Source organism: Pan troglodytes, chromosome 7, assembly GCF_028858775.2.
Source record: "Pan troglodytes isolate AG18354 chromosome 7, NHGRI_mPanTro3-v2.0_pri, whole genome shotgun sequence".
NCBI lineage: Eukaryota > Metazoa > Chordata > Mammalia > Primates > Hominidae > Pan > Pan troglodytes.
In genome coordinates, this window is record NC_072405.2 from 83,240,188 (window position 1) to 83,528,545 (window position 288,358).

At 37.3% G+C, this 288,358-nt stretch overlaps 1 protein-coding gene, 2 long non-coding RNA genes and 1 pseudogene across 5 annotated transcripts; 2 read left to right on the forward strand and 2 right to left on the reverse strand.

The window, feature by feature from the left end:
* Nucleotides 1-3,043: 3,043 nt before the first annotated feature.
* Nucleotides 3,044-45,720, reverse strand: LOC107976345 (uncharacterized). 2 transcript variants are annotated; one of them, XR_001720244.3, is made up of 6 exons: nt 45,595-45,720; nt 44,814-44,866; nt 41,172-41,253; nt 29,135-29,315; nt 24,835-24,947; nt 3,044-3,173 (listed from the first exon to the last, which is right to left on the reverse strand). It is a non-coding gene; the product is annotated as an uncharacterized LOC107976345 (long non-coding RNA). The 2 variants fall into 2 exon arrangements; XR_001720243.3 differs by lacking the exon at nt 3,044-3,173 and adding an exon at nt 22,221-22,432.
* LOC107976346 (uncharacterized) lies at nt 12,312-170,878 on the forward strand. The gene is made up of 6 exons (XR_001720245.3): nt 12,312-12,354; nt 25,234-25,322; nt 114,812-114,889; nt 116,039-116,115; nt 164,822-164,914; nt 169,134-170,878. It is a non-coding gene; the product is annotated as an uncharacterized LOC107976346 (long non-coding RNA).
* LOC472797 (poly(rC)-binding protein 2-like) lies at nt 15,476-16,686 on the reverse strand (annotated as a pseudogene).
* A 66,112-nt stretch (nt 170,879-236,990) lies between the features above and the next one.
* PI15 (peptidase inhibitor 15) lies at nt 236,991-267,540 on the forward strand. 2 transcript variants are annotated; one of them, XM_009455528.5, is made up of 6 exons: nt 236,991-237,188; nt 237,695-238,035; nt 256,493-256,611; nt 257,640-257,772; nt 257,894-258,009; nt 261,625-267,540. In XM_009455528.5, the coding sequence occupies exons 2-6, from the start codon at nt 237,763-237,765 to the stop codon at nt 261,758-261,760; spliced, it is 777 nt and encodes a 258-aa protein (XP_009453803.1). In that variant the 5' UTR covers nt 236,991-237,188; nt 237,695-237,762; the 3' UTR covers nt 261,761-267,540. The 2 variants fall into 2 exon arrangements, with proteins under 2 accessions (XP_009453803.1, XP_001166363.1); XM_001166363.8 differs by having other exon boundaries at nt 237,723-238,035.
* The last annotated feature ends 20,818 nt before the right edge of the window (nt 267,541-288,358 follow it).

A 288,358-nucleotide genomic window follows, 5' to 3' on the forward strand; every position in this document is an offset into this window, starting at 1 on the left:
ATTAAACCACAGTTTACTTCTCAAAGATGTAGGACCATATTGCCTACCATCTGTGTTTCTGAACTTTTTTCCAGAAAAATATTCATTTAATTTGTCCCCTGAGTTTTAAAAATTCTCCAAGAAATCTCTATCCTCTCCTTACGACTGCATATCCACCATCGTATTCTTTCATTATATTACTGCTAGTCCTCTAAGCTCAACTTTTCTTACTCTTTCCCATGGCTCTGTACTTGTTTGGGTCACTTTGCCATGTGCCCAGTTTTTATCTAACTTGAAACTTGGTCACTTGCAACTGAGTCACTGAGTTATTTCCTTTCCTTAAATATCATACTGAAAAGAACCATCGCTGGAAAGATTAATTGAAAGAAGTGCGTTATTTTCTAAACTAGTAAGGTCAAGCTCTCCCTTAGGATTTAAAGTCCTTCAAATTCTATTTTCATGTTTTGTTAACTTTTTGGGGACAAAAATGGGGAGAGGCACAGCCTCAAAAATGAGGACTGTGTTAAGTGGTAATGACATTTCCTCTAATATTTTTATCAAGTCCAATTTCTACTCTTTTATTAACATTTCAAAATTAACTTTTAAAATATATTCCATCCTGGCTAACACGGTGAAACGCCGTCTCTACTAAAAATACAAAAAATTAGCCAGGCGTGGTGGCACACGCCTATAGTCCCAGCTACTTGGGAGGCTGAGACAGGAGAATGGCGTGAACCCGGGAAGGCGGAGCTTGCAGTGAGCCGAGATAGCGCACTGCACTCTGGCCTGGGCGAAAGAGCGAGACTCCGTCTCAAAAAATAAATAAGTAAATAAATAAATAAATAAATAAATAAAATATATTTTTGATAATATTCTTTATCCCAAAGTTTATATTTTTAAAATCATTTGTCTAGGCTGTATACTTCTCTAGTTAGTCAGATAGTGTAACACCACAGTTTTAGTTTTATAAATTAGCAAAATGCCTACTATAGTACTCAGAATTCATTTGGCTTAGATTATAGTTCTATTAAATCATGTAGTCATTTTCAAACTTTTAGCTAATATTTGAAGGTTAAAATCAAATATCTTTTTTTAAATCAAGCAGCTAAAGTTTTGCATACGTTAATTAAGATTAATTAACAAATTGGAAAATATCTGTGTTGCATCTATTATGAACAAGACACCTTTGTAAGTATTTTAAGACTTATGAAAATGCAGATCCTGCCCTCGAAGTGTACACAAGGTCTTAGGGAAAATAAGACTGCATAAATAAATTACTGCAAAGCAGATATTGAAATGTGACATAAAAATGTTAGGTGATATCAAAGCAGAGAGGATTTCAGTTCACTTGGAAGCATTAAAAAAATGCCCATGAAAGATATCTCCTATAAGCTCATGTTCAAAGGCTGTTTAGGAGTTTGATGTGTGGCGATGAGGCAAGTGCTTTCCAGAGAGTGAGTAAATGAACAAAGGGGTAGGAGTCCATGTTGAAAAATGAATCAGTAGTTCTTTACACACAAAATGCATTAAAGAAAACATGGAACAATAATAGAGTGAGAAGTTTGATTCAACCAATATAACGGTGTGCTAGAGTTAATTGGTATTGCCTTGTGAGAGCTGTTAAATTTTCAGGAATCTTGTTAGATAGTTGATATCATTTTGATGGCTTGAAATTAGCTATGGTAATGGGAATATGTATACCATAAAAATGAGCAAATTCAGGGCCTTTTCGGGTGGGGTGGAGGAGCTGTCTAGAAAGCTGGTTGTTAAACATTTAGCCTCACACTGTTACGTCCATCTGATATAGAGCCTTAAATGCTAGATTTGAGTTTTGATTTATGGTCTACTGTTTTGTTTTTTGTTTTGTTTTGTTTTGTTTGTTTTGTTTTTTTGTTTTTTTTTTGAGATGGAGTCTCTCACTGTCACTGGAGTTCTGTGGTGCAATCTTGGCTTACTGCAACCTCCGCCTCCTGGGTTCAAGCAATTCTCCTGCCTCAGCCTCCCGAATAGCTGGGACTACAGGCACATGCCACCATGCGCAGCTAATTTTTATATTTTTAGTAGAGACTGGGTTTCACCATGTTGCCCAGGCTGATCTTGAACTCCTGATCTCAGGTGATCCACCTGCTTCAGCCTCCCAAAGTGCTGGGATTACAGGCATGAGCCACCACACCTGGCCTGGTCTACAATTTTGAAGGAGATGCTTTTAGAAAAGAAAATGTTAATTAGTTAGATATAAACAAGGGTTAAAGATGCCAAAGTTGCCTGAAAACAGAAGCATTTTATTAGGTGAGATAAAAGCCATAAAAGTATCTTCTATTGAATTAAACAGTTCCAAGATGGAAAAGAGGATAAGATTAGTTAACACAATAGAGGAATCTATTAAATAGCTAAACAACATCTATGCATACAATAAATTCCAACCATCAGCAAAGAGCCATAGTTACCGCAGTGAGTGAACAGCTGCCACAAAACCCTATAGGCTGCAAACATATGGTTCCCATCGCTTCTAGTCTGGGAAGAGACGAAACGAGCTACTCTTCGTTGTTTCTTTCTAGTAATGACTGGAGGAACTACCTGCATGGTGGTATTGTTCCCTGATGACTGGAGAAGGGTGTGGAGGGCAAACTTCTGGAAGATGAACTGCTCTCTCTCCTCACTGATTAGTGCTTTACTTACAGCAGAGCTCCCATCACATCACGGAGCCTTGAAGGAATCCCTGGAAGAAAAGTGCTGAGTTCCATAGATCATTTCCTGTTCTTCCTATCTGATGAGAAGAAATGCTTTATTAATTCATCAGGAATGACCTTGTTTACCAGAGAGGGAGGAATTCTATGAATAGCTCAGTTTGAGTGACATTCTAATAATCATAAAATAAGCATGAAATAATTCTTTTTTAAAAACCTTAACAAATGGCTTCAGGCTTTCAGGCCTTTAGAAAACAAAAAGAACAGAACAAGAAATGCTACTAACCACTTTGGAATTCAGGGTAGAGATTCTTAACCTGCATCACAGCTGGGCTTCAGGGCATGTGTGGAAACAAAGACCAGGGAAACAAACACCAAGGTTTTTTTGTGCGTGCCCATGTATTTTTCTTAGAAGAGGAACCATAGGTTTTATTGGATTCTCAACGGGGTCTCTGTGAAGCCTCCTGGCCACCCAATCTGCCAATCTGCCATTCTTCCTTGTACCACCTGAAAGATAAGAATTACTGGCTTGAAGCCCATTCACAAGTGGGCAAAGGACATAACTGACACTTCTCAAAAGAAGACAAACATGCAGCCAAAAAACATGAAAAAAAAGCTCAACATCACTGATTATTAGAGAAATGCCAATCAAAACCACAATGAGATACCATCTCACGCCAGTCAGCCTGGCTATTATTAAAAAGTCAAAAAACAACAGATGCTGGAGAGGCTGTGGAGAAATAGGAATGCTTTTACACTGTTGGTGGAAATGTAAATTAGTTCAACCACTGTGGAAACTGTGTGGTGATTACTCAAAGACCTAGAGGCAGAAATACCATTTGACCCAGCAATCCCATTACTAGGTATATATCCAAAGGAATATAAGTCATTCTATTATAAAGATACATGCATGCGTATGTTCATTGCAGCACTATTCACAATAGCAAAGACATGGAATCAACCTTAATACCCATCAATGATAGACTGGATGAAGAAAATGTAGTACATATACACCATGGAACACTATGCAGCCATGAAAAGGAATGACATCATGTCCTTTGCAGGGACATGGATAGAGTTGGAAGCCATTATCCTCAGCAGACTAACGCAGAAACAGAAAACCAAACACCACATGTTCTCACTTATAAGTGGGAACTGAATGATGAGAACACATGGATGCATGGCAAAAAACAACACAAGCTAGGGCCTGCCAGGGGTGGAGGGGAGGGAGAGCATCAGGAAGAACAGCTAATGGATGCTGAGCTTAATACCTAGGTGATGAGTCAAACAGTGCAGCAAACCACCATGGAACACGTTTACCTATGTCACAAACATGCACATCCTGCACGTGTACCCCTGAACTTAAAATAAAAGTTGAAGGGAAATACAAAGAAGCATTGGTTTGGTCATACTTCAATGTTTCTAGGAAATAGGAGGAATATTTATATATTATATATATAAATATTACATATATTATATATTATATACATAAATATTACATATATTATATATTATATATAAATATTGCATATATTATATATAAATAATATTTATATTCCTTTACCAAAAAGAGGATTTATGTATTTCCAGAAGTCTTTAAGCTTTTAAAAAAATTTATAATTGTTATGGGCACACAATAGTTGCATATATTTATGGGGTACATGTGATATTTTGATACAAGCATACAATGTGTAATGATCAAATCAGGGTAATTGGAATATCCATCACTTTAAGCATTTATCATTTCTTTGTGCTAAGAACATTTGAATTCCATTCTTTTAGCTACTTTAAAATATACCACAAATTATTGTTAACTATAGTTACCCTATTGTGCTACCAAATACGAGTTCTTATTCATTGTATCCAACTGTATTTTTGTACCCAATAACCAACTTCACTACCCCTTCCAGCCTCTGGTAACCATCATTCTATTACTTCTCCATGATTTAAAATTTTTTTTCAGCTCCCTCATATGAGTGAGAACATGTGATATTTGTCTTTCCGTGCCTGGCTTATTTCACTTAACATAGTGGTTTTTTTTTTTTTTGGACTAGACATGAGAAAATCTTTTAAATGTTTTGAGGTATATATATTGTCATATATTTTCTCTTTTGGTGCTTAGACCAAACCTATGAGATAAATAAATAATGTATTGTCATTCTTACTAGCCTGCATTGAGAACTACAGAGGTTAGCGCTCAGTGGTTCTTAACCTGGACTACACATCACTTTGGAATTTTACAAAAGCTGTGATGGTCAGGCCCTATCTCCAAAGATTCTGATTCAGTGCATTTGGAATGGAACCTAGTTATCCACATGTATAAAGTTCCAAAAGTGATTCTCTGGAAACTGTAGTTGGGTTAAGTGCTCTGAGAATGGAACTTGTGTTTCACAGAGCTGGAATTTGAACCCCTGTCCCCAGGCATAAGATTGTTACATCTTTATATCACTCTGCCAGTTAGACAACTAAGTAATAACAAATTGTCCTATGAGGTTAGTAAGACAGGCCATATAATAAACAGAAGCAATTTTTTAAAAGCTTCATTTAACTTGAGAAGTAAAGCGATACTCCAAACAAGGATTTCTGAACAAAAGTACTAGAGCAATGAATAACATCATAGAGAAAAGAAGGGATGACAATTGCTAGATGAGAACTGTCACCAATTCCAGAAAAACTTAAGACTTTAGACCAACTTTTTAGTCAGTATGAAACAAAATTTAATATGGATAGTAATTGTCAGAAGAGCAACTTTATTCAAAACTTTAAAAATACGTGGTTTTTCCGTGATTTGAAAATCTGTTACTTTGTTGCATTACCCCTTTGTGGTAAATGTCTTACTGTTAAATCTGTATGACATGAGGTACTGCCTTGTTAAAACAAAAAAGTAAAGAAACCTAGAAAACTGAAAATAATTGTTTTATGGTCTTTGTCTACTAATTCTAACATTTGTGTTGGTTCTGGATTGGTTTAGATCGATTGATTTTTCTCATTATGGGTCATATTTTCTTTTTCCTTTGCATGCCTGATAATCTTTGGCTTTACTCCAGACACTGGGAATGTTATACTTTTGAGTGTTGGATATTTGTTGTATTCTTACAAATATCTTGAGCTTTGTTCTGAGATGTAGTTAAGCTGCTTAAAAAAATTTTGGACCTTTTGACTCTTGCTTTTAAGATTTGTTAACAAGGGCCAGAGCAACATTTAGACTTGGGCTAATTGTTATCTACTAGGGAGACAAGAATCTTCTGAATACTCTAGGCAATGTTCCATGCTATATGAATTTTTTTTTCCCATCTGGCTAGAGGGAACAGGTACTATTCCCAGCCCTGTATCAACATCTCTAGGGTTCCCTCTAATGCTTTTAGATAATTCCCTAGCCTTGGAGACCTCCTTCATATGCACATGTTCTTCAGTGCTCTGCTAAATACTCAAGGAGGACTCTCAGATGTCCAGGGTTCTTTCTCTGTGCAACTCTTGCCTCTCCAGTGATCAATTCTGTGAACACTATAGCCGGTTGGATTTCCCCAAAGACTCAGCTCTGTGTCTTCAACTCAGAGAGTCTGCTGACTTCGCCTGGCTTCCCCTATGCTACATCTTAGCCTGGAAACGTCCTGAAGGGAGTAAGCCCGGCAGTTAGAGTGCTCCTTTTGTTTGTTTCCTGTCTCTCAGGGATCAGGGATCACTAGCCTTCATTGCCTGGTATCTAGTGTCTTGAAAACCATTGTTTCATATATTTTGTTTGGTGTTTTTGATTGATTCAGATTGGAAGGTAAATCTGGTTCCTGTTACTTCCTCTTGGATTGAAATGGGAGTCTAGAAAACTGAAAATAAAAATGATTAATCAACACATATTTAATCACTTAAGTTATAACATTTTAAGTTATGTATGATGTACTTTAAGGATATAAGATACAAAGAATGAAGAATTAACAGAAAAAAATTAGGTAGGGGGTTAGAGAAGAAAAGTTTACCAAGTGACTATTGTATGATAAGCTCCTTATTTATATTGTTTTTTTTTTTATTATACTTTAAGTTTTAGGGTACATGTGCACATTGTGCAGGTTAGTTACATATGTATACATGTGCCATGCTGGTGCGCTGCACCCACTAACTCCTCATCTAGCATTAGGTATATCTCCCAATGCTATCCCTCCCGCCTCCCCCCACCCCACAACAGTCCCCAGAGTGTGATGTTCCCCCTCCTGTGTACATGTGTTCTCATTGTTCAATTCCCACCTATGAGTGAGAATATGCGCTGTTTGGTTTTTTGTTCTTGCGATAGTTTACTGAGAATGATGATTTCCAATTTCATCCATGTCCCTACAAAGGACATGAACTCATCATTTTTTATGGCTGCATAGAATTCCATGGTGTATATATGCCACATTTTCTTAATCCAGTCTATCATTGTTGGACATTTGGGTTGGTTCCAAGTCTTTGCTATTGTGAATAATGCTGCAATAAACATACGTGTGCATGTGTCTTTATAGCAGCATGATTTATAGTCCTTTGGGTATATACCCAGTAATGGGATGGCTGGGTCAAATGGTATTACCAGTTCTAGATCCCTGAGGAATCGCCACACTGACTTCGACAATGGTTGAACTAGTTTACAGTCCCACCAACAGTGTAAAAGTGTTCCTGTTTCTCCACATCCTCTCCAGCACCTGTTGTTTCCTGACTTTTTAATGATTGCCATTCTAACTGGTGTGAGATGGTATCTCATTGTGGTTTTGATTTGCATTTCTCTGATGGCCAGTGATGGTGAGCATTTTTTCATGTGTTTTTTGGCTGCATAAATGTCTTCTTTTGAGAAGTGTCTGTTCATGTCCTTCGCCCACTTTTTGATGGGGTTGTTTTTTTCTTGTAAATTTGTTTGAGTTCATTGTAGATTCTGAATATTAGCCCTTTGTCAGATGAGTAGGTTGCGAAAATTTTCTCCCATTTTGTAGGTTGCCTGTTCACTCTGATGGTAGTTTCTTTTGCTGTGCAGAAGCTCTTTAGTTTAATTAGATCCCATTTGTCAGTTTTGGCTTTTGTTGCCATTGCTTTTGGTGTTTTAGACATGAAGTCTTTGCCCATGCCTATGTCCTGAATGGTAATGCCTAGGTTTTCTTCTAGGGTTTTTATGGTTTTAGGTCTAATGTTTAAGTCTTTAATCCATCTTGAATTGATTTTTGTATAAGGTGTAAGGAAGGGATCCAGTTTCAGCTTTCTACATATGGCTAGCCAGTTTTCCCAGCACCATTTATTAAATAGGGAATCCTTTCCCCATTGCTTGTTTTTCTCAGGTTTGTCAAAGATCAGATAGTTGTAGATATGCGGCGTTATTTCTGAGGGCTCTGTTCTGTTCCATTGATCTATATCTCTGTTTTGGTACCAGTACCATGCTGTTTTGGTTACTGTAGCCTTACAGTATAGTTTGAAGTCAGGTAGTGTGATGCCTCCAGCTTTGTTCTTTTGGTTTAGGATTGACTTGGCGATGCGGGCTCTTTTTTGGTTCCATATGAACTTTAAAGTAGTTTTTTCCAATTCTGTGAAGAAAGGCATTGGTAGCTTGATGGGGATGGCATTGAATCTGTAAATTACCTTGGGCAGTATGGCCATTTTCACGATATTGATTCTTCCTACCCATGAGCATGGAATGTTCTTCCATTTGTTTGTATCCTCTTTTATTTCCTTGAGCAGTGGTTTGTAGTTCTCCTTGAAGAGGTCCTTCGCATCCCTTGTAAGTTGGATTCCTAGGTATTTTATTCTATTTGAAGCAATTGTGAATGGGAGTTCACTCATGATTTGGCTCTCTGTTTGTCTGTTGTTGGTGTATAAGAATGCTTGTGATTTTTGTACATTGATTTTGTATCCTGAGACTTTGCTGAAGTTGCTTATCAGCTTAAGGAGATTTTGGGCTGAGACAATGGGGTTTTCTAGATATACAATCATGTCGTCTGCAAACAGGGACAATTCGACTTCCTCTTTTCCTAACTGAATACCCTTTATTTCCTTCTCCTGCCTAATTGCCCTGGCCAGAACTTCCAACACTATGTTGAATAGGAGTGGTGAGAGAGGGCATCCCTGTCTTGTGCCAGTTTTCAAAGGGAATGCTTCCAGTTTTTGCCCATTCAGTATGATATTGGCTGTGGGTTTGTCATAGATAGCTCTTATTATTTTGAAATACGTCCCATCAATACCTAATTTATTGAGAGTTTTTAGCATGAAGGGTTGTTGAATTTTGTCAAAGGCTTTTTCTGCATCTATTGAGATAATCATGTGGTTTTTGTCTTTGGCTCTGTTTATATGCTGGATTACATTTATTGATTTGCATATATTGAACCAGCCTTGCATCCCAGGGATGAAGCCCACTTGATCATGGTGGATAAGCTTTTTGATGTGCTGCTGGATTTGTTTTGCCAGTATTTTGTTGAGGATTTTTGCATCAATGTTCATCAAGGATATTGGTCTAAAATTCTCTTTTTTGGTTGTGTCTCTGCCCGCCTTTGGTATCAGAATGATGCTGGCCTCATAAAATGAGTTAGGGAGGATTCCCTCTTTTTCTATTGATCGGAATCGTTTCAGAAGGAATGGTACCAGTTCCTCCTTGTACCTCTGGTAGAATTCAGCTGTGAATCCATCTGGTCCTGGACTCTTTTTGGTTGGTAAGCTATTGATTATTGCCACAATTTCAGATCCTGTTATTGGTCTATTCAGAGATTCAATTTCTTCCTGGTTTAGTCTTGGGAGAGTGTATGTGTTGAGGAATTTATCCATTTCTTCTAGATTTTCTAGTTTATTTGCGTAGAGGTGTTTGTTGTATTCTCTGATGGTAGTTTGTATTTCTGTGGGATCGGTGGTGATATTCCCCTTATCATTTTTTATTGCATCTATTTGATTCTTCTCTGTTTTTTTCTTTATTAGTTTTGCTAGTGGTCTATCAATTTTGTTGATCCTTTCAAAAAACAAGCTCCTGGATTCATTAATTTTTTGAAGGGTTTTTTGTGTCTCTATTTCCTTCAGTTCTGCTCTGATTTTAGTTATTTCTTGCCTTCTGCTAGCTTTTGAATGTGTTTGCTCTTGCTTTTCTAGTTCTTTTAATTGTGATGTTAGAGTGTCATTTTTGGATCTTTCCTGCTTTCTCTTGTGGGTATTTAGTGCTATAAATTTCCCTCTACACACTGCTTTGAATGTGTCCCAGAGATTCTGGTATGTTGTGTCTTTGTTCTCGTTGGTTTCAAAGAACATCCTTATTTCTGCCTTCATTTCATTATATATCCAGTAGTCATTCAGGAGCAGGTTGTTCAGTTTCCATGTAGTTGAGCGGTTTTGAGTGAGATTCTTAATCCTGAGTTCTAGTTTGATTGCACTGTGGTCTGAGAGATAGTTTGTTATAATTTCTGTTCTTTTACATTTGCTGAGGAGAGCTTTACTTCCAAGTATGTGGTCAGTTTTGGAATAGGTGTGGTGTGGTGCCGAAAAAAGTGTATATTCTGTTGATTTGGGGTGGAGAGTTCTGTAGATGTCTATTAGGTCTGCTTGGTGCAGAGCTGAATTCAATTCCTGGGTTTCCTTCTTGACTTTCTGTCTCATTGATCTGTCTAATGTTGACAGTGGGGTGTTAAAGTCTCCCATTATTAATGTGTGGGAGTCTAAGTTTCTTTGTAGGTCACTCAGGACTTGCTTTATGACTCTTGGTGCTCCTGTATTGGTTGCATATATATATAGGATAGTTAGCTCTTCTTGTTGAATTGATCCCTTTACCATTATGTAATGGCCTTCTTTGTCTCTTTTGATCTTTGTTGGTTTAAAGTCTGTTTTATCAGAGACTAGGATTGCAACCCCTGCCTTTTTTTGTTTCCCATTTGCTTGGTAGATCTTCCTCTATCCTTTTATTTTGAGCCTATGTGTGTCTCTGCACATGAGATGGGTTTCCTGAGTACAGCACACTGATGGGTCTTAACTCTTTATCCAATTTGCCAGTCTGTGTCTTTTAATTGGAGCATTTAGTCCACTTACATTTAAAGTTAATATTGTTATGTGTGAATTTGATCCTGTCATTATGATGTTAGCTGTTTATTTTGCTCGTTAGTTGATGCAGTTTCTTCCTAGTCTCGATGGTCTTTACATTTTGGCATGATTTTGCAGTGGCTGGTATCGGTTGTTCCTTTCCATGTTTAGCACTTCCTTCAGGAGCTCTTTTAGGGCAGGCCTGGTGGTGACAAAATCTCTCAGCATTTGCTTGTCTGTAAAGGATTTTATTTCTCCTTCACTTATGAAGCTTAGTTTGGCTGGATATGAAATTCTGGGTTGAAAATTCTTTTCTTTAAGAATGTTGAATATTGGCCCCCACTATCTTCTGGCTTGTAGGGTTTCTGCCGAGAGATCCGCTGTTAGTCTGATGGGCTTCCCTTTGAGGGTAACCCGACCTTTCTCTCTGTCTGCCCTTAACATTTTTTCCTTCATTTCAACTTTGGTGAATCTGACAATTATGTGTCTTGGAGTTGCTCTTCTCGAGGAGTATCTTTGTGGCGTTCTCTGTATTTCCTGAATCTGAACCTTGGCCTGCCTGGCTAGATTGGGGAAGTTCTCCTGGATAATATCCTGCAGAGTGTTTTCCAACTTGGTTCCATTCTCCCCATCACTTTCAGGTACACCAATCAGACGTAGATTTGGTCTTTTCACATAGTCCCATATTTCTTGGAGGCTTTGCTCATTTCTTTTTATTCTTTTTTCTCTAAACTTCCCTTCTTGCTTCATTTCATTCATTTCATCTTCCATTGCTGATACCCTTTCTTCCAGTTGATCGCATCGGCTCCTGACGCTTCTGCATTCTTCACGTAGTTCTTGAGCCTTGGTTTTCAGGTCCATCAGCTCCTTTAAGCACTTCTCTGTATTGGTTATTCTAGTTATACATTCTTCTAAATTTTTTTCAAAGTTTTCAACTTCTTTGCCTTTGATTTGAATGTCCTCCCATAGCTCAGAGTAATTTGATCGTCTGAAGCCTTCTCTCAGCTCATCAAAGTCATTCTCCATCCAGCTTTGTTCCGTTGCTGGTGAGGAACTGCGTTCCTTTGGAGGAGGAGAGGTGCTCTGCTTTTTAGAGTTTCCAGTTTTTCTGTTCTGTTTTTTCCCCATGTTTGTGGTTTTATCTACTTTTGGTCTTTGATGATGGTGATGTACAGATGGGTTTTTGGTGTGGATGTCCTTTCTGTTTGTTAGTTTTCCTTCTAACAGACAGGACCCTCAGCTGCAGGTCTGTTGGAATACCCTGCCGTGTGAGGTGTCAGTGTGCCCCTGCTGGGGGGTGCTTCCCAGTTAGGCTGCTCGGGGGTCAGGGGTCAGGGACCCACTCGAGGAGGCAGTCTGCCCGTTCTCAGATCTCCAGCTGCGTGCTGGGAGAACCACTGCTGTCTTCAAAGCTGTGCAGACAGGGACATTTAAGTCTGCAGAGGTTACTGCTGTCTTTTTGTTTGTCTGTGCCCTGCCCCCAGAGGTGGAGCCTACAGAGGCAGGCAGGCCTCCTTGAGCTGTGGTGGGCTCCACCCAGTTGGAGCTTCCCAGCTGCTTTGTTTACCTAGTCAAGCCTGGGCAATGGCGGGCGCCCCTCCCCCAGCCTCGCTGCCGCCTTGCAGTTTGATCTCAGACTGCTGTGCTAGCAATCAGCGAGACTCCGTGGGCGTAGGACCCTCCGAGCCAGGTGCGTGATATACTCTTGTGGTGCGCCGTTTTTTAAGCCTGTCGGAAAAGCGCAGTATTCAGGTGGGAGTGACCTGATTTTCCAGGTGCCGTCTGTCACCCCTTTCTTTGACTCGGAAAGGGAACTCCCTGACCCCTTGTGCTTCCCAAGTGAGGCAATGCCTCGCCCTGCTTCGGCTAGCGCACGGTGTGCACACCCACTGACCTGCGCCCACTGTCTGGCAGTCCCTAGTGAGATGAACCTGGTACCTCAGTTGGAAATGCAGAAATCACCCGTCTTCTGCGTCGCTCACGCTGGGAGCTGTAGACCGGAGCTGTTCCTATTCGGCCATCTTGGCTCCTCCCCGAAAGCTCTGTTTTATTTCTTCTCTTTTTTTTTTTAAGATGGAGTCTCAGGTGGGCATGGTGGCTCACGCCTGTAATCCCAGCACTTTGAGAGGCCGAGGCAGGCGGATCACTTGAGGTCAGGAGTTTGAGACTAGCTGACCAACATGGAGAAACCCCGTTTCCACTAAAAATACAAAATTAGCTGGGCGTGGTGGTACTTGCCTGTAATCCCAGCTACTCGGAGGCTGAGGCAGAAGAATGGCATGAACCAGGGAGGCGGAGGTTGTGGTGAGCTGCATTCCAGCCTGGGCAACAAGAGCAAAACTCCCTCTCAAAAAAAAAAAAAAAAGAAAAAGGAAAAAAAAAGAGACGGAGCTCTGTCAGCAGGCTGGAGTGCGGTGGCACAGTCTTGGCTCACTGCAACCTCTTCCTCCCAGGTTCAAGTGATTATCCTGCCTCAGCCTCCCAAGTAGCTGGGATTACAAGTGCGTGCCACCATGCCCAGCTAATTTTTGTATTTTTAATAGAGATGAGGTTTCACCATGTTGGCCAGGATGGTCTCGATCTCCTGACCTCATTTTCCGCCAGCCTCAGCCTCCCAAAGTGCTGGGATTACAGGCGTGAGCCACCGCGCCTGGCCTATTTAATTCTTAATAATGCTGTGAAGTATAGGTGTATGGTAGAGTGAGAGACCTGGGACATAGGTCTTACTGGCCCTAAACCTGTGTTCTTTCCACAGTATTCTTTGCTGCTTTACAAAAAGCCAGAATGGCATTTAGAAATCTATTTTTAAGAACTTGTCATTTGATTATAGTACAGGATTTATAGGAATAAGGGGATTCATAAAGTCTTGAGAATTTTAATGCAGTCAGGTTGGCTAGGAACTCAGCCAATTTGTTTTCTTTCCTCAATTTCTTCTTAATTATTTGTATTTATATAAGCACCTTACTGCAGAGGCCAAACCTCTTATTCTTAAATTCATAGTCCACTACCATTTGTCTGTAATCATTCAAGCTTTATCAAATTTATTGTCTCAAAGCACTCCAACTGGAATTGCCATTCCTGGAACCTGTTCTTCTTGTTCTCATTTTGGTGTCTTTGTTCATGCTATTCTGTATAAGAGAGTGTGCCCATAACATAAGGGGTAGGCTGTGAGTGGCATACATTTTCCTGTCTCCTACAGAGACTGCTTGTCTCCCTCATCTGTACGTGTTAAAATCACCCCACATTCCAAGGCCCAGTTCTTTAGGAAGTTTTCTTCAGTGTCTTCAATAGGAATAAATCTCTCTCAGTTCCATTTCCGCATGGATCTTCTGGTATAATATTGATCAAACTTTATATTGAATTATATTGATTAATGCTTTTTAGACAAATAGTTAATTCCTAATATGTGTACAAAACCTTTCTTGTTTTCTCCACTAAATCATAGCATATTTTAGGATAAGAGCTCAGTATTACTATTTTTTGTATCCCTTAGGCTACAGCAAAATATCAACACAGTAAACATTTAATTGATACTTGATTTGATGGTGAGCTGGCATTAGCTGACTGTACTTACTAATACCAGATTCTGACTGGCTTGTCTTACATTACTCAGGAGCATTATTAATCATATTTAAGTGAATAAATCTCATTATCTTCTCCCCTAGAAGCATACTTCACTGTCCAAGTGAAAAGCAGATTATTCACAAGTCAATGCCTGTATTTTAGAACTTCTGCTCTAGTAAATTTTAATTAGTTTTCACACTTGAAATTGTCAAAAGTGTTCAATCCAGAGAGACTCCATCCTGAATAGGGTCTGGGTAAAATGAGACTGACACCTACTGGGCTGCATTCCCAGGAGGTTAGACACTCTTAGTCACAGAATGAGGTAGGAGGTTAGCACAAGATACAGGTTACAAAGCTCCCGCTGATAAAACAGGATGTGGTAAAGAAGCTGGTCAAAACCTGCCAAAACCAAGATGGTGATGAAAGTGACCTTTGATCATCCTCACTGCTTATTAGATGCTAATTATAATGCATTAGCATGCTAAAAGATACTCCTGCCAGCATCATGACAATTTGCAAATGCCATGGCAAGGTATGGAAGTTACCCTATATGGTCTAAAAAGGGAAGGAACCCTCAGTTCCAGAGACTGCCTGCCCCTTTCCCAGAAAACTCATGAATAATCCATCCCTTGTTTAGCATATGATCAAGAACTAACCATAAAAATAGACAACCAGCAGCTACTCTGCCTATGGAGTGGCCATTCTTGTGTTTCTTTTCTTTCTTTCTTTTTTTTTTTTTTGAGACAGAGTCTTGCTCCGTTGCCCAGGCTGGAGTGCAGTGGCACGATCTCGGCTCTCTGCAACCTCTGCCTCCTGGGTTCAAGCAATTCTCCTGCCTCAGCCTCCCAATTAGCTAGGATTACAGGCACATGCCACCATGCCTGGCTAATTTTTGTATTTTTTTTAAGCAGAGACGGAGTTTCACCATGTTGGCCAGGCTGGTCTCAAACTCCTGACTTTGTGATCCACCTGCCTCGGCCTCCCAAAGTGCTGGGATTACAGATGTGAGCTACCATGCCCGGCCTTGTTTCTTTCTTTCTTTTTTTTCTTTTTTTCTATTCACAAAGAAAAAGCTCCAGTCCATTTTTAAATTTTTTTGAAAAATTCCTGACTTTACAGTACTAAACTGAAATGTATTAATATTCCATTCTTAACATTTCCATGACAGACAGAAAAATTCATGAGCCAAAACAAAACAAAACAAAACCAAAAACCAAAAAAAAAAAAAAAAAAAAACCACCCAGGGAGAAGCTTATAAAACTAAATATGGATCTCAGCACCAACAGCTGAACAGAGAAAGGAATTAAAACGCTTTAAGTAAAAAATCACGAGTGGATGATAAAGTGTGTAGAAACTGAAAATTTACAAACTATTTAAAACCTGAAATCGCTGACTGTTCAGAAACTACACAGATGGATCATGGGTGGTGGTGAACAGCAGAAAGGGATTATGGATAAATCTGCATTGTTCTAGCTGCTCCCCATGCCACCTGTCTCCGAGGAAAGCCTGACATTGATTAGATATTGAGCCAGGCTAATGCTGGCAGCAGATCCAGTGATGGTAACCTGCCTATCAGTAGATCCTTCCACTGGGTTCGCAATTTTGATCTGTGCCCCAGACATCTGACGGATCTCATTGATTTTGGCGCCTTGACGCCCGATTATGCAGCCAATCAAATCGTTTGGAATGGTGAGTTCATGAGAAGTAGTCTGAGCAGATGTATCCAAACCTGCACTGAATCCGGTGTTGCCATGCGTCATGGGAAAATGAGACTGTTGCATTGCCAACTGGTGCAGCTTGGTCAAATCTGGCTGTGGAATGGCAAACTGTCCTTGAATGGTATAGGCCTGACCACCTGCAAAGATGACCGGAGAGCTGGAAGGCTTGAGCTGGTACGGGATGGTCACACCCTTCGGGGGGGACTCCAACATGACCACACAGATATGTTTGACACACTCAATGATGGATTGCGGAATGCCAGCAATAGTGATGGCCTGCTCAGTTGAGTTGGGTAGCATATCCCCTGCCACCTAGACCTGAGCCCCTGTACTCTCGTATTTCCTTGATCTTGCAACCACCCTTTCCAATGAGAGAGCCACACTGACTAGCAGGGACCACCAGCCTCAGGGTGACTGGGGGTCTACTGGCAGCTGTGCTACTGGTCATAGAGCTGCTTATGTCCTCTTCCAGTTTGTCAATGATCATAGCAAAGGCTTTGAAGACGGCATTAGCGGGTCCAGCAAAAGTGATAATTCTCTCAGGACAATTCCCTTCTGAGATGTTGATACGTGCACCACTCTCCTTGCGCATCTTCTTAACTGATTCTCCTTTCTTTCCGATGATACTGCCAACTTCCTTTCCATGCATAAGTAGTCGGATGGTGAGAGTGATATTTAATCCACCTTCAATCACACTGGTTTCCATGTCGAGCAGTGTTCTGGGGAGCTGGACTTTGAGTGGTCAAGTCTTTGGTCACTGATGGGGGGTGAAAGCCAAAAACTGCTGGCGCGAGGCGACTGAGGGGAAAAGGGGAATGGGCTGGAAGGGGAAGGGCGGGAGGCCGGGGGCGGAACAATAGGGGCAGGCGGGAAGGTGAGGGGGGCCCCCGTGGGCGGGCGGAGGAGGAAGGTGGGGTGGAGGAGGAGGAGGAGGAATGGGGAAAGAGACCCCGGGGAGGGTGGGGGGCGGTAGAGGGCGGGCGGGCGGGAGAGGGTGCAGGCTGCGGCTGCTCAAGCTGCTCTGGGCCGGCCTTGTTTCTTTACTTTTTTTTTTTTTTTTTTGAGACGGAGTCTTGCTCTTGTTGCCCAGGCTGGAGTGCAATGGCGCGATCTTGGCTCACTGCAACCTCCGCCTCCCAGATTCAAGTGACTCTCCTGCCTCAGCCTCCCGAGTAGCTGGGATTACAGGCATGTGCCACCATGCCTGGCTAATTTTTGTATTTTTAGTAGAGACGAGGTTTCACCACATTAGTCAGGCTAGTCTTGAACTCCTGACCTCAAGTGATCCTCCCATCTCAGCCTCCGAAAGTGCTGGGATTACAGGCGTGAGCCACCGCACCCGGCCGTTTATTTACTTCTTTAATTAACTTGCTTTCACTTTACCCTGTGAGCTCATCCTGAATTTCTTGCATGAGATTCAATAACTGTCCCTTAGGGTCTGGATCAGAATGGCTTTCTGGTAACAAAATGACTGATTGTTTTTTGTCACTGTGTCTTAAGACCCATATTCTGCCCTTCATGATTATCAGTCACATGGGCCCTTGTTGCACCCTAACTTCATTTCTCTAGAAGACAGCTCTTCTTTTTGGGTTCCTTAGGACCCCGCCTTCCTCCCCTCATCAAAGATGCAGAGTCTGTGGTTTAGGTTGCCATTACTTGCATGCTATTTTTACATGAGGGGTAACTGACCGAATTTTAATACTAATTAGCTGTGATATAATACAGACACAGCAAATTCTGCCCAGGGAGGAACTTTGTAATCTGACTCAAAAGCTTCGTGGGCTAAGCAGGAGAGCATTTAACATTCACTGCTCACTGATTTGATTCCTTAGGGCATTTCACAATGAAGTATTGAAAATTTTCCCATTTATTGTGGTCTTGTGACATTTAGAAGGGAAATGGAAATAAGCTTGTGAGTATCCTATTTAAGAGTTCCTCTCTAATTTTGTAAGTTATGAGTTCCCTCACAAATTTTATAAGGAAATCTAGAGTAGTGTTAGTTGAGAAGAAAATACTTGGAAAGAAGACACTTGAAAGTAATGCCTGTGTTTTGGGGAACCACGATGAGGAAATTAGCTGCAATATGACCTTGAAAGGAAATTTTAGCACTTTGTAAATAATCAAGTTATTTGTACTGAAAGAGTTCCAACAAAGAAAAGAACATTTTTGATAGTCAAATAATTCAAATTTGAATGAATCACAAACTAGAAATAAAAAACTAAAGAACTGGAAATGATAACAAAGGCAAAATATAAACATGAGCTTCTAATTGTTTATTTCTCTTTAAAAGACAATCAACTGTTTAAATAAATTATAGTATCAATGTATTATTGTTGTACCTGAGCGAGTTAGAGAAAATGCCACACTTTGAGACAAATTAAGAGTCCGTTGATTTAGCCGGCAGCCAAGAGACGGCTAATGCTCAAAGTTCTCTGGCCCCGAAGAAGAGGCTAGATTTTCTTTTACACTTTGGTTTAGAAAGGGGAGGGGGGGGTCTAGTTAAAACAATTTTACAGAAGTAAAGTAGGCAAAAAAGTTAAAAGGGTAAATGGTTACAGGAAAGTAAACAGGTCCAGGTGCAGGGGCTTTAAGACTATTACAAGGTGATAGACGCGGGGCTTTGGGTGTTATCAATCGGACTAATTCCTGGGAACCGTGGATATAGCTTGCCACTTATCTTATCGGTTAATTGCATTCTTGGATGTGCTGGGAGTCAGCTTGCACAAGTTAAGTCCTTGAGGAAGGGGCTGCCAGTGAAAGAGCCAAGATGGAGTCTGTCTGGCTCTCTTAGCTAAGGGAGAGTCAATTCAGGTGGAAACAAGGCTAGGTGATTAAAGTAAAGGGAGAGTCTAAAAACAGGGTTAGTGAAAACAAGGTTGGGCATTACAGTATGATATTTATGACATATGTAGAAATAAAATATGTGACAATACAATCACAGAGGCCAGCAGGGAAGAAGTAAAAGAATACTATTTTAAAGTTCTGATGTAATGTGAAAAGTGGTATAATTTCACTTAAAGGTAGATTGCAATAAGTTAAAAATTTATACAATAGTTCTCACTTATAAGTGGGAGCTAAATGATGAGAACACATAGATACGTACAGGGGAATGATAGACACTGGGGCCTACCCGCGGGTAGAGGGTGGAAGAAGGGAAAGGATCAGGAAAAATAACCAGTAGGTACTAGGTTTGATACCTGGGTGACAATCTGTGCAACAAATTCCTGTGACCCATATAATAAATCTGCTCATGCACCCCTGAACTTAAAATAAAAGTTTTAAAAAATTGTACTTTAAATCCTAAAGCAAACATTAAAAGAACACAACAAAAACATAGCTAGTATGTAACAAAGAAAAAAAAGGCAGATAAAATGAAATAATAAAAAACCCTCAATCCTAAAGGCAAAAAAGGACAAATTGAACATTACCAATAGCCTTATTAAATGTAAATGGCCTAAAAATCCCAACTAAAAGGCAAAAAAATGGAAAGATTGCAGAAAAAAGCAAGATTCAACTATATACAGCCTATAAGAAACCCACCTTAAATATAATGACCCACACAGAGTAAAACTTAAAAAAAAAAAAGATTTCCTTGCTAACATCAATCAAAAGAAAGCTGGAGTGGCTATATTAATATCAAAGAAAGTAGATTTCAGAACATAAAAATAATAGTAGCTATAAGATAATTAATTCACAATAATAAAGGGAGTGAGTTTTTTAGGGGAAAATAATATTAAACATTTAAGCACTTAATAATAGAGCTTAAAAAATACACATAACAGGCCAGGCGTGGTGGCTCACGCCTGTAATCCCAGCACTTTGAGAGGCCGAGGTGGGTGGATCACCTGAGATCAGGAGTTTGAGACTAGCCTGGCCAACATGGCAAATCCCCGTCTCTACTAAAAATACAAAAATTAGCTGGGCGTGGTGGTGGGTGCCTGTAATCCCAGCTACTCGGGAGGCTGAGGCAGGAGAATCACTTGAACCCAGGAGGCAGAGGTTGCAGTGAGCCAAGATCATGCCATTGCTCTCCAGCCTGGGTGACGAGTGAAACTCCATCTAAAAAAATAAAAATACGCAAAACCAGAACTGATAGAACAAAAAGGAGAAATAGGCAAATCTACCATTTTATTCAGGAATTTAACCCTTTTTCAGTAATTAATAGTATAAGTGAAATACAGGTTTAGTCACTCACTGCTCATGGAGTTCAATTAATAAGAGCAAAGTCTGGTATAAAGAAAGTGACTCTTTATTACAAAACCAGCTTAGCGGAAGTACAGGCTTCCTGTCTTAAGGGTACCGCTTCACCTTTGGATCAGAAAGTGGTTGCTTTTAAAGGGGGCCTATTATGAATGGCACACAAGGGAGAAAGCAAGCAGGTGTGGGAGGTGTCTACATGTTAGCTTCGTGCCTTATCTATTGGGCAGTTGAATTGGCATCTTCATTGGCAGAAACATTAATAGATTGTAACGGTGTCCAAAAACTCTCCAGGTGGGAGAGAGTTTTGCATGGGACTTTGGGTTGTAAATTGGCGGCTGTCTCTTCAGACAGTTTCCTGGTAGGTTAAAATTTCATAGCAGGCATATTTTGGGTTGTAAGTCAACTGTTAACTCTTGGATCACCTTTTCGGTGGGTGAGAGTTCTGCTCTAGAGCTTCTAAGCACATAATTAGATGAACTTGCCCTATAGGGAGTGTCTGGGGAAGAAGACGTAAAAGGTTATAATTGCATTTCTAAAGGGCTAAATAGGAAATAGGGAATGGGGGAAATGGAGAAAGGAGAAAAGAAGAGAAAATAATTTTTAAAATTGCAACTCTTTTTTTCTTTAACAACTGGGTTACTCAGTTACGATAAGATGAAGAGAAAAAAACATCTATAAGAATATTGAAGTCTTAACACTATCAGTCAGGTTGACCTTATTGACCTACAAAGAGCACTCCATCCTAAAAAATCAGAATACACATTCTTTTCAATGTATATTTTATGTGTATTTAATATATAGTTCACACTAAATATTTACCAAGATAGACCATATTCTGAATCATGTTAAAATTCAATCAATTAAATTCATACAAAGTATATTGTCAGACCACAGTTAGAAATCATGAATAGAAAAATCTCCAAATATTTGAAAATTATAAAGACATTTCTAAGTAAACTGTGTGTCAAGAAAGGAATGTAGAAAATATTACGAACTGAATGAAAATGAAAATACAGTATCAAATTTTGTGAGATGAAGTTAAAACAAAACTTAGTGGAAAATTTATGACACCAAGTACCTGTATTAGAAAAGAAGAAAGGTCTCAAGTCAGTAATCTCAGCTTAAGTTTTAAGAAATAAGAAAAAACAAAATAAAATCCAAAGTAAATACTTTTTAATGTTACAGAACATAATAATAAAAACCAGAGCAGAAATTAATGAATGAGAAAACAGAAAAGTAATACAGAAAATTAATAAAAACAAAAGAATTTTTAAGATTAATAAAGTTAATAGGCTTTTTGGCAACCAGTGAGAAAAATAAGAGTAAATATGCAAATTACCAGTGTCAGGAATAAGATATGTGACATCACTAAAGAGTTTATTGATATTAAGAGGATAATAACAAATATTGTCTTTTAAAATATGTGAATAAATTTGACTACTTACAAGAAAAGAACAAATACCGTGAAAGATAAAAATTAACAGAGTTTACTGAGGAAGAAATAGATAACCTGAATAGTCCTGTATTTAGTAAAATAATTGAATTGTAGTTAAAAATTTTTTACACAGTAAACTTTAGACCCAGATGCTTCGCTAGGGAATTCTATCAAACATTTAAACAAGAAATAAAGCCAATGCTATGCAAGTTCTTCCAGAAAATTATAAAAGAGAAAATATTTTTCAACCAATTATACAATGCCAGCATTACTCAAACACCAAAACCAGACAAAGATATTGCAAAGGAAGAAAACTGCATGCCAGTATTCCTCATAAGCGTGATACAAACCTTTCTAACAAAATTTTAATTGATCAAAGTTAACAACATGTAACAGTGATAATAAGTCAAAACCTTGTATGATTTATTCCAAGAATGCAAAATGAGTTTAACATATAAAGATCAATCAATTTAATATACCAGATTATTAGACTAAAAAAAGATACTCTCATTTAATGTAATAAATGTATTTTATTTATAATAATAAATAATAATAATAATAATAATAATACTTATTCTTAACCTAAAACTCTCAGCTAGGACTAAAAAGAGAGTGCTTCAACCCACTATGAACATATGTGAAAAACCTACAGACAACATAATACTTAATGGTGAAAGAAAATTCTTTCTTCATAAGACCAGGAAAGATGTAAGAATATTTACTCTCATCCTTTGTATTTAACATTATATTGAAAGTTCCAGCTAGTGCACTAAAACAAAAATAAATAAATAAATTAAAGATGTTGATATTGGAAAATAGTAGTCCTGTGGGAAATGTATGGCACCAACTACCTGTAATAGAAAAGAAAAAATGTCTGAAATCAATCATCTCAGCTTACATCTGTTCTTTATTTGCAGACAACATAATCATCCAAAAAAAAAAAATTCTATGGAATCTTCAAAAGATACTAGAATAATGGGTGAATTTAACAAGGTTGCAGGATGCAAGATTAATATACAAAATTTAATTGTGTTTGTATACTCTTGGAATCAATAATTTTAAATTGAGTTAAAATTCAATATCATATACAATAGTGTTCTTACTTATGAAATAGAGAATAATCTTCAAAAGGTATGCAAGACCTGTAAAATACAAACTATACAATATTGCTGAGAAAAAATTTTTAAAACTTATGAAAAGGAGAGTTATGTTCATAGTTTGGAAGATTCAACATTGATAATATGTCAAGTATCTAAATTAACCTATAAATTTCTCAGCAGTCCTTTTCTTTTTAATAGAAATTGACATGCTCATTCTAAAATTTATGTAGAAATGCCAACCACTGAGAATAGCCAAAAAAACTCTGAAAAAAAAGAAGCAGCTTGGAAGACTTACATTTCCTGCCTTCAAAAACCTTTATAAAGCTACAATAATCAAAGCAGTATGATATTGGCATGAGGATAAAATATGATGAGTTCAGAAATATACTCAAACATGTACAGTTAATTGATTTTTGACAAGGAACCAAAGGCAATTCAGTGGAGAACAGATAGGTTTTTCAATAATGTTGCTGTAACAATTGAATATCAATAATTCAATTGAATAACAACACCCCACTGCCTACCTTACATCATATACAAAAATGAATTCAAAAGAAATTATAGACCAAAAGTATCAAGCTAAAAATATACAATCTCTAGAAGAAAACATAGGAAATTGGAGTAAGTAAAGACTGCTTAGATATAATACCAAAAACATAATTCACAAAATAAAACATTGATAAATTGAACATTATCAAAATGAAGAATAGCTCTTAGAAAGACACTATTAAGAGAGTGAAAGATAAGTGACAGACTGCTAGAAAATATTTGCAAATCATATATCTGATAAAGGGTTTATACTTTGAACATAAAAATCTTTCAAAACTCAATAATAAAAATAATGTAATATTGGCAAAATATTGAATAGACGCTACATCAGAAAATATATATAATGGCAAATAAGCACATTAAAACACTAAACATCAAGTTTTCATTAGGGAAATGGAAAGTAAAACACCATGAGATACCATTGCACACCTATTACAAATATCTTATATTAAAAACACTGACAACATCAAATGTTGGAGAGCATGAAGAGAAACTGGAACTCTTATATACTGTTGGTGGAAATATAAAGCAGTAAAACTATTTTTTGAAAGAATTTGGTGATTTTTTAAAAAATTACATAAATTACATGCCATTTAATTTGATTAATAGTTGATTTTAAAATGACCCTTCCTAAATGGCCATGTGAATAGTATTTGTGAGCCTTTTGCAAGATGTCTGTTAACATCCCCTGCTGTAATGTAAAAAACACATTTCTTTAATAATCTTGCTTCAGAAAGTCTCTCATAAATAGTACATTTTATTTATTTAGACAAGGAGAATTATATAATACATAATACTTTTCTTTTTTACTTTGTAAGGACACTAGGAACAAAATGTAATGTTTCATGATTATAAATCTCTTAAGCTGTGGTTTTCATTTATCTGTTCCCTCAGCTTTACGGCTCCTTATGTAAATTTGCAGAAATTCATCCATTCATCCACCCATACACCACCTATCATGATTGATAGGATGTTCAACTATTTGGAATGCCAGTAGAGGAAATTGTGAAGCAGGTTTACTCTTCACCAGTTGCTTGCCTGACTTGGGTGCGACAGAACACTCACACAAAGTTACATGAACCAAATTTGTTACTTACAGATAGACGGCAAGGGACAACCGAAGCCTGGGATTCAGGGCAAGCTCATCCCCCGAAGCTCAGGAAAGCTACTTAAGGTGAACAGAGTCTTATCTTCAAGTGCTCCACTTGCACCACAGGTGTAAAACAGCCTGCCTTGGGCTTTGTACCCCAGTGGCCACATGACACCTTGGGCAAAAGTGTGAAGGACAACCTGTTTCTAGGGCCAACTGGAACAGAGCCTGGACTGTTCCAGCTACCTCTTCTTTATCTCACAGTGTTCCATTCCCAGCACATTCTACAGGTATCCTTGAGAATTACAAGTGAGAAAGTGGAGAGAATTGGGTTGGTCCACTTCCATTCAGAGTTGGTCCACTTTCATTCAGAGAACTGTCCTGCAGACATGTTTAGAGGTATCTATTTCAGCATTTCTCATATCTTCACTTATTAGTGTCTGTAGCTCCACCATTTCTATCTAAGCTCACTCTGAGGTAAAAGAGCCAGGATTTTAATAGAGAACTGACATACCTTAGCTTGGGTTGAGAGAATAACTGTAGTTGGGCAGCTAAAGCTTCTCCCCTGCTTGCCTTCTGCTTGGACAGAGGTCATGCTCATTACTAGGTAATTTATATACATGTAATCTGGAAAACCAAAATGCAGTCAAAGCATGAGTTATGATTTGGCTAGCCACAGAAGAAAAGAGGAGTATCCTTCTAATCATCTTTACCTTTAGAAAGTCTGGAAAATGACCATTTGTCTGAATAACTAAATTACTAGTTTTACTTAAGTCTTAAAAGTCATTTTATGCTGTAAAAACATACTGCTTTTAATACATTTTAGTTATTTTTTTTCTTCATGTGAGTGTAGTAAAAGAAGCAGGAAAAATAATCTAATACATATCTATTAAACAAAAATGTTTTTCTGCAGTTCCTGAGAGATCCCATGATCCAGAGACAAAGGTGGCAGCTTTGGAGCAAGTGGAGAGCCAAGAAAAGGATCCAGAACTGGAGTGGAAGGTGGGAAAGATCTTTGAGTGCAGCTGCACTGTGTGGGAAGACAAATATGTTAATGGACAAACAGCTGTTTGAATCAGACAGTGAAACCTCACTAAAGGGAGAAAAGGGAGAGCGTTGCTGATGAGAGAGGCCACGGCTACAGTTTTGTGGGTAGAGGTTCAGTTATGAGGGCTAAAATGCTTAGACAGAAATCTCTGGGTTGAGGCTGAAAGAATTGGAGACCGGCAACTACAAATATAGCAAGTGTGTTTCTTCTTGCTCTCAAAATATACTTTTAGCACTTTGGAGTGACTGGTACTATATGAACATCACACAATATTGTAGACAATCTGAGCTTAGTATTCAAGAAGGGTAAGGCATACAATGATGATCAATTATAATATTCTTGATATTCATGATTTTGAAATCAGAACAGCTATACCATTTGCAAAGAGAGAGTCCATGTGTTTTAGGCCAGTGACAATGACTGTGTTTCTTTCATCTGCATGAGGCACTAAACTGAATGGGATGGAGATAAATAGCCTAAGAGGCTTGATGGCAGGGATTCATTTTTTTTTCACCCGAGACAGAGTCTCGCTGTGTCACCAAGGCTGGGGTACAGTGGCATGATCTTGGCTCACTGCAACTTCCGCCTCCCGGGTTCAAGCAATTTTCCCTGCCTCAGCCTCCCAAGTAGCTGGGATTACAGGCACCCACCACCACGCCCGGCTAATTTTTGCATTTTTTAGTAGAGACGGGGTTTTGCCATGTTGGCCAAGCTGGTCTTGAACTCCAGACCTCACGTGATCCACCCGACCCCGCCTCCCAAAGTACTGAGATTACCGGCATAAGCTGCCATGCCTGGCCTGCAGGGATTCAATTTTTAAGCCATTATCAGGATTTGTTGATCTGGTTTTGAGGTTTTTTTAAAATATGATGGTCAGATCTAGTCAGAAGCTACTGGCCATGAATTAGGTGTATTTTGGTTATGCATTGAATTTTAGATATTTACATGAATTTAATTGATGGAGACAGTAGTTTTATATATTTAGTTTTCTGAATCTTTATCAGGTACTTTTTCCTGTAATTTGAGAAATCCTAACAAACGATTTCACATCTTCCTCGAAGTAACATAGAGGATTCAAATAGTTGTTCAGATGATTTAAATGTTGTGATTTTACTCAGTTACCTAACATTTTAAATTATTTCTGTTTCTTCTCCTTTGGCTTGGAAACAGTGGCAACAGTAACTTCTAAGAGTTGAATATTATTGAGTCCTTTCTCTGATCCACCTACTAGGTTCAGTATTTTAAAAACACAAATTATATAGTCAGATAATCTTTGTTGGCCTTTTATGCCTATTAAAATATCTGTTAAAAATATTTCCTCTATTTATTTTGATCTTTTTGTCTTTTTTCTCTGCATTCAGAATCATTATCTTCTACCTGTTCTCTAAGACAGTGATTTGATTTTTGACAGTGGCTATCCTGGTCCTTGCTTTTATAATTGATCTATTTGATCTATATTGGTGCTTTAAAATTTTCAATTTATTGTCTCATTCTTTAAAAAATCATATATTTGGGTTCTAGTTTTTCTTGAATTCATATGCTTATTAAATTCTTTCATAACTTGAACTTCTCAAAGGCAAATTGTCTTCTAATCCTTGGGTAGTTTTTCTTTACATTGCTTTCCTCTTATAATATTTTCCTTTACTTGTATTTCTTTTCTTTATTTCTATTCTGATTCCTATTTCTTTTCTTTTCTTCTCTTTCCTTTCCTTTCTTCTCAATTTAAAAAATATATGCTACTTCTTTTAATCTAGCATATTTTAACAATAGGAATTTTTCAGACCAACTTTTTGCTCTGATATAGGGTGGATGAATATTTTTGACACTGTTACCACTAGGGATGACACAGAAAAGACAATTTCATCTTTTTTTTTTTCACTAGATTGAATGCAATTTTTCCCCATGAGACAAAATATCCCTGGATTTTCTTTTTAAGTTCCTCTTAAGAAGGTTTCAGAATTCCTCTATAGCTCAAAGCATCAAAGGAAGAACCAATTTTAATTTGACTTTGCTTTAGGTGAATTAACCATCTTCCTAGTCTCTTATTTTCTTTAACGATTTGCTGTCTCTCCCATGCTTCCTCCTTAGAACAGCTGCTCTCTAGCCTACTTCATTGACAGCACCAGCCAAGTGAATAGGTCAGAGAAGAGAGGTAAGGAAGCCAGCTGTGTGGGTTGTACCTCCCTATGGAGCCAGTTAATGACACACGGGGCTCAATCCACCATCTTCTGCTTTTCCCTCCAAACTCAAATATTCTCTGAACTTCAGCTATCACCATCCTGGTAATTACTCTTACTTTCATAACTCTAGCTCTAATGTCATCCTGAGAGTAGCTCATCTTCACATGTGAGATCCTTTCATAGAATCAAAGATTATTGCAGCCAGAAGCTGAGTCCACTGTGCCTCATCCCCATCTTGAAGATGAGGAAAACAGAGGACTGGCAGAGGTGGGTACAGAATCCAGCCATGTTCCTTTTAGTCCAGTGTTCTTTCATCTCACTTTACTGTATCCACTCTTCAAACTCAATATTTCAAAATATAATTTACATTTTCCCTGATAACTAGCTCTGCATTTCAGTTTCTCAGTGTGACTGGCAACTCCATTGTCTTGTGTTCTCGTCTTCTTTTTTTTTATTATACTTTAAGTTCTAGGGTACATGTGCACAACATGCAGGTTTGTTACATATGTATACATGTGCCATGTTGGTGTGCTGCACCCATTAACTCGTCATTTAACATTAGGTATATCCCCTAATACTATCCTTCCCCACTCCCCCCACCCCACAACAGGCCCTGGTGTGTGATGTTCCCCACCCTGTGTCCAAGTGTTATCATTGTTCGATTCCCACCTATGAGTGAGAACATGTGGTGTTTGGTTTTCTGTCCTTGCGATAGTTTGCTCAGAATCATGGTTTCCAGCTTCATCCATGTCCCTACAAAGGACATGAACTCATCCTTTTTATGGTTGCATAGTATTCCATGGTGTATATGTGCCACATTTTCTTAATCCAGTCTATCATTGATGGATGTTTGGGTTGGTTCCAAGTCTTTGCTATTGTGAATAGTGCTGCAATAAACATATGTGGGCATGTGTCTTTATAGCAGCATGATTTATAATCCTTTGGGTATATACCCAGTAATGGGATGGCTGGGTCAAATGGTATTTCTAGTTGTAGATCCTTGAGGAATCGCCACACTGTCTTCCATAATGGTTGAACTAGTTTACAGTCCCACCAACAGTGTAAAAGTGTTCCTATTTCTCCACATCCTCTCCAGCACCTGTTTTTTCCTGACTTTTTAATGATTGCCATTCTAATTGGTGTGAGATGGTATCTCATTGTGGTTTTGATTGCATTTCTCTGATGGCCAGTGATGATGAGCATTTTTTTCATGTAAATGCTCATCGTCACTGGCCGTCAGAGAAATGCAAATGCTTTGATTCTTCTATATTTTATATATATAATTATTTATCATGTCTGTTAAATTTTATGCTTAATACCATGTCTCACCTTCCTTTCTTTTTAAGTATTACTGTCCCTATACTCTGAGGACTTTATGTTTATATAATTGCAGTATTCTATTTTGCATCCCTGTTTTTGGTTTTCATTTCATTCATATAAAAATATAATCTGACAGCAATTGTATACCAGGCACTGTGGATATGTGGTGAGATTTCATTGTAAATGAAGGAAGTAAACATACATTAAAGGCTGTAGATAGACTTGTTTTCTCTGCTTCTTTCCCTCGTACTCTGTCTTAAACCTACCTGACTCAGGCTTTTGACCCATCACAGCACCAAAACTGTTCTTGCTCTGTTTACTCTCGATCTGACTTCTGCATGGCTAAATCTAATGGTCAAGAATGAGTCCTCCTCCTGTAGACTAGGTGTCATTTAGCAAATGTTTCTGAGGATATGCCACATGCCAGCTCTGTTTCAGGTAGTGGGGCTATGAAGGTAAAAGAAAAAAAGATTAAAAAAAAAATCCTGGCCCTTACAAAGTTTACATTCCATGAACATCCTTTGAAAAAGTTGATCATACTCTACTCTCTTATTAAATACTTACTTTCCTCACTATTCCTTTAGATACAACTCTTTAAACATTTTTAATTTTTAATATATAGGAGTACAAATATGGATTTCTTACATACATATATCATATAGTGGTGAAATCTGAGATTTTAGTGTACCCATCACTCAAATAGTGAGCATTGTACCCAAGAGGTAACTTTTTAATCCTCACTCCCTTCCACCCTTCCAACTTTTGGAGTCTCCAATATTTATTATTCTACTCTGTATGTCCATGTGTGCCCATCATTTAGCTCTCATTTATAAGTAGAACATGCAGTATTTGTTTTTCTGTTCCTGAGTTATTTTACTTAGGATAATGGCCTCAAGTTCCATCCATGCTGCTACAAAAGACATTATTTCATTATTTTTTATGGCTAAGTAGTATTCCATCGGGGGTGTGTGTGTGTGTGTGTATGTATACATACATACATATATACACACTTTATATAAAAATGTGGTGTATATACATATATATATGTATATGTACACATACTTGTATATATCTGTCTCACATTTTAAAAATCCAGTTCTTTGTTGATGGACACTTAGGTTGATTTCATTACTTTGTTATTGTGAATAGTGCTGTGATAAGCATATAAGTGCAGGCATCTTTTTGATATAAGTATTTCTTTTCCTTTGAATAGATACCCAGTAGTGAGATTGCTGGATCAAATGGTAGTTCTATTTTTAGTTCTTTGAAAATCTCCATAGTGTTCCATAGAGGTTGTACTAGTTTACATTCCCACCAACAGTGCATAAGCATTCCATTTTCTCCACATCCTTGCCAACATCTATTGTTTTGGACTTTTTAGTAATAGCTGTTCTGACTGGTGTAAGATAGTATCTCAGTGTGGTTTTGATTTGTATTTCTCTGATGATTAGTGATAGATACAATTCTTGATTCTTCTACCTTTCTGGCTGTTTCTTCTCAGTCTCATTGGCTGCACAAGACTCATCTTCTCAACTTCTAAATGGGGAAGTGCCGTACTATTCAGTCCTTGAACCTTTTCTCTGCTTCTCCAGATGCATCTATTCACCATGTGATGGCCCCCAATTCCATAGCTTTAAGCACTATTTAGAAACTTGCCTCAGGGCTCTCTTTTCTCAAATGCTTCTGATCAGCAGGCACTCTTTGACCACTTGATCAAGATTGAACCTGCTCACCATTTTCCGTCCTCTTGCCCAATTTTATTTTTTAATAGAATTTATCACTATCAGTTTTTACATATCAATTTGCCCATTTATTAATTTTCTCCTCCTGTCAGAATAAAAGCTCCATGAGGAAAGGGACATTGTTTTGTTCACTGTTCTATTCCAAGTGCCCCAAGTAACTGGCACATAGTCAGCACTCTGTAAACATTCATTAAATGCATAAATAATGATAATGAGAGCCGGAAGGGAGGGGGCTTATAGTACATTAAGAGTGTATTTGATGTGATCCATCACATTAACAGAATGAAGGACAAAAACCATATGATCATCTCAATAGATGCAGAATAAGCATTTGACAAAATTTCACATTATTTCATCATAAAAACTTGCAACAAATTAGGTATAGAAGAAATGTACCAAAACAAAATAAAAGTTGTATATGACAAGCCCACAGATAATATCAACTCAATGGTGAAAAGTTTAAAGATTTTCCTGTGAGATAAGGAACAAGACAAAGATGCGCACTCTCACCACTTCTATTCAACATAGTACTGGAGATTCTAACCAGAGCAATTAGACAAAAGAAAGAAATAACATGCACTCTAACTGGAAATGAAAAAGTTTAATTGTCTCTGTTTGAAGATGACATGCTCTTATATATAAAAATCCCTAAGACTTTATACAAAAACTGTTGGAGCTAACAAGGAAATTCAGTCAAGTTTCATTATACAAAGTCAACATACAAAAATCAATAACATTTTTATACATTAACAATGAACTATTTGAGAAAACAATCCCATTTAGAACAGCTACAAAAAGTACTTAGGAATAAATTTTTTTAAAAAGCTGAAAGATCTGTACACTGCAAATTATAAAACATTTTTGCAAGAAATTGAAGAAGACACAAATAAATAAAAATATATCCTATGTACCTGGATTGGAAGAATTAATATTGTTAAAATATCCATACTACCCAAAGCAATATACAAATAAAATTCAATCCCTATCAAAATTCTGATGACATTTTTTAAAGAAATAAAAAAAAATTCTAAAATTTGTATGGAACCACAAAAGACCTCAATAGCCAAAGCAATCTACAGCAAAAAGAACAGAGCTGGAGGCATCACACTGTCAGATTTTAAAATTTATTGCAAAGCTATAGTAATCAAAACAGCATGGTACTGGCAAAAACAGACTCATAGACCAATTATATTCATCTATTCACACACTGCTATGAAGAAATATCTGAGTAATTTATAAAGGAAAGAGGTTTTATAGACTCATAGTTCTGCATTGCTTGGGAGGCCTCAGGAAACTTACAATCATGGTGGAAGGCAAAGGAGAAGCAGGCACATTCTTCACAGGGTGGCAGGATGGAGTAAGTGCAAGCAGGGGAAATGCCAGACACTTATAAAACCATAAGATCTCGTGAGACTCACTCATTATCACAAGAACAGAATAAGGGAAACAGCCCCTATGATTCAATTACCTCCACCTGGTCCCACCCTGACATGTGGGAATTATGGGGATTACAATTCAAGATGAGATTTGGGTGGGGACACAAAACTTAACTATATCATTCTGCTCTGGCCCCTCCCAAATCTCATGTCCTCACATTTCACAACATAATCATGCCCTTCCAACAGTTGCCCAGAGTCTTAACTCATTCCAACATTAACCCAAAAGTCCAAATCCAAAGTCTCATCTGAGACAGGGCAAGTCCCTTCTGCCTATGAGCCTGTAAAATCAAAAGCAAGTTAGTTACTTCCTAGATACAATGGGGATACAGGTATTGGGTATACCCATTCCAATGGGAGAAATTAACTAAAACAAAGGGGCTACAGGCCCCATGCAAGTCTGAAATCCAATACAGCAGTCATTAAACCTTAAGTTCCAAAATTATCTCCTTTCACTTCATGTCTCACATCTAGGTTATGCTGATGCAAGAGGTGGGTTCCCATGGTCTTAGGCAGCTCTGCCCCTCTGGCTTCACAGGGTACAACCCATCCTGGCTGCTTTCACTGCTGGCATTAAGTGTCTGTGGCTTTTCCAGGTGCATAGTGCAAGCTGTTGGTTGATCTACCATTCTGGGGTCTGGAGAACAGTGGCCTTTTTCTCATAGCTCCTCTAGGCAGTGCCCGCATGGGGACTCTGTGTGGGGTCACCAACCTCACGTTTCCCTTCTGCACTGCCCTCACAGAGGCTCTCCATGAGGGCTCTGCCCCTGCAGGAAACTTCTGTCTGGACATCCAGGCATTTCCCTAGATCCTCTGAAATCTAGGTGGAAGTTCCCAAACCTCAATTCTTGACTTCTGTGCACACACAGGCCCAACACCATGTGTAAGCTGCCAAGGCTTGGAGTTTGCACTCTCTGAAGCAATGGCCTGAGCTGTATGCTGACCGTTTTTAGCCAGGGCTGGAGCTGAAGCAGCTGGGACACAGGGCACCATGTCCTGAGGCTGCACAGAGCAGAGTGGCCTTGGGCTGGGCCCCTGAAACCATTTTTCCCTCCTAGGCCTCCTGGTCTGTGATGAGAAGGGCTGCCATGAAGGTCTCTGACCTTTTCCCCATTGTCTTGGTGATTAACGTTCCATTCCTCATTACTTATGCAAATTTCTGTGGCAGGCTGGAATTTCTCCCCAGAAAATGAGTTTTTATTTTCTATTGCATGGTCAGGTTGGATATTTTTCAAACTTTTATGCTCTGCTTTCTCTTGAACGCGTTGCCACTTAGAAATTTCTTCCACCAAATACTCTAGATCATCTCTTTCAAGTTCAAAGTTCCACAGATCTCTAGGGCAGAGGCAAAATGCCACCAGTCTCTTTGCATAGCAAGGGTGACCTTTACTGCAGTTGCCAAAAAGTTCCTCATCTCCATCTGTGATCACCTCAGCCTGGACTTCACTGTCCATATTGCTGTCAGCATTCTGGTCAAAGCCATTCAACAAGTCTCTAGGAAGCTCCAAATCTTCCCACATCTTCCTGTCGTCTGAGCCCTCCAAGTCTCTAGGAAGTTCCAAACTTTCCCACATTTTCCTGTCTTCTTCTGAGTCCTCCAAACTGTTCCAATCTGTGCTTGTTACCCAGTTCTAAAGTTGCTTCCACATTTTCACATATCTTTATAGCAGCACTCCACTCTCTGTGGTACCAATTTACTATATTAGTCCGTTCTCACACTGCTGTGAAAAAATACCTGAGACTGGGTAATTTTTAAAGGAAAGAGGTTTAATAGACTCACATTTCTGCATTGCTTGGGAGGCCTCAGGAAACTTTCAATAATGGCAGAAGGCAAAGGAGAAGCAGGCACCCTCTTCACAGGGCAGCAGGACAGAGTGAGTGCAAGCAGGGGAAATGCCAGATGCTTATGGGACCATCAGATCTTGTGAGACTCACTCATTAACAGCATGGGGGAAACAGCCACAATGATTCAATTGTGTCCACCTGGTCCCATGCTTGACATGTGGGGATTACAATTCAAGGTGAGATTTGTGTGGGGATACAGAGCCAAACCATATCACCACCGGAACAGAATGGAGAGCTCAGATTTTTAACAAGGCTGCCAAGACCACGCAGTGGGGAAAGGACAATCTTTTCAGTAAATAGTTTTGGAAAAACTATATACTCACATGCAGAAGAATGAAACTAGACCCTTATCTTACACCATGTACAAAAACCAACTCAGAATGGATTAGAGACTCAAATGTAAGGCCTGTAACTATACAATTACTAAAAGAAAACATAGGTTAAAAGCTCTTTGACACTGGTCTGGGTAATGATTTTTTTTGGGTATGACCCCAAGAGTACAGGCAGCAAAAGCAGAAAGAGACAAATGGGATTATATCAATCCAAAAAGCACCTGCACAGCAAAGAAAACAATCAACAGAGTGAAGAGATGACCTACGGAATGGGAAGAAATATTTGCAAGCTATGTATATAATAAGGGACTGATATCTAAAACATATGAAGAACTCAGATAACTTAAAGTCAAGAAAATAAATAATCCATTTAAAGAATGGGCAAAGATTCTGAACAGACATTTTTGAAAAGGTAAATGAAACAACAGGTATATAAATGGTCAACATGTATATGAAAAAAAATGTTGGCTGGGTGTGGTGGCTCATGCCTGTAATCCCAGCATTTTGAGAGGCTGAGGCAGGTGGATAGCTTGAGCTCAGGAGTTCCAGACCAGCCTGGCCAACATGGCAAAACCCTGTTTTTACTAAAAATACAAAAATTAGCTGAGTGTGGTGGCATGCGCCTGCAGTCCCTGCTACTTGGGAGGCTGAGGCATGAGAATTGCTTGTACCTGGGAGGTGAAGGTTGCAGTGAGACAAGATCTCATCACTGCACTCCAGCCTAGGCCACAGAGTGAGACCCTGTCTCAAAAAATTAGAAAAAAAATTTTAAAAAGAAAAGACGAAAAAAGAAAAAAATGCTCAACATCACTAATCATCAGCCATAATGAGGTATCACCTTACCTATCAGAAATGGCTATTATTAAAAAGAGAAACAATAACAAATATTGGTGAGCATGTGGGGAAAAAATGAGGCACACTGTTGGTGGAAATGTAAGTTAGTACAGTACAGTCATTATGAAAACCACCGGGAGGTTCCTCAAAAACTTAAAAATAGAATTCTGTCATTTGCAACAATATGGATGAACCTGGAGAGCATTACCTTAAGTGAAATAAGCCAGGCACAGAAAGATAAATACCACATGATCTCACTTATAAGGGTCACAGTAGCAGAAAGTAGTGGTTACAAGGAGACTGAGGGCAGGGTATTGGGTCGATGTTGGTCAAAGAACACAAATTTCAGTAAGACAGGAAGAATAAGTTCAAGAGATCTGTTGTTCACCATGGTGAGTATATTTAACAGCAACGTAGTGTATATCTGAAAATTTGTAAAAGAGTAGATTTTAGTGTTCTCATCACAAAAAAGATAAGAATGGTAGGTGATTGTTAGGTTAATTAGTGTGATTTAGCCATTCCACAATATATACATACATTAAAACATTATGCTGTACCACATAAATATATATCATTTTTATTTGTCAGTTTAATAAAATTGAAAGCTCAGAGAAATTTCCTTAGGTGGGGGTGACAAGTGGGGACATTTTACACGTAGGGAACATGTGCTAAGGCCCTGGGGCAAGAAGGAGAACATGCAGTCAATGTAACAGAAGATGTACTCATGTCACTGAAGTGTACACAGTGTCGGGGAGAAAAGTACAAAAGGAGACTGAGCAGATAGGCAGGAACGTCAACTGTTCATAACTTAAAGATCATGATAAAATGTGTTTTTTTAATTTTAAATTTTATTCTAAAATAAATACAACGTCATTATTAAAAAGGTCTTTTAGGACTTTTTAAATGGCACATCTTTCAGTGGAGTCAGGTACTAACATAAAACTTGTTTTTTCTCTCTATGACTGTGGTCAGCATACTCTGAACACGCCAAATAACCAAAGACTTGAGAAGGCTAGGTGTGTATTCAGTATGACAAAGATGCGAAAAGAAACAAACTGGGTCTGTGATTCATTTCTTCTCGATCTCAGAATAGAATTCTTCATGTTAGGTCTTTATCTCAATTGCTACATGGCTTGATGATCTGTATATAAGGGATATTGAACATTGATTAGGCCAGTGAAAGAGAAGTCTTGTTAAAGGTTGCCAGGGTGAACAAAGTTAAAAAGCTAAAATTTTTAATCATGAAATTAGAAAGGTACTTTTTCTTACCCATCTTGGAAGCAGTGGAGCCAAACAGTTATATTCCCTTTTACATTTGGCATTCTGGATGTAGTACCTTTCCAAAAGCTGTTTACGGCATGACCAAAAAGAGCCAGCTTGTGACTAATTGGTAATATTTTAGTTTTACCAAGAGAACTAATATATGTTTTAGTTTCGGCAAAGATAGAAATCATGGAGATTTTGGTCCAACTGATTTTCCATTTTTTTCCGGGAACAATTAGCCACAAACTGTTGTATAGCTTTTAGGGCACCACCCAAGGGCCAAGTGATTCTCTTCAAATTGAAAGCATATCATTCTTTTCCACATCACTGGTACCACAGCCAAGTTTCTGGGCTTATGTCACTTTGTCTAAAGTTCCAAGGGGGTTGATTTCACTTCAAGCATATTCTTGATCTTTCTTCTGGGCAACCAGTGTGGTTTGATCAGATTGACTTTCTGTAAATGCACTGGAGAATTTTTGTGGAACCTAAGTCTGTTACTGAAATGAAGCATTTGCTTATAATCATGTTCTCATATCATTCAGTACACAACTGGCTCTTCCCTTAGTTGCTGTTGTTTTTAAATCCAGATTCCCAACTATCTCCTACGTGACATTCTGTGAGACAGTAATTTTCCGGAGTTTGCATACTTGCCATGTATTGAAAAGCAGTATTTATCCATTGACAAAAATGCTTGTAAATGCATTTGATCGACCTGCTGAAATTTCGATTTTTAGAGTCATTTTAATATGGCATTTTCCCTTAAAATTTCCAGGCCTCGTGGCACTTGTGCATTTATTTGTATTTGTTTATGTATTCCTAACACTTAAATACTTTGAGGTGTGTTCTTTCTGATCATACCTGCCTGTGGAATTCTGTATAGTTTTCTCACTCCGTCTCTAAAATAATTCAACCAGAAATGCAAAGGAAGGAGGAAATATGATTCTTTTTTGAGCTTTAGCTGCGAAGGAGTTAAGGAAGAAGATCATGGAAAGTTGGACAGAGCACAGATGAGTACAGTAAAGAATGAAAACCCGTATTCACAAACCATATGGATCCAGGAGTAAAAGTTGTGATTATTATTATTGTTTTGGCTCTTGTAACCTGCTGTTATGGAACCTGAATACCTTTTTTTTTTTGAGACAGGGTCTTGCTCTGTTGCCCAGGTTGGAGTTTAGTGGTGTGATCACAGCTCACTGCAGTCTCAGATTCCTGGGCTCAAGTGGTCCTCCTGACTCAGCCTCCTAAATAGCAAGGACTACAGGCATACATCACCATGCCAGGTTAATTTTTTTAACTTTTATTTTGTAGAGACAGAGTCTCACTATGTTGCCCAGGCTTGTCTTGAACTCCTGCCTTCAAGCAATCCTCCCACCTCAGCCTCTCAAAGTGCTGGCATTACAGGCATGAGCCACAGCACGCAGCCGTGAATACCTTTTATGAAGTGCACAAAAATGATAGTATTTGTAGAGCACACTGAGGCAAGCTATGGAAAAGATTTGAAGGCATTTATATAGTATTTGGTGACATATAATTATAAAAACTAAAATGTAAAATTTTAAATGTAGATTTTACCAAAATGTAGATTTTGATAAAACAGCACAAATTTTGAAGTACAAATTTTGAAGAGCTTGCTTCTGTTTCTATTTTGGAGAGTTACACATAATTTCTATTTCAGTGATTATCTGTCCAAAATTCCAATAGATGCCATTATCAAGAAATTGTTTACCCAAATAGTTAATAAAGTTAAAGAATGTTCTTACAATCATTTAAAGACTTTGACAATTGAAATTATATTTTGTATTTTGTTATAATTTTTCCCCTTTCATTGACAAATGTAATATTAAAGATTCTTGCAATAATATAAGTTGATTTTGGATTCCAATTTGCCTTTCTCACATCAAGCATTTCAAGTTGATAAAATTTTTGAACAATAATCTGTAATTATTATGCATACATTATAAGAGCAGTCACCCTACAGCAATCTTGGATGCCTTTAAATGGTAAATTAGCCAAAATGCAAAGATGAATATTTGGGAACATCACTTATAACATTAATTACAGGAGCCCCAAGAGGCTCCTTTCTTCCCCCACCCTCCACACTAGCACTCCCTGGACACCTGAAACAGGACCGTCTCCAGCAGCCCTATCTACAATGCAGCACTGGACAACAGCTGTTGAAGTGGGTGCCCCGGGAGAACAGCACCTCCTTGGCTCACTCAGAGCAGAGCAGCAAGTGCTGGGTTCTGCTCCCTTTTTGCTGCCAGCAATTATCACTGGATACCTCTTTAGAGCCACTTCTCCTGGGGTGACCTCCTAGGATCTTCAAATCAGGCTGCTGGTCATAAAAAAGATTTTGCCTCATTTCCTATACCCGTAGGTCCTGGCTTGGCCACTAAGGGCTGAGTGGATAACTTCCTTTCAGAAATTTGTAGTTTATTTCCGTTAGTGTGCTAAAGTACAGGGATTGGGCCATTTCTTTCTTATAACTAGTAGTACCTTCTCTGTGGATGGAAGTAAGAGGGCTCCTAGGCAAGGTGCCTGCAAAGTTATGCCAGTTTCTTTGAGAATATAGAGAATATTCTCAGGATATAGAATGGAAAATTGAGGTCAGATCTAGGACAAAAATTCCAGGACGTAAGATTGAATTTCAGGGCTCTAAGCAACAAGATGCTTCATCTTCTATATGCCGCGAATACTACCATTCTCTACCAGTAATAGAAAAGACATTGTCAGCATCTGCACCCATCTCTTTCTGTATTTTTTGAGTTATCTGGCATTTCCATATTTTGCTGACAGGCCAAGGTGAAAGTCCCCATCGTTTCATACCTGGACATCCCTACATTGTAACTCTGCATGCTCCTCCATTCCCCAGTACGTTGTCTACACTGCAGCCAGACTGACCTTTTACAAATGCAGACCAGATTATAACACAGGCTGCTGAAAACCTTTCATATCTTACTATTTTTCTTAGGAAAAAGAACAGAAATCCTTAATATGGCTTTAAAGTTTTTATGTTTTATTTTCTGCTTAATTCTCCAGCCTTAAAATATTCTACTCTCCTCTGGCTGGGCAGCCATGGTGGCCTCTGTCATGTCCTTTAACATGGCCTGTACCCTTCTTGGCTCTCACCCTACCCACAGTCTCCAACACATATTCACCTTTCAGAGCTCAGAACATAGGCCATCTAGAAAAATCCTCAGTTGAGTCAGGTTCTGCTGTTTTATATTTTCAAGACATTATATACCTTTCCTTCAGGACACATTACAGTTTATAATCATACATTCTTAAGTACCATCATTTGTTTAATCTCTCCCACTCCCTACTGTAAGCTGCATGAGAGCAAGACATTTGCCTTTTTTTGTTATTTATTCTAGATTGAGAACTGACACTTAGTAAGCACATGACCAATGGCTGATGAGTGTTGCTGAATATCTGAAAATATGGGCTCATAAAAATTCTACCAAACCCAAATCATTATATGAATAATTTGGATACTGTAGAAGCATTCTGAGAAGAAATAATGCCAGTAGCATGAAATATACTTAATGCCTATTTGAAAAATCTTCAGGCAACACTTTCCTATTTTTGGTTTAGATTTTTTAAGGGAAAATTAAAGCTATTACTTAAGTAATTCAGATCACGGATTTTTTTAAAAAGTGCCAAATTCCACTTTGATGTGAGATTGATAATGACAGGTAGGAGTAAAGTGAATTTGTTCTATATGACCCGAATAATTGTGTCAGTTATCCGTTTAACATGTGGTTGTCTATGTAATGGTGTGTTGGTGTGTTGGTTGCTTTACACGTGCCTGAATATTTAAGGAATCCTCCAGGGTGTCTGAATGTAATTAAAGTATGACATAAGCATTTTTAAAAAATGAAATGATTAAATCTCTACTTTCTTAATGACCTCTTCCACATTAACAATTAGGAATGTGGAGGATCTAAAGGGCCTTTAAGTTGAAATCTATCAAGCTTAGTAGCCATGTAGCCTGGCTGACGGGCTGAGTTGATTGTTGGCTTAAGTTGAACATGGCATAAGGATTGTGCTCTCCTTTTCCATAGTGCTGGGGTTTTGGAGGACTTTGGTGCACTGATGCCTTCTGATTGCCTTGTTCTGCTTCCTGTCATTGTTAACACGGGCACGAGGAAGAGAGAGTAACTCGTATTTGAATTAAAGACCAGTTCAAAATTAGAACAGATATCTATTACAAAAGATTTGGCCTCAGGGATTGGTGACAGATGCAGAGATGAGGGAAGCCTAAAACCAAAGGAAACGAAGCATCTGGAGAACCCAGGAACTCTTTGGACAAAAGTCTTTGTATGAAAGCAGAAACTAAACATTCATTCAAGGGCTTGGATGGTCCAAAGAAATAAAACATAACTACCTCGAGAAATGAGAGGAAGAAAAAAATGTGATAATCTCTAAGTCCAGGTTAAAATATCAAACTATGTTCGTGTGGCTCAGATGAACGTTGGAGATGAAAAATATTTTGTCAGAAGCCCACAGATGTCGGAGGTTGTGGTGGTGGTGAGCTTCCTTTTTCAGCCTAGCTCCTTGTTCAGCTAATTCAGTAAAAACTGCTTGGGGCAAAGCCTAATTGGCAAACCGGAAAATTGGGCATTTTGAGGGCGACTTCTGATTGGTCTGGATCTCCACAATTCAGGCTCCAAAGTACTTAGAAGGTGTTTTTTAGTTCTGAGTGATGATCAAAGGTTACCAACTGTATGAGAATTGAAGTTTACTTTCTAGGAGTTCAGTAGTAGGATAAAGAAGGTGCTTAATAGAGTTGCAGTTAGAGAAATATTAGAAGGTATAATTCAAGAGACAATGAAATTGTGTAAGTCTGACCTTTGGTGTTGATTCTTCTCTGAAAATGGTTTCAATCAAAAACAGCAAAGAAGACTGTGGTGGCCCAGGAAGCAGAAAATTGCTGGAAAAGAAAAAAAAAATTGGTATCTTGTTTGATGGCATAGACAGGAGCTCCATGGTTTTCCAGTAGTCTGATGGGAGAGAGCATTTTACTTGAAAAAAATTGTGAAGGCTTTTTAAAGGAAAATCCCCCTCCAGTTCACTGTTTTATTGAACGAGGACTTTTTGAGTTCCTCTTATGTCAGCCAGTGTGTTGGTTGCTTTCACATAGATTTGCTCATGAAACTAATTTACTGCCTAGCATACTCTTTCATTAAAACACATAAACATTTTTAACAAGTTTAAGTTTTTGGCAAGCAACTTATTTGATGACAGAGGCTCTATGCTGTTAGGCCCCGGTAAACTGTTAAATATATTAAATGAGCACTTTCATAGCAGTTTACTCATTCCTTTATTCCCTGACTCAGCAAATATTTATTGAAGACAAACGTTAAGAGCCAGGAAGTACTTTTGACATTAGAAATTTCAAAGTGATTGAAACAAGCAGAGAAGGGCACTTAGCCAGGTTGCAGATAATTACTTTCAGGATGGTTTTCTACAGTAGGTGATGCCTAGGGTGGGGGAGTGTTGGAAGTGGTCTAGGAGGATGGAAGAGTAAAAGGAAGGTATGAAAAGAGGAAACAGCAAGGGGCCAGCCTTTTGCATTCCAGTATAGTGTTAGTCATAGGCTTCAGGGCTCTCCTTGAGGGCATAGGTACTTAACTTTCAGAGAGCTTACTCCTGTCAGCTGAGGGCAATTCTTTGGAGAAGGGGAGCTACTGGAAGCCTTTTGCAGCCAACACTCACAGAAGCTGGGGGTGGTGCATTGGCCCAGTACAGGGTATCTGAGTGGTGCACCAAAACAGCGTCGGCCAACCACAAGAGTGACTGGGAGATGAATAATAAATATATCAATGGTCACTCCTCTTTGACAAAGCTTGAATAGGGATGTTTCCCCAGCAACATCCTTAGCCCTGTGCTCACAACTGTTATTTCTCTCTAAGCAAAGTCCACTCTCCTCTGCTGCAACTCAGCACCACCTTCTGATGTCCTCATGACTCCCTCACCCATGCATCCAGCCAGGCTTTCTCCAAATAAATGTTTGTTGAATGGATAAATATACTAGGAATTCTCTGACTGAAGAAGGAGAAAACATAATTACAGGCACAGAAAAGAGTTGTTCGAAGGCATGTTCAAAAGCTAGGACAATGAATTTATGTCATAGTGGAAGTTCAGGTCTGTTCAGAATGAAAAACAAGTGAAAATGTGCTGGTTGTATCTGACAATAATGCTAAACACATTTTTTTTCCTAAATCAAAACAGTTATTTCTGTTCAGCTCAAAATAGACTCCCAAGAATACTCCCCTCCTTACCCATTGTTTCCAAGAGAGAAAATCTGACATATTTAATCAATGGACTGAAAATGAAGTTTCCCTCTTCTCTCCCAGGCAGTGGGCTGCTGCTCTTTCTGGATGTTGGGGCAAGAGACAAGTCAGGCTTGGAAGGGTGTCCTAATATTTGCAAATGTCCATTTTTCTGTCCAAGCACAGAGAAGGTAAAGAGCCAAGAGGAAATGGTTAAGAGGGCTATCTTGGCAAGCCTTTTACTCCAGAAAGAGGAAAGAATCTTCAGAAAAAGGACAAAAGTGCAAAAAGATTTCTCTGAAAAAAAAAAAAAGAAAAAAGGGCAATCCAGCTTAAAAAACTTTGATGATAAGGAACTCTCTAGGGATAGATAGCTAGCAAAAAACATTCGACTGAGCTTCAGAAACAAGCCCTCTGGAAACTGAAGGACAAAACACTGGCTGGACATTCCTGGCAGTGAGCTACGGATGGCATAACATAGCACCTACATCTCCTTAGCCATTTGTTCTATTTTGCTCTACATTAACAATTCACAACAAGAAGAGTGGAAAGTGTTAAGGAGCTACCATTTTGTGCCTCTGACACCTCAGCTACTATGCAAGTTGTTTCCTGTAGCCTACTTCATTTGATCCTCAGACTGACTTGCTATCTTCTTTGTAAAAATGAGGAAACCAGAGCTCAGAGATTCAATAATTTGCCCAGCTTCATGTATTTATTGAGTGGCATGTGCTTTCATCTATGCTTAAATGTAATTATGTGTACTTAAAGGCAAATATCGTTCTCCATTTTCTACATATCCAAGATTTTAGGGATGATAGGGTTTCTCTGAGTTATGGTTGGTAATAAAAAAGAAACTTTTTCGTATTAGAGTAGTTTGAGGATAGAGCAATTATCATGTAAGGTATACTGCTCAGAGTTTATGCCCACCTCATTCAGGACACTCTAACAATAAACACAGGCCTTTTGACCTGGTGGGCTAGATAGTCCCTGTGACAGCCAGACTCCTCATTTAGTTATCTGTGGAGTAGGAGGGAAATTAAATATACATCTGCATCTTTTCCAACAACAAATCTTAAGAGATTATTGCTAGTTATAGCAGCAATGGTTTCTGCTATAGAAGAATAAATAGAAAACAATGTTTGGTGTATTTGAATAATTAGTTCTATCCTTTTCTCTGAAAGCTTTGAGAGTTACTTGATTTGTTTTTTATTCTTTTGACTTGAAATTGAGAGGCATATTTCTACTTTTTTGATTCTTAAACATTTAAGATTCTTCTACCTTTTATGACATAGAGATTTAATATAATTACCTAATCATATATTTACCTGTTTAAGGTACTTCAACAGCTGTTGATGTGATGGTTTCTGTGAATTGGTAGAAAGATTTTGGACCAGTAGTAATAACTTCTCAAAAACCCTCTGTCTTAGTTTGGGCTGCTATAACAAAAATGCCTTAGACTGGGTAATTTATCAATGACAGAAATTTATTTCCTGTATTTTTGGAGGATGGGGAGTCCAAGGTCAAGGCACCAGCAGATTCAGTGTCTGGTGAGGACTTGCTGTGCTTCAGAGATGGTGCCTACTTGCTGCATCCTCACATGGCAGAAGGGGCAAATGCTGTGTCTTCACATGGTGAAAGGGACAAACATGCTCCCTTCACCTTCTTTTATATGGGCACAAATCTCATTCATGAGGCCCTCATGATTTAATAATTTCCCCAAAGATCCCACCTCTTAATACTATTGCATTAAGGGTTCAGTTTCAACATATAAATTTGGAGGGACACAAACATTTAGACCATAGCAGCCTCCTTATTTTACTTAGGAGTATATCAAGCATACTCAGCAAGAGAAGCTGAAGAGGATGAGAGCCCTCTAGCTTAGACATCACAACACCTCTATGAGGCCATTTTTCCACTCATTGCTCCATTGCAGGCGATCCTTATGATCTGGGCATCCCTCCCCTTGAGCTGACTGTGGCTGTCGGACGACGTATTGATAGTGGCTTCTCCTGGACCACAGCATGACTGCACAGGTTTCTCCAAGACTCTCGCCAGGGAGATCCAGAGGAGCAAGTTTGGTCTCAGGGTGCCACCAGCAGGATGTGTGGCCACCAGAGCCTGCGTTTGTGATTGGGGCTTATTATCCTATAGTGGCCCCGCAGTTTCTTTCAGGGGAGAGCCTGCTTGGCTCATGTCTCTCCCTGAGTGCTATACTTACCTCTCATCAGCTCATTTATTTTCCAAATCTTCTCTGAGGTGCTGTTATCTTACCTAGGGATTAAAAAAGAAACTTACTTAGGGAGAAAAAAGTTATATTAATTCTGGAAATAAAAGCGTTTTAAACTTCAGGCTTAAAAATTATAATTTGCTGCACATTTGAAAGTAAAACACATACAACATCTAAATGTAAATATATTTGGTATGAGTTTAATGTTATCCTTCACCAATATTCTGTATGTAATTCTGAATATTTAGGTTGCCAGTGCTAGCCTTTCCCCATTTCCCTGGGTGAGATAATTATCATGGGAACTGGAAGAAATATTATACATGGCTCTTTTCTCTGAAGACAAACTTCTTATCTTGGCATAATCAGCTCGTGATGATCGGACCCCTACCTCACTGTTTTTATAATAGTCTCTGTTTTATGATATAGCCAATGACTCCCAGGCTGTCTCTGTTTTCTGGCTCTCATCTCACCACTCCTCACCAGTCCGGTTCAACCTTCAGGACTCGACTTTGATAATTCCTCTCCCATGACTATATGATATATCCTACTCTTTTATTTGTTTGTTTGTTTGTTTTGAGACAGGGTCTTACTTTGTTGCCCAGACTGTAGTACAGTGGCGTGATCATGGCTCACTGCAGCCTCAACCTCCCAAGCTCAAGCAGTCCTCCCACCTCTGTTTTCTGAGTAGCTGGGACCACAGGCATGTGCCACCACCCCTGGCTAATGGTTTTCTTTTTTGTTTTTTTGTAGAGACAGGGTCACTTCATATTACCCAGGATGGTCTTGAACTCCTGGGTTCCAGTGATCTTCCTACCTCAGCCTCCCAAAGTGCTGGGATTATAGGTGTGAACCCTTTCCAGCACACATCCCACTCTTAATTCCTCATTAGGTGCTTCTAGTGTACGTTACTCTCCATTGTGACACCCCTGGTGGTAGTTCTTAGGCATTATGACTTGTCAGGCACAAGTAAGAAAATGTCAGCACTCTGGTACCAGGTACTCACAAGCTACTTTTGTTGTTGCTGTTGTTCTGGCTTATTCCCATTCCCTAATCACAAGGCTCCTCCTCAGAATGCCATCTTACCTTGCTAAATGATGGCAGAGATTGATTTCTAGCATTGTCATGTCACTTGCATGAGTTGTACTTGTTATGGGTGTCCTAGGCTCAATGTGCTACTAGTTCTGTTGCATCTGTTTAGGTATTTGTTTGCATATGTACTGTTCATTGGGGCTGCACTCAGCATTGATGCTGAGTACGCTAAAGATAGTAACTTAGTTCTAGGCTTATATTGTTGATTGTCCTGATAGATGTATTGGTATGCAAATGGCTGGTTATAAAGACATTCAGAGATGTAACTATGAGCCTTTGACTACTACAAGGATAAGAACATAATGGAGATATAATGCTCTGTAAACTTAAGAATGGTTTGTACATTTCTAAGTTGGTTAATGCAGTCTTTCATTGGCTTATTCAACAATCACTGGGCACATTAGATGTACCGAGCCTCTTTTAAGAGGGAGAATGAAAGTTAAATTAATAGTTTCTTTCCTCAAATATCTGGAAGCTTAATGGAGGAGGAGGAGGACATTAAGTTATTTCAGTAAGGTGGAGAGGCTTGATTCTCATTTTACTATCTATTCTAACACTTGTAGAAAACATGCTTGCTCTTCAGATTTAGGCTTCCTAAAAGGTAGGGAGGGCATGCTATTGGAGAATTCAGGAACTAGCAATACTTAGAACAGGCATTCAGGAAAGAGATTTCAGTTTAGGTTGGAGAAAGGGATTGAAAAGACTTGCCAATTCCCAGAATTAGAAAGACCAGATTACCAGTGTATTAGTAAGCTATTAATTGAGGCAGAGACAGCAAGGCAGAGGTTTACATAGACAACCTATGCCCAAATAGTCGGGCCAAAGGCAGGAGAAACTTGTTGCTGACATCATGTAGTATTTGACAGATTATAACCTGTCACCTGTATCTTTACTTATAAGCTGTCATAATTTAGAACTCTTGCAAAATAATTTCTTAATACATTCTTAATACATTTTCACCTTAAATTTTGTTTTTGAGTTTTACTATCATTTTCAAGTAGCAGCAGCAATTATTGTAATATTTACTCAGTGCTTAATCTTGGGATGAGTTCCCTTGGGGACTTATATGGCTTAATATAGTCAAAATTACACTTTTGTTACCATGAGTGAGTACAGACATTAAGGAAGCAACATCATGTAATCTGTTAATACACTGCTCTTATTCAATTTATAAGACCACTGTATACAATCAGGAGACATCTACCACTACTTCACAGGTATCGCAAGACAGAAACGGACAACGAAATCTGAGGGGTCCATAGCTTTATGCTAGTCATGCTAGATTCACTGAGATTTTGGCAGGGCAATTGATTGATTGATTAATTGATCCACTCTTTCCTCAAGTATTTATTGAATGTCAGATATGGACATTATGTCAGGAATATGGCTTATTTTTATTCAAAAGAAGGAAAATGTATATTCATTAGTCTAATTTTTATCTAATAATTCCATGAAGAACCAGGTAAGTTACAGTGAAAATGACTTATTAGGATTTTAGAGAAATTTGGGGGGTTGGGGGTGAATGGAAATGTGAGAAAAAGGGAGAACAGCATACCAAAAGGGTATTATGGTCTCATTTGACTGAATACTTATAACAGTTCCACAATTGTAGAATTATGAAATATTTATGGGTACCTACTATGTGCAAATCACTATATTAGGTACAGAAAGCACAAAAACAGATTTTTTTTTTTTTAACCATCAGGAAGGTTTACCTCTAGTGAATTGCATTAAACATACATAAATAAATATAACATGAGATGAAGTTTGTCAGGTGTCTAGGAGATATTTGAAAGAGTACATTTTCAGCTGTTTGGGTATTTGGAGGCCCAATGGAGATGTCATTTGCACTGGTCCTTAATTACTGGATAAGTTTGGGATCCACAGATATAGAAAGAAAGAGAATTACAAGTGAAAGGAGCTGTAAGCAAAACCATAAAGTCAATAAATTAAAGGACATGCACAGAACACAATTTGTTCCACTTGGCTAGAGTCGAGGGAAATAAAGTTCGAAATTCAAACTGGGGTCATCTTTAATGCCAGGCTGAAGAGTTTGACCTTTATTTAATAGGCAATGAAAAGTGTTGCTTATCAATGTCAACACGTAATTCGTGGCTGGATTACGCAGCAGGATTTTATCAATCTATGTCATCATGACCTCTGAAATCCAACCTTTGGTCAGGAGCATATATTGATGTCTAAGAACTTTAGGATTAACTTCCCCAGGGAAATTTATAGCACAGCTTTAGATTTGATTCTTTAGAGAATTTTTATTTGAGGCAATATAAAAGTCTGATGTATTGTGTGTTGACTACAAGTTTTAAAATAAATGGTGGAATGCTTTTGGTTTGCCAATTTCTGAAAAGTAAAATAATGACATATTAAGTAATGGAAATGTGGGAATTAAAACTTTCACAGAAAGAGCAAACAAACTCATCATTTCTTTCCTTATCTCTGTTTCTGTGTCAGGCCCCCTTCCTGGCTCATGTCTTGTCCTCCGAGATGTCCTCAGTTGCCTCTATGTCAGTTCTTTTTTCTTTCCATGAGGGGTGAGACACCATTTTAGAACTTAGTAAGCCACACTTGGCCTCAGTGTCTGAAAATAATTGGAGTAATTTCATTTTGTTTCTTCTAGAGGGGGATCCAGAAGGTTCAGAAGTTGACCTGTTCTTTACTTACCTTTCTGTAGACTTTACCTTGTTCCAAGTCCTGCTGGGATAATAGCCTTTAATATATTTATCACTGTGTGGTGCTCCAATAATCCACCAATTCTGCAAATTTTTGTCCTTGAATTTAGGATGCTTTTACATTTTTTCTTGGAAAACAGTTTTACCAGCTGACAGTCTGAGTTAACTAAGTTCCATATATAAATTTAGGCAGGAAGGAGCGGGAGAAGAAAATATGCAGGAATGAAAACAAATATTTGAATGCAGTGGAATAGCTCAAAGCGCGAATCCAAGATATGTCAAGTTAGAGTGATTTTTAAAAAGATCTTCAAATTTCAGAATACTTTATGATATTCTCTGCCAAAAACTCTGGGTTTGCATCAGTGTCTTTCACCATTTTATGGCTCTTAGTGGTGTTTTCTGGTCCATAAATTTAATATATTGTCCATGCTACCTATCGTGTACCCTGAGATAAATTCCCAGACCACATTGGCACACCGAGAGCAGCACATTAAATGCCTCTCCCTGATTTTTCATGCCCTTTCCATCCATCAAGCAAGCCTATACAAAATACCTTTTATGTGTTTAGCATGCTAGATACTCTATGGCACCACTTTTCAGACTTTATTGTGATAAAAATGAACTGGAGGTATATTATGATGCAGATTCTGAAGTCTGGGTTGGGACCTGAAGGTCTGCATTTCTAATATGCTCACAGCTATGTTGGTAGAGGGACCACACTTTGGGTGGCAAGGCTCTTTGGGATTATCTTTAATAAAGAACTCATAATATAATGGGGTCATTAGGCACATCAAAAGCAAATATAAGGCAATCTGAATACAGTGATACACATATTTCATTGAGAATAGAAAGGAAGAAAGGATTCATTTTGTGGAGAGTAGGAGAAATTCAGAAAGGTTTCATAGAAGAGGAAACTTATTAAACTGGGTCTAGGAAGATGTGAAGGATCTGAGCAGGCATGGAAGATTTTCCAGATGGAAGGACTACATGTCAGAATCCATGGGCTCCGTAGACCCAGGTGGCTGGGACTTAGGGTGTACATGGAAAAGAGGTTGGAGATAGGACTGAAAAGGGAGCCAGCTTAATTAGCTTATTTCTTCCAGGATACACATGCAAACACATTCAGGAATTTTGTGAGAGATAGGGGGTGAAAATTAAATAAAACAAACACTCAAACACACACATGCGCGTGCACACACACACACACACACACACACGATCCTGGTCAAAGTTGCCATATTGCTTGCTCACAAATCAGTTTTATCTTCAGAAAAACACAGCCAATTTTAACAGAGAATTTTTGTCCTTAAGCCATGTTTTAACTTTATAACGTGGAGTTTTTAAAGGAAATATAAATAGCACACTTTGGAGAACTTTCATGAGTATCACTCTGAAAAACATACATAAGCTTTCTGAGATTCTTCTAGCAAGCTTCTTCAAATCTCCCCTACTCTCCTCCCTCCTTAGAATGTAGTTGCTTTGTAAGTGGGACCTCATGTTTACAGATAAGGTCTACATTTTTGGGTATGGCTTGAATAGTCCTTTATGATTTGGTTCCAACTTATCTTTCTAGCCTATCGCTTACTGTATTTCCCTTCAGTGCTCTACTTTATCATCTAAGTGGAATATTTACCTTTTATTAATTGAAAAATAAATTCATGGAATGCCTTCTATGTGCCAGAATATGTGTTTGACTCTAGGGATATAGTTTTGAACCCAGCAGATGTGGAACCTGCTTTAAAGGAGCTCATATTCTCATGGCATTGATAGATATTTACAAGTAAATGCAATAAATTGTGATGAGTATTATAAAAGAACAAAAAATTATAGGGATATTACTTACAATGGGAATCAGTGTACACATTCCTGAAGAAGTGATGTTTGAGCTCCTGAAAAATAAAGGGAGTTATCAGAGGGATGGTTGATGGAAGTTGGGGAGAGATAGAGAGAGAACAGCACACACAAAATGAAGTATCCTAGGCTAATGAGAAAGTGTGGAGCCTTCAAATCTTCAAATAATTGTGACAAATTCAATATTATTTGATATAAAAGTATGAGAGAGAAATGAGAGCTAGAAGGGGCCAGTTGCAGAAGGCTTTGTACACTGTGTAATCAACATAAACATGCTGAGGGTAATGAAAACCAATGAAGGGTTTTAAGCAAGGAACTTACATAAACAACTTTACATTTTGACATTATCATACAGGCTGCAGGATGGAGGATGACTTGAAGGGGATGAAACTAGAGGTGAGAGATCAGCTCTTGCAATTGCTCAGGTGAAATATGCTGATGTTTTGTATGACAGTGGTGGCAGTAGAAATGGAGAGAAGTAGATAATTTCACATAGGAGGATTTTGGGGAGTAGTGTGGATACAGGAGACAAAGAAGTCAGTGATGACACCAATATTTCAGGTTTGGGCAGGTATTATTTATTAAGCTGGGGAAGCAATGAGAAACACTGTCTCTGAGGGGAAGAAGATAACTTCACATTTGGACATGTGCTTGATGGTCTCTTGGAATACCTAAATAAAGATGTAGAGTGGGACTGAGGGATATATGTTCAGAACTAAGTGGCGAACTAAGTGGGGAATTTATTAATCTAGGCATCATCAGGATATGGATGAAATCGAAAGCCATGGAAATATATGTGATTGCTTTGGGGGAGTATGTAGAGTGAGAAGGTTGAAAGGCTGAGGACTGAGTCCTGGAGAATATGAACATTAGGTCATGAGCAAAAACAAACAAACAAACAAAGCCTATAAAGTGGCTTGGGAATGAGCTACCAATAGCAAGAGGAAAATTAGGAGAGACTGAGTCCTTAGAAAACAAAGGAAGAGAGTATTTCAAGAAGGAAAAGTATTTCTATGGGTAAATAGGTTTGAGTAGCCTTGAGATCCACATTTGAAAAGTGTCTGTTCTTTTGAGGGCTTGATTTGTCATGGGTGACCTTGGTCAATGTTAAAACTCTTTCTTTCTCCTGCCTTTCAGCCCATGTTTATATTATATTTTCAATTCTTCTGTAGAATTCCATCCACATTGTAAGATTTAGTTAAAGTTGAATCTGCTTTATAAAAATCTTTTTGATCCTCCATTCAGAGACACATTCTCACTTTTATGTTCATCTGTCATTTTATACACCTTATGTGATCTTTGTAACAGGCTACCTTTCCTTTCATCATTTGGGCATACATATCCTAATAATCCAGAAAGTTTTTTAGGTACAGAACCTCTGCCTTGAATGGGAAGATAATAGCTCAAATTATGAGGATCGCACAACTGGTCACATAGAGTTATTATTTATCTTTGCAGAATTTTAAGACACCCAACCTAATAATGTAGTCCAGGGCTCTGGGAAGGCAGGAATTGTGTTTCATTTCTGTAAATTGTTTTATCCTCATTGCTTAGCCCATGATATATATGAAACTCCTGTTAAAAATGTTCTTGCATATTTTCTTTCACATTTTATTTTTTCTCTATTGAAAAAGTGATTTCAATTATGTTCCTATTGGACATTTTAGTATTTTTGACAAATTCTAGGTTGTGTCATGGCATTATTATTTCATTATCTTCACAACTTTCATTAAACATACTTTTTTTTTTTTATCAAAGTCCCCAGTAAGCAATAATAGAGCTGATGTGGACATTTGTATCCATTGAACTAGTCTGCAAGTGGAATGACATTGTTACACGCTGGTATTCCCTTTTTCCAGTAACACTTTGAATGAGAGCCACTTGAGCCATAGTGGTACTTACGTGGGTTTTGCTTGTCACAGTCCCATCATGGTTTCAGATGTCACCAACAGCTCCTTTAATGCCTTTATTAATGTTTGATCACTTAGGTTCTATCTTACTTTCACTTCTTTAATCCATAGTTTGAAAGCAAGAGCATTTAAATTAATTATTCCCTTCTCAACATGGAGCTTCTCTCAATGCGGAAATAAGGGTAGACACTGAGGCTGGACACAGTAGCTCACACTTGTAATCCTAGCACTTTGGGAGGCCAAGGCAGGTGGATCAGGTGGATCATGAGGTCAGGAGATTAAAACTATCCTGGCCAATATGGTGAAACCCCGTCTCTACTAAAAAAAAATACAAAAATTAGCTGGGCGTGGTGGTGCTTGCCTGTAGTCCCAGCTACTCGGGAGGCTGAGGCAGAAGAATCACTTGAACCCAGGAAGCAGAGGTTGCAGCGAGTCGAGATTGCACCACTGCACTCCAGCCTGGACAGGGCAAGACTCCGTCTCAAAAAAAAAAAAAAAAAAAAGAGTGGGCACTGATGCTCTCCCTGGCCTCCATTTTAAGTTCTGAAAGCAATTCAAAGAGAAAGAGGCAGGTAGGTCATCAGCTTTCTGGAAGAGGTTATACTCTATCTCAAACATGCATCCACTTGCTCTTTATGTTCTTATAAGGACTCAGGTACAAATTAGGGAAAATAAATGCCAGCTGAGGTTTCCTTCCTTTGTACCCCATCCAGGGAAAGAGATCTGACAGTATCCCAGGAAAGCTTTCCATAAACACCGTCCTTTTTAATTCAGCCAGAGTTACATCCAGAAAAACAACCACTTGAAACCCTTTGCCCCTATTTTCAGATTGCTGCCAAAGCTTTTGCCTTAGCTTACTTCAACAAGAATAAACTGTATGAAAGCTCTGGAGTTCTCAGGGAATGTGACTGCCTGCCCTGCTTGTTTAAGGTCATTAAAATCCTGGCCTTTGCCAAAAGACTTAGAGCACAGCCATTGTGTTCTTGGAGTGAACTGTAATTTTGCTTAGGTCACAGACATTTTAGTGGCCAACAATATTAAGATGGGTACTTTTTAATGGTGTTAAGTATAAATGAAATGCAAAGGGTGAGTACGATAATTACAAAATTGTGTTTATCATGAAGATAGTCTGTATAAGAAATTGCTAGGACATTTACATTCATGAATTATTGAAAATGAAACAGCCTTCCTATTATTCTGTCAGATAAAGAACTCTATATTCCAAATGCCAATTTCTTAGAGATTTTATTTTCTTTATTGGGTCCTAAAAGCTCTTCATATTTATCCTGGGTGCATTTGCGGCCATGTACATATAGCCAAAAATATGTGATGAGTTGTATAATTATCTGGTGAATCCAAGCCTAGCAGGACAACCTGTTAAAGAGATAAAAGCAAAACTACTTTCAAGTCATCATTGCTTGGTTATTTTGAACTGAAATGTCCAGTAGATCTTCCATTTGCTTTGGTTAAGAAAAAAAAGAAGCTCATTTTTTTCTTCTTATATGAGTTATTTTCTCTATAATGAACTACAAAAATTGCATTCATATATTTGCTTTTTGAATATTACCTGTATTATTAATGTGACTGATTAGAGAAAAATAGAATAGATTGTGGTCCATTTTTTTTTAGTATTATGCTTAAGTACAAAAGTTGAGAAAACATTTCATGGGTTTTTTTTTGGTAAGCAAAAGACAAGCTGATGTAATACATTTGTGTTTGAATAATTCCGCATCAATATACATGAACCTGTTTATCCTCATCCCTTCCAAACAGATTGTAATAGAAAAATAAGATACTTGTAGGTTATATCCAACTATTTAAAGTATGTTTTTAAGTCAAATGTACATTAATAATATTTAGAGGGTGAACACAGGCATGTTTTGGGTATGCTCAATGGTGGGATGTATTGTCTCAGCCCAGGGGAGGAAGATGGGGGCCTTGTGCAGATGCCTGGGCCCAGAAGGCATTGAGTGCTGCTGGTGAGGCTGTACAGGGGCAGAAAACATAGCAGTGGTGGTGGTGTGGGTGACTGGTGGTGTACTATGTACTTAGAACCTTTCAGATGTTCTATTCATATTATATTATTTAATCCTCCCATTTATATGGGAGGTTTTATTACCTCCATTTTAAATATGAAGGCTCTGAAGGTCATTAAACTTGCTCAGGATTGCAAATTGGTAAGTTGCTGTTGGAATTTGCATGCTATTTTTTTTCTAATTTCACAGTTCAAATTTGTCATGCAAGTTTTAGATCACAGTGGTTAATGTGCGCGGTTTCCAAGGATTGGGATACTTCAAGAAGATGTCATTTTTAAGTTCTGAAGAACTTTAGGAAGATTATAGGAAGCTTGCTTTATATGTGTAATTAACCTATTGGGACATATACTAACTCTTGGGCATTTCATGGAACAAATTATTTGTTGAGTACTGAGTGCCAGGAATTGTTGTAGATGCTAAAGAAGAAACAGTGAACCAAACAGCTGCTTCCCAACAACTCTGATAAGGATAGTCTCAGCAGTACTGACTTAAGAAGTTGGTATATTTGAGATTACTGTTAATGATTTTAAGGTTGCAACAAAATTTAAAAACATATCAGTGACATTTTATATATTTGCTAACTGTTGGGAAATTGCAGTTGAATACAAGCAGCAGAGTCTTTAGAAGGCAGTACCACCAAGAATTAGTTATTGTGTCTTTCAAGCTTATTTGTGAATCCAGTTCATTTAACTAGATGACTATCGACTTATTAAAAATGCATACCCTGTGTGTGTTCCATAGTGTGTCTCTGAAATTGTACAGGTTAAACAACCTGATGCTCACATCAAATAGCATGGTTCCCATCATCTACTTGGGTTTCATTGCGTGTCCAGCATGGGTAGCATTTGTTCCTCAAATTCTAATTGTGCTTTTCATTTCCAGCTACCAGCACTGGATAGTTTTATCAGACAGGTAGAAATAGTTTTGAATACACCTAGCCAGATTCCCATGGATGGCAGGTCACATTCATCTTCCTTCTGCACTTCCATTCCCTCCAACAATTGGCAAAATTACATTCGTATGAGTTACCTTACACATTTTCAGATAGACACATATGTCTGCTGTCTCTCTGGGAGCATTCTAAATTTTGTCAGAGCAGTGCTTGGGCAAAAAGAATCCACAGGTAGGAATATCCAATAATCTGCTCACTCCCAACCTGGTTGCCTTCAAAAGGCGAATTATTCTTGTGCATTCAGTAATGGTTTTTACTACCAGCTCTGCCCTGAACAACTGATTCAGAATTCCGTAATTTCTTTCTTAAGCATGGTAGTAAATGTGGTTTCTTGGACTTCTTCACATGTACTTAGCAATTTGAACCTCAGTAGAATTAAAAAAAAAATTCTTTAAAGACCAGAAATTTGAAAGAATTAACAATTCCAGGAGGCAGAGTAAAAAAAGGATTGGTAAGGGAAAAGATGAATTTGTTTTTGCTGGTGTTTCCAGAAGTCCGGAGGTATATTTTCGTTCTCGTGGTTTTACCTTTCAGCCCTTTCTCTAAGTCTGTCAGCTAACAAAATGCCTGCAGTCCCAAAATGTTTTATTCTCTAGTAAAGAAAGAAGTATCAAATTATTCTAAACATTACTGTTTATTTACTGTAATCCCAGTAAATCTAATATAAGTTGAGATAATGAGATAATGCCATCTAGAAGAAAAATTAAAAAATATTAGAAGCATTTTTTTAAACTTTAGAGATAAGTAGCAAAGTTTCCCTTGTACGGACAGCTCTCTTAAATTCCTACCCTTCCCTAATGCTAATAAGCAATATATAATACAGTTGAGCAAACAGACATTCACCACTCTTTTTATCATTTAAATGGCCTCTTTTAGTTAACAACAAGAAAAAATAACAGAAAAGCCCTTTTAAATTCTTTCTATAAGGAAAACACTTTCATTAGAACAGACTTTTATCACAGAACTAGATCATTCTGGGGATTGCTTGGTGGTAAGCTTCTTTCTTACTTTTGTATCCTCAGTGCTTAACATCCCCTGAGATGTAATTCTCCTTGTGTTGTTTTCCTGCATAAATATTTCTTATGATTACGTATTGCCCAGTCAGTGAAGTCCGAACTCACTAGTATGAGATGTAAAAGGCCATGAGCTGGCACTTTATTCCTCCTCAGTGTCTTTTTCTCTCTACTTTCCCCTCCATATGTCACACTGTGCATTTTTAGGAAGAACAAAATATAGTCATGAGCCACATAATGACGTTTCAGTCAATAATGTCAATAACATACGCGACAGTGGTCCTGTAAGATTATAATACCGTATTTTTACTGTACTTTTTCAATATTTAGACATGTTTGGATACACAGATACTTACCACTGTGTTACAATTGCCTACAGTATTAGTATAGTAACATGCTGTACAGGTTTGTGGCCTGAGAGCAATAGGCTACACCATCTAGCCTCAGTGTGTAGCAGGTTACACCATCTAGGTTTGTGGAAGTACACTCTATGATGTTCGCACAATGACAAAATCACCTATCAATGCATTTCTCAGAAAATATCCGTTTCGTTAAGTGGTGCATGATTGTAGTGAGTTTTTTTTTCCTTTTGTGAAACATAGGTGCCCTGTAGAAAAACCACTTGTCACCGGGCACAGTGGCTCACGCCTACAATCCTAGCACTTTGGGGGGCTGAGGCAGGTGAATTACTTGAGCTCAGGAGTTCAAGACGAGCCTGGGCAACATGGCAAAACCCTGTCTCTACAAAAAATAAATAAATAAATTAGCTGGGCATGGTGGTGCACGCCTGTGGTCCCAGCTACTTGGGAGGCTGAGGTTGGAGTATCATTTGAGCCCAGGAGGTTGAGGCTGCAGTGAGCTATAATCATGCCACTCCACTCTAGCCTGGGCAAGAGAACAAGACCCTGGCTCAAAAATAAAATAAAATAAAAAATAAAAAACAAAAGCAAACTAACAAACCAAAAGAAACCAACCACTTGTCTTGGAGCCCTGTCCCTTCATTTTAGATGCTTTATTTATAGAAGTAACAATTTGGAATTGATTCTCCTGAAGAGTTATTTATGAGAAGTTTTTTTTCCAGTAGCATCTAGACTTGCATTTTCAGCACATTTTTACATTGTTTAGCTAAGTAAGAAGAAATGTACTATGGGGTGGAAAATTTAGATGGATTACCACTCAAGATATCAAAGTATAGTCATAAACTTAGTTTCAAAGTTGGGGAAAAAGGTGACCTTGGTAAATAAAAAAGTGAATTCCAGTCAAGGAAGCACCATCGAGTTCATAGAAGATTAAATCTTTTCTTTCTTTCTTTTTTTTTTTGAGACGGAGTTTTGCTCTTATTGCCTAGGCTGGAGTGCAATGGCACGATCTCGGCTCACCACAACCTCCGCCTCCCAGGTTCAAGCAATTCTCCTGCCTCAGCCTCCTGAGTAGCTGGGACTACAGGCATGTGCCACCACACCCAGCTAATTTTGTATTTTTAGTAGAGATGGGGTTTCTCTACGTTGGTCAGGCTGGTCACGAACTCCCAACCTCAGGTGATCTGCCTGCCTTGGCCTCCCAAAGTACTGGGATTACCGGCGCGAGCCACCGCGCCCGGCCTAGAAGATTAAATCTGAGATCTGATTACTAATGAGATCTGATCTCACCTGGAACATAGTGACTGCTAATGCTTATGAATTGACTTGAAACTTAAAGCCCAAATGGGTTTACTGGTAGCAGAATTATCTAGAAAGAGCAAAGCCATGGAGCTATTCCATTAATCAGACCCATGTCTACTGCTTGATGTCAGGGCAACATGTATCTCTCAAATTTATCTGTTACCAAACTGTGCCATTTAATGGTCAGCTTCCTCTATCTGATTTGCCTGAGAAAATCGTCCTTTTAATCTTGAATGATTTTTACAACCTAAGCCTATGTTTTTTGTGGAGTAGGTCCTGGTTTTTACTACCTCCTGATATTTTTTTCATCAATGACCCCTATTAGGAAACTATGTATTTATTTGTTTATAGTCAACAAATATTTAATGAGCACCTACTTATTTGCAAAGCTTTGTGCTAATCACTGGGGATACAAAAGCTATTAAGAGTGGCAGGGTCTTTGCCCCTCTGCAACTGAGTCTAGTGGGAATACAAATAGGTAAGTAGTGCCTAAAATACAGTGTGATTAATACCATGATAAGGGACGTACAGAATGTCTCTTCTCCATTCACAGAAGAGGGCACCTCACCCAGGAATGGGGATCCAGGGAAGACTTCCTAGAGGAAGTAAGAGACTTTCATTCAAGTCTTTATAAGAGTTCTCTGGCTGCAATGTGAAGAGTGGCTTGGTGAAGAAATGATGGCCACCTAAATATGAAAGTAGAGAAAACAGGAAAGTTTTAAGACACTGGAGTTATAATCCATACTGGTGTTTGATTTGATGTAAGCAGTGAAGGAGAAGGTATTCTTGGGAATGATGCTCAGCTTTATGGTTTGGGAAACTGACTGGATAGTAGTGACATTGACAGAGAGAGCAAATGCAGGGTGTGATAGCGAGGAGATGATGAGTTCAGTTTAGGACATGGTAATTCAAGTTAGCTGTGGGAGAAAAAAAAGATATGTTCTGTAGACTGGTGGGCATTCACATATAACACTGGATATTTAAAAATTACTATGAGTCCCAGGCAAAGTGGCTAATGCCTGTAATCCCAATACTTAGGGGAGTCAAAGCAGATGGATAGATCACTTGAGCCTAGGAGTTCGATATCAGACCTGGCAACCCTGTAAGACCCTTTCTATTTGAAAAATAAAAAAATTATCTGGGTGTGATGGTACATTCCTGAATCCCCAGCTCCCCAGGAGGCTGAGGTGGGAGAATTGCTTGAGCCTGGGAGGTACAGGCTGTAGTGAGCTTTGGTCAAGCCACTGAACTTCAGTCTGGGTAACAGAGTGAAACCCTGTCTCAAATAAATAAATAAATAAATATTATCAATAAATAGATCATAATCAAATCATATAAATCAATAGTGGTGGACCTCAGATTTCTACCAGCTATTGGGCCAGTACCCAGGTGTCTTATCAGTCTGTGTGCAGGAGGCACAAAAGTTCACCTAACCTTATTCACAAATTTTCACCTTAAATGGAGTTTGAAGGAACCTGTTAGTCTTAGGCCTTTCTGCATATATGCATATATATGCAATATATGGCCTTTCTGTCTCTTACATATACACACATGGTATTTCAGCAAAGAGGTGATATGGCATTACAGAGAGGTTGCAGGACAAGAGGACAGAAACACCCAGGTTTTAGGCAAAAGCTATGTTGCTTTCCAATATTTGACTCTGGTTCAGTCTCCAGTTGCTTTAACTGTGAAATGGAGATGACGAAATGGCTCTTCTTACAAGGTGGTTTGAGGCTCAAATAAGTGATGTATTACAACCTGTAATATGTTACACAAATGCAAAGCATTGCAATTAGCTCCTTCTTGGCAATAAACAAATAAAAAATGGAAAAACCAAGCTGTAAGTTTCTGGAAAACATTTCTCTCTTACAAGTTTTTTCATTCAGATTTATTGAAAAAATGTTTTAAGCATTTAGTCCTAAGAACACATTGTTTAGAACTGAAAAACTGAAATTGGAAATCATATAGCCTTTTAGAATTCTAAGTTAGCAACCTGAAGCATTTGGACTATTATTTGTTTCTTATTTGTTGCGGGAAGTCAGGGACCCAGAATGGAGGGACCGGCTGAAGCTGTGGCAGAAGAACATGAATTGTGAAGATTTCATGGACATTTATCAGTTCCCAAAATTAATACTTTTATAATTCCTTATGCCTGTCTTTACTGCAATCTCTGAACATAAATTGTGAATATTTCAGGGACATTTATCACTTCCCCAATCAATATTCTTATAATTTCTTATGCTTGTCTTTACTTTAATCTCTTAATCCTGTTATCTTTGCAAGCTGAGAATGTATGTCACCTCAAGACCACTATTGTACAAATTGATTGTAAAATATGTGTGTTTGAACAATATGAAATCAGTGCACCCTAAAAAAGAACAGAATAACAATGATTTTCAGGGAATAAGGAAAGATAACCATAATGTCTGACTGCCTTCAGGTTTGGGCAGAATAGAGCCATATTTTTCTTCTCGCAGAAAGCTATAGACAGATATGTGAGTAGGAGAAATATCGCTGAATTCTTTTCCCAGCAAGGAATATTAATAATTGATACCCTGGGTAAGGAATGCATTCCTGGGGGGAGGTCTATGAACGGCTGCTCTGGGAGTGTCTGTCTTATGCGGTTGAGATAAGGACTGAAATACGCCCTGGTCTCCTGCAGTACCCTCAGCTTACTAGGGTTGGGAAATTCCAGCCTGGTGAATTCTAGTCAGAACGGTTGTCTGCTCTCGAACTCTGTTTCCTGTTAAGATGTTTATCATGACAATGTGTGCACAGCAGGATTACTCATCAGTAATTCTAATTTTGCCTTTGTCTTGTGATCTTTTATTGCCCCTTGAAGCATGTGATCTTTGTGACTTACTCCCTGTTCGTACACCCACTCCCCAGCAAAAACTTGCTGGTTTTGCAGCTCAAGGTCGCCATCACGGTCCTACCAATATGTGATGACACCCCCGGAGGCCCAGCTGTAAAATTTCTCTCTTTGTACTCTTTCTCTTTATATCTCAGACTGGCCGACACTTAGGGAAAATAGAAAGAACCTACATTGAAATATTGGGGGCTGGTTCCCCCGATACGTATTATTTTCTTATATTTCATTGGGTAAGTGAACGAAGGAATACTGCAAGGAAGACAATACTTTTGAATCGTCTCTGTGTACCTGATAGATCATATCTAAGTGTTTAAAAAAGAGAATATAAGGAAAACAATCACTGTGTCAACATGAAGATTTGATTATGCCTTTCTTTCTATGACCTGTTTTCATGAACATTCAATTTTCCTTGGCCTCTTAGGAAAGAAAGGACACACACTGGCACACTATAGTGGGGACATCTGGATCTCTGAAATTGTCTAGCAAAGAGAGGTCACTGAGTACCCATATGAATAGGAGACAGAAGTCAGAGACAGAGGCAAAAAAAAAAAAATTAGAATAGGAGACACAGGGTAGTAAACTGATGTTTGTGGCTTAGCTCGATTTTTGGTAATTTAAAAGATAATGTTGATAATATGATTGATACGGACTTTTAAGAAAGAGAAGAAATAAATAAATAAATCTCATGAGAGACACAGATGCAGGTGTCTTGAACCACTTTATAGAGTTGTGAGTATGTGGTCTGAAATATTTTATGAAAATGACGCCTTGGATACATTTTTTTCTTGTCAGTTCCTTCGGTTTTGCATTTTTGTGTGTGTGATTTAGTGCTATTAAAATAGTTTAAAAAATAATGCTCAGAGTTGATCACGCAATTTAAAAATTAAATAGAATAGAGAGGAAGACAGTTCTAAAAAGGAAATCTGAGGGGTATGAGATAAAAACTTGTTGATCATGGTCTTTCAAACATGAATGTGAATATGAATATATTTACATATATACCTACATATATATATATGCACATATAAAAGTTTATTGTTCTTAGGCACTCTGATTATATCACAAATACTTTAATTTTATGCATTTGGTTTTCAAAATATCTTTTACAATTCATTTTTAAATATTTTGTGTTTACAAAATGCCTATGTGTAAAAAATCTACACTTTTACCTATTTAGTGTCACTGTGAATTACTCACTATATGTTTCTCATGGGTAGTTTGAAGAGTTTAGAGAAGTGCATGTTTGAACATCACGGAAAAGTAATATTTAAGTTCAGGTGGTTGTTGGGTTCTGGCAATATTTATGTAATATTTTATATTTTTTTTCAAAGAACTCTACATCTATATAAATGTCCAGATAGTCACCAACATTTGGCTCTAACCTTCATTATGCTTGCTTTTATTATTCCTATAAAGTGTCCTTCTACTGAGTGTGTATATTTGAAATATGATTTGAAATTTTTAGTATGATTTAATGCTAAACCTTGCAATTAATTTCATTTATGATTTTAAAGCATTTCTTCAGTTAAATCTGTGGTTTTATATTTATTAGTGAAATTTCCTCCCAGATTTGTTAAGATATAACTTACACACAATAATATGAGCATGCAGTCTGATGAACTTTTGCAATTGTATGCAACTGTATAACTACCACCACAATCAGGATATGTAAAGGCAGACAATTTCATCACCCCTTTCAGTCTATCTCCTCCTCAATGTTGTTTGCCTTGTCTGGAATTTCATATAAATAAAATTATACAGTATGTAGTCTTTTGTGTTTGACTTTTTTCACTTAACATAAGGTTTTTTGAGGTTCACTCATGTTGTGTGTATCAATAGTTTGTTCATTTCATTTTTATAGGGAGATAGTATTCCAATAGTATAGATATACCACAATCATTTTATCCATTCATTAGTTGATGTAAATTTAATGTTTTTATTTTCAGTGTTTAGCTATCTTGAATAATGCTGCTATGGCCATTCTCATACGAATGTTTTTGTGGACATATTTTTTCATGTCTCTGGGGTGAAAACTTAGGAATGGAATTTCTGTGTGGTGTGATAGATGAGTATGGTGTGGTAGGCACACCACCAACCTGTCCTCCAAGTGGCTGGATGATTTTACACTCCACCAGAAATGCATGAAAGTTCCAGTAGTTCCATGCCCTCATCAATAGTATCTGTTGGTGAATTTTGGTCATTCCAGTGGGTTTTTAGTGAAGTTTTAAGTCACAGGTTAACATGTGACTGAAAATATTTCTCTACTAAAAGACAAAATGAAGGTACATTTTATTTCAGGCTCTCAGTCTGGTCAGCCACCAGCACGGACTCGGAATGCATAAGCCCTGGTTTTATTGAACTGAAATATTTTCCTTTTCATAAAGTGAAATATTAAAGTGTGTTGGTTTCAGTTTGATAATTCAAATACTGCCATTTTAATGGCTTCCATCATAAATCTATTTTATTGCACTCTGTGTCATCTCTCATATCTTGGATAAAAATGCTTTTGTTTCCTTTCTGGTTAATAGACTTGGAAATCATCTGTGTATACGTTTGTTTCTTTCCTTTTTGTGATTGGAGTGAGTTAGTAATAAATTCTTTTTTTTTTTCTCATTTTTTTTCCTTAGCATGCTTTCAATTCTGTGTTACATAAGGCCACCATAGCCGTTGGGAACTGGTTGTTTTTAATGATGATTGTTTTAATGATGTCTGTTATATTGTAAGTTGTCAAATTATTGACAATTTTTGAATATTGTCAAAAATCTCTATTCTCTTTAAGAATATTTATTTCTCTTTGGAGTTCCACTATATTGCAAGGTGAATGAATGTGTTTGACAGGTAATGGTTAGAAGTCTGTATGAAATTCTTCTGTGAGTAAAAGTAGCTATTATCACTGAGTATGAATATATGATTTTGGAGTGTTTTTGTTTGTAATAAAATAGTATAACATTTATAATATATTTTCTTGCTTTTTATTAAAGAATCTTAAAACTGTGGAAAATGCAGTTCTACAAGGAGTCTACAATTTAGTGGAGAAGACAAAAACCAAAAAACAAAAATTTAGTAATTCAAGTTGGTGTATGGTATGGAGGAATTATTTCTCCCCAGTCCTGATTTTTTTCTTCCATGTGAAAGGAGCTTAGTATTCTTGGCCAGAGAACTTCCTTTTTATCCTCTGCAAGAACACAGAGTAAACTACTTTGCTGGTAGGCATTTGTTAGTGGCCCACATTTCTTAATTAGTTGAAGTGAAAATACACAGGGTCTGAGTCTGGTCACTCTGCTCTTTCTGAACCAGCGAGAAGCACAGACCTTGGTATGTGAAATCAAAGTGTGGACTCAAACTTTCTTTTAGGTGGCTATTTCAGGGTTTAATAAGAGGGAAGAAAGGTAGCAAGCCTATCTAGGCTTTTGTACTGAACTGTGTCTTCTCTCTGGCATTCACTGGCAATGATGGTGATATTTTGGTTTCAATTGCTGACTGTCTCTCCTTATTTCTCAGTCAACTTAGAACCCATTTGAGGAACAGGCTGGTATTTACTGGAACCCCTGAAAGGCTCCAGCAAGAGTTATATCAACATAGGCTATAGCCTCAGTGTCATCTCTGATTAGTTGCTAAAATATTTCACATTACAGACTGTCTCCTGCACTGGATTGTCAGTATTTAAGGCCGTTTTACTCAAAGTATTTGATAGTCCTGCCTGTGGGAGCACATTGCCTTTTGCACTGTTAGGTTTGAATGTGGCCGTATGACTTACTCTGGCCAGTGAAATATAAGTGGACGTGACACATAATATTTCTGGTTGGAGCCAGTGATACTCTCTTTTTCTCACTTCTGCAGTGATGAAAACACATTTTTAAAAGGGAGCCTGTATCAGTCTAGGCTCTGGAGTGAAGACCATGTGGACCAAATCCCTTTGCAAATTGGCATTGAACATGTGGCACATATGAGAACTAATTTATTACCTCAAATTATTGAGATTTTGGGGTTGTTTTTAGCATAGTGTATATCTTATTCTGACTCAGACAGAGTTACTTATTCCTTGAAAAAGGATTTAATGGTGAAATATATCATGACCTTTGATATAAATGTGATATCTCACAATTTTAAAAATAGGTTTCTCTGGGGTGGGTGGAGACGGGAAGGTATTCTGCATTAAATGTGCTTATCACATAACACATATCTATTTCTGAAAAGTCAAATCGGCTATTCATACTTGTGCATATCAGATTCCTATCAAATTACCCAGTAGAGATCAGAATTTTATGTGAACTGGCCACCAACAAGTATGCTTTGATGATGGAGTGAGCAGAAGAAACTAAAGCTGGGAGGGAGTGGGTAGCTGACTGCAGCAGAACTGTTAGCAGAATTTAAATTGGGCTCCCGAGTGATTGGCTGCTTCAAAACAATAAGGGAACTGCATACAATTTAGTTAGCATGCCATAACAAATTCCACTTGGTTAGTAGAATTCACAATTCATAGTGATATTTATCCTTACCTTATTCTGTCTCTTTAGCTATACCTAAACTTTTTTTTCCCCCTTTTCCCTATTTTCTTCTGCTTCTTTTCACAAACACAAATGCTGGCCACATTAGAATTAGCAAGACATTTGTCCAAAGACAGAAAGTTTCACCAATATTTTATAAGTGGCAAAGTTTTCCAGTTTTCTTTTAATTCTATCCTCTTATCATCACCATGTCAAACCATAATGCAAAGTGGGCAGAAATTGAGCTTTCTGATGTTTATTTTGCCAACAGATTTGCCTCATTATTTGGTGTTACAGGATTTATTACTTCACCAGCTAGTTTAATAGTTTCAAAATGAATCTGTAGATGTGCTCATTGAAGAGATGTGACTTTTTATCAGACATACATAAATTTTTTTAAGCTTTATGTTTTCATTTTCATAATATTCTAATCCCTGGCCATGAGATTTCAGTGGGGGTGTTTGAGTTTATCCATTTATTAGTGTCATGCTAATCAAAGATTAAATGACATGCCCTGCAATGTAAATAAAAGTTCTAACTGTGCTTCTGTTGAAAGTTAAACTGATGTAAGAATTGAGTGTTTTATAGCACATAGTGGTACAGCCAGGTTGAACTCAGAGTAGCTGTGTTCAAACCAATGGGACCACACCTGAAGGACAGATCATTACATGAAATACATATGAAATTGGTCTCAGTCTGAAACAAATTGCAACATTTCAATAGAAGTAAATACAATGGCAAGTATAAAATAAAGTATTTTTTTGATTCCCCATTCAAGCAGTAATTAAATTACATGTACCCATAATGTACATTCCCATAATGTTACAGTATGAATATATACTTTGAATGCTTCAAATAAGCATGACAGATATAGAATTATCAAGAAATTGTTGATTTAAATAGATTTTTCAAGATGGTTTTCTCAGCAGGTTAGGAGTTATATTTGAGCTCTGCGTGTCACTAACTACTAAAAAAAGCCAAATATTTAATAATATAGTCTTACATATGCAAATAGAGGCACCTCAGGACCAGTTTTTGTAAATTGTAGACACCCCTACCTCCACTAGGAAAGGCTATGGGTGGAGAGAGCATTTCTACTGAGAGAATCGTATTTGGGGTCTACAGAAGAGCAGTAGAGATATGCTTTTTTCTTCATCTTCAGTTAGAGGAGTTTCAAGGAAAAGGTTTGGAGAACTTGACATGTGCCCCTCAGTTTTGAGGTCTCAGTGGGCTGGCATTCTGATCCTCTTCTCATGAGGAATCTACAAAGGAGACTATGACTGACTGGCTGCTTAGATTATGGAGGGAAGGAGGCAGGGTGTACTGTTTGCACTCAGACAAAAGATACATGGGTGTTTCCGTTGATCAGATGGGGGCTGATATGATTTGGCTGTATCCCCACCCAAATCTCACCTTGAATTATATCTCCCGGAACTCCCCCGTGTTGTGGGAGGGACCTAGGATGAGGTAATTGGATCATGGGGGTGCATCTTTCCCATGTTATTCTCATGGTAGTGAATAAGTCTTATGATGGGCTTATCAAGGGTTTCTGCTTTTGCTTCTTGCTCATTTTCTCTTGCCGCTGTTATGTAAGGAGTACATTTTGCCTCCTGCCATGATTCTGAGACCTCCCCCGCCATGTGGAAGTGTAAGTCCAATTAAACCATTTTTCTTCCCAGTCTTGAGTATGTCTTTATTAGCAGTGTGAAAATGGGCTAATATAGTAAATTGGTATCAGGAGTGGGGTGTTCCTGAGAAGATACCCGAAAATGTGGAAGCGACTTTGGAACTGGGTAACGGGCAGAGGTTGAACAGTTTGGAGGGCTCAGAAGAAGACAGGAAAATGTGGGAAAGTTTGGAACTTCCTAGAGACTTGTTGAATGGCTTTGACCAAAAGCCTGATAGTAATATGGAAAATAAGGCCCAGGCTGAGAAGGTCTCAGATGGAGATGAGGAACTTGTTGGCAACTGGAGCAAAGGTGGCTCTTGTTATGTTTTAGCAAAGAGACTGGTGGCATTTTGCCCCCACCCTAGAGATTTGTGGAACTTTGAGCTTGAGAGAGATGATTTAGGGTATCTGGTGAAAGAAATCTCTAAGCAGTAGAGCATTCAAGAGGTGACTTTGGTGCTGTTAAAAGCATTCCATTTTAAAAGAAAAACAGAGCATAGAAGTTTGGAAAATTTGCAGCCTGATGATGCAATAGAAAAGAAAAACCCATTTTTTGAGGAGAAAATCAAGCTGGCTGCAGCAATTTGCATAACTAACAAGGAGCCGAATGTTAATCCACAAGACAATGGGAAAAATGTCTCCAGGGCATGTCATAGGTCTTCATGGCAGTCCCTCCCATCATGGACCCAGAAGCCTAGGAGGTAAAAATGGTTTGGGGGACCTGGCCCAGGGTCCCCATGCTGTGTGCAGCCTAGGGACTTAGTGCCCTGTGTCCCACCTGCTCCAGCCATTGCTAAAAGGGGCCAAGGTACAGCTCAGCCATGGTTTCAGAGGATCCAAGCCCTAAACCTTGGCAGCTTCCACATGGTGTTGAGACTGTGCATGTGCTGAAGTTAAGAATTGAGGTTTCATAATCTCCACCTAGATTTCAGAAGATGTATGGAAATGCTTGGATGCCCAGGCAAAAGTTTGCTGCAGGGGTGGGGCCCTTATGGAGAACCTCTGCTAGGGCAGTGCAGAAGGAAAATGTGGGGTTGGATCCCCCCCAAACACACACAGCATCCATACTAGGGCATCATCGAGTGAAGCTGTGAGAAGAGGGCCACCATCCTTCAGACCCCAGAATGGTAGATCCACTGACAGCTTGCACCGTGCACCTGGAAAAGCCACAGACACTCAACATCAGACTATGAAAGCAGCCAGGAGGGGGCCTATACCCTGCAAAGCAACAGGGGCAGAGCTGCCTAAGATTATAGGAACCTTCCTCTTGCATCAGCATGACCTGGATGTAAGACATGGAGTCAAAGGAGATCATTTTGGAGCTTAAAATTTGACTACCCCACTGGATTTTGAACTTGCATGGGCCCTGTAACCCCTTTGTTTTGGCCAATCTCTCCCATTTGGAATGGCTGTATTTACCTGATACCTGTATCTTCATTGTATCCGGGAAGTAACTAGCTTGCTTTTGATTTTACAGGCTCATAGGCAGAAGCGACCTGCCTTGTCTCAGATGAGACTTTGGACTGTGGACTTTTGGGTTAATGCTGAAATGAGTTAAGACTTTGGGGGACTGTTGGGAAGGCATGATTGGTTTTGAAATGTGAGGGCATGAGATTTGGAGGGGTCAGGGGTGTAATTACATAGTTTGGCTGTGTCCCCACCCAAATCTCTACTTGAATTGTAGCTCCCAGAATTCCCCTGTGTTGTGGGAGGGACACAGTATGAGGTAATTGAATCATGGGGGCCAGTCTTTCCTGTACTATTCTTGTGATAGTGAATAAGTCTCACGAGATCTGATGGGTTTATCATGGGTTTCCTCTAGCTTCTTGCTCATTTTCTCTTGCTGCTGCCATGTAAGAAGTACCTTTCACCTCCTGCCATGATTCTGAGGCCTCCCCAGACATGTGGAACTGTAAGTCCAATTAAACCATTTTTTCTTCCCAGTCTTGGGTATGTCTTTATCAGCAGTGTGAAAATGGACTAACACAGGGCCATGTGGTAGAGTTGGACCAGGAGATTGTCTTTGAGCCTGCTCAGGAGGGTATCCTGGAGAGGCAAGGTGACTGTACCAGAGAGGACTGCCCACTTCTGAGCTGAGGGAGAATATATAAGCAAATGGTGGAAAGATACATTTACCCAAGTCAAGGAAACTATTTGTAGCTTTTCAGGGACAAAAGAAGGAATCTTTAGGGACAGTCAAGAAGGGAGTCAGTACTAAACACCCGATAATCCTAGAGAAAAGTAGTGCCAGCTGAAGATAGAAACAATAAAGTAACATTTTCCTTCCTTCATACCTAGAGGCATAGAACAGAATAGGTAGAGGAGGAGGACATGAGTGCCTTGGTGCTCATCTATAGGGTACTGCAAAGATGCAAGTCTGCAAACTCGTACAAACACTGCAGCATACAGGGAGAGTACTCATTACCCAGGCAGTGGTTACCCTTTCTATGCTGCTGCCTTCTTCTCATCTTCTTTTCCCCTAGCCACAGCTGGAAGTGGTGGGCAGGAAGGAGCTATCAGAATAAAGATAACAGAATCCAAGCACCCTCTTTCCACAGTTGCCAGCTTCCCACTGCAGCAGCACCAGTCTGGGGAGTGGGGATGGGGAGGAGAAGAAAGTCATCTGTAAATGAAGTTTAGAGTTTTGTTTATTACAATAAACCACTTCATCATTCCCCTATAACTTTTCAGTGACTCCTCATTCCTCACACAGTAAAAGCCAGCATTCTTTTTTATGACCTGCAAGGCTGCTACTCAAAGAGTGGGCCATGGACTGGCAGCATCAGCACTGCCCAGGAGTCTATTAGAAATGCCAAATCTCCAGACCCATCCTAGACCCACTGTTTTAATCCGTTTTCACACTGCTGACAAAGACAAACCCGAGACTGGGCAATTTACAAACCAAAGAGGTTTGATGGACTTACAACTCCACATGGCTGGGGAGGCCTCACAATCATTGCGGAAGGTGAAAGGCATGTCTCACATGGCAGCAGACAAGAGAGGAGATCTTGCCCAGGGAAACTTCCCTTTATAAAACCATCAGATCTTGTGAGACTTTTCACTATCATGAGAACAGCAAGAGAAAGACTTGCCCCCATGATTCAATTACTTCCCACCGGGACTCTCCCACAACATGTAGGAATTGTGGGAGTTACAATTCAAAGTGAGATTTGGGTGGGGATACAGCCAAACCATATCACCCACTGAATCAGAATCTGCATTTTCACAAGATCCCTAGGTGATTCACATGTTCATTAAAATTTGAGAAACTCCATGACCTATGAACTTCTACCCCTGGTTCTCTTTTTGGCTCACATAGTAATTTTCTCAGTTTTCCTACTCCAATCATGTTATTTCCTGAACATACTAGGTGGATTCTTGCCTGAGGGCCTTAGCTCTGACTATTCCTTCTCTTTTGAACACCATTTTTCAAATACCTATATACTCACTCCCTTTCATCTTTGTCTTTAATCTTCTCAGTGAGACCAATACACAATGAAGCTTGCATTTAGAATTTCATCTCCATCTGCCAGCATTCCCTTCCTCTGCCCTGACTTTTTTCATTCACATATAGCACCTTTTAATGTACTGTAGAACTTGCTTTTTATTATGTTTATTGTCTGTCTTTCCTGAGAATGTATGCTCCACAAAAGCAGGGATTGTTGTCTTGTCTGCTTTGCCTGCTGATGTTTCTTTCTCTCGCTCTCTTTTTTTTTTTTTCTTTTTGAGATGCAGTCTCTGTCTGTCGCCCAGGCTGGAGTGCAATGGCATGATCTTGGCTCACTGCAACCTCCACCTCCCAGGTTCAAGCAATTCTCCTGCCTCAGCCTCCAGAGTAGCTGGGATGTGCCCGCCACCACACCCGGCTAATTTTTGTATTTTTAGTAGAAATGAGGTTTCACCATGTTGGCTAGGCTGGTCTCGAACTCCTGACCTCAAGTGATCTGCCCACGTCAGCTTCCCAAGCGCTGGGATTACAAGTGTGAACCACTGTGCCTGGCCCTGTTGATGTTCTTTGAGTTTGCATAATAATGCCTGACACACAGTAGGTGCTCAATAACTATATCTTGATTTTTTTTCAAATTATCAATTTCTCTAAGCACTTAATGTGATTAAAGGCAAACAGAATCTCTGTAAAGCATCTTATTTTATTGGCATACATGTTTGCACCAAGAAGGCCACTGGACAAAGTAGGCAAGTTGTTTTAACTGGAGAATATGGGCTTTTACTCATCTTCACAATTTTGATGAAGGAAGCTTTATTTAAAACAATTTAATAAATTCTTTCATACTTACCCAAATGAGCTTCTCTCCTGAGAGACTGAGAAAACACAAAGATATTTATCTAACAAAATTTTATCAGGACTAGTGTCTGAAAGTTATGCGCACTGTTTTCTTTTTCCCCAAAGAAACTAACCTGAACTTTTTTATGTTTCTATCCAAATTTGAATGTTTTGTTGTACAAGCTCACTTGTTCTTGGACAATGAACCTGTTTCTAAGAAAGGCTAAATATGCTCATAAAGAAGACTCAACGGGCTTCTTGGACAACAAATAATTTTTACAAAACAGCACTTTGATGAGTAAAGTGTAAGTAAATCAGAAACAGATGGAATACATAGTTACTGAGACTCACAAGTTTGAAAAACAAGTGAAAATTTCTCATGTTTTGTGTCCTCAAATATAAAAATAAAGTGTATAGTTGAAACAAAACTTTTCTAATTTCTACCATGTTTTGACTTTAAGATCGTGTTTCCTACATGCTTATTTTTTATTTTAGAGATGGAGTCTCATTTTTGGCTGAAGCTGGAGGGCAATAATATAATCGCAGCTCACTGTAGCCTTGAACTCCTGGGCTCAAGTGATTCTCTCACCTCAGCCTGCCAAGCAGCTAGGAATACAGGCACATACCACTGCACCTGGCTAACTTTTAGAAAGAATATCTTGTAGATATGGGATCTCACTATGTTGCCCAGGCTGGTCTCAAACTCCTGGCTTCAAGTGATGCTGCCATTTTGGCCTCCTAAAGTGGTGGGACTACAGGTGTGAGTGTCCATGCTGGCCAACCATGTGCTTTTCTGATAGGAAGTATTTTCTATTTATGAACTTCCTCTTTATAGCACTTACAGGTAATTGAATTGTTCTAATTTCTCAATTTTGAACCAAGCTAAATATATTATTAATGTACTTAGGACAGTCTAAAGTTATTCATATTTTCTTCTATTTTAATATGAGGAATGGCACAATTTTTGTTTTTTGTTTTGTTTCAGTTAGTGTTCTTTTGGTCATAAGAAACAGAGATATGCATAGATTAGTTTAAGAAATGATTATTCTGCAAATATGCAAGGACATGAAGAAATCCATACACCTGAGTATGGTTCTAACATGAGCATCTGCACAACAGAGCATCATGGCAAATGGAATTGGGAAGCCACTAGAAATGGCTAATGGCTGATCTTTTTCATAAAGTTTTGCTCATGGCTCTTCTTGGCTCACCTGAACCATTTTTCCTCACTTTGCTGATTACTGACCTTATAAATTCAGCTTCAAATGACCTACAGTGGACCTGGACTGAGCTTACTTTATTATTTATCAACTCAGCTGCCCTAGCAGTCTGACTTAGACTCTTCAGTTTCAAATTCCTGAAAGAAGACTCTGTTTGGCCCAGCTCATTTTTTGAACTAGGTCACTGACCACTCAAACCTATGACTAGACTATCTGGTGCAGTCATCTGTGGTTGAGGCAGCCAGGTTTCTGCGCAAGAGAGAGGTGTGTAAACAGGTGGAAATTTGGGTGGTTCAGGCTTCAGTGTGCTAAACACATACTCCAGGATTCACCAGTTGAAAGAAAATTACCAGTAAAATATTTTTGCCAGGATATTCCTTGGAAAATAAAATATTACTTGTTTCTCTTTTCAAGAATTGAAATGCTTTAGATTTTAAATTTAGGATGCCAAGATTGGAAAGGGTGTAGAGGACTTTCAAAGTTCAAAATTTTGTCTAATCTGTCTGGATTTTGAGAAAACAACAACATCATCAATTACATGAGCGTTCAAGGGATGTGCCTTTGGAGATAGTTTATTGTATTATTTCAAATATAGTCACTCTCTTTATCTTCCTAAGAGCCCTGAAATATTCCATAAAAAAGTAATCTTTGCTTTCATACACGCTGATCTTATAAAAGGCTTTATGTTTAAAAAAAATAACAGACTTGGGGAAATTGGAGGAGATCCGATGAAAACCTGATAACAGTTGGAATAAACTTTATTTTTCCTGGAGAAGGCAGAGGAGATAATAAATAATAATTGTAAATAATATATAATTCTGATGTAGGATTTAGACAAAAATCTGCTCTGTCAGCAACTGGAGTTTAGAAAACCCTCAAAAGGGAGATAATAACTACAACTGAAAGAACAGCAAGTGAAACAGGACCTGACTTCCAGCCTTGGCTTTGCCAGTTACCAGCTGGGCTACCTTGGTTACCTGGTGACATGAAAAAAACTTGGACTGGATGCCAGCTTAGGTCCTTTTTTTTTTTTTTTTTTTTTTTCGAGACAGAGTCTCACTCTGTTGCCCAGGCTGGTGTGCTTATGGTGCGGTCTTGACTCACTGCAACCTCAACCTCCCAGGTTCAAGCGATTCTCCTGCCTCAGCCTCCCGAGTAGCTGGGATTAGAGGCACATGCTACCAGACTCAGCTAATTTTTGTATTTTTAGTAGAGATGGGGTTTCACTATGTTGGCCAGGCTGGTCTTGAACTCCTGACCTCGTGATCCGCCCACCTCAGTCTCCCACAGTGCTGGGATTACAGGCGTGAGTCACTGTGCCTGGCCTGGTCCTTTTTAACATTAAAGATAAAAAGAGACTTCCAGGGCCACTGGGCATGGCTGTACAAGAGGTTCATTGCACATTTCTAAGGTGTGACATTCTGAGGATTCTTATTTTTATGTGGAATTTTATAAAGAGTAATGATTTCTTCCACATGTTGTATTATGTTTGGCTCAGAATTTAAAGCTCAATCACCCATGCAATGGCATTCATCTGAACCAAGAAAAAGCAAGGGGAAATCGGATGCAGGTGACAAGGTTTGAGCTTGTGACTGAGAAACAGAGCTAGGTATATTTTTATGTCCCCTTGAAAGAAAAATAGACTCAAAGCATCCCTATGTTGTATGGGAACTACTATCATTCAAAAAGAGATACAAATCACTATGTCTGATTCGTTGCTAATTATTGAAAAACGATATATCTAGACTTGAGACTAATTGTAAGAAAAAAATCGGCAAACATTACCAGTGACAAAAATATAGGTTTATCTATCATAGCACTAAATGGATATAACTCTAAAATACACAGGTTAAAAATTTTACCCTACCTTTAGGCATAGTTATTCCAATTCATTCAAAGAAAAACAGGCCACTTTCTCACAGCAAATCGAGCATTGTGAGAGTATCACGGTTTTGAAACAAGAGTTCCCTGAAAGCAGGGCTCTTAGAATCTAGATTATAATATCAAAGGCTTTTTCAATGGTCAGAAGTTGACTTGAATAGTCATTTTCTCTCCCACAATAATGTCAACCACAGGCATCGGTTCACTTTTGTAAATGTATTCATTGAATATTTGCCTATTTATATATTCCAAGGACATTGTAAAATTTCAGCCTCTAGAAGAAGAGTGGATCCAGCCTTCCACATAAGAAGTAGGATTCTAATGAGAACACATGGACACAGGGAGGGGAACATCACATACTGGGGCCTGCTGAGGGGTGGGGGGCAAGGGGAGGGAGAGCATTAGGACAAATACCTAGTGCATGCGGGGCTTAAAACCCAGACGACAGGTTGACATGGCACATGTATACATATGTAACAAACCTGCACATTCTGCATATGTATCCCAGAACTTAAAATAAAAGAAAAAAAAGAAGTTGCGTTCTGTAAGGTATAATTTGAGGGCCTAAGAAGCCAGACTATTTTCCATGTCCAAGGATAATTGCTATTTAAGTTAAGAATTTTTCTGTTTCCACTTATAGGGTGGAAAACACCTTAATATCTTGTAAGAATGAGCTTATTATAGCGGTTTTCTTTAATGATAGGAGGGGCTTATGTGGGCACTTTTGGTTCCTAAGCAGTTGGTGTAAAAATGAGAAGGCACTGAAAATACATTTTTCTCCTAGAAATGACTCGTGTGTGTGTGTGTGTGTGTGTGTGTGTGTGGTATAATTTTATGATTTTATATATTATACAGTATTTTAAAAAACAGATACTTTTTAAAGATGCATGATAGTATCATACTTTCATTATGCTAATCCCCAATGTGATAACCAAGATGATATAATAACACAAAATTGCATCTTATTTTAATCTTGAATTAATAAATAAACTATAAAATAAGATAATCTATGCTTGTTGACCATAAAATCCCGAAGTCCATTAGCATTACTTATTCATAAAGAGTATTGGTAATATGAAGTACCAATATGATGAATACATTCTTTGAAAAAGTGAAAGTGAACAGAAGATGTAAATTACACTGACTTTTTTTGCCCAGGGGAAAAAAAGAGCATCATGCCACAGCTGGAGTAATGACAAAGTTTATTGGGTTACACTGGATAATAATTCTCTGACTTTGATTCTTTGATATACATGCCAGGGAGATTAAAAGGAGGCCTGTGACTTGTTTAAGAACACCGTGTTTTGAATTGTTTGCTGTAGTTTTTACCTATCCCACATTTGTAAGTCTATGGATATTAAAACTAAAATAGAATTCATGGTTGCTCTTAGAGAATATTGGCTGAGCCAGGTTGCAAGTATGGATCAGCTTGAGATAGTTAGCTTTGCAAAGGAGAGAAAAGATAAGTCACTTGCAGTCTGTTTTCCCTGTCTTTCAAAACTATTTGTTCAAAACTAAATCCCAAACTGCTCCTTTATAAACACAGCCAATGGGGCTTCCTAACTCTCATGAAGTAAATAATTTCAGCTTTACAAAATTGCAGAATCTCAGGAGGCTAAGAATAATCTAGTGAACTTGATCTTATCTAATGTATTCAGTGTTCCTTGAAAATTTGGGGAAGCATATAGAAAATGTAAGTAGCATTTACCTCTGAGTGTTAATCTTGGAAACTGAGTGTTCACTAGTTTGGATGCACTCACTGCACTTACTTCTCTTAGAGCCAGGGCTCAAGTAATAGTGATTAAACCTCAGGGATCTCTTTAACACTCAAGAAAAAATTATTTCCTTTTCCATATTCCACCGTGAAAATTGGCTAACTTTATTGGTGATGAGAAAGAAACGATCCTCCAGTGGAGCTGGAGGCCATTATTCTAAGTGAAGTAATTCAGGAATGGAAAACCAAATACTGTATGTTCTCACTTGTAAGTGGGAGTTAAGCTATGAGTAGGCAAAGGCATGCAGAGTGGAATAATGGACTTTGGAGACTCAGAAGGGAGAGAGTGGGAAGGCGGTGTGTGATAAAAAAAAAAAACTATGTATTGCATACGATGCAAACTACTCAGATGACAAGTGCACTAAAATCTCAGAATTCACCACTATTGTCCATGTAACCAAAAACTGCGTGTACCCCAAAAGGGATTGAAATTTTAAAAAAAGAAAAAAAAAGATTCTCCAGAACAAGGGCTTTAGTGACAGCCTAAGGCAAATCATTTGAGGATTTAGTAATAGATTTTCTCAGCATGGAAAGGCTCTGATTCCAAAAACTGACTCAAATATATAAAATAAAATGATATTCAGGAACCTTATTTATCTTACTTGAATCTTTCTTGTTCCTTCAGTTTGTCTTTTCCATCCTACACCTTATCAACTTTTCTTTTTCTTTTCCTTTTTTATTTTTATTTTTTGAGGCAGAATTTTGCTCTTGTTGCCCAGGCTGGAGTGCAACAGCACAATCTCGGCTCACTGCAACCTCCACCCCCAGGGTTCAAGCGATTCTCCTGCCTCAGCCTCCTGAGTAGCTGGGATTACAGGTGCCCGCCACTACGCCCAGCTAATATTTTATATTTTTAGTAGAGATGGGATTTCACCATGTTGGCCAGCCGGTCTCGAACTCCTGACCTCAGGTGATTCGCCCACCTCAGCCTCTCAAAGTGCTGGGATTACAGGCGTGAGCCACTGCACCAGGCCTCAACTTTTCTTTTGTTCTTTGCTTCCACTCCAACAACTTCCTGGACTTTGCATCTGTAATTGATTTCAATCCACCACAAGTCTTTGCTGAAGATCTCTGGTAGATATCCTGTTACCAGCATCATAGTGAACCTTCTAAGTATCTCCTGGTTTTCTCAAGAAATCAAATTCACTTTTACCCTTTTTATTCTCAGTGTATTTCCTGGCCTTCTTTGAATTGCTTCTCTTCTGTTACAACTTTCTTTTTCTGACACTCAGGATTCTTCTCTGCTTTCCTCGTTTATTCTTCCTACTGTGCTTGCTTTCAATCTCTACACTTACCATCTTCTCCAGAACACTGCCATATTTTTAATCTCTGCCTTTTTTGATTTCGAATTTGCCAATATGCTACTCTCCCACATCTTTACACATGAAATGGCATTCTTGCAAAAGTAACAACAGCAAACAGCAACAATATGATATGACGTGATATGAACTCGCATCGATATGCTTGGCCCTCAAGTCAATGACACACAGTTTTCTTTCTGATCAACAGATAAACTTACGGGGAGAATAACCTTGCTGGCTCCATGTATTCACCTCCAGGTACTCTTTAGCCCTTTGCAAATCATAACTCTTTTCTCACATCTCTATTGAAGCTCTTTTTCCGAAGGTCACCAATGACCTCCCCAAAATGCTGCTTCTATCTCCTGCAATATACAGAACTTCTAGCCATTGCTTCCCTCCTTGCTATTTACTTGCTTGAAGGCTTTGCTGTCACTAATCATTCTCTCATCATCATTTCCTCCACATCTCTTTAGGATCATTTTATATTTACCTCTCCATTTTATTTTGACCACATTTATGATTTTTTTCTTCTCACTTCTATTATAATACTTCAGGCCATATTGCCTGTGTATACAGCTGATACGGTTTGACTGTGTCCCCACTCAAATCTCATTTTGAATTGTAGCTCCCATAATTCTCATGTGTCCTTGGAGGGACCCCATGGGAGGTAATTGAATCGTGGGAGAGGGTCTTTCCCTTGCTGTTCTTGTGATAGTGAATACGTCTCACAAAATCTGATGGTTTTAAAATGAGAGTTCCCCTGCACATGCTCTCTTGCCTGCTGCCATGTAAGACATGCCTTTGCTTCTCCTTTGCCTTCCACCATGAGTGTGAGGCCTCCCCAGCCATATGGAACTGTGAGATCATTAAGCCTCTTTCCTTTATCAATTACCCAATCTTGGGTATGCTTTTGTCGGCAGTGTGAGAACAGACCAATACAACAGCTTAGTTACTTTCACAGTAACTTCTAAATTCATACAACTGTCCCTGCCTCCTCCACCATCATCCTAGTCCAAGCCACCAGCATTTCTCATGGGACTCCTGATTTAGCCTCCTGACCAGTATCCCTGGTTACCTCTTTTTTTTTTCTCTTATAATCCGTTCCCCACAAAGCATCCAGAGACGTATTTTAAAAGAGATAAAATCACATAATTCTTTTACTTAAAACCTGCCAATGTCTTTTTACAGCACTTAAAAATAAAAGCCCTTTTCCTAACTTCAAAGCCCACCCATCTAAAGTAACCACCATCACTTGGTATCACATCTCTGTTTTCAGGAGACCATTTATCCTAATTTGATTGATTGTTTTCTGATTTATATTTTTCACTATTGCCTTTGTTTATTTGTAGTCTGTGTCTTCTTGCTAGGACATATTGTCTCTGAGATCAGCCCCTCATCCCCTTCTTAAATTGCTGTGTCACAGGGCCTGGAAAAGTGCCTAGCACATGATGACCTCAATGTATATTGGCTGAATGAATGTCTTGTAGACCTTTGGAGAATGCATCTTTAAGTAAATGCCCAGCATTCTGTATGGCTCAAAGTTATATTTATTTAAAAATTCCAAAAGATGGTGTCGAATTACCATCCATGAAAACTGTTAAAGATTTACTCTCCCACCAACAGTGTAAGAAAGTGCCTCTTAATCCATATTCTTGGTCACAGTAGGTATAATGAAACTATAAAACCTTTGTATTGCCTCTCATGGTCCTGCGTGTCTGCTGGGCTCTGCAGACCAGTTCTGCTAGTCCTACTTGGGATTTCTCATGAGGCTGTAATCGGCTGGAGTTTGGCATCCTCTGGAGGACCCCCACCTGCATGCTGAGACAGCTGGGCATCTCTTTTTGGGCTCCAGTTCATCCTAGGGCCTTTCCTCTTCATGTGATCTCTCCAGCAGGGTAGCTGGACTGCTCACGTGACTGCTGAGGAGCCCCAAAAGCTCATGCAAGAGGGATAAATCACCAGGTGTTCTTAATATCTGCTCTTAGAATTCCTGAAGTGCTGCTAGGTTTGTTGTCTTCTGGTCAAAGGGGACAGGAGCTCGGTCCAGAGGCCAGAGAGGAGGGGTATGAATGTGGAGAAAAGGGTGGGCTTATCTGAGGCCATCTTTGGAGCCTGGCTGTCACTGTAGGTACAAGTGAGGGAGCAGGGCTGTGGCAGTAAGGGCAAGAATTCCCAATTCTGTGGTAGAGCATCCTCATGAATTAGAAGGTCAGGAAAGGAACTCATATGACAAAAGATAATGAGACAAATTAGCATAAAAACACATCTCTTGAAATTTAGCTGGTCCTAAAATCTAGAAGTTCTCTTTATTATTTAAAGGGAATGTAAATGAATATGGCATTATTTTTACATTTATTTTAATAATCTAAATTCTATCACTGTTTTAGAGTTTTATTTTAACTATGCCTATTAAATTTCATTTTTAAAGTATCTTTTGCCTCACACATGCTACTGCAGAAACCCACAAGCATGGATGGAATCCTCCTTGTGGTCTGTTTCTGACATTGGTTTTTCTCAAGTACTCCTTTTAAAACTTGTGGAATAATACTGAAACCCCCAACAGACAATCTGCTCTCCTGTGTTTATTACTGAGTACCAAAGCCACAGCTTTAACCACCGCAGCACTCCATTAATTGTGGGCATGGGATGCTCAGGAGAACCACCCCTTGTGATTGTGGCCTGAAACCCTCCAGGAGGCCTGTAATTGACTATCTGACCTCCAAAACGGGAGTGACTGTATTAAGGGTTCCACATAAAGCTGGGTTTGGTTTATTTTGTGATTGGTATGACACATTATCTGAGCAAGAAGTGCAGATGTTGTCAGGCATGTAGGCCCATAAATCTGGAGAATGATAAAAATGAGATTGTAGGCATGCAAAGAGAGATGACTGGAATGGAAAAAAAAAAAAACCCAGTGACCCTCCCTCTGCAGGAGTCGCTGCATGACCTGAGGTGGGGGCTATACCTTCTTTCCTACTAGGTGGAAAGAAATGTAGAAGAAGCGGCTTTGCTGATGTAGAATTGAGTGTCAGAGGCTACTGACACATTGCTTTTGCCAGAGTGCATTTTTTTCCCTACAGTTTCTTTAGATGTGATACTTACTTCTATTACAAAAAAAAACAATAAGCCTACTTTTGATATTTTGATTTTTTCAAATTACACATGCCAAGAAGAACAAGCAGATTATATATGTACACACACACACACACACACACACACACACACACACACTTTATACTGTCTGCTCAGGGAAGCAAGCAGATGTTACAAAGACTTGTTTGTTTGCCATGAATTTAGAAAATTTGAAAACTTACCAGGAGCTGGTACTTTAATTTTGTCTTTAGTTACAGAAGGGAGGAACTAGAGCAGCTGTTTTGCTGTGTCACATAGTTGTAAGATATCATCTGTGACTTTTGCCCTCAGCTTTCTCTGCTTTTCTATTCCTACTTTCTAAAGATAATTTTGTTCCACTTCCATCTCTAAATATCACTCTCTTTGGGGCATGGTGGTGGAATGTTGTGATGTGCCACTCAGATCCTTCTTCAGGAACAAAGGAATTATCATGTCCACGGCTGGCAGAGCTGTCCCCAAAATAGCCATGAGTTATCAGCCACCTCTTGGAACTGCCCCACCAGAAGAGAGGCACCTCGCCAAGGTAAGAACCTTTTTGTGGCACCACTGGCAGTTAATGGCAAACTCAAGTGAGGGGCTTTGGAGGACATCCTATCCTTGAACTCAGAAGACTTGCGGAAGCTCATTTCATTTTCAGAGCTTCTCTGTTGGTCTTGAATTAAAGTTCAATCTCTCCTCCTGCTCAATCTTTCTTTCCCTTTCTTGTCACAGCTCTTGATCTGAGAGCACTCTGGGATAACCTTCTCACAATGAATTTCAGAATGTGACTCCTGATGAACCCAACTAGCTACAATCTTACATCCATGTCTCCAACTTTATTTCCTTGAACTTGAGTTTCAAAATTCAAACTTTTAAATCAACATTTCTGCTTGCATTTCTAAGTAATTTCAACTTTAATATGCTCAGAAATGAATCCTTGATTTTTACCCCAAAACCTACTTGTATCAGAACTACCCTGCTCAATGAATATCACTGCCAGTCATCTAGATACTTAGACCCCAAACCTAAGCAACCTTGACTTTGATCTGTTCCTCAAAAATCCACATCCTATTGATCAACATTCTGTCAGCCCTGCCTCTTTAATGCATCCCAAACCCAATTGCCTCTCACCATTTCTACTGCTGTAATCCTATCCAAGCTTCAATCCGTTCTCACCTGGCATATGCCCATAAGTCTCCTAATTGTATCACTGTCTCCTTTCTAGTATGCTTAGATATGTCTTCCACTGGCAGACAGAGAGATCTTATCTAAGACTTAAATGAGATCTTGTCATTTTCCTAACTCTTGCTAATGATTTTCCTTTCCAAGAATCAAATCCAAACTTTTCACCAGAACCCCATATGATGAACCTCTACTTATGTATCTCATGATCCATTGATAGGCTCACTACTTCTCAGGCATGTTGCCTTTCTCTCTGTCTTTTGTACACACCAGTTCTTTTTCATCCGAGGGCATCTGCAATTCCTGCTTCTTGGGAGGCTTCTCTCCCAAGTATTTGCTGGGTACTTTTTCTATCTTCTCCTCCCTTGGATCTCAAATGTCATCTCTTCAGAGAGGTCATCCTGACCACCTAGTTAGAGCAACTTCTAAGCATCTTCTTTACACCACTCGTTAGTCTTAAATTTGTTATTTCTGGCTAAATTATGTCCCCACAAAATTCATGTTGAAACTCTGACTCCAGTGTGTCTATATCTGGAGACAGGGCCTTTAGGAGGTAATTAAGGTCAAATGAGGTCTTAAATGTGAGGATCTAATCTAATAGGACTGTGACCTTGTAAGAGAGAGAGATGTCTTTCTCTACCACGTGAGCACACAGCAAGAAGGCTGCTGTCTGCAAGCCAGAAAGAGAGCCCTCACCAGACACCGACCCTGTTGGCACCTTTATTTCAGACTTCCAGTCTTCAAAACTGTGAAAAAATAAATTTTGGTTATTTAAACCACCTAGTCTGTGCTACTTTTTATGGAAGATTGGGAAGATTGGGGTACCATCTGTCTTGCTCACTGCTATATCTCCAGTGCAAGGAACAGTGCACTTAACAAAAATATATTAACTGGCTTGGTGACTGTTGCCTCAAAAATTATTTAAGTTAGAGGTAAAAGACAGAGTACAAAAAATTTAAGTGCTATTCTTTCCGATAATATGGCAGGCTATATATCTAAGGAAACTCCCCTGGGCTAGATTATTCAAGAATCAGGTTGAAGTATGAAATATCTCTTTAAATTTATAAAATAGCGAGAGAAATACTTGAGACCTAAAATAACGGAAGGACTATAAACGATGAAAGATAATCAAGCACTAAATTTTGGCAGTTGCTCCAAGAGATACGCTAATCACTAGAGTTCAGGAGAGAGATGTATTTGTGTATATTCTAGTGAAAAAGAAAAGTTAGATACTTAAACAAAACATGGAAGGACTTCTAGTATTCATATAAGCTAAAGAAAAATATTTCAGGAAGTTGGTATATGGTTATCAGACATTGATAAAACAAGCCAACTGGGAGAAATGTTGAAAAATTTCTAAGTCCAGAGTCAAGATTGGAAAGGTGAAGAAAGGAGAAATCCTTTCGTGGCTTTAGTGCAAGAGGAAGGGGTTTTAATATAATTTTTAAATAAACGATTTCTTTCTCTTTTTTTTTCTTCTTCTCCTTTTTCTTGCTCCAACTCCTAACCTCCTCTTCTGTTTCTCTCTCATTTTTCTCTCTCATTTATTTTGTCACTATTTCATTCATTTACTCAATTAGGAGATATTTCGTGGACCCCAGATTTTATGAATCACTTTCTAGGAAAGATAAATGTAGACAAATGATCTCTAACCTGTAAAGAGCTTGTCGTCAAGTCAGGTGTGTGTAATACTGACATCAATGAGAGTGTACGTGTGTGTGTGTGTGTGTGTGTGTGTGTGTGTGTGTAGGTGGTGGGTAATGCAGGGAAAGGAAGTGGGAAAAGGAAGAAAAAAGAATATTTGTAAGTCTGGTATTAACTTTAAATTTTATCATTTCCTTTTGCCAACAGCTATCTATAGGATAGCTAGAAGAAACTCCTATGCATTTTGTGTATTATGATTTAGGTAGACTGAATTTTTGCTATCACTTAAAGGCATCCTGTCATTTTTGGTTGACCAGAGCTGATTCTGTTATTTGAGGTATTTTTATACATATTCTAAGGATAGCTTCGCTTGTTTTTTGGTTCTTGCAAGTCTAATTCTGGTCTTAATAGAGAGGTTTCTGTTTAATGAAATGGTAGAGTTGAGTTTATTAAAACAACTACTTAAGGTACTTTTACTCTCATTTTAAAAGCTGAGTATCCAAAAGTAGATTTTATGTTCTTTCTCATCTGGAGATATAAAAATGTTATTAACATTCAACTAGTCTCAAAACCCAAAGTTGGAACCCGGGGTTGTTTGAAGAGGAATTTACTGGTAACAATGTGTGGGCTGAAAATGAGAGAGCTATTCAAGTAGTGTGCTTTGTGGTGGTTGAGGTTTAGTTAATCATGGTCCTTCACCATCAAAGATAACAAAGCTTTGGTACTGCTCTGCACAATATCAACCCTTTGTATTTTCAGATCTGCTCACTAAGGTTGAATTTTATCATTTTCTTGTTCAAAGATTCAATCTCCATTAACAGAAACCCACTAAGAGGAGTGCATTTTGTGGCTTCAGCGGCCTACCAAACCAAACATTTGCAGGTCAACTCAGGAGAAGAAAAATGATCTCTTTCAAGATGACTGTTACTGCACAAGCAGAAAAATATCACAGAGCAGGATACCTTTTTATAGATAAATTTTAAGTCATCAGCATTATCAGTTTTTCTCTATAATCCCTGCTAATTGTAAATATCAAATTGCATTAGCAGAATATGGCTACCCAGTAAAGATTAGTGCTTTATCCACATATTATTGTAAAACAGTTATCAAATAATATATTATACTTCTATTTTTCTTATATTTCTTGGCCTTCTGTGCATCACATTTTCACAAAATCTCACAGCTGTTACCTAACTTGAGAGTGTCCGTATCTGGGTTTTGCAGGCCTAGCATCCGTTGAATCTAAATAATACACAGCACATTCACATTTGATTATGTGAAGCACAGGAATTCAGTACATTGCTGTGTAGGTAGTTTGTTGCCCTGGTGAATCATAGCATAATATTAGGACGAAAGAGGTGGGTAAAAGGATATCATAGTAATGGTGATCTGCAGGAATCTTGGGCTGTTCTGGAGATGAAGGGTAAATGTAGTGAAATGGACTACCAGTCATGAGAGCTAAATTTGTCCAAGGGTCCTTTCCTGTGAACAGTTTCTGAGGTCTGTAACTGGCTTGTAGTCAGGGAAAATGGATATTCAGTGTATGTCCAATGAAGGTTCAGGGAGAATGGGAAGAACACTGACAGGCAGCAGTGTATACCTATTATTTAAATACTGTTCCCAAATTTGCAAGTTCATAAAAATGTCACTTTCCTATCACAGAAGGTCCTTTTAGACACAATGTTTTATTATTTTAATATCTGCTGAATTCTGCTGATATTATTTCTGCTGTTTTATTATTTTAATATCTGCTGAATTCTGCTGATATTATCTGCTGAATATCTGCTGATAAGTATTTCTTCAAAGTATAATTGTAGGCTAAGTGCATTAACAAAGGATTTCCTTTTCCAGAACTATTTAAATTGAATATTTCAGATTGCAGTGGAGTAAGTTCCATGCTCTGTTGACCTGCTTTTTTGAGCAACATACTTTTGGTCAACTACCATCATAAAGGACAGAGATCATGTATGCAGCTGCAAGATGAATGAGACCTTCAATCTACTGGTGACACTGCTTAATAATAAAGCAGTTAGTAAAGAAAGAAGAGGCAAAAAGAAAAAAACGTAGCTTTTATTGACAGGAAGGAATTCCAGCTGTTTGGACAGTTACGTATTGTTTAATAGCGTAGATTCTTTTAAAACCTGAATGTGACAGATATTTACCCAGGCTTTCCAGCTGAAACTGAAAATAGGGTCATAATAATCATAAGGAACAGCAGAATCTATGGAACCCCAGTTCTCTTCTATATCCCTCCCTGCTAGTTTAATGAGTCCTTAGGGAGTCTCTCATGAGCACCTAGAGGGCCACAATTGTCCTTTTCTTTCTACATTTAGTGCCCATCTTCTTAGCTGATTCTGACACCCATCAGATAGATCACGATTTGCTCTACTGATATTCTCTCCCACTCCCAATATTGGCTGCCTTGGTTGGCTATCAAAATTGTCTTACTAGCTTGCTGGTCATTTCCACAACATCTTATTATGCTACAGGGTAGATGAACTGAAATGGAGGTAAATATCCTTCTTTGCTTGTGTTACACTTTGTATCTAGGCTAAAAGCAGGACAAATTTTATATATATGTGGCCAGGACCATGTCCATCAATCTCTGGTCTTGGGCTAGAAAAGAAGTTAAGAAGATGTATATTGTAGTTCATTCATATTTATTCTTCCTTTACAACTTTCATCTGTGTTCTTAGAACAAGTTTGAAAAACTTGATTCACTTTAGTCTCAGAGTGTCTAGTTCTTTATCTTGTACAGTGTCTGATAGGGAAAATGGATAACCATTAGCCTAACTTTTTGATGCCAATTTGGGGCTTGAAGTTAACTGTCACAATCAACACAGTATTTTTTTTTGTGTGTATATATATATATATGTATATATATATATACACACACAAAATATCTATCTATAGATATTACTGCTCCTTGCAGAGCAGGGCTATCCTCTAAGCACTGTGCCCAGAGAAGCCTTTTTTTATGTTTTTTTTTAAACAAGCAATTAGTCTCCATGCAAATATAATTAATATCAGTATAATATGTTATCCTAATAGACATTGCTAACATAATGGAAGTTACAATGATACATGGTGTAGACCGGTTATACCAGAAGTTTTTGTGTGTGTGTGTGTGTGTGTGTGTGTATCATTTATCTAGACAGAGCAAGTAGGATTTGGTTTCTGTGCCTCGATCATCACATTGAGAAAGATTGCTCAGAATGAATGTGTGATTGATTAATTACACCTCTCATGGTGTCAGTGGTAGAACAACTATATAATTGCCACCCCCAAGCTAGAGTGATGGCTTCTTACACTAGTTTACCTCTCACTCCTCACACAGCCCCTCCCCAATCCTGGGATGTAATGAACTAGTTTGATGATTAACTATTTAAAGAGCTAGAGCACCATAATTATAATGCAAAAAAATAGGGAGAGGAATTTTACATAAAATTAAACATAATATTGAAAGACGTACATTTCTACTAACAAGTTGGATTCTAATCAGATGACTTCATTTTTCCTACCAAAAAATAAAGAATCATGAGAGAATTTGGCTAAGTTTGTCTTTACTCTTCCCTACTTTCTGTGGTCTTCTAGTTCATCAGTGGTATAACTTAGATCTCTCTCATATTCTGAATTTCTCTCCATCTTTTTCACCTTCTCGTTGCTAAAACGTATCTTAGACCATAACTTAAGGGTTCATTTTAGAACCCATTAATCATATTGGTAAACAAATGATTAACAGGTTCAATAAGAACCTGTTAATTACTATACATTACTATGATACTATACGTTACTATACTACTTACATACTATATGTTATATATACTATACGTTACTATACTACTTGGAAACTTGGAAACTTTTCTATTACAATTAGAACCTGTTAATCATTTGTTTACCAATAACAGGTTTTTATTGAACCTGTTAATCATATTGGTAAACAAATGATTAACAGGTTCTAATTGCAGTAGAAAATTTTCCACGTATTATATCTTTCAAGAGTATACACATTTAATATTTTTATTCAATAATTGAACAAATTTACTGAAAACCTCTTATGTACCAGATACTTATCTAAATTGTGGGGATGCAGTGGTGAATAAGAAAATCATTGCCCTCAAAGGACTTATGTTTTAGTTTGGAAAGACAGACTGTAAGCAAACAGAAGATAACGGATGGTGGTAAGTATTATTGGCCCTTCATACCCATGTTCCACATCAGCAGATTCAACCAATCACCAATCAGAAATGTAGTTAGGCTTGTGATGGTTGCGTCTGTGCTGAACATGTACATACTTTCTTTTCCTTGTCATTATTTCCCAAACAATGCAGTTATAACCATTATTTACATAGCATTTACATTATATTAGGTATTGTAAGTAATCTAGAGCTAATTTAAAGTATTCCAGAAGATATGAATAGGTTATATGCCAATACTCTGCCATCTTATGTAAGATACTTGAGGATTTTAGTATCTATAGGGAGTGGGGGGTCCTGGAACCAATCCCTGAAGATACCGCAGGCACTGTGCAGAGGATGATTACATTAGGATGATGTGAAGTTGAAAAATCAGTTAAACTAGGATGATTGATCAGTGCATAATTACTCCAAGTGGGGTCATTAGAAAAGACCTTTCTGAAGAATGACAGTTAAGGTATCTGAATAAAAATAAGGATCCAGGCATATAAAATACCGTAGAAAACACAATTTAAATCTAAGAGTAGAATTTTAGGCACAGTAAAATAGATAGGAAGACATTTAGAGAGGATGAAAACAATCTTCATGGCCCTGAAATCACACTATCTAATGCTCCTCCTACATGCGCAATCCGTCCTTATTAGTACATGCTTCCTAAATGTTATTAGTATCGGTCCGATAAATCTCTTAAATTTACAATGTATTAATTTGTTAATTAAAAGAGATCATCATATCCTTGACTAAAGAAGCTATGTTTAATAGCCAGAGAGAGGAGAAATTCACCTGCAAACACACTATTATTCTCAAGAGCAATAATAAAGTCAGAAGACTATGGAATAATATCTTCAATATGCTAAGAGAAAAATCAATTACAAATTAGAATTGCAAACCTGGAAAAATGTGTTCCAACAATGTTTTTTCAAAAGAACTAAAGCAGAGGGTTAACTGCCAACAGATTTTACTAAAGGAACATCTAAAGCAAACATTTCAGAATGAAGGAAAATTATTTTAAACATATGTAGATGCATAAATAAATAGCAGATAAATTAATAATAAAATGTTGTATAATGTCTGATGTCTCAGATTGAGAATAAAAAGAAGTGAAATACTGGACAGAATTAGCCTGTAGGTTGAGAGTAGTTTCATTGCAGTTAAAATGATTTATGGTTCTTATCTTGCTCAGGAGGAAAATTGCAATATTAATAAAACTTCTGTGCAGTAATATTGCAAAGATTACATTAAAAAATAGAAGTAGAGGATATAACTTCCAAACAGTAAAAGAAAAATTAAATGAAATGAGAAAACAAAACTAACCAATCCAAAAAATACAAGAGAGAAGAAAAAGAAGTATAGAAAAAAAATGTGGCAAGGTGTACAAAGTAAGAGGGTGAAAAAATTCAGATATGTCAGTAGTCACAATAAATAAAAACAGAGTTTATTAGATAGGTTTAAAAATAAAAAATCTGAGAATAAAGATGAGTAAGTACTAGAGATCTAATATATACCATGGTGACTACCGTTAATAATAATGCATTGTATGCTTGAAATTTGCTAAAAGAGTAGATTCCAAGTGTACTTACAACACACACATACGAAAGGCAACTAGGAGAGGTGATGAATAATATGTTAATTAGCTGGATTGTGGTAATCATTTCACAATGTACAGGTATATCAAAATATCATGTTGTATAGCCTAAATCTACATAATTTCTATGTACCATGCCTCAATAAAGCTGGAAAAATCCAGGAATAGTCTGATAAGAGAAACACTTAAAAGATAACTTGAGAAGGTAGAAAAGAAAGAAATGTAAAAAGAACTTGTGTAACTATTTTAATATCAACACAAAATATGCTTAAAGTTAAAAGCATCAGTAGAAATAGAAAAGATGATTAAATAATGTTGAAGAGCTCAGTTCACCAGGAAGATATTATAATTCTAAACCTACATGCACTAATAAAATCAGTTCAATATATATGCACAAAATTATAGAGGAATAAGTTCATAAACACATCACCATCATGAAGTGTGTTAATACACCTCTTTCCTTTCAAAGGTCAGACAAAAGACAGTAAATTATAAAAAACTTGAACATCATAATTAATATGCTTAAATAAATAGATATGCATGAAATCATCCATTATTATAGAACATATCTTGTTCTCAAGCACATAAAGAATATCTAAAAAAATTAATTATGTATGTATTATTAATCCATAAAGCAACTCTCAAACTTCCAGAAACTGATGTCATGCAAACAACATCACACTGGTATCACATAGTCTACCTCAGGGCAATTAGATTAGAAGTAAATTGCAACAAAATGAATTAACATATCAAAAACTGAAATTAAAAATCATATGTCTAAATAATTCATAGGTCAAAAACCAGAAGTAATAAATATAAGGTACTATGAAGAACTGGATGATGATGAAGTTACCATATATCAAGACTTATAGTATAGTATGCAGTGAAAGCAGTATTTTAGGAGCAACATAGTGTGAATTTGCCAATATTTGAAAAGAAGGCAAAAATGGAATGAGTCAGATATCTAAATTAGCAAATAAAGAAGAATAATAGAATAAACCCCAAAAGAATAATGGCTATAGTAAAAAAAATTTATAAACTAGCAAGGGCAAAAGTGGTTTCTCTAAAAGACAATTTGAACAAAACTCTGATGAGACTGATTGAGGAAAAAAGGAAAGAAGTTACAAATATTATTACAGCTTGAAAAAGCTCATAACTACAAAGAGTGGAAATTGAAAAGATAGATTTTTTTCCAGGCAAATTTATAGAAAATGTTTGAGAGTATTAACAAAATAGATGAATTCCTAGAAAATATACAATATCAAAACTGACGGAAGAGGAAATAAAAAGTTGGCTGAAGAGATAATAATTTGAATTGCCCTAAAATCAGTAACTAATTGAATACCTAGTAAAAAATATTTTCACAGAGAAAACAACTGCCTCAGATGACTTTACATACCAGTTATACTAAGTATTCAATTAAGATACAATAATTCTCACAAACTTTTCCAGAGAATAGAAAGAATGATAACAGGCTGGGCATGGTGGCTCAGGCCTGTAATTCTAGCACTTTGGGAGGCCAAGGCCGGCAGATCGCCTGAGGTCAGGAGTTCGAGACCAGCCTAGCCAACATGGTGAAACCCCGTCTCTACTAAAAATAAATACAAAAATTAGCTGGGTGTAGTGGCAGGCGCCTGTAATCCCAGCTACTTGGGAGGCGGAGACAGGAGAATCGCTTGAACTTGGGAGGTGGAGGTTGCGGTGAGCCGAGATTGTGCCATTGCACTCCAGCCTGGGTGATAAGATCTAGAGTTTGTCTCAAAAAAAAAAAAAAAAAAAAAAAAAAAAGGAAAGAATGATAACAATTCCCAAGTCATTTAATAAGGTCTATATAACCTTGATTCTAAAGGTAAAGAAAAGGAGAGCATGAGAAAGGGAAAAAAGTGGTTATAGAATGGTTATAGAAGACAGAAATATAACACAAGGACAATAATATAACAAACATTAATATAATAGAAATGACAGTAATATAATAAAAAAGAACTGTATGGGAATGAAGAATACATTCCAATCTCATAGTTGAAAGTCTGATCATTTATGTATTAAAAACATATAATTCATAGTGAACAAGTTAGCTTTATCCCAGGAAAAACATGTGCTTTAAAACAATAATAATTATATAAATTTCATTCACCATGAAAGAGAAAAAATATGATTACCTCAATCAATGCATGAAGATATTTCATAAAGTTCAACATTCCATCCATGATAAAAATTTTTATCAAAATTGGAATAGAAGAGAATATCTTTATCAAAACCTACCAATGATGGATGTCAAATACAAATCTTTTTCAAAATTGTATTTTATTTCAATAGTTTTTGGGGAACAGGTGGTTTTTTGTTCATGGATAAGTTATTTAGTGATGGTTTCTGAGGTTTTTGTGCACCTGTCCCCTGAGCAGTGTATGCTGTACCCAGTGAGTAGTCTTTTATCTCTCACCTCTATCCTACCTTTCCCCTTGAGTCCCTGAAGTCCATTATATCACTCTTATGCCTTTGAGTCCTCATAGCTTAGCTCCCACTTATAAGTGACAACACATGATATTTGGTTTTCCATTCCTGAGTTATTTCATTTACAGTAATGTTCTCCAACTCCATCCAGGTGGCTACAAGTGCCATTATTTCATTCCTTTTTATGACTAAGTAGTATTCCATGGTGTATATGTACCACATTTTCTTTATCCACTCACTCATTGGTTGATAGGCATTTGGCTTGTTTACTATTATTATTATTATTATTATTATTATTATTGCCCAGGCTTGAGTGCAGTGTCACGATCTCGGCTTACTGCAACCTCTACCTCCTGGGTTCAAGCAATTCTACCTCAGCCTCCCAAGTAGCTGGGATTACACTCATCTGCCACCACACCCGGCTAAATTTTTTGTTTTGTTTTGTTTTGTTTTGTTTTAGTAGAGATGGGGTTTCACCATGTTTGCCAGGCTGGTTTTGAACTCCTGACCTCAAGTGATCCACCCATCTTGGCCTCCCAAAGTGCTAGGATTACAGGCATGAGCCACCGTGCCCAGCTGCTTGGTTACAATTCTTAACAGCTAAATAGTAGAAGTGTTCCCTGTGGAATTAGGAACAAGACAAAAGTATTCACCATCACCTCTTCTATTTAGTGTTTTAATGTAGGTTCTACTAGCAAGACAAGAGGTAAACGTAAAATATATGGATACTGGAAGAAAGAAGGATAATTCATTATTCACGGATCACATTATTGTCAACTTGGAAAACCCAAATGAATCTGCAGACAACCTATAAGAATTAGTAACGGAGTTAAAAATGCTGTTTAGATATGGTAAAATCTATATAGAAAAGTAAATTACATTTTACCAGAGTCTATTTATAAAAACATGTTATTTATCATAAAGCTCATAAAACTAACAAATGCATCTAGGAATAAACCTAAAAATGAATGCCTAAGGATTTTGTGGAGACAGTTATAAACTTTTAAGACAGATATTAAAGACATCTAAACCAAAGAAGAAATAAAATCATGTTCATTGATAGAAAGACACAATGTCACAATGAACTCAAACAAATTTACAAGAAAAAAACAACCCCATCAAAAAGTGGGCGAAGGACATGAACAGACACTTCTCAAAAGAAGACATTTATGCAGCCAAAAAACACATGAAAAAATGCTCACCATCACTGGCCATCAGAGAAATGCAAATCAAAACCACAATGAGATACCATCTCACACCAGTTAGAATGGCAATCATTAAAAAGTCAGGAAACAACAGGTGCTGGAGAGGATGTGGAGAAACAGGAACACTTTTACACTGTTGGTGGGACTGTAAACTAGTTCAACCATTGTCGAAGTCAATGTGGTGATTCCTCAGGGATCTAGAACAAGAAATACCATTTGACCCAGCCATCCCATTACTGGGTATATACTCAAAGGACTATAAATCATGCTGTTATACAGACACATGCACACATATGTTTATTGTGGCATTATTCACAATAGCAAAGACTTGGAACCAACCCAAATGTCCAACAATGATATACTGGATTAAGAAAATGTGGCACATATACACCATGGAATACTATGCAGCCATAAAAAATGATGAGTTCATGTCCTTTGTAAGGACATGGATGAAATTGGAAATCATCATTCTCAGTAAACTATCGCAAGAACAAAAAACCAAACACTGCATATTCTCACTCACAGGTGGGAATTGAACAATGAGAACACATGGACACAGGAAGGGGAACATCACACTCTGGGGACTGTTGTGGGGTGGGGGGAGGCGGGAGGGATAGCATTGGGAGATATACCTAATACTAGATGATGAGTTAGTGGGTGCAGCGCACCAGCATGGCACATGTATACATATGTAACTAACCTGCACATTGTGCACATGTACCCTAAAACTTAAAGTACAATAATAATTAAAAAAAAGACACAATGTCACCAAGGCATAAATTTTCTGCAAATTGATCTTTAAATACAATGCAATTCCAGCAAAAAATTAAGATTTTTAAGAAACTTGATGTATTTATTGGAAAATATATATATAGATGAAGAGGGTCTACAGGTGAGCCAAAACCTTTCTAATAAAGCATAACAAAAGGTAGATTTACTCTGTCAGAAAGTAAGGTATTTTTAAAGCAATAAATAATCAAGAGAGCCTGGTATTAAAGCAGGGATAGTAATACCAAGAAATGCAACTACCATGGTTTCAATTTCTCCTTCAAAACTCGTGTTGAAATTTAATTGCCAATGTAACGGTATTGGGAGGTGGGGTTTTTGAGAGGTGATTAGGACTCTGCCCTAATTCATAAATTCATGCTATTACCTCTTGGGAATGGATTAGTTATCCTGGGATTGGGCTCCTGATAAAAGGACAAGTTTGGCCCCCGTTTGCTCTCTGTCTTATGTTCTCACATAATATTCTGCCATGGGATAACTCGTCATGTTCTTGGATTTCCTAGGCTCCAGAACCATGAGTCAAATAAACTTCTGTTCTATTTATAAGTTACTTAGCTGGTGGTATTCTGTTATAGCAGAAGAAAACAGGCTAATATAGGAACAGTATAGAGAGACCAGAAACAGACCCATAAGTACATGATAATTTGATATATGATAGAGATGTAATTACAGATCACTGGGGAAATGTACGACTATTCAATAAATGGTGCTGAGATGTTTGGTTACCTATGTAGGGGGATTGACTATACTATACACATAGCATCATTTCCAAAGATATTAAAATGAGCAGGTGGGTGTTTGTGAAATGATGGATATGTTAATTTGCTTGACTGTGGTGATCATTTATTGTACATATCAAAACATCATGTTGTACACCTGAAATACATACAATATATAAAAAATGCAGTTGAAAAATTTAAATGGGAAAGGCAAATTTTAAAGTATTTAGAGGATAGTATAAGGGTGACTACCTTAATGAGTTCAGGATATAGAAAAGTTTTTAATGAGGCATAAAATCACTAAATACAAGAAGAAAGATTGATTTACTGCTTTGAAATTATTAACTCTTTTTATCAGAAGACATCACAAAGACTAAAACGTTAAAACCTGAAAAGTATATTTCTGAGATATATAACTGAAAAAGAATTTGTATCAATAACATATAAAGAAATATTACAGATTACTAAAAATTAACAAAATACTAATAATAAAATGGTCAAAAGATATGAACAGACATTTCAACAAAGGGAAAACATAAACAGAAAAACATATACAGCAGAAAAACTTACCTGTGAAAAGATGCTCGATCTTATTATAAATCAGGAAATTGCAAATAAAAGCTGCATGAGATACAGCTTAACACCCACAAGTTGCCAAAAACGAAGAAACTGGAGAATGCCAAGTGTTTTGAGTGCTCCAGTGTTGCTGTGGGAAACTATATGGTGCAACCACTAGGAACATGCTTTTCTGCAGGAGCTACAACCCTGCAAATCCACTTCTTGATATATACACCCGAGAAACTCTTGTTCATGTTCACCAAGAGATGTATACAAGATTTTTTAGTAGAAGGATTGTTACAGAAAAAAACTGGAAACAAACCAATTATTTATACACAGAAGAATACATTTTGAAATTATGGTTCATTCACACAGTAAAATAACAATGAAAATGAATGAACCACAAACACAGAATATGATTGAATCTGAGAAATAAAAGGGAGTTTTAGAAGTCTGTATACAGTATGATATCCCTTTTATAAAGTTCAAAGCCATGCAATATTGTGTTCAGATATACACATGCACATGCAATAAAAGTGTAAATAATAAGGCATGATAAATAACAAAACCAGAACAGTGGTTACATAGAAGGCTTGAGAGTGAGTTGCCAGGTGTTTTGCTATTATGCATCACAATATGTATGTATGTTATATACATATTTTATGTAGATATCTAATATTGCAAAATAAAACTGAAAAATTGTATTTGTTTTTCAGGATAATAGTTCTTTAAGAAAGAATTGGGAGTGAAGAATTTAGCAAAATAATGATTTTGAGGATGACTGATATTTTCATTAAGTCACTCAGTATCCCTGAATTTCAGAAATATTAGTTGGAAATGGAAGTCACTAACATAACCTGAACACAAGCTGTAAACTATATAATACAGATGTGAGGTTCTTGAAATAAAACACCATCTGCTTACTTGTAAGTAGCAACAGGAGAATTACACTGCATATTCAGATGACTAGGTTCTTAATCTACCTTTGCTGTTGGCATCCTGGGCATATTTGGACAACTTGCCTACTTTCCTTGATTCATTTTAACCATCCATGGAAGTAGAATATGAATCTGTAATGTTCCTTTTGATTTAAAGATAATAGTGGTGCCATTCTTTGTATCTTAACGTTTATTTTTATGTTCTGTTTTTATTCCTTCTCTCCCCAGAGAAAACACCTAAGGGCTGTGTTACAATCACAGTGATAATCAATTTTATCTTTACCTAGATAATTATAGGACTCCGATTGTGGCTGGTATAAGCTATTTCTAGCATAACTTGTGGCTGGTTCTAGCTCTCCTCTTAGAGAGATCTTAGGTGCCCTTGTTTTATTTTGATGACCCTGCTATGACCACGGAACTTCAGTATGTGACAATTCACTCCTACCTCAAGATGTCCTGGTGGTACCTTCTAAACTAGCACCTCCCATTCCTTTATGGAAATGTGCAGGCCTTCATTTCTCTTGCTTTGTCTGGCACCAGAAAATCAGTTATTCCCAAATCCCTTAAAATTTTTATTCCACAAGTCCTTATGGAAATGGGACTACTGGTAGCTTGTTCAGAGGTCCCAGTGTCCTTGAGCTATGTAAGCAGTTAGAACACACCATGAATACATTAGTTAAGCACTGCCTCAATAATGCTGTGTAAAAGCATTCAAACTCAGTGGCTTACAATGGCAAGCATTTGGTTTTGTCACTGATTTGTGTGTAGATCTGCTGGTCTGGGCTCTACAAGCCTCCATATTCTTCTGGGATCAGAGGCTACCTTGGGCATATCGTTTTTTTGGAATATCATAGGCATGCAAAAAGCCAAAGCAAACTACGCAAACATATGTATGGCCTTTACTTTAGTCATATCTACTAACGTTCCGTTCGCTAAATCAAGTCATATAGCAAATCTCAACATTTAGAGGGGGAGGAGAAGAGGAGAGGGAAGGGGAAGAAAACAATATATATGTGTAAAGTATATTCTTTTCCCATTCTAACACATTGCAAGATCACATGAGTAAGTGAATAAATGAGAACAATAATCGAATCCACAAAAAGTCCCCCTGAATATTATATGTTATAAAGTCAAAATAGAAAGTCAAAAAGAAGCACTTAGAGTAAATAGAAAAGACTTTCATTGTTTTTTCTTGACTTGCAACCTTCAGCCTGGTTTCACATTATTAGTTTGGGTTAAGAACCATCACTAAGGTGGTAGAAATCAATAGATTTCCTTGATTTACATATACTTTAGAGTAAAGGTGTGTTCAAGTGAGATTAAGTCAGCAGATAATCTAGACAGTGACAAATAAAACAAAACATTTTCTCCAGCTATGCTGACAATGGATTGGAGGGAATAATCTAAAATGTGCATGATGAATTTGTGGTCTAATGAATGACAATGGAGGTGTGGTGGGAAGAGCTCAGACTTTACAGCGAGACAAATCTGATTCTGAACTCTAGCCCCAGTGATTGTCAGCTTTCAGCAACTTGCTTAGATTATGTGAGACTCATAATCTTTGCCTGTAAAATGAAGATTATGTCATCTCTGAGATACGGTTGTGATGATCTTTAAACAGTTATGTGAAAGTTTTAATATAATATCTGATATTTGACATGCAAGAAGTTGCAACTATCATTCTGGAAGCATTTATAAGATACACTAAAGAGCAGTCTAGACATTTCTGGATGTCTTTTAAAATAATTTCTTTCTTCTAATATGGCTAAGATATAATTTCACTTGAAAAAAAGATGATATCCTCCTAGAAACTCTTCAAAATCTTGATTCAATGATTCCAAAAAGAATATTATTCATTTGAGAAAACCATTTGCCACACTGCTACATACTTTCAGATGTGAAAATAAAGGGATCGCAGCTGGTTGCTTTATTTTCAAACAACTACAAAGGAAACAGTAGAATTTTGGCTTCTTGTAATTTTCCTTTGAAAATTTTCACAACCATGTGTGGTTGGAATCTGGCATTTATCTTTTGCTTCCATTCTGGAAATTTATACACTTCTGTAGCGTTTGGTTTGGGTCACATAACTTTTCAATTCTTTGTCATAGTCTTCCACTTGTATAATTTCCGTCCAGTGTGAAAAACATATACCATAAGGTGTTTACACAGAAAGACTTTAGGCATAATAATTGCCTATGGATCAGAAGAGCTAGCACAGAAAAATTAGTCATGCATAATAAGGAAACAAAAAATATCACATTATTTTATGTGAATGACCAAGACTGAGTGTATAGGATGTAATCAAAGTCAAACAAACTTTGTAACCATTGACTTTAGAAGAATAATAAAAATACATTATCCAGCTCCCATACATAAAATATACTAGTTTCCAAGTGGACAGATGAGTCCTGCCAAATTTTAAATCGTTTAAAAATTTATTTTTTAGAGACTTTCAAAAGCAGCTTTTTAAGATCATCTAGGTGATGAGAGTTGATGTCAGACACCTATTTCCTTGCTCTCTCAGTTCTTTATTATATCCATGATAACTGCTCTGCTTATACTTTGAGGAGAAAAATGATTCTAGACAGAAGTTTATAAGGAAATTAAATCTCTGGAGATTTTTTTTTTTCTTCAAAAAAAATTCAACTTCTACTGTCCTTACTGGAACTTTTTCCTGGTTCTGTTGCCCATATTTTGACTACAGCTTTCTCAAAGCTGAATTTTATATTTCCATCTCCTTGTAGATCCCTTTAACCTTTTATTTCATGGTCTCCCTAGTCTAATTCTGATCCTCACTACCTTATTCTTGACATCGACTCTTTCTCTGCCTAGGGAAACAGGACCTGCCTCTGACTGACTTACAATTTTTTTGAGTCAAAATAATACTATTACGAGTCAAAAGTCTTATTTTGTTCAACTTGATTGATAGAGAGCTTGATTTGTAGAACCTTCTAGCATCAGTATTGGTCATCCATCTATTCTGCATTTACTGAGTGCCAGCTATATGCCAGACATTCTACCATGCCCCAAAATACAGAAAAAGAGATTAGAAAACCAGCAATTGCAGCCTGTCAGCACTTGAATGAGATCTGCTGCTTACTAGTTGTGTCACCTTGGGTAAGTTTCTTGAATCTATTCTTCAGTTTGTTATCTGTAAAATGATATTAGTGCCCTATGTCATCAAGCCGTTTTGAAGGTTAAGTAATGCATATATGTGTATTGCTTCGAGAGTCCATAGATTATTCTGTAAACAAGGCAAGTCCTGTGGCCTCAGACCTGTCTAATCACCACTCCTGTCCTGGTCTTTTGCCTTCACTGGACTTACCATTTATGTCAATTAAACAGGAGAGGCAGTTGATATTGAAAAGTAGGTGCAAACATTGCAAAACCCATTAAAAGATAGGTTTTTGATAATCTGTTTGTTCTCATTTGCAGAATCCCTTTTAAAAGACTTTGAAGTTCAGAGACAGATACTATAGTTCTGACTTGTAAGGGGCCATACATATCCTGTATCACAGCTAAAAATGGTATAGGCTCATCTGGCTTTTAAAAAGAAGAACTTGAGCAGATATTAATCCAAAGAAGACATACAAATGGCCAGCAAGTGTATGAAAAGATGTTCAACATCATTAATTGTCAGGGAAATGCAATCAAAACTATGAGAATTTATCACCTCACACCTGTTAGAATGGCTAATATCAAAAATCCAAAATATAAGTGTTGGTGGGGACTTCGAAGAATTAGAACACTTGTACACCATTGGTGGGAATGTAAAATGGTCTAGCAGTTATGGAAAACAGTATGGAGGTTACTCAAAAAAATTTAAAAGGAACTACCATATGATCCAGCAATTCCAAATCTGGGCATATATCCAAAATAATTAAAATGAGGATCTCAGAGAGACATTTGCACACTGATGCTCATTGCAGCATTATTCACAATAGCCAAGATATGTAAACAACCCAAGTGTCCAGTGACAGACGAATAGATAAAGAAAATGTGGTATATACATACAATGGAATTATTTAGCCTTAAAAAGAAGGGAATCCTGCCATCTGTGACAACTGGAGAACATTATACTAAGTAGAATAAGCCAGGCGCAGAGGGGTGAATATACTGCCTGATTCTGCTTACATGAGATATCTATAATAGTAAAACTTACAGAGGCAGAGAATACAATGCAGTTGCCAGGGGTTGGGGGTGAGGGAAATAGGGACTTGTTCAATGGATGTAAAGCTTTACTTGCGCTAGATAAAGAAGTTATAGAGATCTGCTGTATAACATAATACTTATAGTTAATAATAATGCATTGTACAGTTCAAAATTTGTTAACTGGGTAGATTTTATGTTAAGTATTCTTATCACAAAAATGGGACACAAAGAAACTTTGGGAGTGTTGGGTATGTTTATTACCTTGATTGTGGTGGTGTTATCACTGGTGTTTGCATATGTCTAAACTCATCAAATTATACACATCAAATGTGTGCAGGTCTTTGTATATCAATTGTGCCTCATTAAAGCTGTTAAAAATTTTGGCTTCATTTGATAATGAGGGCTCTTCAAAAAGGCTGATCACTGCTTACAAGACAGAACATACTTTGGGCTGCATACTGTCTTTATGTGAGTAGTCCTCATATGTTTACACTTCTTTGCCTTATGTTTATGCAATCTTATAACAGAATGAGATAGCATTTTAACACTGGTAAATTAATATGTGGCCTGGGAGTGTTTAGATTTAGTAGAATTAAAATGGTTTAAATTGCTAAACAAGAACAGTATTCATGATCCAAATATATTACTTTTGTATATATTGTACAACAAACCATTATTTCATTACTTAACTTATTAAGCTGACAGTTATTACCACAGACTAGGCACTTAGGATACAGATATAGAAGACAGTTTCTGTCTTAAAGAACTAATCATTTAATGTAAAAGATATATCTGAAAATAAATGTTTATAAGCACAATGATAACACTAGTATACACGAGCTATACACGGATATTAAAGAACTGAAGAGGGACCAAGAGAATGTGTACTTATTGCAGTGATTTATGGTCATTGGTTTTTCTTCTTTAACTTATTAGATGCTGCACAAATATGGACAACATTCTGTAGCACAGCTAAGTACACGTTTGGAACTTGCTTTTTTCTAACGTGAAATTTTATTTTTATTTGTTTTTAATTTTTTGTTACCATAGGTTTTTGGGGAACAGGTGGTATTTGGTTACATGATAAGTTCTTTAGTGGTGACTGGTGAGATTTTGGTGCACCCATTACCTGGGCAGTATACACTGAACCCAATTTGTCGCCTTTTATCCCTTGCCCCCTTCCCACCCTTTCCCCACAAGTCCCCAAAGTTCATTATATCATTTTTATGCCTTTGCATTTTCATAGCTTATCTCCCACTTATGAGTGAGAACATAAGATGTTTGGTCTTCCACTCTGAGGAACTTCCTTTTTAAAATGAAGGAGCTAATAAAATTGGCTTCTCACATTGTAAAAAAAAGTCATGAGAAAAACAATACATTATGAATTGATTGTTATCTCTATTTTGTAGTAAGTGAGAGGTTTGCTTTTCCTTGAATTACCGATTTTTTGGCTGGTTGTTTTGTTCTTTCTGTGCTGTGCAGATACAACCATACGTGGTTGTATTTTGTAGTCTGAAAAAGTTTGAGGTGATATGTGCTTGGGATGTCTCATTAGAAAAACATTTGGGACAATAGAGAGAAAAAGACCACTAAAATGGGAAGACTCATCTCTTCTTTGCAGTTTTACCAGAAATTGGAGCTCTTAAGTAATAAACAACCATCAAGTAATTAAAGAATGAAAAATGTGATTTTCATTATAGCATGAATTGTGTGATTCTTCTCTATTTTTCTTTTCTTGCCAATTCCATTTGGTATGATTGTGAAACGCCATTAATAAGCATTGTAAGTCCTTTCATTTCAGAAGTTCATTTTGGTTACCAATAAATGTTTTGTGTAGGACTAAGTGGTATAGTTTAAAATGTTTTTTCTCTTCTCAAAACAATTAGTTTGCTGAAGTCAGAAAATATGTTACCTGAGTTTAATTCTTTCTATTGAAGACTATTGTGTAACCATTTGGACATTTATTTACTTCATATGGTCAACCACCTCTCTTCATTTGATCACTTCTACATTAAAAGTCTATAACATGGTATTTGGGGCAGAAAATGTAAAGAAGTCACAATCCCTGAATATCAGTAGCTTTCCACCTAGTAGAAGAAACTGAATGCAATGATATCTATAATACAGATAATATTTGACAAACGCTATGATTTATTCATTCATTGAACAAAAATGTTTTATGCATCTCTCATATTCTGAACACTATGGGAGATTCTGGGGATAGAGACATGAAGAAGGCAGAGACATTTTGTGACCTCACAGCTTGGTGGGAATGACAGACATTTACCAAGAATTAAAGAGCCTTCACTATGGGCCAGACATGTAAGAACCTGAGATAGAAAACCCTGAGTAAAGGTGCTGATAACTTAATGAAGAAGAGCACCAGAAAATAAGCAATGACTAAGTATTATGATAAACTCACAAAAAAGGTGTAGGTAGGACATGACAAAAGGACATAAAAAATGAAGCCATCATCCTATTTTCTAATCATGTATTTCCATATGTTGTTTTATTACATGCTGTATAAATATGGGCAACATTTTACAAATGCTTGGTGAGTGACTTATTATATGTTATGTTGAATGTCACAGAGTGATATGAGAATGTAGAGGAAAAATTACTCTCTTTGGTATTTTCAGGGATAGTTTTCTGAAAGACCTGTCATCTGAGGTCAGTTCTTCATGAAGGACTGGTAGTATTCAGGAGAGGAGGATTCCAGATTGAGGAAACAGTGTGAGCTAATGTACAGAGGCAGGAATTTAGCACATATAGAATCGTCCTACGTGGATAGATTGATTGTAGGATTAAAGAGTGTTAAGCCAGAGGTGAAACCCCGTCTCTACTAAAAATACAAAAAATTAGCCGGGCGTGGTGGTGGCGGGCGCCTGTAGTCCCAGCTATTCTGGAGGCTGAGGCAGCAGAATGGCATGAACCCAGGAGGCGGAGTTTGCAGATCCGAGCCGAGATCGCACCACTGCACTCCGGCCTGGGCGACAGAGGGAGACTCCATCTCAAAAAATAAAATAAAAATAAAAATAAAAATAAAAAAATTAAAAAGTGTTAAGCCAGGAAAAGCATTTTCTAAGGCTTTCTAGGTCTTGAGGAGCCTTCTATACCTTGTAAGAAGTTTAGGCGGTATCTTGAGAGTAAACTTCAACATCGAAGGCAATAAATGGAACCAGGAAGACATCCGGTACCCACAAGGAGGTGTCAGAGACACCCAGAGAGAGGCAAAAAGGACAAAGCACGGGGAATCTGGGGTAATATTTACTTCTAGCAGTTTTAAAAATTTTTCTTAAAGTTATGTATGACGTTTATTCACTGAGTCCCATAATTTTTGTTGAGAGATGAAATATCATATACTTTACTAAGTATTATTGGGTCGAGAACGTAAAAAATTCAAAATAGGGTATAACCACAAGGCAGGAAGATACATTACCAACTCACAGTAATGTAAGTAAGATAAATACATGCTAAAACAAAAGGAGCACAATGTGTACAAAAGAAGCAGTTAATTCTGAACAAAGTGATTGAGAAAGGATTTGTGGACAGGCAGTCTGACTCTAGAGCCTGATGGCCATGATGTGTGTTGGGTGTAATCATTGGCTCTTTGCATCTTGGATGGAGTTCCTTGGGACCAGATTCTGATAAGAAAAGTTGATGCAGAAGATTTATAGGATAAGACTTTTGAAAGAAAGAGAAATTGACCTGTGGCACAGGTGCTCTGAGGAGTTGGTCAATCCTCAGAAGCTCTTGAGCTAGGAAGACCTTTCAGAGGTGCACTGAATTGAGGTAATTTGGCCGTGTCTTTATATCTGTGCATCTGTTAGTCATTGGCAATGGGGAATTCCTTGGAAAGGTTATAACATTGGGGAAGACAGTTTTCTGCAACTAGGGGCAATTCCCAGTGATAGATAGAACTGGGAGCTGCGAACAATGTTTAAACTTAGATGAGCACAATATGGTAGGTGGAAACCCAATTCCATGCTGTGCACTTTCCTTTTAATTTTTGCATTGAAGGCTATAGAAAGATGTAAAAAGATTTGAGAATATGAGGTGGCATATATGGATTTTAGTTTTAGAAAGTTATTTCTGGTAGTACTATAATGTATAATTTGGTGAGGTGATATATGCTGACAAGTGAAACCCATTTGTAGACTATTGTAATAGGTAAGACCCAATTCAAACCTGTGTGAAGTTTTCCCATTATCTCAGCCAGAATAATCTCTCTACCATTCTCCCATTAGTTATATTTTTATTTTAGCCCCAACCAAACCCAATTTATGCCATCAGTAGTTGTATCTGTGTATGTCTTGTTGTAGTCTGTGAATTTCTTTAAAGCAATAGCCATACAGACATATTCTTGTCTGTATCTCTCAAAGGACCACCATTGAGCCATGAATAAAATGGGCATTGGTAAAAATATTTTGAATTAAATGTTTGTTTCTTTTCTTTTCTTTTGATACAGAGTCTCACTCTGTCATAAAGGCTCCCAGGCTGGAGTACACTGGTGCAATCTCAGCTCAATGCAACCTCTGCCTTCTGGGTTCAAATGATTCTCATGCCTCAGCTCCCCAAGTAGCTGGAATTACAGGAGTGCATCACTGCACCTGACTAATTTTTATATTTTTAGTAGAGATGAGGGTTTCACTATGTTGCCTAGGCTGGTCTCAAATTCCTGGCTTCAAGTGATCTGCCTACCTCGGCCTCCCAAAGTGCCCAGCCTGAATTGAACATTTCAATTGCATTCAGGGAAGAAATAATAAGCTTCTAAAACTGGGTTAATAGTAGTAAGAACAAAGAGAATGTCACTGGTGAGGAACACTGAGGAGGTAGAAAGTGAAAAAGGACTTTTGGGCATGATGACGTAACTTCTGTAATATATAAATTATTTGTATATCAAATACACTGAAACACACTACTAGAATTCATTTATGTTTATATATTTATTTGGTACATTTTCCCAGGCCATTTCTTAAAACACTTCCCCTCTTTACATAAGTTTCTCAAAGTTTGTTTTTCCAATTTATACTTCAAAGAGAAAACATAATTTGAAAGTTGTTTCTACCCTTTGATGTTGTTTTATAACGCTTGCCTAAGGCATTAAAGTTCAGGTTAACAGTTCTGTCTTAGTAAAACTGATTTTGTAAGATGCTTTTCTGCCCATATTTCAAATGAATGCTTTGAATTCCTTTGCCAACTCTGTCAAGGTTATATGACTCCAGAAGGCCATCAGAACTTCCAGAAAGTCATCAGAACTTCCAGAAAGTCATCAAAACTTCCAGAAAGTCAAGAATAAAAGTATTTTTCTTTCTCAGGGTATGATTTGGTCAAGAAAAGACATGACCTATGAAAATTAAAATATATCTTGGAAGCATGAAAATGGCTTTGATTCAAGTGTGTAAAGTTTTCCAAAGCTGAGAGGGAGCACATTTAATCTGTGAACAAAGACATTATAATCTGGTGGCAGACACATGGTATGTGGCGTCAGAAAACACAGACTGACAAGTTATATGATCATGGGCAACTCAATGTTTCCATGTTTTATTCTTCTCTTCTTAAGAATGAGATAACATTATTTCTTGTTGTAACCAACTTGTCGGAATGATGTGAGGATACAATTAGCCAAGTGAAATACATGGCTAGAAGAAGCAGTGGGAAGAGCCCTGTGGGCACTCTGGGTCCAAAGGGAAGCCATTTTTGACTTTGTCTCACAGGGGTTCTTGGAGAGGGCTGCCAGTGGTTTGGGGAAAGACCACAGGGAGAAGGAAACTTCCATCTGAACTTTGTAATAATTTCGATCTAATGTGAACTTTCCTGGATAGAATCTAGGGGAGGGGGTGAAAGGGGAGTGCAGATATGAGCACAGAAGCCACAGCAGGTGGTGGGCAGGATTCCTGAAAGCCCTGCTTGCTTTCTCAGTGGGGAGGCTTAGAGCCCAGGGCAAGTTCTCAGCTTCTCAGCCCTGCTCATCTGCTGCTTGGAAATAAAATCAGTGCTATTGCGGGGGCGGGGGGGAGGGGTGGGAATGGTGGGAATGAGACCAGCCTTTTGGCTGTGTGGGAGCTGGGTGAGGCCTATTACTGCCAGCTTTTCCCCACTTCCCTGGCAACCTGTATGACACAGCGAGGGTGTCATAATCCCCCTGAAAACATAACTCCATGGGTCTGAGAGCCATACCTCCATCCCCTACAGCAGCCACAGCAAGCCCCACCCAAGGAAAGTCTGAGCTCAGACACCTCTAAACCTGCCCCCACCTTAGGGTCTTTCCCTATCTACCTTGGTAGCCAAAGACAAAGGACGTAATCTCTTGGGGGCTCTATGGCCCTGCCCACCAACTGAGAAACCCAAATATTTATCCAGGCAACCCTAGGGCAGTCTTGTGTCCTCCCTATACTATGGCAGCTGATGCTCTCCTGAAAGTGCCACCTCCTAGCTGGAGGCCAAACAACACAAAACCAACACACTAAACAAAACTATAACCAAGGACCCTCACAAAGTCCAATTCACTCCTCTGCTACCTCTACTGGAGCAGGTGCTAGTATCCGTGGCTGAGAGACATGAAGACAGATCACATCACAGGACTCTTTGCAGACACTCCCCAGTACCAGCCGAGAGCCTGGTAGCTCTACTGGCTGGTGAAACCCAGCAGAGAAATAACAATCACTGCAGTTTGGCTCTCAGGAAGCCCCATTCCTAGGGGAAGGGGAGAGCACCACATGAAGGGAGCAACCCATGGAACAAAATAATCTGAACAGTAGCCTTTAAGCCCCAAATCTTCCCTCTCACATAGGTCTACCCAAATGAGAAGGAACCAGAAAAACAATTCTGGTAATAACGACGAAACTAGGTTCTTTAACATCCCTGAAAGACCGCATAGCTCACCAGCAATGGATCCAAACCAAGAAGTAATCTCTGAATTGCCAGAAAAAGAATTCAGAAGGTTGACTATTAAACTGCTGAAAGGTGAATATCAACTTAAATTTAAAAATGTTACAGGATATGGATGGAAAAATCTCCAGAGAAATAGATAGCATAAATAAAAATCAATCACAACTTCTGGAAATGAAGGACACACTTAGAGAAATGCAATATACACTGGAAAGTCTCAACAATAGAATCAAAGAAGTAGAAGAAAGAATTTCAGAGCTTGAAGACAAGTCTTTTGAATTAACCCAATCTGACAAAGGCAAAGAAACAAAATGAACAAAGCCTCCAGGAAGTTTGGGATTATGTTAAATGACCAAACCTAAGAATGATTGGTGTTCCTGAGGAAGAAGAGAAATGTAAATGTTTGGAAAACATATTTGAGGGAATAATAAATGTTCTCCAGCCTTGCTAGAGACCTGGACATCCAAATACAAGAAGCTCAAAGAACACCTGGGAAGTTCATTGCAAAAAGTTAATAACCTATGCACGTAGTCATCAGGTTATCTAAAGTCAAGATGAAGGAAAAAATCTGCATCAGGTAACATATAAAGGAAAACCTATCAGATTAACAGCAGACTTCTCAGCAGAAACCTTACAAGCTGGAAAGGATTTGTGCCCTATCTTTAGCTTCCTTAAACAACAAAACAGTTAACAGCCATGAATTTTGTATCCAGTGAAACTAAGCTTCATAAATGAAGGAAAGATACAATGTTTTTCAGACAAGCAAATGCTGAGAGAATTTGACACTACCACCCCAGCACTATAAGAACTGTTAAAAGGAGCTCTAAATCTTGAAATAAATCCTTGAAATACACCAAAATAGAATCTCCTTAAAGCGTAAATCTCACAGGACCTATAAAACAAAAACACAATGAAAACCAAGGTATTTGGGCAAAAAATAGCACAATGAATAGAATAGTACCTCACATCTCAATACTAATGTTGAATATAAATGGCCTAAATGCTCCACTTAAAGGATGCAGAATGGCAGAATAGATACAAATTCACTAACCAAGTATCTTCTTTCTTCAAGAGACTCACCTAACACATAAGGACTTACATAAATTTAAGGTAAAGGGGCGGAAAATGTTATTCCATGCAAATGGACACCAAAAGTGAGCAGGAGTAGCTATTCTTACATCAGAAAAAAAAAATTTAAAGCAATAACAGTTAAAAAAGACAAAGAAAGATATTATGTACTGATAAAAGTCATTATATAATCACTAGTCTAACAGGAAAATATCACAATCCTAAATATGTATGCACTTAACACTGGAGCTCCCAAATTTATGAAACAATTACTACTATACCTAAGAAATGAGATAGACAGCAACACAACAATAGTGGGGGACTTCAGTACTCCACTGACAGCACTAGAGAGGTCATCAAGACAGAAAGTCAACAAAAAACAATGGACTTAAACTATACCCTAGAACAAATTAACTTAACAGATATTTACGGAATGTTCTACTTAACAACTGCAGAACATACAGTCTTTTCATCAGCATATGGAACATTCTCCAAGATAAACCATATAATAGGCCACAAAACAGGTCTCAACAAATTAAAGAAAATCAAAATTATATCAAATACTTTCTCAGACCACAGTGGAAAAAATTTGAAATCAACTCCAAAAGGAACCCTCAAAACCATGCAAATACATGAAAATTAAATAACCTGCTCCTGAATAATCGTTGGATCAATAATAAATTCAAGATCAAAATTAAAAAATTATTTGAACTGAACAATAATAGTGACACAACCTCTCAAAACCTCTGGGATACAGCAAAGGCAGTACTAAGAGAAAATTTCATGGCATTAAATGGCTACATGAAAATGTCTGAAACAGCACAAATAAACAATCTAAGGTCACACCTCGAGGAGCTAGAGGAACAAGAACAAACTAAAACCCAGACCCAGCAGAAGAAAAGCAATAACCAAGATCAAAGCAGAAGTAAATGAAATTGAAACAAAAAAACACAAAAATTAAATTAAACAAAAGATGTTTTTTGAAAAGATAAATAAAATGGGTAGAACATTAGTGAAATTAATCAAGAATAGAAGAGACAAGATCCAAATAAGCTGCATTAGAAAAGAAATGGGAGATATTACAAACAATACCACAAAAATACAAAACATCATTCAAACCTACTATGGACACCTCTAATTGCACAAACTAGGAAACCTAGGGGAGATACATAAATTCCTGGAAATATACAGCCCTCCTAGATTAAACCAGGAAGAAATAAAAACTCTGAACAGACCAGTAGCAAGCAGCAAGATTAAAATGGTAATTTTTAAAATGCCAAAAAAAAAAAAAAGTCCAGGACCAGATGGTTTCACAGCTGAATTCTATCAGACAAAGAAGAATTTGCACCAGTCCTTTTGACACTATTCCACAAGATAGAGAAAGAGGGAATCCTCCCTAAATCATTCTATAATAATGATAAATCATTATCACCGTAACACCAAAACCAGGAAAGGACATAACAGAAAAGAAAACTACAGACTAATATCCCTGATGAACATACATGCAAGAATCCTCAACAAAATACTAGTTAACTGAATCCAATAACATACAAAAAAGATAATCCACCATGATCAAGTGGGTTTCATACCAGAGATGGACAGATGGTTTAACATATGCAAGTCAATAAATATGATACACCACATAAACAGAATTAAAAACAAAAATCACATGAACATCTTAATAGACTCAGAAAAAGCATTTGACAAAATCCAACATCGCTTTATGATTAAAACCCTCAGTAAAACTGGCCTAGAAGGGACATATCTTAAGGTAATAAAAGCCATCTATGACAAATCCACCGCCAACATTATATTGAACAGGGAAAGTTGAAAGCATTCCCCTGAGAACTGGAACAAGACAAGGATGCCCACTTTTACCACTTACATTCAACATAGTACTGGAAGTCCTACGCAAAGCAATCAGACAAGAGAAAGAAAGAAAGAGCATCCAAATCAGCAAAGACGGAGTCAAACTGTTGCTGTTCACTGATGATATCATCCTATTCTTATAAAACCCTAAAGACTCATCTGAAAAGCTCCTGAAACTGATAAATGAATTCAGTAAAGTTTCAAAATACAAAATTAATGTACACAAATCAGTAGTCCTGCTATACACCAACAGCGACCAAGCTGAGAATCAAATCAAGAACACAACCTCTTTAACAACAGCTGCAGAAAATAAAAACAAAAACAAAAACAGAAAACAAAACAAAACAAAAAACCTTAAGACTATACCTAATCAAGGAGGTGAAAGACCTCTACAAGGAAAGCTACAAAACACATTGATGAAAGAAATCATAGACAACACAAACAAATTAAAATGCATCCCATGCTCATGGATGGGTAGAATCAATATTGTGAAAATGACCATGCTGCCAAAAGCAATCTACAAATTCAATGCAATTCCAATCAAAATACCACCATCATTCTTCACAGAACTAGAAAAAATAATCCTAAAATTTATACGGAACCAAAAAAGAGCTCATGTAGCCAATGCAAAACTAAGCAAAAAGAACACATCTGGAGGCATCACATTACCCGACTTCAAACCATACTGTAAGGCCATAGTCACCAAAGCAGCATTGTACTGGTACTAAAAATAGGCACACAGACCAATGGAACAGAATAGAGAACCAGAAATGAAGCCAGATACTTAACAGCCAACTGATCTTTAACAATACAAACAAAAACAAAGTCGGGGAAAGGACAGCTTATTTAACAAATGGTGCTGGGATAATTGGCTAGCCGCATGTAGGAGAATGAAACTGGATCCTCATCTTTCACCTTATACAACAATCAACTCAACATGGATCAAAGGCTGAAATCTGAAACCTAAAACCATAAAAATTCTAGAAGATAACATTGGAAAAACCCTTCTAGACATTGGCTTAGGCAAAGACTTCATGAACAAGAACCCAAAGGCAAATGCAACAAAAACAAAGATAAATAGATGGGACTTAATTAAACTAAAAAGCTTCTGCACAAGAAAAGAAATAATCAGCAAAGTAAACAGATAACCCACAGACTGGGAGATAATCTTCACAAACTATGGATCTGAGAAAGGACTAATATACAGAGTATACAAGGAACTCAAACAAATCAGCAAGAACAAACCAAACAATCCCGTGAAAATGTGGTTTAACATATGTTTTCACTCATAAGTGAGAGCTGAACAATGAGAACACATGGACACAGGGAGGGGAACAACACACACCAGTGCCTCTTAGGGGGTGGGAGGCAAGGGGAGGAAACTTAGAGGATGGGTCAATAGGTGCGGCAAAGCACCACGGCACATGTACACCTGTGTAACAAACCTGCATGTTCTGCACAAGTATCCTGGAACTTAAAGTAAAATAAAATGAAACATAAAACAAGAAAAGAAAGAAAAGGGTTAAGAACATGAATAGACAATTATAAGAAGAAGATACACAAATGGCCAACAAACATATGAAAGAATGGTCAACTTCACTAATGAGCAGGGAAATGCAAATCAAAACCACAATGTGATACCACCTTACTCCTGCAAGAATGGCCATAATCAAAAAAGCAAAAAATAATAGATGTTGGCATGGATGTAGTGAAAAGGGAACACTTTTACACTGTTGGTGGGAATGTAAACTAGTATAGCCGCTATGGAAAACAGCATGGAGATTCCCTAAAGAACTAAAAGTAGATCTACCATTTGATCCAGCAATCTCAATACTGGGTATCTACTCAGAGGAAAAGAAGTCATCATATGAAAAAGATACTTGCACACGCATGTTTATAGCAGCACAATTTGCAACTGCAAAAACATGGAACCATCCCAAATGCGATCAATGAGTGGATAAAGAAAATGTAGTATGTGTATGTGTGTGTGTGTATATATATATATACACCATGGAATCATACTCAGTCATAAAAAGGAACAAAATAATGGCATTCACAGCAACCTGGATGGAATTGGAGATCAATATTCTAAGTGAAGTAACTCAGGAATAAAAACAAGCATCGTATGTCCTCACTCACAAGTGGGAGCTAAGCTATGAGGATGCAAAGGTGTAAGAATGATACAAAGGACTTTGGGGACTTGGGGAAAGGCTGGGAGGTGGGGCGAGGGATAAAAGACGACATATTGGGTACAGTGCACACTGTTCGGGTCACAGGTGCATGATAATCTCACGATAATCTCAGAAATCACCATTGCTGTAACCTAACATCAACTTTTCCCCAAAAACCTGTTGAAATTTAAAAAATACAATTAAGTGGAAATGGTTTCTATATGGTAAAATGCCATGTAAGTCTTTGTTTGTATAACATTTCTTTTCCAAGTGTTTTCGATTTTAAACAACCCATACTTAGAATAATACTTGATTTAACTAACTATAGTTTTGGAATATATTGTGTTTGGTCTTTGGTTAGCTATGTTAACTAAAATTCATTAAGTGCTAACCCATTTATCAACCATTTTGCTAAGAATAATCTCATTTAATTCTTCTAACAATGCTATGATGAAGGTAAAATCATTTTACCAATGAGAGAACCGAAGTATACATAGGGATATGAGATGGTTTTTAAACTGCCAGTATACTACATTATTACATGTATATAGATAGACAATGGTGGAGCTTAATGTATGAGCACGTGCTGTGCTGTGTATATGTATGTGTGTGCATACGTATTATACATACAGAAATACATAAATATCTACAACAGGGAAACCTGCTTATCAGCAAAGTATGCTGCTACAGACATATAAGGTATACATAACTAAATATAAATTTGGAGTAGTTAATTTTGGAAATCATCTACGATGTGTGAAACGCCATGTTCAATGCTCTAAACCAGTTTTGCCTTGTAGAAGTTTAACATGAGCCGTATATGTCATGTAAACTTTTCTGATAGCCACATTAAAAGAGTAATAAAACAGGTGAAGTTAATTTAATAACAATACTAGCTATATCAAATGATTTCAATCCCTATTTCCCTTACAAACACAAGAAAAAATAATTGATAGAAAAATTAAATCACTATTTTATATTACAAAATCAAGGCTAACTTTTCAGTTTTAAAAGTTTCTGCTTTTGATATTGATGGGCTGCTGTGGGCAGTCTACACTTATAGATCACTAGCCTTGTGATGGAGGGCTCTCATTTCTGAGACAGCTGATTGTATTTTTTGTGCAATCCTTGATGAAAAAATAATGGATGTTTTTTCAGTTTTTTTCTGAACTATATTTGTAACCAACCCATGACTGTATCCTCTCCAGGTATATGTTCTATCCCACTAAATTCCAAAGCAAAGTGATTATTAATTATTTAAATTCCACAAATATGTATTGATGTTCTCTTCTATGCTAAGTACAGATATAATTCTGAAATAGCTTTTTCACTGGTGGAGCTAATAGTCTATACTAAAGGAAAGATAAATAAATATATAATAAAATGCAGTAAGTGATTTGTTTCTAAGATATCACACAGAAATACAGTATAAGAGCACTTTTCTCCTGTACCTTTACTTCTTTCAAACCTACTACATGAGATAGTAAGACACAGTTGCTTAGAGAATAAAGAAAACTGTGGCCATTGCCTGAAAGGAATGAAGTTTGATGCTTTGGTGAATGAGAATTTGATAAATATTTAGAATCTTCTGTACACTTCTTATCTGAGGATGTTCTTAGTTTAAAAAACATTTAAAACTCAAGGTAATGCATGCAGTGTGAAATTATCAAATTTTGTTTTATTATCAACTTTTAAACTTATTATTGAATAGATGGATATTAGAACATTTTTTAAAATGTAGTAAGCATTTGGTTAGTTTTGCTAGCCACCGTTCAAGCACTGTTTCTACTTGGAGAGAATGCTTCATTGTGCAGGGGTTGGAAGTCAATAGTATATTCCTTCTCCATACTCCAGGGCAGTCAGGGCTTGGACATATGACCTATGCTCAGCCAAGGTAGAGTCCAGTGGCTCCATAGAGGGTGTTTAGTTGGGGTGGCACCAATGGTGGCATCCTAACTAGACTGTTCCTAGGTTATGACATTGGCTTTTTTCTTGACTGCCATGTCTCTTTTGCTTCTTGTCATTTTCTGAGCCATTCTTTTCATTTTCTGAGCTATTTTCCAGCATTCCTGTTGATTCTGTGAACTACTAATAGTCTACTAAATAATTTGATTTTGAAATCAATTAGCCAAAGTCAGTTTTATGCATTTACAATCAAGGATTTAACTTCTATGGTGCTTGGCACCAGAAAGTCAATGGTCTCAAAACCCCAGGGAGAGAAGAACCTTATCTCTGGTTAACCTGGAATTGCAGGCAGTGAAAAATCCAGTTAATGTCCGGTGAGTTTCTGGTAGCTTATGGCATGCAATGACAAAACAACTAATTACCACTTGTGGTTACCAGTAATGAGGTTTCAATGAAAGGTAAATCTTTGAGGCATTGCATTGATATAATACTAGAGAAAAATTAAGGTCATACAATTTCCAGGATGCCAGAACGGGTGTTTGCTTCTAATGGAAATAGGTAAAAATAGAGAGGGCACAGGTTAAAGTTCAAAATTTTTGACTCAAGGTATAAAACCTAGGAACTTTCCATCATTACACTAAAATAATTTATTTTCTGCTGCAGCTACAGTGTTGAAAATCAAATGCAAAAGATTGAAAATGCAGATTGTCAAACGCATTTATAGGAGTTCACAGAAATGCCAGGTCTTCCATGTGAAAGCGATTTTGATTAAGAAGGGATAAAAGAATATGCATAGTTATATTGGATGATATCAAAAGATACAATGACCTTGATGTACTTTGTACCCTAACTCTCACTACCTTCCTTTGCCAGCTGAAGCTATGCCATCTTTTATGCCTGATGAGGCAGTTTCATCTGATTTGAAGATGATGAAGAAAAGTTCTTTGCAAGGTAAGTCAGTTCTTCTGAAGACTTGCCTGTACCTCAATGTCTGCACACATCCTACTAGAATTGGGGAATGGAATATAAATGAAAGCCAGATTCAAAGCTTTAAGCCTAAGAGGAGGAGATTTCACCACATTCAAAGTTAAAACCTAAAAAGAGAAGATTTCACCCCAAAGAAATAAAAAGAACTGGACAATTATTTTAACAAAACTTTGGGAGATATGTGTGAGAAGATATTCTGAAGTACCAAGAAAGGAAGAGCACTACATTAGACTGAATTTAATAATCAATTCAATCAAAGTGTTTTCTTGGCCAAATGGCTAAAATCTGGATTAAAACATGGCCCATGCTAAAGTTTAGATGCCCAAAATTCCTTGGCATGATGTATAAGGAAATAACCCAAAGGTAATGAGCAATAGAATTGATTGTGATAGACTCACCTATCCTAACCATGCTTGTTAAGAGGGTTCAGAAGATATCCTCTTCACCAAGGCCTTGATAAATATATTGGTGAGAGGGGTGTTACGTTCTCTGAAAAGTCCTGCAACGTTTTGGATGTTGAAGGGGGTCCTGCAATTGAAAATGAGTTCCCTAATGTCAATGGGGTGGAAAGATCCTAGAGTAGCAGAAGTCACATAAGAATATTCAACAATCAGAAAAAAAGTGGACGTGGCTACTATGATAGGTAATCAGAAGGGCCTTGCCCTTGGGGATTGTTGGTAGCGTAAGAGTACATAGGACTGATGGTGACCAAATCTTGTGATGCCTAAGACTCAGGTAGGTCCTGAGAATGGAATTCCAAAATCTAAATCAGTTCACAGGATCAGAGCTCTTATAATAAATATAGACTTAAGGAAGGATGCATCAGTACCATAATAAGTACATACTGTGAATCTTTATTTTAATCTTCCTCAAAGAAACCTATGGTCTTTTACCAAATGATTATGCACTAGGGAATGGGAAATACCTAAAGTTTTCAGAGCCTATTGCATGCTGGCTCCAAGCTAACAATAATTCCTAGGCACCCAAACGATGACTGTACTCCATGGATAACAGCAGGATTTAGGGCAATCAGGAGATAAATGGAATTGTGACCCATCCCCCTTCATGATGGGATTACTGTTATCTCAGCTATATTCTGCTATTGTTTTTCAGGTTGCTTATTGAATATTACTGGGAAAACAGGAAAATTAGGAGGAATGTTCTGGAGTGATTTATCTTTTTCATCAGGGGTGAGTAGAATTTCTGCTATGCTGTGGGATCTGGAAGTCATGTGGATGAAAGTCAAGTGATCTCTTTTGGTCCCCTTTCATACCACCATGAGTCTAGTCAAAGCTGATAGCGGGCTAATACAGCCTTATAAATTGTGGATAGCTGAGGATTAAGCATCCTTAGGAATACAAATGTGTATTTCCAATGATACCCATCAGGTAGCACTGATAAGCACCGGTGCTACCATATTACAGTAAGTGGAGATCCTGTACTTGGAGGAATTTAGTAATTTATCAGATTATGGATTGCCTACTTTTGGAGAGGAGTAGTTATATTTTGGGTTGTAAAAGGGATATTTGAGTAGGGTGGTAACTCTTTTGAGGGAAAGGTAAGAATAGGAGGAAGGGAACATCTGGCTAATGGGAAACATATATCTATATGGGAATAGATATGTGATTTTTTTTCTATTAATTTTCTAAAATTTATTTCTTTTCATGGGTATCTGCAATGTGTGGAACTTACTGGAAAGCAGAGGTCCTTTCCCCACTAAAGAAGGCCTTAAGAGACAAATATTTTCTTTCTATACTTCTTGGCAATGAGAGCATTGGCATGTGATCAATGCTTGGTTGTTCCTTCGGGACAGTGCATCTTGAGGAAGTGACCAAGGGACACATGCAATAGTTTTATGCTTCTTGCCTCACTAACATCCATGTGTGCCAAAGATAGATGTAGTCTTTCCAGGCACTAACTACAGAGAATAAAACTATGATCTCCTGGGAGGTGTCAGGAGGGTAGTAGTCATCTGGCCATAGGAGATCCAGCAATTTCTTTTTCATATAGACTTCCATTCCTCCTATCCTCAGCCCTCAGACTTTCCCCTTTTTCTTTTTACTAAATCTGATGCCTACAGGCCTCTCTGGGATTTCTTCAGGGTGAATCAACTTTATTCTCCTCAGGATCCCAAAGTGGGGTTAACTGCACTTAGAATTACAGTGCTGTCACTCAGCTACCTCAGTAATCTCTCTCCTACACTTCTCATCTTCCAAAACTTGGTTGAAATGTTTCATCTACTGAGATCTCCCAAATGGTTTATCTTTTTTGACTTGATAAACATTTCATTTAAGGAAATTTTGGAAGAACTTCAGGAGGCAGAGGAGAAAAATACATATTGGCAACATATCAAGTTTAACATTGCAATCTTCACAAACTATCCTCTTTCAATGGTTAGGATAAGTATGGCAGGATAATTGTATTGTTAAAACATGTCCAGAAGTTAACTGTGAATAATATCACTGTGCTCTAAAGCATAGGGCCACATCATTATTGAAAGTTGCACTGGTCATGATGGTATAGCAGCTCAGCTGAACTTCCTTTACTTTTATTCTTTCTTTTTTTTTTTTCCAGTGGAAGATATCAGGATGTCAGGATCTTCCACTAAATGGGGCAACTTTTGCATCAGAGTTTGATTGACTACTGTTAATGTCTGTCTCAATTTTGATTTCTAATTTAGACAATATTACAAGAAAATCCAGTCTAGGGACATGCCAAAAGTTTCATAGGAAAAAATTATTTAATTGAGTTTTTATGTTTGCCAAAACCCACTCAGTTAAAATACTTTGCAGACATTTTTTTTTCTAGTAAAATTAAAAGTATTTAACGTTCTTCCATATGTTTCAGGTTGAAAGTTGATGTACTAACCCTTTCTCTTCAGCCTCTCTAAAAAGTAAATAACCTCAAAAATAGAACTGGATGTAAAAATCATATATTTTCATTCTAAGATTGATACTTAAGGTCGTTTCCAAATACCACTACTCTGGCTGAATTTATGGCCTTTTGATGCCCCAGACTGTTTCCTTTTGAGGACTCTGACCAAGAGTCTGATCTTTCTATAGTTGGCCTGTGAGATTTGAAAGGGAAAAGCCTTCAGTAAAACATAGAGATGGTGCTTGTAGTCAAGGGATACGACCTCAGGCAGAAAAAAGGGGGAAAAAAAGACCATGTCAGTTTCTACTTCCAAGAAAAGCTGGTTGCTGTTTTGATAACAGTAATGTCCCTTTAGTTCAAAGTTACCAGCTATCAAAACAAGTTGCAGTCCATAGCAGACTAACTCCTTTCCCTTACAGAGAAGCAGATTCTAGTGTAACTGAGTCCAAATAAAAATATATTTACGAGAAAACTAGGCCCATGGATAGCAAGCAGAAATCAGAAAAAAACTAAACTTCTGAAATGTTCGGGAAAAAAAATATCATATGCTGTTTATATCCCTACAACTAAGATATCATTAGAAAAATTGTGTTAGAAGGAAATAAAATTCTAAAAGACGACACATCAAGGAGACAGGGTAATAGAAATTAAGTATCTATTAAAGTAAAATACAGAATCACTCCATCACATGTGTTAACTGTTCAGCAAAGCAGTTCTGCTCTGCAGTTGGTATGAGGTTTGAGCAGGAAGTATTATTGTCTGGCGTCAGAGCCAGGGCAGGATCCAGCTTGAACCTCCAAGTCATTTCACAAGGAAATATGAAATTGCAGAACAGTGTGGGTGGGCAATGGACATGACCTGACTTTCATTTATTAAATAAACACAGACTTGAGTAGTTGTACTTCTGAGAGCATTAGCAGTGGCATTGCCAAGGTATAGCACTTGGGGAAGAGGGAGTTTTGTCCCTTCATAAATCTCCATGAGCAACCCCTTCTAAGTCATCCCTCATAAATTTACAATCTAAGTAATCTAAGTAAAATCAAGTGTGCTTGCTCTGTAATGTAGCTTCAAGGCAAATTAATTAGCCTTCACTTCCAAAAACCTTCTCACTCCTAAGTCCTTTCTATAGCGAAATTCACGAGCTGCCAGTGTTAGTCCAACTCCCAAGATTATGTGCAATGTTGGTTCTTGCACGAACCAGAGCACGAGGGGCCTCCTTGGTCTCCAGTTCTCTTGTATCATTGTTTCATTTGCTGGCAGCGAGAGCAGGTAAAGAAAACCATAGTGTTTGTGTAGTATAAAAGATGACTTCTTAAAGATGTGCAGACAGCAAAATCCATGCTTAACCAATTGTAAAAATAAGAAAACCTGAAAACAATTACTAATCTATTTATACATGTAAAAACGGGAAAATGAATTCTTAGTATATGGACTGGACAGCTCTCAGAAAATTTTTTTTCACAAGCTTCTTGGCGGGGAAGGGCATATTCTGCTTCTAGGCAGAAATGAAGTCGTGGGGGAGGATTTGCAAGTGCGTGAAGTGGATGCACACGGGTGAGGCGTGCCCATTTTAGGTCAAATGCACTTTTCTAAAATGTATTGGTTAAGAAATAAAAAGAGTACCACAGAATTTCATCACATCCCACTGTTGCATTTTCTAATTATGGTGTTTGTCAATGTGACTAGTGAAAATTCAATATTTATAAAATAACTACATTCTAAGCCTGTGATGCACAGTCAGTGTTTGAATCAGAGAATTTGTGAGTTAAAATTCCCTCCCATGTAGATATCTGTCATCACCTGAAAGCTCTTACCATCTGATCTAAATATGTGAGGCACTGCTGGGTGCTATATTGTTACATTGAGTGTTTGAGGTTGGAAATAATTTTAAAACCGATTGAGTCTAATGGCCACATCTGCCCAGGAGAGGCTGAAAGGCTTCTTCAGAATACACCCATGCTGACAGAGTGATAGCCACTGTTATAAATAAAAAGTCTGTGAAATAAAAATAAAATACATAAAGCAATTAGGATAGTATCGATATGGTAGAGTCTGAAAGGTATCAAGAAAGCTACAAAGTCAGACAGGTTAAGCAACCAGAATTCATTTTCTTGTTTAGTCACTCAAAATATTCTTTTTCTAGCCACAATGTTGCAACCAGTTTTATAGATTTGTGCCCTCATAGTATGCAACTCTTTGTAGTCTTTGGACTTTTTTTTTTAACTGCAACTGGGGCTATTGGGCTATTTTCATAAACTGTCACTTAACTGGGCAAAATTCCAGTCCAGATGCTCCTGGAGTGTTTTTATGTATGAGACATTGTCTGCTTATTAAGGCTTGTCTGTAATTTCAGTTAAACTGTTGAGTGGACATTGTTGCTTACAGAAGTTAGAAGATACCAGAGAAAGAATGGACAATTTTTGTGAGAAACAAGCAATTCTCTGATGTTTGAGATAATATTAAATAAATCAACCGGAGATGATGATGGATTAACTAATTAAGGGATCCACGTAGTCTTTACAAAGGCACCCAGGAGGTGCTTATAATATCCTTGAGGATGGATGTCTTTATGATGCAAACAGTGAAAAGAACTTCCCTTGGAAGAAGACAAGATGAAAGAACTTTGTCTAAGTTCCAAATGGAAATGGAACTCCCCCATTAAAAGTTAAAAAAAGTAAAGAGGAAGACCTAGGGGAAGTTCTTCAATAGAGAGTCTTTGGCTTTCTCAATCTATGAGCCATTTTGCTCCAGGGAATATGTTTCCTCATAAATTTTTTGAAGAGACCCCATGATCTGGCATCTTGAGTTGGCATATAATTGAACCCACTCACAGGATCTTAATATCCTCTGCCAAAGGAGTCATCATCTGAATGGGAAAACCTTTGCAAAATTTTCCCTTCATCTTACAAGAATGACTAATTTTAGTTGTATCACAAGGAAGCATTTTGTTCCAAACAGAGTTCCTAGAAATAGCGGGGCATTCCAGTCCAACAGATGCAAACCTTCCTCATGAGAACCAAACCAGCATGCTTGGGCAACTTGTCAATGAAGCCAAATTCCCTGCTTTCAAGAAGATTGGAAGAAGATGGGGCTTCTAAAAGAAGAGATAGTTCCCACAACTCTGTGTGGGTTATCTGGATTGTAGAATATTGACAGCAAAATTTCAATCCCAGGAGGTCTCTTCCTCATCTCTCTTGGACCCCCTCCTTTGTTACTCTTCTCACTTGTTAAATGAAAGCATATTTCATCATGAAGCTAAACAAAACTTAGTTGAACATTTAAATTTATTATATAATTGTGACAAAGTAAAATATAATGTATAAATTACAGAGTTATGTGTATGCAATGTGTTAGTAAATTCTGAAAATGTAAAATAAAATTTTAAAATTAAACTTTAAAATAAAAATTTTAAATTAGAATTTAAATTTAAAAAAAATTTAAATATTTTAAAATTAAAATTAAAAATTTAAATAAAATTTTAAAATCTAAATTTAAATTTTAAAAATGCATGGCATATTGGGAACTTCACTGAACTGTAAGATAGAAAATGAGTCCCGCTTATGGCTTTTCTAGTAACTAATTTAGATTAGTAGCTTCATCTTTGTATTTAGTCATCCGTATAATGATAGAATGGACCTAATTAATCTGTAACTTATTTGTAGACCTAAAATTCTTTGATTCTGAATATAACATGTTCCTCTGCCTTGTATCAGAAATAATCATCAATATCAGATGGTGTTTGCTAAGTGCTGAGTGAGCTAATTAGACAAGGGAAAAGAGGTCAGTTCCAGACAGCATGGCAAGATAGTTTCAGGGAACTACTGGGACTTGAGAAGTGGACAGGAATGTAATAAGTGAATTGCAGAGCACTCAAGGCATTAGGATGTGGCATAAGTTAATGTATGGAGGAAGTAAACTCCAGATGTGTTGAGCATCAGGAAGTAGATTAACTGGCATCATGGAGAATTAAGACAGGCTAGCATGAAGTTAGAGACCAAATTATGGAGAGTATTCAGTGCCTGGATATTCAGAATTTATGCTAACAAATAGACAACATCAGACCTTTTTTTTTGATTGGGGGAGGAGTTGGGTAAATGGGGGAATTACATGGGCATAAGTTTTTGAAAAAGAGGAAAATGTTACTCCTTTTCATTATCTACCTGTTTCAGAATTTTTTTTCAAAAGCATGGACAGCTAAGAGTTGATTTCTTCATTGGGGCAATATCTTGGAATCTCTTAGATTTCTATATTAGCTCAAATTTTCTTATTTTATTGCTTAACCCAATTTATCTGATTAATTAGAAGTTCATTAGGGAATTTTTTGTGTGTGTCACACATTACTTAGCAGTTATTAATTTATTCCTCAAGTATTTCATGTGTGCTGTGCTTATGGGGTTGGGCTGAGTTCTGGCAATAAGACAGACACATTCTTCACTTTCTGAAGCTTCTAGTCTGTCCATTTACTTTTTTGAGTGAGTGATATTTCAGAACTTGTATTTTTGTATGGATTTTGCATATTTTATTGGCAGTGGTAAATAATGATAATTTTTAAAATTTCTGCAATATGCATCTAGTTTAACAGTTATCAGAAATTCTTGTTTCCTCTGAGGAATAGTTTGCAGCCACCCCATTCCATATCATTTGTGTTACCAAATCCTCTATGTTCATAATGATAAATTCCAAGTATGCCCATCTAAGTAGCGATTTTTAAACTTAAACCATTTGATTTGCATTATTCTTCCTGGAATAAGCAGATTTGAACTTTAGAAAATCCTCTGGTTCCTTTGGGGGAAAGAAGGAGTAAGCAGGCATAACAGAGGAAATAAAATAATCAGTGGGTCAGGGATGTTCAGTGGAGAAAGTGAAAATGGATCCACCAATTTCGATTATATTTTCAAGACTCATAATTTACCCTCAGGAAAGTTAAAAATGCTTTATTAGTCCTTTTGTGATCTCATTTCTCTTGCAAATTTCATTTTCAACTAATTTCCCTTGTATAAAATGTGAGGCAACTTGGGGATTTTGCAATGTGATGTGATTGTGCTTAGGGGGATGGTCTGGGTAACACGTTTTTAAGTAGACCGTAAGAGAAGGGTGACACTTGTCTTAATTTAGAGATTTTTAACATTTTAAGGTACTTAAAAACCATTATAAAATTTAGTATGGCGTTTATAGCGGAGTAATGTGGTGGAAACTTTTTGCACTGAGAGTCCCTGAACTATATAAGTATTCACAATTCCAGGCCTAGAAATCGTTATGAAATGAAGTTTTACATAGTGGAGACTATCCTGGGTTTTAAAGGATACTTTGGAATCTATCTACTTTTGGGGTTCATACAAAGTCCTGGGAGATGATCCAGCATATCTGTAATCAGTGCTTTTAACCAGATTTCATTTACTTAGGAGATTTTTTTACTTTATCTGATTATGAGGGAACTGTATGAGTCACAATTCAAATTATCAATAATATCAGACAGTTAGATTGAGCATAGCTGGGTCAAGTTATTGTTAGTGCTGGGTGACTCTCTCTGATGTGAGCAAACTGTGCCCCACGTTTTGACTCAACCTGCTCCATACCTCTATGCTGTCATGGACTGCCATCATGGACAACACTATGCCTTGCCAGGGCTCAGTAGTGGTCCCTGCTTTTGACATTTTTCTCCTTTCTCTTCTTCAATACAAGTCTATCACTTTTGTGAACTATGCATTGTTCATTATCCAAGTCCATTGGAAAACTGAAATATGAACACAAACTTTGCCTCCTCTGGAAGCTTTCCCTGGCCCACTAGCTAGGTCATATTCTAGCTGTCACACATTCTCCTGGCTCTCTGTGCATCTGCATTGCCCTTTTCCCAGGTATAATTAGATATTCATGTAAGTACTTCTTTAATGTACATTTTCCCACTGTACTGTATGCTCTAAGAATGAAGGGACACTATATTGTTTACTGTCCTATACCCATTCCCTAACTCAATGCCTTGTGTATGTAGGAGGATCTTAATCATTTTACTGAATGAATGAATAGAATTTCAGCTAGATTTTATATAATAGTAGGCACTCCATACATGTTGAGTTGAATACTGCCTCAATTCCATGTATAAGACCTTTTCTCAAATGGGATTTTGTGGAACAGTGGTTGGAATTTCAGTCACAGTGACAGTTCCATGGGAGATATAATGCCTGCTCGGCATTTGATTAGAGCTGTTCCTAGTTTCCAATAACAATACAATGCCTTCCTCCCAAATGTAGTATCCAGTCAATGAGAGCTCATGGGATTTGCTTTATTCCAAACCATGTTAATTTCCCTTTACATTTGTACATTTGCTAACCTGATGTAGTAATAGCTGGATGTTATATGAAATTAAAAGGATTAAATAAATCTCCTTGCTTCAAATTCAGAATGCTTTTGGTTAAATTAAAGGGAAAATTATAACCGCAGATATAAGCCAGTTTGGGTGTGGAGCAACCATGTGATGGAAATAGACTGAACTCCTGTGGATGCTTCCTGGGATGGTGCTGAATGCACTGCAACATGGCTGCGGCTAGAAGAAGCAGATGGGAGGCTTCTGGAGAGTTCCTTCCATGCCTCACCGTTTGCCATATTGGTTAGTTCTTCACCCTGAGAAAAAGAAGATGGTGGCATTTAAGGTTATACTCTGCAACCAGATCACATGAATTCAGAGCTCACATCTATCTTTTGTTATTTGGGTTTTTCTGGGCAAGTTACTTAAACTCTCTGTGCCTCATTCTCTTTACCTTCAAAACCAGAATAGTGGTAATACCCACTGTGTAGAGTTATTGTGAAGATTAAATTAAATTTACATGTAAACACATGTAAAGTATGTAGAAGAGTTTGCTAGAGTAAATGCTTAGGAGGTATTATTTTTATTATGACTAGATAGAGCATGGAACTTGAGCAATGGTGAAGGCTGACACTAGGCAAATGAAATAAGCCTGGTTTTCAAATGCCCATCATTCTGGCTAAAGAAACTTAAAAATGGGAGGAAACTCAGCTTAATATGTGTCTCTCAACTACTTACATGAAATCATAACATTTGGAACATCTTATATTTAGTTTTAATATCTCTCTTGAGTAGGCAGGGGAAGTATTGATATGTGTCCTCAGCAGACCAGGGAATTAAAGATAGGGAAGTTAAATGTTTTGTCCAAGATCAAATAGCCTATAAGCAGTGGATCAGGGATTAGAATTCAGTTCACTTGAAATTGTAGTCCAGGACTTTTGTATTACAACTTGGCTACTGCTCAAAGGTTGACCTCAGATTCAAGACTCTTTAGCTTTTTCTGCCTTTTTTTTTTTTTATAAATCTATTCACCTTGATCATTCAAATGTACTTAAGACTACCCATTGTGTGGATAGCACTATTGATTGAGATAATGTTCTATATGACATTGATTTTTTTCTGTCCATATTTAATAAATAGTTACTAAGTTTGGGGCAGTAGGGATGTAGAAATAAAAAAGACCTTGTTCTTGACCTCAAAGAACTTGTGTTACAGTGGGGAATGCAGATAGGAAATGAAATAAAATACAGCATGATGTGTGTTGATAATAAAGGAAAGCACATACGCCAAGAGGATAGAGTGTAGTATACAGGCAAGAACCCAGCTAGGAAGGCAGAGGAGGCCGTGGTTAAAGAAAGACATCTGAGCTGAGTCCATGTTGAGGTTAGATGTTAGTCAATGTTAATACTAAAGAGTTCACATGAATGGACACTTTTTTATATGCGAGGCACTGTTCTAAGTCCTGTGCATGTGTTAATAAGTAACAAAGAAATACAGCACTATTAAAATGGTGTTATAATTTGAAATGCAAAGCTTCAAAAATATATCCTGAATTTGTTCACTCTCTCAATCTTCAGTGCAATCATCACCTCTTTTGAACAATTTATGTGGCCCCTTCCACTCTTATCCAAGTCTAAGCCACTTCCTACAGAGCAGCCAGAATTCATTTCTTAAATGACAAAATGGATGTAACTCTCCTACTTGAAGCCTTCACTGACTCTTATTTTATTCAAAATCCGCACCTTTTTTTTTCATGACCTATAAGCACTTACATTATAAAGCCTCTGACCTGTTTGCTTATCTTCAGTTTTTTTTCATTTCTTTCCTTTTCATTTGTGATTCCTTAATTTCTTACTTCTCCCATCTCTTCTCTCATCTCCTACTGATGCCATTTCACAAGTCACTGTAGACAGTGCATAGAACACTGATACCATAGGATGCTAATATATGATTTAAAAAAAATGGATTCATGGTTAGATAGGTTTGGAAAATATACAGTCAAATGAGGACAGATTTTTTTGGTTTACTTTGCATAACATTACCTATCTAAATATGCATTATAAATTTTGCATTATTCTCTAACTTACTCATTAACAAAAAAACAAAATTTAAGATGACTCTTATATGAACACACTTTCAGAAGATACTTTGGGAAATGTCCCACCCTAAAGAAAAACCATATTAAAGAGATCAATCTTAAGTTGGATTCAGAAAGTCAGCAAATGTATTACCCCAAAAATCTTATATCTGGGAGAAAAGATGGGGGGAACAGAGTTAAGAAAAGTTCATGAAATCCTAAGAGAGTCTCCTAAGAGACTCTCTCTTAGGAGATTCCGCAAGTGGAATACCTTGTGTATTCAACAACTAGGGTTTCTATCATGTTCTCAAATTAGGTTCCAAGGATTGAAATTGAGTCATTCTTTTGAGTTAGTTAATTCCAATCAGGATTTATTAAGGATCTACTAGGATGAGTCTTTGACTGGAAAGCTTCCTTGGCAGAGAGCACCACGAGGATGAGAGAATTGTTCCTTTCCTGTTTTCCAATCAGATAGGGTGGCACTGTATTGATATGAACTTGGGTGGTCCTTAACACATTCCCATGAATCAGAAATTATATTTGCCAAATGTTAATCTGTTGTAAAATTAATAGCAACATATGTGTGTGATGAGTATCATTTCATGGGTTTTATCTGTTTACAAAAGACGGGGTAAGGAAATTACAAAACCATATAGCATAAGTTCATAAAGTAAATGAAAGTTATATAGATTTAGTCAGTGTATCCAACTCTATATTAAATGATTTTAAAAGACTGAGAGAACACTTCCAGAGGGCTACAATGGTTTAATGCTAGTGTGGTTTTGTTCTGTTTTTGTGTTTTACTATTCTTTGTTAAACTTTTTGCAATTGTGTGTGCTAGAATTTCAGGGTGTGAGGAGTAGGTTGGTTATCCTAGAATAATTTCTCAGTAATGAAAGCCTTCTTTGGGAGACCTCCTTTTTCCTTTTTTTTTTTTTTTCTTTTTTTTTGAGACAGAGTCTCACTCCACCCAGGCTGGAGTGCAGTGGTGCGATCTCGGCTCGCTGCAACCTCTCCCTCCTGGGTTCAAGCAATTCTCCTGCCTCAGCCTCCTGAGTAGCTGGGATTACAGGCGCTGCTGCCATGCCCAGCTAATTTTCATATTTTTTGGTAGAGATGGGGTCAAACTCCTGACCTCAAGTGATCCACCCGCCTTGGCCTCCCAAAGTGCTGGGATTACAGGCGTGAGCCACAGTGCCCGGTCCTACTTTCTCCTTTTCTATTGTTTTTTTATTGCTACCAAATACATCTTTGCCAGGCATAAAACAATAAATATGGATTTTAAAAAGGGATGAACATTTTTGAAAACATATATTCAAAGAAAATATATTCTTACAATATTTCTATTACTATTAGTAAGGAAAGAATATGACCTTCACAATGAAACATGGATGAACTGTGTGTGTATGAAAAAAACTGATGACTAAAACCGATAACTAAAAGTTAAAGGCCTGCAGCTACTTAAAAGACAATCTAGCGCAAGTTACGAGTACTTTTGACTTGTAGGATTCATAAAATAACTAAAGGAAGACATTGATTAGATTGGCAACAGAATCCTAGGAAATTTGGTTGAGTTCATGCTGCATGGATATACAGGCATAGAACAGGGACAAAAGTACCTTCTGCCTAATTGTCCATGGCAATTCACAATTCAGAATTAACTTTACACAAAAAAGATATAAACCTTTATGTTGCCTTTGTGATCTTACCATGAACTCAAAGGTGTTTGACTAGAAAAAATCCCATTCTGTTTGTGACTTGTGAACTGAATACGTTTTGGACATTTAAATGGACATCTTGGTCATTGGGTTTCTCTCCCATGCACAGACAAATAGATTAAAAAAAAATTCAGAGAAAGAAAGACCTGTACTTATTTGTGTTTGCTCAATCTCTTACTTTACAAATGGAGGGTGTAACTTGTCCCAAGCAAGGCTATTGCTTGCCAGGAACAAATAGAGCCCCATAAAAGCAATTTGCAAAAAAGTAATGTGTTGATCCAGGGAGGCAATCTTTATACTTGCCAAGAAAATTATGGGAAGGATTGTAAGTAACACTTAAAGCCTCTGGGCCTCATCTGTGAAATCATGTCATCTACTTCTTCCACTAAGTTTCTGTGGGGTTCAAATTAGCAAATGTATGCAAAATTAATTTTTCAACTCTAAGGAATTTCTAAATGCTGCTGTCTTAGCCTATGTCCCTCCAGAAATAGACCCTGAATGAAAGAATCAAATGCAAATGGTCGTTTGCAAAGAAGATCCCAGAAAGCTCTGGTAGGAGGACGGGGAAGCAAGACCAACAGAGACTAGGTTATTAAGTTGATTACTGCTATGGACAACTGGGGGCCCACTCCCACTAGTGTACAACACACCTTGGATGAGTGCCACCTGAACAGTGAGGAAGCTGGTGTAGTCTCCTCTCACACTTATCTCTGGGCCATGCAGCCCAGAGAAATCTCTAAGGTAGGGAGAAATGGGTGCTTGTAGTAGGCAGTTCTGAGGCTTCCCAGAATGGTGAAGAGTATCCCCTGCATCTGCTACAATTGGTTAACCTCATGAAACAGAAGTTGGCTTGAAAGCAAGCTTTAAATATAGCTCTAGGTTATGTCTACAGCTGAGCCTTTTATAGACTATTATTCCAGTGTAAAGAATGAATCCAGGGCCGGGCACAGTGGCTCATGCCTGTAATTCCAGCACTTTGGGAGGCTGAGGTGGGTGAATCACAAGGTCAGGAGTTTGAGATCAGCCTGACCAACATGGTGAAACCCATCTCTACTGAAAATACAAAAATTAGCTGGGCATGGTGGTGCGCACCTGTAATCCCAGCTACTCAGGAGCTGAGGCAGGAGAATTGCTTGAACCTGGGAGGTGGAGGTTGCAGTGAGCCAAGATCATGCCACTGTACTCCAGCCCAGGCAACAGAACAAGACTCCGTCTCAAAAAAAAAAAAAAAAAGAATGAATCCATATTTGGGGTGACTTTAGATGATTATTTTATGATGGGTAAATCATTGTGTTATGCCTCTGTACGTGGATATGTGCATGCATGCCTTATCTTGTAAGAACTTATTTTGGATTATTTTATTAGGTTGGTGCAAATGTAATTGCAGTTTTTGCCACTACTTTCTTTTTTTATGTATATACTGGCTATGAATATTATTTATTCTATTACTATTTATATACAGGTGAAAGGAAATAACTTTCTCAAGCATATGCATTCTTTATTTTTTTAATTTAATTTAAGTTTTAAAATTGTACTTTAAGTTCCAGGATACATATTCAGGTTTGTTACATTTGGTATACATGTGCCATGGTGGTCTGCTGCACCTATCAACCTGTCATCTAGGCTTTAAGTCCCACATGCATTAGGTATTTGTCCTAATGCTCTCCCTCCCCTCACCCCCGACCCCTTGAAAGACCCCTCCTTGTTGTTCCGCTCCCTGTGTCCATGTGTTCTTATTGTTCACCTCCCACTTATGAGTGAGAACATGTGGTGTGTGGTTTTCTGTTCCTGTGTTAGCTTGCTGAGGATGATGGTTTCCAGCTTCATGTCCCTGCAAAGGACATGAACTCATTCTTTTTTATGGCTGCATAGTATTCCATGGTATATATGTACCACATTTTCTTTATCCAGTCTCTCATTGATGGGCATTTGGGTTGGTTCCATGTCTTTGCTATTGTAAACAGTGCTTTTGCCATTACTTTAAATGGCAAAAATCACAATAAAGTTTGCATCAACCTAATATTTGAGAGATAATTAAAAGTAATGCTAGCCCGGTGTTGTGGCTCTTGCCCGTAATCCCAGCATTTTGGGAGGTTGAGGTGGGAGGATCCCATAATGCCAGGAATTCAAGACCAGCCTGGGCAAGATGGCAAAACCCCATGTCTACAAAAAAATTTAAAAAATATAGTAAGGCATGGTGGTGTCTGCTATTCAGGAGGCTGGGGCAGGAGGATAGCCTGAGCCCAGGAGTTCAAGGTGGGAATGAGCTACAATCACACCACTGCACTCTAGTCTGGGTGGCAGAGTGAGACCCTGTCTCAAAAAAAGAAAAAAAAAGTAATGCTAAACTATTTTATTTTATTTAAGGTGATTATTCTTAAATTACAAAAATAAATAAAAATGCACTGCATGCCAATGACATTCACGATTATTTTTACAGTTTGATAATCTATAAAAGTGTCTTATAAATATATCATCTTAAAATGTTTACTGCTTCTTAGTATGGTTTTATATTATAAACATGTTTAAGGTAAACATTTTTGTTAAGAGTAGCAATATATGTTATTGGTACAATGTTACGTTGATTACTATATTTTAAACTATATTGCATATTACTACAACAGGTTTTGTATTTATTGGAATTGTTGGGGCAATGGAGACATTTAACTTTAAAACTATCTTTTAATATGATCATTTTTATAATGTGTCAGCATGAACTCAATTAAAAATCTATGATGACACGAATTTAAGGAAACATATTAGTAAGGACACAGATTTTGGTAAGAATGGCTCAAAAGAGCAGTTTAGACCAGATGACAGGGACCTTTTCTTTTATATTCTCATCTCAATGTAAGCAGCCCAGGGCTCATATGGCAGCTGTGTTTGTCGGGGGTCAGGCTCTTATGTCTTGTTGCTCCTCCAATCTATAGGCAGTTTTCCTCACCTGTATGGTTTGAGATGGCTCACCAATTTGTTTTTGTCCAGCCAGTGAGTAGGAGGAAAGAAAAGAAGAGGGCATACTTCTTCCTTTTAAAGGAATAAACCAGAAGTTGCATGTATGAGCCGTACTCACAAACTGATGTGCAGAACTTAGTCCCTGAGGTCACACCTAGGAACAAAGGAAGCTGGGAAATTGTGTTAGTCAGTTTGGGCTGCTATAACAAAGTACCACAGACATAGTTCTGGAGGCTGCAAGTCCAAGATCAGGGTGTCAGCAAGGATGGGTAATGGTGAGGACTCTCTTCTGGGTTGCGACTGTCAACTTCTTGTTGTATCCTTACATGGTGGAACAAGTGATGGAGCTCTCTGGGATCACTTTAATTAGGGCACTAATCCTATTCATGAGGGATCCACCCTTATGATCTAATTACTTCTCAAAGGCCCCATCTCCTAATACCATCACTTTGGGGGTCTGAATTTTAACATATTAATTTTGGAGGGACACAACCAGCCCATTGCAGAAATGTAGTCTTTCTTGCTGTGTCAGGAGTTTGGCTAAAAATTAGGAGGTTTATTATGATGAGAAAATTGACAACTAGAATTTGTCAGGGTCTTCCTATGAGTCAGACAAATATCCGTGTACATCTTTTTTTTTTTTTTTTTTTCCGTGCACGTAGAAAATACTCACCTATTCCTCAAGAGAGGAGAAACCCATCCAATTGTTTCAGGTTCAAAATCCTGGAATTTTGAGTGCTGCTCCATCCTATCTGCTATGTTCAGGGTGACTCTAGCAATTTATGGGACAATGACCCACAAATTAAAATACAAGTCATCGGCGTCCCCTCCAACACCCACCAAATACTCAATATTAAATGGTAATGATGAACTGAATAACTGCAGCAAAAGGGAATAATGGAGATTGCATAGCAAGCACTGGTCTGCAGCGATTATCCAATCTTGCTGGCAGGAGTGAAGCAGACTTCCTGCCCTAGCTGTGGCCTTCTCTCCCTGGTTTGCTGGTGACCCGGACAGGTTGGAGGTCTGGGTGTTGCTTTAGGCATTACAATTCCCATAAAAGCCAAACCGACTTCCAGACTTTTCCTTCTGACTGGTATCATGTGTTAGCAAGCACAGCCAATTATGGCTTCTAGATATCAGTTTTAAGTCTGAAATCACTGATCTTTTATTTATTTGGCTCTAGGCGCCCTCCACTTAATAGTAACTACTTGGAGGTCATCAAGAAAAAAAAATAGACTTGTGTGTTAAAGTCATATTCTTCATCTCCTTTTGGTCTCTGGGCTGGTTCTCCTCATCTGTTAGACAGCCTTAGAAGGAGGTGCTTGAGAAAAACTTCACAATGCAGTCAGAATTTCTTTGAAGATTGCTTCTTCAGTGCTCCTTCTTTTTTTTTTTCTTTTCTTTTTTTTTTTTTTTTTGAGAGGGAGTCTTGCTCTGTCGCCAGGCTGGAGTGCAGTGGCATGATCTCGGCTCACTGCAGCCTCCGCCTCACAGGTTCAAGCAGTTCTCCTTGCCTCAGCCTACCGAGTAGCTGGGACTACACGTGTGTGCTGCCATGCCCGGCTAATTTGTTTTGCATTTTTAATAGAGACGGGGTTTCACCATGTTGGCCAGGAAGGTCTTGATCTCCTGACCTCATGATCCCCCGCCTCGGCCTCCCAGAGTGTTGGGATTACAGGCGTGAGCCACCGCGCCCAGGCTTCAGTGCCCCTTCTTACATTTTCTTACATTTGTGAGTGTAGAAATCATTTTTATTATTATTTCTTTTAACCCTATGATGTTTCAAATTACCGAACTCTCAGTCAACTTAAATTTCTGATTCAGGCCCCAACAAAGTGAGTCTCTCTCAGCAGATCTATGTTCTCTGCAATATCTGCTTGTAGACTGGTTAGATCTAGCCCAGGTCTATCTCTCTTGTGACACTTTGTTGAAGTGGTAAATATGTAGTCAATGCATAGCAAGATTCTAAATTTTCTTAATTGTTTTTTTCAACTGTAAGTTTTGTTAATATAATGGTAAATATACCATGGAATCACAAGTGACATATTTGTCAAATGATCTGCCATAAATACACAATTATCTCTAGCTTTTCAGCTTGCATTACTTGTGCCATGGTTGTTTTCTACCTAATTGCTAATCCAATGCTTGAGTATTCACTTTTGTAGAAATATTCCACTTTTGGAACAAAATGTATATGTTATGCTAGAGCCTTGGCTTGAACAGTAGTGTATTAATCCATTTTCATACTGCTATAAAGAGCTACCTGAGCCTGGGTAATTTGGGGGGCGGTGTGTGTGTATGTATATATATGTACACATATATATGTTTAATTGACTCACAGTTCCACAAGCCTTTTACCATCATGGCGGAAAGCAAGGCACATCTTACATGGTGGTAGGAGAGAGAGAGTGAAGAGGGAACTGCCAAAAACTTTTAAACCATCATATCTTATGAGAACTTACTCACTATCATGAGAACAGCATGGAGGAAACTGCTCCCATGATCCAGTCATCTCCCACAAGGTCTCTCCCTTGACATGTGGGATTACAATTCAATATGAGATTCGGGTGAGGACACAGAGCCAAACCATATCAAGTAGAGACCAAATATAAGGTGGCTTAATTAAGAGAGGACTCTGTTGAACAGTCTAGGGCTGTGCCTTTGTGCCCTGCTATCCCGAAGTTAGTAGCTCTTGCCTGGATGGAGTGAGATGACTGACCCTGACACCTGTGTTCCAGTGGATGGGCTGGGGGTTGCAGGAAGGGAAAGGTAGCCCCAGAAGATGAGCACTTCATTTCTTTGGCCACTCTTTGTCATATGACCACTCCTAGCTGCAAGGAAAGCTATATAAAGTAGTTTTTATTCTGTGTTTCACTTATCTATTGCTGCATGACAAATGACTCCAAGACTTAATGTGCTCAAATAAGAATGATTTATTTGCTCATGTTTTTATGAGTCAACTGGGCATTTTTTCAGTCCCATATGGTACTGGCTTGGTCAATGATGCAGCTGCTTTTACCTGCCAATTGGGCTAGACTAGAAGGGACAAAAGGCCTCTTATCTGTTGGAGGTTTTGGTGCTTTTAGCTTGGTTCTCATCCACGAAGTTTCTCTCTCCACATGGCTTTCATCTGTCAGGGACTCTCTATGAGGCCTCTTTCTCCAGAAGAATAGCCTTCTTACAGCCTGAAAGCTGCATTCCAAGAGGGTGAAAGGAAAGCTGCCAGGCCTTTGAAGGGCAAGGCCTAGAACTGGCATAGTGTCATCTCTGCCATGTATTTTGATCAGAGCAAGTCACAAATCACAACTGCAGCCCAGATTTTAGGGGAGGGAATTAGACTTCACTTCTTAATGGGAATAGTGACACGGACAAACGTGAAGGGCAGGAATTGTAGGGGACTATCTTTGGAGACTACCTACCATATTCCAGATGGTTATGCAGTGATAAAAATCAGGGCATTGGACAGGCATAGTGGCTCATGCCTCAAATCCCAGCACTTCAGGAGGATGAGGCAGGAGGACTGCTTGAGCCCAGGAGTTCAAGAAAACCCTGGGCAACATAGCAAGACCCGTTTCTACGAAGTTAAAAAATTAGCTGGACATGTGGTCATGGACCTGTAGTCCTAGCTACTTGGGAGGATCGCTTGATCCTGGGAGGTTGAGGCTGCAGTGAACCATGATCGTGCCACTGCACTCCAGCCTGGGCAACAGACAGAGTAAGGCCCTGTCCCTTCCACCCCCTCAAAAAAATCAAGGCTCTATGTTTATGAAAGAAAGAGGAAGAATAGATAGTAGGAGAAATGGAGCAGCCTCTGCAGAAGGCTCTTGCATTTTATTTAAGTAATTGTTCCTAAAATATTTCTACATTTTCAGAAATCACATATTATAATAGGTTCTATATTTTAAAAAATCTTTACAAATACAGATTTGAGAATTAATGAAAATTAGCATCATATTGATTTCCAGCTTACCTGAAAGATATTTATGACTATGTATTTTTGTAGAAATCATTCTTGGCAGAAGATATCACTGACTATTGTTTTTTAAACCTATTTCTACATTATCCATAATAAAATGTCTCTTCTGATATAACCTTGCTTTCTCTTTTTCATAGAAATATTTTTGGGTTATTTTTATATCAACAGGATTTCTTTGGTATACAAGTGTCTACTTTTAATGTTTATAGACTTATGGACTCTTGAGATTGGGATGGAATTTACATTTATTTCAATATCTTAATTACGACCATAACAACAGTGGTAATTAGCATTTGTTAAGAATTCATGCTGGTCAATGGTTATCTCATTTAATTTTCACCAGAACTTTTGTGGATTAATTACCATTGTTACCTTCATATTATAGTGGAAGGAAGGGAGATTTCTGAGGTTTAAGCATCTTGCCCAAGATTACATGGCTAGTATGTAGCAAAGGTAGAAATTCAACTCTGGCCAACTGACCATGCTCTTAACTTCATGCTCTGGAGATCTTTCTCTAGTCTAACTCATTTGCTGAGAGGTTGTCCAGCTTGTGTGTTAACACCTGATGGGGAACTCTCTTCTTCATCAGGGTAATGAATTTCAGCTCTTGAATTTCATGATAGAAATAAATGACCCTGTCTCTCTGCAGTCATGCATTGGTTGTAGCCAAACTATTTGGGCTCATGAAGAAAATGTCTTGCCTGTGTTTTACATGACAGACCTCCAAATATTTGACAATAATTATCAGTCTGGAATTTCACATTCTTTCATCCCGCACTCAAGTCATCTCCTCTCTAATTCTATCAGCAGATTCTTATATGATAGTCATTTCACTCTTAACCATCATTCTTCTTCGAATACACAGCATTTATCAGTGATGCTTTTTTGGCAAGCCAAATTGATGGAATCCACCAGGAATGGGCCAGCTGGTAAAGATTACAACACATAAACACCTTCCTCCTTGTATAGGCTGCCTAATAGGTGATAGCGCGTGATGGAAAGAGCCAAGGCTTTGGAGTCAGACAGACCTGAATTTGGCTGGCGTTTCACTATTTCTACTCCTTCCTAGCTCTGTGCCTTAGGGAATAGGCTTCATCCCTATTTTTTTTTTTTCCATAAGGAAGGTAGGGACGGGAAATATCCACCTTAGAAGGTGTATTAAAGATGTAAGGTGGGCATCTGGCTCTATGCTCGGACTCCAGGAAAATATGCTGTTTTATTATTGTAATTTTTAATTGGCCATCTTGCACACTTCTCTAAGTAAAAGGCATATGCAGACAAGTCAAGAATGTGCTCAGCCATTTCAGGATACTGTTGCTAGGAGAGTTTGTTTGTTGTGAAGGTAAAGTACACTTACAGTTCTTCATGTAAGTCAAAACTGGGGTCAGATCAGCCTAATTTCTGCATAATGTTCAGGAAGACTATCGTCTTGAATTTGGCTCATGAGAAATCTTATTTCTAGACAAAAATTTAAAGCAAGATTTTTCTTTTTGTTGGAAGTTCAATAGACTAGCATTTTGCATTCAGCATCCTGTTGATTCTAAGGCTCCCCAGCATTTAAACTTTCAGGAATATTTTATCATCCAGCAATTAAATTTTGATGAATTTGTGTTCTTTACAGTCTGTTCTCATTCATTGTTTTAATTATGGCTGTTTGTGTTTAAATCTGTTCATGTTTAATCAAAAGGATGGCCTCGTTTCATTTCAAAAGTTATTATCAACCTCAAAATTGTCTAATAAACTGTGAAGTAAAACAAATTTGTCATTTTTCATATTTATGGAAAAGACATGATTTAGCAATAGTATTAAAGGCAGAAACTTTAAAAAAAAAACCATGTGCAGAATATGACATTTGCTTAATGCTTTCCTTCTACTGGCAATGTTTTTCAGGAGATAACAGCACAGACCATCCAGAAGGAACTTAAAGTAATTTAAAGTGATACCTGTGGCCCTCTAAGTGCCTCCTGCTATGGTGTTTCTGCTTCTGCTTTGCCAGGGGGATTCATACACAGAAATCTGAATTAAATGGGAGAAATTAGGCACCCATTAAATTTGCTTTTCAGAGAGAATAACAGCACCATAAAAAGTGCTGTCACAGAAAAAAATGACATAGCCTATTCTGTATTGATATGATGATATAGATTAACTCCTTTGAACATGTTGCATTTGTTATTTTGACAACTTTTCTAACTATGCTATAGAATTTAATTTGTAAAAAGATGTGAATTTCAGATACTCCCAACCCCCATGCTGACATTTCTGGTTCTAACAGGTGAATTTCTCAATTTCTGCCTTTGTGAGTTCTTGCCTTCAAAGTGACTTCATTATTCTTTATTTTGATTAGTCAAGCTGTCAAGATCCCAAATTAAAACAAAAATGGATTCAGAATTCTAGCATCATGCCCACCATCTCAACACTGTATTATGGACTTTTTTTTTTCTCCAACTTTACCTGGCATTTGTATTGTCCTGGCCTTCCCAATTCTGCTGGTAAGCACTAAAACCATAGCTCCAGATGAGAAAATGCATGCCTCACTGAGGTATGCCTGTCTCCCCGTGAGAATACTACCTAGATCATGATCTGAGTTCTTGTGTAGATAACTTTTATGGCAAGTCCGTATTAAATCCCCTGGTGCAAGAACAAAAGAAGAGCAGAAGAATATAGAATGGAGAAGCTTGCTCAAACTCCAGAGAGTAGGGAAAAAAAGGTATTAAAAAGTAACACAATAAAACAAGCACATTGGCATATGAATTTGCAAACAGTAATTTTCCTACCTGTGGCTGCAGAGCTGCACTGTCCTATCACATTCATTACATGCCCATGGGACTTTTGTCCTGTGTTCACAGTTGGCTGATAGCAGTATAAAGAAGGATGGAGGACAGACTCACTAACTTAGCGTCTAGGAGTCAGGTGGGCTCGTTCCTGCTCTTCCTTTCTGTAACCTGCAACCTTGTATGATTCTCACAGAACTGGTATTGGGTTCACCACATATAAAATGGGAGATTGGTCCCATACTCTTTCCTTGCCATGTTGACTTGGAATGAATAATGGCAACGGGGTGGCTACTTGACAGAGTTAGAACCTCTTCAACTCAGGTGCTTCTCATAGATGCCAGGCACTGGAATTCTGATGTTGTTATATATTCCTGACCTAATGGATGCTGGGCTATCTCCTGCTCTCCTTAACTCCTTATGCCTCTTAAATTTACTTGATCATCCCAGGGTTCCCACATTTGAATTTACTAATCTGGTAAACATTTTTTATGCTAAAGCCCGGAAGGTCATTGAAGGTTCTTCTGCTGCTGTCTCCGATAGCCCTACACTGAACAAAGTGCATTTTAATTGCTTTTCTCTAGATAATATACCTGCCTTTGTAGTCTAATTTATCAGGAATGCTAGTTTAACTCAGAGTCGGGGTAAGTAGTACTCGCTGTTATCATGGGAGACTTTTGGGGCTGTTATGAGGAGTGGGAAAAAAACAGGCAGCTACTGTCTAACTCCACATATAGAATTAATGATACACTTTGGGAGGCTGAGGCGGGCAGATCACGAGGTCAGGAGTTTGAGACCAGTCTGGCCAACATGGTGAAACCCCATCTCTACTAAAGATACAAAAAATTAGCCAGGTGTGGTCGTGGGCACCTGTAATCTCAGCTACTCGGGAGGCTGAGGCAGGAGAAATACTTGAACCCGGGAGGCGGAGGTTGCAGTGAGCCAAAATCGCGCCATTGCACTCCAGCCTGGGCAACAGGGTGAGACTCCATCTCAAAAGAAAAAAAGAATTAATCTTGATAGTCATACTCAGTGTATAAAACCATGACCACAGTTTGTTTTGAAAAACAGACTCTAAAAGAGAGTACATGCTTTCCTTGTGTGCATCAAAAGCTTGCTCACTATTGTTAAAACCAAAAATAGACTTGGTATGATTACCAGTTATTTTATTTTCATTATTTTGAGATCTAAAACATTGTTTCTAAATATCTACTTGTGTAAGTACCAAGCGATTGGTAAGAGTTCTCAAAAAGTTCCCTTTCCTCAGATTCTTGAAATCTCTCCTTTCCAAGAGAGGCCTAAAAAACATACAGGTTTAAGATTTCCATTTAATAGTTTTAATTTAAACATGTCTGGAGTGGGAAGGTGTCACACAAAGTAAATCAGATTAACTTGGAGTAACTTGTGTTGTTATACAGAACAGGGTTGATTCTCAAAAGCATCCTTGTACTAGGATGGTTTAGAATGAACTGCGGAGCATGTCTTGTCTTCAGTTATGGACCAGGGACAGGGTATGTGGGCGTTATATGGCATGGCTTTGGTGGATTATATGGCATGTGTTGAGACCTTCTGGATTTCATGCAAAATACACTTCGTGTAGATACAGAGTCTTGTTGAGGAGCAGGCACAGAGATCTGCCCTATGTTTATAGCACTAAGTGACTGTTCATGGGCTGCCCAATATATTTTAGAGGTATTTGGCACAACTCATATTTTCATTAGTTTTTGGAAGAAACTGGCTTTCCCTTTGTTATCTTTCCAATGCCAAGTTTGAATTGAAAATGAACATTACATCAGCTTGTTTCTTGGTCATTGGGAAAAAATCCCGTCTGTACAGACAAATTCAACCTGAGTACCAAGGGAAGAAGAGACATGTGATGTCTGTTGAAAATTGTGGTATCAAGTTTTACACATTTTGTTTAGAATACAGTATTGTCCCTATCCAAATCTTGGACACACACACACACTTAAATTTTAAGTTAAAATCTGCTCTACATACACAAGAATAAAGATTTTTGTAAGCATATTCTTGTACTGTTTGCAAAATTTAATTATTCTGTGATAATCAGCTAACTAGTCATGTTTATAGTGACTGAGGAAATCTCACAAGGAAAGCACTAAAGCAGGGTCTGGAAGGTGGATTTACATGGATCCCTTATTACACCTATTCCCATGATTGCACATTAACTAATTGTGTATTACATATTTGTTTCAGTAAAATATAAAGAAATTACTATTTAATTGGCTCAGAGATTTAAAAAGTACTGAATAAGGTTACATTCTTAGTAGTGTAAGATAACCAAGAAGACCATGTTCAGATCTTCTGTGACATAAATTACCATTGTTTTGCTTTCCCACAACGTGAACAATTTTTAAATGCTGGTTTGAGAACCACCATCACAACAAAGGATGTTAATGTGTTAGGTTTTTTCTTTTAATATAAAACAGACCTACTTGCATATTTTTTTCTAGTTTAGCAGTTATTATGCATCTACTGACTTGGTTAGTTACCGAAATCAAGAATCCTTTAAACCAAGAGAAAAGGAGAAAATACTAAAAACAAAACAATAAATTAAAGAGCTCTGGGGTGTGTTTGGATTATTTTCTTGTCATGATTCTTGGGTGTGGTGACACTTGTTGGCTTTTCTATGTGGTTTTATTAAGGACTTTGTGTACATTTCCATGTTGTTCAGCTTATGGCGTCTTGCCTTTGTTGTACCCGGAGTTCACTGTGCATGTAGGATGAACTTTCTCACAGTCATGCCTATGTAAAGTGCCAACCAAATGGCTTGGCTGCTTCTTCTATATCTGCTGTACCTACATACTCTCAATTACAGTACTAGGCAAGGGCATAGGCAATGGAAAGTTGTCTTTATAGGATTTTCCTTGGGATGAGTTTTGTAGCAGAATAAATAGCAGATAAAATAGTGCACATCATACTTGGGCAAGGTAATTACTGTTTATTTGTGAAGGTAATTAAAAAACCAAACATTTGCTCAAGGTTTGAAAAACATTTGAGAGTGAATTGAGGCAGTCAGTTACTTTCTGTCCCTGAGGTAAGATCACTGAGCTTAGGTTAAGATACGTCACAAGCTGATTTGGTCTTCTTTCCTCGGCTTCACTTATGTGGCTATAGCTTCAGGAATCTGAGATTGTCAGAATAATTAGTTGTGGGTTTGTTTGCTTCTTTGTTTTCTGAAAGTAATTTTAGACCAGATGGCTAGTCATAAATTTATTCACTCATTCAAGAACTAGTCATTTAGCATCTATGTGGGTCAGTTCTGTGCTGAACAATTGATATACAATGGTGCACGATCTTCCTTGTCTTCAAAAAGGATGTAGTCTAGTGGGGAACATAGACCACTATACACACAATTGTAATTCAGCATCCTAAGGATTAAGTGTAGGGGCCAGGTAGTGTTAAATTGGGTGCACCTGACCTATTTGGGTATATTGAGAGAGGTTGCCCAGAAGAAATCATAGTAAAACTGAGACAAATGCTAGTAATTAACAAGCAAAAGAGGTAAAATAAAAAGAAGAAAATACGGAGTATTCAAAGCAGAGGGCTCACTTTTGCAAAAAGTCAGAGTTAGTAGTTAAGATTCAAAGTCTGCCATGCTGTCCTGGTGAAGTTCTAATAACAAACATACACTTCCTTCCCAGTTTTCCTTATTGCATGGCTCAGAATGAACTCTTATTTCATACTCATTCTTACTATATAGCATTGCCATTGGTTATCACAAATAGTCACCAGGCTTTTCCCTGAAAGTAAATGGGTTTCATTAGGAGCAGATGTAATTCTAATCTGTAGAGTCTGTAAAACATTCAAGGGATTATTTGGATTAAAGACCTCTAAGTTTTAAGGGGAAAAATATTATCATTACTTTAATAATACTTTCCCAAGTCGCAAACGAATAACTGGCTCCAACAATCACATCACTGTAATTGTTCACACATTTCAGGCAGGCATTTTACAGCCCCACAAAGGAACTTCAACAGCTAAGCTCCTCTGATTTGATTGCTAGAGAGACTCAAAATTTCTGTTTTAGTGCCAAAAATCGAATCACTAGAGCAAAAGTTAGACAGGAAAGGCTGAACTTGAACAAAAGTTCAGTGGTTTTATAAAGTGTGCTGTTATTGAATCTCCTCAAATTTAAGATGTATTAGTTGTAATGTGCACTATTTTATGTAACATTAACAATAAATAAATAACACACTGCCATTTAAACTATGACATGCTATCAGCTGTAAGACCTTCTCCTGTTTAATTTCAGAGAGATTAACATGTGAAATAATGTCTATCTTAGAATCTGTGAATCATGGCTAACAACAATAAATATTTCTATGATGAGTCTAATGGGTATTTCTTCTATATGATAAAAAAACAAGATGAAAAATAGAAAATCAAGTCAGACATTTGAAGGCTTTGTGTTTGAGATTGGAAGTGTTGGAAGGAACATGATAGAAAATAGAAAATTAGACCTTAAAATAGGCATTCCAGTCTCTTGAACACATTAAAAAACCCTATTACTTAAGGGAGATTTGCTACGCACTGAATCTGAAAAACAGATGGGGTAGGAAAACATAAAGATATTGTCAGCTTCCTCTTACCTCCATCAAATAGAATCATAGTGTCATTAAATTAAATTCCTTTGATCTTCAGCACTTTTTGAAAGATTTTTGTGCTCTACGGTTGTAAATGTATACATGTAAAACTAATGGTTATGGTAGAGTGACTATAGGAAAAGAAATAATTAGTGAGAAACTTTGGGAAAATGGTGGAAGAATAACCAAAAGACAGAAAATGTGAATAACTTTTACTTATCTGTTACTGGCTATCGAGCAATAGATGAAGATGAGCTGAGTAATTGTTCAAGCCTAATATACATCCCCTGCCTTTTAAAGTTTTGCTAGATCTCCTTTCAATATTACTGAAGGAATCAAGTGGCAACTGACTCCTAGAAGATAAGGTTGTAGTCCCAAACAAAATAAAATAAGGCTACAATTTTTTCCTAAACCACTTTTCCTTACCTTCCACTGTTACCTTTTACATTTCCTTAATAATTTGATACTACTTTTCCAGGATCCAGCCACATGCCCTTCTGCCACTGTGAGAAAAAGCTAAATTTTCTCTTTGCTATAACAACTTCAGTATTACAAACCAGGTTTTCTCATGAGACAAAAGGTAAATATTTCTAATATGGAAAGAGTTTCTACTGTTCACAAGAAAAAGAACGTAGTACGTAAATGCACACAGACATTGAACATGGAGTTGACAGATGAAGCAATATGAATTTCGAATAGACATATGAAAATATCCTAGTGATCATCAAAGTATATTGTATACCTATAAGCAGCAAGACTCCAGTTTTTGCCTGTAAGATAAGCAAAAAGTTAAGATGATTGATAATATTCAATGTTAGTGTGTGGGTAGGAGTAGATATTGGCGTAACTGTTTTGGAAGGCAACTTAATATTTAATTTTGGAATTTCAAACTTCATATTGATCAGTAAATTCACTTTTAGGATTCTGCCTGTAGATAAACTCACATGAGTTTACATGAATATATATATTGATTAACTGTTGAAGCAATTTTTATGAAAACTAAAAATGAGGGGTCTGTAATCTATATATTTGTTTACTTAAATAATTTTTATTGAAATAAAGGTGAGAATATATACAGGATCTTGGGTGGTGGCCAGGGGCCAGGCCCTCTGCTCAGGTGCCTGAAAAGGAAAAGAAGGTCTGGTGTGCAAATACGTGAATGGGGAAATAGAAATGGCACACAATGTGGGAACTTATGACTACCCATTAGTTCCCACTGGAAAGTTTCCCCCAAAGAAGAGACACTGATGAACCAAGCAGACAAGATGACTCAGCCAATTGACATTATCCAGCCTCTGTCACTGACTACTCCAGAACTGGAATGAGAGACACATGAATGGAGTTGTCATGATGGTAGTGATAAAGGCCACATGTGAACCAAACAATATGACTTCCACTTCCCAAGTCTGCTCTGGCTGCCTCTGAAAGTTAGCAACAGGGACCAACACTGAGCCCAAGATATGGCACTATTACTTAAGGCCAACCAGATACTCAGTGGAAGTCAAATACATTGGGCCTCTTCCCTCTTGCAAGGGCCAGCAGTTTGTCATTGCAAGGATAGAAACTTATTCTGGGTATGGATTTGCCTTTCCTACCTATGGAGCCTCAACCAGCATTATTACCTAGGAACTTGTGGAATGTCGGATACACAGACATGGAATTCCATGCAGGATAGCATTCGACAAGAAGCCCTTTTTAATAGTGAAGGGGGTGCAGAGTGGACCTGTGACCATTGATCCACTCATCATATGAGGTACTGCATTACCTAGAGACAACCAGCCTTGAAGAATGCTTAAATAGTCTTCTAGACTATTTAAATGCCAGCATGCAGGAAACTCTGAAAGGATGGTGTGTCTATCATTCTACAAGACATAGTGTATTTATTAAGTTGGAGACTACTATATGATGCTGTACCCTCAAAAGAAAGGTCTGGAAATTCAAGGGCTGAGCAAGAGTGACTTCACTTATAATCACAACAATGACTTACTGGGGGTCCTGTCTTTTTTGTCACTTTAACTCTGGGCATACTCCACATTCTATTGCATTTCAGAAGCATATGGGCCAATACAGAAGAAGAATAATTATAGAAGTAGAACCCCATAAATTAGTTTTCTTTTTGCAATCACTCATATTACTTGGAAACTTATGTTTTCAGTGTAACTGATTCTGAGTTCATTTTAGCTGGCAATAAGTAGTTACAATTTTTTTAAAGTTGAATTACATGGTTTAAAGAGGGAAAGGAATGCCAAGGAGGTTAATACAGTAGGCTCATGAGTTCTGCATCTGTAGCTTCAACCAACCATGAATGGAAAACATTGAAAATTAAAACCTAATAAAGAAAACACTAAAGCAAAAAATAGCAAAAATTTAAAAATACAGTATAACAGCTATTTGCATGACATCTACATAGTATTATGTATTATAAGTAATCTAGAGACGATTCAAAGTATACAAGAGGATGTGTGTAGGTTATAAGCAAATACTATACCATTTTATATAAAGAATTTGAACATCCATAGATTTTGCTCTTTATGGGGGGTCCTGGAACCAATCCCCATGGATACCAAGGTACAACTATATTTATTTAGGGTTGGTCATGGTAGATATTATGCTGAACATATGTTAAAAATGCCTTTTACATCCATTCATTTATTTAATAAGTGGGGTAAAAAACTAGGGTGCTGGGGATTACTTATTAACAAGACAGACACATTCCTATCCTTATAGAGCTTACCTTTTATTGTAGGGGTATATATTATTAACATATACACAATAAGTAATATAATGCTCAGTAAAAATAAAGCTGGGAAAAGATGATAGCCAGTGAAAGGTAGCTTGGAAGAATGCTGTTATTTTCAATATAGAACTCTCTCTGAGTAGATGAGGTTTATGTAGAGACCTGAATAAGGTAAAGGACTGTGCCATGTGACTATCAAGGGAGGAGGGAATAGGTAGAGGGGACATCAGTCACAAAGATCTAAAGAAGGGAATAAACAGCCCATTCAAGGATACGTAAGAAAACCACTGATGAATGGGCAGAAGAGGCAGAAATGGGGTTGAGGAGGTGGGTGAAGGCTGACTTGTAGGCTTGGGTAGGGAGTCTGGATTTTATTCTAAATATGTTGGGAAGCCCTTAGAGAGCTGTGCACATAAGATGGATGTTATCTGGTTTAGGTTTTACAAATTCTACTCTGGTTGCTGTTGTGGAGAATAGACCCTAGTCAGAGACCAATTAGGAGACATTTATTTATTTATTTATTTATTTATTTTATTATTATACTTTAAGTTTTAGGGTACATGTGCACAATGTGCAGGTTAGTTACATATGTATACATGTGCCATGCTGGTGCGCTGCACCCACTGACTCGTCATCTAGCATTAGGTATCTCTCCTAAAGCTATCCCTCCCCCCTCTCCCCACCCCACAACAGGCCCCAGAGTGTGATGTTCCCCTTCCTGTGTCCATGTGTTCTCATTGTTCAGTTCCCACCTATGAGTGAGAATATGCAGTGTTTGGTTTTTTGTTCTTGCGACAGTTTACTGAGAATGATGATTTCCAATTTCATCCATGTCCCTACAAAGGACATAAATTCATCCTTTTTTATGGCTGCATAGTATTCCATGGTGTATATGTGCCACATTTTCTTAATCCAGTATATCATTGTTGGACATTTGGGTTGGTTCCAAGTCTTTGCTATTGTGAATAGTGCTGCAATAAACATACGTGTGCATGTGTCTTTATAGCAGCATGATTTATAGTCCTTTGGGTATATACCCAGTAATGGGATGGCTGGGTCAAATGGTATTTCTAGTTCTAGATCCCTGAGGAATCGCCACACTGACTTCCACAATGGTTGAACTAGTTTACAGTCCCACCAACAGTGTAAAAGTGTTCCTATTTCTCCACATCCTCTCCAGCACCTGTTGTTTCCTGACTTTTTAATGATTGCCATTCTAACTGGTGTGAGATGGTATCTCATTGTGGTTTTGATTTGCATTTCTCTGATGGCCAGTGATGGTGAGCATTTTTTCATGTGTTTTTTGGCTGCATAAATGTCTTCTTTTGAGAAGTGTCTGTTCATGTCCTCCGCCCACTTTTTGATGGCAAGGACTTCATGTCTAAAACACCAAAAGCAATGGCAACAAAAGCCAAAACTGACAAATGGGATCTAATTAAACTAAAGAGCTTCTGCGCAGCAAAAGAAACTACCATCAGAGTGAACAGACAACCTACAAAATGGGAGAAAATTTTTGCAACCTACTCATCTGACAAAGGGCTAATATCCAGAATCTACAATGAACTCAAACAAATTTACAAGGAGACATTTATTTGCTTGAGTCCTGGCTGAGAGATAATGGTCAGTGGCTTGCCCCTTGGGGTTAGATTTTATGTTAAGGATAAAATTCTAGGCTTAAATGTGACCTTTGTAAACAGCAACAAAAGCAACTTCTAGGATTGTTTTGGCAATATCTTAGGTCTGTTAAGGTATCAGTCTGCTAAAACTGATCTAACATATGCACAGTTTTGACACTATACACATATGGGTGTTTTGTAGTATTTCTATAATTCTCAAATGAGTTTGTAATCCCACCAAAAATGTATAAAACACACTGTGAGGAGGCTGTAATATCCACTAAATGGTAATGATTTCTGAGATATCCAAGATCAGATTTGGAATCTTCTGATATCCAAGATCAGATCTGGCTCAGGACAAATTGCAGGGAGCATTTCAAAACAAAGCCCTGTAGGTCATTATCTCCACCTCCTCCTCTTTCCTCCCAACTGTAGGTCAAAGCTTATGAAACACAGTATGATTTGGGAACATCTAAAGTTGCAAAAGAGATAAAGGGAACCCGTGCTGGCACGGTGACACCCAGAGCTACAACAGCAGCTCTGAGGCCACTGCAGAGCAGCCCTCGTTGTTGTGTGCCAGAAACAGGAGCCCCTGCTGACCCATGCAAGACCTTCAAAGGATGCCAGATGATTGATTTACTGTGGTTTCAGAGGGGATCCAACAGAGAGCAAAAGTTTAGCATACAGCTGAAAATCACATCGATTTTCTCAGCTCACTGTAGTTTATTCTTTCCAGTGAATGTGTTTATGTGTTCATCCCTCAAATGAAATACCCTGGAGCTACATATGTACAGTGCTGAACATATCTGTCAGTGGCCTGGACAGTAAAGAGGACCATAAAGCCATTTGTATCATTATTCAAATCACATTTTGCTTTTTACTCTGTAGTCTCAGGTCATTTATTGGCCTCCCTCTGCCCAGTTTACCCAACTTGAAGTAGGTGTAAGATCACAATCAAAATAGAACAAACACAGGTTGTTGGGAGGATGAAACACAATGTAATGTTTATAATAAATGTGTAGCCAGTTCTTGGCCACAGACTTAGAAGGTACTTGATAAATGTTTCTGTTCTTCCTTCTCTCCTGTCCTCCTTTCAGCTGGCCGTTGTAAGAGGCTATTCTCAGTTCTGAGTAAGTCTTGTTGACAAGATGGAGCCTGCCCCTTGAAGTTTGGTCGCTTACTTGCAGGTTTTATGGTCTAATAGGGTTTTAAAACTGAAGGGGATCTTAGAAAGTATACAGTCCTCATATCTCATTTCCAAATGAGGAGACAGCAGTGCAGTGAGTGCAGGCGATTTGGCCAAAGTTCTGCAGATACTAGAAGGACATGTGCTCCCCGGGCTCCATGTATCACACACTCTTTCTGTTGGCACCATATTCTCTCTTACCCTGCTGCTCAGTTGTGCTTGTGCAACAACAATGTGAGGCTGCCTGAACCCAATGGTGAAGTTTGACAGAAAGAATATATTTTCTTTGCTTCATGAGATTCACAATAAAGTGAGCCTATTTGTTGTGCTGGCCTTACACATAACTTTGTTGACTTATTTTACTAAAAGTTCCGGGTGATCCTTTCAAATTCTGGGAACTTAAAATTATTTGGCCAGGACTCAAATGACTGATGTTGTCTCTAAATTGTGCTTGTGAAATCAAAAAAGGACATTGGTAGTTTAGCACATCGCTTGTGTTTAGAATGAGGTTTATAACATCTCTCTTAGTGCAACACAGAAATTTGACACAATAGGCAATAGTCTTGCTCTTTAGATACAAAGTTAACTTCCTGTTTAAAATAAGTAGTAAGCAAATGCTAGCATAAAAATTTAATGATATCTTTGCTATAATTTTAAGTAATTGAAAGTATCCTCTACTTTTGTGCCCTGAGACAGAAGTTATAAAAAATGTGTGTTAGAGGGAACTTAAAATGTATATCTAGGTTCATAAACCCACAAGCAGATTAAAGTTTCTTGATCTGTGAAACATTTCCAGTTTTAGAAACACAGTCCCCGAGTCCCTTGACTCCCAAAATACTCCTTTGGTCTCTTTCTTTTTCCATTGCACTCTCACATTTACTTAAAATAGACTTAGTAGTACACACTCCTCTACTAACTGAAGACATTTTCTTTCTTTCTGAAAATATCTATGAATCTTTATGTGGTGGGTACATAATTTTTGAAAATACTATTGTAATGTGATATTTTACCTGGTCATTTTGAAAGAGCCATACAAAATTTATCTACAACATTATTAAAAATATTTTCTTGGCAGTAAATATGGGGTAGGGAAAAAATTTGTGCAAAGCCTTGTAGCAATTTGCTAAGCAAATTAGAAGTCTTTGTAGATCTATTACATGGGGAAACTTTAGCTCTGAGTAAAGGGAGTACATTTCTCAGGGAAGGCCGTGGGAATTGTGAAATGTGTACTTGAGTCTCAGAATGGGGCTGGGAAATATTTTTGTCAAGAGGACAATTGCCCAAGAGTCCCATAGCTGACATTTGTTCTAAGTGTGAGTGTGTCTGCATGACATCAGACTATCTGGATTCATAGCAAAGAATTCCATCAGATGTCTGGACGTTTGGGGTTGGAAACCACTTTGCTCTCTGTTTGCTAAATCTGTTCTCCCATCCAGGGGTTCCTCATTTCCTATAAGTGAAGGCTCAGGCCTGACCACTGTCAGAGGCTGCATAGGGCCCTCCGGGACTATTTCTGAGCTACTGTAGGAGTTTTGCTCATAAGGGCACTTACACTGAGGCAGGAGAATAGGGTCTGCAGAGAGGGAACCTAAGGCTGTTTCACGCTGACTTCCTAGAACTAAATTGAAAGGAAAACCCTGACTTTCCACGCCTAAGTAACAAAAGGACCAGAGGCTACTCCCTTTGCAAATCCCCCACCTTTTCTGCGCGCAGATGAGAAATTGGCAGTCTGCAACAAATCGGACTAATTGCGGGTGGAATCTTCATTTGCATAGAAGTATAACTTTGTAACTTCACCCTAGCCTCTGATTGGTTGCTTTTTGCAACCAATCAGATGTTTGCACAGGAGTGCGACCTCTGTAACCTCACTTCAGCCTCTGGTTGGCTGCTTTCTACAACCAATCAGACTGATTGTGGGCTACAACTTCATTTACATAAAGTGAGCGTGAAGTGGCCAATGGGAAACTTATGGGAGGTATTTTGGCCCAAGAAGATTCTGTATCCTGCCCTTGAGCTGCTGCTTGGGCCTGCTCCCACACTGTGGAGTATACTTCCATTTTCAATAAATCCCTGCTTTCGATCTTTTGTTGCTTCATTCTTTACTTGCTTTGTTGGGCGTTTTGTCCAATTCTTAGTTCAAAACGCCAAGAACCTGGACAGCTTGCAGTCATGACCCTCTACCAGTGACAACACCTCCTGCTATTTACTATTCACCACTCATGCTTCGTACCTCAATTCTGATCTCTTGTCACACTTTTTGGCCTAATGTCCTGATCATTCAGGGCTCAAATTCTTGTAGAGAGTCTAATCCTTCGTTCCCTTGGCCTGGATTCATGAGCCCACAACCTGACTGCTCAGATTTTGTGCTCACATTCTTAAGTCTGAATCCATATTTGTTTGTTCACTGCCATAAACAATGAAATCTTCAGACTTTTGTTTTTGTTTGTTTTTTCTTACATACATAGTTTTTCTACTTGTTGTTTTGGCCCTTCCTGTTTAGTTTTCTCCTATTTTATTCAATTCTAGTGAGACAGCTTTACCTACACAAAGCCAACCTGCTAAACATTTGAAAATATTTTGTTGGGTATAGTGAATAAATGACCAAGTGAATCTTTTATCTATTATGTATGTATGTATGTATGTATTATCTATGTATGTATATATCTGTTATGTATGCATCTATCATTTATGTATGTATGTATGATCTATGTATGTATGTATCTGTTATGTATGTATGTATGTATGTATGTATCTATCTATCTATCCATCTACCTATCTATCTCATCTATCTTTTATAGTTTTCTGGCACTTGACATTCAAGGCCCTCAATCAACCTTCTTCCTACATGTACCGTATTTCCATTTCTCTTCTTTCCACCAACTCCTCTCTGGCAAGAATACTGTTCATCAATCTCAGTGTGCATGATACCCTTGTTTCCCCAAATGCTGGCTCACAAGGTTTCCAGTGCCTTTCACCCAACTTATCTCCATAAGTTTTATTTCTAATATTCTTTCAAGGCAAAATGTAATTCTTCCTTTTTATACAAGGATTCCTGAAAGTGTAATTTCTTCATGATCTGTCTTCCAAATATCTGGTGGCTCTTATTCTCTAAATTACTTATTTTACTAAGTGCCACCCAGTATAGTTACAGCTCTATATCAGAAGCCATTTTGGTAGAAGGAACTGTCTTCCCTACTTTGGGCTTATATTATTTATCTACTATGTTCTCATAACAGAGTTGGTGCTCAATAGGCTTTGTTAAAAAATCACATTAACAGTTTTTTTCTTTGTATACAGAGATTAATGCCACAAAAATGGTGAATATTTCTCAAACCTACCAATTTTCAAGATAACTCCACTTTAGACTCATGAGAAAGAGGGATCATTGATTGAAAGTAGCTTCCTACAGTGGGCATATAGTCATTAAATTTCTGGAAGAAAGCTAAAACCACACAGAAAATCATCTTGAGGCTTACACGCATTCAGTCTGCCTCTGATCTAAGAGGATGTTGGCCATTAGGAGATGAAAATGTTTTGAGCTAGGAAGAAACAATATAAAAGGCCAAGTGACCTAGTTTAAAGTTTCTTTGTTTTTCTTTATAATAAAGAATGCAATAGAAAAGTGTTGAGGTTATAAAGTTTTTAAAGTTCATTAAAGGGAGGGGATCAATAAATTAAAATGGCAAACAGTTGCTCTTAAACATGTCTTTATGGAAATTAGAGTAGTGTGTATTTATTTTGCTGTTACTAATAAGCAATCGATGTTGTGCTTGACTTCTTGAGCAGATGTAAATTCATCATGAGATGTTTCCTTGTTTCTGTGTGGTTCTTGTGTTTAATAAAATGGTGACTTCCTTTTGTTGGCATCAGTTCTGTAATTCAGATGATCTTTTTACTGCTTTGTATCCATCCAAGTTGTGAAATCAACTATAAGCTGCTCCTTTCACCTTGCCAGTGATGTGGAATTCTTACCATATGAATGTTCCCCAGGGTTTTTGTAAGCCTCTTTAACCTCTGGATGCACTCTTTTGACAGCTTCCGAGTTGTGATAAGTATCTACCTTTTATTTCAACTTGGAGATTTCTTGAACTTATAAAATTACATTTGCTTTGGAACAAATACTTTAGAGTGCACTGAGATGGCAGGTTCATGAATTCCCCAGAACTTTCATAGGAAATGGAGAATGCAAAGGTCATGTAAATATAGTTGTAGTAATGTCTTCACTGATTGAAAAAAAATTAATATCAAACACATTTTAGTTTGGAAAGATTGCCATCAGAGTGGACAGCATAGAAGGAATACATATGTGGGTTATCTTGTGGGATGTGGTTCAAAATAAAACTATATTTTCAGATAGTTGATACTTCCTAAATCAGTATTTGGATCACATCATAAATATTTTTTTAAAAATCCAAAAAAACTCTGTGTGTGCATGTTTTGTTTGTATACTATTCTCCTAGCTCTGGTTATATTTGCCATCTATTTATCTAAAAATGTTCAGGGAGGGGAATAGTATGAGATCAGCAGGTTGGCAGATAGCTATACACTATTTCTAATGTTTATACACTATTCTAACGTCTAGATTTTCCACCACAATTATGCATCCATGTATTATTTATATAACTAAAATAATTTAACAAATGCATATAGTAGTATCATTCTGAATTACATTTCTGGGAAATTACAAGGAAATTTAATGTGAGCTTTGACCATGACTTAAAAAATTATTATTATTTCCTGAGATTATGGATTATATTTTTATTCTTTTTCATTAATTTCGTTCAGCAAAAAATTGTTTGGGCTGGGCGCAGTGGGTCACACCTGTAATCCCAGTACTTTGAGAGGCTGAGGCAGGTGGATCATCTGAGGTCAGGAGTTCGAGACCAGCCTGGCCAACATGGCAAAACCCTGTCTCTACTAAAAATACAAAAATTAGCCAGGTGTGGTGGCATGCTCCTATAATCCCAGCTACTTGGGAGGCTGAGGCAGGAGAATTGCTTGAACCCAGGAGGTGGAGGTTGCAGTGAGCTGAGATGGCGCCACTTCACTCCAGCCTGGGCAACAGAGTGAGACTTCATCTAAAAAAAAAATTGTTTAATATTTGCTGTGTACAATATGATATGTTAGGTATCATGGGTACTAAAATAGGTAATATATGGATCCCGCCCTTGAGTAGCGTATAGTTCATTATGAAAAACAGACATAAAGAATATAAGTAAAATAAAATTCCACAGCCACTAGGATAGAAAGCTAAATAAAATACAGTTATTAAATAATCTAAATAGCTTATTAAGTACATGATATTGTTGGAATGAGACACAGTGGAGTGCCAGATACCAGATGCCAAGTTGAATACATGACCAATTCCTCTTAGAAAAATCGTCTTATTGCTTTGAACAAGTAGATAGCGTGGTCTCCAGCTACCTGGTAGTTAAGTGTTGAGGTTTGATTGTAACACTCAAATACGTTATTTCCATTTATTATTACAAAAACTCTTCTCTCTACCCCTGGGTTATGATAGTTCCAGATTAAATATCTGCATTATAGAACATTCTCAATATTCCCAGTAGTTGTATTCTATAAAATTGCTGTAAATGCTGAATTAGCAAATACTAAATCATTGCTCCTAGTGGAAATACTGAGTTAGGCTCCTGCAAACCTTTGGTTATATTTTATCAATCTATCAACACATAATCTTGTTTCATGTGTGTTTCTGTTTAAAGGCAACTTTGTTAGTATATACATCTTACAAATAATTAATTTCATGGTCTTTGAATGATTTAAAGCCAAGAGCTTTGGAGGCTATTTGTATTATACAGGTATGTTTGCCAACATACTTGTAAAGCAAGCCAACTCAGTTTCATCAGTGTTGAAAATGTGCTCTTCCACATAACTCCTTTCCTGTATAACACTTAGCAGGTACTTTAAAAATTTTCCTGTACAGAACTTGCCTTGCCTGCATATTTAGCATTTTTCATGCCTTATCACCTATTGAAAATGCAGAGCAGTTAGCACTAGCTAAAAAAGGTTTGACCTTTTCTAACCCTGGGAAATGTGACTGTAAATTTCTTTGGCTTTCAGCTTCAAAATAACTCTGTCTACTTCACTTTGTTGTTGTTGTTTGTTGTCATCTCATGAATCCAGAAATTTAGCCCCTTCACACTGATTTTATACCTTTATAAGTACTATAGATGCTAACTTAGCATTTTCCAAGGCAGCCTTACATAAAAATTGGCAAATTTCTGCTTCCTTTTTCTGGATCTACCGTATTGTTTGTTCATTAATACTGAACTCACGGCCAACAGCAGTAGGACTCAAGCCTAAATGAATTTTAGGTAACATACATAATCTCTGTGTAAGGCACGTCACAGCCTCTTGCACTTAGGAACACTAAGCACTGCAGCACTAAGCGTGGGCGCCATTTTAAACAGTAAAATCACCAAGATAAAGCACAAAAATGTAAACAATGTGGCATGAAATGCACCACAAAAAGGACATTTGTTCACAGTATGGGCTGAAACAATAAGGCAGAGCATTGCCTTGTTCAGCCTCAGCCAGGAATGTGCTTAACAGGCAACTCAAACCTTTCGCTACTCTGTGTATACCTGTGAATGACTATGAGAGTGCTGTGAGTATCCATTTTGGGATTACAAATAGATTTTTTAAGTAAGTGAATTCACAAATACAGAAGCTCCAAGGGTTGAGGATCACTGTACATAATTTAGAAACCCTGCCTCTTTTAGCCACCTCCTGTCCCCCCAGTTGCAGTACTAATTCCCAGGGCTCTGAACTATGAACTAAATACAAGATCACAAAAGATTGGTTTAAGGGGGAGTTCTACAAGGTCATCTTACGTGGTAACTATTCCTTTGTCAAGAATGCACTTATACTTTTTCTACCAGAGGCTTTAATGTTCCACGTAGATTGATGATAAGAATACAGATGTGATGCTCTTCACAATAGCTTACCTATGAGTAGTCAAATAATGCCATTCTTATATAAACAAACATGTTATAATCTGGCTAAAATTAAACAGATTATCTACTTTTTTGTTCATATTTAAAAGTAGAATCTATGAAGAATTATATCTGGTTAGTTGTTGCTTCATCTTTGTTGATCTTTGGATAAATGATGCCTATAATTAGGTGACAAATCTATCTCTGAGTGAGGCACCAACCACATTAAAAAAAAGAGTAAGCATTTTTGCATCTCACTCATTAGTAGTCATTGCTGGGAACTCCTTTTCTGATGGGAAAGTTGTTCCATGTCCTTTAATCTACTGTGGAAATGTTGACATCATTGCATGCTTCCCTGGAATTGCCACCCATTCTCCTTCCTCCCCAAACTCTACCAAGTTATTAGTTCTCTAGGTGTCTTTGCTGTGGTTCTTTCAATTTTATAGACATCTTGTTGGGATATGGGGTTATTATTGACTGAAGATGGTTGAACTCATGACATTTAACCAAGGGAGAAGAGATCTGTAAAAGGATTTGACTCAGAGTTTGAGCCACAATGAAGCCTATGTCTTATTCTGGGAATCCCTTGGATGTCATGGTATAAAATTTGGTTGTGGAAAAAAAATGAGACATGATACAAAAGGCTGGACAAGGCTCAGATGGAGAGGGAGGAAGTTTCCCACTAACTATAACTAGCAGTTAGTAGGAAAGCCTATAGAATGTCAAAAAAACAAACAAAAAAAAACCAACAAAAAAACACCAAAAAACAAAAAACAAAAAAACAGCAAGGAGGCTTTTGGACACACGGTAGAATAAGCAAATGTCAACAGACTAAAAACCACCTTAAAATATTAGATTAAATATAATGATTGATTTTAGAGCATAGATAAAATTAAAAGACAGGAAAATCCCCAGGTGTTATAAGAAAATAAACATAAAGAAGTAGATAAGCTGTTTAATGTTAGTGAGGTTATAGCATGTTTGTTTATATGAGAATAAAATTATTAGACTACTGAATCCCCAAGTGTTATAAGAAATAGTAAGAAGGGAATCAAAATGAGAGGTCATGGAAAACTAATACCAAGGCATTTCACATGGGTTTCAGAAAGGACATATGACCTAGTTACTGGAGAAATGGTTACAAACACCTATAAAGAAGGGAAGAGTAATCTGAGAGTCTTTCATAAAACACAAAATCTCTAAGGATTTCCAGACCTCATAGCTTGGAAGACAATCCCAAACAATTAAGCCAAGAAAATGTAAACAAACTTACGATTTATCTGGGACTGTGTTGGAATAACCAAACATTCTGAGAAATTAAAGCTGTAGATCTGAATCACTTGCTGATGTAGGCTCTACATTTATACCACCTGGGTGGGATAGGTAACATGATCTGAAAAATCAACCTTACAACCCAGTCCCACATCACTGAAATTCCCCAGCAAAACCAAGCCCCAAACCATCATTTCATAACCCAGACCATTTTGGACTCCAACAGGATTTTATAAACCAAGATGATCATGAGCCCACACTAATAGATTGCAAACCTCACAAGAAAATCACCATGAGCAAGAGTCAGCAGACACAGTACCAGATGAATTAATGCCACGAAACTTAAAATACTAGAACAATCTGAAAACTATTATAAGATAATTATGTTTCAAATAAATTATAAAAGGAAAAGCTGTAATTAATACAAACAGCTCAAGTGCATTGTTGTGTTAATCTACAATGACTGTTTGCATTGAGTGCTTGCAAATAAGAAATAAATCCAAAGCTGATTTTTATGCAGAAGCTAAGAGAGAAAGTTGAGGAAGTCAGATTTGTTTGGGTATGTGATGAATCTTCGGGTTTGATTTTATGTCACCAGTGTCTATCCAAAAACTATAATGAAAATCTTTTTTAAAATTTTTTTATTTATTTTTATTTTTTTATTTTTTAAACATTTATTTTTTTAATTTTTAGAGATGGGGTCTCACTATATTTATTTATTTATTTATTTATTTTTTATTATTATACTTTAAGTTTTAGGGTACATGTGCACAATGTGCAGGTTAGTTACATACGTATACATGTGCCATGCTGGTGTGCTGCACTCACTAACTCGTCATCTAGCATTAGGTATATCTCCCAATGCTATCCCTCCCCCCTCCCCCCACCCCACAACAGTCCCCAGAGTGTGATGTTCCCCTTCCTGTGTCCATGTGATCTCATTGTTCAATTCCCACCTATGAGTGAGAATATGCGGTGTTTGGTTTTTTGTTCTTGCGATAGTTTACTGAGAATGATGATTTCCAATTTCATCCATGTCCCTACAAAGGACATGAACTCATCATTTTTTATGGCTGCATAGTATTCCATGGTGTATATGTGCCACATTTTCTTAATCCAGTCTATCATTGTTGGACATTTGGGTTGGTTCCAAGTCTTTGCTATTGTGAATAATGCCGCAGTAAAATCTTACTTCATCAGGAAAATAAAACAATGGGGCCAGGAAATGAAAGAAAATTCAAAAAAGTTCTAACAAGCAAAAGTGAAGTGAGAAAGAGAACTGTGGGTAACTACTATCTGTGTCTAATAGAAATGTTTTGAAAATACAAGATGTGGAAACTACTTTTCTTCAGGAAAAGTTCAATAGTTTACGACCTCATTACAAGGTCCGGGTGTGGTGGCTCATTCCTGTAATCTCAGCACTGTGAGAGTCTGAGAATTGCTTAAGGGCAGGAGTTCAAGACCAGTCTGGGTAACATAGGAAAAGTCCTGTCTCTACAAAAAAAAATGTGAAAAAATGAAAAATAGCCAGGTGTGGTCAGGAGCCTGTAGTTTCAGCTATAGGCTGAGGTGGGAGGATCCCTTGAGCCCAGAAGGTCGAGGCTGCAGTGAGCTATGATTGTTCCACTGCACTCCAGTCTGGGTGGCAGAGCTAGACCTCATCTCAAAAACAAAACAATGCAGAAAAGATCTGATTACAAGGAAACAGTAATAATGATAAAAATGAAATATTACCACTCTAGAACATATTTTCATAATAAATGGTAAATAAGCATTGATTTATTAAATATGGCTCCATTAAACTTCTACCATTTGTCATTGTTTCTCATATATTTAAATCATTATCACATAGCTTTTGATTTGGAGAAACAGAATATCTTTGTGTATGAGGCCTGATGAATCGATAGTAGCGTATTTCTCCATGGCAGGCATATTATTGGAGATGATAGTCTTTATGTAAACATCACTGTGGGTTTTTTTTTTCACTGTAAATAGGCATGCAAAACTACATAAAACAAAGAAAATAAAACGCATGGTCCAGGGACATTGAGGGGATTAGGGAATATATACCTGACACTTTGTTGAATCTTATGAAGGAAAAGCACTATGTGGATGGCTACAGCTATTGTGGCATTTCCTCATATGGGAAACCGTTATCAATTTCTTGAAAAGAGCCTTGCAGCAAACATCCGTGGGTACAGAGTAAGTACAGATAAAAATAGAATTCACACTGAGTAATAATCTTAGTTCAGCCTTTTGCCAGGATGACCATGTGCCAAGCAGGCTTTTAAGCACCACACATATCAACTCAGTTAGTTCTCCCAGCAATTCTATGAAGTCAACACTAATATTATTCTCATCCTACAGATGAGAAAAGTGAGGCACTGGCTTTACTTGCTCAAGGTCACACAGGTAGTTAGAGGGGGAAGAGACTGGCTCCAAATCCATGTGAACACCATGTGATGATGTCTTGAGGATGTTGTAATTAAGAAAGTGGTTTGATTCTTGACTCTTCCACAGACTTGAGGTCAATGAGATAGATTCTCTCAATCACTCGCAATGTATTAGACACCACCTTTATGTCAAACATTGCTAGGCACTGTGCAAGATGCAAAAAAATGAAACAGTTGAAATTAGCTTGTGGTAGAAATTGTTCAAGCATCAGAGATGTGCATAATCTCTAATTCTCTCATGTGCCTGGAATAATATATGTTCAGTTCAATTAAATTCATTTCAGTTCGACTTAATGCAACTACATTGATTAAACATCTCATATATGAAGTACTTGGCGGTAGGTATAGAATGATAAATAGTCCAGCCCTAGACGTCATTGAGCTCACCCTCAGTGAAGGGGACAGACACAAATAAGTAAATAACTCCAAGCAAAAGCAATATGTTATAAGAAAGGGAGAATTAAAGTGCCATGGGAATGCAGGCTGAAAGTTGTAAAAGTAATTGTAAGAGGAGAAGAGTGTGTGTGTGTGTGTGTGTGTGTGTGTGTCAGAGAGCGAGAAGGAGGGAGGAAGAGAGAATATTTATATTTGGCCTTGCATGAGGTAGAATTTGCTAAGCAGAAAAAGGAGTAGAGGATAGAGTGGAGAGAAGAGAGAGAAGATGGAGGAGCTTAATTTAGGATCAAGGCTGTGAAGACACCATCACCCAAGCTAAATAGTTAAATTGTATTATGTTTGAAATGGAGAGCACTGGCAGGATTTAAAAAGGTAACAGTATGATCAAGAAATATCTGAAGTAGCCAACTCTGATATTAGTTGAAAGCTAAACTGAAGAAAAAAAGAGACTAGCAAAAAGAGAATCATTAAGTAGAGTTACCATGCTCTTTAAAATTTCTGTTTTACCACCCAAGCCCCCTTATATGAATTTTCTGTAATCATAGGGAAAAAGCTACCAAAGAATAAATTGATTTGAGGACACTGATCCATTGCTAACTCCATTAAGAGTCACTTAATCTAGTTTTGGATATTTCTACACATATACTCTAGATGTGAACATCTAGATAATTAAGATTCTGGTCCTATATTGGTGAAAACAAAATTTCTCAGTGTGTTTGTGTACAAATCCTGGCTCCATCACTAATGAGTATGTGACATTTGGGAAGTTACTTGAACTATGTCTTAGGCTTCTCATTTGTTGACCTGGGAAAGCAACAGTAACTGTTTCATAAGCTGTTATGAAGATTAAACTGCTTGGGACAATGTTGGCACATGGTACCCATTTTATAAGCATTTACTAAAATTATCCCTAAGCATAATTCTATAAGATCCTCTAAATTTCTTTCTTACCAACAGCTTTGAGAAATTAGAACTATATGTGCTTAAATAAATCAAGGCAAAACAATGAGAGACTCAGAAGAGTAACTCTTACATATTAGAATACATTTGCTAAAAATATGTAATAACTCCTTACATACCAAAAAACCTAAAAAGCTGCAAGCATATTTGTGAATCGTGTTATTCTATGAGTAACATATTTTGGCCTATCATTTCTCTTTACTTACCTGACCAATGATCAGGTAGTATCAGAAGAAAAGAACAGTCACAAAAGAGTGACATTCTTGGTTAAGAACCTGTGTAACATCTACCTAAAGTATGTTTCACCAAGAAGGTAGACTTTGATTACATTTTACTTCTAATTTGGAAGACAATATATTAGGAGAAAGAAAAACTTATCTAAACTGAGACAAATGAATTCCATTTAGTTCTATGTCCTTTTCAATCTATAATGTATCATCACAGTGCCTTGGGAAGTAGTCAAGTCCTACAAATTCATTCCCCCTAGAAAATTTTCCTCATGAAATGTGTTCTTATATAGTTACCACTTGAGATGATCCAAAGTATATGCATACATTTCAAATTTTTCATTCCCATGGTCATTTTTTTGCTGTTTGATTCCTTAATTTTGTTCTCACTGTCAAAGCCCACTTCTGTGATTCTTAACCAAATAAGTAAATAGGAGGCAATGGTTTCTGTTATGAATTTTATGGCCTTTGTTTTTTTAAGGGAAGTTAGTGTTCAGAGGTACTTTCTCCCATGTCTCTAACGCTGAAGGATTGGAATACAAGCCAAAATTCAAAGGCAGAAACTCAGTCAGAAGCTGGCACTTTGCCTGTGACTTGATGGACCTGTTAAATAATCTTTGAGGTAAAACAGATTCCAGCTACATCAAACACAGTGAAGGAGTAAGTTCAGAAAATAGTGTTCTTGGTCTAGTAAAAGTCCAGGAGTACCAGCTCTGTCCTTAAATAGGTTGAATACAATGAAAGACAGGAACATTCACTAGTCCTATAAGCATTTTCAATCTCTCTTGTTGAACACCACTAGTGGAGACAATGAAAGAAGAACAATGCAATATACGTGTCCAAGGATCTCTCAGGTTGCCTTACAGACAAATGTTATAATTCATGGTTTTGTATAAGATATTTTTCTGCTGTTATTTTTATATTAAGTATGGCTTTTTGGATTCTAAGAACCATATAACAAGGTGCTGCATTCCAGTCCAGCTTGAATTTTGTCTCATGGAGCTTACGAACAAGTGACAACATACCTTCTTGCACAGAAAATCAGTAACCTGCAGACTGCCCAGGGAGGGTTTCCCAGGCTTTTTCCTGTCTCTATTGTTTGGCTACTCCCAATTTCAGGGATAAAGGAAAAAAATTCTTGCTGTGAAGAACTGCTGTGGAGATTCTGCAATGAGATATGTGTGAACAGATGTTTCCTTTCCACCACTTCCATGACTTTCCAAAGGCCAGATATTGATGTTTCTCTGTGGGGAGTGTAATTATGCTCTCATCATATTGACATGGAGAGAGAGAATCAGGCTTGTTGAGTTTTACAAAGTTACAAAGCTGGTGGGTCTGCTTTTCCTGTTAATTGTGAAACCTGGGAAGATAATTTTTAAAACTTTGTATGCCTCTTGGATGCCATTTCAATGTATTTGCTTTTTTTGATAGCTATAATGATTATAGAATTTTTATAATAATCAATGTATCTGCAAAAGAGAAAGGAAAGGTGAGATTTGTCAAATCTACATAATATATTGAAAGGTGGTAACAGAATAAACATTGAACAAAATGATTTAAAATTGCAACATACTGTCAGCATCCTATCAGCAAACATATCTTTCTAATTATAAAAAATCCCAAATGACAAAACCATGATTGTTGATGCTGTAATTCATTTAGATTCTCTTTTATGGCTGAAAGCTCTGTAAGCTACAATATGGACATAAGAAATCTATCACTACTCTGGAATATCTCGGAGGGGAATGGATGATGCCACTTCCTATCACCAAGTTAAAAAAAAAAAAAACTTGTAGTGCCTTTTTAGTTGAAGCAAAATTGTGATGAAAGCCAGCTGTTAAGTAATTTTCAAAATAAATGACTGCTAAACTAGTGAAAACGTCTCAACATAATTTCAAGTTCGACATCATAAAGTGAATGTGACATTAAATAAGCTTCGTAAGCCAGGCACGGTGGCTCACGTCTGTAATCCCAGCACTTTGGGAGGCTGAGGTGGGTGGATCTTGAGGTCAGGAGCACGAGACCAGCCTGACCAACATGGTGAAACCCTGCCTCCACTAAAAATACAAAAATTAGCTGGGTATGGAGTCGGGTGCCTGTAATCCCAGCTACTCAGGAGGCTGAGGCAGGAGAATCACTTGAACCTGGGAGGTGGAGGTTGCAGTGAGCCGAGATCGTGCCACTGCACTCCAGCCTGGAAGACAGAGCGAGACTCCATCTCAAAAAAAAAAAAAAAAAAAAAAAGTATTGTAGGCTACATTTGGAGTAGCACTTTGACATACATTCTGAGACATTTTTGAACTAAGAGTCCATTCAAAACTCTTTCCAGTGCATATCCTTTCTCTCTTGCGTAGACCTTCTAATTAAAATGGAAGCCAGTTACATTTCTTTTCTCTGAGAGTCTCAAAGTCCAGTGGAGGGTCAGCCTGACATTTTACTTTGCTGAAACAAGCTTGTCAATGGTGACTATATTGCAATGAAAAGTAATTGTTTCATTTTGGGTGAAATAATATCATTTTAAAGCAATATCACAAATTACTGTCTGATCATTTTGAAGCGATATCTAGCAGTAATATTTTATACTGAGTGGTTTAGTCACATATGCCTTTGTAAGATATTAAACATCTAAGTGAAAAATCAAGACCATGGTTAGAATGTTTTACTAGCAAATTATATTCACTAAAGAAGAGAGTGGTTCAGTTATGTAGGTGCAATTGAAAGAGGAAAGTGAAAGTCAAAGTGAAAAATCTAATTTTTTTCTCGCTGAAAAATTCAACATCTGAGATGTGTAGTAATCATACATTTTACAATCATAAACTAATCTTACCTGTGTATATGATACTCTGCTAAAATATCATAGGAACAAGGCTTGCAAATATAATATTAAAGACAAATGTGTCAGCTTATAATGTCAAATATTAAACAAATAAGAGGTCATTTTGACAAGGAGTTGTGTTGTGTTTTGAAGGCTCTGAACTAATTGATCCTAGTCTTTCTCTTGAAAGGACAACTAATGTCAAATTTACTGTAAGAAAAGTTACTTTCCACAGTTTTAATGAAAACAGGACCATCATAACTCTTGCCTTATAACTTCATATTTCTTTAGAAACATTTAATAAGTGTAGTTTTAGCAGGTTAAGTAGATAAGGGTAACTAGGAGAGTCGATAATACATTTGTTATTAATGAGGCTTCTACATGCCATCATGTGAATATAGATATACTGGTCTTAGTATCAAAGATTTCATGAAAGAGCAAAAATTTATCTAGCACTATATTTACTATCTCCAGAGAGGGGATGAAGGACAGATAATTTTTGTGTTCCAAATTATACACTGTTCACAACATTATTAAATTTTTATTAAGAATGCTAGATAACCTAAACAGCTTTTAAAAATACAGCACATTCTCATTATTCATGGATTCTGTATTTGCAAATTTGCCCACTCATTAAAATGTATTTGTAAACACAAAATCAATGCTGGTGGCACTTACGGTCATTTGCATTCATGTGCAGAGTGGCAAAAAAGTTTCATTTGCCTGATGCATATGTCCTAGCTGGGCTTGAACGTGGTAACAGTCTTCTTTCAGTTCATACTATAAACAAACGTCCTTTTCATGGTGAATTTAGTGCAACGTTTTCTCATTTTTGTGCTATTTCTTGTTGATTTTACTGTTTTCAATGGCCTCCAAGTATAGTGTTGCTATGCTGCCTAGTGTTTCTTAACACAAGAAGGCTATGGTATGCCTTAAAAGAAAATATGTGTGTTAGATAAGTTGTTTTCAGGCATGACTTACAGTGTTGTTTGCCGTTCAAAGTTAGATTCAACAGCATGTTAAATAAAGTGTCTTTAAAAGAAACACACATAAGACAAGTTTATGTATTAATTGGTTGATGAAAATGTTGTGACCAGAGGCTTGTAGGGATCTAATTCTGTCTTTCCTGCAGAAACAGTGGTTCAGTATTTGCTACTTTGGTGTTGGCAGCATCTTTATAGAACAAAACTACTGTGAATAACAAGAATTGATAGTACCACAGTTTTTACCCCATATTATTCACAAATACAAGCAAAAAGACATCTTATGTAATGGTAAAATGAACTGTAAGAACTTGCTTGTGTGTAAACATTCCTAATTATGATGACAAATTAAATTTAGTGAAATACACAGGCCCATAATTGAGAAATGTGTAATCACTACTAGGTTAACATAGAAATACTGTATAAACAGATGACTTGTAGGGATATCAAGAAGATGGTTGGTATATGGAGAGGTTTAATGATTAAATGTTCTGTAATTAATACCTTTGTTTAATCTTTTTAAGGCTCATGCAATCCAAATACATTGTCAGCAGACTTTTCAAAAACTGCTATTAAAAACAGTCTAGGCATAGTCATACATCTGTAATCCCAGCACTTTGGGAGGCTGGGACAAGAGGATCACTTGAGGCCAGGAGTTTGAGACTAGCCTGGGCAACATAGTGAAACCCCCATTTCTGCAAAAAATTTAAAAATTAGCTGGGCATGGTGGCCTCTGCCTATAGACCCAGCTAGGTGAGGGGCTGAGATGGGAGGATTTCCTCAGCCTGGGAGGTCGAGGCTACAGTAAGCCATCATGCCTCCACTTTATTCCAGCCTGGGTGACAGAGTGAGATCCTGTCTCAAAAAAAAAAAAAAAAGTATAGGATTTTAAGAGATTAATTTTCAATTACTAATTTCAAAGGCATAGGTCTCAATTAAAAGAATTTGATAATCCTTAGCATTTGATCACATTTGGGAGCATTTTTCATTTTGTGTCTGTGAATTTCATGCACTAGGCCTGCGTTCAGTCCAGCCACCAGATCAACACATTCTCCAAACTCATTAACTTTGGAGAGGCTACCCAGAGTTCCTGAAGAGTTCATCTGAAAGTAAGTAGGAAAGATATTTTCTCTCTGACTTTTCAGCTCTTTTCAATATTTATGTACTGTGGTTAAACTGCCTTAGCCATTCAAGAAGCATTTGATTGTATCTTTGTTGAATTTTTAAAGATGTGAGTCTTGATTGCAGATGCCTAGAAAAATGCTAGATTGCTAGTAAATAAGCCTGGTAGTAACAGTCTCTCCTTGGCATTTACTAAAAACAATGTAAAAAATGAGTCAATGATTAATTTTTCCCTTGGCTATGGACCAGAACTGAAGTTTAATAGAACACAAATTTCATAATATGTAGCAGCTGAAAAAACTTTCAGTTAAAACTGGTTCAATTTTATCTGGCTTTAAAGACTGTCCCTGAGAGCATCTCAGATTCACCTGCATGATTCCTTAAAACGGCAACTTTATGCAAGTGACTATTTAGCTCTGCAGACTGAAAGAGTTGCCATGTTGCACTGCAAAGCAAGTTAAATGGGGGAAATGCATTTCCAGCTATGAATCTAATCAGAAGGTAGGTATTTTTTAAAACACGTAAGTTGCTGAAAGACGTTCAGAAATACGAGTTTACTAGGTTAGCTCTACTAGCTAATCTAAACTCAAAACAACCTAAAGTCAAAGTAATTCTAATGAGCATTTGGTGCATGGGTCCCAGATAAATGCATTTCTAAGTAAAAGTCAAAGCTACATTAAGTCTTCATTACACCAATCCAAACAACTTTGCCTTTTAGTGTAGATGTGGGCTGCCACACAGGCAAATGTATACATTATATAGTCTATATTGCTAATATGTTAAATTAGATTTTTATTTTTACTATAGCATAGGATGCATAACAGTGACCTTCATTTGATTTACATTTATTACAAAATAAATTGCATCAATATTTTAGAAGTGGAAAATCATAGTGATTCTCCAATTCCATACTAAGACTGAGAAATGTTTCTAGAAAGAGCTGTGAGATGACACTAAACTGACTGTGTTCTGTTACATTCCTTCGCATCGTGGCCAGACTTTTCTTCTGTCTTTGAGATACTTTTATTCGCCTCTCACTGAATTTACATCTCTCTATATTTCCCACTGTACCCAAGCTATTTTTTGCATTCTTCTTACCCCCAGGACTACCTGAAAGCCATTATTGCAGGTGCTGATTAGGAAATGTTCCATGGCCTCTCTCCAGGACCTTCGTTCAATCATCTCCCATGCCCCTTCACTTTTTCTAATCCTTGCTCCAATAATTATTCATAATCTCCTTGCAATTTTCACCTCTTGTCTATTGACATATCATGCTGCCTAAAATCTATGCTCTTCTCTTAATGTGTTGCCTTCCATTCACCAATAAATTTATTAACATGAGAATTGTTAGTATCCTACCTATTGTGCTCTGACAATCTGACTCACTTCTGTGCTGTTGAATTCTTCTTTTTCTGGAAAAATAATGTTACCAATAATGGGCTGATATCAAAGGGAGAAGCATCATAGATTAGTAGTTAGGACATGAGCTCTGAATCAGCCTTTGCTTTACCTGTCTCACTTTTTGCAGTATCTCGAGCAAGTTTCTATGTGCTGCATTTCCTCGTCTGTAAAATGAAGAACATAATAGTACCTACCTCATAGGGTGGTTCTGAGGCTTAAATAAAACAATACTTGTAAAGCACTAACAGAGCACTCAGCACATAGGAAGCATGATAAGTATATGTTAAATAAAATAAATTTAATACTTATTTCCTCTATTATCCTCTCCATTGACCTCTTAGCAGCATTTAATAGTATTGATTACCACTTTAGAAAACTTTCATGCTCGGTGAAATTTTGCAGCCTGGCAAGTGGACTGGTGGAAAGCACAGAAGATCCAGAGTGTTAGGCACATTTGGTGGCCAGCTAGTGTTTAATTGAAATGTCTGATTTGGGGGCTCAGCCTAAGTAGAGTGACATGTAAAATGAGACTTGGAGCTATGAGTGTAGAACATGGAATTTTGAGAATTTAGGGATCATTATGAGAATAGGTTCTATGGAAATGAGAAAAATGGTAGTTTAGGTGGAGAAGAAATGAATTGTGGTTGAAGAGATCTACAGCTGTGAAGCTCTTGCTTTAGAGTGGTTTTCAGCCCCAGACTACAGCTAGTGATGAAGGTGAGAAAGAGAACTGTGGGTCAGGTGCCCTTAGGGCACCCCTGAAAGTTAGACGCAAGGGGAAAGGAAGAGCAGCTACTGAGTTAGGTACACTTTCAGTCATTTCAGAGCCAATGCTTCCTGGATGATTTGAAGTTATTTATTTTGTCCCATTGTACCTGCCTTTTGGCCACTGAAATTTTTATTATTTACAACTCTCACTACAAACTAGGCAAAAGAAATAAATATTAAATTAGCCTTCATTTCTATTTTTTAATGAGCCAATTATTGTTAAAGAATCATATGGGAAAATAAAGGGATATATATATATATATATATATATATATATATATATATATACACACATATATGAAAGTATCATTAAAGCAACACATTTGGGTGATCTGTCAATTTTAACAACCATTGCTATCTTAGGGTTGGCTGTTCTTTATTCTCATAATGTCCCAGTACGACATGTTGTGATTACTTATTCCACTTTTGGAGACAACTAGAGAAATGAAGAAGTCTGAATTAGGTCGTCCAGGGGACCCACAGCTGAATCAGCATGAGAACTAACAGTTCCTAACTCCCACCCGAAACTTTACATCTTCTAAATCATAATAGCTCCTAAGGGAAAATAACTGTGAACAGGTTCTAGAGATTGCGATTGTCTTCCAAAATGGAACTGATATTTGGGTTTTTTAAAAAAATTCAACACAATTTTATTTTGGTCTTTACAGTGACGTTTATATATTTACAGTTCATCTGCTGCTGAAACAGCAGTAGAATAGAGTCTTTGAAGTGATGGGTATGTGTGTATTGGCAGAGTTGAAGATAAACAATGCCAAAAGACTTCTAAAAAGATTAGACTGTTAACCACAAATACGCGGTTTCAGTTGAGAAGATTTATTTGTTGCTGACCATATTAGCCATTGTAGTTAATATCGGTTCTGGGAAAGTCATACTTTGGTAATGAGCCAGTAGGCTGTATTTGTAGAACTACAGTTGAATTTATAGGATGGATGCAGTGACATTGCAGATTTTCTCAACATCAAACAGTTAATGAAGTTACAAAATGTTCTGCTGGCTCTTTTCCTTTAAGCTTCTTTTTGGCGCTTCTAAGAGTTTCAACTGTCAGATGCACGGTCTTCCAGCGTTCTATCCATCTGTTTCCCTGTCTTGGTTCATGCGCTAAAATGTGGTGCTCATAAAACATGGTCCTTATGGACGTGATTATGTTTGTTTGAGAACTCTTCAAGCGGCCACTTGAGATAAAAGATAATGGAACTAGGGATAGAAGTGGGTGTAATGGAATTGGAGTGTTGTCATGAGGTAATTGGCAGGTACAAATGGCCAATCACGTGGCTGGGTACTGATCTGAGCCCCTAGTCCATTTCAAGCCCTACTGGATGTATTGCAATTCAGTCCTGGAACTAACCATCTGGAGTTGGTCGTACAGGCTCCATAGGTTAAAGGTATGGTCTCCGACAAGGCTGCTCTTACTTCAGACACCAGCAGCACTGAGGTGGGGGGTGCCCAGACCACCTGCACTCCTGAAAGACTGACTATACATTTTGGGGTTTTCATGAGCGCTTCAGTTCAATAATTTGCTAGAATGGCTCACAAAACTCAGGAAAGTACTATAATTAGAATTATAGTTTCATTACAAAGAATACAAGTCAGGAGTGCTAGCTAAATAAGAGACACACAGAATGAGGTCTGAAATGGAATGCAAATTTTCTGTCTCCAGCCCCACTCCACTCCCTTGGAGTCAGGTGGCTGAAAGCCCCAAACTTCTAATTGTGTGGTTAGTCTTTCAAGGTGACTGTCCCCATTCTAAAGTTATCTAGAGGCCTACCACGAGTCCCCTCATTAGGATAATGTGGATGATCACTCATTAGGATAATCACCGCGAACATTCTGAGAATTTTTGGAACTCTGTCCCATGAATCTGGAACAAAGACCATACAGATTCTTTATGATACCACAGCCCTCTCCTGCACTCTCTTATTTAAGGTTTACAGAAATTCTGTGAAATAGGTATTTTTCATCCCTACTTTTTAACATGAGAAAACTAAAGATCAGAAATGTAACATTTATATGCCCCAGGTCACACAGCAAGAACACAGCAGAACAAAGATTAGATCCCAGCTTGGTCTCCTTCAATGGTCATGCTTTTCCAGATACCTTAAAGAAAACCAAATGGACAGTGATTCTACACTGACAGATAAGCATGCTTATAATTGCTTGTTTGATATCTGTTTTTCCCTGGTAGTTTGTAAGATGTGAAAGAAAGAATATGTGTTGCCTTTTCTGACAGCCACTCCCCCAACCCCAGCACCTAGTATATATTATTTTCTATTAGCTGTTAAATAAATACTTACCATATGAACAAGTGAACCTGAATAAAGCAGTACTCATTGGTCCTGGAGTGGATGAAATAGACTAGGGACTGGCCAGCTAGAAGGAGCAGGGACTCCCAAATATATAGCATTTTTAGTTGGTACTGAATGTGTGAATGAGATGGGTAGCTATGGCATCCAGGCTAGGTGAAGTCAGTTATAGGCATGGATGTGGAGGACTCTGTGGGAGGGAAAGAGTGAGTGGTTCAGGGCACTGGAGGTCATGCAGAGATTTGATGCTATGAAAAGCAAGTTGCACCTGTGAGAGTGTCATTAGGTTAATAACACCTTCCTCTTCTGTCTGCCTCCCTTACAATCATGAGACTTGGAAAAGTGAGGGATGGAAGTTATTATCTAGGAGCTTGTTCACTGCTGCCAAAAATAGTTAGCTTTATTATGAGCTCTTGTGCTGGCTTCAGACAGAGCCTTTGGGCATCATGGGAGTTACTGCTGCTTCCCTTGGGAACTACAGTCACTGCCATGGGCATCTGCATCGGAGAAGCATTCCTTCTCTGTGACAATTATCATAATAACTTTTGCCCAACAAGTTGGCTTTTCTGGATGTGTTAATGATGGTAATAATGATAATTGCTAAGATTATGAATGTCTTGCATGAATTATTTCATTTAATCCTCACAATAACCGAATGAGGCAGAAACAATTTTGTGTCTTTTTTACAAATGGGGAACTGAGATTTGGGGAAGTTAAATCATTTGCCAAAGTCATTTGTTCAATGATGAGTAGTCTCAAAATTTTAACCCAAATCTAATCAACATACTGTAAGCTTGTTACAGTAAGAATGTTATTAGAACATCCTGTGAAAGAGCTGATATACATATTAAAGAGTCCTTCATTTTCGTGATGCCTACTCCTTGCTTGGGTGCAAGGTTATTTCTGCTTGTTGATTCTGTCCCTTTGAAAATCAGATTTTAACCTCTAGCCTGCTAGTTCCTTTGTGGGGAAAAATGATTATTGCTCTTTTCCAAAATACCAAAAAATGTCAGCCCAACCGCCTGAGTTTAATCAGATGTTTAATCTGATATAGCATCTGCATAATGACACCACAAAGAATAAACAAGAAGATCGGGACTGTGTCATAAATATTGATTCTTCTATGGTCAGGGCCTGCTGACTTTCATATAAAACTTTTTATTTAATTAAATCTATTGCAAACAATGCAGCAAAACCTTATTCTAGTTTTATCTTTCAGAATGTTGAAATAGTCACGGCCCATAGAATCAATGTTTTGGGTAAGATTTTTTTTAATGGAATTCTGTCTCTATTGCTTTAATTTCTTTAATCTTTCACTGCATGAAAAATACTCTAATATCTTAAAATTTCATGTATTTCCAGCCTAAAAATAACATCTATTATAGATTTTCCTCATTTTATTGTGTAAATGTAGATAAGCATAAAGAAGAAAATAAAAATTGTCCAGAAAGAACCACAATTAAAATTGTCCTGCATATTCTTCCATTCTTTTTCCTGTTCCTAAGTGTGTGTGTGTGTGTGTGTGTGTGTGTGTGTGTGTGTGTGTATAGCATAGGTATGTATAGGTTTATATGCATATATATGCATATGTAACATCTATTAATATATTATAAAACATTACTTTTTTTTTTGAAACACGGTCTCACTTTGTCACCCAGGCTGGAGTGCAGTGGCGTGATCTCAACTTAATGCAGCCTCGACCTCCCGGGTTCAAGCTATCCTCCTGCCTCAGCCCCTCCAAGTAGCGGGACTACACGTACACGCCACTACATCCTGCTAATTTTTGTATTTTCTGTACAGATGGGGTTTCACCATGTTGCCCAGGCTGGTCTCAAGCTGCTGAGCTCAAGTGATCTTCCCGCCTCAGTCTCCCAAATTGCTGGGATTACAGGCATGAGCCACTGCACTCATCCATAAAACACTACTCTGAATCTGCCTTTTCCTCTTTCCGTATTTTAAAATATCATTTAAAACACATTAATTCTATAGTAATTCAGCCACAGCACCCTTTTTGTCCAGTTATTTTCCACTGCAGTTTCCTGGTGGAAGATTGTGATTCACCAATCCCATTGCCTAGGAGACGCCCACTGGGATGGCTGAGATGGGAGGAAACTTCTAGGTAGTATGGCTTCTGTAGCCCAACATTCTATATGTTGATCTCAGTAGAAGATTCTGTGGCTGGTGTCCTGCGCCAACATTGCTCCTTCTTTTTCCCTCACCATCTAGGTCACTGGGTCTCACTTGGGAGTGGCTTTCTTCCCCAGGAGACATTTGGAAATGTCTGGATACATTTCGATTCCCATAACTGAGGGGTCTGCTACTGGCATCTAGTGGGTAGAGGCCAGTATGCTGAACATCCTATGACATCCAGGTTGAGAAACCTGGGCTAGGTGAATGGCACTATCACACTCCCGGGCTAGAAACACATTTAATTAGGCAGTAGATCCTGACAGTGCCTATGATAACATTTTTATGTGCATTCTTGTAGTTTATTGGGTGCTTTCTAGGTGTAGACATTTTCTTTCTCCACTTCTTTCTCCTCTCGGCTTTTTTTTCGGACAAAGAATCGTAGCCTGGAGCTAAAAGTACATTGGTCTTAGCTGTTTTGTGGCTTAAGCCAAGAAGGAGGAATCCTGAGTTCTGTATGGCAGGTTCCTTCATGGGTACTCAACCTGGGAAATTTCCTGCTGATCTGTGGTGTAGGTATTGTTATTCTCAATTTCTAGATAGGCAGGATGGCCTAGATAACTAGCAGGGCCAGCATACAACAAAATGTGGGGACTCTTCTTCAAAATTATTAAGAATTTTAAGGTGGCAATGGCAAAGCATTAAACGAAGGCAAGTGCCCTTCAAAGCTCAGCATCCTATGTGATTGTGAAGATGTCAGGATCATGAAGCTGGCCCCAGATATAGGTAAAGTGTTGTTTAAATAAGTTGAGTGACTTGCCTAAGGTCACACATTCAGCGAAGGGCAGAGTAAATCTTGGAATCTGTGCTTTTCTGACTCCAAAGCCAATATTCTTTCTACTGGACCTCTCTTCCCCCTTCTAGTAGGAAAAACAATTGACAAACTTTCTTCTTTTGTTATTCTACAGCCTAAAAGCTTTTCAGATAAGTATATTGCTTATATTAGTTGGAACTTATTTTCTCATCAAGATCTGGTTATAATTGTCCTAATCCTAAACTGTATAGGATTTGCCAGATCTTTCCTGGTTTGTACAGTTCCCAAACTTGCTTCCTCATATTTCCTTCTGCCTCCAGGTGTCAGTGTCTATACAGGAAACCCAATATACCAATCTCCCACAAATCATGAATTTGTGAACCCAAACATTAAGAGTAGTTAGAGGAATTAAATGATTTAGAACATGTAGTGGACTTGGTATAGTACCTGCCTGGCACATGGTAAATGCTTAACAGGTATTAGCTATTATTATTGGTAATTAATATCTAGCGATCAAATCTCAGGCTACTAGACTTCCACCATGTCTGCTTCTGTGCGCCCTTTTCCGTGGTCCCCTTCATTCTTGGGCTCAACAGAACATCTTTCCTTTGACTAATGCAGGGCAGGCTTATCCCATTTCACTCTTGCATCCATTAAATTATTTCTCCCAAGTAAACCTAGTTTCCTTGCTAAGAAAATTTCAGCTGAATAAAACACTTTTCATTTCATTACTCATGACACATCTCCCCTGTGCCCAGAAAATAAGTGGGAAAAAGATCCCAATAATACACAGATAATTTCTCTCCCTTGAAATTTTTTTTCCAGAGTAATCCTTTTTAATTTTTCTTGAGCTAACCTACATTTATATCAGCTAAATTACCAAATGTCAAAAATTTAATTTACTATTATGTACGTTTATAAGATGATACTACTGTACTGGCCACCCTCAGTAAAGCCTGAGTTTTCTTTTTCACTGAGTATGATTAATTTATATCATTTATTAACATTACATTAATTTACATCATTTCTTTTACAATTTCTCATTTGCTTTTTCTTTTGAAGAAATTTTGAAATCCATTGATAGCCATAGCCAATGCAGCAATAGCACTCAAATTTAATACATGCTTACTGTTGGCAATTTGAAAAACCAGAAATTAAAAATGAAAACTGCACTTAAACCATTTTACTAAAAGAATTTCACTGTTCACATTATTGAGTATGGCCTTTCCAGTGTTTTTTTTTTTAATGTATTATATTGTACTGTATGTTGTAGAAAAAGGATATTTTAAAATCATGGTGAATTAGCTCTAGGAAGAATCTACCTAATCAGATTCCCGGTGGAAGTAGGTGAGATTTTTGTCTCCTTGTATCCTCAATTTACTTGCTTTTTAATACATCTTTTTAGTAGTTGTTAAAATATTTGATTCAGATTTTAAATAAGCGTGTGTATAGTTAAACATTTAGTTGATAAATCAACTATTATCACATATTTAGATAAATGTTTCTCAAAATATTATTGGTTTATCAGAAAAACATATTTCTATTAGTAGTTTAACATGGCCATATTTAACAATAGCATAAAATTGCAGAAGATTCATTAAAATGTTTATGTACTTTTAATACCCTCTAATTTTCCCTGCTTTTCCTATGTCAGCAGAATGGCTTCCTTCATGGCCCTGGAAAAATGCTCAGAATGTGTGACTTAACAGTGACTCAGGCATTTTAGTTCAGCTCAGATAGTATTCATTTCTTGATGGATAAAAACAAAAGAAAAAGCTATTCTTTGGCTAAATAACACAATCCTCTCTATTATTCCAGTCTCTACAGATCTCTTGAAAAGTGCAGCATATTTGGAATTGCTTTCCTAAGAATTAAGCATGAACAAACAAGCCCACACCATTCTACAAAAAAGTTCTGATGGTGTGTAGCAGGTCAAGAAGCAAAAGCAGAGGAGGCCAAGGGAAAGGTTAGAGAGGGAGAGAGGAGAGGATTCCTGGGGTCTCCTATGGGCATGTCCTGACTTCAGAAGCCCTTTCAGGACACAGACATAACTGTCTTTTCTAACTGAGCATCTTAAATAGGCCCCTCCTTTCTCTTTCCTTTGTTTCCCTAGCTCTATGACTTTTCTATGCCATCAATAGCAACATCACTATCATTACAATAATATGTATAACTATATCCACTATTTATTTAGCTATTTACAATCTCTAAATGTCATATATTTAAATTACCTTATAACTAACATTAGTATTGTTTAAGAAACATTTCTTGAGCATTTATTATGTGCCAGAAACATATTATTTTGTATTTATTATCTCATACAATCCTTAGAATTATTTAATTAGGTGGTTAATCTTATTTTCCTCATTTTACAGGTAAAGAGACTGAGACTTAAAGAGGCAAATTATATTTTCCAAGATCATATGCCAAGTAATTGGCAGAACAGAGAACCAAACCAGAATTGCTTATTTGATTCTATGTTCTTAAATGTTTATGAAACTGAAAAAAAGTGTAAATTGTGTGATAATGGATTGCACAAATAAGTATGAACAGATGCATTCTAGATGCATTAACATCTATATGCATTAACAAACATTTACTGAAGGTTTCCGTCTGCTACCAAGCACTAAGCTACAAGGAGGGAAACACAAAGATTAAGAAAATATGTACTTTGGAGCTCTCTCTGTCAAAAAGATGGGGAAACTCTCCTCAATGATATATTAACTTCCTTCAAATCAGCCAACTTTTATTGAATACCCACAAAATACAAGATACTGTACTAGACATTGTGAGAAATACAAAAATACATAAGAAACAGTCTTTCCTTTAGGAAGCTTGCAGTAAGATGAGAACTGAATTCTCAAGGCTGCCTAGTATAAGTACCTAGACGAAGTACATGGTCCTATGAATTAAACACAGAGGGAAAGAAAACTTGTTTCTTGAAGAGTTCAGCCAGTGTGTAGCTGTGCTTCTACAGTGAATCACCAAAAATGTACAGGAAATAAGGCTGACAGTAATTCTTTCAATTTACCAAAGCCACAAATTATGAGTGATTTTAATATAGTGCAAGCAATATAAGTCACTCTCCTTAAAGGATGAACTAAAACTACCAGAGTGGTCCAGGATCTGAGAAACACAAATAATCAAAGGGATATAGTTGTTTTTGGTACAATGACGGTTACTATTAGTGGAACATAAGGCCTTAAAGGAGAATACCAAGAAACCCAGCAGTGCATCCTTTGAAAGGTCCAAGGGGTATGATAAGGTGAAGCTTATTGTTCAGTAAGGTATATTGTAAGCTGATCCTATTTGGGACTTTTAAAATAGAAGACAATGCTTTAAACTTGAAGAAGATAAACTTGGGATAAATAGAATAATAATGACTTGTATAGTATATGGTAAACATATAGATCTTGTTGTCCCAGAAATCTGTAATGTCAAGAAACTATGTAGAACAGTGGTTAAGAACCTGAGTCAGATAAAGCCTGGAGCCTGGGATGGTTTGTGTAACTTACTATGTGATTTGGGACAAACAACTATGTCTTTTGGAGACTCAGTTGTTGTTGTCGTTTAATCTGAAAAGTTTAGAAAATAACACTCAGCCTACGGGCTCACGATGAGGCAATGGAGGAAAATGGTTAAGTGCAGAGCTTCCCCTTTCCTTCTCCTTTTCTTGCCCTTCTTTAAATCCCAGCTCAGTGGGTTTTGTTACTTTGGGTAAACAATGATACTTTTATGTTCTTTGGTATCATCCACTATTAAATAGTAGAGTTGACCTCATACAGTTTGGAAGGGTGATGAGGCCACATCATCTTGATACCAAAATCAGGCAGAGACACTATATTAAAAAAAAGAAAACTAAAGGGCAATATCCTCGATGACCATAGATGCATAAATCCTCAACAAAATACGAGCAAACTGAACCCAGCAGCACATCAAAAAGTTAATCCACCAAGATCAAGTAGGCTTTATCCCTGGGATGCAAGGTTGGTTCAACATACGCAAATCAATAAATGTGATTCATCACATAAACAAAACTGAAGACCCAAACCACATGATTATCTCAATAGATACCAAAAAGGCTTTCAATAAAATTCAACATCCTTTCATGTTAAAAACCCTCAATAAACTAGACACTGAAGGAACATACTTCAAAATAATAAGAGCCATCTATGACAAACCCACAGCCAACATCGTACTGAGTGGGTGAAAGCTGCAAGCATTCCTCTTGAAAACAGGAACAAGGCAAGGATGCCCTCTCTCACCACTCCTATTTAACATAGTATTGGAAGTTCTGGCCAGAGCAGTTGGGCAAGAGAAAGAAATAAAAGGCATCCAAATAAGAAGAAAGGAGCTCAAACTATCCTTGTTTGCAGATGACATGATTCTACACCGAGAAAACCCCACAGTCTCTACCCCAAAACTCCTTCAGCAACTTCAGCAAAGATTCAGGCAGGGTACAAAATCAATGTGCAAAAACAGTAGCATTCCTATACCCTAACATCATCCAAGCCAAGAACCAAATCAGGAGCACAATCCTATTCACAATTGCCACAAAAATAATAAAATACCTAGCAATACAGCTAAGCAGGGAGGTGAAAGATCTCTACAATGAGAATTACAAAGCACTGCTCAAAGAAATCAGAGATGATACAAACAAATGGAAGAACATTTTATGTTCATGAATAGGAAGAATCAATATCATTAAAGTGGCCATACTGTCTGGGTGCAGTGTCTCACACCTGTAATCCTAGCACTTTGGGAGGCCAAGGCAGGCGGATCACTTGAAGCCAGGAGTTTAAGACCAGCCTGGCCAACATGGTGAAACCCTGTCTTTACTAAATATACAAAAATTAGCCATGCATGGTAGCGTGCGCATGTAATCCCAGCTAGTCGGGAGGCTGAGGCATGAGAATCGCTTGAGCCCAGGAGGTGGAGGTTAGTGAGCTGAGACCATGCCACTCCACTCCAGCCTAGGTGACAGAGGGAAACTGTGTTTCAAAAAAAAAAAAAAAGGCCATGCTGCCCAAAGTAATGTATAGATTCAATGTTATTTCTATCAAGCTGCCAGTGACATTATTTACAGAACTAGAAAAAACTGTTCTAAAACTCATATGGAATCAAAAAAGAGCCTGAGTAGGCCAGTCAATCCTAAGCAAAATAACAAAGACAGAGGAATCAGATTGCCTGACTTTGAAGTGTACTATAAGGCTACAGTAACCAAAATAGCATGGTACTAGTATGAAAAAAGACACATAGACCAGAAATAAAGCCACACATCTACAACCATCCGATTTTTGACAAAGCTAACAAAAACAAGCAATGGGGAAAAACTCTCTATTCAATAAATGGTGCTAGGGTAACTGGCTAGCCATATACAGAATATTGAAACTGGACTCCTTCCTTACATCATATACAAAAATCAACTCAAGATGGATTAAAGACCTAGGAAGTACCATTTTGGACACAGGAACTGGCAAAGACTTCATGACAAAAATGCTAAAAGCAATTGCAACAAAAGGAAAAATTGACAAATGAGACCTAATTCAAGAGCTTCTGCACAGCAAAAGAAACCACCAACAAGTAAACAGGCAACCTACAGAAAGGAAGAAAATATTTGCAAACTATACATCTGACAAACATCTCATATCCAGAATGTACAAGGACCTTAAACAAACATACAAACAAAAAATAACCCCACTAAAAAGTGGGCAGAGGACATGAACAGACACTTTTCAAAAGAAGACATGCATGCAGCCAATAAGTATGTAAAAAATCTCAATATCACTGATAATCAGAGAAATGCAAATCAGAACAACAATGTGATACCGTCTCACACCAGTCAGAATGGCTATTATTAAAAAGTAAAAACATAACAGGTGCTGGAGAAAAGGGAACAGTTACACACTGCTGGTGAGACTGTAAATTAGTTCAAATATCATGGAAAGTAGTCTGACAATTCCTTAAAAAGCTAAAAACAGAACTACCATTCGATCCACAATCCCATTACTGGATATATACCCAAAGGAATGTAAATCATTCTACCATAAAGACACATGAACATGTATGTTCATTACAGCACTATTCACAGTAGCAAAGACATGGAATCAACCTAAATGCCCATCAGTGGAAGATTGGATAGAGAAAATGTGGTACATATACACCATAGAATTCTATGAGGCCATAAAAAAGAATGAGATCGTGTCCTTTGCAGGAACAGGATGGAGCTGGAGACCATTATCCTTGTGAACTAATGCAAGAACAGAAAACGAAATACCTCATGCTCTCACTTATAAGTGGAAGCTAAATAATGAGAACACATGGGCAGAAAGAGGGAAACAACAGACACTATGGCCTACTTGAGGAAGGAGGATGGGAGGAGAGAGAGGTTCAGAAGAAACTCCACAAAACCGTTGAGTACTATACTTAGTATCCGGGTGACAAAATAATCTGCACATCAAACCCCCGAGTCATGAGTTCACCTATATAATCAAACATGCACATGTATTCCTGAATCTAAAATAAAAGTTAAAATATTAAAAAAAAGAACATGGGGGGATTACTTAATGAGCTAATGGGTACAATGTGCTTAGAGCAAGTGCTGGATGTCACTTAGCTATTATCATCACAGGATTGCTGTGAAGATTAAAAAAATAATCTTCAACAAAGTGCTTAACACATCGCTTGGTATAGAGTAACTACTAAATACATAAAAGTTATTATTGCTATTTTAAAATTCCATAAATAGACTCAGGTAGTGCTTTTATTAAAGTTAGAATACGTTCCTGAACAACTAACACTGATTGGCTTCTCTGTCTCTTTGACATACCCCTATTAATATAGAGGTTATTTTAATCACCGTTTTTCTCTTACCTCTGACATTACAAATCCCTGGTTCTTTTTACCAGAGAAGGTATTAGAAATCAAGATTTGGGTGTTGGGTGTTTTGCATTAAATTTTAGTAAATTTTTTGAAAGTATTTTTCATTACCAATGTCATGTCTAAAACATAATATATGGTTGGGTGATCAAACTAAGTATAGCATTTCTAATATTTTGCCCCTGCACTTTACACATCTAATCTGGAATTATATCTACATCATCTTTCACGTGAGCATGGCTTCCTTTTCCTTTTTTTTTTCTTAGTATTTTTGTTTTTCTGAGACAGTGTCTTGCTCTGTCACTCAGGGTTCAGTGCAGTGGCATGATCAAGGGTCACTGAAGCCTCAGCCTCCCCTGCTCAAGCAATCCTCCCACCTCAGCCTCCCGAGTAGCTGGGGCTGCAGGTGCACGCCACCATGCCAGGCTAATTTTTGTATTTTTAGTAGAGATGGTGTCTCGTCATGTTGCCCAAGCTGGTCTTGAACTCCTGGGCTTAGGAGATCTGTCTGCCTTGGCCTCCCAAAGTGCTGGGATTACAGGCATGAGCCATTGCGCCTGTGGCTTCCCTTACTCCTGGAATTCACCTTAACAGATGATCAATGAACCATGTGTATTAAGTACCTGTTGTCTACCGAACACTACACATTCTGCTTTCCTGGAGCTTGTAGCCTTGTGAGAAAGGGTATTAAATAATTTCTTTATCCTCCCCCAACAAAAACATGCTATAAAAAAGAAGTAGAAGATGCTGGGGACCAACCCTGGGAGACCTAACCTCATCTGAAGAGTCTGTGAAAGCTTCTCTGCAAATGTAAAGTTAAATTTGAAACCTGACCCATGGGATGGTTGAAAGTCCTGCAGACAGAGGGGAGAGTGCTGATGCAGGGAAAGGACCTGGCGTCAACTTCATTTTTATCAAAGTACAGACATTCTCCAGACCTGTCTCACACTCCTGGGGGAAACATCTCTGGGATTCATATTTTGTTGCAGATGCTTCCTTTATTTTCCAAATCCTCCTAGAGACAACTCCCGAAACACCACTTTTACTTGTCCTCTTCCTTCTCCACTTGATTTGCATTGACTTTTTAAACAGATTTTATTTTTTAGGTTTACATTTAGATTAGTTTTAGATTTGTAGAAAAATTGAGAAGATACCATAGTTTCCATATGTCCATATGTCCTACACCCAGTTTCTCCTATTACTAACAGCTTACATTATTAGTAGTATGGTACCCTTGTTACAATTAATGCATTGATATTGATAGATGATCATTAATTAAAATTCATACTATATTCAGATTTCCTTAGTTTTTACTCAGTGTCCTTTTTCTGTTCCAGGATGCCATCCAGGATTCCATAGCACATTTTAGTTGTCTTAAGCTCCTCTTGACCAGGACAGTTTCTGCAACCTTTTTTGCTTTCAATGACCTTAACGGTTTTGAAGAGAATTGGTCAGGTGCTTTGTGGAATGCCTTTCTTTGGAATTTATCTGTGTTTTTTCCTCAAGATAGAACTGGAGTTAATGTGTTTTGGGGAGAAACACTATAGAAGTAGCATTAGTCAGTGTTCTCCAGAGGGACAGAACTAATAGGATACATATATACATGAAAGGAGCTTATTAAAGAGAATTGATTGACGTGATCACAAGGTGAAGTACACAATAGGCCGCCTGCAAGCTGGGGAAGAAAGAAGCCAGTGGTGGATCAGTCTGAGTCCAAAAGCCTCAAAAGTAGGGAAGCCAACAGTGCAGCCTTCAGTCTGTGGCCAAAGGCCCCAGAGTCCGGAAAGCCACTGGTGTAAGTTCAAGAATCCAAAGGCTGAAAAACCTGGAGTTTGATGTCCAAGGGCTGAAAGCATCCAGCACCTGAGAAAGATGAAAGCCGGAAGACTCAGCAAGCCAACTTATCCCACCTTCTTCCTCCTGCTTTGTTCTAGCCCTACAGGCAGCTGATTGGATGGTATCTACCCACATTGAGGGTGGGTTTTCCTCTCCCAGTCCACTGACTCAAATGTTAACCTTCTCTGGCAACACCCTCATAGACACACCCAGAAACAATGCTTTGCCAGCTACCAGCTGTCTAGGTATCCTTCAATCCAATCAAGTTGACACCTAATATTAACCATCACGGAGGTAAAGTGCCATTTTCACCACATCATATCAGAGGGTATGCTGATAGCATCAACATAACATCACTGTTGATAATGACTTTGATCCTGGCTGTGATAGTATTTGCCAGTTTTCTCCATTGTAAAGTTACTAGATTTTGCCCTTTCCGTAGTGTATTCTTTGGAAGGAAGTCACTGTGTGCAGCACAAACCAAGGTAGTGGAGAGTTATGTGCCCCCTTCTTGAGGGCAGAGTATCTATGTAAATTATTTGGAATTCTGCATTTATTAATAGAGAGTTTATTTATATCAGTATGAATTCATGGATATTTATTTTACACTTTGGGTCATAATCCAGTAAAAATCTCTTTATTTCTTTTTTCAAATTATACATCTTGGCCATTAGAAACTTTCAGTTGGCTTCTCTGTCTTTTCGACATACCCCTATTAGTATAGGTTTTGGTTTTTTTTAATCACTGTTTTTTTCTTACCTCTGGCATTACAAATTCCTGGTTCCTTTTTATCAGAGAAGGTATTAGAAATCAAGATTTGGGTGTTGGGTGTTCTGCATTGAATTTTCATAAGCTCCAGCTAGCATCCTCATGAAAATAGTTGCAGGTCCAAGTGCAGAAAGCATAAAAGAAAGCAGAGCTGTCTTAATAGAAATCAGGCAAGGAGCCTAAAATAAATGTCATAAGCCTATCTACTCTTTTCCATTGTTGTTTGGTTGGTGTTAGTGGTGGAGCTTTGTGGACAGAAGCTTGTGTCCTTTTTACCCCAAATCAAGAGTTCCATGCCAAAGACCAGAGGGTGTGAAATTTCCATGGATATTCACTAGAGTGTTCAGATAGGATGAGAAACACAATGTAGGTAAGATAAAGCAGTTAGATGCAAAAATCAAGGGACCAATCCAGAGAACATGGGTCACAGAAAGAACTATGAATTGAGGTCGAAAATGAAATTTTAAGGTATAAAAAGAGAAATACCAGAGCTGAAAATGCTACGTGTTATACTGAAATAAAGAGTGATCTGAAGAGGAAGAATGAATGAGAAAACAAAAGGATGAGATGTTAGAGTAAGTACAGAATGAGTCAAATAAGGACATTTTGAAAACCATGTAGGGGGAGAGAGGGGTGAAATTAGAACCCTCTCAGCAATGCAGGATCTGTTGTCTAGTTAGGTTAACCTATTGATATGGGGAATGAGTAAGAAAAATCCAGCTGGTAGACGGGAGGGAAGGAGGAGCCTAGAAAACTCATAGCGTGGGCAAGACTACTACAGGTTTATGGACAAATTATGTTTTTTGGACTAGTGATATTTGCACACAATCTTCAAAGCTAAAGTTAACATTTTAATAGACGTCTGTCTCCGTTGAATTTAGATAATAATGCTGCAATTTCTTTTCTAACACATACTGTATTTATGGCTTTGTAGCACTTACCCAGTAGAGACATGGGATGTATTTACTGAGGTTGCTGAAGCTTTTCAGTAATGAATGAGCTCCATTAAATAATTATTTCTCAAACTTGAGTTTATAGAAGTACAGTCTTTGAGAATTTGCTGTCATCCCTATATTCTTAACTGTAAATGTTTTGTGTGAAAAGACATTTTTAATTGGTAGGTACTACATCACACACTTTTTTAAAATTCTGATTTCTGTGAACTCTCAGGGTTTGTGTTTTCTGTGCAGCAGCACAGTCATTATAAATGACTCTTCTTGCACTTGATGCACTGACAAATATCAGTTTTCAGCCCCCAGAGAAATTTAGCAGATTTGTATTTCCTAATTTGGAAGAAACAGCTTACAAGTTACGATAGCATGTATCTGTCAAGAAAAATTCCAGGCTCAGGTTTTCACTTTTCTTTTGCAGTGAACATTAGAAGTCAAGACACTGGCTCACCAAAGCAGGCCAAGTGACCTACAGCTGCCAGTGGTATACCTCTACATCCAGAGAGTTTAAGCATTTGGGCTGTGCCATCACTGGAGTCTTGCCGAGGATTTTTGGTTTGGTTTGCAGTTTGGACTGTTTTCACACAGACTCTGGCATAGAATATTGCTTTGTTGATGGCAGGGCATATAGAGCTACCTCTGGCTCCTGTTAATTTTTGTCATGTAGGAGATGATGCTAGCATGTAATTTTGATATGAAGAATATTGACTGGCAAACTTCCTCACTTGGCACCATACTGTTTACACTTGTAAATAATTAGAAAAAAATGTTAAGGTAACAAAGTTAGTACTGTATTGGGAATTGATGGGTTCTTGGTCTTGCTGACTTCAAGAATGAAGCTGCGGACCCTCATGGTGAGTGTTACAGTTCTTAAAGATGGTGTGTCTGGAGTTTGTTCCTTCAGATGTTCAGATGTGTCCGGAGTTTCTTCCTTCTGGTGGGTTCATGGTCTTGCTGACTTCAGGAGTGAAGCTGCAGACCTTCATGGTGATTGTTACAGCTCTTAAACGTGGCATGTATGGAGTTGTTCATTCCTTCTGGTGGGTTCATGGTCTCACTGGCTTCAGGAGTGAAGCTGCAGACCTTCACAGTGAGTGTTACAGCTCATAAAGGCAGCGTCTCTGGAGTTGTTCCTTCCTTCCAGTGGGTTTGTGGTCTTGCTGGCCTCAGGAGTGAAGCTGCAGACCTTCGCGGTGAGTGTTACAGCCCTTAAAGGCAGTGCAGACTCGGAGTAAGCAGCACCAAGATTTATTGTGAAGGACAAAACAACAAAGCTACCTTACTGCAGAAGGAGACCTGCCTAAGCTGCAGCTGCTGGCTTGGGTAGCCTGCTTTTATTGCCTTATTTGGTCCCACCCACATCCTATTGATTGGTCCATTTTACAGAGAGCTGATTGGTCTGTTTTACAGAAAGCTGATTGGTCCGTTTTGACAGAGTGCTGATTGGTGCGTTTACAAACGTTTAGCTAGACAGAAAAGTTCACCAAGTCCCCACCCCACCCAGAAGCCCAGACAGCTTCACCTCTCACTGTGTTCGCCATGACGCTTTGCGGCACTTAGCCCGGGCACTCTGGCAGCCCAGAGGGAGCTGGTCCCCGGATCAAGCCCAGCAGGCGCCGTCGGGCCGCAACGAGTGGGTGACCCGCGGAGCCCGCACCCACCTGGAGCCCGCACTGGCCCGTGAGCGCCGCATGCAGCCCGGGCTCCCGCCCGCGCCTCTCCCTTCACACCTCCCCGGGAGCAGAGGGAGCCGGCTCCGGCCTCGGCCAGCCCCAGAGAGGGCCGCCCCCCACCAGCGCAGCAGCGGGCCGAAGGGCTCCTCGGGCGTGGCGAGAGCGGATGCCGAGGCCGAGGATGTGCCAGAGGGGATGCCGAGGCCGAGAAGGTGCCGCGAGCGAGCGAGGGCTGCTAGCACGTTGTCACCTCTCAGTACCACTAGAAAAAAGGGTGACAATTTGGATGTGATTTTTACTTGCAAAGAGTGAGAAGATAAAGATTTAAGTGCTTAAATTTAAATTGAACCCTTCTTTATTATGTTAGATATTAGAAACTTGTATTTAATAATTGTGAGAAAATAAGTTTTACTGCTAGATTTGCTCTAATAAAAAATGTTAATTTTAGAGCTACCGAAAGATAATTCAGTCCATTTTCCTGATTATGAGTAAGACAGCATGACTCCATTTTTGTATTCTTTCTTTCATTATTAGGAGAACCTTTGATAATAATAACCATAAAATAGTTAATATAGCAACAGCTGACCTTTATTGAAAATTTACTGGGTACAATGCATTGTGCCAAGCTCTAAACATGGATCATTTTACTTAATACTCTCAACAACATCTTGGTGTATATAATATTATTGTGCGGAGTTTTGGCATCTTGTCCAAGGTCTCCTAGCCACAAGGCCCTAACACCCCTTATGATTATGAAAATCTTTTAAATTCTGAATTTAATCTCCTTCAATTCAATATACATGTGATTTTTCTTATGATAATAATAGATCGTAGAAATAGTGACCAAGATATTTTATACATTATATTAACTCTTTACATAAAAACAAATAGAAGCTGTCTCCCTGGTCTGTTAAACATAATATTGAGTAGTTTCTCATCTTTCATGAGGCAGATGAGAAAGCAAGAGAAAAACAGGACACTGGTCAGGAAATGTCTTGCCTAAGATCCAGGATACAAAACTAGTTTGCTTACTTGCAGGACATAAAGTGTATCCTGACTAACCACTTCTCCCACCATGCCCACCACCCCACACAACTTACCTTGAAACAGTTGACTTGTTTACCTTAACGGCACCAGGGAGTTTACTTAAGGGTTGACCCTTTGCTTTTGTAATTATTTGTTCCCATCAAAAGCGGAAGATAAGTCACTGTTATTAGAACAAACCCAATTTATTAGTTTTCCCTGTCCAGCCAAAATTGCCTTAATTATTAACCCGTGGGGTAATAAGTAGAAACAAATAACAGATGTAGCAGTGCAAATTGCAGTGTAAACCTCAGCAGCCATTTTCTTTCTGAAAATTAAACCATAGACATTTTAAATCTTGTACTCTTCTGCCAACTATTTTATAAGCACTTAAACTAATCTCTGATGACGCTACCATTCCCCAAAGTCTACTGAAGTAGGATCACCAAGTAATCTGATTTTTCAGAACATAAGTGGGCCCACCCATCCATCTGTCATCAAAAATAATTTTAAGTCTCTTGAGAAGCTCCATGGTGACAGGAACTTTGTTTTGCTCACTTACCTACCTTTAACACCCAGAGAAGAGCTTTAAAAAAAATAAGGGAAGAAAATAGGCTGTGATCAATGCATTTTATTCTGTTCTCTGAGTTGGTGCTCTTTCAGTGTGTTCACTTATTTATCAATTTAACAAATATTTGCAAAGTTTCTACTTGTGGTTAGGCTTTATGCAAAGCACTGAACATGTAACTGTGAATCAGATGAGTAATATTCCTTACCTCCTGCAGTTTGCAGCCTGATCCTATTTCCCGCTAAAGAAGGGTAAATGTATTGTTTAGCCCCTACACTATGCTGAATTTTTAAAAGCATTTAAAGGTCTTATTAGATACCTCCTGCGGAAAGTCACTAACCGTGCAATTCCCCTGGTTGAATGCCCAGTTATTTGCAGCCCATTGCCATACATGGAGATAGATTTTTTTTGCTTTGTCCATTGCGGTAGGCTCAATGCCTACTACATCAGCTTTCCTTTCCTGGAATATAGTAGGTGCTTATATGAATAAAGGAAAAATATGAGAAGAGAACAAAATGTGTTAAGGATCAACTATACTAAACTCTTTGTAGACATAATCTTACTATAGACATAACCCCAATCTATTTTTGGATTATAATTTTCATTTTACAAGTGGGGAAATTGAGAGATGTAAATTAACTTTGCTCAAAACAATGCAATGGGCAAATTGCAAAGCCTGAGCTCAAAATGGGCTGACTTGTACCACCTGATCCATAAGTTCACTTTAGCAAGTACTCAATACTACCATAGATTACCTTTTGGTTTCCTGCTTTAGCCTGCTTACCAAGGGCTCATACCAAACTCAAGTCTTTTGTATTTTGGGCTATGACATATACCAACTATGTTAAAAATCTAGAGGATGTTGTAGTGACAGACAGCACCATAATTTTTGTGGTGTACCGAAACAAAAATTTATTTCTTGTTCAGGTAGGTCTTGTCCAGGACCAGACAACTCTCCAGGTCAATGGTCTTGTACACAGCACACTGGAGACCTAGGCTGAGAGATGCTCTGCCAGCTGGGCTGTGACATGTGAAACCCATAGTCTCTCCATTCAGAGGGGCAGGGCAAGAGAACCGTACATCACCTCTTATATACTTCTACCCCGAGGTAACATTCATTACCTTTGTTCATATTTCATTCATTAGAATAAATCATACCACCGTACTCAAATTCAAAAAGGTGGAGAAGTTGTAATCCTTCCACATGTCTGGAAAAAGAGACGAGCGTAGATGTTGGCAAGTAGTTGCTATGTCTGCCATACCAGCTACCTTCTCTGTCTATCTATGTCTAACTTGTGTTAATGTTCTATATTTAAAAGATAGTCTCTATAGTCCCGTTTTTAACAATATAGTGAGTACCTTCTATTTCACAAGTGGGCCTCCTTCTAATGGCAGCCCTATTTAAAGGATGAAATGTCTTTGATTTTGTTTTTTAAATAAGTTATCCAGTTAGTAGTGAGAAAGTAGAAATTGTAGATAATCAAAAACAAAGTAATAAAAAAAAAACCTACGAACCTATCACCCTATTGTTCTTCAGCAGCAGCTTTCCTTAGCAAACACTGAGGAAAAATGCTATTGCCTAGCTTGTATTTGATTCCCTTCTCCCATGCTTTTAGCAGCTGATCTGGAAATCCTGGCTTGTCCTCATGATAAGAGGCTACTTTAAGATTTTAAAACTGAGAGTGTCTCCCAAAATTTCAGCCCAGAAAGAATAAATGCCTTTATAGCATAGTCTATTTGTAACGCAGACAAATGACTATATTTGCTTGTTTATGATGTGCTCTACCTGAAGTTGCACACTATTACTCTAGATGCATCATTTTAAAATTTAGGATGGAACTCGTTTTTAACTGAGCCATTAAATTATGATTGTATTTTTTACTTATTATTCTCATTCAATTGAGAACAAGAACAGACATGCAATTAGTTTGCTGAAAAGTTAGAACTCAAGCCTTCTGGCTTCAAGACTTTCGCTATTTTCTTTATATCAAAACATCAAATAAAATTTTAATTAAGCCCTCTAGAATTCAGATATCAATATAAAACAATATTGACAGTTAATGAATATGCATTTTGCATTATCTTCGAGGCGGATAACATGTTAAAACTACAAGCTTAAAGATGAATTAAACAAAACCTTTCTTTGGGAAACTTTTAAGAATTGTATTATCTAATGGAGGATTCGTATACCAAATACAATAAAGTGAAATGAAGAAATGTTGGTTTATAATACGGCATTGAGAACCATCACTCTTCAATACACATAATAATATTTTTCACTCCTCTGCTATTCTGTACTCTCCTGCGATATTAAAAATTTGTAAAGATCTTTCTTCCTTGATGGTTTATCAAATAGTCACTCATTTGCCCTAATAAAAAACATTTCAGATATTTCTTACAGTTTTAATCAGGTAATGAATTTGTTCCACCATTCCTTTTTATTTTGTGTCACCTTCTAAAATCTTAACCCAGTTTCTGATTGTGTTTGATGTAGTCGTTGTCAAGTGCATTTGATCTGCCAATGCAAATAGGACTGAGGTGAGCCTGTTGAGTATATAAAATATTTTTTTCCAATGTCTTTGACCAATTAAGTAGTTAAACGCAGTGGTGCTATTTTGTTTCCTTAGCAACTTGGGAATACATTGTAAGTTTTAAAAAACTATATCTAAAGTATCTTGAAATTTATTTCTACAATTATTGTGAGTATTCTGGCTTTTTTTAGGCCACTTCAAATTATGACTAAAGAAGAAAGTAATAACCCCAAATGTGTTTCTTTTCTAGGAGCTGATCAGATTTTGCCAACTATAGGGGAATCCCTGGGTTCAGATGAAAGTTAAAGTCTCAGGATCAGGTCTTATTAGAAATAAGATTCATATTCTTACAAACTATCATTTAATTTGTTCACCCCATTTTAAGAGAGAACAGATTATTTGAAGAAACATTTTGAAGTTTAAAAACCAAATATATTTATAAAATTGTGCTGCCTTAGATTAGCAAAAAGAAGGTTAAAAAGCTTTCTTTAATGAAGCTTATTTTTCTATTACACATTACTGGATGAATTAGTATTTGGTTTTTTAATTTCTTTAAACCTTTTGTCTCTCCAGGAAAATTGCCGCATGTCTGAGAAATGAGGATGAATACTTTCCCATTTAACTTCCCTTCCTTCTTGGATCTATGCTCTTACAGTGGGATTTGGGTACTTTATCATTTACAATTTTGATTTCATTTCAACCATTTAACTGCATTTTAAATTTCTCCTTTGCTTGCACTTTCTGCCTCAGACTTTATTTTTAGGACCTCTTACAGTGGAACATTCAGGGTACACATTCAAGATAGCTATTGAATCCAGTGAAACACTTTGTGTTGATAAACCCTGACTTGCCTAGATAGGAAGGAGCTAATGGAGCCCACGCAATTGTGTAGTCAACCAATGATTGTGAAAAGGATGCCTTCTTTTAAAAATCCTATTATAACATGGAAGATATTTTCAAAAATAAGTATACCACAGTAGTGTATTGAATGCTACATTATTTAAATGCTAAGAAACAATTTTTTTATTATACTTAATAATGGTTAGAACCTTTAAATTATTATATCCAAGTTTGTCAACATGTAAAATTAAATGAGAATAGGCTATAATAAAAAAGAATAAAATGATGTAAAATCAGGGAAAGTAATAAATGAAAGAGTTGAGTTGCTGAGCCTGGAAAAGAGGAAGAGATATGGCAACTTAGTGACAGTGTGAGGAAGGGGTGGGGGGAGGAGCACTCTGATGTACCGATTGCTATTTACGATTTCATCTGTGTAGATTTTTAAGCAAAAAAAAAAAAAAAAAGTTAAAATTTTACCCATGGAAAATTTAGATTGATATAAGAAATATATTCTTTGTAATCCAAGTGCATTATTAAGGAACAACACTGTAGATTTCCCACTAATTATAAAATATGATGAAGATGTTGGATGGTTGGAGAGTTAACTTGGCCATGGGGCATGCATGAATCTATCATAAATAATCTGCAGATGTCTTGTTCAGCTGTATTTTCTGATAACCAATTATACTGTAAAAAAAAAAGAGTGGTGTAATTAAATACTGGATATATTGCCTATCAAAATAATATTAATGATATTGGTAATTCAAAATAAAACTGATTATTATATTCCAAATAGTATACAATGGTTTACATGCATAATTTCCATTCTATTATATTTTTATACAAACCCACACGGTGGTTTCTTGCAAACATTTCAGGTAGAATGTGGATTCTTGGGAAAAGGCCCTATACATTTCCATGGTAGGATTAGAATCTCCCTGTTTATTTTGCCAAGAACATAGAAACTTACTGGGAGTGAGGTTACCACGTAAGGAAGGAATGCCTACCTTGGCTTGACTTTGCCATCAGCTCCCTAATGAGCGTGGAGCTTCTGGTGCTACCATTCAGGAGGACCCTAACTTAATGGATCTGAGGCAGCCAAATTTCATCTGTACCTTTGTCCTTTTATCTGGGTTTGGTCCAAGGGCGATGTTTACAAAATTATGTTCCTAAAATACTATTGCCATATTGTTGCCATCTGCACTTTATATGTAACTCAATTCAGGTTTTGTAAGGGTAAATACCTTGGCCACAGTTGTCATATGGTGAGTAGTGAACCAGCACTCAGCTGTCTCACACACAGTGCAGCAAAATTCTATGTGAGCACCGATAACTCATCTTACAAGCATGAGCTCATTATTAAACCACACTCAATCATTGTTTCCTTCCACCCCCGTTCAGTGGGGAGAATTCTTTCTCATTGCTGTATGAAAACTTTGGCAGGCCTATGACTTTTTCTAATGACTCTTAAGTAACATGTAGCTCTACAGACACATGAAATCACAAACATAATCTTGATTCAGAAATTAAAATGTCAATTCCATGCATGTAATAAACCAAATTACAAACTTGAGTTAAACCTATCCTCCATAGCTAGGTCTTGCGCTGGGCTGGATCCTGGGTTCAGATAACATTTCATCATGGCCCTGACTTTGGGAAACATCACAAACTCTCAGCTGGTCCTATGAGAGCTACTCTCTAGTCTTGGGAGGAGAAAAGTAAACCCTCGCTTCCCCTTCACCCTTGAGATGTGATGAGTACTCATAGTACAGTGACTCTTCAAATACAGAGTCTCATTATTTGCATTGGTTTTCTTCTGCAAAGTCGCTGGGAACCCTGAATTAGCAAATACTGAGCCATTGCTCCTAGCAGAATTACAGGGTTAGGTTCTTGCATCTCTGGTCACAACATTTTTACCAACCCAACAATACTTAGTCTTGTTTTCTCTGCGTGTCTGTTTGAAGACACTTTATTTAATAAACATTGATAATTCATTGCCATTGAACTCACAGCCAACAGCGCTATAACTCAGGCTGAAGGAAGCTTATCTAACACGTCTTTTTTGTAAAGCACAACACTCACTGCCTTCTTATACTTAGAACATCAGAGAAATCACAAAAAGTGAGAAAACCTAGCACAAAATGTACTCAGAAAATGGGCTCTGTTTATAGCACGAGAGCTGAAATCAGAAGGCAGAGTGTTATCTTGTTCAACCTCAGCTGACGACATGAACATAGGATGACTCGAAATTTTCACTGCTCTGCATATGTCCTATACACGAAAGTGTGGCAAGTATTCATTTGGGGGTTACAAATAAATCTTAGTAAATAGGCAACTTTGCAAATATGAATGAATAATGAGGATTGGCTGTAAATATTTTCACAATATCCTTATCAGACTTTCTCCTGGATTTTTTGTTTGTTTTGTTTTGTTTTGTTTTTGAGACAGAGTCTTGCTTTGTTGCCCAGGCTAGAGTACAGAGCGTGATCTTAGCTCACTGCAACCTCTGCCTCCTGGGTTCAGATGATTCTTGGGCCTTAGCCTCCAAAGTACTATTACAGCTGGGATTACAGGTGTGCACCACCACATGCAGCTAATTTTTGTATTTTTAGTAGAGATGGGGTTTCACCATGTTGGCCAGGCTGGTCTCGTTCTCCTGGGCTCAAGGAGCCTTAGCTTCCCAAAGTGCTGGGATTGCAGGCGAAAGCCACCATGCCTGGCCTCTCCTCTTTTTATGTCTATATTTTTTATCTGGTTTAAAGTCCACAGATTCAGGAAGGAAGCCTTGGAATCATTCCCTTTGTAAAACTGAGCATGGTGATTAGGAGTCTCACTTTGGAATTTGACATGTTGTCTTTCAGCACCTCTTAGAAACATAGATTTCAACATTAGGTGAAATACACATTTGAGACTGTACCAGTCAGGATTCGTTATTTTAAGGAGCAGAAACCAAATCTAAATGATGTAAATTAAAAATACATTTATTAAAACGATATTGGGGAAAACAGAATCTTGGGAAAAGCTGAAGGACCTGGATTGGAAAACAGGCAGGAATAACGGAGGTTGGGCTGCTGCCAGGACCACGGTCAAAAAGGGGTGATGAATGCAAACCAAAAATAAAATTCTAAGCTCCCCCAACCAACTGATGCATGGCCTCCCTGTCTGCCAAGGGGATTCCAAAGTAAACGTGAAAATCTAATTCAGGCCATGATGGGAAGAAGGGGGTCAGACATGCCTCATGATACCCTTCTCCCTTTGAAATTCAGGCACAACTGACCCGCACTAACATTAAAAGAGATCTTAAGACTGATGAAACAGACTCTGTAACAATAAGGCACAAATTCCAACCTGATTCTATAGCTTCACATGACAGATAGCAGCAGGCCCTGAAAGAAATTGAAGTGTTTTACCTTAAAATATATTTCTTTGACATATTTTGAAATGGCCCTGCAAAGCTGTCTTATGTGGGAAAAAATCTGAATTCCATAGAGAATCTCCTTCCCTTTCCAGGTCTTTTTTTTTGATCCAGGAGAGAATTAACTGAGTCTGGCACTTTTTTAAGTCAGATAAGAAACACTTACAATCTGTTCTCTCTGAAATGGGCTACCTGGAGGCTTCCTCTGCATAATAAGAAATATAGTCTCCACACCCCTTATCTTAGCCATTCCCTTCGATTGATTCCAGGTCTTCAGATAAACTATTTCAACCAATTGCCGATCAGAAAATCTTTGAAGCCACCTATGACCTGAAAGTACCCTCATCCTCAGCTTTGAATTGTCCCAGTCTTTCCAGACCAAATCAATGTACACTTTACATGTATTGATTGATTTTCTGCATCTTCCTGAAATATATAACATGAAGCTGTAGCCTGAGACCACCTTGGGCACACGTTCTCAGGATATCCTAGGGCTGTGTCGTGAGCCATGGTAACTCATATTTGCCTCAAAGTAAATCTCTTCAAATATTTTACAGAGTTTGAATCTTTTCATTGGCACAAACAAGACCAGCATTGCTGACGCAGCCCATGGCTGAGCTGGGACCACTGCCCATGGATATTGCTTCTGGATCTGATGGAGCCATCTGCTTCTTTCTGCTTTTGCCTTGTTAGCCCATGATACAAAGTTCCCAGCAGGTATCTCAGACTACTGAACTGAGATTATGGATTCTGTGTCCTCCGTGCTAGGAAGGCTATAAAATGAGGGGGTGGCAATTTCAGTTTTTATAGAGGAAGAAAGGCTCTGTCTCCCACCGAGACTTATAAAGTGAAAAACTTACCATGTGTAGAAAGAGAGTTCAGATATTTGACACCCAGGAAAGCAAATGAAAATGGGGTTCATGCTTGTAGACTTTAGTGACTTCCAGAATTGGAAGAAAATGCCAAACTCATCTGCTTAGCTCTATCTCTCTTCCAATTGAGAGAGTCCCCTTCAGAGTGTCCTAGTAAACACTCTTAGCCTGTGCTTGAATTTATAAATGATGGAGAGCTTTTCACACTGTGAGATAGTATGTTTTAATCCTCAGCAACTCTTGTCTGAAAGATTTTTATTATGATTTCTAGTTCATAGACTCATTTCTCATGGTTTCCTTCACCATAGAGTTTGCCTTTATCTAGATGTATTGTAGTTTCCAAATATCTTGCTTTTGATATGGTACTCAGACTGAGTACAATATCATCCACATGGACTGGCAAATGCAAAGGCTATTTTTTTTTTCATTAATTGAACCTGAGATTGTGTTGGCTCTTTTATGCAACCATAACATAATGACTCATATTAAGCTAAAACATTTAAATATTTTTACAAGAACGACTGCCAAAGCCAGTCCTACAACTGAGCCTCTAAACTTAATTATTTAAAAGATGATATTGAGGTTTTTACATTTATTCCTGCAGCTTTCACCTATTTAGTTTTAGCTCAGTGGTCTGGTTTGTTGAAATAATTTTGGATTTTAAGATTTTGCTGTCTATCATAATATGTGATAGTAGGATTTCCTTTGAGGATTGTGCCATCTGCTAATTTGCTTGACATATCTTTTATATTTTCATCCAAGTCATTGATGAATTAGTAGACAGGAAATGACAACAACAGAACATTGTGCCATTGCACCAGTCTTTCTTCAAGGTTGACACTAGGTCTTGAGCAATCGGTTTTTAATCCCACTGCTCAAGCATCCTAAAATAAACCTAATCTTCTCATTACCTTGCCCAAAATTGTTGATAGCTTCCTCTTGGTCTTACTATAAAGATCGCAATTCTTAATATGGCTCACAGGCGTGACATTGTCTGGCCCATGCTTTCTTCAGCTCCGTATAGGGCAACTCCCCCTGTTCTCTGTGTTTTATCAACAGGGCTTTGCAAATATAATACACCTCCCCTACTCTTCACCAATTTGCCTGTTAGGACTCACCCATGGGAGCCTTCTCTAACACCACAGATTTTGTGTTTCCTTTGTTAATCTTCTCATAGAATCAAACTGCATTCCTTTAACGATCACTGTTTGCAATTGAATATACATCCATGTCATAATTTCATCTGACTCCACTAGACTTCAGCTCTATAAAGAACGAGCAAAGTCCATGCTTGCTAATCATTATATGATCAATGCCTGGAACATTGTAGGTTCACACAAAGATCTTGTAGAATGAATGATAGAAACTCAACAAATAATGTGCCCATTGATCCTACTGAGAATGTAAACTGCAAATGAGTGAAACTGCTTTAGTAAATAAGTCCTCTCCCACCAGTCACCTGTTTTGTGATTCCTCCGAGTTTTTCAGTCTCAGTATTATTGACATTTGGACTAGATATGTGAATAGTGTTGAGATTGAGAAGCTCAGAGAAATAATAAAACAGAGTGGGTGGTGGGAGATTTATTTTTATCCTGGGGGATGGGAGAGGCATGTGCTATGCATTGTAAGATAGTTAGCAACATCCCTGACCTCTACCCAGTAAATGCCAGAAACATCATTTTTCCCAGTTGTGAACAACCAAAAGTGTCTTCAGAAATTGCCAAATATCTTGATGTGAAGGTAGGGGCAATACTACACTCAGTTGAAAACCTCTGCTTTAACTATAAGAACTTTACCACATGAAGAGGGATATATGATTTGTTTCATTGTAATTACAGAAAAAGTGTATGCAAAAGACTTGGGCCGGGCATGGTGACTCATGCCTGTAATCCCAGCAGTTTGGGAGGCTGAGGAGGGTAGATTGCTTGAGTCCAGGAGTTCAAGACCAGCCTGGGCAACATGGCAAAACCCTGTCTCTACTAAAAATGCAAATAATTAGCTGGTGTGGTGTTGCATGCCTGTAGTCCCAGCTATCTGGGAGGCTGAGGTGGGAAGATCACCTGAGCCCAGGAGATAGAGGCTGCAGTGAGCCATGATCAAACCACTGCACTCCAGCCTGGGGCACAGAATTAGGCCCTGTCTCAAAAAAAAAAAGATGCACAAGTTGTAAAAATTAAGTGATGCAAGTCATTATCAATAGAAGAGATGTGGTCGGAAGTGTTCATTCATATCTTACTACAACCATGAAAATTTAATAACTACTCAAGTCCAAAATTATCTCTCATTTCAACCTCATTGGAAATCACTTAATTTGACAGTTAATAAAGAAGTGTTTTACTCAAATTTCCTGTATGTATCTCACCAAATAAGCAGTATTTCCTAGGATGTTATATGAATTCTAAAGCTCTGCTAGAGGGTTAGAGGACTGACAATTCGTTGAACACAGAGTTGTGATGGTAAGGTGTGGCAGGCAGTCTTCAAGATGTCTTCCAAGATCCCATGTTGACTTGGGAAACTAATCAGACTTCCATGAAGATGAGGAAACTCTTAATGTTCTTTGGACATCTCTCTCTCTCTCTCTCTTTTTTTTTTTTTGTGTTGTTGCTTGTAGGGAACGACATGGTAAATGAGTGACACAGGGCATAGAAATATCATCATCCTAAGCAGGATGCTACAGTTGTTAAAATATCCTCTCCCTTATTCTCACCACTAATGCAATCCTGATTATGACATGCATCTCTCTGGATATTTGTTATGATTGGGAGATATCAGATTTTAATAAAGAGGTTGCCATCCTTTAATACTATCAGGGACAAAGTTTATTATATATTGAGCATTAAGAATGTATAGGTCTGAAAGTTTAGCCTATTTTGTGCCATCTATGATGACATATTAAATTGTTACAGAAAGGAAATGATTCATATACTACAGAAGAAGGACAAAAGAGTTACTGGTTGCCCAACTGAGAGAACTGAAAACCAGGAGCATTTTAATTCTTTTTATTATTTTTGGCCATTCCTGGAAGTATTTCTCCTCAGGGGCAACATTTTCTCACTGAAATAACAAGAGTAACAATGCTGGCTTCTTGCTTAATTATGTCTAATACATTCAGTAAATTTATTCTTCCAAGAAAAAGTCAGGAAGGTAGAAACTTTAGTGCTACCATCAGAGCATGTCCAATTACACTGACAAGGAAAAAAAAATGTTACATTTCAAGACTTAATCTTTGTGTTGATTGGCCACAGGCCACTAGAATAAACCAGAAAGGTATATGTAATTTCTAGGTACTAACTTTGCACTCATACGTTGAATTTAAAATGGAGAGATTACAAAAAGAACAAAAGCAATTGGCTCGAAAGTAATGAGGCTTTTAGGCCTCCAAAGCATAGAAGAAATATGAAGTATTAGAAAAATGTATAAAGAGACCTGTAATACCAGTCAAGTATGGAGATATCAGTTGTCGTGGCAAATATTTTGCTTTGTTAATAGGCCAATTCTTATCAAACTGTTCCACAAGGCTAGAAAAACCTTGTACTAATGTCTTCCTCTCCAATTTGAAAAGTTGCATAAAACATTTAACCACTTATTACTAAAACATTTAACCACTTATTACTAAAATAAACTGGCAAGAGCTTTCAAACTTCCTGAATGATGCAGTGTACTCTATAGCTGAAATAGATCAGACCAGGTTCCTGGCAGAAAGGATAATCCCTAAATGCCATTTGTACTGCTACTGGAAGGTGGGGATTAGTTCATAACCTTTACCTGAGACACACGCTGGGGTGATGTTACCATAATAATTATGGAATTATGGCTTAAAATCAAATCACTACTGTGGACATTTAAGTCATGATTCTGTGTTACTAGGAAACCAAACTAGTGAAGAAAATAGTTCTTCGTACTTGCTAAAGAAAGAAAGAATACTGTTTTTGTTTTGACAGCCAATGGCAGAAAAATTCAATGTAATTGAGCCACACAGACTGTATTATTGTAACTTAATCGATTGGTCCAGTGGGAGAGAGAAAAAGCCAATTCTATAAAGCAACAGAATTGACAGTTTAAAAAATGGAATCGACTTGCTCATTAACTGGGTTGACTAAATGGACTTTTTTTTTCCATTGTGTGAGTGGTTTTTAAAATCAAAGACCATGATATAGGGAGCCATGAGAAACAACATTTTACAAAGGGATCATTTAAGCAATGAAATAACGCTATTCTCCTGGTATCCAGCTGACCAAACATCTTTTGCTTTGGAATCATACTGGTGGTGAGCTCACTTAAGTCATGGCAGGAGAAGGGAAAGAAACAAACAAAAATTAAATGGAAATCTACCAGGGAAGATTTTGTATGTTTTGGGCTGTTTAACTTCTCCAGTTATCTTCTAGGGTGAATCTTGGACATTTTACAAAGCAATAACAATAATAATTTTGAGCTCCTGCTATAAACCAAGTTATCTGCTAGGTGAAATATTTATGCATATTATTAAATGTTATTCTATCAACAACAGTTAGGTGAACATTATTATTCTGACTTTACATATAAGGAACATGAGGCTCAGAAGGTTAGTTTGCCCAAGGTCAACAACCAGTAACAGAGCTGAGACTCAATACGAGATATATTTCATTGTACAAACAATACTGCCTTGACACAGCTGTTTTAATATATATCTATATGAATATATATGCATACATTTACATATATAGAGATATATGAATGTATGTAAATATTTATATGTTTATGTATATATTTATTATCTACAGCTTTTTGGGCAGGTGAACATGTAGCTCTAATGTTAACTGTTCATATGATCTTTTTGTGTCTTTGGCTTTGATTTCTTCAGGTTTCAAAATTGGAACCACTTGTCACCAAATAATGTTTAAAACTATTTGAGATTATTGGCTTAGAGTAGCTGTCAAATCCTAGGACGTGGCAAGGTCAAGGGGAAATACACCCCAGGAGAGAGAACAAGTTCCAAAAGCTGAGAAAAGAGGTTGAGGAGGTTGTGCATACTTCTCCAGTCTCAGCAGAACCTTTTGAATAGTGAGAGAAAAGATAAGTAAGTACGTTCTGCTTTGCTCTGAATTGTTTAGTAATAACAAAACAGAGTTTGATGACAAAAGATCTTTTTTGCTCCATCTTTCTTCCCTTTCTCTTCCAATTTTTTGAAGGCACCAGTATCTTGGAAACCAGTCAATGAAACTCAAGGGGCCTACTTGAAAATAAATGGCTACAGTCATGAATTGCATGTAAGGAGAGTCCGTGAATGTGTTTATTTACAATGACGCTTTCTAAAACATGAAGAATAAATTCTTTACACTGGGACCACAGAGGGACTCTGTTTTCTGAAAGCAAGCAGTCCTACTGCTTGTCTTTATTTCCCTATTCTCAGTTGAGATGAAATTCAGACACTTGGGGGCTTGGGAAAATCCAGCGTGTGGTTTGTTTCAATGCATTCTCTTATAGGATTCTGTTGCCAGCTTGTAGAACAGTCCCTTTTCTCCCCCTCCTGCACCCCCTTCCCATGCTTGCACCCTGTGGCCAGAGAGCCAAATACTATGAGTCAAGAGTATTTTCAATAGAAATACCAGGAAAATGCTGTTTCTAATGGCATAGAAAAAGCAAACAGAATGAAAGCCAACGTCATGGGAATCTTAAACCCAGACCTCTGAAGAAGGAAGGTATAAGCACAGTCGAGTACAGTAGGAAGAACGTTCCTGCTTTCCAACAGGGAAAATCAAAGGTAATGTTTCTTGTCACATTTTGTATTTTTCAAATGAATACCTCCAGAGGAACTTATCAGAAATTATATTGTAAGCACATTTTGAGTAAGCACATGAATGTTTTAACTTCTTTGTTCAAAAAATAGTTACTAATTGCATGCTAATGTGTGAAGCACTTTTGAAGGTACACTCACTCCTTTCTGAGAAGAATTATATAGAATTATCACATCATATTGTCACTATCTGTGCATACATGCGACTCTTCCATCGGATAAGGCCTCTCTCCAGTCAAGGGAGGGCCCATTTCACTTTTCTGTAACTCCAGGCATGTTCAATGGTTTATAAGCCTCAGATTCCAGGGACTTACCATCATGTCGGAGAGTTAAACGTTTGTGCTCATAAGCATGCAACTAGTTATGAACTATTGAGCCTTGTCAATAGTGTGGCCAGTCTGTGTTATTACAGTTCAGAGATAGCTGCTGAGTTGGAAATGGGGTGTGGGGGAGGATCAGGAACTGTTCAGAAGGCAGTGATCCGCTGGGCACTCAGAGACAAGTAAGATGTGAGTAGGTAGAGAAAATAATAATAAAAGCCTGAGATAAGATGGGGGTCTAGGAATGGAAAATTAATCTTGTACCGTGAGATGAACTTTCCTGAAGTTCAAATCTGAGCATGATTTAAAGTAGCATGTTATAGTGAAAACAATAAACAAATGATCGTTTAGTTTTATCGTCAGATGGATACAGCTTCTATCTCTGCATTGACTCTTACCAGCAGGCTACTTACCTTAGGTCTGCTGCTTAAAGTCAGTGAGACTGATGTCTCTGGATATTAAACGAGACTACTGTATTCTGTTGATTTATCTTATCCCTACTGCCTTGAATATTGCTTTTCATAGAGAAAGAGGTTAAAATAAATATTTGGTGAATGATTGGCCATCAGAGAAGCAGAATTAAATGAAATAACACAGAAGTGCCAAGTACATAGTATACACTCAATGCATATTGGTTCTGTAGCGTCCTCTCTTTTCCTTCCTGTTTAGAAAACTTTATTGCCTTTGCATTGCATAATCTAGCTTCCATTTACATTTCCAAATACATTCCCCATTATTTTTCTCTAAACAACTTACACTCCTACCAAGTATGTTACTCACTGATACTTGTGTATTATCCATAATCTATTTTAACTTAAACTATTGCCTTTTTTCCATATTATTCTTTACTTTCATTTTCATATATTTAAAAACCAGCCCATTCTGCAAGGTCCAGCTCAGATACTAGCTTTATAAAGAACTTCATGTATTCTCTTCTTTCCTTTCTCTAAAATTTCTTTGCTATATCTATACATTTTACTTTGTGGTATGTAATATTTACAATTTCATGTTATGTTTATTCATTCAACTATTTGTCTTTTCCTCCAGTAAACTTTATGCTTTTTTTATTTTATAAATTTTATTGAGCATTTATCATATTCAAATCACTATGTTAAGTTGTGTATATGGAAAAGCAAATAAGACATGGTCATTATTCTAAGGGAATGCTCAGTATATTACACTGGATATGCAAGTCAATAATTACATTTGAAAATATTAAGTCTACTTAATAATATCAACTATTTCACTATACAGGATAAAGAGATGTCAAAAATGGCTTCAAGATGATATGTCATTTTAATTGAGATCCCAGGAAGGACTAGTAATTCGGTTTTTAAGTAATATTATAGATCTACCATCTGAGAAGAATGCATATCCTTGAATTAGACATGTCTTGTTGATACACAGCTACTTTCCATATCTTCAATAATGATTCTTCAACTGCTACAACATAGAATATTTCATAATCCTACAGCACAAGCAAAATGCTCTTTCCCTAATTATCTGCCTTAGATCTAATATTGTGGCATAACATTTATGAATGGCCAGATACTTCCTTAAACAAACATTTTCCAATTATGCTATTTTCCTTTCCTTGATTCAATTACATTTTGTATAACACATCTGGTATTTCCATGTCTTTTTTTTTTGAGACGGAGTCTCACTCTGTCACCAGGCTGGAGTGCAGTGGCGCAATCTCAGCTCACTGCAACCTCCACCTACCAGTTCCAAGTGATTCTGCTGCCTTAGCCTCCCAAGTAGCTGGGATTACAAGTGTGTGCCACCATGTCCAGCTAATTTTTGTATTTTTAGTAGAGACTGCGTTTCATCATGTTGGCCAGGATGGCCTTGATCTCCTGACCTCATGATCCACCCCCCCTCGGCCTCCCAAAATGCTGGGATTACAGGCATGAGTCACTGTGCCTAGCCCCTGTCTTCTAATAGAAATCTGTTCCAACTGATTTGAAATTCAGAAAACATGAGCAAGATAAGCTCTGACAACTTTTCTGACTCTCTTGTAGTTGTATAATGTTGTGGTATTGAGAGAGGTTTGAAGAGGTAAGAACTGACAGGTCATTGAAGTGTGTGAAATCTCAGTGAGAAATTGTCTCTTTGAGTCATGATGGACCCAGAGCCTTGTCTGGTCCCCATTGTGTTGTCTATAAAATCTCCTATGATGTGTTAAGATAGGTAGCCTGTCCTTCAGTCTCAGTGTATTTTGAAATATACTTAGAGGAAAAACAAAATCCTACCATAGCTTTTTATTTTTCCTATACTGAAGAATAAACTTCCAATAGCTCTTTTCTTTCTTTAAAATCAATATTGCTTTTATTTATTTATTTAAATTTTTGTCTATATTTTAATCAACAAATAATACTTGTGCATATTTATGGGGTACATAGTGATTTTTTGATTCATACAGTGCAAAGTTATCAGATTATGGTAGTTAGCATATCCATCATCTCAAACATATACTTTCTAAGAACAGTGTTCAGTTCATAATCATTTTACATGTCCCATTTGGTCAAAGCTAGTATTCTGCAGAGAGCAGAAACTGAGTATTATTTGAGGAAAAAGTTTCAAGTTCTGATGGAACTTTAGTTAAGTAGTTGGAAATTTTTTTGACACTTGAGATATACATTTGAGAATCTTTTTCAAATAGATAATAACTGTATTATAAGAGAGTGGCTGAATTGTCCAATGGGGAGTATTTTAAAAAACTAAAGAAAAATATGGCTGAATTGATACTTTGACGTAATAAACCAGCATGGTGCAGTCATTATTTCTTCTCTCCCATATTCCTACTGAGATATGCAATATGATATAGAATTAAAGGGAAATCTAAATCAGCGCCAGCACTAGAAAGTAGGGCAGCATGCTGCTACCTGTAAGAAATTGAAAATATTGCTGTTGTACTAGAATATTCCCATTATTCTTCAACCATTTTGTGTTCTTTAGGGGTCTCCAGATGAACAGAACCAATAGGATATTTATACATATATACACATATATGCATATATACATATATGTATGTACATCTGTACATGAGTACATGTATACACATGCATATGTGCATGTATATGTGTATGTGTATGTTTTTGTGTGTGTGTATATACACACATATACATATATGTGTATGTGTAGGTGTGTGTGTATATATGGTATATATATTATATATATCTGTGTGTGTGTGTATATATATATATATAGACAGAGAGAGAGAGAGAGAGAATGAGATTATGGGAATTGATTTGCATGATCAATTGCAGAGGCCAAAAAGTCCCACTATCTGCCATCTGCAAATGAGAGAAACAGAAATGCCAGTGCTGTAATATAGACTGAGTCTGAAGGCCTGAGAACCAAGTAAGGGGTGGGATGCTGTGGTACAGACTGAGTATCCTTTATCCAAAATGCTTGGGACCGGAAATATTTTAGATTTCAAATTTTTTCAGAATTTGGGATATTTGCATTATACTTACCAATTCATCATCCCAAATCTGAAAATCCCAAAATGAAATGCTCCACTAAGCATTTCCTTTGAGGGTCACGTTAGCACTCAAAATATTTCACATTTTGGAGCAATTGGATTTGAAATTTCAGATGAGGGAAATTCAACCTGTGTAAGTCAGAGTCTGAAGGGCCAAGAATCAGGAGTTTTGATGTCCAAAAGCAGAAGATGGATGTCTCAGCTCAAGAAGAGATAGAATTCACCCTTCCTCTGCCTTTTTGTTCTATTCTGCATATTGCCCACTCACATTTGGGAAGGGAAGATCTTCTTTACTCAATTTACTGATTTAAACGCTAATCTTTTCCAGAAACACAGTCACAGACACACTCAAAAATAATATTTTGCCAGCTATCTAGTAATTCCTTAGCCCATTCAAGTTGACACATAAAATTAACCATCAGAGAACAAGAGAGAAAAAGATTGATTTATTTTAAAGAATTGGCTCATGCAATTGTACAGGCTGTCAAGTCCAAAATTTGTAGGGCATTCTGGCAGTTTGGAAATTCAGCTAAAAGTGGATGTTTCACTCTTGAGTCCAAAATATTCAGGGCATGCCAGCAGGCTGGAAACTCGGACGCAATTTCTATGTTGCAGTTGTGAGGCAGAATGCCTTCATCTTTGGGGAACCTCAGTCTTTGCTCATTATGTCTGCAACTGATTCAATGAGATCCTCCTACTTTACGGAAGGTAATTTGCTTTACTTAAAGTCAACTGACTGTAGATATTAATCATATCTAAAAAAGTACAACCACAGCAGCATCTAGACTGGTGTTTGTTCAAGCACCAGAGCCTTGCCATGTTGACCCATACAATTACCCATTACAAATAGTATTAGATTAATGGAAACCATCTGCCTGGAAGACTGATACATGACCCTGGCACATCTGCAAAAGAATGGGAGTTGAATTGAGCAATGCGCTGGGGATTCACTCTAGGTTAGAGGGCTAAATGTTAGAGATAAGAGTGTCCTGAGAGTTAGGCAGGAGACTCACTCCACATTCTCCATCTGCCCAGCATTGACTCGCAGACCTCGTGCCGCTCAGCAATGTACAAATGGCGTACAGTGGGCGATTGGCAATTGTCCCAACACTGAGCAGAGACTGATCACTACAAGAGGCCAGTTTGAAGCAATCCTAATGTATGAGAAGCATATATGGATGATTATGTTTTATTTAGTCATACTTGGAAAAGGAAGCTCATTTGTGAATCTTCAGCCTGTAAAGTTTCACAGGAAATTTGCTGAGTCATGTTAAGGACTGCTGAAGATTCTAGCCAAAAATGTTCAAGAAGGTACTTCCAGGTTCAGTCCCAAAGAATAAATAATCCATGATGAGCTCCTCCTTGGCGATACAGCACTGGGGAAGGAGGGAGAGTACGGGTGAGAACTGTAGCACAGAACTTTGACACTACGATGCTAGTGGAGTGTCCGAAGGATTTGGCTTCTTATTTTAGAACATGGAAAGTGGATCACCTGTTAGAAATAGTTTTAGAAAACAAACAAAACAGTAACAAAATAATAGGACTTTCAACAAGAATATCAATAAAGTTAGATAAAAGGAAAGGTTAGGAGCCTGGACAAGAAATATGAAAAACACAGTTGCCAAAGGATATAAAACAACAATGAGTCAGGCTAGATGTCATGGAAAATAATACTGGTAAATTTCTTTTTCCGGAAAGAAGCACACAAATAAAATAGGATAATAGTGTTAAAGTGATAAGTATAGAGAATTCAAAGACCCAACACACGGATGAAAGAATAGAAATGATGAAACAAAAACAACGAGCTCAGGAATAGTAGAATATTTCTCTAATAATAAGGTGCACCAACTTAGATCCTAAATGCAAATTACACCATGTTTTCAGCCCTAAGGGAGAGAAAATGACACTGAAACCTGCCTTGAGGCTCTGTCACACCCATGGAAGGGGCAAGGTGACAACTGAGATGTCTTCTAAAATGTGTGCATATTCCCAGTGTCAACCTGGGGCAGGAGATGATGGGAGAGATGTGGATTTTAGATAGGATGAGAGGTATACCTCTTCGATTTCCCAAACCTAACCCCTAAGGCCTAGAGATGTTGGTATGTTTCTGGTGGTAGCAGATGAAAGACAAATCAAAGTAAGGAACTCAGGAATGAGATAATCATGATTAGAATCATTTGAGCATTGAAATAAGCACATAGAGGTAAGTAACGAAAAGACCCATTTTAAAAAAAGAAGTTAAATATTTTTAAAGAAGAAATTTGGTCGTATTTACAACTTTAATTGAATTTGGGAAATCTGGTAAAGGAGAGGGGTAAAATGGAATATTGAAACTACACCTTTAATTTAAAATTATTTATATGTTATTGGCCTTGGCATTTAGTTAAACACAGATTTTTAAGAATGTCTTTGAGAAAATTATGCTGCTAGAATTGGATGTCTAATAGCACACACACATACGCTGAACTCAAAAAAATGACAAAAGAAAAAGAAAACATTGAAAAGAAGACCATAATACAAAATAACAGATGCAAGAATGAATATAAAAATATAATAGATGAAAGGATCAAAGTTTTAAAAGTAAAAATGTTAATCCCAGCACTTTGGGAGGCTGAGGTGGGTGGGTCATGATGTCAGGAGATCAAGACCATCCTGGCTAACACTAACACAGTGAAACCCTGTCTCTACTAAAAATACAAAAAATTGGCCAGGCGTGGTGGTGGGCACCTGTAGTCCCAGCTACTTGGGAGGCTGAGGCAGGAGAATGGCGTGAACCCAGGAGGCAGAGCTGGCAGTGAGCCAAGACCATACCACTGCACTCCAGCCAGGGTGACAGAGCGAGACTCTGTCTCAAAAAAAAAAAAAAAAAAAAAAAAAGAGGAAAAGTGTTAGATTGTATTACGTTAATTTCAATGTTATGCTTGCTACTTGAACTAGTTAAGCTTGAAATAAACAAAATTAAAACTTTAAGTTAAAAAAGAATAAATGAGCAAGGATATACAAAATAATAAGGAAAAACTAATGTTAGTGAAAATAGACATAAAATGCTTTTTATTTCTAAAGGGTAAAACTTCTAAGGAAGACTCAACAATCGTGAGACTCAACATTCATGTACCTAGAAGAGCATAAACATGGACAAATCAAAAGTCATCTGAAATATGAGGAGAAACTAATTCTAATGAAGGATTTTAGAATGTATTTTTAATCTACTACTGATCAAGAAACCCAAAATAGATCCTTCTTCAGTATATTGCAGAAAAAGTAGATGCATGATAACATAGAAGATGAAAATTTTATTTGGTAAAGTTGATTAATTAATGGGTATAACACTTTTCTCAGCAAACTGCAAAATTAAAAAAAAATGTTTCTGTTGTCCATGGGACATTTACAAAAAGATTACAAAGAAAATCACAATAAACTCTACAAAGCAGTAATGGTACAGGCCACTTGCAGAGATTAGTAAGTGACAACACTGGGAACTTGAGAGAGTGACTTGGGTTTTCTCCCACAATGCTGATATGATTGTAAATCACGTGAAACTTTCTGGAAAGCAGTTTGCCAATATCCATCAAGAAGTTTAATTATGGTTTTATCTATTTAAGAGTAATTCCACTCTAAGAGTAATTCCACTTCTAAGAAACCATTATAAAGAAATGTTTTGAAGTATAGATACATACTTTTGCCAAAGTTTTTATCAACATTTTCAACAATAGAGAAATTATTAAGATATAATATCTCCATATGATGGCATATTATGCAGAAAGTAAAATAGTATTTACCAAGATATATTAATGACATAGGAAAATAAAAATAATGTAACAAAGTGTGAAAAAACTAGAAATAAAATTATACTTAGTATTATCGGAGAGACAGAGAAAGAGAAAAGAGAGAAAGAGAGTAGCTAAAGAAAGTGCACCTAAAATATTCATCATTACACTTTTGATTGCTATAATCATAGTGACATCTAATTTCTTTTTTTTGTAATTATCTGTATTTTCACTTTTTTCAAGATGTCTGTATTTAAAACTATGAAAAAGTAACATAATAATTATTTCTTTACAATGCATAAGCTGTCACTTGAAATTGAATACTTTCATCCCTGTCCTTCAATAGTCATAGGTCATTGGCTCCAGGAGCTTCCTGTGGATACCAAAATCTGCAGAAGCTCAAATTCCTGATATAAAATGACATAGTATTTGCATATAACCTATACAATCCTCCCATATGCTTTAAATCATCTCGATTATTTATATCTAGTACAATGGAAATGCTATGTAAATAGTTGTCATTCTGTATTTTATTTGTATTATTTTCTATTGTGGTATTGCTATTTTTATTGGGGTTTAAAAAATGTTTTTGATGTGAAGTTGGTTGAATCCACGGATATGGAACCTACAGATATAAAAAGGGGTGTCTGCATTGTTGGGGCCTATAACCTAACATTGTTAGCCACACCATCTTTAAATGCTTCCTGTTTAACTCAGTTTTCCTATAAAGTGTGAAATCATATTGTCTTGTGGTCTTAGAATATTACCAGGTGGAAGCATAGCCATGGAGCAAGCATGTTGGTGGCAGTGGTAATTACCAAGAGACCCTCCGTGGAAAGGAGACAGTTTGGAGAGAGAGGTTGTGGCCATGTTGTGAACTGATCATTCCTCCACAGACGCATTCTTGAAACGCAGATCAAATCATGCACAACAAGTCTAAAACTCACTAATGGATTCCTTATTGCTCTTAGACCAGAAACAAAATTCCTATATTCATAAGTTGACCATACTTTCCAATTAGTCCTATATAGTATCATTTTACATCACTGTCTTGGTGAAATTATTGATAGTGTTCCTTTTTACTCTGGAATAGGGTCCATTTGGATAACAAATTATACATCACTCCATTTCTATGAACTACAAAGATTAGGCTGTTTGGCTTCAGTATGCATCCCTAAGCTCAGTGCTAACTCCACGTTTCTCTTCAGCTGCAGCCACTCCGGCCTTCTTTGACACCTTTCCACTTATTAGACTCTGTTCATCAAGCTGTGATTTTTGGTGGGAGGTGGTTATATTGTGCATTGTTGGAGAGGGTGATGGGGAAACTAAGCACAATAAATGAGCAGGAGATAATTATTTTTCTGCATTACCTTTGATGGGCTTTGGACCCAAGATATGCTGTGCTGTTTGAGTTTGAGGCAAGAGGGGCAGAGCTGCAATGGAAAGCAGAGGGCTCTACATATTTCCTAAATATAGTTATGAAAATTGATAGAGTGTCACCAAGGGTCTAGGTGTGTAGATTATGTAGAGAGGAGTGAGCAGGAAGTCATGAAGAAGCCAGGCCCATGGGAAGTGGGAAAACCTACCTAAGAGGCTGGCCCTAATAAGAGCGGCAGAATAAGCAATTCCACAAAACACACTAAGTATGAAATATCAGACCTAGTTCAAGCTTCCATGAATATAGGAAACAATCAGCAGTGGTGGAAGATATGTTTTTACAAGGCAGACTCATGGAGGCAGCATGCCATACTCAGGGTAATACCTGTGATTCACAGGAAAAGAAACAGGATACAGAATCCAGCCTGCTGGGGAAGGAGGCTGGCAGAACAAGAAACAGTCTGGGCTCAAGGCAAATATTCATTCTGTTACCTTAAAGCGGTCTCAATCCAGACCCCAAGACACGGTTCTTGGACCTCGCACAAGAAAGAATTTGGGGTGAGTCCATAGAGTAAAGTGAACGCAAATTTATTAAGAAAAAAGTAAAGGAATAAAAGAGTGGCTACCCCATAGGCAGAACAGTGGCATGGGCTGCTCAACTGAGTATGCTTATAGTTATTTCTTGATTATATGCTAAACAAAGCGTGAATTATTCAAGAGTTTTCTTGGAAAGGGCTGGGCAATTCCCAGAAATGAGGGCTCCTCCCCTTTTTAGACCATACGGAGTAACTTCTGGACATTTCCCTGGCATTTGTAAACTATCATGGTCCTGGTGGGTGTGTCTTTTAGCATACTAAATGCATAATAATTAGTGTATAATGACCAGTGAGGGCGACCAGAGGTCACTTTTGTCACCGTCTTGGTTTTGGCCAGCTTCTTTACCACAATCTGTTTTATCATCAAGGTCTTTGTGACCTGCATCTTGTGCCAACCTCCTATCTCATCCTGTGACTAGGAGTGCCTAACCTCCTTGTAATGCAGCCCAGTAGGTCTCAGCCTTATTTTACCCAGCCCCTATTCAAGATGGAGTCGCTCTGGTTCAAACACCTATGACAATCCCTTAAGGAGAATGAGCTTGTCAAGCAGGAGCGTGAGGTAGGAACTGTGCCCTAGGTCATAAGTGGATTGGAGAGAAATCATCCAGAATCCTGAGGCTGAAGAATAGAGTTGACATGGGCCACAAGATCTAACTTGAATACTCATTAGATACAGAATATGGGACTTCTGATGTACTCAATGTCCTAGTCTGGAATGCATCTGGGCCCATAGGGAGAACTGAAAAGATCCTACTGAGGGAGCACGGCTGGGCAAAAGTAAAGGAAACAAGGTAGGGGCGGGCAGTAAGGAAAAGGAGAGAAAAGGGGAAAGAGTCCTAGGAAGCTTTTAGATAAGAGAAAGTGTTAACAGAGATTTCCCCTTACCTAAAACTAAAAGGTCATAACTTGTAGAAACTAAACAATGAAAAAACTGTTTTTGATCCTATATTCCTTTGCTTTATTATTTAAATTAAAGTTCAATTCTATGAATGCAAAACAGAAAGCCCAATCTTTTTCCCAGTATTGTCATAATCATTTTTAAGCACAATATTAGGAGATAGGATTAAGTAAACAGTGTTTTTTTGAACAGATTTTTTTTGCTACTCTGCCTGGGAACAGCTGATATATATGAGGGTCTAGTCTAAAACCCAGTTCAAAAATAATATTTTAGTTGGACCAGATACTCTTATGATTTACACCTAACATCGGCCTTAACTCTGACTAAAAGCCAAATTTTAGTAACAAAAAGAAACCTAGTGTAATTTCCTGGTTCTGAACAGCATTGAAAAGCTCACACAGAGACCAATCCAAAACCCAAGAGAGCTTTCCCATATGTCATCAGATATCTGTGGGTTGATAAATTCTAGTTCTAACTCTTGAGATCTGTATTTTCCCATGTATATTGCGAATCCACTGGTGATAAGTAAATGAGTTAAAAGAATGAATCATATATGTCTCTTCATTAATCTTTTGTGCATTTTCAGTAATGCTCAAAAGAAGTTGAGAAAGCTAGGTTTCAAAAATATTAAGCAATTCATAGCTTTTCTCATGAGTTCCCTATTTTTCTTGCTTCTTGAGATTTCATCTGGTCTCCTGAAATTCTGAATTCTTGTTACCTATACTTTACATGTTATAGCTTCTCTTTGTTTTCTCAGAATGTTTTTCCTAACGTCAGGACTTGCTCTTTGAGAGCTTCTGCAACCACCATTCCAATAATTTTTCACATTCAACTTATATACAAGAAGTTACTTGCTGGATGGACTTTCTGTGTGTGTGTGTCTGTGTGTGTGTGTGGGAAAATCTGAATTCTTTATTTGGACTGATCCAACTCAGGAGGAAAACATTAATTTTAATTACTTGCATAAACAAGAAATAAGAAAATAAGCCTTTTACATTAAAAAATACAAAAACAAATGTCAAGCTGAATGTAAATTATTTTTGTTTTTGTCACGATTTGGGTTAGTTATACTACATCTTCTATTATGCAAATATTTCAGAATTAAATATACTGTATTATATCTCTGTTTTATCATTAAATTAATGAAATGTAAGTTTCTTCCTATTGGAAAAAATGATATTCATCTTAAATTCTGAGGAAATTTTGAGGAAAATATTTCTTAGATGGATACAAATTCCTCATGTTGTTTAACTGACTTTGGAATAGGAAGAATTACGCTCTTCTTCCAAGCAGTTTCAGAATGCAGTGTCGGGAGTCAGTTTAAAAAAAAATCACATCAATTGAAGAAAAAAAGAGAGGGAAAAGAAATGGAGGGAAGGGTTTAAAGAGCCACTTACAGTGCAAACTTTAATGCTTAAACAATGTAATGGTGATATGATGTACGGGTCTACATTAGTAGAACATCAGTTTAAAAGTAGTGTTAGTCTTCTTTCCATATTTCAGTAGCTTTATTCTCCCCCTCAACCCTTATTATTTCCAATTATTTAGTCATTCAGGTGTGAAAGTGTTTTTGTTGTTGTTGTTGTTGTTGTTGTTGTTGTTTGAGATGGAGTTTCACTCCTGTTGCCCAAGCTGGAGTGCAATGGCGCCATCTCAGTTCACTGCAACCTCTGCCTCCTGGGTTCAAGTGATTCTCCTGCCTCAGCCTCCCACATAGCTGGGATTACAGGCATATGCCCCCATGCCTGGCTAATTTTGTATTTTTAGTAGAGATAGGGTTTTACCACGTTGGTCAGGCTTGTCTCGAACTCCCGAACTCAGGTGATCCACCTGCCTTGGTCTCCCAAAGTTCTGGGATTACAGGCATGAGCCATCGTGCCTGGCCGAAAGAATGAAAACATTTATTGGTCAATCATTTATTTTCCTAAGTCATTTATTCCTATAGGCACTGATTGCATTTGTTTAAAAGTCAGTGTTATTTTCTTAATAGAATCTACATAAAAACAACTCACGAATTAATTTGACATATCTAAGTGGCTGCAGTAAGCTTGATTATGTTAATCTCTTGCTAGTGAACTTTTTTGAGGTACATTTGGTGTCCTGGCCATTGTGTTTGTCTTGTAGATACTCATCTTACTACTCTTTTCGCTTCTGTCAAACAGAATGACCAAATCTTGAAAAGACCTGAGGAGAAAATTTATAAGTTTTATATAGACTGTATTATAAAGTTAGTGCATTTTTCCCTGCAAATTTTAAGTGTTTTCCCTTAATATTTTGTTTGTTATCCCTAAGCCAAATAATCCTGTGAGAAATTTTAGGTCTAGAATAATTGTAAATGTTCCCAGTACTTTATTTATATTTTTTGAAAGCGAGCAACAATTACTTATCAAATGAATAATTGTCCTTCAACCTTTAGTTTTTCTGGGGGCAGCCAATATACTATTGCTTGGCTATTGCCTATGTCTGTGACCACAAGCAAAAAACCCAATTGGAAAATATAGCTTCCCAATAGTGGAGATTTAGGATTAGCAATGTGCAGAGCTCGATAGATGGTTTGGAATTATTTAGCAGGCAAGGTTCTCATAGTTATCCAAAACATATCAAACAATCTCTCATTTTGGTCTCAAAAGAGACCTAGCCATCTAAAAAGTTTTCAGTTATACCCAATTCAGCAAAATATAATCTGAAAAACGACTGGACTTGGAGTCAAAAGAACGTGGCTGGAATCCCAGCTTCAAATTTATTAGCTTATTTAATATTTGACAAGTTAATTTACCTTTTGAAACCTTAGTACACTAGAGTGTAAATTTAGAATAACAAATTACCTTAAAGGGTGATTTTCAGGATGGTCTAAGCACATATTAGATGTTCAGTATATGATAGTTCAATCTTAGTCTAATGCCAAGTTGACATAATGAAAATATCAAATGCAATTGAAAATAATCAATCTTATTTTTTGTGTATTATTATTACTAACTTTGAGTCATCTGAAATATTAAATTTCATTGACATAAACGTATTTGTTTCCAAAGTTAAAATTATTTATATTTGGTTTAAAGAATTAAGAATAGTGAACATTTGTTTTATCTATATCTAAATCCATGGGTTTTAGATAGATAATTATTACTATTGTTTTCAACCTTTCCATTACCATTTCCAGAATTTTAGAAGCTTTCAAGTAATTTTTGTTTCTTGCATCTATGTTGTCAGTAGAAAAAATGGACCAGTATCATTAAGATAATGATGTGATATTACAAAATAAGAATCATGATTTGTCATATTGCTAACACCGGATAGCATTAGGGCAATTCTGTTTACTATGATGGGAAGAAACTTCTCTCATTTTAAAAGAAGATCTTAGAGCCGAGCCTGGATATTAAGTAAATTAGAGAATGTTACTGACTTAATGTCTATATAAATATTGGAATTTTTCTTTTCACATTTTCTCTCCTCTTCATTCTTTTTCTCAAAAATTTCACTATCTCCCCTCCATAATAAAGAAAAAATAAGTGCAGAGAAACTAACAATCAACCCCCAAACATCACCCAACTCCATTCTTCTCTGGCCTAGTCTTTTTACTAATTTCCTATTTTCTTCAATTTTTCAGTAGTAAATACATAGAACTTTCTATAATGTAATGACTTTCACAGCATCCACTTTTTTCATATTCTCTTTATTTCCATTTATATCTATGCCTTAGGACTTATTCAACTTCAGGTCTACATTTTTTTGACTCATTTTCCATAACTGAATGTTCATTTTCTATTGCTGCTAGGCAATGTCACAGACAAGATTAAGAATTCATTATTTATGTCATCTATGTGTTTGCAGTCTGATAGAAAAAATAAGTACATCACCCAAGGAACCATGTGTATAAATCGGGATTCTACAGAGAAACAGAATCAATACAAGATAGATATAGATAGAGAGATAGATAGATAGATTGATTGATTGATTTGTTTTCAGTAATTGGCTCATGCAATTATAGAAGCTGAAAAGTCCCAAGATCTGTAACTGGCAAGCTGGAGACCCAGGAGAGCTTGTTGTGTAGTTCCAGTTTGCAAGCTGGTAGGCTCAAGACCAAGGAAGGGTAGATGTTTCAGTTTGAGTCTGAAGGCAGAATAAAGACCAAAGTCCCAGCTCAAGCAGTCAGGCAGGAGGAAGACCCTCTTACTTAGTCATTTTATTCTGTTTAGGTCTTCAGCTGGATGGATGAGGCCCATCTATAGTAGGGAGGACAATCTACTTTAATCAGTCTACTGATCTAAATATTAATCTAATTAAGAAACACTATCACAGATACACCCAGAATGTTTAACTAAATGTCTAGGCATCCTGTGGCCCAGTTGAGCTGATACATAAGTTAACCATGAGCCACCAGTGAGCTACGGAGTATAATCCATTTAATAGCTCTGGATAAATGATGCTCAAATCAACTTCAGCAGCCCTGACTTCTCATCTCTATTCCAGTCTTATATTCTTTACTTCCCACAAAACACCTCTATGTGGATATTCTTTGTTCACTCAAAATTCCTTATGTTTAAATAAAAATAAGGTTGCAATTACTTTCTTATCTCTGTCAATATCTTGATTAGTGGCAATATTAATCTTTTTCTTTTCCTGGCTTTATAAACTCCTCTGGCACTTTTTGCATTCATGTTCCCATGATCATAACTACTACCAGATTGTATTAAGTTTTACTTTTAAGTATCTCAGATTTACTCACTTATTCCCACTCCCATCATGTGAGGTCACAGTTTTATAATTCCACATCTAGATTATTACAACAGCATCCAGATCCAACCTTGTGTCATTAATTTCTTTTATTGGTAATCCGTTTAAATATCAGACCAGATTTCCTACAGCACAATTTCTTTCTTGTGATCCTTTAGCCCTAGGAAATGCTCAGGGCTTACTATGGCCAAACCTGTCATGCCTGCTCTTTTCATGAAATTTTTTAGTTTCTCAAAAATCTGACCTTAGTTATTGATATGGTTTTGCTCTGTCCCCACCCAAATCTCATCTTGAATTGTAGCTCCCATAATTCCAATGTGTCATGAAAGGGACCCAGTGGGAGGTAATTGAATCATGGGGGCAGATCTTTCCTGTGTTGTTCTTGTGATAGTGAATAAGTCTCATGAAATCTGATGATTTCATAAAGGGGAGCTCCCCTGTACTCTCGCCTGTCACCACGTAAGATGTGACTTTGCTCCTCATTTGTCTTCCGCCATGATTGTCAGGCCTCCTAAGCCATGTGGAATTATGAGTCAATTAAGCCTCTTTCCTTTATAAATTACCCAGTCTTGAGTATGTCTTTATTAGCAGTGTGAGAACAGACTAATAGTTATTGATCTATTCTTCTCTCCAGCCTTACTAACTTAAGCCTTTGACATGGTCTTCACAATTGTTCTTAATTCCTCTTTCTACCCCTCCAATATAGACTTTCCTTCCTTATCATTGCTCATGATGCTCTTTGGCAATGCCCTTCCTCTTTAATCATGGATCAAATTGAATTCACTTTTTAAGGCCAAACATTAATTAAGCCAACCTCTCCGCCTCAATGAAAACTTTGACTATTTAGATTCTTGGTCATCTCTGAATTTTTATAGCATTTATAACCTGTCTCCCTTGGCACTTCATCATATATTTCTATGTATTACTACATTAATATTTCATGTTTGTTTGCTTTGCTCCTCCTGAATACAATGTCTATGTATTATACTTAATAGTAGATGTAAATATTTAATAAAAGTGTTGATTAACTGGTAAACGTGCTTTTACTTTCTCAAAGCAAAATATCACATAACTTTTCCAAAGATAATTTCATATATTTGGACTGTGGTACTTGTGTTATTTTAAACCTCTTAGTATTCTGCTCCCAAAATATAACACATGAGTGGGAAATGACCTACAGTATCTGTGTATATAGCTCATGAGTCAGGAAGATATGAGGTAATTTCCCAATGGAGGGAGAACAAGACTAAATACCAACATCTGGGATTTAGTTAGTAAATGAAAGAGAGAATGAAGGTGGGAAAAATACCTTTATATACCGTGTTTTTTCTCCAGATTCTCTGGATGAAATTGAATGGTATGTGATCTACATATTACTAACCAGCGGGACACATCTAAAGTATTTATAGTATGCTTTATATGCTAAAAATTTTCTAAATGAACAGTTAATGAGATGAATTAAAAATGTAAGCAACCTAGAAAAAAAAAGATCATGAAACACCACTACTGATTAGACTTGTGGGCTGAGGCAGAGGAATTCCCACTTAAATTGAAGGAGATCATTAACAAGTGGGCTACGAATTGCTCAGATAATTATCACAACATGAAAACCACCTTTCCGGATAGGCTTGCTGAAAACCAAACTGAGCCTTTACACCCAAGCAATAACCTACTACACCATTTAGCAAAATTCAAACATAACCTTCATTTCTGTGTTAAATGTGTATGTGCCATGGTTTTATGTTTTTTGTTTTTTTTAGGATGTTCGTGTTTTAATTATAATTAAAGTTTTAGTTACCTCTACTATTATTATCTAGTTAAATAATTAAACAGAAGAAATATTGTTATTAGACACCCTTTAAAATATGTAAGAATAAGCTTCTATGATTCAGGAAATAGATAATTGGGTGAGAAGATTTTTCTTTTCCTATACGCTAATGAAGCGGCAATCTTGATTAGTTTAATTGCATTAGTAGATGGCACATTTCCACAAATATATATTATATAATCCATCTTTGTATTTATGCTGTGTGTGTGAGTTAGAACAGATTGGCACTCCCTAACAGTCAACAACAGGAGGAGCTAGATTTAGGCTTTAGTGGAATTAACAGTCTGCCAGGAATAAGTGGCTAGTCTATCCTCTGTATCAAGAACTCTCCAAGTTGCTTCCTCAAAGGCCATTATAACATTCCTGACATTTTTTGCACTTATTTCAAAGTAGGGATAGTTTCTGTTGTCCTTGCACCAGGTCTGGGCTTTTCCCATAGACTCTTGACAGTCACTCAAGTTAATCTTGCTACCCAAAATCACAAAAGAAAATGTCTCAGGTTTTTGAGATCTGCATAACGTATGAATTCTTTCCTGTGGTTGCTGGAATTCTGGAAGCTTTGGGTATCATCCACAGTAAAATTAAGAAGGCTGCAGTCAGATCCTCTGTAACACAGGTTCTTGGGCTTCTGAATTAATTTGCTCAGCTTTGTCCCAGTGTGTCTGGGAAAAAGATGCTCGTCTACTTTTCAGTTTTTATTTTAAAAATTTGTACTTACTGGGTGAAACACCTGCATGTATCAGTTGTATTAATTACATATTTATTCACAAAAGAACTCTTCACAACTCCATTAACTCTGAGAAAAATTACTTTAAAATTTTTTTTAAAAAAACAATTGCTTGTCACAAAGTGACAAGAACCAAATTAAACATTTCCAGTACTTTTTATCCCTTCCTGTGAATTTGAGGTTCCATCAGGTATCATTTCCTTTTATCTTGAAGAACTTCCTTAATTATTACTTACAGAGCAGGTCTGCCAGGAGTAGATTTTTCTCAAGTTTTTTTTTTTTCTGAAAGTGTCCTTATTTCTACCTTATTTTTGAAGAGTGATTTTAATAGATACAGAATTTTGGATTGATAAGGTTTCTTTAAAGCACTTTAAGGATATCCTTTCATTGGCAACACCCAAAATGTGACACCGCAAATAGGAAGTTGTAGAATGCGAAATAAAAGTGAAAGCTGCTAAGATCAAGGAATAAATATACCAAATTATTAGGATGAGCTTTCTATGAAGATGAAAGACTCTCCTATTATGGTGCCAGAAATCTGAATGGAAAGAAAGACAATAAATCAAGTACTACTTTCTCAGTGACTAAGGGTGAGTTGTGAAAAGGTCAGAACATGACAGTAATGAAGAAGGGAGAAGCAAAATGTTCCTTGGTTTTTAAATCTAATACTCTTTCATTAATAGTTTTAAATAATTTTTTTTTAATCCAAAGTATTTATTGGGAATCCTTTGAGAGCGGTCTGCTTTTCTGCTTTGGGCTCTTTCTCTAGACCATTTCCTTTTTAACTGTGGTGATTTCCCTTGACATCTAACTTAGCAGAGTTGCCCCATCAATTGGGTTTTATATTGAATACTATGGTTCTGCTGAAAATTTAGGGGTAACTTTCAAATCTAATTTTAACCCAATAATCTGCTTTGTAACTTTCTGTTTATTGACACTATATAGCAATAATCTTTTCTCATCTGATCTTATCCCATTCCACACTCTAAACTAGAACAAAGATTAGTAACTTATTGCTCACTATTTATCATTTGTTTTCCACCCATCTGGGTTATAAACATGTTATCTTTTCTATGCGGAGTGTCCCTTTAACCTATCACTAAATCTTCCCTAATTCATTAATCCCAACTCTATGTAAGTTAACACCCTTTGTGAAACATTTCTAGATTAAACTTCAATGCCATATGATATCAAACAAATTCTGGTTGCCCAAATTAGTCTCTCAGCACCTTGATTTGCCATTTTCTTTGTATCACATTGTTTTCTTTGAGGTTGTTGTTTCTTTGGAGTGCATGGCGTGAGATTGTATCTTAGATTTTCTCCCAGTCTCTTATCATATTGCATGTATCTGACTGCCTTATCATTCATAGCCTATCTACAGATAAAAATGGAAGAAACCTTCAGAAGCTTCTATGTTGTTTACTTTTTCCATTTACTTACATTATTAAGCGTGCATTATATGTAGTCTTTATAATATGAAGAGAAATTTAAATTGAATTGTGTAGAGATGTTTGCTTGCCTTCATTTTCTCAAGTAAAATGAGATGAAGTAATTCCTAAGATAATTTCCACCTGCCACATATAATTGTTTCAGATGAATGCAAAAGAGGTCTCCTGTCTTTCTCTAAAAGTACAATAATTTTCCATCTTTAATAGCATGCAAACAAACTCAGTAGCTTTAGCTAATCAGTTATTGTTCTGCTATCACTGTCCGCCTAAACTCAGTGTCCAGACTAATTTTGTGTGTTACCTTCTTTTTGTGTAACCCCATAACTTCTTCTAATACTTTTTGGTCATTAACAGTCATACTGAAAATGCTCTTTAATATAAAAAATATATATTTGACAGGCAGGTCTAATAATGTATTACCAACCCAGTTAGCTGTACATATCTCAAAAGAAGCCTACATCTACCACCTTTTTGATCTCTTCATTCCTTGAGTGAACTCACTGAAATCTAGTTTTTGGCCCAATAATTTATTGTTGCTATTTCCAAAATATTATAAAAGAATTTGCTATTTCTAAGTACGACTGTCGCTTTTCAAACTTGACCCAACATGACTAAAACTAAATTTTGACCCTCCTTCCCCAATCAGCTTTTCCTCCTGCATTTCATCTAAGAAGTCTTTTCACTCAGCTGTTGCTTGAAATATTCCCTTGCCTTTATTTCCTTTATTCAGATATTTTTTATTAAATCAATTACCTTAAGCCAAGATTTTTAGAATTTCTCTTTCTGAACAGCATACTCTTACTGTCTTAGTTCAGTCATTCATGGTCTGTCACCTGTACTATTATAATAATTCTTTAAAATGCTTTCTTGCTTGTTTCCTTCTCTCTAGGCCCATCATTTATGTTGTCACAAGGCATCTTTCTTGAACACAATTATTTTCATGCCATTTACTTGATCAAAACCTTCAATGGCTCCTCACATAGAAGAAAATAAAATTCAAATTTCTTAGCATAATATTAAGGGGTTTCTGTAATTTGGACCTAATATTATTTTCCAGCCTCAATTCCCCATCCTCTCCTCCTCCATACAGTTCAGCTTCTAATCTCGTTATTCTACTTTCTGTGCCATGAACACTTCAGCTCCTGTAAAGCCTCTTGCCTTTATTTCTGCTGTTGATCTTGTCAGAGGCATGTGAACCAGAGCAATTCCATCTTGAATAGGAGGACCTAGGTAAAACGAGGCTGAGACCTACTGGGCTGCATTCCCAGATGGTTAAGGCATTCTAAGTCACAGGATGAGATAGGAAGTTGGCACAAGATACAGGTCATAAAGACCTTGCTGAGAAAACAGGCTGCAGTAAAGAAGCCAGCTAAAACCCACCAAAATCAAGATGGCGACGAGAGTGACCTCTGGTAGTACTCATTGCTACATTCCCACCAGTGCCGTGACAGTTTACAAATGCCATGGCAATGTCAGGAAGTTACCCTACATGGTCTAAAAAGGGGAGTCATGATTAATCCACCCATTGTTTAGCAAGTAATTCAGAAATAACCGTAAAAGTGGGCAACCAGCAGCCCTCGGAGCTACTCTGTCTGTGGAGTAGACATTCTTTTGTTCCTTTACCTTCCTAATAAACTTGCTTTCACTTTACAGACTAGCCCTGAATTCTTTCTTGTGTAAGATCCAAGAATCCTCTCTGGGCGTCTGGATCTGGACCCCTTTCCTGTAACAATCTGAAAAAACTGCCTTTGCAAAAATTATATCAGTGAGAAAATAATGACAGTGAAAGAGATCTGAGCTAACCCACCCAACAGGAGTCTTGCCTTTCCCCTAATCATTCCTGGGCTATTGGGCCAAGCTAACTTTGGAAGACATTTAGGCTATAGTTTCAATGATAATAGGCCTTGCCCAAAACTCAACTGCTTTTGTAAAGCTAATGGGAGGCCATCAGGCTGGGGAGAGGAGAGGAGCCTGAGTGTTGCTGGGGTGCAGACATAAATGATCGTCAGCCATTATTGCAGAGGTTATAAGATATGCAACTTCCCCAGTTACTCCTGCAAAAAACACCCACTATTGTAGATTGGCCTTTTGAGATACCTTCTCAGGTTTTTTGCATGCCTGACACCCGTGGCTCTACCTGGACCCACCAACCTCATTCCTGTGGCCCCATTCAGAAACGATTCAGCCCACAGGAGGACAGCTTCCACTCCCCATGATTTCATCTCTGTCGGAACCAATCAGCAGCAAGTACCTGGCCACCCTAACCCCTTCTCCTAAACTGCCTTTGGGAAAATCCCTAACCTAACAGCTTTGGAGGAGATGATTTGAGTACAAACTCCATTTCCCATATGGCATGGTCAGCCTCACGTCCATTATATTCTTTCTCTATTGCAATACCATGGTATGTCTTTATGTAACAGGCAAGGAGAACCCCTTGGGCAGTTAAAAATTACTCTCTCTCTACCACAATGCTGTGGTTTTGCTTTATGCAGTGGGCAAGAATAACCCACAGATCCATACCCCTCTCTGTTGAAATTCTATTTTTCTGTCATTATTCTGATGAAATGCTTTTTTTCTATGAAGTTTTCCCTATTGTGGTAGTTAGAAATGATCACTCACATACTTGATAATGCTATGTTTTTACTTTTAAAATTTTACTGATTAACCTTTCCTTGAGCTATGACTACTGTGTATATCTTTTGCCTTACTCAAGCATGAGTTGCTTGAAGGAAGGGACTGGGTCTATCCATGTGTGAATCTTCAGTGGCCAGCATTTATTTATAATTTATTTATATTTCATTCATATTTATAATTCAATAAACGTTTGCCAAAGGTTTTATACTGCTATTTAAATTATACTTTTCAAAGGTATCATATTCTGAAGTACATATAAAATATATTTGGCTAGAAATATATTAAAGGATAGCTATCTATTGAAAAACAGCTGCACTAATGATCTTGATTTTACCTAAATGATGTGTGAAGAACATGTTAGAGTAGGTAGCTAGCGGGCATGAGGAGGGCAGGAGAGGGCTGCCCCCCACCCCACTAGGAATGTGAGGCAACCATCAGGTGATGGTCAGGCAGTTTTCACAGTGGCTCTCTAAAATAATAACTGGTTGCAGCCTGCTGCAGGGAAAGGCAGTTTCGTAATAGATAGAAACACCTGTAACTGGTGATCAGCAACTTCCCAATAAGATCTCAGGAGCTGGGCGGGTAGGCTGAAGCTTGTTCACTAAGAGGCAAAATGGTGAGGTTTAACTGGTATGTGACCTTCTGGGGACATTCCACTGGTAAATGGAGGAACACCTCAAGTGAGCATGCATACAACTCCAATAAACACACTGTACATGCTCCCTTCCCAAGCGCTAGAAGGCCATTGCACATGCAGACAACCTCTGCCAAGGGAAGAATCAGGGAGAAGAGATGCAAGACCCCAGAAGTATGCCACCATATACAACCCAAGTCAAAATGTCAAATCCCGAACTTGTCCTCCAAGATGCCCGCTTGGCCCTCTTCGAAGTATACTTTACTTTCTTTTCATTCCTGCTCTAAAGCTTTTTAATAAACTTTTACTCTTGCTCTAAAACTTGCCTTGGTCTCTTCTCCTACCTTATGGCCCTCAGTTGTATTCTTTTTTCTGAAGAGGCAAGAATTGAGGTTGCTGCAGACCCATACAGGTTAACGGCCGGTAACTCAGATACCTGCCACCACGAACAAACCGACCAACATATAGTGCCCTCTTTACTGTAGATAAGACAAGGGCAGGCCCATGATGTGGGTTTTGAACCAGTTCTATGGGTTCATATTTAGTCTTTGCGCAAATATTAGTGGTGTTCAGGAGTGGTTAGAGACCACTGTTTTCTATATTGAAAGAGGGCATGATTATCATACACTATCATAATATCAAGAGAAAAATATGCCACTTCAGCTCCTTTCCCCCTTTATAATTTTGCTATTTTCTTACCTCAAAAATGGATCCTACTAATTTCTTCCCTTTGGTAGCATCACAGATAGAACAGAATATACAAGCCAAGAAAAAAAAAAAAAAGGCAGCTGCCCTTTACAGTTTTCAGTGCTGACAAATTTATTTTGGTTGCATTTCCAAATGTGCAAAGCCATTAACACAACTCCATTTGGCTAAAATCTCATTAGGGATCACTTCTGACATGAGGTCCAACTTCAGCCAGAGAACTGATTTGGGACACTTCCAGGGATTATCTTGTCATTTGAATATCGAGGAAGGAGAGGCTGGGTGACCCAAGACTCTGGACCTCCTTTCTATCCTAGAGCTCAGGATCTCAGAGCTTTTGGCTCAGAACCTCTGCCAGAGTGAAGTTGTGGTTCTCCGAGAGATGGGGTCATTGTTATTATTATTCCAGTCTCCAAGGCAAAATACATTGTGTGACCAGGGATGTAGGTAGTGCCAAAAACCACCTGGAAAAGACCCATAGCTGTCACAGGGCCACATTGAAATGTGAATCATTGAAACTGCTGAGCACTACAAAACCATGACAATTTTGTTTTTTACCCTCAGCCGGATGATAGTTAAATAAAAGGACCAAAGGTATTTAGAAGAATTCAACTTGCTAAAAGTGACATTTATTTTCTTCTGACTTACTATGGCCCACATGATGTTATTCTAACTGACCTATTTAGAAACATTTAAGAGTAATATAACAAGCAGTTGGTGGAGGATTGGCAATTTTCTTAAGCTGGTTCATGCGTCACTCTGCTTTTGTTTGTCCAGCTGCCAGTATAAATTATGATCTGTTGAAGTGGATCTTGCTTGGCCTTCTCTGAAGTTGGCCCGAACATTTGGACAATCACATGGACCTCTTTCTGAACAAGTGCATCATTCGATGGACTAATGTAGCTCAGATGATGCAGATATTCTGTGAGCACAGAGGCAATCACTATTGGTGGGAAAATGAAGCAAGGAGAAAGACCAAAGGACACTTGTGTTTGTCCAGTTCTAAATGTTACTCAATGTGCTGGGACAGTGTGATACTGAGACCTCACTGATGTGTCTAGACATCTGGGATTTCACAGATGTTCCCACCGAATCTCTTGACTGCCTATTTACCCTACACATGCCTTCTTCCCTTCTCCTTATCAGTTTCTTCCTCCACTTTTCCAAGTATCCACCTTCTTCAGGAATTGGCATAGGCTCCTCTGGCAGCTGGTCTGACCACCTCACACTGAGGCTGACAATGGCATATGAACAGTGTGAGAGACTGTGACCCTTAGGTATAGAGTTGTTTCCTTTCAACCCATTTTTATTCTCTCTTTCACTACACTAAGTTCACTTTTGTCAAAAATGTAATTCTATTACTCCCTTTATGATGACCTTCCCAACCATGCACAATTTTTAAAGTTAGAAAATTGTCAGAACATGTTTCTTCTCCTCTTCCTTCAAAAATCTGGACATTCTCCTTCCTTTCATCCCTTGCCCTCCCACCTCCTCACTCTCACAATTTCCCCCCTCCCCTCAGGGTTCTTGGACACCAGCAGAAATGCCCTATATGTGCTATATCATATGTACATGTGTGTATAATTGTGTGCCAAGTGCTTTTTGTATGTTACTTCTTTTTAATTCTCACAACAACCCAGGGAGGTAGATTATTATCCCTTTTTTAAAGAGGAAAAAAAAATCAGGTTTAAGAAGGTTAGGTGACTTGCTGACAAGCCTGCAGCTGGGAAACAGTGGGGCTGGACATATGCTGGAGGTGGCTGTGTGTTTCCAGAGGATGTGCTCTCAACTGCCCTGCTAGGCTGCCTTTCACTTCCCTCCCCTAATATAGGAAAAGATTGTGGTAAATGTGAGGCTGACATTTGAATAAGCTGGAGATATCCTAGAGCTAGTAAAACAGAAGAAAGAATTCTTATGGCTTAATTGCCACCATCTCCTGGAAAAGAAAAATATATTTTTCTATGTTATAGGTTTTTTCAGCTTTTGGGTACCACTTGTTACTCTTCAGATCCTTGAAAAGTTGGCTTGAGGATGTGGTCTTTGGCCAAGTATACAAATTTGGGGGAGTTAAGGGATTACACGGCTGACGTTACATTGTAGTGGGAGTATGTACACTTAAAAAACCCTCTGTTTAATAAATGACTGAAAATTACAAGAAAAGTGGGTAATATGGGATGACTTTTCCACCACAATGTTGGGAAATTGTACTCTTTGCTTTAGTTACTGTTAATCAGAGATAGATATTGCACATTGTGGTTTGTGAAGGACAATTTGACTTGAGATGTTAAAGGGGCACACATAAAAGGTACCTGTCATTTGAGTTTTCAAGAGTTTAGTTTAATCAGAATGCAAAGATTTTTGTATCATTTTCTTTCACTCATACTAAGGTCATTATTGTCTTTAACTTTCAGATGTGTAAATAACTGAACAACCAAAAAGTATTTATTGAGTCTATATTATGTACAGATTACTTTCCTAGATACTATGGGGGCAGAGACGATTATAGTCTTTGTCCACCAAGAAAAAAAAATTGTGGTTGTGTGGTAGTTAGCAGATTGATCCACATAAAACAGAGAAGGAATAATACAGTATTTAGTCAAATACAAAATAGAGTGGTGTCATCTATAGGATAATTCAGAGAAGTGAGATAAACATTGGTTTGCACTACTTCCTGTTGTCCCCAAAAAGGTTTTGAAACAAAAGACATGAGACAACTTGTGGAAGTGTTTAGATAGCTTGTAGAAAAGATCTGCAGAGGTGAAGAGAAAATGAGTTTACACCACTGGGGAGACATACTGTGAAGGCTGGATGACAGCACATCAGTGTAAAACATGGCTGACTGAATATTTTAAGCCCACGATTGGGACCTACTGCTCAGAGAAAAAGATTTCCTTCAAAATATTACTGCTTATTGACAATGCACCTAGTTACCCAAGAGCTCTGATGGAGATGCACAAGGGGATTCATGTTGCTTTCATGCCTGCTAACACAACATCCATTCTGCAGCCCACAGGTCAAGAAGTAATTTTTACTTTCACATCTTATTATTCAAGAAATACATTTTGTAAGGCTATAGCTGCTGTAGATAGTGAATCCTCTGATGGATCTGGGCAAAGTAAATTAAAAACCGTCTGGAAAGGATTTATCATTCCAGATGCCATTAAGAACACTTATGATTCATGGGATGAGGTCAAAACAGTCACATTAACAGGAATTGGAATGAGTTGATTCTAACCCTTACGGGTGACTTTGAGGGAATCAAGATTTCAGTAGAGGAAGTAGCTGCAGATGTGGTAGAAAAAGCAAGAGAACTAGAATTGGAAGTGAAGCCAGAAGATGTAACTGAATTTCTTCCATCTCATGATCAAATTTGAACAGATGAGCTGCTTCTTATGAATAAGCAAAGAAACTGATTTCTTAAGATGAAATCTACTCATGGTAAAGATGTTGTGAATATTGTTGAAATGAAAACAAATAATTTATAATATTTCATAAACTTAGTTTATAAAGCAGCATCAGGATTTGAGATAATTGACATCAATTATAAAAGAATTTCTACCATGAGTAAAATGCTATCAAACAGTATTGCACACCACAGAGAAATCTTTTGTGAAAGGAAGAGTCAACTGAGGGGACAAGCTTTATTGTTGTCTTATTTTAAGAAATTTCCACAGCAACTCCAAACTTCAGCAACCACCACCCTGATCAATCAGCAACTGTCAACATTGAGATGAGACCCTCCATCAGCAAAAAGATTACCATGTCGCTAAAGGCTCACATGATAGGGAGCATTTTTTTAGCAATAAAGTATTTTTAAATTAAGGTATGCACATTTTTAGGCATAATGCTATTGAGCATTTAATATAATATAGTATAGTGTAAACATAACTTTTTATATTCACTGGGAAAACAAAAAATTCATGTGACTCATTGATATCCACTTTATTGTGGTGATCTGAAACTGAATCTACAATATCTCAGAGGTATACCTGTAGCCTATTCTGGTATTATTGAGTTTGAAGTTATCTCTTAGAAGGTAGTGTGGAGTATGAGGTTGGAATTTGAGTGAAAAGTTTAGTCTCAAGATAAAGACCTATAGACAATTTTCTTAGAGAAGTACTATTAAGAGATAAGGGACTCAAGGCCTGAGATTTAAGGCAGTGGCCCCCAACCTTTTTGGCACCAGAGACTGGTTTCATGGAAGACAATTTTTCCACAGACCAGGGAGGGGGTTGATTCAAGTACATATTGTATACTTTATTTCTATTATTATTGCATTGTAGTATATAATGAAATAATTATACAATTTACTGTAATTAGGATCAGTGGGAGCCCTGAGCTCGTTTTCTCACAGCTAGATGGTCCCATCTGGGGTTGATGGGAAACAGTGACAGATCATCAGGCATTGGATTCTCATAAGGAGTGCACAACCTAGATCCCTTGCATGCACAGTTAACAATAGGGTTCATGCTCCTATGAGGATCTAATGCTGCTGTTGATCTGACAGGAGGCAGGGCTCAGGCAGTAATATAAGAGATGGGGAGCCCCTGTAAATACACACGAAGCTTTGCCGACTCGCCTGCCACTCACCTCCTGCTGTACTGCCCAGTTCCTAATGGGCCATGGACTGGAACCAGTGGGAGAACCCTGATTTAAGGGATACCAAAAGTTACAAGGTAAAAGTGAGGAGGGGCAAATTAAACTTATTCAAAAACTGTCCTGAAATAAGTAGAACTTGTGAAAAATTTGAGTCATGGAAAAGTAAAAATTGTAGAGAAAGTCTACTGAAAAGGCTGGAAAGGGAAGGAATACTTGTAGATGTGATATGCTTCATTGTGAGTGAGATGCCTCCCTTCCACATTTATTTCTTTCAGAAATGCAAGAAAACAAGGTTGCAAGTTTGAAGATTTAATTTTAAGAGAAAAAAAGATGTATTTCTCTAAGAATGGGGGTGAGGGATACTAAATTAGACATAGGCACACACACACACAAACAATGTTGTGAGATAGAAATGAGAGTAAATTTGTTCGTTTATTCATTAATTCAGCCCATGCTTACTATTGTGCTAGGTATGTGTCAGCCCAGGGGGAGTCCAGGGATAAATGAGACAGGCTTCTCCTTATCATATTACCTGGTGAAGGAGGTAAGTGTGAAATTAACTGGCGACTATAACTGTATATATTCTTCTAAGCCAGTTGTTCTTGTGGTCCCCAGACCAGCAGTGTCATCAACAACTGAGAATAAGTTAGAAGAATAAATTTTTGAGCCCACTCCAGTCCTACTAAATCAGAAACTCTAAACCAGTTAATGGTGTGTTAACAAGCCCTCCAGGTAATGCTGATAAATGCTCAAGTTTGAGAGCCTCTGCTCTAAGAGAATTGAAAAGGTAAGGCCAATTACAAGGTGCGGGTGGAGTGGGGATTGAGAGGTCCTCTGGGGGCAAATCATCTATGACTTTCAAGGTATATGTTGGAAGAATTAACTTATGGTATCTGTGTATGGATGGGAAAAGAAGGTGGAAAGTATCATAAATGCATTTTAATATTGCCTTTTGTACACATTTGCTTTGCATTTCTTGACTGTGTCACGAGGGACTCTAAATTTGGGCATTTTCACTGGTGAAAGGGCAGGGAGGGAGGGGGTGAATAGTGGGGAGATTAGGTAGTAAGTAGAATCTTGAAATTTCTTCAAAACACATTACAAATAATCACTATATATCCATGGATCACCAGCCTAACACAATGACATCTTCACAATATTCAAGGCCATTATTTCTAGGATATTATATTATATAGCTTATTATACTATATTTATTTATTTTTATATATCTTTAAATGCAGATAAGGTAGAGTGAAACATGAGTATGATCATGGTTACAAAAATGCCAACATAGTTCCTTCTTCTTCTCTGTCATTCTTTCATTTATTTCCCTTGATTTTCTTTCTTTTACTTCCTAACTCCTTTCATTTTCCAAGGACTGTTCTCTGACCTATACATTTCTCTTTCTACCATCACTTCTTAAATGGCTAATACCTGTTCAAGAATTTTATGAGCCTTTAAATACTAGCTATTTTTATGTATAGTATTTTAAGAGTATTTTTGAGAGTCTATTGCTCTTTATAATAATCATAGCTTCTGAAATCTCATGGGATGCAGTCTTTGTTTGCTTCCAAATGTACACACTTTTATCTAATGACTCCTCTATAGTTAGCAACATATGACTAGGGCCTCAGAAGAGAGATTGTATATTCTGATTTTGCTTTTTTTCCCTTAAATTGATTTCCACTTCTTTCTCCCATCCATACAGACTTCTTACATTTTAAATCAGTTTCCATGCCTGAGCTAAGAAGATGCACTTACTTATTCACATATTCATTAATGCTCTGGTGTTGAGTGGTTTCTGGACAGAACCTGACCTTCAGTGTATTCTATGTGTTGGTCTCTTCTGTCCCAGTGTAATAAATCCTGACCATTACTCAATTCCCAGTACAATGTCTCCAGCTCTACAATTCGGTATTTCCAACCGGATATCATTTTAAACTGAACACATGCAAATTAAGCTTCTCATTTTATTCTTCAAATTTATTACCCAAATTCTTGGTCAAATTTTGTTTCCAAGCATCTAGGCTTAGAACTTTTGAAGCATTTAAACCTTATTATCAATCTACTTAATATATCCTGTTTCTTGGATATGCCCAATCACTCTGCCCCTACAAAACACTGTCTTTTATTTTTGTCTCTGTGCTTAATTTCTAACTATTTCCTTTATGTAGAAGTCTCTGTCTTCACCTCCACCAATTTTGTTCTTAGCACCCTTCAGATTCAGCTTAATTTTCATTTCCTGAAAAGAAATGCCCAGTTGACTTAATATTTGCAGATTTCCTTTCATTTTAAAATTTCCAGATGACTTTCTTGTACTACTTAATACATGAACATATTTAGGTATAAATTCTCTTCTATGGTTTTTAACAGTTCATCATATATGTCTTATTTCCACAACTAATATATAAGACACTTAAGAACACAGGCAGATGGGTTATCATTATTATTATTACTACTATTGTTGTTATATTTAGTGGTAAGCAAATGACTGAAAATAATTAGGAATCTAATCATTGTTTAACAATTGATGATTTATTTAATCATCACTTAAAAGGATTTTTAAGTGATTCTGCTTTGCTCCAAATTAATGGTATATATAGCAACGAGGAAATCAGGTTTTTCTCTTAGATAGAGGTTTGCATCCCAGCTGAAGCATTTCCTATCTTTGTGAATTTGAGCAAATTGCATAATCTCACTAAACCACAGTATTTTTAGTAGTAAAATAGAAATCTATGGAAACTTTCTCAAAGGTTATGAGTTGTCATGAGGATGCAATTTTATCTTAGAAGAGTTTCTGTCATAGGAAGCCTCAATAGGCCATGGCAGCTATTATTTTTATCATTATTTGCTGTCATTAAAGAATATTGAGTAACATATAAAAATAAATCAGAACAATATTAAAAGGAAAAGCAATAATTTAAAATCAGGACTAGCAAGAACACAAATATATCAGGGACATGAAATCTGAAGGATACGTAGATATGCAATCCAAGAGTGGCAGCTAATGGGACTTTCCCATTAAGTTCATCCAGGCCTTCTTCATAGTGAAATGACTGGAGAGAATTGATGATTCTGGCGAGAGCGCACATGGCTTTTGGACAGCCTAAGTTTATTCTGGCTGTGTGCCCAGGTTTTGGATTAGAAAAAGGCCATGCTGATATAGCTTTTGTTTATTTATAAAATTTAACAAACATCTTTTGAATGCCTACTATAGGCAAAATCTGAAATGATGCCATGAATAAGTGCGTTAACATCTCTCAGTCTACTTGACCACTGAATATACATCCTATTGGGCTTTATTTTGACATATTCTTGGCCTGTGGAAAACAAATAACCAATCCCTGTGTCACTATTGTTTTTCTTTTCTAGCATCGACTTAAAACACTGGCCAGAGTAGAACTTTATGGCTTATCATTTCTGTAGGGCAACCACATAATTTCTGCATGATCCTAACATCCTAGTCTTTCCCCCTCCACCGTATGACCAACACTCATACCCCAACTCCAACCATCTGCCCTTAACGTGCCTTTGGTTTATCATGGGTTTCACCAGATATAACCAATATTTCCTGTCAGAATTGTCCACGGATACCATAACTCATCTACTCACTATGAATGTGATTTTGCATATTTTCTAAGCCAGATGATTATAAATTCAATTATACAGTCTTTCAAATCTATTAAAGCCCAATGGTTCTACAATTCTTTTAGTGGAGAACAGCATAGCTCTCCAACTGGCTATTTTGCTGACAGCAACACAAATGCACTAGCTACTTGAAGAGTTCCTTCATGCTTATTCTTCTTCAGGGCTGGCAAAGTCCAGATTCATCAAATTTAGTTCAGCTTTGAGATTCTGCTTGACTCACCAGACACTTTGCTCTTTTTAGGAGCCTTCGGTTTATTGCCCAGGCTTTCTGAAGGATACCTAGCAAACAGAGAGAAAAAGATGTGTGCATTTTAAGTATTGATTAGAAAACTGAAGTGTGAAGGTTACCCCCTCTTTATCTGGGGCCATGCTACTGTACTGAGGAACAGCCACATACATTGCTAATTCAGGGCCTCATTTCCTTCATTGAACTGGAAGATAAAAGGATAGTCTCAAACTCAGTAGAACAAGAAAGTTAGACAAGGATCATTTAAAACATTGAAGGGTTATTTTCAGAGTAAGGTGACTGAATTAAGATTAAAGCTCCAGCCAGTTAGAAACTTCTGTAACATAACCAAACCCAATGAGAGAGATACCAGGCAAACTCAAATGTGATTTCAGTTTTATCTACATCTCAAGTTTTGTTATGTGTTTAGTAGTTCATTGAACATACTTTAATCTGCACTGTTTACCAAATTAATTTATATTAATTAGTAATTACCTTTTATGTTAAAGTTGCAAATGCATATAATTTTCGAAGTCAAATAGTTCTATAAAGTTAAAATAAAAAATACAATAATCCCATTTGCTCACTCCCGTCTATATTTCTGCTTTCAGGAAGCAACCACTTTTACCTTTTTAAAAAATTTCTTATTGGTAGTTAACTCCATATTTCCAAGTAATATAGATATTTCTTTATTTTTTAGATAGCTATTTTCATTAAAAATACTTTCAAATTTTATTTAGATTTGGGGGTACATGTGAGGGTTTTTTACATGGGTCTATTAAGTGATGTTGAGGTTTGGGGTATGGATGATCCCATCACCCAGGTAGTGAGCATGTACCCAATAGGTAATTTTTCAATCCATGGCTCTCTTTCTTCCTCCGTAGACTCCAGTGTCTATTATTCCTGTCTTCATGTTCATGTGAACTCAGTGCTTAGTTCCCACTTATAAGTGAGAACATGTGGTATTTGGTCTTCTGTTCCTGTGTTAATTGGCTTAGGATAATGACCTGCAGCTGCATCCATGTTGCTGTAAAGGACATGATTTCATTCTTCTTATGCCTGGGTAGTATTTCATGGAGTATATAGACCACATTTTCTTTATCCAATCCACCATTGTTGGGCATCTAGGTTGATTCCATATCTTTGCTATTGTAGTAGTGCTGCAATGAACATATGAGTGCATGTGTCTTTTCTGTAGAATGTTTTTTTTTTCCTTTGGGTGTATATCCAGTAATGGGATTGCTGGGTTTAATTGTAGTTCTGTTTCAGCTATTTTCCAAAATTTCCCTGTTGTAGCCAGCCTTCAAGATGACCCTCAATAATTCTCAATTACTGGTTCATGGCTTTGTGTAGTCCTCTCTCACATTGAATAGGTTCGAGTGACCCATGTTAACAATAAGATGTTGTGAAAATGCTGGTGTGTTACTTCTACAGGTAGGCCATACAACACATTGTATCTTCTATCTTGCTCCCGCTTGGATCATTCACCCTGGAGGAAGCCAGCTTCAATGCAGTGAGGACGATCAGACAGCTCAATGGAGAGGTCTGTGTGGTGGGGTCCATGTATGCTGGCCTCCTGCCAGAAGCACTCAGTTGCCAGTCCTGTGGATGAGCCACCCTGGAAGTTAATCCTCCAGCCCCATTTAAGCTGCATGCATAGGAATAGATTGTAATACATATATATTTTATAAAATTTCTCAAATATTTTGGTAATACAGTATTTTGGCATTTTATAATTATATATTTATTATATAAATGTATAATAGATATAATATGTAAATATGTAATGATATATATTTATATCCTAAAATATATAATGTGAATTACACAGAGCACTCAAATTTGAAAATATGCTTTGTGTGTTAATAGTCGAGGCTCTTGTAAGGCAGGTCAAGGCAGTTGAACTTGGCCCTGTGGACAATGGAGAGCCAGTAGAGAGTTATATGTAGATGAGTTAAATGATTCAGTTTCTTTTATAGGAAGGGAGCTGAAAGCAGTGTGAATAATGGATAGGAGGAGAGTCACTAGAGTAAGAAATATCAGCTAGAAGGTGATTCTTCTAATTCTAGAAAAAGATAATGGCATTAACTTTTAAGCAGTCACAATAACAATGATGATGATAAAAAGGGTAGATTGGCAAAACAGGTCAGAGATTAAAAATACACATGTTTTCCAGAGTTATTGATTGTATGAAACAAGGTGAGACAGTGAGGAACAAAGGATGATTTGGGCCTCTGTCTTAGGGAGACAGAATAAAATAATAGCTTTTTATTTATATGCCACATCACAGCTTATGAGCCCTTTCACATATAGTGCATTTTGTTGTTTCAGCAATCTTGTGATGAATTAATATGTATTAAATTAAAAATATGCTTTACATAGTAATCTTGCAAAGGTTCTCACCACTGCTAAATAACTTCTTTGTAAGATGCTGAGTGTTCTTTTCCCGTTTTTTTTTTTTTTTTTTTTTTTTTTTTTTTTTTTTTTTTTCCTGAGACTGAGTCTCCCTCTGTCACCCAGGCTGGAGTGCAGTGGTGTGATCTTGGCTTATTGCAAACTCCGCCTTCCAGGTTCAAGCAATTCTCCTTCCTCGCCCTCCTGAGTAGCTGGGACTACAGGCGCTGCCACCATACCTGGCTAATTTTTGTATTTTTAGTAGAGACGGCATTTCACCATGTTGGTCAGGCTGGTCTTGAACTCCTGACCTCAGGTGATCCGCCAGCCTCAGCCTCCCAAAGTATTTGGATTACAGGAGTGAGCCACCATGCCCAGCCCATTTTTTTTTTCATATAAAATAGAGGTTGACTTGTGTTCTCCACTTCAAAGACACTTGGGCATACCTCTATTGTCTTTAGTTCTCTCCATGTTATTAGATAGATCGCCTTTTCCAATAGCTGATTCAGGCATGTGTGCAGTAGATTGTCTCTCTGTGTCTCTGAAAGCATAGTGATTTAGATAGTACTTCTCAAACCTTAATGTGCATATGAATCATCCAAGATTCCTGATAAAATGAAGATTCTGATTTAGTGGGTCTTGGCTGGACCTGAAATTCTGCATTTCTAACAAGCTTCCAGGTGATCTCAAGGGTACTAGTCCACAGAACATATTTCAATTAGAAAAGAATTAGACTAAAGTCAAATGCGTATGTGACACATACACACATACATACATACACACACACACACACACACACACACACACACACACACACACATCAAAGTAGCTTTGCTTAAGCAGGTGTACCATTCTGGAATGCTTACATCTGATTTCCATTTTAAAATAACAACCATTTTCTCACAGGTTTCAAGATGCTGTCAAATGTGTATGCATTTCTTCTCAGTAATATAACTACATTCCATTTCTGTCTCTGTTGGCAAGCAGGACCTAAAGGTTTCAAAACATGTCAATGGTCTTTTTCAAGAAGAGTCCTCATAAAAAAAACCACCTCATTGTTAGTTGTTCATTAGCAGTCCTCTTACTGACAACTTGGATGTATGCCTCTTAATTTTGCAAGTATTTTAAATTACAATTACCTCCAAAGCATTTCAAATACTTCTTCTGGCAATAATGTCTGCTTGGAAGTAGAATTCTTAACTCTCCTCCCACAGGTCTTTTCTTTTATGATTCCATAGCCTTGTGGGTTTCCTTAATAGTCTGAAATTCCACAATATAATCCATGTGTGCTGAAAGACATTTGAAATCATTGACATGCCTCAGGGTCTCCGGATTAAGCAACTATCAGCTCTGCCCTTATGTAATTGGACTCAGAGGTGATCTCCTGTTTAGATGCATCTCAGAAATTCCTTCTCCTCCTCCTCCATCCAGCCACTTCCTGCACTTAGAGGAAATCCATTTTTGGTTTAGACAAGTTTGTCAAGCATCACATTTTTATCCCTATGGAAATCTTTCAAGTCAAACCCCAAGAGGTGGACAATACCTCTTTGTGTATATGACAAAGGGTGTAGTCTTAAATATAACTTTCGATTCTTATGAGGTTCTAAGCAAGAACTCAGTCACCCTGGAGAATGAAAGGCTCATGACTGCTGTTCAGGTATTAAAAGTCCTTTTGTTCCTCAGATAGCTCGGAAACTGTGTGAGATATGTAGAGAGTAAAGGCTAATGTGTGCTGCCACTAATTTCTCAAAAAGTCCACAGATCTTAGAGCTGGATGGCCTACAGAGAGTTTCTCATCTAACCTCTGATTTAATTCAGGAATCCTTAATATAGCATATTTGAGATTCATTGAAGGTGCCATGAATACTTTCCGAAGTGGTGCAACCCTAGTTGGACAGCTCCACTTGTTAAGATCTGCAGCTGTGAACAACCATGTGAATTTCCTCTAGTTGCTCCAATGTTTCATAATATCCTTGCTCACCTCCTGAGTTTATATTATCTGTTTATGCCTTTTCAAGTTTAGTATTAATTCCTTGTTTAAAGCTCTCAATATTTCAGCTATGGCTCTCCTAAAATGATCTCACTTTAGTTAGGAGTTGAATAGTCATCAAAATGTGTCAAAACCTGGACTTTGGTATATATTATTATAAAGTCTGTATCTCATCACTGTAGTTTGAATTTTAGTGACACCTCTGGTACACCTCACTACCCTCTTAAAGAACTTGATGATGTCTGTCTCACCATAGAACGTGAATCTTTTCTCTCCCATTTTTAGGTGCACCAATGAAGAGTTAAACAGTATGCATTTGACCACACATACTACTCGTGATCCAACTGGGAATATATCCTAGGAAACTTGGCTGCCTGTCCAGTGTGCCACATGACCATCATTTCTGATGACTGTAAATTCACATAGTATTTCTTCTGCTGAAACATGTGGGAGACAATCACATTAGCAAGCTGGAAAAACTCAGTGTAAGTTAAGTAAGTTTCTAAACTGAAGAGCATGTGTTTTCCAGGATTCCTATTGCTACTGACTGTAAGTGGTCCACATTTTGTTAATGAGATCATGACGCATTTTGGGGAGGGTCCTTTCATTATAGAGCCCCAATGTTCACATTCTTCTTCTTGCTTTGCCTGACATAGACTTTGCCCCTGTGACATCCTCCTAACAAGGCACTTCTAATTGTTGGCAGCTGCTGCTGCTGTTAAAATTCTTCATGGCCTCTGTGTTATGCCCTCTAATACGTTTCCTGAGAGGCTGAGCTATTCTCTGCTTAAAATTTCAACTATATGCTCTAAACCTGAAACAGATGTTATCTTGGCTGCTGTCATTTGCCATGAGCTTCTCTATTCACATTTTATACAAGGCAGGTAAAAAGCAAGTAATTTCTGACCTCACTCTGTAGAGAAAGAAAAAAGGGAGAGAAGGTAAAATAAGAGAGAGAAGAAGAAATATATAAAGCACAGGAATGCAGCCACATGGAAGCAGAGAACACAGCCACTTGAGCATCTATTATCCTAATATCATATGCTATAGTTTGGTTACTACCGATTTGCCTGGCATCCCTCTCGAATCATATTTGTGGCCACCCAGATTAACTATGTTAGCTGATCTCTTGATTTAATATCAGCTTGTTCTTTTTAGCTCCCATGTCATTTACTGTCTTAAAAAAATGTACTGCTTGTTACTCAACCGTCTGTTTTTTCATGAACCCACAGTCTTTTTTTTTGTCTTTGTTTCTTCTTTTTTGTATGGGAACCAGGAACTAGAAAGCATAAAATGAGAGAAATTACTCACAGAAAAGGTGGAAGCCCAGAGAAAAAGGGGTTTGTCTTTTATGGCTTGTACTTTGTAAGCTGTGGGTGTGACTCAATTTCCTCACCACCCACATAAAAAGGTTGCCACCCAATCACTGTTTTTTTCTACCCCAAACCCCTCCCCTTTGATTTTGGCTAAGAGAGACCCTTAGAAAGACTGCCCTTTCTGGACGTTGCAAACTGTGACATATAAAAGCTGTTAGCTGCTCCTCTAGCCAGCAGCATTCAAACCTTGCAGAGCTTTGCTCTCAGAGAGTTTGTAAAAAGACACACTCCTCTTACAAGAGTTCATGCTACCACATAGCAAAGAACCTTAAATTTTTGGAAGAACAATATATTCATTTTGGCATTGTGCAGAGGTAAGCTATTTAGCTCAACAAGTTTATATTGCATGCATTGATTTTAAAGTAGCTCACATTTTTTTAAAGAAATGAGATTGGATTACTATGACTTTTTTGTATGTGTTCTATCACTTGGTGTGTCTATATGTCTGGCAGACATTATCAGCACATTCTCTGTTGTTACCTGTGATTCATTTTTTCTTCACTCTCAAGGTGAATTTCAATTGCTGAAAATTTCCCACTGAAAATATGCAGTAATATATTTTGTGGTTCAGACATTTGGGGCAAATGGTTCACATTCATTTTAGGGTTAGTGGTCATGCTGTTTATTTTTCTCTGCTATACAAAGTTCCTCTTAGGGGTCTGCCTCATGGCACTAAAAAATGAATAAAGATTCTACTGTAGGTTATCTCCTAGGCTTGAGTTCAACATTTGTTTGGATTTTTGAAGAAAGTCAAATCAAGCAATGCTCCCAAATGATGACTTTGTAAATTCATACCCTCTGGCCCTATTTTTTTTCATAGACCCTAACTCTACCTTTCTGCTTTAAAGCAAAGTAAACTCGGTGGCCTCTTCTTCTCCACCCCTCAAAATGATAGCAATCTCTGCCGTCAGCAGTGCACTCCTGTTCTCCCTTCTCTGTGAAGCAAGTACCGTCGTCCTACTCAATTCCACTGACTCATCCCCGCCAACCAATAATTTCACTGATATTGAAGCAGCTCTGAAAGCACAATTAGATTCAGCGGATATCCCCAAAGCCAGGCGGAAGCGCTACATTTCGCAGAATGACATGATCGCCATTCTTGATTATCATAATCAAGTTCGGGGCAAAGTGTTCCCACCGGCAGCAAATATGGAATATATGGTAAGAAGAATTCTTTTTTTTTTTTTTTTTAAGTTCTGAGTGAGAATGCTTTATATTGTACATTAGCAGAATCTCAAACGACCACGAGTGTTTATATGTCCGGGTATATGGACTTTTTACATATTTTAACCTAAGGTTCTTATGTGCCTAATAATGTTGAGTACTGTTGCATCACAGAATCAGAGAGACAGAGAGGTCCAGAGAGACAGAGACAGACAGATAGAGAGAGAGAATCTATGTAGACTTTCTTCTGTGAGTTCCATAGCTACTGGTGAATTGTATCTTATGTAAGAATCATAGATAAAAAGTGGGGTATGTTGACTGATCACATTTGGAAGATCCACTTTAAAAAAAGTCACATGAACTTTTTCTGTGCTTTCTTTATCTCACAGTCATATTTATCAGCTACATCATTTCTTGAAAATACTTCTTAAAATTATAGGTTTCATATGCATGATTTATTCTCTTTTCCCTTTTTTGGACAAAGTTCTTACTGACGCTAACCTATTTGTATTCTAAGAGAACATGCTGACTTTTTTCTCCTTGTGATTTAATGCTTTGCTGTCCAGATAACAGTGAAGCCAGAGCATTTGCACACTGTTCCAACTTGCCGTGAACACATTTTTTGCTCTTTCTTAAAAATAGACAATGTTTAAATCATTTTACTTAGAAAGTAAAAAAAAAAAAGTTAGTATTGAAAGGAAAAAGTCTTGTTAAAATTTTTATTTGGTTTTGAATTTATGCAAGGTTATGATTTAAAGTCCAGCATCTTACAAGAGCACAGCTTGGAGCCTGTTTAAGGCAATGAAGACCATCAATATGGTATTTCCAAATTGGGGTGAGGGGAGGGGGTACCACTAACAGTTTTATATGTGCTGAATTAAAATTTGGGATTTTTGTCATATTCTAGATTCACTTGTTTTATATAAATAAGTTATATTAAAAAGTTTGGCTAGTTGCAGATGCCAATGTCACAGGAAAACTAAAGACTTGCTAAATGATGTAACAGAGTCACAGTTCATAGAAGTACAATTTAGACTCTGTGAAAATGCATTTTCCTAGAATTTATAAAGACAGAGAAGATGTAATCAGTCCTGGTGTGTGAGGAGCAGTATAGTCTCATGATTAAGAATATGGGCTATATAATCTAAATGCTTGGGTTTGAATCCTAGTCCTGAAGTATATGCTGAATGAACTCATTACCACACTGTTTCATTTTCATCATCTCTAATATGAAGATAAAGGTGGTATCTGCCACACAGCATTGTTGTGAGAAATGTATGAGTTGACGAGTAATCAGACCAGAGCCTGTCGCTAACTAGATGTTCAACAAACATTAGTTTTGATGGGTTTCTTTGAACTTCTTGTGAAAGGTGCCCAGTGAAAACTCATTCAAGATCTAAAGACAAAAAGTTACCCATACAGAAGAGATGTTTTTAGAAGGCAATGTAAATATGTAAAAATTAGATGAGCAAATACATTTTTAAAATTACTAAAATGATGAAATAAATATGCCTAAGATACCATGCAAGCTCAGAAAAGCATAATATCCCAACTATGAGTTTAGAGAATTTGTAGCAATCACATGACTCTAAAGTGAGAACCAAGACTGCTGAGCCAGCTTTGAAGGCGAGCTCATCTGGGTTCAAATCCTAACTCTGCTGCTTACTTTGTGGCCTTGCACAAGTTATTTAATGTGTCTAAGACCCAATTCATTTATCTGTAAAATGAGAATAACAATACATATAATAACCAATCAAAGAATGCAATTCACTATTTTTATCCTATTGAGGTCAGAGCGTTCACCACGAGGAAAGGCATAGTTAGGTAAACACAGTATAAGTAGGTTGAAAAAAGCCACATTTTTTCTAGCTCTATTTTCCCTTACTTATCAAGAATTAATTCATTCCACATGCATTTATTTAATTGCCTCCGTATGCCAAGGACTTGACTAATTGTTTCCATAGACGATCTCATTTGATAGCTCACATTCTCCGTGTGAGGTTAACATTGTGATCTTCATTTTACAAATGAAATCACTGAGACCCAGAGATGTCAACGAGTAGGCCAAAGTGGTAAGGATAATGAATGGCACTGCTGGAATTAGAATTTAGGTCTGTGTAATTTCAAAGCCCATGCTTCTATTGGGGAGCATCTTCTCATTTGCTGCATTGAGGAAATGCCCCATGGCAGGACCCCTGAAGATGTCCAGTTGTCTTTCTTTCCTTCTTTAAAATGCCAGCTGAAGTCCTATAATATCCATGCTCTATTTATTATTCCATTCTTATTATTTTTTTGAATATCAGAACCACTATATATCATTTATTTTGTAAGAACTAGCTCCAATGCTGATTACATAGTAGGTGCTTTGTAAATGCTCCTTAATTCAGTAAAAGTAATGAGAACAGTAAGTGCTAGAAAGTAAAATAGGGCTTGTTTCAAATACTCATGTAAATACTGTGCATACACTTCATTCACACCTGTATTTGCTAATTTAATATTTATTAAATATTTAATATTTGTTGAGCTTGACTATATGTTAGGCTACATAATTGGGGATACATTCATGAATAAAATAGACATCTTTGGCTCCCTGGGTGGGGAATCAGACAATAAGCCAGGTAAATAAATAAGTTACATAGGATGTAAGATGATAAGGTTATGAAGAAAAACAAAGTGGCTTGTGGTAAGGGTTTGATTTTTAATAAGTGTTCAAGGAAGAGTCACTGAAAGAGCCTGGAGGCAGGCAAGGGAGTGAGCCACTCTCAGAGGTGAAGGAAGAGTGAGGAGTCTAGACAAAGGCCTGGAGGTGGGAGAATATCCATCAGTTCAGTTAGAAAAATGTGCTCAATTGAGTGAAATCATAAGTTAGAAGGACTCTTTGAGTAAACTGGTCACTGGAAAGAGTTCATCTAAATCCGTCATGAAGACCCAGAGGGACTTGGAGGGAAGTAAGTATAGTAGGTGGCTTGGAGATTGAAGCAGGGACTACAAGTGACTTGAATTCTCTAGGCTAGATGGAAAATGCAGATCTTAGTTTGATACTATTACCTTTAGTTAAACTTGTTCAACATTGATTTGGATTGTGAGCATGTGAAAGATAGAATTCCTAACCTGTTCTATGTACCTCAGAAACTTAGGACACCCCTCACTTGATACCTCACAGATATATGTGCTGTGATCACCAGCTGTGTGTTCAACTTCTCCTCAGTGAGTGATATCACCCAAGGGAACTTAACAGAAGATGGTCTTTGGCTCAGGGCTTCTAATTGCATCAACCTAGTTTGTAATTCCTTTTACCTACAACTCTCTGAGCCTTTTACCACTCCATTTTCCTTCCCTCTAAAGTCTCTTCCTTAGTTTGTTTATAATACTATCCTTCAAGCTTTTGATGCCAGAATGCTTCTAATATCCATGACCACAGATGATTTATCCTAGTTTTGAGCTGGGGTAGCCCTTCTTGTCTACTCTTATCATGTCTTGCTCTCATGAAGTGATTTACAGTTACTTTGTGCATTTCTTGCAAACTTTTTAATTTTGAGCTTTCTGGGTGCTGTGTCTATTTATTCATTTTTGTATCTCTGTTTTCTTGGGCAATTTCTTGTGTATAGAAAGTGATCAACCATTATTTGTTGAATTTAGATGAAATCCTTGTGAATTGTTATGTGTTTATAATTAGCATTAATTTTGATATTATAAATGTCTTAACAGAGTTTTTGTCATCATTTATAATGATATTTGATTCCACACCTGAATTAAAAAGTTTTTCTTAAATTCTAAAAAAAAAAACCATATAGATAGAACTTAAAATTTGCAAGTAAAACTTTTTTACTCTTGGCTTCTGTTCTACAATTAGTTTATTGACTAATTTCCAGAGCTTCTTGCACACCAGCTGTTTTTTATTCTTCCTGAGGGTAGCTTAAACCATGACTCTAAACCACAAACCACACTAGTTTCTTAGAATAAGAATTATCTCCAAAAGAATAAAATTGCAAGACCCACACATAGAGTAAAATTTGTAGGATGTTCTCTGAATTTAAGTCAATTGAATAAATTAATTGGAAAAACTTTGAGGTCCCTCCATGAGAGAAAGAGATCCAAAGAAAACAAACATTTTTGTCTTTAAAGTCTAAACAATGCAGTAAAAACAAAACAAATGGAAAAAAATTCCACTAAGGATATAATTCAGTATAATACACTGCTGTATAAGATTGATGTAATAAAAGAGGTACAGAAAAATACCATGGAGGAGTTGAAGAAGGGAGCGATAATCTCTAGTTGGCAGATCATGAAAGGCTCCTTGGAGGAGGAGCATGTGAAATAGATGCCCAGGAAGGGTCAAGGTTGGCTGTTACAGAAGGCAAAGCAATGCATGAACAAAATCTCCAGCAGAGAAAAACCATGACACTTGAGCTGTATTTTTGAAGAGTTTGAGAAAAGGTTGAGGATTCCTTACTCCAAAGGCAATTAGGAAGACTGTGAAGATTTTAGAGAAGGATTAGGGATGCGTTTTAGAAAGACGATCCTGGCAGTTGATGGAGCTGATATTGGCAGTGAAAGTGACCAGAGAGGTGGTAACTCCTGAGTAAGCAATGCCAATCCTTCAGGCAAAGATAAGGAAGAACTGCACAGCTGCTCCAACATAAAGTGGCAGGCAGGAGAACTCCCTGAAGTGTCATGGGTGAGACGGCAGCCTTCACAGATGGTATGGAGTGGTGGAAAGGCAGATGAGGGACAATGTGAATATAATGAAGGAAATGAACTGATCACCTTAAAACTGAAAAAAAAAAAATGTGTAATGTAATTTTAAGAAGCCAAAATAACTATATTGATAATACAGTATCTCTTTTATTTGTTTGATACCTGCAAATATTATTTGCAGAGCTACAGATATAAGGTTTCCTATCGTTTTTGGAAAAAAGAAAAATATTGGATACCAAATCACAGCAGGTAGTAAAGTTACAGAAAGCATGACTTAAATGAATGAATGGAGAACAGATTAATCCATGCTTGAAAAGAGCCCATGAACTATTTGCCTAGGATGATAATTTATGACTTGGGAATAAACAAAAATGCTGATTTTGTTTGTTTGGGCTTCATGTGGAAGAGAATGTGGAAAAGGTAAACTACTTTTTGTTTTTCTTTCTTCAGTAGTTGATTAAACACTTGTAGTATCTATCTTTATATATACATGTATATATCTTTTTTTTAACAAAGCCATATACTGTCCCACAAGGCGCATTTCCTCTCATTTGGGAAGGATAACTCAATTTTCTTGCTATAAACATGAGAATTTTAATGTGTATAATGTAAACCTCTCCAATGCATGCTTTCGTGACCACTAGAAGGCCTCCTGAGGGCCTCTGCCAGAAGGCAGTGTACTGAGAACAATTGCTGGCAGGAGGCGTTTTCTCCAGCACATTCAGAACTCTACATTCCTGCTCTCCTGGATGTAAAATCTTTTCAATGTCTTGGCTTCAGAAAGAGACTGGGGACATTTTGTAGGAATTTTCTTCCAAGGTGCGCGTTGCTTATTATCACTTTGATATGCCTGAAGAAGGTAGTAACCTTAAAGGTTCTTGCCTTTTGTTCCGCTCTCCCCACAGGGAGCCAGCCAAAGGTAAGAACATTTTGTTTGTCACCATTTTCAATATAGGTTCTGAAAAATGCAAACATAAAAGCAGTAACAGGATGTGATTTGAAACCTCAGCATCGGGTGGCAGGCAGAAAAGCTGTGAATCACAGGTAGGCCACATAGGTGGTGACTGTACTTCCGAGTATTGGACACAGTTTTTTTGGTGGAAAATGATATTTGACCAAATGCAACATTGTAGAAAAATAATTTTATTGTGTTTCTGTTGAATATTTATAGAGCCTAGCATCATGTCTGCTCCACAGAGAATATGCAGTGACTACTCAGTAACTATTTGTGGAATAATCAAATGAGGTCCTTTAACTTTTTCTGGTTAGTGTGTGACTGTGGTGCTCTGGGGGGCAAGAGTTGTACAATGTTCAAGCACTCACTCCATAATTTTTACTCGTGTGCCTGGCACTGTGTGCTGAGGGAGTCAGTGGGGAGCAAAGGGACTCTCTTTGGCAGGAAGTACTGTGAACAGACAAGTCAGGTGCAAGGCAGTGTGCTAAATGCTGAACTAGGATAGATACAGGGTTCTTTGGAATCCTGTGGGAAGACCTAGCTCAGATGTGGAGTGGGGGTAAGAAGGTAGGGAAGGCTTCCAGAAGGAATGATTTTAAATAGAAAATATACAAAATAAATAAAGTTATACAGGCGTGAGTTAAGGAAAGAGGGATCTGTAGTGGGTATAGGAGGATGTTCTGAGAGGGTATGTAGTACACTCGAGACATGGATAAAAACTCATTGAGGCTTGGATTAGTGTAGAGAAGAAAGAGTGATGTTTGATGAAGTTGAGGAAGGCACCCAGACATTTGTTCGAATTTCATTTTAAGATCCAGGGTAATCATTGAAGGTTTCAAGCAGGGAAGTTATATAATCAACGAAGTGAAGAAAAGATGCAGTCAAGAGGCTGTTAGGATAGTCTAGGTATCCTCAGCTACGTTTAAGGCAATAAGGATATAAAAAAACCATAAATTAGAACCGCGAAATATGTAAGGTACAAATCCATAGGAGTAAGTGGTTTACATGATGAAGTAGAATAAGGATTTATATTATGAGGCAGCCAAGGAGGATGCCTCCGTTTTTGACAAGGACAATTAAGTTTCTCTGAGTTAGAGAACACAAAATAAAGAGCAGAATTCTGGAAGCCATTAGTGGCTGCAGGTTTATCACCCAGGACACGCACCTCTGGAGGTTGAAAAAAGTAGCTAGTGTGGGGGAAGGAACATTCTCCTACTACAAAGAATTTTGGATGGGTATATCCTTCGGTAGTCAAAATGAACCACTTTGCATCATAGAGGTTGGGTAGTGTAGTGGAGACAGCATAGATGCATTATTTTATACCTGGGAATCTACTCAAAAAATATGCAAGAAAATACCCCCCTCTGTTTTTTTAATGGTGTCGTAAATTTAGTATTTATGAAAACCATTTACCATTAAATAGCTGTGAACTTGAGGTATTTGCTTGTCTATAAGAATTTCTGAAGAATAGTATGAAGTGGGCACAGAAGATATAAACTAACAGTTTAAAATGGTCAAGAAAGATGTTTGGCATAAAATGCAACCTAGACTGAGGCTTGGAGGGATAGGATTTGAATTCTTCCAGTCTATGTTATCCATAGTATCTGAAATCAGGTACCAAGCATTTTTCTTAACACAAATATGGAAGAATGCCCAACACGTTGCCCAACAAGACTAAACTTCTCATAAAATCTCTTAAAATTTCACACCACATACTCCAAACTGAAGTAGTCCAAAAATGTTACTCAAGGACACAATAATGTTTTCTAGTAAAAAGTGCATCAAATTCACTTTTAATAATTTAGTTAAATATGAACATTCTACCAAATCTATCTCTCTGCATTCCAGAGAGATCATGTTTTCAGCAGGCCGTAGGTAGGCGGGAAGGCATTTGAATCCTTCTGACCAAGTGGGCAATGGCAAGATATGAGGTTTGCAGGAGTACCACAGGAGAGTTCAACAATCTAAAAATTAGTTATTAAAATATACCAGAGTTGGTGAAAACAAACACATGTAGAAATCTCTTCCTGGCTTATAATTTTAATATTAAATGATAGCTGGTGGGTACTATAGTTCCCTGGAAAGTGGGATGATTGTTAGACTCTATCAACAAGTGGTCTTAAAATTTAAAGCTAAAACATGTATTAAAGAGGGATCTACAGAGATGAATTAATATGTTTTAAAACATCTAAAATGTTCTCTAATTTTCAGCTTCTTTTGCCTGTAAGCAAGCTCCTTAGAATCTCCTTATAATTCTGTTTCTGATTATCTAGCTGCTTCAGGGTTTATCCATTTTCACTTTACCTGATTGCCTGGTTAGTTGAGATTAATTCTTGATGTCTCTTAAACTTCAGGCTGCCAGATAGTGTGATCAAAAGTGCACCTCACTGCTTTTCATTTTCGGTGTCTGACTCTACCACCATTCCCAAATCTCCAACAATAATAATAGCCACCATTAAATACACCTTTGCCCTGCTAGAGCTGTGCTAAATACACTTTAGTCACTATCTCATCTAACCCTCTCAAGCCTTGAGAGATGAGATAATTTTCCTCATTTGGAGATAGAGAATCTTAAGTTTGGAGAGTGTAAGTAACTTCCCCAAGGTCATAGAGCAAGTAAATAAAAATGTTAAGAACACAATTCTATCTGACAACAAGCCCATGCTTTAAATCAGGGGTCTCCCCAATTCCCAGGCTGCAGACCAGTGCCCATCTGTGGCCTGTTAGGAACTGGGCTGTGCAGCAGATGAGCGAGCATTGCTGCCTGAGCTCCGCCTCCTGTCAGATCAGTAGCAGGATTAGATTTTCACAGGAGTGTGAACCCTACTGTGAAGTGTGCATGAGAAGGATCTAGGTTGTGCACTCCTTATGAGAATCTAATGCTCTAAAGCCTGATGATCTGAGATGGAACAGTTTCATCTCAAAATCATCCCTCCCCACATTCCTCCCTGGAAGAATTTTCTCCCACAAAACGTTCCTGGTGCCAAAAACACTGGGGAGCACTGCTTTAAATGGCAATGTAAAGTACCTGTTCCTCTTCCTGTGTTCATCTCTCCTGTTCCTGAGCCCTCTGGATAGAGAATTTCCCTACATGCATTTCGTCTGAGGATGTTGCTGAATGTTAGAAAGAATTTCTTCATGTGGAATCAAATCTTTCTCTTTGTGTTATTTATACCCTTGGAAATCATACAGAAAAACTCACAGGCTAGAGCATCCAGTCTCAGAATGGATATTAAGAGGGAAGAAAACCTATATGTCATAGATCCTTGACTCAGTGGATCTAGTCACCAAACCCCTTCTTAGCCTCAAGACCCTTTGTGTTAAACATCTACACACACAATCCTTCCCATCCAGATGATGCCAGCATAAGCTGTCAGGGGAGGCTACACAAATACATTTGATTTCTGAAGATCCTGGAAAAGGTAAGAAGTTTATCATTAAGGAAATGGAAAGTCAAGGCACTCCCCACCTGCCTTTTACTCCACATATGCACACATGAACAGTGACAGTGAGATCATCTTGGGACCTGGAAGCTGTGCGGCCCTGAGCAAGGAGTTCCCATCACTGGTTGCACTTTCTGGTTGGGTTACAACATGTGTGTGTTCTTCTGACCATGAGATGCCTAGAATTTATGTGACAAATTACTCTCCAATTGCTCTACTTCTGTGGAGTTAACTTGGCAGAGTCAGTGGGTACATTCTCCTGATGATTCACATTCTCATGAACTAAGCTGCTTGTAGGTCACATAAATGTGTGTTGTAAATGCAGACGATGTTGTTATAATGGAAAGGGATTCATTTTTTTCATCTTTGTTTCATTTATATTCACTGCTGCAGTAAACTCATCCAGTCTTATGGATTGAAATACCATTTATATGAAACATCAGCAGATGATGTTTCAAATTATATTTATAGGCCTCTCAGTTGAATTTTAGACTAATTTATTCACCTACCTACTTTTCCAAAATTGAGCTCCAGATATTCACAACCTTACCCCCATCTCTTCAAATCTTACTTTAGAATTTTTTTTATCTTTTTAAAAATTTTGGATTTTCAGAAAGTTTCATACAATTCTCACGTGTTACATTAGGTATTTCAACCAATAAAGCCATTTAGAGTTTCCGTGAACATAGAACCACTTTGCAAGTACACATTCAAGGTCTCCAACCTTGAATTTTTGATTTGATAGATTCAGGATTGAGCTAGACATCTGCCTTCTCAAAAGTTCCCTGGGAGATTCTAGAGTTATTTCCCTGGTGAAAACCCTAAAATGTGCTTTAAGATCATGGTTCAGGATTCCAAACCAAGTTGAGAAAAATATTATATGGTTGAAGTATCTACTTATCTGTCTATATACTGAAAGAATTAATAGGTTAAAGCAAAAATTATTCTGGGGATAATTTCCGTATTATCACATAATTTCACTTGACTATTCATTCAGCACCTACTTCTAGAAAACATGTGAGCACTATGGGTGAGCTATAGATATCCACAACAGGGAATGAACCTTACTTGGGAATGTGCTTTATTGACTAAGAAAACTTCAAAAGAAGCAAATTTGTTGTTTTCAAAGCACTTAACCAAAATATGGTTTCACAGTGCACATTTAATGATGCATAGACTTAGAGCACTGGAAATTTTATTCCTTGACTTTTTTAATCAACAAGCTATTTAAATACTCTTTCTCAAAATTCTATTTTTCTTTCATGTATTCCTTCATTAATTTATCTATTAAGGCTGTATTGAGCACACTCTTAGTGTCTCTTTCAATAATCCAGATAACAAATGATGATGGCTTTGACCAAGGTGGTAACTGTGGTGGTGGTGATCAGTGGTTATAGTCTAGAGATACAGTATTTTGAAGGTAGGGTCAGTGAGATTTGCTCACTGAGCAGATATAGACTATAAAAAATAGAGTAGATGACTAGATTTTTGGCCTGAGCAATAAAGAACAGCAACCAGTAAACTTTTTCTGTAAAGGGCCTGATAGTAAATATGTTCAGCTTTGCAGGTCTTATGGTTTATGTTGCAACTACTCAATTCTGCCTCTGTAGCAGGAAAACACCATAGACAACATGTCACAGGCAGTGGAGGTGATGTGACCTGTCCACCATAGTTAGCTGATTCCTGGACTAGAGAAAGGGCATTGTCATTCACAGATACCAGGAAGACTGCAGGAGTAGTTGATTTGGAGGAATGGGGGTAAGGTTGTGAATATTTGGAGCTCAATTTTGGAAAAGTAGGTAGTTGAATAAATTAGTCTGAAATTCAACTGAGAGGTCTAGAAATACAATTTGGAATAATACCAACAGCATATAATTGGTGCTTCGATCCGTGGGACTGGATGAGTTTACCTGGGCAGTGAATATAAATGAAACAAGGATGGAAAAAAAAAGAGAAGGGACTTGGGCTGAGCCCTGGGAACTTTCCAGCACACAGAAGTTGTGGAGATAAGGAGGAATCAGCAAAGGGATAGAGAAGAAGCAGCCAGAGAAAAACATGCAAGTGTAGGGTCATGAAACCAAGGGATGGAAGTGTGCTCAGAAAGAGTAAGTGGTCAGGCATGCCAAAAGCTGCTGATAGACCAAGGAAGGTGATGACCAGGAGATGACCTTTGATGACCTTGAAGACAGCTGCTTGGGTGGAGTGAGGATGGGGTGGAAAATCTGCCTGGCGTGGGCTCAAGAGAGAATGGGGAAAGCAGAACTGGAAATTCCCAGTGAAGACAACTCTCTCAAGGAATTTTGTTGTAAAGGAAAGGAGAAGAATGGCATAGCAGTTGGAATAGGAAAAGGGTTCAAGAGAGGATTTTTACAAATATCTGTGTGCTTTTAAGATATTTATGTTGCTGGCAATGATTCAGTTCAGAGCCCCTAAAAATAGTGCACCTTACACCATCTCTTTATAGATAAATAAATTTACATGAAAGATAATACTCATCTTATTTAAGGAAAGCATTATCTTTCTTCAAACATTACAAAAATCCTTTGGATCTCACCTTTATATTTTTTGATATACATAATATAGTGTCATATTTTGTAGTTATTTTTGAGGTTGAAGGGAATGCTTTTTAAATCAAGTTTCTTTAATCCTCTCCTTCTACTCTTACAGAGAACTATTTTAATATCATCTAATTAATCTAATCACCACTCTCAAATTCTCCTATGAAAGCCCTTTCTCTTCCTGTGCCCCACCCTCCCCTTCCCCGGCCTAACAAGGCTCAGTGCTGCCCTCCTGTCTGGTTTAACACAAGTTCTTGTATATTCAGCTGTCAGTTTCCGTTATTGGCCATTTCACAAGCATTTCTATCTAATAAGGATAAATCTGCTAATTTTAAAACAGAACCACAATCATGACTATGAAGTGTTTTTAAGCCTTTGACTGCCCTAAAGGAAAATAATTTTGGCATCACTTAATTTTTTAATGGCTTTTTTTTTCACTTCTATAGGTTAGCACTCTTTTCTCAATCTAAGAAAAAGATCAAATAGCCCTAGCTAAATTATTTTAAAAATAAAAACTTGTCTATGTAAGATGCTTTTGCTTTTTATATTATGTATGTGAAATGACACATAAACGTCCAAGAAAAAATAAATGTCCAAAAGGACATGCCACACAGTCTCCAATGCCATTGACATGGCATCTATGAAAATAACTTTATTTCTGTCCCCCAAAATTCAGAGTCTGATATTTTTATTTTTAGCATTTTGTGTATTTGAAAATGGTTTCCATGTGTAGAATAGACTTCTCAAAGTTCACTTTAATTTTCATAATTAATATTCTTTTTTCCTTAAAATTTTAACTTTATAAATTTTTGTTCTTTCCATAAGCATAGCAAGTTTTGACAATCACATTTATTTAATGGTTGTTACCACTTGCAAATTAAATTTCTTAAACTGCATGTATAGGTTTAATAGATTTGATTTTCTTGTTTAGTATTTCAATTGATTTATTGATAATAATACTTTCCATATAGTTAAATAAGTTATATAATTCTAAGAAATGTAGCGATTCATTTCACCTAAATTTTGCAAAACAGCTTGAAAAAAATTAACAGATTTTCTTATCATTGAAAATGATAAGAAATCATAAATTCAAGTATTTATATGCATATATATTTTAAATTGAAAATGTAGGACTAACATGTTACTGTAATAGGGCATTTTTGTAACCATTACATTTATTAGTAATATCAAATAAGATCAGATTCCTTACCCTAAAAGCCCATTCTTTTTAACCTTTTTAAAAAGTAATGTCAACTTTCATATTTTAGGGAGTATACGTGCAGGTTTGTTACCTGGGTATATTTCATGATGCGAGGTTTGGGGTATAATTGATCCCATCACCCAGGTAGTGAGCATAATGCCCAGTAGCTTTTCTACTATTCCCACCTCCCTCCCATCCCTCTCAAGTAGTCCCCAGTGTCTATTTTTTACATCTTTGTGTCTGTGTGTACACTCAATGTTTAGCTCCCACTTATAAGTGAGAAAGGGCACTATTTGGATTTTTACCTTAAATTTTATCTTTTTAAACATTTCTACATTTAATTTTTATATTTGAAGTTAAAGGATCTTACCCAATTAAAGAGGAAAAAAAGTCAACTCAATCAAGTTTAGGAGTGGAGTCCCAGGTAATTTTGGGGGTTGCCTTACGTTTCTTATGGCGTTTCTTACTAGCCAGAGATAGTGGCTGGGATTTAAGACAACATCTTCAGATGTCAGTGTGCTTTATGGTCCTGGCTGCCACTATGTTGAGGATCCCAAAACTTAGAAAGACAGTTGATAAGACAGCCTCATATCTGGTTTGGATCAGTATCATCAAATTTTTCTGTCTACTTATGGAAGTCCGCAACCTTTGCCCATGCAGCAACATTTTTTACTCAATTTTGTATTCAGCTCAAGTTCTAAACATCTCTGAACTTGATGAGAATCCTACATTCTTTTCATATTCCTTCTATCTTTTGGCATCACTACTCTTTTAGATATTTAAATGACTTCAGTGTGAATTCTGGATATGTGTCATGTCTTAGTTTGGTGGTTTCAACTTCTTGTGCTTCGCAGGCAAGGTACTGTGTCTATCTCAAACGCTCTAATTTTATTTATAAGCACAATAGCTCATGGTGAATATTTTAGTCCAGAGCTAAATCAACCAATTTATGAGCTGACCAACTGAATGGCTCTTAATAAAAAAGAATGGAAGAAAACTGCTTGGAAGCAATAAGGCATCCTACAAGCCTATGCATATTCTGATACCATTATGAACCATTTTAATTTTATGAATTAAAATGTATCTGATTTATCTAATTTAATCATAATGTATAACTTCTAGTGGCTCTTGTAAATATTTGTGCATATTTACGCATAATATTCTTAATTTTTCCTCATTTTTAAGTTGAAATATTTTAAGTGTTTACAAGCAAATTATCTGTGAAAATACCTTACAAGCAAATTATCTGTGAAAATACCTTATCTATTTAGAGGGAGAAGAACTAGGAAGTCAGAATGTTAAATATGGTTTAATAAGAGCTCCGTATACATTAGGTGTTTAGTTTTTCTGAATAGATAACAATTTGTTGCATATTTACTAGGCATTTCACAGAAATAAGTACACACCTGTGCCCTTCTTTCTTCCATTGATACATCTGTAGACTATATTAAAGTCATTTTAAATAAATGCTACAGACACTCAGAGAAATTTATCAGATAGATTGCCTATTAAGCATCTGGAAATTAATAAATTAAGTCAAATGTTTATACAATTTACATCCTCATTTTCTGAACTTTCGTCAGTTGTTAAATGTTTCCCATAATTACAATGGCAACATTCATTACAACTTAGAGCTTCCCGATAGGAAAGAATTAATCATAAGTACTTACGGATCCCACTTTTTTTGTTGAAAATTTCTATATTTTTTGTTTTTTAATTTTAAAAATTTTTTATTGATACATAATAGAAATATTTTAGGATACATGTGATAATTTAATACATTCATATAATTTGTAAAGATCAAATCAGTGTAATTGGGATAGCTATCACTTTAAATTTGTGTCTTTTCTTTATGCTAGAAACATTTGAATAACTCTCTTCCAGTTACTTTGAAATATACACTAGATTATCGTAAACTATAGTCTACTTATCTATCAAGCACTGGGTCTTATTTTTTCTATCAAACTCTATATTTGTACCCATTAATCAACTTCTCTTCATATAGTTCTGATAGTTATTAAATAAAGTCATCATTGCTTGTCAGTTTCAAACTTAAAAGACCTCATCATAGTAATAAATTGAAATAAGTGGAGACTAAGGGGATAAATCACTTACCCATCTTTCTCTGGGAATTGTAACCAATGGAGAAAGACAGAGAAAGTAAATGTAGATCTCAGCTTTACCAGAGGATATGATGTAATTCCCAAATTTCACAGCTCACTACTCAAGCCAGACTTTCCCCTTCTTGAGTAGATGCAAGTTCTGCCTGGAGACAGAGAGGCAAGAAAGAGCATGGGGCCCTCTGACTTCCGCTGCAGTGGGCATCAGAGGGTAGGTCAGTCCTGTCTCCATGTGGGAGTCTGACAGTACCTGTCAGACTTTCCAGAACCTTCCTTTAGGTACATGGAGACAGGTAGAAACCCTCCTAGTTTCCTAAAAGCAAACACAGTGAGAGAAAGCAATTATCCCTCCTTCCCTGTAACTACCTTCTCCAATATATAATATTTGTGCATAGAAATACCAAAAAGCATGGACATCGGTGAACACGTTTTCTTCATATCTAAATTCCTTATAATAGTTAACAAAGGATGGTCTTGTAAGATATTTTTCAGGCATGAGCTTTTTAGTTTATCTTTTTGACATACCCAATATTTAGCTTTTAAATATATGAATGAGTATAAAGATAGGATTACATATGGTAAATTACTTTTAAAGTTGTTAAATGCCTTAATTTTTATTACTTATTTTTTATTTTATATATTTAACATACACAATGTGATGTTTCGGTATACACACAGAGAGTGAGATAAGGAAAAAGAAATGTCTTGAATATTTCTAATTATTTCAAAAATAATCTAGATTTGCTTTCTCCATGATATGGAAAACGCCAGAACTGAGGAAGTCCCAGGCCAATAGAACACAGATCTTCCTTGCTCTGATGCTAGGGCTACTCAAGTGTATCTAAATCACAAGAAGTTAAAGATGAAAGGGACCCTGGAGATGCCCTCATTCAATCTCATTTTACAGATGAGTTAACTGGGAGATCACAATTGACATGGCCTCAGTCGCAGATGACCTTAGCAGTGGAATTAGGGTTAGATTAGTCACTGATCCAGGTCAGCGCTATGTGTGCGTGTTGTGCTAATATTTTAGCGTAAGATTATAAGAAAGTGTTTTTAGCAGTTACAGATCTGAGTGCACACTCTAGTCCAATATGTACAGAATGCATACATGTACTTTTTCCAAAGTAACTATAATTTGTTAATAACCTTTTAGGGGACATAATTTGTTGAAGCTACTCCATCTGAAATTCCTGTATAAATTAATTGTAATGTTTTGTATTGTGGTGAACTGCAATCAATATTTTATGAATCCATATTCTGTTAATATTTGGTCAGAAGAAAAAATATTTGATAAATCAATTTTCAACCAAAAGAAATGTTTTTTAAAGTTCATTTCATCCCCAGAATACTATGATTTTTATATGACCTCTGTGAGTGAGTTTATTTTGTGCAATCCTCGGTCAATTTATGGAAGATGACTTTGTTTTTCCTAATTTAAAACTATTTCTGAGTAACTAACAAATGTCTTTTGAAAGTAGGCCTCCTGAGGTAAGAGGGTCTCTTGAAGAGTTTATCTTTTTTTTTCTTATTTTATTTTAAAGTCACTAAATTAGTTTCTTTCAATGAAATATGTTGTTACATTAAATAAATCTATGCAATCCATTAGCCTTGAGGGAAATGAAGACTTTTCAGTGACATGGTCAAGCATTCCCATGAGTTTGCTTGAAAGCTTGTAACTTGCCAATGCATAGCTACTAATCCTTACTTAGCTGAACACAATCTGAAGGAGGAAAAGTAGGACAAAAAAGATCAATAGGACATTTACATACCTCCTCATATAAGCTCCATGTAAATATAAGTGATCATAAAACTGTTGCTTCCTTCTTCATACAAGGTCTCAATTTCTAAAATATGCTGCTAACCACTCTCTAGTCACAATGTGAACGCTATTTTTCCAGGTAGAATAATATATAAATATTATAAATAGTTTAGGAAATAATGCCATGACATTGAACTATGAAACCAATTTTAAAATAATTATTTTCAACAAGTAAATACTTCACTAAATTATATTACCACTAGGGAAATTTTTTTAAACTTCTTTTTCTATAATGTGTATAAGAATTATAAATATTCTCTATTGTGTATTTTTGTACCTTATGACTTGCTAGAAAATAGATTACCATTTCAGAACTGATTTATTACTGGCAGGTCTGCAAACGCTAGACTTGATTTCCTCTTGCAGCTATGGAAATGAGTATGTCAATCCATATGGTGACTAATATGAATGTATGTTAAATCCACGGCTCATTCAAATTTTGTCCTACGATATTGTTCAATGAAAGAAAATTTACCATACATCACTAACATCCTTATTAACTTAGCTTCCTCTATAAAGGAAAGCAACAGTTGCTATTTTTCTTAATTCATTTAATTGAACCATGAAGTACTATGTTTTTATAACACTATGTAGCAGTGTTACTTTTATTAGTTTGTTTCTAGTTTATACCAACAAGAATGTAAATTATCATAGTATTATTTTTATTACCACCAATGATTCAAATTATATTATATATGTAGACTCTGTGGGTTTTATTATACCATAATAGAGTATGACCTTATACGTTGCAATATAAAATTAGACATTATTAATTTTGGTAAAATCAGTTTGAATAAATTAGATAATCTTTGTTTCTTAAAATATATTAATACCATGGCTTCTGATGGCTGTGAAAATTATCTCTAGGAAAACCAATGGACTTTGTTGGATTGAAATTTCAGTAGTCAGGATGAGCTGTCCCCAAGTTACAACTAGTTATGGTGTTTTGTTAACCTTTTCTTTACTAAAACTGATGTATGAATGTTGGATCTAGATGACACTGAAAAGGCAGTAATTTTTTGTAGTATAACCATATTGCATTACAGAACTTTGAATAACAGTGGCCTGAATTTGCTTTCTTTTAGTTATAGCAGTCTCAGGAACCAGAATTAAAAGAATTCTAGGAGGCCTGGAGTGGCGGCTCATGCCTGTAATCCCCACGCTCTGGGAGGCCGAGGCGGGTGGATCACTTGAGGTCAGGAGTTCCAGACCAGCCTGACCAATTTGGTGAAACCCTGTCTCTACTAAAAATCACAAAATTTAGCCGGGTGTGGTAGTGCGCACCTGCAATCCTAGCAATTTGGGAGGCCGAGGCGGGCGAATTGCTTGAGGCTCGGAGTTCGAGACTGGCCTGGCCAACATGGTGAAACCCTATCACTACGAAAAATACAAAAATTAGCTGGGCATGGTGGTGTGCGCCTGTAATCCTAGCTATTCAGGAGGCTGAGACAGGAGAATTGCTTGAGCCCGGGGAGGCAGAGGTTTCAGTGGTCCATGATTGCACCATTGCACTCCACTCCAGCCCGGGCAGAAAAAACAAAAACAAAAACAAACAAACAGACAAACAATAACTCTAGGAAATAGTAGCACCATTTATTTTGTCTTACTTTTTGTTATTAGCAAATTCTGTAACACTGAAGATTTTTTGCCCCTACAGGTTTGGGATGAAAATCTTGCGAAATCGGCAGAGGCTTGGGCGGCTACTTGCATTTGGGACCATGGACCTTCTTACTTACTGAGATTTTTGGGCCAAAATCTATCTGTACGCACTGGAAGGTAGGAAGTAATTTCACTGATGCAGTTCATCCACATGGCTTTATTTATTATGGACTCTAGGAGGGAATTACATCAATTTCAAGTAATATCAACAAATTCTTATTGAATGCTCACTATGTGTCAGGCACTAACGCTTGGCCTATGAATATTTTAGATGTCTTCCACAATTACTTAATTAGGCTAAAGGGCCAGTTCCCCTTTTCACCCTTGGAACACCTTCCCTTAGCCTGGATTTTTCTTTGAGCTCGCAGAATCTTAGAAAGGGTCAAGCCTGTGCGGTATCTTGCCCCCTCCATCTCAGGAAAAAGCCCCATGACTGTGCAGAGGCTGTGTGTGTGCGTGTGTATGTGTGTGTGTGTGTGTGTGTGTGTATGCATATGAGTGCAACTTTCCCAAAGTTGCATATACCCGCATTTACATAAATATATACAATAAAAATGTAGGCATTTACATATGTTTATACACACACATATACATGCAGGTATATGCAGCTATGGGAAAAGCTATTCCCATTTGCTAGGATAATTTTTCTGCCACTGTGCAATGTCGTTATCCAACACTCCAAATACCCATCTCCCCCAAATAGGGAAGGAAAATCAACTGTGCTATTATTAAAACTAAGGGAATTCAGACTGAAGTGAAAAAAATGCACTGGGTTCTAATATTGTGACTACTTTTATACATCTAATTCTGGATCGTTTATAAAATTCTGATGGAGGAAATTTTCGACATGGATTAAATAAGACATTGACGATTCCTGAAATTATTTGCATTTTCTTCGTGGAATGACCAGACACATGTTTAGACAAATACAGAATCACTTACTCCAGCCCTGGCCATTTCCATGCTTGGCCCTAGTTGGAGGAATAGAGGACCCGACTAGGTGGTGATGGTGATTGTGAGGGGTGGATGTGCTCTTGGATCATCATGAATAATCTGCAAAAAGAACAATCAATTTACAGTGTAACATGAGTCCCTTATATATTACCACTGCTGCACTCTGATTTCTTTCTTTTCTTTATATGCAGATATCGCTCTATTCTCCAGTTGGTCAAGCCATGGTATGATGAAGTGAAAGATTATGCTTTTCCATATCCCCAGGATTGCAACCCCAGATGTCCTATGAGATGTTTTGGTCCCATGTGCACACATTATACGCAGGTTATTTCAATTACCTTGTTAATTTTTGATTCATACTTTTAAAATATGCTAATACTATTTTGGTGGGCATGCATTGTCTTAGCTCTGACTTCTGTAATAGTTTATTGGTTTATTTTCACAGATGGTTTGGGCCACTTCCAATCGGATAGGATGCGCAATTCATACTTGCCAAAACATGAATGTCTGGGGATCTGTCTGGCGACGTGCAGTTTACTTGGTATGCAACTATGCCCCAAAGTAAGTACCAGGTTGAATTCTATTTCCTGGATCCTTTAAAGACGTTAAATATCCCTAGGCTGATAGTTATCTGTGACAGGTAAGTGAGTAAAGCTTAGCTATAATGGCCTCTAATCCTCAAATCCACCATCCTTCCAATATTTCTGAAAAAAGATTAGCTGAAAAGTTACTTTTCACAAAGACAGGGATTCTAGTTCAAAATTGTAGGCAAAACAATTTGAAATGGTAGGGCTCACTAAATTCTCCTTACCATATGTTTTAATTATGGCAATTGTAAAATAAACACTGTACCACACAAGCTTTTGATAGCTATATAAAATAAATCAAGAAAGAATCTTCCATGATATTCTCATCTATCAGTACAAAAATGTTGGCTTACCTTTTTAGCAAAACATTGGAAGTCAATTCCTTCTTCCTTCTCTTATTTTTTAGATTTTAAAAATTCATAATTTCATCCTAGGGCATATATAAAATGGATTATGGAAATTTATCAAACATTATAAATATAGCCATATTTGTGAACATTATTTATGAGGATAAACATTTATCAGCATTTGGTAAAATGCCTCTTGATTACAATAACTCTTTGGATGATAAAATGTTCCAATATTTATACACAATTCTGTTCCCATTTGGAATAAATACCAAAATGTGCAAAGGATTTATGACACTCTTGGTGTCTTCCAAAATAAGTCTCAAACAAAGATTTTCTCCAGCTATTCCAGCATGGGGAGGGAATGAGAAAATGTTTCACAAATAACTGCTTTACTCATTTATGTGGTAGTATGCCAGTCGCAGTGCTTTTACAAAGTCAGAAAAATAGTGATTCTCCCTGTGTTCCCCTCTTCATAATTATTAGAATGGGAAGATTTGGAAAGTAGACTGTGTCTGCATTATTAAAAAAAGCATTAAAATTGTACATTTATACGAAAATTTTAGTTTTACACATTGCGTTTTCCTATGAAGGCTTTACCCTTTCTCCCTGACATAAATAGACCAATTAGTACCCAAATAGTCTAAGAGATTTTTGTTTCATTTATGTAACTATTCATTTTTGGCCCATAGTTATAATTTTCTAATATTATCAGTGAGATATATTATTGCTTTACAGGTCCAAGAGATTAAGATATTACATTAACATGCTACATTTCAGTCGTAATAAAGAACAATTTTTCTGAAAACTAAGTAATGAAGAAGGTTTTAAAATCCTGATTGATAGCTGAATATAATTCTTCCAAACCTAATATGAAATTATGTTAAGTCTAACTGTTATTCAGTGGGAAAAAGAGAGACGGAGAGAGAGAAAGAGAGAGAGGAGGAGGAATGGAAGGAGGGAAAGAGATAAGTGAAAGAGAGAGAGAAAGAGAAATAATTTAGTTAGAATAGCATAAAATAAAAGAATGAATAGTATAAGTGTATAAATTGGCTGATTCACTGTTTTGAATAGAATTATCCTCTATTCAATAAAATCTGAGATTTATGTAAAAGTTTATAATATAAAATATGTAATAATTTTACTTATGATACAATTTTATTTCCAAGTTTCTGTTTCTAAAAATATGTGCTCCAAAAATGTCTGTGAAACAAATCGACAAAAAGATGAAATTAAGATAGCATTAGCTTGGCCCATATGCTTTTATAACTTTGGGTAAATGCACAGATGGAGGGCCAGGTGCAATGGCTCACTCCTGTAATCCCAGCACTTTGGGAGGCTGAGGCGGGTGGATCACCTGAGGTCAGGAGTTCAAGACCAGCCTGACCAACATGGCAAAACCCTGTCTCTACTAAAAATACAAAATTAGCTTGGTGTGGTGGTGCATATCTGTAATCCCAGCTACTCAGGAGGCTGAGGCAAGATAATCGCTTGAGCCTGGGTGGTGGAGGTTGCAGTGAGCTGAGATCACGCCATTGCACTCCAGCCTGGGCAACAAGAGCGAAACTCTGTCTCAAAAAAAAAAAAAAAAATACATAGAGGGAAATAAGATTATGAATGGTACAGGATTAGGATAAGAGAGAGAGCCACTCTCATAAGATAATGGGTCCCCCTTGAACCTTTCTGAGCAAGCCTGTGATGGTATCAAAATTATGCAAGAGGAAGCTTATCCTTAGAGTATAGTGTAGAATAAATTTAATAAAGGTGGGCAGTCTTAAAATCCCATCTCATTTTGTAATATGAATAAAAGTTTTTCATTTTAAGGATAGATTTTCCTGTATAGATATTTTGTATTTAAAAGTCTGAATTTTTAACTGAATGGTTGATCAAGATATTTTCATATCTTATACAGATATTTTGTGAGTCACTGCTTGGTCTTAGTTGGGTCTTCAGGAAGATGAGGACCACCTGTTTCACATTTTAGCCTCTTACCTATTGTTGTCTTATCTTCAACCCTGACTTTTTACCACCGATAACCAAATTTTCTCCCGACCATTTAACTGTCTTCACATTGCTGTCTATATTGCTATTTCTTAGTATTCTAGTTACTTATCACCACGCTACTGAAAAAACATTTATTAATTTCTACTTTATAATTAAAAGAGCAAAATAACAGTATGGCATCATGGCAGTTTTTAACTCTGTTAAGTGGAGATTTTGGTTTATTATTATGATAATGGCCATCAACACAGTGAAGGAAAAATATTGACAACACAAAGTAATTCAATTAAATGGGTTCAGTATTATCAAAAATCTAATAGCACTAATTTAAAACAATTAGTAGCTATGAATTTGCATATGAAATAAAACTTTTGAAATCACCTTTAATTGTTCCTGAGAGACATTATTCTCTTATGAGAATAATGGTATATTGGTTTATACCATTATACCATATATGAAGTTTTTAACATCTCATTTTATGAAGATTGGGAAGCTAAAATACTTTGCAGAAGCAAATCTCCTTTTATTTATGATAACTTATATTTTGTGTATATGATAACTTGTTACTCATTTCATTATTTTTAAGCCTCCCAGAAAATATTAGTTTGTTTTTTTAATCATCCTCAGATGAGCATTAGTGTGAGTTTAAAAGGAGTAAGTTTAAGGGAATATGGCCTGAGTATGTGCTCCAGAAATCTGCTGTAGAAGGAGAGAGATTTGAGTGGAATGACCCTGGTGTCCCAGGGCTCTGTATCATCAGGCGTTGTAGGCATTCACTTCTTATCTGTAAATTAACATAGCATCAACAATACTAAGAATATATAAATATATATACTATATATATAAATATATATAGAGAGAGAGAGAGAGAGAGAGAGACGGAGTCTCGCTCTGTCACCCAGGCTGGAGTGCAGTGGTGCCATCTCAGCTCAGTGCAAGCTCCACCTCCTGGGTTCACGCCATTCTTCTGCCTCAGCCTCCCCAGCAGCTGGGACTAGAGGCACCCGCCACCACGCCCAGCTAATTTTTTGTATAATACTCAGAATAGTTTTCAAAAGCAAGATATACAGAATAAGTTACTATTGAAATAAGAAATGATTATAACTTTCAGTGACTTTCTAAAGCAACTTCTCAAACGGATCATCACATGTCAATACTTGTGAACATATGGCTTAAGGACAATCTACTTTTAAAAAATGGGTGGGTTGCACTAATGCTATCTTTTTTGTTTTCCCTTCTAGGGGCAATTGGATTGGAGAAGCACCATATAAAGTAGGGGTACCATGTTCATCTTGTCCTCCAAGTTATGGGGGATCTTGTACTGACAATCTGTGTTTTCCAGGAGTTACGTCAAACTACCTGTACTGGTTTAAATAAGTTTACCTTTTCCTCCAGGAAATATAATGATTTCTGGGAACATGGGCATGTATATATATATGGAGAGAGAATTTTGCACATATTATACATATTTTGTGCTAATCTTGTTTTCCTCTTAGTATTCCTTTGTATAAATTAGTGTTTGTCTAGCATGTTTGTTTAATCCTTTGAAATATTTGAAACATCAATTTCTATTTTCTGACCTCTAAGCCTAAATTAAGATATTGTATATGTAATGATGACATAGTTGATGCATCCAATCCTAAAACTTACATTCCAAAGGAATTATATCATTATGTTCCTAAGGAATAAATATATATTTGACCTTTAAGTGTGTGTATGTATACATATACATATGTATGTGTATGGATTTATATATGCACACAAACATATAATATGTGATGTAACACGTAGATGATAATATGATTCAGTAGTCAACTTGAGGGAAATTTTTAAAAAACTATTCTCAATTATATACGAGGTGATGGGACTTCTTAACACCCATTTCTATAATACCCATGAAATGATAATTTGTAAAATAACACTTAGTGATATCTGGAAATAATAATTCAATTAAGCAACCACGAATTTCACCCTGGAGATATTTTTTCTTATTTGAGTCCACCAAAGGATAATGCCAACTTATATCTTATATAAGTTCTCAAATCATTCCTTCCGCTTAGTCTCATTTTATTCATTCGGTCGTCATGAGTTGAGTGCTTACTACATGCAAGGCACTCTGCTAGTTATATTCTAATAATGCAGAGATAATTAGACATGGTTCCTGCCCTCAAGAAGCTCACAAAAGTATTCAGGAAATAATGCAGACTAGTGATTTTGCTATAAAATTATTTTTGAAGGGAGCAGACACAGCAGTATTTACCTGTAGGTGGAGCAAGTAATAAGCCATGCTGTGCAATATATACATAAAGCTTCTGCTTCTCATGGGAATTTAGTTACAGTGCTTGGAATGAGAAGGGGAAGGAAAGAATTAACAAATGCCAAGATTTCTGGAGCAGATCGTACAGCTGTGACTTTGGAAAACAGAAAGTAAGACCCTCAGAAAACCAATGAAGTCTAAGAGAAATAAAATTTAGTGGACAGGTATGAAAAGTGTAATTGCGCCTAACTACCAGATGGAGAGCTTCAGAATGGGCTATCCTTAGAGTCTAGTACATCTTGAGGCCTCTCAGCAGGAGACAAAGGATTCCAAAAAGAGATGTGGAGGTGCTGAGGACACCTCTATCTCTTTGTTGTTTAGCCTGTCATTGAATCAATCTACTTATCATCTTGGGTCTTTGAGTATTGTACGAAAGATCCTTCGTGCACACCACACACAGTCATGATTTTGTTAAAGTAGCCTTCTTCAGATGCTTTTCTAAGGGCTAGTTACCAACTTTATTTCTGTGTTTCTGTAGAAGAAACATTTTCAGTTCTTCATTGAGTTTGATTATGGAAATCCATTCAAAGTCACTATGAAAATTTTACTCATGTAGTTGGGAAATGCAACATTTTCCTATCATGAAATCTCTTTCAGAGAGGAGAATACAACATCTTGGTCCAGATATTTAACATACTGCATTTCAAGTACGTGTGTGTGTTTTATTCAGGTTGTGTAATGCTCCCATAGAATTATAGAACAATTAAATATGGTTAGTTCCAGAGTGCAAATTACAGAAGGAAGCTACTTGTTTAAAATTCCATACACGTTTGCAGTTTCTTATACACATTTGGATACTTTGAAAGATGACAGATCGTTAAATCCATTCAATGGTAAAGAAACTCACCATCTGGAGATTGAGTCTACTTGTTAATGAATGACTAGCCCAATTATCCTTATAAATTGAATATGGTGACCACATGCTTTGATATCATACTACTCTGCCTTTGTGGGCACATATGTAGACACTACTAAAAATAAATATTTTTGGAGATTAAAATGGAGAATAGAAGTAATTACATTATTTAGGTCTTAATCCAACTTTTTTCTAATATATCTAAACCATTGAAAGGGAAGCTTATTCATGGAATATTGGCTTGATTTATCTAGAAAGTTTTTCCTTCTTCAATTTTACTATATTCATTCTACAGGAACAGCAATAAGTACTATTAAACAGAAGATGGCTACACTAAGTTCCAATTTTGTTGCTGAATTGCTTCTGTGAGTTCACTTTTCAGTTCTAAGGAAGAATAATATTTGCTACATATTTCACAGGGGTTCTTATGAAGGTAAATTTACCAGATTAATAAAAATTTATGAATATTAAAATTATCATTAATAATATAAAACACTTATTTGAGATTAAATTAAATTTTTCATGAGCCCCTCTTTGGCAGGAACTCTGTTTAATTCTTTGTATTTATCCCAGCTTCTTAAATGGTGGCTGTAACATAATAAATGTTTAATAAATGCTTATATGAATGGATTTTTAGAATTAACTAAGAAGCCAAAAATGGCAACAATTTACAGAAATCCCACCTTTCCATGCTTAAGACAAAAATGTCTTAAATATAAAGCTGTGATTATATCAAAAATCCAGATAAGTCATCAAATATATCAGATTAAGACTAGGGTTTACACACTTAGGCAATAGTCCTTTCCAAACCATGACAAAAACTACAAGTTTATTTATAATTTAACAACTCAGCTGAAAATATAACGGGTATATTTGTTATTCTAACTCTATTTTTTAAAGTTAATAATATAAAGTGGCCATGGAAAATATTTTATTTTCCAGGCTAAAGCAAATGAAAGTTTGCTGGTATCAACACAGCCTGCCATATTTTTCACAGCATGCAACAATGGTGCTAGGATAGCTATTTCTTACTGTAATTGCCAGAGGCAGAAATGGTCTGGGTATAAGCTGTTTCATAAAAGCAGCTTTAAATTGTCAGTATTAAGGTTTTCATGTGGAAAGGTGTCATTCTAAAAAAAAGTAATTGGCATACATATTCCACAGCATTGATCCTCTCTGTGGTGTTAATTTTTTTATATGACCAGTAGAAAAATTTTAATATTCTCACAATATAGGTTTTGGGGCTTCCATATCATCAAAAGACTGAAAAATTATAATTTTAGAATTAAACTGATGGATTTCATTATAGAATTATCTGTGAGTTGTGTAGACACAGTCTTAATGTTTCTGGTTATGATAGATACGTTTGCTCAAAAAATGTGGATGAAGCCATTATTGTTATTATTGTTATTGCTTCTGTTCAGTTGTCTAAGCATCATCCCTTCTGTGGCCCATCACGCAGCAGAGTTGCCCTACAAATTTCATTTGGCAGCGCCATAACATTCATTTGAAAAGTTTATGAAAACATTCATTTGAAAGTTCCATGCAGCTTTAGCACAGAGTTGACCAAACACTGGCGTAAGTTCAATTTACACAGAATATTTGAATTGAAACAACAGAAATTTTTCTCATAATATATACCTATGTGAAACCAACTTATCTGCATAATTAAATCTAATACATATTTAAGCCAGTTTAAGTGTTTTGTGTTGATGCCATGCTTATCAAATACATGCACAAGCTAAACATAATTTGAATGGGTCTATGAAGGAAAAATAATGCTTAGACTTTGGTGTAGGTTCTTCCTGTGTAGCCATATACCCAGGCTCTGCAGTATCGAAGGATGCAAATGTTGACATAGATGGAAGCTCTTACCTACCAAAGTGTTTAGGAAGGATAAAGTTACATTTGTCTTAATGTCTAACATTATCTTTGCTTTTATGTTTCATAAAAATTTGTCATTATTTATGCTGGTGAAACGTATAATCACATCCAATTATTTGAACACATGCAAAATAATTTTTAAAATTATGTTATTGTTTAAATTTGACTTATGGGAGACCAGTCAAAAACTTAGAAGATTTAACACTTCACTGATTAATGGTGCTGAAAACACATTACAATTACCACATATCCTTGCTATAAGTTTTGAAGTTTCTTAGCAATTAAAGTTTTTTTATTCAGTGTGAACTGTCAGTATCTATTCTGGTGCTAAATGTATGGTGCTAAATGAATTGTTAGTGTTGATGGCTTTAGTAATGCTCCTTTTATTCATTGCTACATTTAGTGTTATCCATTCGATTCCTGATTCAGAAATATCAATACAATCCTATGTTAAATTAATCTTTACCAAAAACAGGCAAGTTAACTCTGTTGTTTTAATTCAACAGTCCAACATTATTTAGGTGTTACAGAGTGTAAATATATTTCTTTGGGAGTTATTTTCTTTTTAAAATCTTTTTATAGCTTGGCAATGTCCAAAGTCAAATATCACCTAAACTGGTTAGATTACTTCTACAGCTAATAATATTGCAGGCACTGGCGCCCTCTGGTGGTTATGAAGACAAATTCTTAATGGCTACTTGACCTACAGCAAAAGCCATTTCTGTTCCATAAAAATTTGTGGTGCAATATTAGAATTCTCATATGTTTCCTACATCTGACAGCACCTAAAATGTTTGATAATATTAACATGTATCTAAGAGGAAAAAAGAGTTAATATATTCTGGCACCCACTTTCCTAGTAATGTTTTCCATGATTTTCCAGTTCTGAGGCACTTATTAAAGTGCTTTTTTTTTTTTCTGAATTAGGTATTGGTAAAATATATTTTTAAATTTAGTTAGCTTTATAAACACAATTAGAATTACAATTAATTAACAGAGGTATAATTGTCTCACTTTCAGAAGTGATCATTTATTTTTATTTAGCACAGTTCATAAGATAAAAATATATAGAAAAATAATCAATTTCATATATAAAAGGATTATTTCTCCACCTTTAATTATTGTCCTATCATTTGTTAGTGTTATTTGGTCATATTATTGAACTAATGTATTATTCCATTCAAAGTCTTTCTAGATTTAAAAATGTATGCAAAAGCTTAGGATTATATCATGTGTAACTATTATAGATAATATCCTAAACCTTCAGTTTAGATATATAATTGACTGGGTGTAATCTCTTTTGTAATCTGTTTTGACAGATTTCTTAAATTATGTTAGCATAATCAAGGAAGATTTACCTTGAAGCACTTTCCAAATTGATATTTTCAAACTTATTTTAAAGCAGTAGAACCTTTTCTATGAACTAAATCACATGCAAAACTCCAACCTGTAGTATACATAAAATGGACTTACTTATTCCTCTCACCTTCTCCAGTGCCTAGGAATATTCTTCTCTGAGCCCTAGGATTGATTCTATCACACAGAGCAACATTAATCTAAATGGTTTAGCTCCCTCTTTTTTCTCTAAAAACAATCAGCTAATAAAAAAAAAAATTTGAGGGCCTAAATTATTTCAATGGTTGTTTGAAATATTCAGTTCAGTTTGTACCTGTTAGCAGTCTTTCAGTTTGGGGGAGAATTAAATACTGTGCTAAGCTGGTGCTTGGATACATATTACAGCATCTTGTGTTTTATTTGACAAACAGAATTTTGGTGCCATAATATTTTGAGAATTAGAGAAGATTGTGATGCATATATATAAACACTATTTTTAAAAAATATCTAAATATGTCTCACATATTTATATAATCCTCAAATATACTGTATCATTTTAGATATTTTTTAAACAGATTAATTTGGAGAAGTTTTATTCATTACCTAATTCTGTGGCAAAAAAGGTGCCTCTGATGTTGTGATATAGTATTGTGAGTGTGTACATATATAAAACCTGTGTAAACCTCTGTCCTTATGAACCATAACAAATGTAGCTTTTTAAAGTCCATTGTATTGTTTTTTCTTTCAATAAAAGAGTATAATTAATTGTGTTGTTTTCGAAGTATATCTAATTGTTTCCTTTTTTTCATAGTTTTAAAGTAGATTAGACACTAGACGAACTGGCCTGTGGGACCACCTACCAGTTTTGATGAGAGATAAATCACTTTTCTAAAGCAACAATGATTGTATCTTTAACGCATCACTGAACACCAACTCCTCTATTTTCCTTTCTTCCTTCCCTTTTCTATTTTCTGCCCTCCTTCTTTCCTTCTTTTGCCACTAAATCCCCCAAAATATTTTGAGGTATCATTATAAAAGATATTTCCATGGAGGGAGAGCAAAAGAACACCATCAAGAAGTTCTGACTAAGGAAAACTGCCGCAGTTGACCATGAATATTTTTTGTTTCTTCCTAGAGGGCTTCTAAGCCTTTTTAAAGGAGAGGCACCATCTCAGGCCACTAGTCTGCCCAAGGCTGGAGACTCCCAGGGTGGCTCTTCCTTGTAGAGGGGTAACTCCTTCATCTCTAATGAGATGGTTGATCTCACAGGCCAGTTGAGAAAGACCAGAATCTAAGACTTCATTTAAATTTTTCCTTACCATAGAGAGAGCCTCACTAACTGAAGCCTTTTCAAAGAGCATCTCCCCCACAACCCTGTAGCTGTCTCTCAGCTTCTCTTTCTCTTGCTAGTTGTCCTTGCTCACTTCACTTCCTCCTGTTTGAAGCCTCTGGTTTTCCACTCACAATTTTGGGAAGTTCTGTCATCTCCAGAGGAGGTGGGGTTCCATTCACTGATCTGTGCGTGTGTATGTGCATGCATGCGTGTGCAGGTGTGTGAGGTGTGTGTTGCAATTTCTAGCCCCACAGAGGCCTGACTGATGCTAGCAAAATCTCACCCTTCTATTCTGGGACATCTCTGAAGGTGAAGAAATGGGGCGGGGGGTGATGACCCCATTCAGTCTTACCCACTGTTGAGCACTAATTAGCCTGTGCTAATTATGAGAGGCGATGCCCCCTGACAAGGCAGACACTGGCTTTCCCAGATACAGCATACTGTACTCTTGTAAGCAAAGCCTATTCCTGCTGTCACTTGACTCTGCCCTAGGTCCTTCTGAGACAGTAACCTTGGCACTGTGGTCCCAGGAAGCACTGACTCTCTCCTGTGCCGTGCTTACACTTTGCAGGAGTGATTGGTCCTGTCTGGTCCTGTCTTAGCAAAGTGGAGAGGTGGCACACATCCTCAGTTGAATATCTGTGACCTCAACTCTCTCCTTTGATGAAGGAAAAATGAAATCCTGGCATGTTTCCTTCATTGACAGCCTAATAATTGAAGGGAACATGCCAGCTTATGAAGGAACACATGGATTTTACCAAACTTAGGTGCAGACAGAAATTCATTCTGTGACTTTTTACATAATACATTGAACAATGTAGTTAATTATCTCAAAAATGATTTTTTTCTGAAAACATGCACATGAAAATGGTATAACTATACTTTATTCTAAAAACTAAAAGGTATGTGAAAATTCTACAAGCTCTAGAATCTGTCAGTATCCTGCAAAATTGTGTATGCATTTACCCTTTAACTCAGCAATTCCTCTTCTACACATCCATTGCAGAAATACACTGGCAAAATACGAAATGACATGTGTACAGTGTGAATCATTATAGTATGATTTGTAACTATTTGTAATAGTGTTAGCGAAACATCAGGGGTTCAGTCTAGCTCCTGCTGCTCTCAGCATAGAAAGCCAGTCACTGAGACAATGATTATTGCCAAGGAAGAAGGCTTTGCAGTGGACAAGATGAGAGATCAGTCTCAGATTCATCTCCCTCTCTGACTAAAATTAGGGGTTTATATAGCAGGGAGGAAATGTCACCATGTATGGGAAAACAGGAACTCTGGAGAGGTAAAGAAGAAATCATAATGAATGAAGGGCCTGGCTTCTCATTGTCTGAATCTGGTGAGTTTCAAGCTTTAAGACCAGAAGGGTCAATCTCTATGTTTATCAAAAACAAAAACAACAGCAGCAGCAACAACAACAACAACAAAAAACCGTCTTTGGGACTACTGGGTCAGTTTCAATAGCAAAAGGCCAGAAACAAAGGTCAATCAGAAACGGGTTGGCTGAGGAGTATGCCCACATGAGATAATACATTGCCTTCCTTTGTTTGGGCTGCTATAATAAAGTATCACAGACTGATTGGCTTATAAACTACAGACATTTATTTCTCACAGTTCCGGAGCTTAGAAGTCTGATATCAGATGCCAGCCTGATGAGGCTACAGAGAGTTCTTTTCCGGGTTGCAGACTCCTGGCTTCTCCTCGTATCCTCATGTGGCAGAAAGAGAGTGTACCAGCTCTCTGAGGTTTCTTTTATAAGGATGCTAGTTCCATTTATAAGAGCCCCACCCTCACAACCTAATTACCTCTCAAAGGTGAGCCCCCTAATATCATCACACTGGGGGGTCAGGATATCAATATATGAATATTATGCAGTCCATAAAAATTATGCAGTTGAAAAAAATCTTTATAAACTCATACGAAGTGGTCTCCCAGGATACATCCCTAAGTGAAAAAAGTATGGTACAGAAGAGTGTAATTGGTATGCTACCCTGGTGAGAAGATTCTGGGGGAATACTACACGTACACAAGCATGCATTTATGATACTATCAGTTTTTATTCGCAAAAAGAAAAGTGGAATGGTGAATCAGAAAAGAATAAAAATTATTACCTCTAGGGGGTAAGAAGGGAACCTAATAAATGGACAAAAATGTTTCAAATGACTCTAACACTTAGTATTTTGGGTGTATATCCTCAGTGGAACATATTTTAAAGATAGAGTTGCAAAGAAAGATTTCATTTTATTCAGTAGCCTGTTTGTAGTAGTATTAGTGAGGGGTGGGAGACTAATGCACATAAGTAACTAGACTGCTCTTTTTAGAAATCAAAGTTTTCAATGTAAGAGAAAAGAGGTACCATCTCAAAAAATAACACTGAAGTATGAATTTGAAACATCAATATTAACTCAAGGTATTTGAGTTTATGTAGTCTTAAAACCTCTGAACAGTGTAAAGTCCTAGAAACTCGGAATCCAATAGTGCTAAGTTCAGTTAGTTAGTGTACAGATTGTTGTCCCTAACACCATTCATCGCTTAAGGTAAGGCTTGGCCTTACTTCAGCTGCTACCACCTAATCCTTGACACCATTGTCTCTCACACACATTAATGGAGTCCAAAGTGGGGTTTGTTGTCCCTAGTGCTCAAGAAGCACAATTGAGAGTCGTGCTTAGGAAACACAAGAACTTGTTTTGATATTTAACTTTATCTAAGAAAAAGAAAGAAAAAAATGAAGATTCCCTGCAGGACAATGGATTGACAGCGATGGCTCTCCCTTGGTCCATCAGTAAGGGACATGTTTCCCCAGAAGGGTGTGGTGTCTGAAGAATGGCGAGTGGCCTACGACAGCAGTGTCGCCTGTGCTTCTCATGTGGGTGTGTGCTTTTAGGGCTTTTCCACATACTGTATTTTAGTGAACCAGATAAGAGAATGAACTAATTTTGAAATCCGGCTTTTAACGAACATTGACAAAAAGTTTCAGAAAATTCCCACAGAACAAATATTAAAAATAATTTGATAATGAATGCACAAGTAACACTAGGAAATGTAAGAGCTGGTACTTACCTTGCTTACAATAACAAGCTGTCAACTACATTATAAGGTAGAAATAATGATGATCTACTATGATAGACTGGCCAAGGAATTCAAAATTTTCTAGACTACTAGGAATAATAAATGTGCTGTTAATGATTCATATTTGCCTTGATAGATTAGCTGGTGAGTTAAGCCATCATGATTAGCACTGTTTTTAAATGAAAATAAATGTAAAATGATGATTGAAGTGATATACTAAACAAAACTTTTCAAAATTATTGAGCATATTTGAGCATATTTGATCATGTTGCTCGGCTAAAAATGTAAATACTGGCAAAATTTAAATTTGAAATTATAATAGAAATATCACAGTACTGTTTTGGGGAAAGCAAAATGACTTTACAGCATTGATGACAAAATATTTTTAACGGTTATTAGAAATTTTACTCTAAATATTTTGTTACGTGAATATTTTATAATGTATACAATGTATTATAATTCATGGAACCTAGGGGCTCTAATGTCTAATGTCTAATATATATCAGCACAGGTTATAATTTATATCATACACAATGGGGTAGGGAAGATCCAAAACTTTTTACTATCGGATTGCACAGCCAAAAATTTTAGAAGCAATAGGTGCGAACCGGGGCAGCTTCCTAATAGGTCTGTCTGCTTCCACTTTCACTCTCTCACTGTCCAGCCCCACAGCACCAGGATTGATCATTTTCAAAGTAAAACACATCCCATGGCTTTCCTGCCCAAGACCTTCCAGCCACATTCCAATGCACTCTTTTTTTTGTTTTGTTTTGTTTTGTTTTGTTTTGAGACAAAGTATTGCTCTGTCACCCAGACTGGAGTGCAGTGGCGCGATCTCGGCTCACTGCAACCTCCACCTCTCAGGTTCAAATGATTTTCCCGCCTCAGTCTCCTGAGTAGCTGGGACTAAAGGCACCCACCACCAATCATGGCTAATTTTTTTTTTTTTTTTTTACTTTTAGTAGAGATGGGGTTTTGCCATGTTGCCCAGCCTGGTCTCCAACTCCTGAGCTCAGGCAGTCCACCTGCCTTGCCCTCCCAAAGTGCTGGGATTACAGGCGTGAGCCACCGCGACTGGCCTCCAATGCACTCATAAGGAAATCTGAGCTTCATCGCTATTCACGGGAGCTCTGCTGGGTGGCTCCTGCCTCCTTCTTCAAGGTCCTTCTCTGCTTCATTGCTGCTGCTCACTCTGCCCCGACCTTACTTGCTCTCTTTCCTCCAGGTTTATCTCCTTGGTGGGGCTTTTTCAATTGTTCTTCCCTCTACTCCTACTGCCTCCCAGATATTACATGGCTTTTTATCTCTCACTTTATTCTGGCCCTTCCTAATGGACACTTTTCCGACCTCCAGATTTAAAACAGCCCTCTTGCCCCTCCAGCACTCTCTGCGTTTGCCCTAGTGTTATTACCTCCATAGCAGTGACACTGTGATTACTCTGCTAAGATCCCTGTGTGAGCGTATGTGCGCCATTCAGTTGCATTACATATGTTGACTTAAGGCTGTCTCTCCCACTAGAATGCAAGCTTCATGAAATAGAGATTTTTCCTTATTTATTTGCTGTTTTCCTAGATCCTAGAAATGTGCTTAATACTTTGCAGGTGCCCAGTAAATATTTTTAGGGGGATCAAACAATGAATGGAGTCGTAGGGATTAAATGAAGTAATGTACACAGAACATTTAACATGGTTCCTTGTGAGGAATTAACACAAATCATTATTTATCTCTATCATTTTTTACAATGTTCTGAAAAATAATTAGGGATCTATGAGATCTATATTCTTAGAAAGTTTGTGCTAACGGAGTTAATTTGCCATAGAAATAGTAAACCAAGCTTGTTTTTTCACAAAACTAGTATTTATCATCTGCTATGTTACTTTTTTTAAAAAAAATCTGTAGCTGGAAATAATTACATTAATATCTTTTAGGAATGGGTTCATATAGTTTGAACAGTCAACTCATGATACAGATTGCCTAGATAGACATTTTTATGTTGGCCCCTGATTTCACCTTTACATTGATAAGAATGTGGCAAAGAATGCAAATTCTGGGAAAACAGCACTGAATCCTTTAGCTTTTTCCTATACTGTCTGTATTTGAAAATGAAAATAGGCCACAGAGAAAGACAACGAAGAAATACATGAGGAGAAGTACGCCTGTGAGGCTGAGGTGGGAGGATCGTCTGAGCCTGGGAGGTCCAGGCTTCAGTGGGCCGTGATCATGCCATTGCACTCCAGCCTTGGCAACAGAGTGAGACACTGTCTCAGAAAAATAAGTAAGTTTGCTCAGTAATTCCAGTGTGAATCAAATAGGGCAATCTGAAAATGACCGAATCAACTGGCATCTTTGAAACTTGGGTGTTTTTTTCTACAGTACTTAATGAGTTCTACTCAGAAGACTAAGAAAGTGAGAATTTTATCTAACTGATTCATCAGCTTGAGCCACTAAATGAATATGAAAAAGAAGCTACTTCACATAGAAAAAAAAGTCTAAGTATGTGAAATATCTTTTTGGAGCTAGAAAATAAAATGTTAAACCATACATATAATGAAACAACTCTACCAAACTATAATTATATTAACAAATTTTCAGATAAATTACAATCTTCCCTGAGGTTGAACACGACATCCATATATTTAAAAAATATTGTGGTGACAAACAAAATTACCTGTATGCAGTTTTGAATAACCTTCTGGAAGAGGAGGGATACTGTGAATCTCTGAGAATCACTGATAGAGACACTCATGAGTAAACAGAATGAAACTAGTCTGATTAATTTATTAAAGTTCTCTGTGTGCTGCTTACTTCTGTATTTTATTATAATTATGTGCATGGTTATTCATTTTTTTTCATGATTTTCTTGAGTTCCAACTATGTGCCAGACTCTATTCTAGGTTTTGGAGCTATGCGGTGAGCAAACCAAGTAAAAATCCATGCCTTCATGGAACATCTGTTCTAGATGGGGAGAGGTTGACAAGAGACACAAAGACACGGAATATGTCAGAGGGTAATCAACACTATGGAGAAAAAATAAGGCAGGATGAGACAGAGGAAGAACAGGGAGGGAGGATGCTTAATTTTACCTAAGGAGTCAGGAAAGTCCTAATGAAAGTAACATTTCAGCAAAGATATGAAAGATTTGCTGGAGATAGCCATGTGGCAACTGTACCTAGGCATCTACCATGTGTATCTCTGGGGAAGAAGTTTCCAGGCAGCAGAAGATGGAGGCAAAGGCCTTGTGGCAGGACCATGCCTGTCTGGTCCACAGATGTGCAGCAGAGGGGGAGAATAAAATAGTATTAGAAAAGGCGGCTGGGTGCAGTGGCTCACGCCTGTAATTCCAGCACTTTGGGAGGCAGAGTCGTGTGGATCACCTGAGGTCCAGAGTTCGAGACCACCCTGGCCAACATGGTGAAACCCCCAGCTCTACGAAAAATACAAAAAATTAGCCAGGCATGGTGGCGAGTGCCTGTAATCTCAGCTACTCAGGAGGCTAAGGCAGGAGAATCACTTGAACCCTGGAGGCAGAGGTTGCAGTGAGCTGAGATTGTGCCATTGCATGATAGCCTGGGTGACAGAGTGAAACTCCATCTCAAAAACAAAACCAAAAACAAACAAAAAAATAAAAAATAAAAAAATTAAAAGAAGAAGAAAAAAGAAAGGGGCCAGAGATTTCTTAAAGGATGCAGAATTACGGCTAGATAGTAGGAATAAGTTTTAGTGTTCTATACCACCATAGGATTACCATGATTAACAATAATATAGAGTTTCAAATAACTGCAAGGAATATATTGAATATTGCCAACACAAAAACTGATGTTTGAGATCATTACCCTGATCTGATAACAATATATTACATGTATCAAAAAACTTCACTGTATACCCCATAAAATGTACACTTATGAGTCAATAAAAAAAGGAAATGAGGACAGGGAGGTCACAAAATACTGTGTGGACCAGATTATTGTAAGGACTTTGACTTTTATTCTGAGTGAAACAGAAAGTCATTGAAAGTTTTAAGCAGAAAAGTGCCATGATTTGACACATTTCAGAAGGATCACTATTTTCACTGTGCTCAAAATAGACTGTAAAGAGGCAGGGAGGTCACCTTCATTAGGATCTTGCTCTGTCAATCATCTTTTCTTTCTCTGGTAGTTTTACTCTTCTTCCAAGCCCAGAAGAGCACACAGAAAACAGCCATTGTCTTATCCACTGTTTAGTCCCTGACTACTCAGACTCATGAATGTGCCTCACACAGTCATTGACTTCATTTTTTGATCAGATTATTAGATTTTTCCTATAGAGTTGTTTGAGCTCCTTATATATTCTGGTTATATAACCTTGTCAAATGGGTAGTTCAAATATATTTTCTCCCATTCTGCAGGTTATCCCAATTGCCTGCTTAATCCCTGGCCTCTTGCAATTCATTCATTCTACAAACATTTTTTAGCATGTTTCACATGTTAGGTACTATCTAAAACAAAAATCAGGCAAGTGCATACCTGCCAGAAACTTATGTTGTGGTGGCAGGTGGCAGAAATATAGAAGTCACCAAGTGTATAATAAAGTGCCCAGTGGAGATCCTTGCTATGAGGAAAAATGAAACAGGGGAGGACAGAGAGGATGATGGGACCATAGGTACCTGAGCTGGTCAAGAAGGGCCCCACTGAAGAGGTAAAATCTGAGCCAACACCTGAGTGATGTCCACTCTTCCTGAAATGCAACTGTGCCTTGAAAGAATTGTGTGATTTCACTGAAAATAACTAGCACTTTTATTGTCTTTCTTCATTGTCTCTGTTGAACTTAAGGCAGTTTTCATTTGATTTTTCTTGAAATTCTTCTCCTTCAGTTCTGTATTTTCCTACTTGACCTCTATTATCTCTGGGACTTTGAGTGGTTTAATGAGGAACCCATATCCCCTAGGCCAAGCCTGACATGTCACTCGGCTGTTCAAATTCTTTTCTTTGCTTCTTGCCCCTTATAGAATAAATGCAAACAGCCTTTATTTCCATTTAACTACCCTCAGGCTGAAGGCCAGAGTTTATATTTACAGCTTATTTCTGCTATGCTTCATGCTTTTTTCTAAAGATAAACTGATACCTTGTATTACTTATATCTTCTTCCATACTTCCCAACAACTCTGCTGAGTCTCACACAATTTACATCGCCTGGGCATGCGTGGGACAGCATAAATCTGTCATGGCTTTAATTTTACCTCTTCTGGAGGTCTTTGGTTTCCCAATTTATGAGCATACTTTCTTTCCTTTGAGCCCCAACAGCACTTGAACGATATCTCTATTCTTGCATTTACCTTCTAGTTTCCCTTATTGCATAATCATAAACATCCTAAAAATATCTTTAGTACACAACAAGTTCTGTGCTAGGGTCATCTTTGTATTACACACTACTAGCACAGAATAGCCATTCACCACTGAAAGAATTGATGCTTTTATTCAGGACTGTGGTCAAGCTGTCATATTATTTCTGCCATAGTCATATGCCTGCATGTACATGAGTGACTAACAGATGCCACTCTTGTAGCTATCTGCAGTGGCATACTTCTGTTTCAAACTTATGGGAACTTAGTTACATCATAGGTATACTAAATATATTTTTTCCATTACTCATACTCAAATATAGAAGAAATAGAAAATGTTTGTCAAAGAAACGTATGCAGAGAACACGTGAATGATTTTTAGTTTTCCAATCTTTGACAAAGTAACGTAATTCATACTTCAAGTGGACAAGTGAGTGTGTGGTGATGTTTTCAAAGATATTTGAGAATAAAGTTGAAGAGAAACACTGACTAAATAAGAGTGAGAAACTGATATAAGGGTTGTAAATTTTTTCAAAAATGGTTCAGGGCTCTACTTTAATTAAAAGTATTTTCAGGATGGGCGCGGTGGCTAACGCCTGTAATTTTAGGGCTTTGGGAGGCCAAGACGGGTGGATTACCTGAGGTCAGGAGTTTGAGACCAGCCAGGCCAACATGGTGAAACCCAATCTCTACTACAAATACAAAAGGTTAGCCAGGTATGGTGGCACATGCCTGTAATCCCAGCTACTCAGGAGGCTGAGGCAGGAGACTCACTTGAACCTGGAAGCCTGGGTGACAGAGCAAGACTCCGTCTCAAAACAAACAAATAAACAAACAAACAAAAAGTATTTTCAAAGATCATTTCTACTTAGTGTAAATTTAAATGCCAATTACAATAGAATAGCTGATCCCCTTGTTAAGTAAATATTTATGGCAAAATATAACTTTATAATTTAAATAATTCATAATACCCTCCAGTAAATAAAAATTATTTAGGGCATTTCAAAGCATCTGTTCTATTTCCTAATTTTTTATTAACAAGCACAATGCACAAACAAAACCTTAAATAAAAAGTATAATGGTATCACCTTCTATATGTTTCATATACTTGCATATTTTTACATATGCATACATATTTTTACATATTAAAAAACAGTCCACATTATTTGCATTCTACTCATTTCTCTAGTGGAAAAGCTAGCTAGTTACATTCTAGCATGAAATGTACTGTAATGCAATTTTTTTTTTGAGATGGAGTCTCCCTCTGTCACCCAGGCTGGAGTGCAGTGGCGTGATCTCAGCTCACTGCAACCTCTGCCTCATGAGTTCAAGCGATTCTCATGCCTCAGCCTCCCAAGTAGCTGCTATTACAGACTTGCACCACCACACCCAGCTATTTTTTGTATTTTTAGTAGAGACGGGGTTTCACCATGCTGGCCGGTCTGGTCTCGAACTCCTGACCTCTGTTGATCCGCCAGCCTCAGACTCCCAAAAGTGCTGGGATTACAGGCGTGAGTCACTATGTCTGGCCTATAATGTAATATTAAATGAGAATATCAAGTATACCTTAGGAAGACCTGGGATTTGTGGGTAGGTATGGACTCTTAGACTTTCTGACCGAGATGATCTCTGAAACAAATCCTCTCTTCCTTTTCCTGTTTTCCATAATCATGAGATTTTTTTTCCCAAAGTGATGTAAGACATTTGGCAATATATTTAAAGTTTTAAAACTCTAAGCACAACATATTAAAAGAAAACTGCACCTGAGCACATCATAGTCAAATTACTAAAAATCAAAGAGAATGAAAGCTTTTAAAGCAGCTGAAACAAAGGACAATTGTCATTAATGGTGCAAGAAGTAGACCAAAGGGTTAATTTTCAATAGAAACTTTGAATGATGGAAGGCAAAAGAATAATATCCTTAAAGTAGTAAAAGCAGAAAATCTCCAAACTGAAATTCCAAACCTGTAGAACTTATTATTCAAAAATAAAAATGAAATAACATAATTGCAGATTGAAAGAAAAAAGCTGAGAGAATTATTGCCTGAATAAACTAATGGGTGTGCTTCAGACACAAGGAAGGTGATACTAGATGAAAAAAGTGAACTATAAGAATAAATAAATAATGCCAGAAAGGTGAATATAAAGGGAATATAAATGAGTATTAACTGTTTAAAAGGACAGCAATAATGATGTCTTATGGGTTTATAATGTATATACAATAATATATATGGGAACAATAATATAAACTGGGGAGGAAAATAGAGTGTCTTCCATTGATTAGGGAACAGTAACTGTATTAAGTCATAATTTAAGAAACCATATAATCTCTAGAACAATTATTGAAGGAATAATAGAAGAAGGTAAAAATAAAAATCTAATAGAGAAGGAAAATGAGAAAAATGGATTACTCAAAAGAAGTCAAAAAGAAAGAATTAAGAAACAAAGATGAGACATAGAGAACCAATGGCTAGATTATACAATTCAACTTGTATATCAGTAATTACATTAAAAAGTTATTTTAGAAAACTCTATACCTGAGGGAGGAGCCAAGATGGCCGAACAGGAACAGCTCCGGTTTACAGCTCCCAGGGTGAGCGACGCAGAAGACGGGTGATTTCCGCATTTCCATCTGAGGTACCGGGTTCATCTTACTAGGAAGTGCCAGACAGTGGGCGCAGGTCAGTGGGTGCGCGCACCGTGCACGAGCCGAAGCAGGGTGAGGCATTGCCTCACTTGGGAAGCGCAAGGGGTCAGGGAGTTCCCTTTCCTAGACAAAGAAAGGGGTGACGGACGCACCTGGAAAATCGGGTCACTCCCACCCGAATACTGCGCTTTTCCGACCGGCTTAAAAAACGGCGCACCACGAGAGTATATCACGCACCTGGCTCGGAGGGTCCTACGCCCACGGAGTCTCACTGATTGCTAGCACAGCAGTCTGAGATCAAACTGCAAGGCGGCAGCGAGGCTGGGGGAGGGGCGCCCGCCATTGCCCAGGCTTGATTAGGTAAACAAAGCAGCCGGGAAGCTCGAACTGGGTGGAGCCCACCACAGCTCAAGGAGGCCTGCCTGCCTCTGTAGGCTCCACCTCTGGGGGCAGGGCACAGACAAACAAAAAGACAGCAGTAACCTCTGCAGACTTAAATGTCCCTGTCTGACAGCTTTGAAGAGAGCAGTGGTTCTCCCAGCACGCAGCTGGAGATCTGAGAAGGGGCAGACTGCCTCCTCAAGTGAGTCCCTGACCCCTGACCCCCGAGCAGCCTAACTGGGAGGCACCCCCCAGCAGGGACACACTGACATCTCACATGGCAGGGTATTCCAACAGACCTGCAGCTGAGGGTCCTGTCTGTTAGAAGGAAAACTAACAAACAGAAAGGACATCCACACCAAAAACCCATCTGTACATCACCATCATCAAAGACCAAAAGTAGATAAAACCACAAAGATGGGGAAAAAACAGAACAGAAAAACTGGAAACTCTAAAAAGCAGAGAGCCTCTCCTCCTCCAAAGGAACACAGTTCCTCACCAGCAATGGAACAAAGCTGGATGGAGAATGACTTTGACGAGCTGAGAGAAGAAGGCTTCAGACGATCAAATTACTCTGAGCTACGGGAGGACATTCAAACCAAAGGCAAAGAAGTTGAAAACTTTGAAAAAAATTTAGAAGAATGTATAACTAGAATAACCAATACAGAGAAGTGCTTAAAGGAGCTGATGGAGCTGAAAACCAAGGCTCGAGAACTATGTGAAGAATGCAGAAGCCTCAGGAGCCGATGCGATCAACTGGAAGAAAGGGTATCAGCAATGGAAGATGAAATGAATGAAATGAAGCGAGAAGGGAAGTTTAGAGAAAAAAGAATAAAAAGAAATGAGCAAAGCCTCCAAGAAATATGGGACTATGTGAAAAGACCAAATCTACGTCTGATTGGTGTACCTGAAAGTGATGGGGAGAATGGAACCAAGTTGGAAAACACTCTGCAGGATATTATCCAGGAGAACATCTCCAATCTAGAAAGGCAGGCCAACGTTCAGATTCAGGAAATACAGAGAACGCCACAAAGATACTCCTCAAGAAGAGCAACTCCAAGACACATAATTGTGAGATTCACCAAAGTTGAAATAAAGGAAAAAATGTTAAGGGCAGCCAGAGAGAACGGTCGGGTTACCCTCAAAGGGAAGCCCATCAGACTAACAGCGGATATCTCAGCAGAAACCCTACAAGCCAGAAGAGAGTGGGGGCCAATATTCAACATTCTTAAAGAAAAGAATTTTCAACCCAGAATTTCATATCCAGCCAAACTAAGCTTCATAAGCGAAGGAGAAATAAAATACTTTACAGACAAGCAAATGCTGAGAGATTTTGTCACCACCAGGCCTGCCCTAAAAGAGCTCCTGAAGGAAGCGCTAAACATGGAAAGGAACAACCGGTACCAGCCACTGAAAAATCATGCCAAGATGTAAAGACCATCGAGACTAGGAAGAAACTGCATCAACTAACGAGCAAAATAATCAGCTAACATCATAATGACAGGATCAAATTCACACATAACAATATTGACTTTAAATGTAAATGGACTAAATGCTCCAATTAAAAGACACAAACTGGCAAACTGGATAAAGAGTCAAGACCCATCAGTGTGCTGTATTCAGGAAACCCATCTCACGTGCAGAGACACACATAGACTCAAAATAAAAGGATGGAGGAAGATCTACCAAGCAAATGGAAAACAAAAAAAGGCAGGGGTTGCAATCCTAGTCTCTGATAAAACAGACTTTAAACCAACAAAGATCAAAAGAGACAAAGAAGGCCATTACATAATGGTAAAGGGATCAATTCAACAAGAAGAGCTAACTATCCTAAATATATATCCACCCAATACAGGAGCACCCAGATTCATAAAGCAAGTCCTGAGTGACCTACAAAGAGACTTAGACTCCCACACATTAATAATGGGAGACTTTAACACCCCACTGTCAACATTAGACAGATCAACGAGACAGAAAGTCAACAAGGATACCCAGGAATTGAACTCAGCTCTGCACCAAGCGGACCTAAGAGACATCTACAGAACTCTCCACCCCAAATCAACAGAATGTACATTTTCTTCAGCACCACACCACACCTATTCCAAAATTGACCACATAGTTGGAAGTAAAGCTCTCCTCAGCAAATGTAAAAGAACAGAGATTATAACAAACTATCTCTCAGACCACATTGCAATCAAACTAGAACTCAGGATTAAGAATCTCACTCAACACCGCTCAACTTCATGGAAACTGAACAACCTGCTCCTGAATGACTACTGGGTACATAACGAAATGAAGGCAGAAACAAAGATGTTCTTTGAAACCAATGAGAACAAAGACACAACATACCAGAATCTCTGGGACACATTCAAAGCAGTGTGTAGAGGGAAATTTATAGCACTAAATACCCACAAGAGAAAGCAGGAAAGATCCAAAATTGACACCCTAACATCACAATTAAAAGAACTAGAAAAGCAAGAGCAAACACATTCAAAAGCTAGCAGAAGGCAAGAAATAACTAAAATCAGAGCAGAACTGAAGGAAATAGAGACACAAAAAACCCTTCAAAAAATCAATGAATCCAGGAGCTGGTTTTTTGAAAGGATCAACAAAATTGATAGACCGCTAGCAAGACTAATAAAGAAAAAAAGAGAGAAGAATCAAATAGACGCAATAAAAAATGATAAAGGGGATATCACCACCGATCCCACAGAAATACAAACTACCATCAGAGAATACTACAAACACCTCCACGCAAATAAACTAGAAATGGATACATTCCTACAAGAAATGGATAAATTCCTCAACACATACACTCTCCCAAGACTAAACCAGGAAGAAATTGAATCTCTGAATAGACCAATAACAGGATCTGAAATTGTGGCAATAATCAATAGCTTACCAACCAAAAAGAGTCCAGGACCAGATGGATTCACAGCCGAATTCTACCAGAGGTACAAGGAGGAACTGGTACCATTCCTTCTGAAACTATTCCAATCAATAGAAAAAGAGGGAATCCTCCCTAACTCATTTTATGAGGCCAGCATCATTCTGATACCAAAGCCGGGCAGAGACACAACCAAAAAAGAGAATTTTAGACCAATATCCTTGATGAACATTGATGCAAAAATCCTCAATAAAATACTGGCAAACCGAATCCAGCAGCACATCAAAAAGCTTATCCACCATGATCAAGTGGGCTTCATCCCTGGGATGCAAGGCTGGTTCAATATACACAAATCAATAAATGTAATCCAGCATATAAACAGAGTCAAAGACAAAAACCACATGATTATCTCAATAGATGCAGAAAAAGCCTTCGACAAAATTCAACAACCCTTCGTGCTAAAAACTCTCAATAAATTAGGTATTGATGGGACGTATTTCAAAATAATAAGAGCTATCTATGACAAACCCACAGCCAATATCATAGTGAATGGGCAAAAACTGGAATCATTCCCTTTGAAAACTGGCACAAGACAGGGATGCCCTCTCTCACCAATCCTATTCAACATAGTGTTGGAAGTTCTGGCCAGGGCAATTAGGCAGGAGAAGGAAATAAAGGGTATTCAATTAGGAAAAGAGGAAATCAAATTGTCCCTGTTTGCAGATGACATGATTGTATATCTAGAAAACCCCATTGTCTCAGCCCAAAATCTCCTTAAGCTGATAAGCAATGTCAGCAAAGTCTCAGGATACAAAATCAATGTACAAAAATCACAAGCATTCTTATACATCAACAACAGACAAACAGAGAGCCAAATCATGAGTGAACTCCCATTCACAATTGCTTCAAAGAGAATAAAATACCTAGGAATCCAACTTACAAGGGATGTGAAGGACCTCTTCAAGGAGGACTACAAACCACTGCTCAAGGAAATAAAAGAGGATATAAACAAATGGAAGAACATTCCATGCTCATGGGTAGGAAGAATCAATATTGTGAAAATGGCCATACTGCCCAAGGTAATTTACAGATTCAGTGCCATCCCCATCAAGCTACCAATGCCTTTCTTCGCAGAATTGGAAAAAACTACTTTAAAGTTCATATGGAACCAAAAAACAGCCCGCATCGCCAAGTCAATCCTAAGCCAAAAGAACAAAGCTGGAGGCATCACACTACCTGACTTCAAACTATACTACAAGGCTACAGTAACCAAAACAGCATGGTACTGGTACCAAAACAGAGATCAGTGGAACAGAACAGAGCCCTCAGAAATAATGCCACGTATCTACAGCTATCTGATCTTTGACAAACCTGAGAAAAACAAGCAATGGGGAAAGGATTCCCTATTTAATAAATGGTGCTGGGAAAACTGGCTAGCCATATGTAGAAAGCTGAAACTGGATCCCTTCCTTCACCTTATACAAAAATCAATTCAAGATGGATTAAAGACTTAAACGTTAGACCTAAAACCATAAAAACCCTAGATGAAAACCTAGGCATTACCATTCAGGACATAGGAATGGGCAAGGACTTCATGTCTAAAACACCAAAAGCAATGGCAATAAAAGACAAAATTGACAAATGGGATCTAATTAAACTAAAGAGCTTCTGCACAGCAAAAGAAACTACCATCAGAATGAACAGGCAACCTACAAAATGGGAGAAAATTTTCGCAACCTACTCATCTGACAAAGGGCTAATATCCAGAATCTACAATGAACTCAAACAAATTTACAAGAAAAAAACAAACAACCCCATCAAAAAGTGGGTGAAGGACATGAACAGACACTTCGCAAAAGAAGACATTTATGCAGCCAAAAAACACATGAAAAAATGCTCATCATCACTGGCCATCAGAGAAATGCAAATCAAAACCACAATGAGATATCATCTCACACCAGTTAGAATGGCAATCATTAAAAAGTCAGGAAACAACAGGTGCTGGAGAGGATGTGGAGAAATAGGAACACTTTTACACTGTTGGTGGGACTGTAAACTAGTTCAATCATTGTGGAAGTCAGTGTGGCGATTCCTCAGGGATCTAGAACTAGAAATACCATTTGACCCAGCCATCCCATTACTGGGTATATACCCAAAGGACTATAAATCATGCTGCTATAAAGACACATGCACACGTATGTTTATTGTGGCATTATTCACAATAGCAAAGACTTGGAACCAACCCAAATGTCCAACAATGATAGACTGGATTAAGAAAATATGTCACATATACACCATGGAATACTATGCAGCCATAAAAAATGATGAGTTCATGTCCTTTGTAGGGACATGGATGAAATTCGAAATCATCATTCTCAGTAAACTATCGCAAGAACAATAAACCAAACACCGCATATTCTCACTTATAGGTGGGAATTGAACAATGAGATCACATGGACACAGGAAGGGGAATATCACACTCTGGGGACTGTTGTGGGGTGGGGGGAGGGGGGAGGGATAGCATTGGGAGATATACCTAATGCTAGATGACGAGTTAGTGGGTGCAGCGCACCAGCATGCCACATGTATACGTATGTAACTAACCTGCACATTGTGCACATGTACCCTAAAACTTAAAGTATTAAAAAAAGAGTTATTTTATCTTGATTTTATGGAAAAATATAAAAATTATAAAGTTTTAGGCACCAAGCCATATATTTTCAACGTAAAGATATGGCAGAACTAAAAGAAAAAAATGGACATTTCAACAATCATTGGGGAAGTTGGAGCACATGTCTTAATAATTGACAAAATCAGCAGTCAAAAAAATTCAAGAGAGACCTAGAAGATTGGACCCACCAATATGACTTATTTGTACATATAGAAGACTTTATCCAACAACTGCATAATAATGTTCTGTATGTGTGTCAATGGACCACTTATCAAATTGGACCCTATAATAGGCCAGAAAGCAAGACTAAGCAAATTTCACAAGATTGAAATCACACAGATTCTGTATTCTTTATATATATATATAATATATATAATATACATACGAACAACTTATTATGTATTTTATTACCAAAATATATTTATTCCAGTAATTTGAATAAATTTGAAACCAATAAATCCAAAACAAATTTGAAGTTGGTTTGCCATCCAGAAATCAATTAATGTAATTCTAATCATTATCAAATAAAGATGAAAATTCATATATCATTTAAATAGAAGCAGATAATTCATTTGATAAAATTAACGAACTATCATAAAACAATAACAAAAACCTCTCATTGTTTGGAAAACTATGTAACCTTCCTTAATCTGATAAAAGATATTAACAAATGTCTTACTGCTACCGTCATATTTAATCTGGTTAAATATTGAACAATTTTCTACGGAAGCCAAGAATAAAACAACTATATATACTATCATCACTTTTATTCAATATTGTATTAAAGTCTTATCCTGTGTAACATGGCAAAGAAAAAAGATATATATATATATATATATATATATAAAGGAAAGGGAATGTTTGAGTTGCCACTATTAATGCAAGACATGATTGTGCACATATAAAATCTGGAAGAATATACAAATAATTAGAATTAATAAGTATGTTTGACAAGGTCATTGAATATGCAAATGTAAGTTTGACTTTCTGCTTATTAGCAACAAAAGCTAAACATTAAATTAAAAAAAGTTTATAATAGTACCAAAGTACCAAATAGTTATAAATTTAATAAACTATGTGTAAGACTTTTACTCTGAAATTTTAAAAGCTAATCAATTGAAATGTATAAATCATTTGTATGCACTGAAAAGCCCAGTATTCTTAAGACTCCAGTACCCTCCTAGTTGATCTATAAATTCAATGTAGTCCCTATTAAAGTTCCTTTGTGTGTGTGTGTGTGTGTGTGTGTGTGTGTATGTAAATTGACCACCTGAATATAAAATTTACAGGAAAATGCAAAGACCTAGAATAGCCAAAAGTCTTGAACTGGACAAACAAAATTGAGAGTACTTTACCAGATCTCAGGACTGATTTTAACAACTAGAGTACGTAAGTCAGTGTAGTATTGGCATAAGAATACTCAAATTCAAATAGAGTGACCAGAAACAAACTCATATGTATATGTGTGTTTGTGTGTCTGTGTGTCTGTGTTTCCTGATTTAAGACATAAGTAATACTGCAATTCATTGGGGAAAGGTTGATATTTTCTATAAATTCTTCCTTATAATTTGACTATCCATTTGAAAACAAACAAACCAATAATATTGAGCCTTATCTCACACCATAAATTAATTTGATTTACGAACTGTAAGCAAAAATTAAAACCAAGTTTCTGGAAGAAAACCTAAGAAAATATCTTCATAACTTTAGGATAGACAAACACTCCTTAAGCAGGACACAATAAATATTAACTCAAAAAATAGAATTATTTATTAATATAAATGAATTTTATTAAAATTAAGACCTTTGCTTATCAAAAGATGGCATCAAGAGAATAAAAAGGTAAAGTATAAGCCAGGAGAAATAATTTATAGTGCACTTCCAAAAAAGTACTTATATCCAGAATTGTTGAAGAAATCAAAAAGAAAAAGATACTAGAATTCTAAAAAATCTGACAAAACATTTAAATTTTTATCTTCAAAGATTTAATTGGTTTTTACTCAAATTTGCTTGGTTATTATTTATAGTATCTTATTCTATTTATATTTTTATAGGCTTCTTTTAATTTTTTGAATAAATGAAAGGTAGTTATTTTATAGTCTTCATTTGCTAATTCTAATATCTGCATTAGTTGCAAGTTTGTTTTTGTTGTGATTTTTAACATAAAGCCCTCCCTTCCCTGCACACAAACACACACACACACACACACACACACACACACACACACACACATACACACATACCAGGAACTTTACCTGTAGATTATTTGAGGCCTGGGCTGTAGCTGAGTTTCTCTAAGAGGGCTTTGCTTCAGTTAGTCCCATAGGGACATTGTCACTCTGGAACCACTTTAAATTAAGTTCCTGGATTCAAATTTTTCAGACTGCAAACAGAGTGGATTCAGACTGAAACATTGGTCATGTAAGGGCTAGCTGTGGTTACAAAGTCTCAAGGACGATTTTATTATCTTACCACTTACTGCCAAGATCAAGTCAGCTAAGACTTCCTGCTGTTCACTTCTGTGCGGTGGGTTTATTTCTCATCTGCTCTTACCAGATTTACCTGAAGTCTCCTATAAGAATATCCAGTTGCTTCCCCTTTTATTAAATTGTTCTTCGGATTCCTTCATTTTATGTCAGTCCAATGATGCACTAAAGCAAGTAAGTATTTTATACAGATTTTAATGATTTTAAGTATGAGGGTTTTTGAAGGTATTTATTTTATTACATGGCTAGAAGCAAGGTTGCATCTTTGCACTAACTTTAAATCTAAATAGGGTTTGGGTGAATAGTTGTGTAATATGAGGAAGGGGATCTTCAGCTACATTTTCAGCTAGTAAGTAAGCCAGAATTTCAACCCATGTAAATGAACTCTAGAATATGTTCTTAACCAATACTAAATTTCTTCACATGATGACTAGTGAATTAATGAAATTTGATAAATGTTGAATAATGACATTGCACTTAGTTAAATATTGAATAATTACTTGAAAATACTGCATAAAGATGTAGTAAAACTCAAGTGAATGTAGTTGAAGTAAAGAAAATTAAGGAATCGTGTCTTAGGTGAATTCTCCATATGTTGCTATGTTTACTCATAATTACATGAAGATAAATGATCTGCTTTTGGATCTACCATTTGACACTAAATCATCAAACACTTTTGCATCAATGTTTTTGATTCTCCCTTGAAGGTAGGAATTTTGCTATAGATAATTTAATTTTTGATGTACTCTTAAAATTTTTTAAATAAGACTTTTTTTACAG

Excerpts from the sequence above, each read along its gene's own strand:
- PI15 (XM_009455528.5), top strand. The coding sequence starts at position 237,763 with ATGATAGCAATCTCTGCCGTCAGCAGTGCACTCCTGTTCTCCCTTCTC. Across the intron at positions 256,612-257,639 it reads CTATCTGTACGCACTGGAAG|ATATCGCTCTATTCTCCAGT; the intron begins GTAGGAAGTAAT and ends CTTTATATGCAG. Across the intron at positions 258,010-261,624 it reads GTATGCAACTATGCCCCAAA|GGGCAATTGGATTGGAGAAG; the intron begins GTAAGTACCAGG and ends TTTCCCTTCTAG.